This window comes from Ranitomeya imitator, chromosome 1, assembly GCF_032444005.1.
Source record: "Ranitomeya imitator isolate aRanImi1 chromosome 1, aRanImi1.pri, whole genome shotgun sequence".
Classification (NCBI taxonomy): domain Eukaryota; kingdom Metazoa; phylum Chordata; class Amphibia; order Anura; family Dendrobatidae; genus Ranitomeya; species Ranitomeya imitator.
Window position 1 is genome coordinate 879,981,347 of NC_091282.1, and position 288,358 is coordinate 880,269,704.

At 41.3% G+C, this 288,358-nt stretch overlaps 1 protein-coding gene across 1 annotated transcript; it reads left to right on the plus strand.

Annotated features, from left to right (window-relative positions):
• The first annotated feature begins 140,757 nt into the window (after positions 1 to 140,757).
• LOC138652295 (uncharacterized) lies at positions 140,758 to 144,814 on the plus strand. The gene is made up of 2 exons (XM_069743086.1): positions 140,758 to 140,908; positions 143,601 to 144,814. The coding sequence occupies exon 2, from the start codon at positions 143,740 to 143,742 to the stop codon at positions 144,448 to 144,450; it is 711 nt and encodes a 236-aa protein (XP_069599187.1). The 5' UTR covers positions 140,758 to 140,908; positions 143,601 to 143,739; the 3' UTR covers positions 144,451 to 144,814.
• Positions 144,815 to 288,358: the final 143,544 nt, after the last annotated feature.

Here is a 288,358-nt window from a genome sequence, read left to right on the forward strand (position 1 = left end):
TCTGTATGGGAATTATGGGTGAAATATCACAAATACACATGCCCAGGAACATACTTCATCTACTTCTGATAGGAATATGGGTATATCTATTGATCTGTATGGGGATTATGGGTGAAATATCACAAATACACATGCCCAGGAACATACTTCATCTACTTCTGATAGGAATATGGGTATATCTATTGATCTGTATGGGGATTATGGGTGAAATATCACAAATAGACATGCACAGGAACATATTTCATCTATTTCTGATAGGAATATGGGTATATCTATTGATCTGTATGGGGATTATGGGTGAAATATCACAAATACACATGCCCAGGAACATACTTCATCTACTTCTGATAGGAATATGGGTACATCTATTGTTCTGTATGGGGATTATGGGTGAAATATCACAAATACACATGCCCAGGAACATACTTCATCTACTTCTGATAGGAATATGGGTATATCTATTGTTCTGTATGGGGATTATGGGTGAAATATAACAAATACACATGCTCAGTAACATACTTCATCTACTTCTGATAGGAATATGGGTATAATTATTGTTCTGTATGGGGATTATGGGTGAAATATAACAAATACACATGCTCAGGAACATAATTCATCTACTTCTGATAGGAATATGGGTATATCTATTGTTCTGTATGGGGATTATGGGTGAAATATCACAAATACACATGCCCAGGAACATATTTCATCTACTTCTGATAGGAATATGGGTATAATTATTGTTCTGTATGGGGATTATGGGTGAAATATAACAAATACACATGCTCAGGAACATACTTCATCTACTTCTGATAGGAATATGGGTATATCTATTGTTCTGTATGGGGATTATGGGTGAAATATCACAAATACACATGCCCAGGAACATATTTCATCTACTTCTGATAGGAATATGGGTATAATTATTGTTCTGTATGGGGATTATGGGTGAAATATCACAAATACACATGCTCAGGAACATACTTCATCTACTTCTGATAGGAATATGGGTATATCTATTGTTCTGTATGGGGATTATGGGTGAAATATCACAAATACACATGCTCAGGAACATATTTCATCTACTTCTGATAGGAATATGGGTATAATTATTGATCTGTATGGGGATTATGGGTGAAATATCACAAATACACATGCTCAAGAACATATTTCATCTACTTCTGATAGGAATATGAGTATAATTATTGTTCTGTATGGGGATTATGGGTGAAATATCACAAATACACATGCCCAGGAACATACTTCATCTACTTCTGATAGGAATATGGGTATATCTATTGATCTGTATGGGGATTATGGGAGAAATATCACAAATACACATGCTCAGGAACATACTTCATCTACTTCTGATAGGAATATGGGTATATCTATTGATCTGTATGGGGATTATGGGTGAAATATCACAAATACACATGCCCAGGAACATATTTCATCTACTTCTGATAGGAATATGGGTATATCTATTGTTCTGTATGGGGATTATGGGTGAAATATCACAAATACACATGCCCAGGAACATACTTCATCTACTTCTGATAGGAATATGGGTATATCTATTGATCTGTATGGGGATTATGGGTGAAATATCACAAATACACATGCCCAGGAACATACTTCATCTACTTCTGATAGGAATATGGGTATATCTATTGTTCTGTATGGGGATTATGGGTGAAATATCACAAATAGACATGCCCAGGAACATATTTCATCTACTTCTGATAGGAATATGGGTATATCTATTGATCTGTATGGGGATTATGGGTGAAATATCACAAATACACATGCTCAGGAACATACTTCATCTACTTCTGATAGGAAAATGGGTATATCTATTGATCTGTATGGGGATTATGGGTGAAATATCACAAATACACATGCTCAGGAACATATTTCATCTACTTCTGATAGGAATATGGGTATAATTATTGTTCTGTATGGGAATTATGGGTGAAATATCACAAATACACATGCCCAGGAACATACTTCATCTACTTCTGATAGGAATATGGGTATATCTATTGATCTGTATGGGGATTATGGGTGAAATATCACAAATACACATGCCCAGGAACATACTTCATCTACTTCTGATAGGAATATGGGTATATCTATTGATCTGTATGGGGATTATGGGTGAAATATCACAAATAGACATGCCCAGGAACATATTTCATCTATTTCTGATAGGAATATGGGTATATCTATTGATCTGTATGGGGATTATGGGTGAAATATCACAAATACACATGCCCAGGAACATACTTCATCTACTTCTGATAGGAATATGGGTACATCTATTGTTCTGTATGGGGATTATGGGTGAAATATCACAAATACACATGCCCAGGAACATACTTCATCTACTTCTGATAGGAATATGGGTATATCTATTGTTCTGTATGGGGATTATGGGTGAAATATAACAAATACACATGCTCAGTAACATACTTCATCTACTTCTGATAGGAATATGGGTATAATTATTGTTCTGTATGGGGATTATGGGTGAAATATAACAAATACACATGCTCAGGAACATAATTCATCTACTTCTGATAGGAATATGGGTATATCTATTGTTCTGTATGGGGATTATGGGTGAAATATCACAAATACACATGCCCAGGAACATATTTCATCTACTTCTGATAGGAATATGGGTATAATTATTGTTCTGTATGGGGATTATGGGTGAAATATAACAAATACACATGCTCAGGAACATACTTCATCTACTTCTGATAGGAATATGGGTATATCTATTGTTCTGTATGGGGATTATGGGTGAAATATCACAAATACACATGCCCAGGAACATATTTCATCTACTTCTGATAGGAATATGGGTATAATTATTGTTCTGTATGGGGATTATGGGTGAAATATCACAAATACACATGCTCAGGAACATACTTCATCTACTTCTGATAGGAATATGGGTATATCTATTGTTCTGTATGGGGATTATGGGTGAAATATCACAAATACACATGCTCAGGAACATATTTCATCTACTTCTGATAGGAATATGGGTATAATTATTGATCTGTATGGGGATTATGGGTGAAATATCACAAATACACATGCTCAAGAACATATTTCATCTACTTCTGATAGGAATATGAGTATAATTATTGTTCTGTATGGGGATTATGGGTGAAATATCACAAATACACATGCCCAGGAACATACTTCATCTACTTCTGATAGGAATATGGGTATATCTATTGATCTGTATGGGGATTATGGGTGAAATATCACAAATACACATGCTCAGGAACATATTTCATCTACTTCTGATAGGAATATGGGTATAATTATTGTTCTGTATGAGGATTATGGGTGAAATATCACAAATACACATGCCCAGGAACATACTTCATCTACTTCTGATAGGAATATGGGTATAATTATTGTTCTGTATGGGGATTATGGTTGAAATATCACAAATACACATGCCCAGGAACATACTTCATCTACTTCTGATAGGAATATGGGTATATCTATTGATCTGTATGGGGATTATGGGTGAAATATCACAAATACAAATGCTCAGGAACATATTTCATCTACTTCTGATAGGAATATGGGTATATCTATTGATCTGTATGGGGATTATGGGTGAAATATCACAAATACACATGCTCAGGAACATATGTCATCTACTTCTGATAGGAATATGGGTATAATTATTGTTCTGTATGGGGATTATGGGTGAAATATCACAAATACACATGCCCAGGAACATACTTCATCTACTTCTGATAGGAATATGGGTATATCTATTGTTCTGTATGGGGATTATGGGTGAAATATCACAAATACACATGCTCAGGAACATATTTCATCTACTTCTGATAGGAATATGGGTATAATTATTGTTCTGTATGGGGATTATGGGTGAAATATCACAAATACACATGCTCAAGAACATACTTCGTCTACTTCTAATAGGAATATGGGTATATCTATTGATCTGTATGGGGATTATGGGTGAAATATCACAAATACACATGCTCAGGAACATATTTCATCTACTTCTGATAGGAATATGGGTATAATTATTGTTCTGTATGGGGATTATGGGTGAAATATCACAAATACACATGCCCAGGAACATACTTCATCTACTTCTGATAGGAATATGGGTATATCTATTGATCTGTATGGGGATTATGGGTGAAATATCACAAATACACATGCTCAGGAACATTTTTCATCTACTTCTGATAGGAATATGGGTATAATTATTGTTCTGAATGGGGATTATGGGTGAAATATCACAAATACACATGCCCAGGAACATACTTCATCTACTTCTGATAGGAATATGGGTATATCTATTGTTCTGTATGGGGATTATGGGTGAAATATCACAAATACACATGCTCAGGAACATATTTCATCTACTTCTGATAGGAATATGGGTATAATTATTGTTCTGTATGGGGATTATGGTTGAAATATCACAAATACACATGCTCAGGAACATACTTCATCTACTTCTGATAGGAATATGGGTATATCTATTGATCTGTATGGGGATTATGGGTGAAATATCACAAATACACATGCCCAGGAACATATTTCATCTACTTCTGATAGGAATATGGGTATATCTATTGATCTGTATGGGGATTATGGGTGAAACATCACAAATACACATGCCCAGGAACATACTTCATCTACTTCTGATAGGAATATGGGTATATCTATTGATCTGTATGGGGATTATGGGTGAAATCACAAACACACATGCTCAGGAACATATTTCATCTACTTCTGATAGGAATATGGGTATAATTATTGTTCTGTATGGGGATTATGGTTGAAATATCACAAATACACATGCCCAGAAACATACTTCATCTACTTCTGATAGGAATATGGGTATATCTATTGATCTGTATGGGGATTATGGGTGAAATATCACAAATACACATGCCCAGGAACATACTTCATCTACTTCTGATAGGAATATGGGTATAATTATTGTTCTGTATGGGGATTATGGGTGAAATATCACAAATACACATGCCCAGGAACATACTTCATCTACTTCTGATAGGAATATGGGTATATCTATTGTTCTGTATGGGGATTATGGGTGAAATATCACAAATACACATGCCCAGGAACATACTTCATCTACTTCTGATAGGAATATGGGTATATCTATTGTTCTGTTGGGGGATTATGGGTGAAATATCACAAATACACATGCCCAGGAACATACTTCATCTACTTCTGATAGGAATATGGGTATATCTATTGTTCTGTATGGGGATTATGGGTGAAATATCACAAATACACATGCTCAGGAACATATTTCATCTACTTCTGATAGGAATATGAGTATAATTATTGTTCTGTATGGGGATTATGGGTGAAATATCACAAATACACATGCCCAGGAACATACTTCATCTACTTCTGATAGGAATATGGGTATATCTATTGATCTGTATGGGGATTATGGGTGAAATATCACAAATACACATGCTCAGGAACATATTTCATCTACTTCTGATAGGAATATGGGTATAATTATTATTCTGTATGGGGATTATAGGTGAAATATCACAAATACACATGCTCAGGAACATACTTCATCTACTTCTGATAGGAATATGGGTATATCTATTGTTCTGTATGGGGATTATGGGTGAAATATCACAAATACACATGCCCAGGAACATACTTCATCTACTTCTGATAGGAATATGGGTATATCTATTGTTCTGTTGGGGGATTATGGGTGAAATATCACAAATACACATGCTCAGGAACATATTTCATCTACTTCTGATAGCAATATGGGTATAATTATTATTCTGTATGGGGATTATTGGTGAAATATCACAAATACACATGCTCAGGAACATACTTCATCTACTTCTGATAGGAATATGGGTATATCTATTGTTCTGTATGGGGATTATGGGTGAAATATCACAAATACACATGCCCAGGAACATACTTCATCTACTTCTGATAGGAATATGGGTATATCTATTGTTCTGTATGGGGATTATGGGTGAAATATCACAAATACACATGCTCAGGAACATATTTCATCTACTTCTGATAGGAATATGAGTATAATTATTGTTCTGTATGGGGATTATGGGTGAAATATCACAAATACACATGCTCAGGAACATACTTCATCTACTTCTGATAGGAATATGGGTATATCTATTGTTCTGTATGGGGATTATGGGTGAAATATCACAAATACACATGCCCAGGAACATACTTCATCTACTTCTGATAGGAATATGGGTATATCTATTGTTCTGTATGGGGATTATGGGTGAAATATCACAAATACACATGCTCAGGAACATATTTCATCTACTTCTGATAGGAATATGAGTATAATTATTGTTCTGTATGGGGATTATGGGTGAAATATCACAAATACACATGCCCAGGAACATACTTCATCTACTTCTGATAGGAATATGGGTATATCTATTGATCTGTATGGGGATTATGGGTGAAATATCACAAATACACATGCTCAGGAACATATTTCATCTACTTCTGATAGGAATATGGGTATAATTATTATTCTGTATGGGGATTATGGGTGAAATATCACAAATACACATGCTCAGGAACATACTTCATCTACTTCTGATAGGAATATGGGTATATCTATTGATCTGTATGGTGATTATGGGTGAAATATCACAAATACACATGCTCAGGAACATATTTCATCTACTTCTGATAGGAATATGGGTATAATTATTGTTCTGTATGGGGATTATGGGTGAAATATCACAAATACACATGCCCAGGAACATACTTCATCTACTTCTGATAGGAATATGGGTATATCTATTTATCTGTATGGGGATTATGGGTGAAATATCACAAATACACATGCTCAGGAACATATTTCATCTACTTCTGATAGGAATATGGGTATAATTATTGTTCTGTATGGGGATTATGGGTGAAATATCACAAATACACATGCCCAGGAACATACTTCATCTACTTCTGATAGGAATATGGGTATATCTATTGATCTGTATGGGGATTATGGGTGAAATCACAAATACACATGCTCAGGAACATATTTCATCTACTTCTGATAGGAATATGGGTATAATTATTGTTCTGTATGGGGATTATGGTTGAAATATCACAAATACACATGCCCAGGAACATACTTCATCTACTTCTGATAGGAATATGGGTATATCTATTGATCTGTATGGGGATTATGGGTGAAATATCACAAACACACATGCTCAGGAACATATTTCATCTACTTCTGATAGGAATATGGGTATATCTATTGATCTGTATGGGGATTATGGGTGAAATATCACAAATACACATGCTCAGGAACATATTTCATCTACTTCTGATAGGAATATGGGTATAATTATTGTTCTGTATGGGGATTATGGTTGAAATATCACAAATACACATGCCCAGGAACATACTTCATCTACTTCTGATAGGAATATGGGTATAATTATTGTTCTGTATGGGGATTATGGGTGAAATATCACAAATACACATGCCCAGGAACATACTTCATGTACTTCTGATAGGAATATGGGTATATCTATTGTTCTGTATGGGGATTATGGGTGAAATATCACAAATACACATGCCCAGGAACATACTTCATCTACTTCTGATAGGAATATGGGTATATCTATTGTTCTGTTGGGGGATTATGGGTGAAATATCACAAATACACATGCCCAGGAACATACTTCATCTACTTCTGATAGGAATATGGGTATATCTATTGATCTGTATGGGGATTATGGGTGAAATATCACAAATACACATGCTCAGGAACATATTTCATCTACTTCTGATAGGAATATGAGTATAATTATTGTTCTGTATGGGGATTATGGGTGAAATATCACAAATACACATGCCCAGGAACATACTTCATCTACTTCTGATAGGAATATGGGTATATCTATTGATCTGTATGGGGATTATGGGTGAAATATCACAAATACACATGCTCAGGAACATATTTCATCTACTTCTGATAGGAATATGGGTATAATTATTATTCTGTATGGGGATTATAGGTGAAATATCACAAATACACATGCTCAGGAACATACTTCATCTACTTCTGATAGGAATATGGGTATATCTATTGTTCTGTATGGGGATTATGGGTGAAATATCACAAATACACATGCCCAGGAACATACTTCATCTACTTCTGATAGGAATATGGGTATATCTATTGTTCTGTTGGGGGATTATGGGTGAAATATCACAAATACACATGCCCAGGAACATACTTCATCTACTTCTGATAGGAATATGGGTATATCTATTGTTCTGTATGGGGATTATGGGTGAAATATCACAAATACACATGCTCAGGAACATATTTCATCTACTTCTGATAGGAATATGAGTATAATTATTGTTCTGTATGGGGATTTTGGGTGAAATATCACAAATACACATGCCCAGGAACATACTTCATCTACTTCTGATAGGAATATGGGTATATCTATTGATCTGTATGGGGATTATGGGTGAAATATCACAAATACACATGCTCAGGAACATATTTCATCTACTTCTGATAGGAATATGGGTATAATTATTATTCTGTATGGGGATTATGGGTGAAATATCACAAATACACATGCTCAGGAACATACTTCATCTACTTCTGATAGGAATATGGGTATATCTATTGATCTGTATGGTGATTATGGGTGAAATATCACAAATACACATGCTCAGGAACATATTTCATCTACTTCTGATAGGAATATGGGTATAATTATTGTTCTGTATGGGGATTATGGGTGAAATATCACAAATACACATGCCCAGGAACATACTTCATCTACTTCTGATAGGAATATGGGTATATCTATTTATCTGTATGGGGATTATGGGTGAAATATCACAAATACACATGCTCAGGAACATATTTCATCTACTTCTGATAGGAATATGGGTATAATTATTGTTCTGTATGGGGATTATGGGTGAAATATCACAAATACACATGCCCAGGAACATACTTCATCTACTTCTGATAGGAATATGGGTATATCTATTGATCTGTATGGGGATTATGGGTGAAATCACAAATACACATGCTCAGGAACATATTTCATCTACTTCTGATAGGAATATGGGTATAATTATTGTTCTGTATGGGGATTATGGTTGAAATATCACAAATACACATGCCCAGGAACATACTTCATCTACTTCTGATAGGAATATGGGTATATCTATTGATCTGTATGGGGATTATGGGTGAAATATCACAAACACACATGCTCAGGAACATATTTCATCTACTTCTGATAGGAATATGGGTATATCTATTGATCTGTATGGGGATTATGGGTGAAATATCACAAATACACATGCTCAGGAACATATTTCATCTACTTCTGATAGGAATATGGGTATAATTATTGTTCTGTATGGGGATTATGGGTGAAATATCACAAATACACATGCCCAGGAACATACTTCATCTACTTCTGATAGGAATATGGGTATAATTATTGTTCTGTATGGGGATTATGGGTGAAATATCACAAATACACATGCCCAGGAACATACTTCATCTACTTCTGATAGGAATATGGGTATATCTATTGATCTGTATGGGGATTATGGGTGAAATATCACAAATACACATGCTCAGGAACATACTTCATCTACTTCTGATAGGAATATGGGTATATCTATTGTTCTGTATGGGGATTATGGGTGAAATATCACAAATACACATGCCCAGGAACATACTTCATCTACTTCTGATAGGAATATGGGTATATCTATTGTTCTGTTGGGGGATTATGGGTGAAATATCACAAATACACATGCCCAGGAACATACTTCATCTACTTCTGATAGGAATATGGGTATATCTATTGTTCTGTATGGGGATTATGGGTGAAATATCACAAATACACATGCTCAGGAACATACTTCATCTACTTCTGATAGGAATATGGGTATAATTATTGTTCTGTATGGGGATTATGGGTGAAATATCACAAATACACATGCCCAGGAACATACTTCATCTACTTCTGATAGGAATATGGGTATAATTATTATTCTGTATGGGGATTATAGGTGAAATATCACAAATACACATGCTCAGGAACATACTTCATCTACTTCTGATAGGAATATGGGTATATCTATTGTTCTGTATGGGGATTATGGGTGAAATATCACAAATACACATGCCCAGGAACATACTTCATCTACTTCTGATAGGAATATGGGTATATCTATTGTTCTGTTGGGGGATTATGGGTGAAATATCACAAATACACATGCCCAGGAACATACTTCATCTACTTCTGATAGGAATATGGGTATATCTATTGTTCTGTATGGGGATTATGGGTGAAATATCACAAATACACATGCTCAGGAACATATTTCATCTACTTCTGATAGGAATATGAGTATAATTATTGTTCTGTATGGGGATTTTGGGTGAAATATCACAAATACACATGCCCAGGAACATACTTCATCTACTTCTGATAGGAATATGGGTATATCTATTGATCTGTATGGGGATTATGGGTGAAATATCACAAATACACATGCTCAGGAACATATTTCATCTACTTCTGATAGGAATATGGGTATAATTATTATTCTGTATGGGGATTATGGGTGAAATATCACAAATACACATGCTCAGGAACATACTTCATCTACTTCTGATAGGAATATGGGTATATCTATTGATCTGTATGGTGATTATGGGTGAAATATCACAAATACACATGCTCAGGAACATATTTCATCTACTTCTGATAGGAATATGGGTATAATTATTGTTCTGTATGGGGATTATGGGTGAAATATCACAAATACACATGCCCAGGAACATACTTCATCTACTTCTGATAGGAATATGGGTATATCTATTTATCTGTATGGGGATTATGGGTGAAATATCACAAATACACATGCTCAGGAACATATTTCATCTACTTCTGATAGGAATATGGGTATAATTATTGTTCTGTATGGGGATTATGGGTGAAATATCACAAATACACATGCCCAGGAACATACTTCATCTACTTCTGATAGGAATATGGGTATATCTATTGATCTGTATGGGGATTATGGGTGAAATCACAAATACACATGCTCAGGAACATATTTCATCTACTTCTGATAGGAATATGGGTATAATTATTGTTCTGTATGGGGATTATGGTTGAAATATCACAAATACACATGCCCAGGAACATACTTCATCTACTTCTGATAGGAATATGGGTATATCTATTGATCTGTATGGGGATTATGGGTGAAATATCACAAACACACATGCTCAGGAACATATTTCATCTACTTCTGATAGGAATATGGGTATATCTATTGATCTGTATGGGGATTATGGGTGAAATATCACAAATACACATGCTCAGGAACATATTTCATCTACTTCTGATAGGAATATGGGTATAATTATTGTTCTGTATGGGGATTATGGGTGAAATATCACAAATACACATGCCCAGGAACATACTTCATCTACTTCTGATAGGAATATGGGTATAATTATTGTTCTGTATGGGGATTATGGGTGAAATATCACAAATACACATGCCCAGGAACATACTTCATCTACTTCTGATAGGAATATGGGTATATCTATTGATCTGTATGGGGATTATGGGTGAAATATCACAAATACACATGCTCAGGAACATATTTCATCTACTTCTGATAGGAATATGGGTATAATTATTGTTCTGTATGGGGATTATGGGTGAAATATCACAAATACACATGCCCAGGAACATACTTAATCTACTTCTGATAGGAATATGGGTATAATTATTGTTCTGTATGGGGATTATGGGTGAAATATCACAAATACACATGCCCAGGAACATACTTCATCTACTTCTGATAGGAATATGGGTATATCTATTGATCTGTATGGGGATTATGGGTGAAATATCACAAATACACATGCCCAGGAACATACTTCATCTACTTCTGATAGGAATATGGGTATATCTGTTGATCTGTATGGGGATTATGGGTGAAATATCACAAATACACATGCCCAGGAACATACTTCATCTACTTCAGATAGGAATATGGGTATATCTATTGATCTGTATGGGGATTATGGGTGAAATATCACAAATACACATGCCCAGGAACATACTTCATCTACTTCTGATAGGAATATGGGTATAATTATTGTTCTGTATGGGGATTATGGGTGAAATATCACAAATACACATGCCCAGGAACATACTTCATCTACTTCTGATAGGAATATGGGTATATCTATTGATCTGTATGGGGATTATGGGTAAAATATCACAAATACACATGCTCAGGAACATATTTCATCTACTTCTGATAGGAATATGGGTATAATTATTGTTCTGAATGGGGATTATGGGTGAAATATCACAAATACACATGCCCAGGAACATACTTCATCTACTTCTGATAGGAATATGGGTATATCTATTGTTCTGTATGGGGATTATGGGTGAAATATCACAAATACACATGCTCAGGAACATATTTCATCTACTTCTGATAGGAATATGGGTATAATTATTGTTCTGAATGGGGATTATGGTTGAAATATCACAAATACACATGCTCAGGAACATACTTCATCTACTTCTGATAGGAATATGGATATATCTATTGATCTGTATGGGGATTATGGGTGAAATATCACAAATACACATGCCCAGGAACATATTTCATCTACTTCTGATAGGAATATGGGTATATCTATTGATCTGTATGGGGATTATGGGTGAAATATCACAAATACACATGCCCAGGAACATACTTCATCTACTTCTGATAGGAATATGGGTATATCTATTGATCTGTATGGGGATTATGGGTGAAATCACAAATACACATGCTCAGGAACATATTTCATCTACTTCTGATAGGAATATGGGTATAATTATTGTTCTGTATGGGGATTATGGTTGAAATATCACATATACACATGCCCAGGAACATACTTCATCTACTTCTGATAGGAATATGGGTATATCTATTGATCTGTATGGGGATTATGGGTGAAATATCACAAATACACATGCCCAGGAACATACTTCATCTACTTCTGATAGGAATATGGGTATAATTATTGTTCTGTATGGGGATTATGGGTGAAATATCACAAATACACATGCCCAGGAACATACTTCATCTACTTCTGATAGGAATATGGGTATAATTATTGTTCTGTAAGGGGATTATGGGTGAAATATGACAAATACACATGCCCAGGAACATACTTCATCTATTTCTGATAAGAATATGGGTATAATTATTGTTCTGTATGGGGATTATGGGTGAAATATCACAAATACACATGCCCAGGAACATACTTCATCTACTTCTGATAGGAATATGGGTATATCTATTGTTCTGTATGGGGATTATGGGTGAAATATCACAAATACACATGCCCAGGAACATACTTCATCTACTTCTGATAGGAATATGGGTATATCTATTGTTCTGTTGGGGGATTATGGGTGAAATATCACAAATACACATGCCCAGGAACATACTTCATCTACTTCTGATAGGAATATGGGTATATCTATTGATCTGTATGGGGATTATGGGTGAAATATCACAAATACACATGCTCAGGAACATATTTCATCTACTTCTGATAGGAATATGAGTATAATTATTGTTCTGTATGGGGATTATGGGTGAAATATCACAAATACACATGCCCAGGAACATACTTCATCTACTTCTGATAGGAATATGGGTATATCTATTGATCTGTATGGGGATTATGGGTGAAATATCACAAATACACATGCTCAGGAACATATTTCATCTACTTCTGATAGGAATATGGGTATAATTATTATTCTGTATGGGGATTATAGGTGAAATATCACAAATACACATGCTCAGGAACATACTTCATCTACTTCTGATAGGAATATGGGTATATCTATTGTTCTGTATGGGGATTATGGGTGAAATATCACAAATACACATGCCCAGGAACATACTTCATCTACTTCTGATAGGAATATGGGTATATCTATTGTTCTGTTGGGGGATTATGGGTGAAATATCACAAATATACATGCCCAGGAACATACTTCATCTACTTCTGATAGGAATATGGGTATATCTATTGTTCTGTATGGGGATTATGGGTGAAATATCACAAATACACATGCTCAGGAACATATTTCATCTACTTCTGATAGGAATATGAGTATAATTATTGTTCTGTATGGGGATTATGGGTGAAATATCACAAATACACATGCCCAGGAACATACTTCATCTACTTCTGATAGGAATATGGGTATATCTATTGATCTGTATGGGGATTATGGGTGAAATATCACAAATACACATGCTCAGGAACATATTTCATCTATTTCTGATAGGAATATGGGTATAATTATTATTCTGTATGGGGATTATGGGTGAAATATCACAAATACACATGCTCAGGAACATACTTCATCTACTTCTGATAGGAATATGGGTATATCTATTGATCTGTATGGTGATTATGGGTGAAATATCACAAATACACATGCTCAGGAACATATTTCATCTACTTCTGATAGGAATATGGGTATAATTATTGTTCTGTATGGGGATTATGGGTGAAATATCACAAATACACATGCCCAGGAACATACTTCATCTACTTCTGATAGGAATATGGGTATATCTATTTATCTGTATGGGGATTAGGGGTGAAATATCACAAATACACATGCTCAGGAACATATTTCATCTACTTCTGATAGGAATATGGATATAATTAGTGTTCTGTATGGGGATTATGGGTGAAATATCACAAATACACATGCCCAGGAACATACTTCATCTACTTCTGATAGGAATATGGGTATATCTATTGATCTGTATGGGGATTATGGGTGAAATCACAAATACACATGCTCAGGAACATATTTCATCTACTTCTGATAGGAATATGGGTATAATTATTGTTCTGTATGGGGATTATGGTTGAAATATCACAAATACACATGCCCAGGAACATACTTCATCTACTTCTGATAGGAATATGGGTATATCTATTGATCTGTATGGGGATTATGGGTGAAATATCACAAACACACATGCTCAGGAACATATTTCATCTACTTCTGATAGGAATATGGGTATATCTATTGATCTGTATGGGGATTATGGGTGAAATATCACAAATACACATGCCCAGGAACATACTTCATCTACTTCTGATAGGAATATGGGTATATCTATTGATCTGTATGGGGATTATGGGTGAAATATCACAAATACACATGCCCAGGAACATACTTCATCTACTTCAGATAGGAATATGGGTATATCTATTGATCTGTATGGGGATTATGGGTGAAATATCACAAATACACATGCCCAGGAACATACTTCATCTACTTCTGATAGGAATATGGGTATATCTATTGATCTGTATGGGGATTATGGGTGAAATATCACAAATACACATGCCCAGGAACATACTTCATCTACTTCTGATAGGAATATGGGTATATCTATTGATCTGTATGGGGATTATGGGTGAAATATCACAAATACACATGCTCAGGAACATATTTCATCTACTTCTGATAGGAATATGGGTATAATTATTGTTCTGTATGGGGATTATGGGTGAAATATCACAAATACACATGCCCAGGAACATACTTCATCTACTTCTGATAGGAATATGGGTATATCTATTGATCTGTATGGGGATTATGGGTGAAATATCACAAATACACATGCTCAGGAACATATTTCATCTACTTCTGATAGGAATATGAGTATAATTATTGTTCTGTATGGGGATTATGGGTGAAATGTCACAAATACACATGCCCAGGAACATACTTCATCTACTTCTGATAGGAATATGGGTATATCTATTGATCTGTATGGGGATTATGGGTGAAATATCACAAATACACATGCTCAGGAACATATTTCATCTACTTCTGATAGGAATATGGGTATAATTATTGTTCTGTATGGGGATTATGGGTGAAATATCACAAATACACATGCCCAGGAACATACTTCATCTACTTCTGATAGGAATATGGGTATATCTATTGATCTGTATGGGGATTATGGGTGAAATATCACAAATACACATGCTCAGGAACATATTTCATCTACTTCTGAAAGGAATATGAGTATAATTATTGTTCTGTATGGGGATTATGGGTGAAATATCACAAATACACATGCCCAGGAACATACTTCATCTATTTCTGATAGGAATATGGGTATATCTATTGATCTGTATGGGGATTATGGGTGAAATATCACAAATACACATGCTCAGGAACATATTTCATCTACTTCTGATAGGAATATGGATATAATTATTGTTCTGTATGGGGATTATGGGTGAAATATCACAAATACACATGCTCAGGAACATACTTCATCTACTTCTGATATGAATATGGGTATAATTATTGTTCTGTATGGGGATTATGGGTGAAATATCACAAATACACATGCCCAGAAACATACTTCATCTACTTCTGATAGGAATATGGGTATATCTATTGATCTGTATGGGGATTATGGGTGAAATATCACAAATACACATGCTCAGGAACATATTTCATCTACTTCTGATAGGAATATGGGTATAATTATTGTTCTGTATGGGGATTATGGGTGAAATATCACAAATACACATGCCCAGGAACATACTTCATCTACTTCTGATAGGAATATGGGTATATCTATTGATCTGTATGGGGATTATGGGTGAAATATCACAAATACACATGCTCAGGAACATATTTCATCTACTTCTGATAGGAATATGAGTATAATTATTGTTCTGTATGGGGATTATGGGTGAAATATCACAAATACACATGCCCAGGAACATACTTCATCTACTTCTGATAGGAATATGGGTATATCTATTGATCTGTATGGGGATTATGGGTGAAATATCACAAATACACATGCTCAGGAACATATTTCATCTACTTCTGATAGGAATATAGGTATAATTATTGTTCTGTATGGGGATTATGGGTGAAATATCACAAATACACATGCCCAGGAACATACTTCATCTACTTCTGATAGGAATATGGGTATATCTATTGATCTGTATGGGGATTATGGGTGAAATATCACAAATACACATGCTCAGGAACATATTTCATCTACTTCTGATAGGAATATGGGTATAATTATTGTTCTGTATGGGGATTATGGGTGAAATATCACAAATACACATGCCCAGGAACATACTTCATCTACTTCTGATAGGAATATGGGTATATCTATTGATCTGTATGGGGATTATGGGTGAAATATCACAAATACACATGCTCAGGAACATATTTCATCTACTTCTGATAGGAATATGGGTATAATTATTGTGCTGTATGGGGATTATGGGTGAAATATCACAAATACACATGCCCAGGAACATACTTCATCTACTTCTGATAGGAATATGGGTATATCTATTGATCTGTATGGGGATTATGGGTGAAATATCACAAATACACATGCCCAGGAACATACTTCATCTACTTCTGATAGGAATATGGGTATATCTATTGATCTGTATGGGGATTATGGGTGAAATATCACAAATACACATGCTCAGGAACATATTTCATCTACTTCTGATAGGAATATGGGTATAATTATTGTTCTGTATGGGGATTATGGGTGAAATATCACAAATACACATGCCCAGGAACATACTTCATCTACTTCTGATAGGAATATGGGTATAATTATTGTTCTGTATGGGGATTATGGGTGAAATATCACAAATACACATGCTCAGGAACATATTTCATCTACTTCTGATAGGAATATGGGTATAATTATTGTTCTGTATGGGGATTATGGGTGAAATATCACAAATACACATGCCCAGGAACATACTTCATCTACTTCTGATAGGAATATGGGTATATCTATTGTTCTGTATTGGGATTATGGATGAAATATCACAAATACACATGCTCAGGAACATATTTCATCTACTTCTGATAGGAATATGGGTATAATTATTGTTCTGTATGGGGATTATGGGTGAAATATCACAAATACACATGCTCAGGAACATACTTCATCTACTTCTGATAGGAATATGGGTATAATTATTGTTCTGTATTGGGATTATGGGTGAAATATCACAAATACACATGCTCAGGAACATACTTCATCTACTTCTGATAGGAATATGGGTATAATTATTGTTCTGTATGGGGATTATGGGTGAAATATCACAAATACACATGCCCAGGAACATACTTCATCTACTTCTGATAAGAATATGGGTATATCTATTGTTCTGTATGGGGATTATGGGTGAAATATCACAAATACACATGCTCAGGAACATATTTCATCTACTTCTGGTAGGAATATGGGTATAATTATTGTTCTGTATGGGGATTATGGGTGAAATATCACAAATACACATGCTCAGGAACATACTTCATCTACTTCTGATAGGAATATGGGTATATCTATTGATCTGTATGGGGATTATGGGTGAAATATCACAAATACACATGCTCAGGAACATATTTCATCTACTTCTGATAGGAATATGGGTATAATTATTGTTCTGTATGGGGATTATGGGTGAAATATCACAAATACACATGCCCAGGAACATACTTCATCTACTTCTGATAGGAATATGGGTATATCTATTGATCTGTATGGGGATTATGGGTGAAATATCACAAATACACATGCTCAGGAACATATTTCATCTAGTTCTGATAGGAATATGGGTATAATTATTGTTCTGTATGGGGATTATGGGTGAAATATCACAAATACACATGCCCAGGAACATACTTCATCTACTTCTGATAGGAATATGGGTATATCTATTGATCTGTGTGGGGATTATGGGTGAAATATCACAAATACACATGCTCAGGAACATATTTCATCTACTTCTGATAGGAATATGGGTATAATTATTGTTCTGTATGGGGATCATGGTTGAAATATCACAAATACACATGCCCAGGAACATACTTCATCTACTTCTGATAGGAATATGGGTATATCTATTGATCTGTATGGGGATTATGGGTGAAATATCACAAATACACATGCTCAGGAACATATTTCATCTACTTCTGATAGGAATATGGGTATATATATTGATCTGTATGGGGATTATGGGTGAAATATCACAAATACACATGCTCAGGAACATATTTCATCTACTTCTGATAGGAATATGGGTATAATTATTGTTCTGTATGGGGATTATGGGTGAAATATCACAAATACACATGCCCAGGAACATACTTCATCTACTTCTGATAGGAATATGGGTATAATTATTGTTCTGTATGGGGATTATGCGTGAAATATCACAAATACACATGCTCAGGAACATATTTCATCTACTTCTGATAGGAATATGGATATAATTAGTGTTCTGTATGGGGATTATGGGTGAAATATCACAAATACACATGCCCAGGAACATACTTCATCTACTTCTGATAGGAATATGGGTATATCTATTGATCTGTATGGGGATTATGGGTGAAATCACCAATACACATGCTCAGGAACATATTTCATCTACTTCTGATAGGAATATGGGTATAATTATTGTTCTGTATGGGGATTATGGTTGAAATATCACAAATACACATGCCCAGGAACATACTTCATCTACTTCTGATAGGAATATGGGTATATCTATTGATCTGTATGGGGATTATGGGTGAAATATCACAAACACACATGCTCAGGAACATATTTCATCTACTTCTGATAGGAATATGGGTATATCTATTGATCTGTATGGGGATTATGGGTGAAATATCACAAATACACATGCCCAGGAACATACTTCATCTACTTCTGATAGGAATATGGGTATATCTATTGATCTGTATGGGGATTATGGGTGAAATATCACAAATACACATGCCCAGGAACATACTTCATCTACTTCAGATAGGAATATGGGTATATCTATTGATCTGTATGGGGATTATGGGTGAAATATCACAAATACACATGCCCAGGAACATACTTCATCTACTTCTGATAGGAATATGGGTATATCTATTGATCTGTATGGGGATTATGGGTGAAATATCACAAATACACATGCCCAGGAACATACTTCATCTACTTCTGATAGGAATATGGGTATATCTATTGATCTGTATGGGGATTATGGGTGAAATATCACAAATACACATGCTCAGGAACATATTTCATCTACTTCTGATAGGAATATGGGTATAATTATTGTTCTGTATGGGGATTATGGGTGAAATATCACAAATACACATGCCCAGGAACATACTTCATCTACTTCTGATAGGAATATGGGTATATCTATTGATCTGTATGGGGATTATGGGTGAAATATCACAAATACACATGCTCAGGAACATATTTCATCTACTTCTGATAGGAATATGAGTATAATTATTGTTCTGTATGGGGATTATGGGTGAAATGTCACAAATACACATGCCCAGGAACATACTTCATCTACTTCTGATAGGAATATGGGTATATCTATTGATCTGTATGGGGATTATGGGTGAAATATCACAAATACACATGCTCAGGAACATATTTCATCTACTTCTGATAGGAATATGGGTATAATTATTGTTCTGTATGGGGATTATGGGTGAAATATCACAAATACACATGCCCAGGAACATACTTCATCTACTTCTGATAGGAATATGGGTATATCTATTGATCTGTATGGGGATTATGGGTGAAATATCACAAATACACATGCTCAGGAACATATTTCATCTACTTCTGAAAGGAATATGAGTATAATTATTGTTCTGTATGGGGATTATGGGTGAAATATCACAAATACACATGCCCAGGAACATACTTCATCTATTTCTGATAGGAATATGGGTATATCTATTGATCTGTATGGGGATTATGGGTGAAATATCACAAATACACATGCTCAGGAACATATTTCATCTACTTCTGATAGGAATATGGATATAATTATTGTTCTGTATGGGGATTATGGGTGAAATATCACAAATACACATGCTCAGGAACATACTTCATCTACTTCTGATATGAATATGGGTATAATTATTGTTCTGTATGGGGATTATGGGTGAAATATCACAAATACACATGCCCAGAAACATACTTCATCTACTTCTGATAGGAATATGGGTATATCTATTGATCTGTATGGGGATTATGGGTGAAATATCACAAATACACATGCTCAGGAACATATTTCATCTACTTCTGATAGGAATATGGGTATAATTATTGTTCTGTATGGGGATTATGGGTGAAATATCACAAATACACATGCCCAGGAACATACTTCATCTACTTCTGATAGGAATATGGGTATATCTATTGATCTGTATGGGGATTATGGGTGAAATATCACAAATACACATGCTCAGGAACATATTTCATCTACTTCTGATAGGAATATGAGTATAATTATTGTTCTGTATGGGGATTATGGGTGAAATATCACAAATACACATGCCCAGGAACATACTTCATCTACTTCTGATAGGAATATGGGTATATCTATTGATCTGTATGGGGATTATGGGTGAAATATCACAAATACACATGCTCAGGAACATATTTCATCTACTTCTGATAGGAATATGGGTATAATTATTGTTCTGTATGGGGATTATGGGTGAAATATCACAAATACACATGCCCAGGAACATACTTCATCTACTTCTGATAGGAATATGGGTATATCTATTGATCTGTATGGGGATTATGGGTGAAATATCACAAATACACATGCTCAGGAACATATTTCATCTACTTCTGATAGGAATATGGGTATAATTATTGTTCTGTATGGGGATTATGGGTGAAATATCACAAATACACATGCCCAGGAACATACTTCATCTACTTCTGATAGGAATATGGGTATATCTATTGATCTGTATGGGGATTATGGGTGAAATATCACAAATACACATGCTCAGGAACATATTTCATCTACTTCTGATAGGAATATGGGTATAATTATTGTGCTGTATGGGGATTATGGGTGAAATATCACAAATACACATGCCCAGGAACATACTTCATCTACTTCTGATAGGAATATGGGTATATCTATTGATCTGTATGGGGATTATGGGTGAAATATCACAAATACACATGCCCAGGAACATACTTCATCTACTTCTGATAGGAATATGGGTATATCTATTGATCTGTGTGGGGATTATGGGTGAAATATCACAAATACACATGCTCAGGAACATATTTCATCTACTTCTGATAGGAATATGGGTATAATTATTGTTCTGTATGGGGATTATGGGTGAAATATCACAAATACACATGCCCAGGAACATACTTCATCTACTTCTGATAGGAATATGGGTATAATTATTGTTCTGTATGGGGATTATGGGTGAAATATCACAAATACACATGCTCAGGAACATATTTCATCTACTTCTGATAGGAATATGGGTATAATTATTGTTCTGTATGGGGATTATGGGTGAAATATCACAAATACACATGCCCAGGAACATACTTCATCTACTTCTGATAGGAATATGGGTATATCTATTGTTCTGTATGGGGATTATGGATGAAATATCACAAATACACATGCTCAGGAACATATTTCATCTACTTCTGATAGGAATATGGGTATAATTATTGTTCTGTATGGGGATTATGGGTGAAATATCACAAATACACATGCTCAGGAACATACTTCATCTACTTCTGATAGGAATATGGGTATAATTATTGTTCTGTATTGGGATTATGGGTGAAATATCACAAATACACATGCTCAGGAACATACTTCATCTACTTCTGATAGGAATATGGGTATAATTATTGTTCTGTATGGGGATTATGGGTGAAATATCACAAATACACATGCCCAGGAACATACTTCATCTACTTCTGATAAGAATATGGGTATATCTATTGTTCTGTATGGGGATTATGGGTGAAATATCACAAATACACATGCTCAGGAACATATTTCATCTACTTCTGGTAGGAATATGGGTATAATTATTGTTCTGTATGGGGATTATGGGTGAAATATCACAAATACACATGCTCAGGAACATACTTCATCTACTTCTGATAGGAATATGGGTATATCTATTGATCTGTATGGGGATTATGGGTGAAATATCACAAATACACATGCTCAGGAACATATTTCATCTACTTCTGATAGGAATATGGGTATAATTATTGTTCTGTATGGGGATTATGGGTGAAATATCACAAATACACATGCCCAGGAACATACTTCATCTACTTCTGATAGGAATATGGGTATATCTATTGATCTGTATGGGGATTATGGGTGAAATATCACAAATACACATGCTCAGGAACATATTTCATCTAGTTCTGATAGGAATATGGGTATAATTATTGTTCTGTATGGGGATTATGGGTGAAATATCACAAATACACATGCCCAGGAACATACTTCATCTACTTCTGATAGGAATATGGGTATATCTATTGATCTGTGTGGGGATTATGGGTGAAATATCACAAATACACATGCTCAGGAACATATTTCATCTACTTCTGATAGGAATATGGGTATAATTATTGTTCTGTATGGGGATCATGGTTGAAATATCACAAATACACATGCCCAGGAACATACTTCATCTACTTCTGATAGGAATATGGGTATATCTATTGATCTGTATGGGGATTATGGGTGAAATATCACAAATACACATGCTCAGGAACATATTTCATCTACTTCTGATAGGAATATGGGTATATATATTGATCTGTATGGGGATTATGGGTGAAATATCACAAATACACATGCTCAGGAACATATTTCATCTACTTCTGATAGGAATATGGGTATAATTATTGTTCTGTATGGGGATTATGGGTGAAATATCACAAATACACATGCCCAGGAACATACTTCATCTACTTCTGATAGGAATATGGGTATAATTATTGTTCTGTATGGGGATTATGCGTGAAATATCACAAATACACATGCCCAGGAACATACTTCATCTACTTCTGATAGAAATATGGGTATATCTATTGATCTGTATGGGGATTATGGGTGAAATATCACAAATACACATGCTCAGGAACATATTTCATCTACTTCTGATAGGAATATGAGTATAATTATTGTTCTGTATGGGGATTATGGGTGAAATATCACAAATACACATGCTCAGGAACATACTTCATCTACTTCTGATAGGAATATGGGTATATCTATTGATCTGTATGGGGATTATGGGTGAAATATCACAAATACACATGCTCAGGAACATATTTCATCTACTTCTGATAGGAATATGGGTATAATTATTGTTCTGTATGGGGATTATGGGTGAAATATCACAAATACACATGCCCAGGAACATACTTCATCTACTTCTGATAGGAATATGGGTTTCTCTATTTATCTGTATGGGGATTATGGGTGAAATATCACAAATACACATGCTCAGGAACATATTTCATCTACTTCTGATAGGAATATGGATATAATTAGTGTTCTGTATGGGGATTATGGGTGAAATATCACAAATACACATGCCCAGGAACATACTTCATCTACTTCTGATAGGAATATGGGTATATCTATTGATCTGTATGGGGATTATGGGTGAAATCACAAATACACATGCTCAGGAACATATTTCATCTACTTCTGATAGGAATATGGGTATAATTATTGTTCTGTATGGGGATTATGGTTGAAATATCACAAATACACATGCCCAGGAACATACTTCATCTACTTCTGATAGGAATATGGGTATATCTATTGATCTGTATGGGGATTATGGGTGAAATATCACAAACACACATGCTCAGGAACATATTTCATCTACTTCTGATAGGAATATGGGTATATCTATTGATCTGTATGGGGATTATGGGTGAAATATCACAAATACACATGCCCAGGAACATACTTCATCTACTTCTGATAGGAATATGGGTATATCTATTGATCTGTATGGGGATTATGGGTGAAATATCACAAATACACATGCCCAGGAACATACTTCATCTACTTCAGATAGGAATATGGGTATATCTATTGATCTGTATGGGGATTATGGGTGAAATATCACAAATACACATGCCCAGGAACATACTTCATCTACTTCTGATAGGAATATGGGTATATCTATTGATCTGTATGGGGATTATGGGTGAAATATCACAAATACACATGCCCAGGAACATACTTCATCTACTTCTGATAGGAATATGGGTATATCTATTGATCTGTATGGGGATTATGGGTGAAATATCACAAATACACATGCTCAGGAACATATTTCATCTACTTCTGATAGGAATATGGGTATAATTATTGTTCTGTATGGGGATTATGGGTGAAATATCACAAATACACATGCCCAGGAACATACTTCATCTACTTCTGATAGGAATATGGGTATATCTATTGATCTGTATGGGGATTATGGGTGAAATATCACAAATACACATGCTCAGGAACATATTTCATCTACTTCTGATAGGAATATGAGTATAATTATTGTTCTGTATGGGGATTATGGGTGAAATGTCACAAATACACATGCCCAGGAACATACTTCATCTACTTCTGATAGGAATATGGGTATATCTATTGATCTGTATGGGGATTATGGGTGAAATATCACAAATACACATGCTCAGGAACATATTTCATCTACTTCTGATAGGAATATGGGTATAATTATTGTTCTGTATGGGGATTATGGGTGAAATATCACACATACACATGCCCAGGAACATACTTCATCTACTTCTGATAGGAATATGGGTATATCTATTGATCTGTATGGGGATTATGGGTGAAATATCACAAATACACATGCTCAGGAACATATTTCATCTACTTCTGAAAGGAATATGAGTATAATTATTGTTCTGTATGGGGATTATGGGTGAAATATCACAAATACACATGCCCAGGAACATACTTCATCTATTTCTGATAGGAATATGGGTATATCTATTGATCTGTATGGGGATTATGGGTGAAATATCACAAATACACATGCTCAGGAACATATTTCATCTACTTCTGATAGGAATATGGATATAATTATTGTTCTGTATGGGGATTATGGGTGAAATATCACAAATACACATGCTCAGGAACATACTTCATCTACTTCTGATATGAATATGGGTATAATTATTGTTCTGTATGGGGATTATGGGTGAAATATCACAAATACACATGCCCAGAAACATACTTCATCTACTTCTGATAGGAATATGGGTATATCTATTGATCTGTATGGGGATTATGGGTGAAATATCACAAATACACATGCTCAGGAACATATTTCATCTACTTCTGATAGGAATATGGGTATAATTATTGTTCTGTATGGGGATTATGGGTGAAATATCACAAATACACATGCCCAGGAACATACTTCATCTACTTCTGATAGGAATATGGGTATATCTATTGATCTGTATGGGGATTATGGGTGAAATATCACAAATACACATGCTCAGGAACATATTTCATCTACTTCTGATAGGAATATGAGTATAATTATTGTTCTGTATGGGGATTATGGGTGAAATATCACAAATACACATGCCCAGGAACATACTTCATCTACTTCTGATAGGAATATGGGTATATCTATTGATCTGTATGGGGATTATGGGTGAAATATCACAAATACACATGCTCAGGAACATATTTCATCTACTTCTGATAGGAATATGGGTATAATTATTGTTCTGTATGGGGATTATGGGTGAAATATCACAAATACACATGCCCAGGAACATACTTCATCTACTTCTGATAGGAATATGGGTATATCTATTGATCTGTATGGGGATTATGGGTGAAATATCACAAATACACATGCTCAGGAACATATTTCATCTACTTCTGATAGGAATATGGGTATAATTATTGTTCTGTATGGGGATTATGGGTGAAATATCACAAATACACATGCCCAGGAACATACTTCATCTACTTCTGATAGGAATATGGGTATATCTATTGATCTGTATGGGGATTATGGGTGAAATATCACAAATACACATGCTCAGGAACATATTTCATCTACTTCTGATAGGAATATGGGTATAATTATTGTGCTGTATGGGGATTATGGGTGAAATATCACAAATACACATGCCCAGGAACATACTTCATCTACTTCTGATAGGAATATGGGTATATCTATTGATCTGTATGGGGATTATGGGTGAAATATCACAAATACACATGCCCAGGAACATACTTCATCTACTTCTGATAGGAATATGGGTATATCTATTGATCTGTATGGGGATTATGGGTGAAATATCACAAATACACATGCTCAGGAACATATTTCATCTACTTCTGATAGGAATATGGGTATAATTATTGTTCTGTATGGGGATTATGGGTGAAATATCACAAATACACATGCCCAGGAACATACTTCATCTACTTCTGATAGGAATATGGGTATAATTATTGTTCTGTATGGGGATTATGGGTGAAATATCACAAATACACATGCTCAGGAACATATTTCATCTACTTCTGATAGGAATATGGGTATAATTATTGTTCTGTATGGGGATTATGGGTGAAATATCACAAATACACATGCCCAGGAACATACTTCATCTACTTCTGATAGGAATATGGGTATATCTATTGTTCTGTATGGGGATTATGGATGAAATATCACAAATACACATGCTCAGGAACATATTTCATCTACTTCTGATAGGAATATGGGTATAATTATTGTTCTGTATGGGGATTATGGGTGAAATATCACAAATACACATGCTCAGGAACATACTTCATCTACTTCTGATAGGAATATGGGTATAATTATTGTTCTGTATTGGGATTATGGGTGAAATATCACAAATACACATGCTCAGGAACATACTTCATCTACTTCTGATAGGAATATGGGTATAATTATTGTTCTGTATGGGGATTATGGGTGAAATATCACAAATACACATGCCCAGGAACATACTTCATCTACTTCTGATAAGAATATGGGTATATCTATTGTTCTGTATGGGGATTATGGGTGAAATATCACAAATACACATGCTCAGGGACATATTTCATCTACTTCTGGTAGGAATATGGGTATAATTATTGTTCTGTATGGGGATTATGGGTGAAATATCACAAATACACATGCTCAGGAACATACTTCATCTACTTCTGATAGGAATATGGGTATATCTATTGATCTGTATGGGGATTATGGGTGAAATATCACAAATACACATGCTCAGGAACATATTTCATCTACTTCTGATAGGAATATGAGTATAATTATTGTTCTGTATGGGGATTATGGGTGAAATATCACAAATACACATGCCCAGGAACATACTTCATCTACTTCTGATAGGAATATGGGTATATCTATTGATCTGTATGGGGATTATGGGTGAAATATCACAAATACACATGCTCAGGAACATATTTCATCTACTTCTGATAGGAATATGGGTATATATATTGATCTGTATGGGGATTATGGGTGAAATATCACAAATACACATGCTCAGGAACATATTTCATCTACTTCTGATAGGAATATGGGTATAATTATTGTTCTGTATGGGGATTATGGGTGAAATATCACAAATACACATGCCCAGGAACATACTTCATCTACTTCTGATAGAAATATGGGTATATCTATTGATCTGTATGGGGATTATGGGTGAAATATCACAAATACACATGCTCAGGAACATATTTCATCTACTTCTGATAGGAATATGAGTATAATTATTGTTCTGTATGGGGATTATGGGTGAAATATCACAAATACACATGCTCAGGAACATACTTTATCTACTTCTGATAGGAATATGGGTATATCTATTGATCTGTATGGGGATTATGGGTGAAATATCACAAATACACATGCTCAGGAACATATTTCATCTACTTCTGATAGGAATATGGGTATAATTATTGTTCTGTATGGGGATTATGGGTGAAATATCACAAATACACATGCCCAGGAACATACTTCATCTACTTCTGATAGAAATATGGGTATATCTATTGATCTGTATGGGGATTATGGGTGAAATATCACAAATACACATGCTCAGGAACATATTTCATCTACTTCTGATAGGAATATGAGTATAATTATTGTTCTGTATGGGGATTATGGGTGAAATATCACAAATACACATGCTCAGGAACATACTTTATCTACTTCTGATAGGAATATGGGTATATCTATTGATCTGTATGGGGATTATGGGTGAAATATCACAAATACACATGCTCAGGAACATATTTCATCTACTTCTGATAGGAATATGGGTATAATTATTGTTCTGTATGGGGATTATGGGTGAAATATCACAAATACACATGCCCAGGAACATACTTCATCTACTTCTGATAGAAATATGGGTATATCTATTGATCTGTATGGGGATTATGGGTGAAATATCACAAATACACATGCCCAGGAACATACTTCATCTACTTCTGATAGGAATATGGGTATATCTATTGATCTGTATGGGGATTATGGGTGAAATATCACAAATACACATGCTCAGGAACATATTTCATCTACTTCTGATAGGAATATGGGTATAATTATTGTTCTGTATGGGGATTATGGGTGAAATATCACAAATACACATGCCCAGGAACATACTTCATCTACTTCTGATAGGAATATGGGTATAATTATTGTTCTGTATGGGGATTATGGGTGAAATATCACAAATACACATGCTCAGGAACATATTTCATCTACTTCTGATAGGAATATGGGTATAATTATTGTTCTGTATGGGGATTATGGGTGAAATATCACAAATACACATGCCCAGGAACATACTTCATCTACTTCTGATAGGAATATGGGTATATCTATTGTTCTGTATGGGGATTATGGATGAAATATCACAAATACACATGCTCAGGAACATATTTCATCTACTTCTGATAGGAATATGGGTATAATTATTGTTCTGTATGGGGATTATGGGTGAAATATCACAAATACACATGCTCAGGAACATACTTCATCTACTTCTGATAGGAATATGGGTATAATTATTGTTCTGTATTGGGATTATGGGTGAAATATCACAAATACACATGCTCAGGAACATACTTCATCTACTTCTGATAGGAATATGGGTATAATTATTGTTCTGTATGGGGATTATGGGTGAAATATCACAAATACACATGCCCAGGAACATACTTCATCTACTTCTGATAAGAATATGGGTATATCTATTGTTCTGTATGGGGATTATGGGTGAAATATCACAAATACACATGCTCAGGGACATATTTCATCTACTTCTGGTAGGAATATGGGTATAATTATTGTTCTGTATGGGGATTATGGGTGAAATATCACAAATACACATGCTCAGGAACATACTTCATCTACTTCTGATAGGAATATGGGTATATCTATTGATCTGTATGGGGATTATGGGTGAAATATCACAAATACACATGCTCAGGAACATATTTCATCTACTTCTGATAGGAATATGAGTATAATTATTGTTCTGTATGGGGATTATGGGTGAAATATCACAAATACACATGCCCAGGAACATACTTCATCTACTTCTGATAGGAATATGGGTATATCTATTGATCTGTATGGGGATTATGGGTGAAATATCACAAATACACATGCTCAGGAACATATTTCATCTACTTCTGATAGGAATATGGGTATATATATTGATCTGTATGGGGATTATGGGTGAAATATCACAAATACACATGCTCAGGAACATATTTCATCTACTTCTGATAGGAATATGGGTATAATTATTGTTCTGTATGGGGATTATGGGTGAAATATCACAAATACACATGCCCAGGAACATACTTCATCTACTTCTGATAGAAATATGGGTATATCTATTGATCTGTATGGGGATTATGGGTGAAATATCACAAATACACATGCTCAGGAACATATTTCATCTACTTCTGATAGGAATATGAGTATAATTATTGTTCTGTATGGGGATTATGGGTGAAATATCACAAATACACATGCTCAGGAACATACTTTATCTACTTCTGATAGGAATATGGGTATATCTATTGATCTGTATGGGGATTATGGGTGAAATATCACAAATACACATGCTCAGGAACATATTTCATCTACTTCTGATAGGAATATGGGTATAATTATTGTTCTGTATGGGGATTATGGGTGAAATATCACAAATACACATGCCCAGGAACATACTTCATCTACTTCTGATAGGAATATGGGTTTCTCTATTGATCTGTATGGGGATTATTGGTGAAATATCACAAATACACATGCTCAGGAACATATTTCATCTACTTCTGATAGGAATATGGGTATAATTATTGTTCTGTATGGGGATTATGGGTGAAATATCACAAATACACATGCCCAGGAACATACTTCATCTACTTCTGATAGGAATATGGGTATATCTATTGATCTGTATGGGGATTATGGGTGAAATCACAAATACACATGCTCAGGAACATATTTCATCTACTTCTGTTAGGAATATGGGTATAATTATTGTTCTGTATGGGGATTATGGTTGAAATATCACAAATACACATGCCCAGGAACATACTTCATCTACTTCTGATAGGAATATGGGTATATCTATTGATCTGTATGGGGATTATGGGTGAAATATCACAAATACACATGCTCAGGAACATATTTCATCTACTTCTGATAGGAATATGGGTATAATTATTGTTCTGTATGGGGATTATGGGTGAAATATCACAAATACACATGCCCAGGAACATACTTCATCTACTTCTGATAGGAATATGGGTATATCTATTGTTCTGTTGGGGGATTATGGGTGAAATATCACAAATACACATGCCCAGGAACATACTTCATCTACTTCTGATAGGAATATGGGTATATCTATTGATCTGTATGGGGATTATGGGTGAAATATCACAAATACACATGCTCAGGAACATATTTCATCTACTTCTGATAGGAATATGAGTATAATTATTGTTCTGTATGGGGATTATGGGTGAAATATCACAAATACACATGCCCAGGAACATACTTCATCTACTTCTGATAGGAATATGGGTATATCTATTGATCTGTATGGGAATTATGGGTGAAATATCACAAATACACATGCTCAGGAACATATTTCATCTACTTCTGATAGGAATATGGGTATAATTATTGTTCTGTATGGGGATTATGGGTAATATATCACAAATACACATGCCCAGGAACATACTTCATCTACTTCTGATAGGAATATGGGTATATCTATTGATCTGTATGGGGATTATGGGTGAAATATCACAAATACACATGCTCAGGAACATATTTCATCTACTTCTGATAGGAATATGGGTATAACTATTGTTCTGTATGGGGATTATGGGTGAAATATCACAAATACACATGCTCAGGAACATACTTCATCTACTTCTGATAGGAATATGGGTATATCTATTGATCTGTATGGGGATTATGGGTGAAATATCACAAATAGACATGCTCAGGAACATATTTCATCTACTTCTGATAGGAATATGGGTATAATTATTGTTCTGTATGGGGATTATGGGTGAAATATCACAAATACACATGCCCAGGAACATACTTCATCTACTTCTGATAGGAATATGGGTATATCTATTGATCTGTATGGGGATTATGGGTGAAATATCACAAATACAAATGCTCAGGAACATATTTCATCTACTTCTGATAGGAATATGGTTATATCTATTGATCTGTATGGGGATTATGGGTGAAATATCACAAATACACATGCTCAGGAACATATTTCATCTACTTCTGATAGGAATATGGGTATAATTATTGTTCTGTATGGGGATTATGGGTGAAATATCACAAATACACATGCCCAGGAACATACTTCATCTACTTCTGATAGGAATATGGGTATATCTATTGTTCTGTATGGGGATTATGGGTGAAATATCACAAATACACATGCTCAGGAACATATTTCATCTACTTCTGATAGGAATATGGGTATTATTATTGTTCTGTATGGGGATTATGGGTGAAATATCACAAATACACATGCTCAGGAACATACTTCATCTACTTCTGATAGGAATATGGGTATATCTGTTGATCTGTATGGGAATTATGGGTGAAATATCACAAATACACATGCTCAGGAACATATTTCATCTACTTCTGATAGGAATATGGGTATAATTATTGTTCTGTATGGGGATTATGGGTGAAATATCACAAATACACATGCCCAGGAACATACTTCATCTACTTCTGATAGGAATATGGGTATATCTATTGATCTGTATGGGGATTATGGGTGAAATATCACAAATACACATGCTCAGGAACATATTTCATCTACTTCTGATAGGAATATGGGTATAATTATTGTTCTGTATGGGGATTATGGGTGAAATATCACAAATACACATGCCCAGGAACATACTTCATCTACTTCTGATAGGAATATGGGTATATCTATTGATCTGTATGGGGATTATGGGTGAAATCACAAATACACATGCTCAGGAACATATTTCATCTACTTCTGATAGGAATATGGGTATAATTATTGTTCTGTATGGGGATCATGGTTGAAATATCACAAATACACATGCCCAGGAACATACTGTTAGGAGTCGAGTTTCCTCTGCTGCACAGGGGGAATCTCGATCCGTCTCCGCTGCGGTCTCCCATTCTCCTCCAGCCGCAGTGGAGCCTGCTCATCAGGGACGTCGATCCCAGCGTCTCGCTCAGTCTGACTCTGTGAGAAGAGTTACTGCTGCTTCTCCAGCTTCTGCCTGTAAAGCCTATACTGGTCAGCAGCGAGTGGACTTCTCTGGGACTAAGTCCTTGTCTGCGCACACTGAGCATGCCCAGGGCAAGATCTCCCGTTGGAGATCGAGGGTCATGTGCTCAGACTCTGCAGCGCATTCTATTGGTCCTCTTGGCAGGTCTTGGAAGGGCAAAGTTTCTGTGGCCGCTTCCTGTCCTGCAACTATATAAACTGCGCATGACCGCACGGCCATGCGCTAGTGTACAATTTAATACGTGTGTTTGTTGTGAGTGCAAGTCGTTCTTTAACTACCCCTACCCTATTGTATGACTGTTCGCGTATGGAGTATGGCTGCTATCTAGCGCCCGACTTATCACTCAACGTGTCACACACGTGTCAGCGTCTACTGCTGTGACCGCCAGTGCGGTGCCACGCGCCTGTGTGCGCTTCCTGACCCACGTCTGGGTGCTTAGTGGTGCCTGCCAGCACGGCACAGTTCGCACTTCGGTGCCTTAATTATATTATTCCTTTCACACCCAGTAGCGGTGTAGTGCCAGCAAGGGTCTAATCGGACTACAATCCCTGTTGGGGTTTTGTTCGCTGACCACTTGCTCGCGCTCTATGTGCGGTACCGCGGTCCTGTGACGCAACAGGATCGCTTTCTTCACGCTGGGTGAGGTTTAACCCACGCGTGTATACTTTTGAATACCGCCATATTGTCTGTCATTTCCTAGCAGCAGGTTTCACCTGCACGGTGGACCCCGGACTGCGAACGCATCTATATTATCTCTCTTGGTGCGTTCCGCCAGTCCTAACACATACTTCATCTACTTCTGATAGGAATATGGGTATATCTATTGATCTGTATGGGGATTATGGGTGAAATATCACAAATACACATGCTCAGGAACATATTTCATCTACTTCTGATAGGAATATGGGTATATCTATTGATCTGTATGGGGATTATGGGTGAAATATCACAAATACACATGCTCAGGAACATATTTCATCTACTTCTGATAGGAATATGGGTATAATTATTGTTCTGTATGGGGATTATGGGTGAAATATCACAAATACACATGCCCAGGAACATACTTCATCTACTTCTGATAGGAATATGGGTATAATTATTGTTCTGTATGGGGATTATGGGTGAAATATCACAAATACACATGCCCAGGAACATACTTCATCTACTTCTGATAGAAATATGGGTATATCTATTGTTCTGTATGGGGATTATGGGTGAAATCACAAATACACATGCTCAGGAACATATTTCATCTACTTCTGATAGGAATATGGGTATAATTATTGTTCTGTATGGGGATTATGGGTGAAATATCACAAATACACATGCCCAGGAACATACTTCATCTACTTCTGATAGGAATATTGGTAAATCTATTGATCTGTATGGGGATTATGGGTGAAATATCACAAATACACATGCTCAGGAACATATTTCATCTACTTCTGATAGGAATATGGGTATAATTATTGTTCTGTATGGGGATTATAGGTGAAATATCACAAATACACATGCCCAGGAACATACTTCATCTACTTCTGATAGGAATATGGGTATAATTATTGTTCTGTATGGGGATTATGGGTGAAATATCACAAATACACATGCCCAGGAACATACTTCATCTACTTCTGATAGAAATATGGGTATATCTATTGATCTGTATGGGGATTATGGGTGAAATATCACAAATACACATGCTCAGGAACATATTTCATCTACTTCTGATAGGAATATGAGTATAATTATTGTTCTGTATGGGGATTATGGGTGAAATATCACAAATACACATGCACAGGAACATACTTCATCTACTTCTGATAGGAATATGGGTATATCTATTGATCTGTATGGGGATTATGGGTGAAATATCACAAATACACATGCTCAGGAACATATTTCATCTACTTCTGATAGGAATATGGGTATAATTATTGTTCTTTATGGGGATTATGGGTGAAATATCACAAATACACATGCCCAGGAACATACTTCATCTACTTCTGATAGGAATATGGGTATAATTATTGTTCTGTATGGGGATTATGGGTGAAATATCACAAATACACATGCCCAGGAACATACTTCATCTACTTCTGATAGGAATATGGGTATATCTATTGATCTGTATGGGGATTATGGGTGAAATATCACAAACACACATGCCCAGGAACATACTTCATCTACTTCTGATAGGAATATGTGTATATCTATTGATCTGTATGGGGATTATGGGTGAAATATCACAAATACACATGCCCAGGAACATACTTCATCTACTTCTGATAGGAATATGGGTATATCTATTGATCTGTATGGGGATTATGGGTGAAATATCACAAATACACATGCCCAGGAACATACTTCATCTACTTCTGATAGGAATATGGGTATATCTATTGATCTGTATGGGGATTATGGGGGAAATATCACAAATACACATGCCCAGGAACATATTTCATCTACTTCTGATAGGAATATGGGTATAACTATTGTTCTGTATGGGGATTATGGGTGAAATATCACAAATACACATTCCCAGGAACATACTTCATCTACTTCTGATAGGAATATGGGTATATCTATTGATCTGTATGGGGATTATGGGTGAAATATCACAAATACACATGCTCAGGAACATATTTCATCTACTTCTGATAGGAATATGGGTATAATTATTGTTCTTTATGGGGATTATGGGTGAAATATCACAAATACACATGCCCAGGAACATACTTCATCTACTTCTGATAGGAATATGGGTATAATTATTGTTCTGTATGGGGATTATGGGTGAAATATCACAAATACACATGCCCAGGAACATACTTCATCTACTTCTGATAGGAATATGGGTATATCTATTGATCTGTATGGGGATTATGGGTGAAATATCACAAACACACATGCCCAGGAACATACTTCATCTACTTCTGATAGGAATATGTGTATATCTATTGATCTGTATGGGGATTATGGGTGAAATATCACAAATACACATGCCCAGGAACATACTTCATCTACTTCTGATAGGAATATGGGTATATCTATTGATCTGTATGGGGATTATGGGTGAAATATCACAAATACACATGCCCAGGAACATACTTCATCTACTTCTGATAGGAATATGGGTATATCTATTGATCTGTATGGGGATTATGGGTGAAATATCACAAATACACATGCTCAGGAACATATTTCATCTACTTCTGATAGGAATATGGGTATAACTATTGTTCTGTATGGGGATTATGGGTGAAATATCACAAATACACATTCCCAGGAACATACTTCATCTACTTCTGATAGGAATATGGGTATATCTATTGATCTGTATGGGGATTATGGGTGAAATATCACAAATACACATGCTCAGGAACATATTTCATCTACTTCTGATAGGAATATGGGTATAATTATTGTTCTGTATGGGGATTATGGGTGAAATATCACAAATACACTTGCCCAGGAACATACTTCATCTACTTCTGATAGTAATATGGGTATATCTATTGTTCTGTATGGGGATTATGGGTGAAATATCACAAATACACATGCTCAGGAACATATTTCATCTACTTCTCATAGGAATATGGGTATAATTATTGTTCTGTATGGGGATTATGGGTGAAATATCACAAATACACATGCTCAGGAACATATTTCATCTACTTCTGATAGGAATATGGGTATAATTATTGTTCTGTATGGGGATTATGGGTGAAATATCACAAATACACATCCCTAGGAACATACTTCATCTACTTCTGATAAGAATATGGGTATATCTATTGATCTGTATGGGGATTATGGGTGAAATATCACAAATACAAATGCTCAGGAACATATTTCATCTACTTCTGATAGGAATATGGGTATATCTATTGATCTGTATGGGGATTATGGGTGAAATATCACAAATACACATGCTCAGGAACATATTTCATCTACTTCTGATAGGAATATGGGTATAACTATTGTTCTGTATGGGGATTATGAGTGAAATATCACAAATACACATGCCCAGGAACATACTTCATCTACTTCTGATAGGAATATGGGTATAATTATTGTTCTGTATGGGGATTATGGGTGAAATATCCCAAATACACATGCTCAGGAACATATTTCATCTACTTCTGATAGGAATATGGGTATAATTATTGTTCTGTATGGGGATTATGGGTGAAATATCACAAATACACATGCTCAGGAATATACTTCATCTACTTCTGATAGGAATATGGGTATATCTATTGATCTGTATGGGGATTATGGGTGAAATATCACAAATACACATGCTCAGGAACATATTTCATCTACTTCTGATAGGAATATGGGTATAATTATTGTTCTGTATGGGGATTATGGGTGAAATATCACAAATACACATGCCCATGAACATACTTCATCTACTTCTGATACGAATATGGGTATAATTATTGTTCTGTATGGGGATTATGGGTGAAATATCACAAATACACATGCTAAGGAACATACTTCATCTACTTCTGATAGGAATATGGGTATAACTATTGTTCTGTATGGGGATTATGGGTGAAATATCACAAATACACATGCTCAGGAACATATTTCATCTACTTCTGATAGGAATATGGGTATATCTATTGATCTGTATGGGGATTATGGGTGAAATATCATAAATACACATGCCCAGGAACATATTTCATCTACTTCTGATAGGAATATGGGTATAATGATTGTTCTGTATGGGGATTATGGGTGAAATATCACAAATACACATGCCCAGAAACATACTTCATCTACTTCTGATAGGAATATGGGTATATCTATTGTTCTGTATGGGGATTATGGGTGAAATATCACAAATACACATGCTCAGGAACATACTTCATCTACTTCTGATAGGAATATGGGTATATCTATTGTTCTGTATGGGGATTATGGGTGACATATCACAAATACACATGCCCAGGAACATACTTCATCTACTTCTGATAGGAATATGGGTATAATTATTCTTCTGTATGGGGATTATGGGTGAAATATCACAAATACACATGCTCAGGGACATACTTCATCTACTTCTGATAGGAATTTGGGTATAATTATTGTTCTGTATGGGGATTATGGGTGAAATATCACAAATACACATGCTCAGGAACATACTTCATCTACTTCTGATAGGAATATGGGTATATCTATTGTTCTGTATGGGGATTATGGGTGAAATATCACAAATACACATGCCCAGGAACATACTTTATCTACTTCTGATAGGAATATGGGTATAATTATTGTTCTGTATGGGGATTATGGGTGAAATATCACAAATACACATGCTCAGGGACATACTTCATCTACTTCTGATAGGAATTTGGGTATAATTATTGTTCTGTATGGGGATTATGGGTGAAATATCACAAATACACATGCCCAGGAACATACTTCATCTGCTTCTGATATGAATATGGGTATAATTATTGTTCTGTATGGGGATTATGGGTGAAATATCACAAATACACATGCCCAGGAACATACTTCATCTACTTCTGATAGGAATATGGGTATATCTATTGATCTGTATGGGGATTATGTGTGAAATATCACAAATACACATGCTCAGGAACATATTTCATCTACTTCTGATAGGAATATGGGTATAATTATTGTTCTGTATGGGGATTATGGGTGAAATATCACAAATACACATGCCCAGGAACATACTTCATCTGCTTCTGATATGAATATGGGTATAATTATTGTTCTGTATGGGGATTATGGGTGAAATATCACAAATACACATGCCCAGGAACATACTTCATCTACTTCTGATAGGAATATGGGTATATCTATTGATCTGTATGGGGATTATGTGTGAAATATCACAAATACACATGCTCAGGAACATATTTCATCTACTTCTGATAGGAATATGGGTATAATTATTGTTCTGTATGGGGATTATGGGTGAAATATCACAAATACACATGCCCAGGAACATACTTCATCTACTTCTGATAGGAATATGGGTATATCTATTGATCTGTATGGGGATTATGGGTGAAATATCACAAATACACATGCTCAGGAACATATTTCATCTACTTCTGATAGGAATATGGGTATAATTATTGTTCTGTATGGGGATTATGGGTGAAATATCAAAAATACACATGCCCAGGAACATACTTCATCTACTTCTGATAGGAATATGGGTATATCTATTGATCTGTATGGGGATTATGGGTGAAATCACAAATACACATGCTCAGGAACATATTTCATCTACTTCTGATAGGAATATGGGTATAATTATTGTTCTATATGAGGATTATGGTTGAAATATCACAAATACACATGCACAGGAACATACTTCATCTACTTCTGATAGGAATATGGGTATATCTATTGATCTGTATGGGGATTATGGGTGAAATATCACAAATACACATGCTCAGGAACATATTTCATCTACTTCTGATAGGAATATTGGTATAATTATTGTTCTGTATGGGGATTATGGGTGAAATATCACAAATACACATGCCCAGGAACATACTTCATATACTTATGATAGGAATATGGGTATATCTATTGATCTGTATGGGGATTATGGGTGAAATATCACAAATACACATGCCCAGGAACATACTTCATCTACTTCTGATAGGAATATGGGTATAATTATTGTTCTGTATGGGGATTATGGGTGAAATATCACAAATACACATGCCCAGGAACATACTTCATCTACTTCTGATAGGAATATGGGTATAATTATTGTTCTGTATGGGGATTATGGGTGAAATATCACAAATACACATGCTCAGGAACATATTTCATCTACTTCTGATAGGAATATGGGTATATCTATTGATCTGTATGGGGATTATGGGTGAAATATCACAAATACACATGCTCAGGAACATATTTCATATACTTTTGATAGGAATAGGGGTATATTTATTGTTCTGTATGGGGATTATGGGTGAAATATCACAAATACACATGCCCAGGAACATACTTCATCTACTTCTGATAGGAATATGGGTATATCTATTGTTCTGTATGGGGATTATGGATGAAATATCACAAATACACATGCTCAGGAACATATTTCATCTACTTCTGATAGGAATATGGGTATAATTATTGTTCTGTATGGGGATTATGGGTGAAATATCACAAATACACATGCCCAGGAACATACTTCATCTACTTCTGATAGGAATATGGGTATATCTATTGATCTGTATGGGGATTATGGGTGAAATATCACAAATACACATGCTCAGGACCATATTTCATCTACTTCTGATAGGAATATGAGTATAATTATTGTTCTGTATGGGGATTATGGGTGAAATATCACAAATACACATGCCCAGGAACATACTTCATCTACTTCTGATAGGAATATGGGTATATCTATTGATCTGTATGGGGATTATGGGTGAAATATCACAAATACACATGCTCAGGAACATATTTCATCTACTTCTGATAGGAATATGAGTATAATTATTGTTCTGTATGGGGATTATGGGTGAAATATCACAAATACACAAGCCCAGGAACATACTTCATCTACTTCTGATAGGAATATGGGTATATCTATTGATCTGTATGGGAATTATGGGTGAAATATCACAAATACACATGCTCAGGAACATATTTCATCTACTTCTGATAGGAATATGGGTATAATTATTGTTCTGTATGGGGATTATGGGTGAAATATCACAAATACACATGCCCAGGAACATACTTCATCTACTTCTGATAGGAATATGGGTATATCTATTGATCTGTATGGGGATTATGGGTGAAATCACAAATACACATGCTCAGGAACATATTTCATCTACTTCTGATAGGAATATGGGTATAATTATTGTTCTGTATGGGGATTATGGGTGAAATATCACAAATACACATGCACAGGAACATACTTCATCTACTTCTGATAGGAATATGGGTATATCTATTGATCTGTATGGGGATTATGGGTGAAATATCACAAATACACATGCTCAGGAACATATTTCATCTACTTCTGATAGGAATATGGGTATAATTATTGTTCTGTATGGGGATTATGGGTGAAATATCACAAATACACATGCCCAGGAACATACTTCATCTACTTCTGATAGGAATATTGGTATATCTATTGATCTGTATGGGGATTATGGGTGAAATATCACAAATACACATGCTCAGGAACATATTTCATCTACTTCTGATAGGAATATGGGTATAATTATTGTTCTGTATGGGGATTATGGGTGAAATATCACAAATACACATGCCCAGGAACATACTTCATCTACTTCTGATAGGAATATTGGTATATCTATTGATCTGTATGGGGATTATGGGTGAAATATCACAAATACACATGCTCAGGAACATATTTCATCTACTTCTGATAGGAATATGGGTATAATTATTGTTCTGTATGGGGATTATGGGTGAAATATCACAAATACACATGCCCAGGAACATACTTCATCTACTTCTGATAGGAATATGGGTATATCTATTGATCTGTATGGGGATTATGGGTGAAATATCACAAATACACATGCTCAGGAACATATTTCATCTACTTCTGATAGGAATATGGGTTTAATTATTGTTCTGCATGGGGATTATGGGTGAAATATCACAAATACACATGCCCAGGAACTTACTTCATCTACTTCTGATAGGAATATGGATATATCTATTGTTCTGTATGGGGATTATGGATGAAATATCACAAATACACATGCTCAGGAACTTACTTCATCTACTTCTGATAGGAATATGGATATATCTATTGTTCTGTATGGGGATTATGGATGAAATATCACAAATACACATGCTCAGGAACATATTTCATCTACTTCTGATAGGAATATGGGTATAATTATTGTTCTGTATGGGGATTATGGGTGAAATATCACAAATACACATGCCCAGGAACATACTTCATCTACTTCTGATAGGAATATGGGTATATCTATTGATCTGGATGGGGATTATGGGTGAAATATCACAAATACACATGCTCAGGAACATATTTCATCTACTTCTGATAGGAATATGAGTATAATTATTGTTCTGTATGGGGATTATGGGTGAAATATCACAAATACACATGCCCAGGAACATACTTCATCTACTTCTGATAGGAATATGGGTATATCTATTGATCTGTATGGGGATTATGGGTGAAATATCACAAATACACATGCTCAGGAACATATTTCATCTACTTCTGATAGGAATATGGGTATAATTATTGTTCTGTATGGGGATTATGGGTGAAATATCACAAATACACATGCCCAGGAACATACTTCATCTGCTTCTGATATGAATATGGGTATAATTATTGTTCTGTATGGGGATTATGGGTGAAATATCACAAATACACATGCTCAGGGACATACTTCATCTACTTCTGATAGTAATTTGGGTATAATTATTGTTCTGTATGGGGATTATGGGTGAAATATCACAAATACACATGCCCAGGAACATACTTCATCTGCTTCTGATATGAATATGGGTATAATTATTGTTCTGTATGGGGATTATGGGTGAAATATCACAAATACACATGCTCAGGGACATACTTCATCTACTTCTGATAGGAATTTGGGTATAATTATTGTTCTGTATGGGGATTATGGGTGAAATATCACAAATACACATGCCCAGGAACATACTTCATCTGCTTCTGATATGAATATGGGTATAATTATTGTTCTGTATGGGGATTATGGGTGAAATATCACAAATACACATGCTCAGGGACATACTTCATCTACTTCTGATAGGAATTTGGGTATAATTATTGTTCTGTATGGGGATTATGGGTGAAATATCACAAATACACATGCCCAGGAACATACTTCATCTACTTCTGATAGGAATATGTGTATATCTATTGTTCTGTATGGGGATTATGGGTGAAATATCACAAATACACATGCCCAGGAACATACTTTATCTACTTCTGATAGGAATATGGGTATAATTATTGTTCTGTATGGGGATTATGGGTGAAATATCACAAATACACATGCTCAGGGACATACTTCATCTACTTCTGATAGGAATTTGGGTATAATTATTGTTCTGTATGGGGATTATGGGTGAAATATCACAAATACACATGCCCAGGAACATACTTCATCTGCTTCTGATATGAATATGGGTATAATTATTGTTCTGTATGGGGATTATGGGTGAAATATCACAAATACACATGCCCAGGAACATACTTCATCTACTTCTGATAGGAATATGGGTATATCTATTGATCTGTATGGGGATTATGTGTGAAATATCACAAATACACATGCTCAGGAACATATTTCATCTACTTCTGATAGGAATATGGGTATAATTATTGTTCTGTATGGGGATTATGGGTGAAATATCACAAATACACATGCCCAGGAACATACTTCATCTACTTCTGATAGGAATATGGGTATATCTATTGATCTGTATGGGGATTATGGGTGAAATCACAAATACACATGCTCAGGAACATATTTCATCTACTTCTGATAGGAATATGGGTATAATTATTGTTCTGTATGGGGATTATGGGTGAAATATCACAAATACACATGCCCAGGAACATACTTCATCTACTTCTGATAGGAATATTGGTATATCTATTGATCTGTATGGGGATTATGGGTGAAATATCACAAATACACATGCTCAGGAACATATTTCATCTACTTCTGATAGGAATATGGGTATAATTATTGTTCTGTATGGGGATTATGGGTGAAATATCACAAATACACATGCCCAGGAACATACTTCATCTACTTCTGATAGGAATATGGGTATATCTATTGATCTGTATGGGGATTATGGGTGAAATATCACAAATACACATGCTCAGGAACATATTTCATCTACTTCTGATAGGAATATGGGTTTAATTATTGTTCTGCATGGGGATTATGGGTGAAATATCACAAATACACATGCCCAGGAACTTACTTCATCTACTTCTGATAGGAATATGGATATATCTATTGTTCTGTATGGGGATTATGGATGAAATATCACAAATACACATGCTCAGGAACTTACTTCATCTACTTCTGATAGGAATATGGATATATCTATTGTTCTGTATGGGGATTATGGATGAAATATCACAAATACACATGCTCAGGAACATATTTCATCTACTTCTGATAGGAATATGGGTATAATTATTGTTCTGTATGGGGATTATGGGTGAAATATCACAAATACACATGCCCAGGAACATACTTCATCTACTTCTGATAGGAATATGGGTATATCTATTGATCTGTATGGGGATTATGGGTGAAATATCACAAATACACATGCTCAGGAACATATTTCATCTACTTCTGATAGGAATATGGGTATAATTATTGTTCTGTATGGGGATTATGGGTGAAATATCACAAATACACATGCCCAGGAACATACTTCATCTACTTCTGATAGGAATATGGGTATATCTATTGATCTGTATGGGGATTATGGGTGAAATCACAAATACACATGCTCAGGAACATATTTCATCTACTTCTGATAGGAATATGGGTATAATTATTGTTCTGTATGGGGATCATGGTTGAAATATCACAAATACACATGCCCAGGAACATACTGTTAGGAGTCGAGTTTCCTCTGCTGCACAGGGGGAATCTCGATCCGTCTCCGCTGCGGTCTCCCATTCTCCTCCAGCCGCAGTGGAGCCTGCTCATCAGGGACGTCGATCCCAGCGTCTCGCTCAGTCTGACTCTGTGAGAAGAGTTACTGCTGCTTCTCCAGCTTCTGCCTGTAAAGCCTATACTGGTCAGCAGCGAGTGGACTTCTCTGGGACTAAGTCCTTGTCTGCGCACACTGAGCATGCCCAGGGCAAGATCTCCCGTTGGAGATCGAGGGTCATGTGCTCAGACTCTGCAGCGCATTCTATTGGTCCTCTTGGCAGGTCTTGGAAGGGCAAAGTTTCTGTGGCCGCTTCCTGTCCTGCAACTATATAAACTGCGCATGACCGCACGGCCATGCGCTAGTGTACAATTTAATACGTGTGTTTGTTGTGAGTGCAAGTCGTTCTTTAACTACCCCTACCCTATTGTATGACTGTTCGCGTATGGAGTATGGCTGCTATCTAGCGCCCGACTTATCACTCAACGTGTCACACACGTGTCAGCGTCTACTGCTGTGACCGCCAGTGCGGTGCCACGCGCCTGTGTGCGCTTCCTGACCCACGTCTGGGTGCTTAGTGGTGCCTGCCAGCACGGCACAGTTCGCACTTCGGTGCCTTAATTATATTATTCCTTTCACACCCAGTAGCGGTGTAGTGCCAGCAAGGGTCTAATCGGACTACAATCCCTGTTGGGGTTTTGTTCGCTGACCACTTGCTCGCGCTCTATGTGCGGTACCGCGGTCCTGTGACGCAACAGGATCGCTTTCTTCACGCTGGGTGAGGTTTAACCCACGCGTGTATACTTTTGAATACCGCCATATTGTCTGTCATTTCCTAGCAGCAGGTTTCACCTGCACGGTGGACCCCGGACTGCGAACGCATCTATATTATCTCTCTTGGTGCGTTCCGCCAGTCCTAACACATACTTCATCTACTTCTGATAGGAATATGGGTATATCTATTGATCTGTATGGGGATTATGGGTGAAATATCACAAATACACATGCTCAGGAACATATTTCATCTACTTCTGATAGGAATATGGGTATATCTATTGATCTGTATGGGGATTATGGGTGAAATATCACAAATACACATGCTCAGGAACATATTTCATCTACTTCTGATAGGAATATGGGTATAATTATTGTTCTGTATGGGGATTATGGGTGAAATATCACAAATACACATGCCCAGGAACATACTTCATCTACTTCTGATAGGAATATGGGTATAATTATTGTTCTGTATGGGGATTATGGGTGAAATATCACAAATACACATGCCCAGGAACATACTTCATCTACTTCTGATAGAAATATGGGTATATCTATTGTTCTGTATGGGGATTATGGGTGAAATCACAAATACACATGCTCAGGAACATATTTCATCTACTTCTGATAGGAATATGGGTATAATTATTGTTCTGTATGGGGATTATGGGTGAAATATCACAAATACACATGCCCAGGAACATACTTCATCTACTTCTGATAGGAATATTGGTAAATCTATTGATCTGTATGGGGATTATGGGTGAAATATCACAAATACACATGCTCAGGAACATATTTCATCTACTTCTGATAGGAATATGGGTATAATTATTGTTCTGTATGGGGATTATAGGTGAAATATCACAAATACACATGCCCAGGAACATACTTCATCTACTTCTGATAGGAATATGGGTATAATTATTGTTCTGTATGGGGATTATGGGTGAAATATCACAAATACACATGCCCAGGAACATACTTCATCTACTTCTGATAGAAATATGGGTATATCTATTGATCTGTATGGGGATTATGGGTGAAATATCACAAATACACATGCTCAGGAACATATTTCATCTACTTCTGATAGGAATATGAGTATAATTATTGTTCTGTATGGGGATTATGGGTGAAATATCACAAATACACATGCACAGGAACATACTTCATCTACTTCTGATAGGAATATGGGTATATCTATTGATCTGTATGGGGATTATGGGTGAAATATCACAAATACACATGCTCAGGAACATATTTCATCTACTTCTGATAGGAATATGGGTATAATTATTGTTCTTTATGGGGATTATGGGTGAAATATCACAAATACACATGCCCAGGAACATACTTCATCTACTTCTGATAGGAATATGGGTATAATTATTGTTCTGTATGGGGATTATGGGTGAAATATCACAAATACACATGCCCAGGAACATACTTCATCTACTTCTGATAGGAATATGGGTATATCTATTGATCTGTATGGGGATTATGGGTGAAATATCACAAACACACATGCCCAGGAACATACTTCATCTACTTCTGATAGGAATATGTGTATATCTATTGATCTGTATGGGGATTATGGGTGAAATATCACAAATACACATGCCCAGGAACATACTTCATCTACTTCTGATAGGAATATGGGTATATCTATTGATCTGTATGGGGATTATGGGTGAAATATCACAAATACACATGCCCAGGAACATACTTCATCTACTTCTGATAGGAATATGGGTATATCTATTGATCTGTATGGGGATTATGGGGGAAATATCACAAATACACATGCCCAGGAACATATTTCATCTACTTCTGATAGGAATATGGGTATAACTATTGTTCTGTATGGGGATTATGGGTGAAATATCACAAATACACATTCCCAGGAACATACTTCATCTACTTCTGATAGGAATATGGGTATATCTATTGATCTGTATGGGGATTATGGGTGAAATATCACAAATACACATGCTCAGGAACATATTTCATCTACTTCTGATAGGAATATGGGTATAATTATTGTTCTTTATGGGGATTATGGGTGAAATATCACAAATACACATGCCCAGGAACATACTTCATCTACTTCTGATAGGAATATGGGTATAATTATTGTTCTGTATGGGGATTATGGGTGAAATATCACAAATACACATGCCCAGGAACATACTTCATCTACTTCTGATAGGAATATGGGTATATCTATTGATCTGTATGGGGATTATGGGTGAAATATCACAAACACACATGCCCAGGAACATACTTCATCTACTTCTGATAGGAATATGTGTATATCTATTGATCTGTATGGGGATTATGGGTGAAATATCACAAATACACATGCCCAGGAACATACTTCATCTACTTCTGATAGGAATATGGGTATATCTATTGATCTGTATGGGGATTATGGGTGAAATATCACAAATACACATGCCCAGGAACATACTTTATCTACTTCTGATAGGAATATGGGTATAATTATTGTTCTGTATGGGGATTATGGGTGAAATATCACAAATACACATGCTCAGGGACATACTTCATCTACTTCTGATAGGAATTTGGGTATAATTATTGTTCTGTATGGGGATTATGGGTGAAATATCACAAATACACATGCCCAGGAACATACTTCATCTGCTTCTGATATGAATATGGGTATAATTATTGTTCTGTATGGGGATTATGGGTGAAATATCACAAATACACATGCCCAGGAACATACTTCATCTACTTCTGATAGGAATATGGGTATATCTATTGATCTGTATGGGGATTATGTGTGAAATATCACAAATACACATGCTCAGGAACATATTTCATCTACTTCTGATAGGAATATGGGTATAATTATTGTTCTGTATGGGGATTATGGGTGAAATATCACAAATACACATGCCCAGGAACATACTTCATCTACTTCTGATAGGAATATGGGTATATCTATTGATCTGTATGGGGATTATGGGTGAAATCACAAATACACATGCTCAGGAACATATTTCATCTACTTCTGATAGGAATATGGGTATAATTATTGTTCTGTATGGGGATTATGGGTGAAATATCACAAATACACATGCCCAGGAACATACTTCATCTACTTCTGATAGGAATATTGGTATATCTATTGATCTGTATGGGGATTATGGGTGAAATATCACAAATACACATGCTCAGGAACATATTTCATCTACTTCTGATAGGAATATGGGTATAATTATTGTTCTGTATGGGGATTATGGGTGAAATATCACAAATACACATGCCCAGGAACATACTTCATCTACTTCTGATAGGAATATGGGTATATCTATTGATCTGTATGGGGATTATGGGTGAAATATCACAAATACACATGCTCAGGAACATATTTCATCTACTTCTGATAGGAATATGGGTTTAATTATTGTTCTGCATGGGGATTATGGGTGAAATATCACAAATACACATGCCCAGGAACTTACTTCATCTACTTCTGATAGGAATATGGATATATCTATTGTTCTGTATGGGGATTATGGATGAAATATCACAAATACACATGCTCAGGAACTTACTTCATCTACTTCTGATAGGAATATGGATATATCTATTGTTCTGTATGGGGATTATGGATGAAATATCACAAATACACATGCTCAGGAACATATTTCATCTACTTCTGATAGGAATATGGGTATAATTATTGTTCTGTATGGGGATTATGGGTGAAATATCACAAATACACATGCCCAGGAACATACTTCATCTACTTCTGATAGGAATATGGGTATATCTATTGATCTGTATGGGGATTATGGGTGAAATATCACAAATACACATGCTCAGGAACATATTTCATCTACTTCTGATAGGAATATGGGTATAATTATTGTTCTGTATGGGGATTATGGGTGAAATATCACAAATACACATGCCCAGGAACATACTTCATCTACTTCTGATAGGAATATGGGTATATCTATTGATCTGTATGGGGATTATGGGTGAAATCACAAATACACATGCTCAGGAACATATTTCATCTACTTCTGATAGGAATATGGGTATAATTATTGTTCTGTATGGGGATCATGGTTGAAATATCACAAATACACATGCCCAGGAACATACTGTTAGGAGTCGAGTTTCCTCTGCTGCACAGGGGGAATCTCGATCCGTCTCCGCTGCGGTCTCCCATTCTCCTCCAGCCGCAGTGGAGCCTGCTCATCAGGGACGTCGATCCCAGCGTCTCGCTCAGTCTGACTCTGTGAGAAGAGTTACTGCTGCTTCTCCAGCTTCTGCCTGTAAAGCCTATACTGGTCAGCAGCGAGTGGACTTCTCTGGGACTAAGTCCTTGTCTGCGCACACTGAGCATGCCCAGGGCAAGATCTCCCGTTGGAGATCGAGGGTCATGTGCTCAGACTCTGCAGCGCATTCTATTGGTCCTCTTGGCAGGTCTTGGAAGGGCAAAGTTTCTGTGGCCGCTTCCTGTCCTGCAACTATATAAACTGCGCATGACCGCACGGCCATGCGCTAGTGTACAATTTAATACGTGTGTTTGTTGTGAGTGCAAGTCGTTCTTTAACTACCCCTACCCTATTGTATGACTGTTCGCGTATGGAGTATGGCTGCTATCTAGCGCCCGACTTATCACTCAACGTGTCACACACGTGTCAGCGTCTACTGCTGTGACCGCCAGTGCGGTGCCACGCGCCTGTGTGCGCTTCCTGACCCACGTCTGGGTGCTTAGTGGTGCCTGCCAGCACGGCACAGTTCGCACTTCGGTGCCTTAATTATATTATTCCTTTCACACCCAGTAGCGGTGTAGTGCCAGCAAGGGTCTAATCGGACTACAATCCCTGTTGGGGTTTTGTTCGCTGACCACTTGCTCGCGCTCTATGTGCGGTACCGCGGTCCTGTGACGCAACAGGATCGCTTTCTTCACGCTGGGTGAGGTTTAACCCACGCGTGTATACTTTTGAATACCGCCATATTGTCTGTCATTTCCTAGCAGCAGGTTTCACCTGCACGGTGGACCCCGGACTGCGAACGCATCTATATTATCTCTCTTGGTGCGTTCCGCCAGTCCTAACACATACTTCATCTACTTCTGATAGGAATATGGGTATATCTATTGATCTGTATGGGGATTATGGGTGAAATATCACAAATACACATGCTCAGGAACATATTTCATCTACTTCTGATAGGAATATGGGTATATCTATTGATCTGTATGGGGATTATGGGTGAAATATCACAAATACACATGCTCAGGAACATATTTCATCTACTTCTGATAGGAATATGGGTATAATTATTGTTCTGTATGGGGATTATGGGTGAAATATCACAAATACACATGCCCAGGAACATACTTCATCTACTTCTGATAGGAATATGGGTATAATTATTGTTCTGTATGGGGATTATGGGTGAAATATCACAAATACACATGCCCAGGAACATACTTCATCTACTTCTGATAGAAATATGGGTATATCTATTGTTCTGTATGGGGATTATGGGTGAAATCACAAATACACATGCTCAGGAACATATTTCATCTACTTCTGATAGGAATATGGGTATAATTATTGTTCTGTATGGGGATTATGGGTGAAATATCACAAATACACATGCCCAGGAACATACTTCATCTACTTCTGATAGGAATATTGGTAAATCTATTGATCTGTATGGGGATTATGGGTGAAATATCACAAATACACATGCTCAGGAACATATTTCATCTACTTCTGATAGGAATATGGGTATAATTATTGTTCTGTATGGGGATTATAGGTGAAATATCACAAATACACATGCCCAGGAACATACTTCATCTACTTCTGATAGGAATATGGGTATAATTATTGTTCTGTATGGGGATTATGGGTGAAATATCACAAATACACATGCCCAGGAACATACTTCATCTACTTCTGATAGAAATATGGGTATATCTATTGATCTGTATGGGGATTATGGGTGAAATATCACAAATACACATGCTCAGGAACATATTTCATCTACTTCTGATAGGAATATGAGTATAATTATTGTTCTGTATGGGGATTATGGGTGAAATATCACAAATACACATGCACAGGAACATACTTCATCTACTTCTGATAGGAATATGGGTATATCTATTGATCTGTATGGGGATTATGGGTGAAATATCACAAATACACATGCTCAGGAACATATTTCATCTACTTCTGATAGGAATATGGGTATAATTATTGTTCTTTATGGGGATTATGGGTGAAATATCACAAATACACATGCCCAGGAACATACTTCATCTACTTCTGATAGGAATATGGGTATAATTATTGTTCTGTATGGGGATTATGGGTGAAATATCACAAATACACATGCCCAGGAACATACTTCATCTACTTCTGATAGGAATATGGGTATATCTATTGATCTGTATGGGGATTATGGGTGAAATATCACAAACACACATGCCCAGGAACATACTTCATCTACTTCTGATAGGAATATGTGTATATCTATTGATCTGTATGGGGATTATGGGTGAAATATCACAAATACACATGCCCAGGAACATACTTCATCTACTTCTGATAGGAATATGGGTATATCTATTGATCTGTATGGGGATTATGGGTGAAATATCACAAATACACATGCCCAGGAACATACTTCATCTACTTCTGATAGGAATATGGGTATATCTATTGATCTGTATGGGGATTATGGGGGAAATATCACAAATACACATGCCCAGGAACATATTTCATCTACTTCTGATAGGAATATGGGTATAACTATTGTTCTGTATGGGGATTATGGGTGAAATATCACAAATACACATTCCCAGGAACATACTTCATCTACTTCTGATAGGAATATGGGTATATCTATTGATCTGTATGGGGATTATGGGTGAAATATCACAAATACACATGCTCAGGAACATATTTCATCTACTTCTGATAGGAATATGGGTATAATTATTGTTCTTTATGGGGATTATGGGTGAAATATCACAAATACACATGCCCAGGAACATACTTCATCTACTTCTGATAGGAATATGGGTATAATTATTGTTCTGTATGGGGATTATGGGTGAAATATCACAAATACACATGCCCAGGAACATACTTCATCTACTTCTGATAGGAATATGGGTATATCTATTGATCTGTATGGGGATTATGGGTGAAATATCACAAACACACATGCCCAGGAACATACTTCATCTACTTCTGATAGGAATATGTGTATATCTATTGATCTGTATGGGGATTATGGGTGAAATATCACAAATACACATGCCCAGGAACATACTTCATCTACTTCTGATAGGAATATGGGTATATCTATTGATCTGTATGGGGATTATGGGTGAAATATCACAAATACACATGCCCAGGAACATACTTCATCTACTTCTGATAGGAATATGGGTATATCTATTGATCTGTATGGGGATTATGGGTGAAATATCACAAATACACATGCTCAGGAACATATTTCATCTACTTCTGATAGGAATATGGGTATAATTATTGTTCTGTATGGGGATTATGGGTGAAATATCACAAATACACATGCCCAGGAACATACTTCATCTACTTCTGATAAGAATATGGGTATATCTATTGATCTGTATGGGGATTATGGGTGAAATATCACAAATACAAATGCTCAGGAACATATTTCATCTACTTCTGATAGGAATATGGGTATATCTATTGATCTGTATGGGGATTATGGGTGAAATATCACAAATACACATGCTCAGGAACATATTTCATCTACTTCTGATAGGAATATGGGTATAACTATTGTTCTGTATGGGGATTATGAGTGAAATATCACAAATACACATGCCCAGGAACATACTTCATCTACTTCTGATAGGAATATGGGTATAATTATTGTTCTGTATGGGGATTATGGGTGAAATATCCCAAATACACATGCTCAGGAACATATTTCATCTACTTCTGATAGGAATATGGGTATAATTATTGTTCTGTATGGGGATTATGGGTGAAATATCACAAATACACATGCTCAGGAATATACTTCATCTACTTCTGATAGGAATATGGGTATATCTATTGATCTGTATGGGGATTATGGGTGAAATATCACAAATACACATGCTCAGGAACATATTTCATCTACTTCTGATAGGAATATGGGTATAATTATTGTTCTGTATGGGGATTATGGGTGAAATATCACAAATACACATGCCCATGAACATACTTCATCTACTTCTGATACGAATATGGGTATAATTATTGTTCTGTATGGGGATTATGGGTGAAATATCACAAATACACATGCTAAGGAACATACTTCATCTACTTCTGATAGGAATATGGGTATAACTATTGTTCTGTATGGGGATTATGGGTGAAATATCACAAATACACATGCTCAGGAACATATTTCATCTACTTCTGATAGGAATATGGGTATATCTATTGATCTGTATGGGGATTATGGGTGAAATATCATAAATACACATGCCCAGGAACATATTTCATCTACTTCTGATAGGAATATGGGTATAATGATTGTTCTGTATGGGGATTATGGGTGAAATATCACAAATACACATGCCCAGAAACATACTTCATCTACTTCTGATAGGAATATGGGTATATCTATTGTTCTGTATGGGGATTATGGGTGAAATATCACAAATACACATGCTCAGGAACATACTTCATCTACTTCTGATAGGAATATGGGTATATCTATTGTTCTGTATGGGGATTATGGGTGACATATCACAAATACACATGCCCAGGAACATACTTCATCTACTTCTGATAGGAATATGGGTATAATTATTCTTCTGTATGGGGATTATGGGTGAAATATCACAAATACACATGCTCAGGGACATACTTCATCTACTTCTGATAGGAATTTGGGTATAATTATTGTTCTGTATGGGGATTATGGGTGAAATATCACAAATACACATGCTCAGGAACATACTTCATCTACTTCTGATAGGAATATGGGTATATCTATTGTTCTGTATGGGGATTATGGGTGAAATATCACAAATACACATGCCCAGGAACATACTTTATCTACTTCTGATAGGAATATGGGTATAATTATTGTTCTGTATGGGGATTATGGGTGAAATATCACAAATACACATGCTCAGGGACATACTTCATCTACTTCTGATAGGAATTTGGGTATAATTATTGTTCTGTATGGGGATTATGGGTGAAATATCACAAATACACATGCCCAGGAACATACTTCATCTGCTTCTGATATGAATATGGGTATAATTATTGTTCTGTATGGGGATTATGGGTGAAATATCACAAATACACATGCCCAGGAACATACTTCATCTACTTCTGATAGGAATATGGGTATATCTATTGATCTGTATGGGGATTATGTGTGAAATATCACAAATACACATGCTCAGGAACATATTTCATCTACTTCTGATAGGAATATGGGTATAATTATTGTTCTGTATGGGGATTATGGGTGAAATATCACAAATACACATGCCCAGGAACATACTTCATCTACTTCTGATAGGAATATGGGTATATCTATTGATCTGTATGGGGATTATGGGTGAAATATCACAAATACACATGCTCAGGAACATATTTCATCTACTTCTGATAGGAATATGGGTATAATTATTGTTCTGTATGGGGATTATGGGTGAAATATCAAAAATACACATGCCCAGGAACATACTTCATCTACTTCTGATAGGAATATGGGTATATCTATTGATCTGTATGGGGATTATGGGTGAAATCACAAATACACATGCTCAGGAACATATTTCATCTACTTCTGATAGGAATATGGGTATAATTATTGTTCTATATGAGGATTATGGTTGAAATATCACAAATACACATGCACAGGAACATACTTCATCTACTTCTGATAGGAATATGGGTATATCTATTGATCTGTATGGGGATTATGGGTGAAATATCACAAATACACATGCTCAGGAACATATTTCATCTACTTCTGATAGGAATATTGGTATAATTATTGTTCTGTATGGGGATTATGGGTGAAATATCACAAATACACATGCCCAGGAACATACTTCATATACTTATGATAGGAATATGGGTATATCTATTGATCTGTATGGGGATTATGGGTGAAATATCACAAATACACATGCCCAGGAACATACTTCATCTACTTCTGATAGGAATATGGGTATAATTATTGTTCTGTATGGGGATTATGGGTGAAATATCACAAATACACATGCCCAGGAACATACTTCATCTACTTCTGATAGGAATATGGGTATAATTATTGTTCTGTATGGGGATTATGGGTGAAATATCACAAATACACATGCTCAGGAACATATTTCATCTACTTCTGATAGGAATATGGGTATATCTATTGATCTGTATGGGGATTATGGGTGAAATATCACAAATACACATGCTCAGGAACATATTTCATCTACTTTTGATAGGAATAGGGGTATATTTATTGTTCTGTATGGGGATTATGGGTGAAATATCACAAATACACATGCCCAGGAACATACTTCATCTACTTCTGATAGGAATATGGGTATATCTATTGTTCTGTATGGGGATTATGGATGAAATATCACAAATACACATGCTCAGGAACATATTTCATCTACTTCTGATAGGAATATGGGTATAATTATTGTTCTGTATGGGGATTATGGGTGAAATATCACAAATACACATGCCCAGGAACATACTTCATCTACTTCTGATAGGAATATGGGTATATCTATTGATCTGTATGGGGATTATGGGTGAAATATCACAAATACACATGCTCAGGACCATATTTCATCTACTTCTGATAGGAATATGAGTATAATTATTGTTCTGTATGGGGATTATGGGTGAAATATCACAAATACACATGCCCAGGAACATACTTCATCTACTTCTGATAGGAATATGGGTATATCTATTGATCTGTATGGGGATTATGGGTGAAATATCACAAATACACATGCTCAGGAACATATTTCATCTACTTCTGATAGGAATATGAGTATAATTATTGTTCTGTATGGGGATTATGGGTGAAATATCACAAATACACAAGCCCAGGAACATACTTCATCTACTTCTGATAGGAATATGGGTATATCTATTGATCTGTATGGGAATTATGGGTGAAATATCACAAATACACATGCTCAGGAACATATTTCATCTACTTCTGATAGGAATATGGGTATAATTATTGTTCTGTATGGGGATTATGGGTGAAATATCACAAATACACATGCCCAGGAACATACTTCATCTACTTCTGATAGGAATATGGGTATATCTATTGATCTGTATGGGGATTATGGGTGAAATCACAAATACACATGCTCAGGAACATATTTCATCTACTTCTGATAGGAATATGGGTATAATTATTGTTCTGTATGGGGATTATGGGTGAAATATCACAAATACACATGCACAGGAACATACTTCATCTACTTCTGATAGGAATATGGGTATATCTATTGATCTGTATGGGGATTATGGGTGAAATATCACAAATACACATGCTCAGGAACATATTTCATCTACTTCTGATAGGAATATGGGTATAATTATTGTTCAGTATGGGGATTATGGGTGAAATATCACAAATACACATGCCCAGGAACATACTTCATCTACTTCTGATAGGAATATTGGTATATCTATTGATCTGTATGGGGATTATGGGTGAAATATCACAAATACACATGCTCAGGAACATATTTCATCTACTTCTGATAGGAATATGGGTATAATTATTGTTCTGTATGGGGATTATGGGTGAAATATCACAAATACACATGCCCAGGAACATACTTCATCTACTTCTGATAGGAATATTGGTATATCTATTGATCTGTATGGGGATTATGGGTGAAATATCACAAATACACATGCTCAGGAACATATTTCATCTACTTCTGATAGGAATATGGGTATAATTATTGTTCTGTATGGGGATTATGGGTGAAATATCACAAATACACATGCCCAGGAACATACTTCATCTACTTCTGATAGGAATATGGGTATATCTATTGATCTGTATGGGGATTATGGGTGAAATATCACAAATACACATGCTCAGGAACATATTTCATCTACTTCTGATAGGAATATGGGTTTAATTATTGTTCTGCATGGGGATTATGGGTGAAATATCACAAATACACATGCCCAGGAACTTACTTCATCTACTTCTGATAGGAATATGGATATATCTATTGTTCTGTATGGGGATTATGGATGAAATATCACAAATACACATGCTCAGGAACTTACTTCATCTACTTCTGATAGGAATATGGATATATCTATTGTTCTGTATGGGGATTATGGATGAAATATCACAAATACACATGCTCAGGAACATATTTCATCTACTTCTGATAGGAATATGGGTATAATTATTGTTCTGTATGGGGATTATGGGTGAAATATCACAAATACACATGCCCAGGAACATACTTCATCTACTTCTGATAGGAATATGGGTATATCTATTGATCTGGATGGGGATTATGGGTGAAATATCACAAATACACATGCTCAGGAACATATTTCATCTACTTCTGATAGGAATATGAGTATAATTATTGTTCTGTATGGGGATTATGGGTGAAATATCACAAATACACATGCCCAGGAACATATTTCATCTACTTCTGATAGGAATATGGGTATATCTATTGATCTGTATGGGGATTATGGGTGAAATATCACAAATACACATGCTCAGGAACATATTTCATCTACTTCTGATAGGAATATGGGTATAATTATTGTTCTGTATGGGGATTATGGGTGAAATATCACAAATACACATGCCCAGGAACATACTTCATCTGCTTCTGATATGAATATGGGTATAATTATTGTTCTGTATGGGGATTATGGGTGAAATATCACAAATACACATGCTCAGGGACATACTTCATCTACTTCTGATAGGAATTTGGGTATAATTATTGTTCTGTATGGGGATTATGGGTGAAATATCACAAATACACATGCCCAGGAACATACTTCATCTGCTTCTGATATGAATATGGGTATAATTATTGTTCTGTATGGGGATTATGGGTGAAATATCACAAATACACATGCTCAGGGACATACTTCATCTACTTCTGATAGGAATTTGGGTATAATTATTGTTCTGTATGGGGATTATGGGTGAAATATCACAAATACACATGCCCAGGAACATACTTCATCTGCTTCTGATATGAATATGGGTATAATTATTGTTCTGTATGGGGATTATGGGTGAAATATCACAAATACACATGCTCAGGGACATACTTCATCTACTTCTGATAGGAATTTGGGTATAATTATTGTTCTGTATGGGGATTATGGGTGAAATATCACAAATACACATGCCCAGGAACATACTTCATCTACTTCTGATAGGAATATGTGTATATCTATTGTTCTGTATGGGGATTATGGGTGAAATATCACAAATACACATGCCCAGGAACATACTTTATCTACTTCTGATAGGAATATGGGTATAATTATTGTTCTGTATGGGGATTATGGGTGAAATATCACAAATACACATGCTCAGGGACATACTTCATCTACTTCTGATAGGAATTTGGGTATAATTATTGTTCTGTATGGGGATTATGGGTGAAATATCACAAATACACATGCCCAGGAACATACTTCATCTGCTTCTGATATGAATATGGGTATAATTATTGTTCTGTATGGGGATTATGGGTGAAATATCACAAATACACATGCCCAGGAACATACTTCATCTACTTCTGATAGGAATATGGGTATATCTATTGATCTGTATGGGGATTATGTGTGAAATATCACAAATACACATGCTCAGGAACATATTTCATCTACTTCTGATAGGAATATGGGTATAATTATTGTTCTGTATGGGGATTATGGGTGAAATATCACAAATACACATGCCCAGGAACATACTTCATCTACTTCTGATAGGAATATGGGTATATCTATTGATCTGTATGGGGATTATGGGTGAAATCACAAATACACATGCTCAGGAACATATTTCATCTACTTCTGATAGGAATATGGGTATAATTATTGTTCTGTATGGGGATTATGGGTGAAATATCACAAATACACATGCCCAGGAACATACTTCATCTACTTCTGATAGGAATATTGGTATATCTATTGATCTGTATGGGGATTATGGGTGAAATATCACAAATACACATGCTCAGGAACATATTTCATCTACTTCTGATAGGAATATGGGTATAATTATTGTTCTGTATGGGGATTATGGGTGAAATATCACAAATACACATGCCCAGGAACATACTTCATCTACTTCTGATAGGAATATGGGTATATCTATTGATCTGTATGGGGATTATGGGTGAAATATCACAAATACACATGCTCAGGAACATATTTCATCTACTTCTGATAGGAATATGGGTTTAATTATTGTTCTGCATGGGGATTATGGGTGAAATATCACAAATACACATGCCCAGGAACTTACTTCATCTACTTCTGATAGGAATATGGATATATCTATTGTTCTGTATGGGGATTATGGATGAAATATCACAAATACACATGCTCAGGAACTTACTTCATCTACTTCTGATAGGAATATGGATATATCTATTGTTCTGTATGGGGATTATGGATGAAATATCACAAATACACATGCTCAGGAACATATTTCATCTACTTCTGATAGGAATATGGGTATAATTATTGTTCTGTATGGGGATTATGGGTGAAATATCACAAATACACATGCCCAGGAACATACTTCATCTACTTCTGATAGGAATATGGGTATAGCTATTGATCTGGATGGGGATTATGGGTGAAATATCACAAATACACATGCTCAGGAACATATTTCATCTACTTCTGATAGGAATATGAGTATAATTATTGTTCTGTATGGGGATTATGGGTGAAATATCACAAATACACATGCCCAGGAACATACTTCATCTACTTCTGATAGGAATATGGGTATATCTATTGATCTGTATGGGGATTATGGGTGAAATATCACAAATACACATGCTCAGGAACATATTTCATCTACTTCTGATAGGAATATGGGTATAACTATTGTTCTGTATGGGGATTATGAGTGAAATATCACAAATACACATGCCCAGGAACATACTTCATCTACTTCTGATAGGAATATGGGTATAATTATTGTTCTGTATGGGGATTATGGGTGAAATATCCCAAATACACATGCTCAGGAACATATTTCATCTACTTCTGATAGGAATATGGGTATAATTATTGTTCTGTATGGGGATTATGGGTGAAATATCACAAATACACATGCTCAGGAATATACTTCATCTACTTCTGATAGGAATATGGGTATATCTATTGATCTGTATGGGGATTATGGGTGAAATATCACAAATACACATGCTCAGGAACATATTTCATCTACTTCTGATAGGAATATGGGTATAATTATTGTTCTGTATGGGGATTATGGGTGAAATATCACAAATACACATGCCCATGAACATACTTCATCTACTTCTGATACGAATATGGGTATAATTATTGTTCTGTATGGGGATTATGGGTGAAATATCACAAATACACATGCTAAGGAACATACTTCATCTACTTCTGATAGGAATATGGGTATAACTATTGTTCTGTATGGGGATTATGGGTGAAATATCACAAATACACATGCTCAGGAACATATTTCATCTACTTCTGATAGGAATATGGGTATATCTATTGATCTGTATGGGGATTATGGGTGAAATATCATAAATACACATGCCCAGGAACATATTTCATCTACTTCTGATAGGAATATGGGTATAATGATTGTTCTGTATGGGGATTATGGGTGAAATATCACAAATACACATGCCCAGAAACATACTTCATCTACTTCTGATAGGAATATGGGTATATCTATTGTTCTGTATGGGGATTATGGGTGAAATATCACAAATACACATGCTCAGGAACATACTTCATCTACTTCTGATAGGAATATGGGTATATCTATTGTTCTGTATGGGGATTATGGGTGACATATCACAAATACACATGCCCAGGAACATACTTCATCTACTTCTGATAGGAATATGGGTATAATTATTCTTCTGTATGGGGATTATGGGTGAAATATCACAAATACACATGCTCAGGGACATACTTCATCTACTTCTGATAGGAATTTGGGTATAATTATTGTTCTGTATGGGGATTATGGGTGAAATATCACAAATACACATGCTCAGGAACATACTTCATCTACTTCTGATAGGAATATGGGTATATCTATTGTTCTGTATGGGGATTATGGGTGAAATATCACAAATACACATGCCCAGGAACATACTTTATCTACTTCTGATAGGAATATGGGTATAATTATTGTTCTGTATGGGGATTATGGGTGAAATATCACAAATACACATGCTCAGGGACATACTTCATCTACTTCTGATAGGAATTTGGGTATAATTATTGTTCTGTATGGGGATTATGGGTGAAATATCACAAATACACATGCCCAGGAACATACTTCATCTGCTTCTGATATGAATATGGGTATAATTATTGTTCTGTATGGGGATTATGGGTGAAATATCACAAATACACATGCCCAGGAACATACTTCATCTACTTCTGATAGGAATATGGGTATATCTATTGATCTGTATGGGGATTATGTGTGAAATATCACAAATACACATGCTCAGGAACATATTTCATCTACTTCTGATAGGAATATGGGTATAATTATTGTTCTGTATGGGGATTATGGGTGAAATATCACAAATACACATGCCCAGGAACATACTTCATCTACTTCTGATAGGAATATGGGTATATCTATTGATCTGTATGGGGATTATGGGTGAAATATCACAAATACACATGCTCAGGAACATATTTCATCTACTTCTGATAGGAATATGGGTATAATTATTGTTCTGTATGGGGATTATGGGTGAAATATCAAAAATACACATGCCCAGGAACATACTTCATCTACTTCTGATAGGAATATGGGTATATCTATTGATCTGTATGGGGATTATGGGTGAAATCACAAATACACATGCTCAGGAACATATTTCATCTACTTCTGATAGGAATATGGGTATAATTATTGTTCTGTATGAGGATTATGGTTGAAATATCACAAATACACATGCACAGGAACATACTTCATCTACTTCTGATAGGAATATGGGTATATCTATTGATCTGTATGGGGATTATGGGTGAAATATCACAAATACACATGCTCAGGAACATATTTCATCTACTTCTGATAGGAATATTGGTATAATTATTGTTCTGTATGGGGATTATGGGTGAAATATCACAAATACACATGCCCAGGAACATACTTCATATACTTATGATAGGAATATGGGTATATCTATTGATCTGTATGGGGATTATGGGTGAAATATCACAAATACACATGCCCAGGAACATACTTCATCTACTTCTGATAGGAATATGGGTATAATTATTGTTCTGTATGGGGATTATGGGTGAAATATCACAAATACACATGCCCAGGAACATACTTCATCTACTTCTGATAGGAATATGGGTATAATTATTGTTCTGTATGGGGATTATGGGTGAAATATCACAAATACACATGCTCAGGAACATATTTCATCTACTTCTGATAGGAATATGGGTATATCTATTGATCTGTATGGGGATTATGGGTGAAATATCACAAATACACATGCTCAGGAACATATTTCATCTACTTTTGATAGGAATAGGGGTATATTTATTGTTCTGTATGGGGATTATGGGTGAAATATCACAAATACACATGCCCAGGAACATACTTCATCTACTTCTGATAGGAATATGGGTATATCTATTGTTCTGTATGGGGATTATGGATGAAATATCACAAATACACATGCTCAGGAACATATTTCATCTACTTCTGATAGGAATATGGGTATAATTATTGTTCTGTATGGGGATTATGGGTGAAATATCACAAATACACATGCCCAGGAACATACTTCATCTACTTCTGATAGGAATATGGGTATATCTATTGATCTGTATGGGGATTGTGGGTGAAATATCACAAATACACATGCTCAGGACCATATTTCATCTACTTCTGATAGGAATATGAGTATAATTATTGTTCTGTATGGGGATTATGGGTGAAATATCACAAATACACATGCCCAGGAACATACTTCATCTACTTCTGATAGGAATATGGGTATATCTATTGATCTGTATGGGGATTATGGGTGAAATATCACAAATACACATGCTCAGGAACATATTTCATCTACTTCTGATAGGAATATGAGTATAATTATTGTTCTGTATGGGGATTATGGGTGAAATATCACAAATACACAAGCCCAGGAACATACTTCATCTACTTCTGATAGGAATATGGGTATATCTATTGATCTGTATGGGAATTATGGGTGAAATATCACAAATACACATGCTCAGGAACATATTTCATCTACTTCTGATAGGAATATGGGTATAATTATTGTTCTGTATGGGGATTATGGGTGAAATATCACAAATACACATGCCCAGGAACATACTTCATCTACTTCTGATAGGAATATGGGTATATCTATTGATCTGTATGGGGATTATGGGTGAAATCACAAATACACATGCTCAGGAACATATTTCATCTACTTCTGATAGGAATATGGGTATAATTATTGTTCTGTATGGGGATTATGGGTGAAATATCACAAATACACATGCACAGGAACATACTTCATCTACTTCTGATAGGAATATGGGTATATCTATTGATCTGTATGGGGATTATGGGTGAAATATCACAAATACACATGCTCAGGAACATATTTCATCTACTTCTGATAGGAATATGGGTATAATTATTGTTCTGTATGGGGATTATGGGTGAAATATCACAAATACACATGCCCAGGAACATACTTCATCTACTTCTGATAGGAATATTGGTATATCTATTGATCTGTATGGGGATTATGGGTGAAATATCACAAATACACATGCTCAGGAACATATTTCATCTACTTCTGATAGGAATATGGGTATAATTATTGTTCTGTATGGGGATTATGGGTGAAATATCACAAATACACATGCCCAGGAACATACTTCATCTACTTCTGATAGGAATATTGGTATATCTATTGATCTGTATGGGGATTATGGGTGAAATATCACAAATACACATGCTCAGGAACATATTTCATCTACTTCTGATAGGAATATGGGTATAATTATTGTTCTGTATGGGGATTATGGGTGAAATATCACAAATACACATGCCCAGGAACATACTTCATCTACTTCTGATAGGAATATGGGTATATCTATTGATCTGTATGGGGATTATGGGTGAAATATCACAAATACACATGCTCAGGAACATATTTCATCTACTTCTGATAGGAATATGGGTTTAATTATTGTTCTGCATGGGGATTATGGGTGAAATATCACAAATACACATGCCCAGGAACTTACTTCATCTACTTCTGATAGGAATATGGATATATCTATTGTTCTGTATGGGGATTATGGATGAAATATCACAAATACACATGCTCAGGAACTTACTTCATCTACTTCTGATAGGAATATGGATATATCTATTGTTCTGTATGGGGATTATGGATGAAATATCACAAATACACATGCTCAGGAACATATTTCATCTACTTCTGATAGGAATATGGGTATAATTATTGTTCTGTATGGGGATTATGGGTGAAATATCACAAATACACATGCCCAGGAACATACTTCATCTACTTCTGATAGGAATATGGGTATATCTATTGATCTGGATGGGGATTATGGGTGAAATATCACAAATACACATGCTCAGGAACATATTTCATCTACTTCTGATAGGAATATGAGTATAATTATTGTTCTGTATGGGGATTATGGGTGAAATATCACAAATACACATGCCCAGGAACATACTTCATCTACTTCTGATAGGAATATGGGTATATCTATTGATCTGTATGGGGATTATGGGTGAAATATCACAAATACACATGCTCAGGAACATATTTCATCTACTTCTGATAGGAATATGGGTATAATTATTGTTCTGTATGGGGATTATGTGTGAAATATCACAAATACACATGCCCAGGAACATACTTCATCTACTTCTGATAGGAATATGGGTATATCTATTGATCTGTATGGGGATTATGGGTGAAATATCACAAATACACATGCTCAGGAACATATTTCATCTACTTCTGATAGGAATATGGGTATAATTATTGTTCTGTATGGGGATTATGGGTGAAATATCACAAATACACATGCCCAGGAACATACTTCATCTGCTTCTGATATGAATATGGGTATAATTATTGTTCTGTATGGGGATTATGGGTGAAATATCACAAATACACATGCTCAGGGACATACTTCATCTACTTCTGATAGGAATTTGGGTATAATTATTGTTCTGTATGGGGATTATGGGTGAAATATCACAAATACACATGCCCAGGAACATACTTCATCTGCTTCTGATATGAATATGGGTATAATTATTGTTCTGTATGGGGATTATGGGTGAAATATCACAAATACACATGCTCAGGGACATACTTCATCTACTTCTGATAGGAATTTGGGTATAATTATTGTTCTGTATGGGGATTATGGGTGAAATATCACAAATACACATGCCCAGGAACATACTTCATCTGCTTCTGATATGAATATGGGTATAATTATTGTTCTGTATGGGGATTATGGGTGAAATATCACAAATACACATGCTCAGGGACATACTTCATCTACTTCTGATAGGAATTTGGGTATAATTATTGTTCTGTATGGGGATTATGGGTGAAATATGACAAATACACATGCCCAGGAACATACTTCATCTACTTCTGATAGGAATATGTGTATATCTATTGTTCTGTATGGGGATTATGGGTGAAATATCACAAATACACATGCTCAGGAACATACTTTATCTACTTCTGATAGGAATATGGGTATAATTATTGTTCTGTATGGGGATTATGGGTGAAATATCACAAATACACATGCTCAGGGACATACTTCATCTACTTCTGATAGGAATTTGGGTATAATTATTGTTCTGTATGGGGATTATGGGTGAAATATCACAAATACACATGCCCAGGAACATACTTCATCTGCTTCTGATATGAATATGGGTATAATTATTGTTCTGTATGGGGATTATGGGTGAAATATCACAAATACACATGCCCAGGAACATACTTCATCTACTTCTGATAGGAATATGGGTATATCTATTGATCTGTATGGGGATTATGTGTGAAATATCACAAATACACATGCTCAGGAACATATTTCATCTACTTCTGATAGGAATATGGGTATAATTATTGTTCTGTATGGGGATTATGGGTGAAATATCACAAATACACATGCCCAGGAACATACTTCATCTACTTCTGATAGGAATATGGGTATATCTATTGATCTGTATGGGGATTATGGGTGAAATATCACAAATACACATGCTCAGGAACATATTTCATCTACTTCTGATAGGAATATGGGTATAATTATTGTTCTGTATGGGGATTATGGGTGAAATATCACAAATACACATGCCCAGGAACATACTTCATCTACTTCTGATAGGAATATTGGTATATCTATTGATCTGTATGGGGATTATGGGTGAAATATCACAAATACACATGCTCAGGAACATATTTCATCTACTTCTGATAGGAATATGGGTATAATTATTGTTCTGTATGGGGATTATGGGTGAAATATCACAAATACACATGCCCAGGAACATACTTCATCTACTTCTGATAGGAATATGGGTATATCTATTGATCTGTATGGGGATTATGGGTGAAATATCACAAATACACATGCTCAGGAACATATTTCATCTACTTCTGATAGGAATATGGGTTTAATTATTGTTCTGCATGGGGATTATGGGTGAAATATCACAAATACACATGCCCAGGAACTTACTTCATCTACTTCTGATAGGAATATGGATATATCTATTGTTCTGTATGGGGATTATGGATGAAATATCACAAATACACATGCTCAGGAACTTACTTCATCTACTTCTGATAGGAATATGGATATATCTATTGTTCTGTATGGGGATTATGGATGAAATATCACAAATACACATGCTCAGGAACATATTTCATCTACTTCTGATAGGAATATGGGTAGAATTATTGTTCTGTATGGGGATTATGGGTGAAATATCACAAATACACATGCCCAGGAACATACTTCATCTACTTCTGATAGGAATATGGGTATAGCTATTGATCTGGATGGGGATTATGGGTGAAATATCACAAATACACATGCTCAGGAACATATTTCATCTACTTCTGATAGGAATATGAGTATAATTATTGTTCTGTATGGGGATTATGGGTGAAATATCACAAATACACATGCCCAGGAACATACTTCATCTACTTCTGATAGGAATATGGGTATATCTATTGATCTGTATGGGGATTATGGGTGAAATATCACAAATACACATGCTCAGGAACATATTTCATCTACTTCTGATAGGAATATGGGTATAATTATTGTTCTGTATGGGGATTATGTGTGAAATATCACAAATACACATGCCCAGGAACATACTTCATCTACTTCTGATAGGAATATGGGTATATCTATTGATCTGTATGGGGATTATGGGTGAAATATCACAAATACACATGCTCAGGAACATATTTCATCTACTTCTGATAGGAATATGGGTATAATTATTGTTCTGTATGGGGATTATGGGTGAAATATCAAAAATACACGTGCCCAGGAACATACTTCATCTACTTCTGATAGGAATATGGGTATATCTATTGATCTGTATGGGGATTATGGGTGAAATCACAAATACACATGCTCAGGAACATATTTCATCTACTTCTGATAGGAATATGGGTATAATTATTGTTCTGTATGGGGATTATGGGTGAAATATCACAAATACACATGCACAGGAACATACTTCATCTACTTCTGATAGGAATATGGGTATATCTATTGATCTGTATGGGGATTATGGGTGAAATATCACAAATACACATGCTCAGGAACATATTTCATCTACTTCTGATAGGAATATTGGTATAATTATTGTTCTGTATGGGGATTATGGGTGAAATATCACAAATACACATGCCCAGGAACATACTTCATATACTTATGATAGGAATATGGGTATATCTATTGATCTGTATGGGGATTATGGGTGAAATATCACAAATATACATGCCCAGGAACATACTTCATCTACTTCTGATAGGAATATGGGTATAATTATTGTTCTGTATGGGGATTATGGGTGAAATATCACAAATACACATGCCCAGGAACATACTTCATCTACTTCTGATAGGAATATGGGTATAATTATTGTTCTGTATGGGGATTATGGGTGAAATATCACAAATACACATGCTCAGGAACATATTTCATCTACTTCTGATAGGAATATGGGTATATCTATTGATCTGTATGGGGATTATGGGTGAAAAATCACAAATACACATGCTCAGGAACATATTTCATCTACTTTTGATAGGAATAGGGGTATAATTATTGTTCTGTATGGGGATTATGGGTGAAATATCACAAATACACATGCCCAGGAACATACTTCATCTACTTCTGATAGGAATATGGGTATATCTATTGTTCTGTATGGGGATTATGGATGAAATATCACAAATACACATGCTCAGGAACATATTTCATCTACTTCTGATAGGAATATGGGTATAATTATTGTTCTGTATGGGGATTATGGGTGAAATATCACAAATACACATGCCCAGGAACATACTTCATCTACTTCTGATAGGAATATGGGTATATCTATTGATCTGTATGGGGATTATGGGTGAAATATCACAAATACACATGCTCAGGACCATATTTCATCTACTTCTGATAGGAATATGAGTATAATTATTGTTCTGTATGGGGATTATGGGTGAAATATCACAAATACACATGCCCAGGAACATACTTCATCTACTTCTGATAGGAATATGGGTATATCTATTGATCTGTATGGGGATTATGGGTGAAATATCACAAATACACATGCTCAGGAACATATTTCATCTACTTCTGATAGGAATATGAGTATAATTATTGTTCTGTATGGGGATTATGGGTGAAATATCACAAATACACAAGCCCAGGAACATACTTCATCTACTTCTGATAGGAATATGGGTATATCTATTGATCTGTATGGGAATTATGGGTGAAATATCACAAATACACATGCTCAGGAACATATTTCATCTACTTCTGATAGGAATATGGGTATAATTATTGTTCTGTATGGGGATTATGGGTGAAATATCACAAATACACATGCCCAGGAACATACTTCATCTACTTCTGATAGGAATATGGGTATATCTATTGATCTGTATGGGGATTATGGGTGAAATCACAAATACACATGCTCAGGAACATATTTCATCTACTTCTGATAGGAATATGGGTATAATTATTGTTCTGTATGGGGATTATGGGTGAAATATCACAAATACACATGCACAGGAACATACTTCATCTACTTCTGATAGGAATATGGGTATATCTATTGATCTGTATGGGGATTATGGGTGAAATATCACAAATACACATGCTCAGGAACATATTTCATCTACTTCTGATAGGAATATGGGTATAATTATTGTTCTGTATGGGGATTATGGGTGAAATATCACAAATACACATGCCCAGGAACATACTTCATCTACTTCTGATAGGAATATTGGTATATCTATTGATCTATATGGGGATTATGGGTGAAATATCACAAATACACATGCTCAGGAACATATTTCATCTACTTCTGATAGGAATATGGGTATAATTATTGTTCTGTATGGGGATTATGGGTGAAATATCACAAATACACATGCCCAGGAACATACTTCATCTACTTCTGATAGGAATATGGGTATATCTATTGATCTGTATGGGGATTATGGGTGAAATATCACAAATACACATGCTCAGGAACATATTTCATCTACTTCTGATAGGAATATGGGTTTAATTATTGTTCTGCATGGGGATTATGGGTGAAATATCACAAATACACATGCCCAGGAACTTACTTCATCTACTTCTGATAGGAATATGGATATATCTATTGTTCTGTATGGGGATTATGGATGAAATATCACAAATACACATGCTCAGGAACATATTTCATCTACTTCTGATAGGAATATGGGTATAATTATTGTTCTGTATGGGGATTATGGGTGAAATATCACAAATACACATGCCCAGGAACATACTTCATCTACTTCTGATAGGAATATGGGTATATCTATTGATCTGGATGGGGATTATGGGTGAAATATCACAAATACACATGCTTAGGAACATATTTCATCTACTTCTGATAGGAATATGAGTATAATTATTGTTCTGTATGGGGATTATGGGTGAAATATCACAAATACACATGCCCAGGAACATACTTCATCTACTTCTGATAGGAATATGGGTATATCTATTGATCTGTATGGGGATTATGGGTGAAATATCACAAATACACATGCTCAGGAACATATTTCATCTACTTCTGATAGGAATATGGGTATAATTATTGTTCTGTATGGGGATTATGTGTGAAATATCACAAATACACATGCCCAGGAACATACTTCATCTACTTCTGATAGGAATATGGGTATATCTATTGATCTGTATGGGGATTATGGGTGAAATATCACAAATACACATGCTCAGGAACATATTTCATCTACTTCTGATAGGAATATGGGTATAATTATTGTTCTGTATGGGGATTATGGGTGAAATATCAAAAATACACATGCCCAGGAACATACTTCATCTACTTCTGATAGGAATATGGGTATATCTATTGATCTGTATGGGGATTATGGGTGAAATCACAAATACACATGCTCAGGAACATATTTCATCTACTTCTGATAGGAATATGGGTATAATTATTGTTCTGTATGGGGATTATGGGTGAAATATCACAAATACACATGCACAGGAACATACTTCATCTACTTCTGATAGGAATATGGGTATATCTATTGATCTGTATGGGGATTATGGGTGAAATATCACAAATACACATGCTCAGGAACATATTTCATCTACTTCTGATAGGAATATGGGTATAATTATTGTTCTGTATGGGGATTATGGGTGAAATATCACAAATACACATGCCCAGGAACATACTTCATCTACTTCTGATAGGAATATTGGTATATCTATTGATCTGTATGGGGATTATGGGTGAAATATCACAAATACACATGCTTAGGAACATATTTCATCTACTTCTGATAGGAATATGGGTATAATTATTGTTCTGTATGGGGATTATGGGTGAAATATCACAAATACACATGCCCAGGAACATACTTCATATACTTATGATAGGAATATGGGTATATCTGTTGATCTGTATGGGGATTATGGGTGAAATATCACAAATACACATGCTCAGGAACATATTTCATCTACTTCTGATAGGAATATGGGTATAATTATTGTTCTGTATGGGGATTATGGGTGAAATATCACAAATACACATGCCCAGGAACATACTTCATCTACTTCTGATAGGAATATGGGTATATCTATTGTTCTGTATGGGGATTATGGATGAAATATCACAAATACACATGCTCAGGAACATATTTCATCTACTTCTGATAGGAATATGGGTATAATTATTGTTCTGTATGGGGATTATGGGTGAAATATCACAAATACACATGCCCAGGAACATACTTCATCTACTTCTGATAGGAAAAAGGGTATATCTATTGATCTGTATGGGGATTATGGGTGAAATATCACAAATACACATGCTCAGGAACATATTTCATCTACTTCTGATAGGAATATGGGTATAATTATTGTGCTGTATGGGGATTATGGGTGAAATATCACAAATACACATGCCCAGGAACATACTTCATTTACTTCTGATAGGAATATGGGTATATCTATTGATCTGTATGGGGATTATGGGTGAAATATCACAAATACACATGCCCAGGAACATACTTCATCTACTTCTGATAGGAATATGGGTATATCTATTGATCTGTATGGGGATTATGGGTGAAATATCACAAATACACATGCTCAGGAACATATTTAATCTACTTCTGATAGGAATATGGGTATAATTATTGTTCTGTATGGGGATTATGGGTGAAATATCACAAATACACATGCCCAGGAACATACTTCATCTACTTCTGATAGGAATATGGGTATATCTATTGTTCTGTATGGGGATTATGGGTGAAATATCACAAATACACATGCTCAGGAACATATTTCATCTACTTCTGATAGGAATATGGGTATAATTATTGTTCTGTATGGGGATTATGGGTGAAATATCACTAATACACATGCCCAGGAACATACTTCATCTACTTCTGATAGGAATATGTTACATAGTTACATAGTTATTAAGGTTGAAGGAAGACTATGTGTCCATCTAGTTCAACCCATAGCCTAACCTAACCTGCCCTAACATGTTGATCCAGAGGAAGGCAAAAAAACCCCATGTGGCAAAGAGTAAGCTCCACATTGGGGAAAAAAATTCCTTCCCGACTCCACATACGGCAATCAGACTAGTTCCCTGGATCAACGCCCTATCAAGGAATCTAGTGTATATACCCTGTAACATTATACTTTTCCAGAAAGGTATCCAGTCCCCTCTTAAATTTAAGTAATGAATCACTCATTACAACATCATACGGCAGAGAGTTCCATAGTCTCACTGCTCTTACAGTAAAGAATCCGCGTCTGTTATTATGCTTAAACCTTTTTTCCTCCAACCGCAGAGGATGCCCCCTTGTCCCTGTTTCAGGTCTATGATTAAAAAGATCATCAGAAAGGTCTTTGTACTGTCCCCTCATATATTTATACATTAAAATAAGATCACCCCTTAGTCTTCGTTTTTCCAAACTAAATAGCCCCAAGTGTAATAACCTATCTTGGTATTGCAGACCCCCTAGTCCTCTAATAACCTTGGTCGCTCTTCTCTGCACCCGCTCCAGTTCAGCTATGTCTTTCTTAAACACCGGAGACCAGAACTGTGCACAGTATTCTAAGTGTGGTCGAACTAGTGACTTGTATAGAGGTAAAATTATATTCTCCTCATGAGCATCTATGCCTCTTTTAATGCATCCCATTATTTTATTTGCCTTTGTAGCAGCTGCCTGACACTGGCCACTGAATTTAAGTTTGTCATCCACCCATACACCCAGGTCTTTTTCATTGACGGTTTTGCCCAGAGTTTTAGAATTAAGCACATAATTATACATCTTATTACTTCTACCCAAGTGCATGACCTTACATTTATCCCCATTAAAGCTCATTTGCCATTTATCAGCCCAAGCTTCTAGTTTACATAAATCATCCTGTAATATAAAATTGTCCTCCTCTGTATTGATTACCCTGCAGAGTTTAGTGTCATCTGCAAATATTGAAATTCTACTCTGAATGCCCCCTACAAGGTCATTAATAAATATGTTAAAAAGTAGAGGGCCCAATACTGACCCCTGTGGTACCCCACTGCTAACCGCTACCCAGTCCGAGTGTGCTCCATTAATAACCACCCTTTGTTTCCTATCCCTGAGCCAGCTCTCAACCCACTTGCACATATTTTCCCCTATCCCCATTATTCTCATTTTATGTATCAACCTTTTGTGTGGCACCGTATCAAAAGCTTTTGAAAAGTCCATATACACTACATCCACTGGGTTCCCTTGGTCCAATCCGGAACTTACCTCTTCATAGAAACTGATCAAATTAGTCTGACATGAACGGTCCCTAGTAAACCCGTGCTGATACTGGGTCATGAGGTTATTCCTCTTCAGATACTCCAGTATAGCGTCCCTTAGAATGCCCTCCAGGATTTTACCCACAGTAGAGGTTAAGCTTACTGGCCTATAATTTCCGAGTTCAGTTTTTGTTCCCTTTTTGAATATTGGCACCACATTTGCTATACGCCAGTCCTGCGGCACAGACCCTGTTATTATGGAGTCTTTAAAGATTAAAAATAATGGTCTATCAATGACTGTACTTAATTCCTGCAGTACTCGAGGGTGTATCCCATCCGGGCCCGGAGATTTGTCAATTTTAGTGATTTTTAGACGCCGCCGCACTTCCTGCTGGGTTAAGCAGGTGACATTTAATTGGGAATTTTTATCACTAGACATTTTGTCTGCCATGGGATTTTCTTGTGTAAATACTGATGAAAAAAAGTCATTTAGCATATTGGCTTTTTCCTCATCCTCATCCACCATCTCACCCAGACTATTTTTAAGGGGGCCAACACTATCATTTTTTAGTTTCTTACTATTTATGTAGTTAAAGAATATTTTAGGATTATTTTTACTCTCTCTGGCAATGAGTCTCTCTGTCTCAATCTTTGCTGCCTTGATTTGCTTTTTACAGAATTTATTTAATTTTCTGTATTTATTTAATGCCTCCTCACTACCTACTTCCTTTAATTCTCTAAATGCTTTCTTTTTGTCACTTATTGCGCCCCTTACAACTCTATTTAGCCATATTTGTTTCCTCCTATTTCTAGTATGTTTATTCCCATACGGTATATATGGGTATATATGGGTATATCTATTGATCTGTATGGGGATTATGGGTGAAATATCACAAATACACATGCTCAGGAACATATTTCATCTACTTCTGATAGGAATATTGGTATAATTATTGTTCTGTATGGGGATTATGGGTGAAATATCACAAATACACATGCCCAGGAACATACTTCATCTACTTCTGATAGGAATATGGGTATATCTATTGATCTGTATGGGGATTATGGGTGAAATATCACAAATACACATGCTCAGGAACATATTTCATCTACTTCTGATAGGAATATGCATATAATTATTGTTCTGTATGGGGATTATGGGTGAAATATCACAAATACACATGCCCAGGAACATACTTCATCTACTTCTGATAGGAATATGGGTATATCTATTGATCTGTATGGGGATTATGGGTGAAATATCACAATTACGCATGCTCAGGAACGTATTTCATCTACTTCTGATAGGAATATGGGTATAATTATTGTTCTGTATGGGGATTATGGGTGAAATATCACAAATACACATGCCCAGGAACATACTTCATCTACTTCTGATAGGAATATGGGTATATCTATTGATCTGTATGGGGATTATGGGTGAAATATCACAAATACACATGCCCAGGAACATACTTCATCTACTTCTGCTAGGAATATGGGTATAATGGTTCTTTGTGGGTATTATAGGTGATATATCATGAATACACATGCCCAGTGTCATATTCGATCAATTCCTGGTAAGAACACGTATGTGTACAATTATTGTTTTATATGTTGATTATTGGTAAAATATGATGAAACATTTCATTAACTTCCGGTAAGAATATGGGTATATTTATTATTGTATATGGGGTTATGGTCAGAATGCTATGGATATACAGATCCTGTAACCTATTTGCATCTGACAGGATTACATGTCCATTGACTTCTCCCACCCCTGGGAGATGTGAGCCCTGGCATCATAGGTCTTTGACCCAGTGTTCCCACCTCCTTATTAGGCCGGCCATGTCATAGAGATGAGCAGTCTTGCACCATAATCTTGTTTATATACTTATATTATTCTCAATACATTGTTCTTTATAGGATGTTGGATCTTTTGCAGGATTTTATTGGTTACTTAGGTTTGTTGACATCAATAACTTTTAATGGAGATATATAGAATTTTTTTTAAATAACTTTTAATAAAATAATAGGTTTTATCTTAACAAAAATATTTGGAAATGGAACATGTATTTTAGTGTATACTGGTCTCTAGGTTAATATGAAGGCCATCATATCAAATCCAACAAAATAGCTTTCATGGAACAATAAATGATCCTGCTTACGTTCACATGTCTGATATAGGACTCGGTATTGCTTCTTCGTCAGTAGGCAAGGCATAATTGAATCTTATGTGCCTGTTTTCCATCCAGGTTCACTTGAATGGGAATGGAAACTTTCATATTGTTCCCCGCTATATAGGGCAGATTTTTTTTTTTGTGTGTGTGGCTGTTTCTGTGCTGCCACTATCATCCTCTGCTGTGCTTCGGAAACCCAGGTCCAGTGCGTGGCATATTTCCTTCTACTTCTTCAAGAGAATTCTGACCTCTACCAGAACACTCATGTAGAGGGGTGGACATCAGAGGAGGATGATGTCTGCCTGACATAGGTCACAGACATCATCCTCCCTCTCCACTGCAATAGGGATTCCCTCACTGCCTCCCTGATTGCACAGTTTAGCTGTGCCACCATCAAAAAGTCCTATGTCCTATGTTCAGCACATTCGTTCCTGATGTACAGAACACACATTATGCCAATTCAGAGCCTTTATATACTCTTTACTGTATTTTATGGGCACTTTTGGAAAATAATGAAAGTCTAAAGCGCCCATAAAATACAAATTACTTGTAAAATTCTGGATTCCAAGCTAAAAATATCAATCTTCCTTGTTTTTGATCTGTTTAAAGAGTCAGTGTACTTTTTACTTGTCATTTTCAGCTCCGTGCCGTCCTCCAGATGCTTTTTGGACCCACGATGCCGGGTCTCCTCATGCTCCTTCACCGCTTCTGACCCGCCGCAGCTCCGGAGTCCGGTCTCAGCACTGCGCTCCAACAATTGAGAAAAATCGGAGCGCAGCACTGAGACCGTGTGCCTGATTGGCTGGCTGCTCGCAGGAGTTTGCAGCTAGCCAATCAGGATCGCTGTATTAGCGCTGGCACTTCCGTGTCATGTGACACAGCTTGCTCAGCGCTGATATAGGATCCGGGATCTTCAGCGGGTCAGAAGCGGGTGAAGGAGCGCGAGGAGACCTGGCACCGCTGGACTGAGGAGGATCTGGAGAACAGCGCGGACCTGAAAATGAAAAGTTAGTAAAAAGGACAGTAACTCTTTAAAAAGTAAGTCCACATTAAAATATAAAGTTTTTTTTTTTAAATATCAAGTCTCTCACCGTAAACAAAATGGCAATAACATTTTGCACTAGTTCCTTTTACATTGTAAACAGAGGAAATATTTTGGTGGTCGGCCCATCGGTCCCGCACACTTCTGGTGATACCAATTTCGACACATTACACACAGGATCTGTTTTTCTTCATGATAAATGTCACCTGTGCAATAGCAAGAGCTGCAAAATGTCCACCCTTCTGAATTGCTGTAGCGGGATGCAAGAGTAATTTCCTGCTCTGTTTCCTTTTCAATTATTTTGATCATTGATGGGCTGTAGGTCTTCATTTTCTCAGCCACAATTTTTTGTTGTGGTGTTTGTTTGTAGCTGAAATGTGAGTAATTAACTTCCCTAATCTTGGTCTGTATCCACCTTCTAACATTATTGCTGTCAAACCAATGAACATAGTTAATACCATTACATATCACATATGAATTTAGTATGACATGCACTCCACAGTCATATGAATTATTCTGTTTTGGGCAGTCGGCGCTCACAATAAAAGTCCATTCATCTTCAAAAAACTCCACTGAGGAGCATAGAGAGTGGATGCCATAGAGAATTTTTTTTGAGAACAGCACAGTGTATGTTGTATTCGGAGATCATAGAGTCCATTATTGTCACTGTTTTAGATTTTAGGTCTGCTAAAGCCAAAAACCAGTGGAAACCTCTTCCGTATAAAGTGAGGTCACTGTTTATTGGAAATAGCAAAATGTCATAGTTTAACATTGCTAAGGAATCAGCAAATCTTAAAAAAGATGCGTGTCCTCCATTACTAATAGCATTGAAAAAATGTGGAGGAACAGTCAAACAACCACTGGAAATTCCAGATTCCTTAACCAACTGTATTATGGCACTGTCTATTACTTCTCCTTCAAGCCAGGCCTTTGGTTTTAGACATAGTGTCAGACTGTCAATTAGGTCTACTGGTTGATCCCAAGGCTTTCTGTCTATAAAGCTATCAGACTTTCATGGTGTGCTTTCATACTTTGGAGATTGTACTGCAATATTCTCATCAGTTAATTCTTTAAACGTGAGACTTTCACAGGAAAACGGTGACACTGGTTGGTTATCAATTTGTTTGTGTGAACTGGCAGACTGGTCTTGAGTATTCTCTATTAACTGCATAACTGTAGGTATCAAGATTGCATGAGATTCATTTGCTACATTCTCCTAGGTTTTTTTGGTTAAGATTTGGCTGTGAAGAGTTTGGCTGAGTTGCCTTCTCGGAATCTGGTGCAGCCTCTGTTTCATAGTCATAATCTCTCTTTCTTGCCTTTTTACGTCCTGATTTTCCATCTTTCCGACATTGTCGTTTCCTCAAAGTGGAAAGATTATAAGTGAAATTATCTGGGATAAAAATTCCACATGCCTTTTGGACTGCTATTAAATGGAAACACAGTCCAGAGCTATTACAGGAACATTGAGGTTTCCGTGACAAGCACACTGAATGGACATCATTTTTAAATGGACTCTTAACAACAAACACCTGTAGTTGCCCATTTAAAGAAACTAAATTGTTCTCAATGCATAAGTTTGCAATAGCTGTCTGTGTCATTCTGTTAGTGGATTCTTTTTTAAGGCCGGGAACAATTGTGGAATTTTCTGATTTCACCTTCTCAACAATTTTCTCAACTGGTATATATTATGGGAATTGTGTGTACTCATTAGGGACTTTCTGCAATTTCTTGAATGTTGCTTTCAAGTGATACATTCCTAGACTATAGTAAGCCCTTTGGAACTCATAAACATAAAACAATTGTAAATGGAGTAAGCACAATAGAAGGCAGTCCAAAGACAATTCTTTCCAATCTGTTGCGTTTTTCAATATTTTGTTCATGCTTTCACTTACATTATTTGTTGACCCTTTATCTTGAAATGCAGCAAACTTCTTAGTATAGAACCTAAACAGGAAGGAAAAAAAGAGGAATCCGCACCACTGGAGCCGAACGACAATGAACGGTCCAAATCCTGGACCTCCGCTGGTCTGCTGTTGATGTCGGGTGCTATGGCCGCAAGAGCATAAGGATGTGCATATGAAATATGAAGAAAATACGGCAGCACTCACCAATCTTCAGTGCAGGTAACTTTTATTAGTGCAACAACTTCACGGCACGGGGGTGTATTCCAAAGGAATGTGAGGGCTGAACGACGGCCGTTTCGCACCTGACCGGTGCTTCTATGGGTTCAATCAGTGGACGGACGTGACGCCTTAAGAAGAGCGCGGATCCCCGCACCTCCCTCTGGCCTCCCTCCGCCCACTGACCGTGCAAACATAAAATCACAATAAAACTCACTGTAAAAACAACATTAAAAAGCGTACACATGTAGCAAAAAGTTTATGCGGATACAAGATAATTGAAAACGGTAAAAACTTATCACCTCCATATCGTATCTGTCTAAATTCGCTGACTTACGGTAGAAACCAACAAATAACCAGCAGTCACTCTACTATTGAAAAAAATGTATGTATATCAATGGATCGCAATTTCCCTACCCACCTACACTCGTCAGCAAGCAATAGTACAACTGCAAGACCAGCAAAACGTATCGTATACATATTGGTTCTATTCTCTGTGCACTAATTCCAAAAATTAACAGGCGAAATACTAAGATTTCCAGCAATACCGACAAGGAATTATACATAACAATTCAAGCCATTCCCTCTATCCATCTATCCCCCCATGATCCGAATGGGACCTTACAGGCCCAATCCAAACCAAGTACCGGGGAGGCTCCAATATATAAGGACCCAAACTCGTGATGCATCTAGTATATAATTAAAAAAGACCAATATACTCGCGGGCTCTGTATGTCTCATAGAAAAATCGACATATCTACTTTCTCGTTGAGTCCTGCGGGACCCGTCGCACCTGTCCGTAGGATCCATTCGGTTTCCCGTCTCAGTAGGAGATTGTGGTGGTCCCCTCCTCTCGCAGGCATTTTAACCTGCTCGCAGGCAAAAGTCATGACTGCTGCATTGCTATCATGCAACTCCTGTATGTGACTGATGAGTCTAGGTGCCCCTTTGCCTGTAACAACTGACCTACAATGCTCTCTAAAGCGTATATGTAGGCATCTAATAGTTTTACCTGTATAAAATTTACCACACGGGCACCCGATCATATATACAACATGGTTGGTTTGGCATGTAATGAGCTGCATCACTTTATGCTCTACTGGTCCAACATTAATAACTCTATTGATAACGTGTTGCCTACAGTGTGAACAATGTCCACACCGGTAGTTACCCCGGGGTGTGGCCTGCTCTAACCAATTCTTAGCCCTGTTGTCTGTGACCCGATTCCGAACCAATATATCCCTAATTCGGGTACTTCTTTTGTTGGAAATTAAGGGACCCCTCGCTACCACTTCAGCCAAAGTACTCTCCCCTTCTAACAGGTGCCAATTATTTCTGATGGCTGCCCTGATCTGTTGGTCCATCGGGCCGAACTTAAAACAAAACGTGAACTTTTTACCCGTTGAGTTATCTATATTTCTGAGCCGACTGGTCTGACTCTTCATTAGTATAGAACCTGCTTGCAAATTTGAATATGTGTTCATGCAAATTATGCTCAAAATATTCAGCGAACGAGTGCGACCACGGTATTTTGAACTCTTCATATTTGTTCCTCCATTCTTCTTCACTTTCAGAATCTTTAAGCTGTTCTACATGATCCTTCAATACCTTTATGTCATCGTTTTTTCCTCTAGCAGACTTCACCCAATATTCAATATCTCTCAAAATGTGATTTTCACATAACACAAGTGAGATAGATTGTGCCACTTTCTTCACAGCATTAAGAATTCCTTTTTCACGATCAGTCACAAATGGAATAGTTTTGATGTCTTTTAGATTTAACTGATTAACAAGTTCTCCAATGAAGAGTTCATGGTATTTTTGAAACTTCCTTTCATGAACCATAAAAGCTACTGGAAATATTGGATTTTTCTCCAACATTGTATTTCTCATAACAAAAGTTGACATGTAGAAATCACCAAGGTTAAAGGTGGTGTCATAGGCAAACATTTGTTCTATTTCAATGTCTTGTAAGGCACTTTTTATTAACTCTTTTCCAAAATCCAATAACTCTTTTGACCACGCAAACACCACAAGATCTGGATATATTGTGACATGTCTTACAAAATCTGTTTGTTCTGCCAGCTGTATTGTACTAAAAATTTCATCTTTACCAATTTTGCGTCTGATAATTTCTGAATAGCGTACATTCTGTACTTGTTTTAGATTTCTTGGGCGATTTACGGCTGCTCTTCCATCATCTCCTCCTGCAGATGCCTCACTATGCAATTTTGAGTATGTGTTTTTTGGAGCACTGGAGTAATGTTGTCTACATTTTAGTAATAGCGATGGAGTGGACGGTATGAACATATGGTTAGATTTTGAATTTCCATGAGGGGTTGGAAGATTTACAGAATGATCTCCAAGATATTGTATAACTTTTATATGTTTGTGTGGCCCAGTCCTGTATTGCCATACCTGGGAAAAAATGAAATCTAATGTTAAACAAACATCTTTTTGAGATGAGAACTAAAGAGACATAGTAAAACATTGTCTGTCATAAGTTATTTTGCACATTCAAAATGCTAATCATGTTGTGTTGATCAAATGATAACAGTCCGTTTAAAGGGTTTGGCCCAACTATTTTTGGGGAGGGCTGCCCAGTCGCCCCAGCAGCCTAATGATGCGTGTTGCACTGTGGTGCCAGATCCCGCCACCGCAGCGTGAACCACAAAAGTCCCGGCGCGCGCTCCCGCTGAACGTGGTGGATGGATGACCACCGCTAGGGGGAACGCGACTGTGTACCTGAGCTCATGGGAGACTAAATCTCCCATAAATGCTCGTGGTCATGGCACACATGGCGCATGTGTGGATATAGCCATGGCTATAGACACACATGCGCTGCAGCGAGCTATAGCCAAGAATGCTGGCCAGGGTATGCGCTAGTGCTCATGTCTGGCCAGCCCAGTTATAGAACTACAGGACATATACCTGGGTGATGCAAATAGCATCGCTCTAGGGGTGTCCTGCTTCAGCCCCCCCAGCGGTCACAGGGACATAGGAAGCATATTACAAAAAGTAATGTGTTCGGTATAATGAGGGGGGATCTTTAAGTTGGTCCTACCCCTTTAAGTCTATTGGATTTGAATTTGTGTTTGACAGTAGCAAAAAGGACAAATGGTCCCGCTCAGCGCTCCGACTTTTCTGGTGGTGCATGGAGTGCTGTGTCGGGACTTAACCAGGCCAAGAAGAGGATGAAGGAGCCGTCGGGGACCAGGAGAAGCTAATCCAGATGTGATAATCGTGCCGCCGTGGGTCTGAATCCGGCAGCACTTCTCTTTAACAAGACCTCCGGCTGCCATGTGAGTTTCATGGACGGCCATGAATTTAATTGCGGGTGTATGTGTTTCTGCAAGACCATGTAAATGGCACTTTCAGTGTTCACAGTATGTTAAACAGCCACAATCAGTTATCTGTGGTCATAGCCGTTTGCAGGTGTGTCAGCTTTCACAGTAGACAAGCACCATACATATACACAGCATATACCGACACCAGACAAAAGATGTGTGTATATATACAGCTGATGTCAGGAAGGTGTTAAATATGAAAACATAAAAATACTGTATCGTTTGACAGTAAACTACAATTGCTCTTATTGCTGTACCTGCTTTCTGAATGTCAGGAGGTACTGTTTACCTTTGCCATTTGGATCCTTTAAAGCAAAATACCTATAAAAGGAGTATTTACAAAATTAGTTGTAGTACACAATATAAACTTTTGACATTCACAGTATAAATGGAAAGAGAACATAAATTTACTTCAGGTCAAAATTGTACTGTCTTGTATTCATTTACTTTTTCATTTACCTGCAGCGCATGTCACATATGCACTCTGCAGCCGACCTAAAGGTGTCGGCTCCTCCGAGGCAGCAGGGCTGAGAGGGTGCTCGCTATTGTCTGGTTGATAAGTCATGCTTGATTGACACAGCAATCAGCCAATAGCCTTCTCAGCGCTGCTCCCATGCATGAAACCATGTCGGGTCGGCTGCAGAGCATCGCATCGCATCGGGACCCAAAGCTGCAGATAAGAGGGGAGAAAACAGTGTATTCTCCTATACTAAGGTTAGGAGAATACACTGTTTCCAGGGGTCGGGGAACAGTTGCAGCACATTGCTGCAATAAAAATTTTGCATTCAGTTGCTCTTTAACCCCTTTACCCCCAAGGGTGGTTTGCCCATCAATGACCAGGCCAATTTTTACAATTCTGACCACTGTCCCTTTATGAGGTTATAACTCTGGAACGCTTCAACGGATCCTGGTGATTCTGACATTGTTTTCTCGTGACATATTGTACTTCATGATAGTGGTAAAATTTCTTTGATAGTACCTGCGTTTATTTGTGAAAAAAACGGAAATTTGGCGAAAATTTTGAAAATTTCGCAATTTTCAAACTTTGAATTTTTATGCAATTAAATCACAGAGATATGTCACACAAAATACTTAATAAGTAACATTTCCCACATGTCTCCTTTACATCAGCATACTTTTGGAACCAATTTTTTTTTTTGTTAGGGAGTTATAAGGGTTAAAAGTTGACCAGCAATTTCTCATTTTTACAACACGATTTTTTTTTTAGGGACATCTCATTTGAAGTCATTTTGAGGGGTCTATATGATAGAAAATACCCAAGTGTGACACCATTCTAAAAACTGCACCCCTCAAGGTGCTCAAAACCACATTCAAGAAGTTTATTAACCCTTCAGGTGTTTAATAGGAATTTTTGGAATGTTTAAATAAAAATGAACATTTAACTTTTTTACACAAAAAATTTACTTCAGCTCCAATTTGTTTTATTTTACCAAGGGTAACAGGAGAAAATGGACCCCAAAAGTTGTTGTCCAATTTGTCCTGAGTACGCTGATACCCCATATATGGCAGTAAACCACTCTTTGGGCGCATGGGAGAGCTCGGAAGGGAAGGAGCGCCGTTTGACTTTTCAATGCAAAATTGACAGGAATTGAGATGGGACGCCATGTTGCGTTTGGAGAGCCACTGATGTGCCTAAACATTGAAACCCCCCACAAGTGACACCATTTTGGAAAGTAGACCCCCTAAGGAACTTATCTAGAGGTGTGGTGAGCACTTTGACCCACCAAGTGCTTCACAGAAGTTTATAATGCAGAACCGTAAAAATAAAAAATCATATTTTTTTACAAAAATTATATTTTTGCCCCCAATTTTTTATTTTTCCAAGGGTAAGAGAAGAAATTGGACCTCAAAAGTTGTTGTCCAATTTGTCCTGAGTACGCTGATACCCCATATGTGGCAGTAAACCACTGTTTGGGCACATGGGAGAGCTCGGAAGGGAAGGAGCGCCGTTTGACTTTTCAATGCAAAATTGACAGAAATTGAAATGGGACGCCATGTTGCGTTTGGAGAGCCACTGATGTGCCTAAACATTGAAACCCCCCACAAGTGACACCATTTTGGAAAGTAGACCCCCTAAGGAACTTATCTAGATGTGTTTTGAGCACTTTGACCCACCAAGTGCTTCACAGAAGTTTATAATGCAGAGCCATAAAAATAAAACAAATTTTTTTTCCCACAAAAATTATTTTTTAGCCCCCAGTTTTGTATTTTCCCTAGGGTAACAGGAGAAATTGGACCCCAAAAGTTGTTGTCCAATTTGTCCTGAGTACGCTGATACCCCATATGTGGGGGGGGAACCACCGTTTGGGCGCATGGGAGGGCTCGGAAGGGAAGGAGCGCCATTTGGAATGCAGACTTAGATGGAATGGTCTGCAGGCGTCACATTGCGTTTGCAGAGCCCCTAATGTACCTAAACAGTAGAAACCCCCCACAAGTGACACCATTTTGGAAAGTAGACCCCCTAAGGAACTCATCTTGATGTGTTGTGAGAGCTTTGAACCCCCAAGTATTTCACTACAGTTTATAACGCAGAGCCGTGCAAATAAAAAATATTTGTTTTCCCCAAAAATTATATTTTAGCCCCCAGTTTTGTATTTTTCCAAGGTTAGCAGGAGAAATTGGACCCTAAATGTTGTTGTCCAGTTTGTCCTGAGTACGCTGATACCCGATATGTGGGGGGGAACCACCGTCTGGGCGCATGGGAGGGCTCGGAAGGGAAGGAGCATCATTTGGAATGCAGACTTAGATGGATTGGTCTGCAGGCGTCACATTGCGTTTGCAGAGCCCCTAATGTACCTAAACAGTAGAAACCCCCCACAAGTGACCCCATATTGGAAACTAGACCCCTCAATGAACTTATCTAGATTTGTTGTGAGAACTTTGAACCCCAAGTGTTGCACTACAGTTTATAACGCAGAGCCGTGAAAATAAAAAATCTTTTTGTTTTTCCACAAAAATTATTTTTTAGCCCCCAGTTTTGTATTTTCCCAAGGGTAACAGGAGAAATTGGACCACAAAAGTTGTTGTCCTATTTGTCCTGAGTACGCTGATACCCCATATGTTGGGGTAAACCCCTGTTTGGGCACACGGGAGAGCTCGGAAGGGAAGGAGCACTGTTTTACTTTTTCAACGCAGAATTGGCTGGAATTGAGATCGGACGCCATGTCGTGTTTGGAGAGCCCCTGATGTGCCGAAACAGTGGAAACCCCCCAATTATAACTGAAACCCTAATCTAAACACACCCCTAACCCTAATTCCAACGGTAACCCTAACCTCACCTCTAACCCTGACACACCCCTAACCCTAATCCCAACCCTATTCCCAACCGTAAATGTAATCTAAACCCTAACCCTAACTTTAGTCCCAACCCGAACCCTAACTGTAGCCCCAACCCTAGCTCTAACCCTAGCCCTAACCCTAGCCCTAATCCTAGCCCTAACCCTAGCCCTAACCCTAGCCCTAACCCTAGCCCTAACCCTAGCCCTAACTCTAGCCCTAACCCTAGCCCTAATCCTAGCCCTAACCCTAGCCCTAACGGGAAAATGGAAATAAATACATTTTTTTTATTTTTCCCTAACTAAGGGGGTGAAGAAGGGGGGTTTGATTTACTTTTATAGCGAGTTTTTTAGCGGATTTTTATGATTGGCAGCCGTCACACACTGAAAGACGCTTTTTATTGCAAAAAATATTTTTTGCAATACCACATTTTGAGAGCTATAATTTTTCCATATTTTGGTCCACAGAGTCATCTGAGGTCTTGTTTTTTGCGGGACGAATTGACGTTTTTATTGAAAACATTTTCGGGCGCGTGACATTTTTTGATCGCTTTTTATTCCGATTTTTGTGAGGAAGAATGACCAAAAACCAGCTATTCATGAATTTCTAATGGGGGAGGCGTTTATACCGTTCCGCGTTTGGTAAAATTGATAAAGCAGTTTTATTCTTCGGGTCAGTACGATTACAGCGATACCTCATTTATATCATTTTTTTTATGTTTTGGCGCTTTTATACGATAAAAACTATTTTACAGAAAAAATAATTATTTTGGCATCGCTTTATTCTCAGGACTATAACTTTTTTATTTTTTTGCTGATGATGCTGTATGGTGGCTCGTTTTTTGTGGGACAAGATGACGTTTTCAGCGGTACCATGGTTATTTATATCTGTCTTTTTGATCGCGTGTTATTCCACTTTTTGTTCGGCGGTATGATAATAAAGCGTTGTTTTTTGCCTCGTTTTTTTTTTTTCTTACGGTGTTTACTGAAGGGGTTAACTAGTGGGACAGTTTCATAGGTCGGGTCGTTACGGATGCGGCGGTACTAAATATGTGCACTTTTATTGGTTTTTTTTTATTTAGATGAAGAAATGTATTTATGGGAATAATATATTTTTTTTTTTCATTATTTTGGAATTTTTTTTTTTATTTTTTTTTTTACACATTTGGAAAAATTTTTTTTAACTTTTTTACTTTGTCCCAGGGGGGGACATCACAGATCAGTGATCTGACAGTGTGCACAGCACTCTGTCAGATCACTGATCTGACTAGCAGCGCTGCAGGCTTCACAGTGCCTGCTCTGAGCAGGCTCTGTGAAGCCACCTCCCTCCCTGCAGGACCCGGATCCGCGGCCATCTTGGATCCCGGGCTAGAGCAGGGAGGGAGGGAGGTAAGACCCCCGCAGCAACGCGCTTACCTGCACCGCCGGCACATCGCGATCATGTTTGATCGCGGTGTGCCAGGGGTTAATGTGCCGGGGGCGGTCCGTGACCGCTCCTGGCACATAGTGCCGGATGTCAGCTGCGATAAGCAGCTGACATCCCGTCGCGATCGGCGGCGCTCCCCCCGTGAGCGCTGCCGATCGCTATGACGTACTATCCCGTCCAGGGTCAGATAAGCCCAGGGCACCTCGACGGGATAGTACGTCTAAGGTCACAGAGGGGTTAACCCCTTCCCGACATCCGCCGTACATGTACGGCGTATTTTGTCCAGACCAATGGACAGCCGCCGTACATGTACGGCGGAGTGCTTCTCCGGTCCCCGCACATGATCGCACGGGGACCGGAGGCAGGCGACGGTACCTATGGTACGGTCGGGGTCCTCGCCTGCCGAGAAGCACAGTCTCTGTGCTTCCCTGCAGCTACGAGCGCTGCTATTGGCTGGGGCTGCTCAGGCGTACTTTCACGAGCAGATCTGGCAACTCGGGGTACGATTTAAGAAACCGCTGAACCACGAGGTTAAGCACATGAGCCAGGCATGGTACGTGTGTGATCTCACCTAGCCTCAGAGCCGCCACCAGGTTACGGCCATTGTCACACACGACCATGCCGGGATGTAGGTTCAGCGGTCTCAGCCACAGATCTGCCTGCTCTTTCACAGCTGTCCACAACTCACAAGCAGTGTGAGGATTATCACCTAAGCTTATGAGTTTCAGCACAGCCTGTTGCCGCTTGGCGGAGGCAGTACTGCAGTGCTTCCAGCTTGTAACTGATGTGATATCTGAGATGGAGGCTGAACATGAGGAGGAGGAGGATGATGCGCAGGAGCCATACACTGTGGGGGCAACTATGACTGGCATAGGGCCCGCAATCCTCGGTGTGGGGAGGACGTGTTCTGTCCCAAGGTCCCGGCTTCCACTATGTTTACCCAGTGTGCCGTCAGAGATGTACCGTCCCTGGCCACAAGCACTTGTCCATGTGTCCGTTGTCAGGTGGACTCTCCCAGTAAGGCTGGTTTCACATTTGCGTTTTTTTGGGTGCGTTTTTGCGGTAAAAAATGCAAAAAAACGCATGGTGAAAAAACGCATGTAAACACGTGCAAACGCTGCGTTTTTTTACGCATGCCTTTTTGCATGTGGTGAAAAAAACGCGGCGTTTTGACGCATTTACATGCGTTTTTTCATGCGTTTGCGTTTTTTAAACGCATGCTGAGAAATGTGTGACAGCTGCCAATCATCAAAATAAAGTAAAAAACCCACTATAAACAGAAACAGTTAGGGTTAGGGGTAGGGATCATAACCCTAACCCTAAAGGGATCCTAACCCTACCCCTAACCCTACCTCTAACCCTAAGGGATCCAAACCCTACCCCTAACCCTAAAGGGATTAGGGTTAGGGGTAGGGTTAGGGGTAGGGTTATGGTTAGGATCCCTTAGGGTTAGGTTAGGGTTAGGATCCCATTATCACCTTTATGTTGGGGGGTGGCATATCAGTGTGTTTTCTGTTTTTTTAATATAAAAACGCATGCGTTTTTAACGCAAAAAAAGCATGCACAAAAAAACGCATGCGTCCCCATTGACTCCAATGTATTTTTTGACCCCAAAAAAACAGCATTATAACGCATGCTTTTTTTTGGTCCAAAAAACGCCTCTCAAAAATACTACAAGTTGCATTTCTGAAAATGAACGCATGCAGTAAAAAAACGCATGCGTTGCAAAACGCGACCAAATGCGTACAAACAAGAACGCATGCGTTTTCAATGTTAAATATAGGGGAAAAAAACGCATGCGCTTTTTTGAAAAAAAACGCTGCAGACAAAAACGCAAGTGTGAAACCACCCTTACTGCGTTATTGAGGGCACGGCAGATGCTTTGGGACACGTGCTTGTGTAGTGCGGGGATGGCACACCGGGCAAAATAGTGTCGGCTGGGGACCGAGTACCGAGGGACGGCCACTGCCATAAGATTGCGGAAGGATTCCGTCTCCACCAGCCTAAAAGGCTGCATTTCCAACGCAAGCAGTAGTGAAATGTGCAAATTTAGGACTGTGGCCTGTGGGGCGTTAGCTGCGAATTTCCGCTTTCGTTCAAAGGTCTGGGATATGGACAATTGAACGCTGCGGTGGGACGTGGACGTTGATGCTGTTTCTTGAGAAACTGCCATAACAAGTGAAGACTGAGAGGAGTGGGCATCTTTACATGCAGTATGGACAAAGGATTGCCTTGCACACACAACAGGGGGTTCTATTGCACACACAACAGTGGAAGAAGCAGGGGTTACACCCGATGGAAAAAGGGTAAGAAAAAGGAGATTAGAAGTGTGGAAGAGGAAAACCACAGTTCTATTTCTCTGGCCTACACCCGACTCTTTTACACAATCAGAACAATCAGGGAGAAACTATTACTGTTTTTCTTTACGTAAAAAATACCAAAACCTCAATAATAGAGATTTTTTACCGTGGAAGAGCAAAACCACAGTTATTGTTTACTGGTGTATATACCAGAGTTTTTTAAATATATAGATTTGCAGCTGAACAGTGAGCGACACACTCAAACTGTGTTTTTTTAGATACCAAAGGCCCAAAACTGGATAGTACAGAGATTTTACCCGTGGAACTGCAAAACCACACTGGGATTTGTCTGGCCTACACCAGACTATTTTCAAGAGATATATTTTTGTGTCAGAACAGTCAGGAGACACTATTACTGTTTTTCTTTATGTAAAAAATACCAAAACCTGAATAATAGAGATTTTTTTTACCGTTGGATGGCAAAACCACAGTTATAATTTACTGGTGTATACCAGACTTTTTTATCTAGATATTTTTGGGCTGAACAGTGAGCAACACACTGAAACGTTTTTTTTTTTTTAGATAAAAAAGGCCCAAAAGTGGATAACAGAGAGGTTTGAACCGTGGAACTGCAAAACCACACTTCTGTTTCTGTGGCCTACACCAGACTATTTTCAACAGATATATTTGTGTCTGAACTGTCACAGACACACTTTTTTTTGGGGGGGGGGGACACCAAAAGGTTAATAAGACGGGTATTTGTACAGTGTGAAGGAGGGAAAAAAAAGAGGATTTAGATGAAAAAAAAAAGTATTTTTCCTGTCCCCCGAGACCTGGAGCTAAGTCCAGAAATTTCAGCAACAGGAGCACACAGGACTGTAATGCAGCGTTTGCTGATATAACCACTGCGTCTCCTATACAGCCTGCCTGCCTGATATCTGGGATGGATATTAGTCCTGAGAAGGACTGCTTGTTTGATCTGGCAGCCTTTAGAGACCCTACACTAACTATTTCGCAGTATAAATCTCTCCCTAGCTCAGCAGCGCTGTCCCTACACTGTCTAATCCGGAGCGACTGTTTCCAAGATGGCGGCGCCCGGTTTTAAATACTTGAGGTGACGCTGTGCGGCCAGCCAATCACGGTAATGCCCACAAACAACATGGATGCGGCATTCCAGTGACTGGCTGGCAATCTCTGCATGTTCATTGGCTCTGTAAAGAGCGCCAAACATGCAGGGCGGAGACCTGAGCTACTGCCCGAGTAACCCGGAAATGCTCGGTGCTCGCCGAACATCCCGATTAGCGTGATGCTCGGGTGAGTAACGAGCAGTGTCGAGCATGTTCGCTCAACACTAGTTACGGTATTTATGCAAATCTATGGAAATTTTTAACGTTTGGATACCATAATCGTCACTTGGCCGCTGCCGAATAACGACCGAAACTTCAGTCCTGATGCGTCCGTTATCCGGTGACCATTATTATAACTGTGTACATTCGTGCCACTTGTGTTGTCAATCCAAGTCGATGGAGATTAGTAACGCTCCGCTACTTCACCGTAAAGAATGGAGTTGTTACCCTCTGGTAATGAAATTAGAATCAGGCTGCCTCACACAGGTTTCGCGGTTGGGCCTGCACTGAGTTGATGCTAATGCATCAGCTCAGTGCGGGTGTCATAGCAAGACATGAGTAATGCAGCGCAGCCCTCCTGATTAGCATTGGCCCAACACAGGCAGCCTGTGCCGAGGCTGAAATTCTGGCTCATGGTCACACTCGTCACTGACATGCGATGCAGTACAGAAGCCTTAATATGTGGAACTGTAGGTGCAAAATACAAGGTCAACCACTGTAGTAACATAAAAAAATAATTGGTCACAGTTGCTCTTTCCAGATAAACTGAAGCAACACATGACAAAAAAAAAAAGACAAACTGATTTATTTTTACAGTCAGCTTTGTTTTGCACAGATTTTTGCAAATTCCCTTTCACAATGGAAAAATGATTTAGAGCCCACCTTTTTTGGAGTTGTGTTTCCACATACCACTTGCGCTGCTTGTTGTTTCCTCTTGAAATCCATCTGTATTGATCTTTTGAATAATCATTTTCTTGAAGACTATTTAGAGGCACAAAAATGTAAATTTCTCCTCCTTTGGGAGTCACTGGTGGACCATGCATCATTAGTTCTTCTGCAATTTCTCCTCTAGCTACCTTTTCAATCAGGTCAATCACCTGTTGATTTGTAAGGTCATCCTTCTTGTCTCTTAAATATGGTTTGTTCGCCATTAGATTGGTACAATGGTCAGAGAAAGAAAACTCAGTTTAAGAATGTAGGCAGATTCTCCTTCATCCTGGGAGGGTCACTGAGAGGCTAGTAGTAGCATCTAATATATGTAACTTTGTAACTTTTCCCCTAAGATGTTGATTTGGTAACAGGTGACCATCCTGAGCTGGATCTCTCCATGTATAGAGAAAGACATGCTGCAGTTGTAAAAGCCATTTAATCTGCCACCTCAAAATCATCTTTGCTTCTGACCTGCATTGACCTGCTGACACAGAGCATAATGAGACCAGAGGCGCTCCGATCCAATGTACAGTAAGGGTGCTACGGCCCCTGGAATGGAGCATGTGCTGGCTGTCAGAGCGCTGGGACTAGTCCCATGATGCAGCTCCTCCATTGAGCTCAATGGAGGAAACCATGTGACCGGACTAAACCCGGCTCTGACAGGCAGCGTGCGCTCCGTTCCAGGGGCCGTAGCACCCTTACTGTACATCGGATCGGAGCGCCGCTGGTCTCACTATGCTCTGCGTCAGCAGGCCAATACAGGCCTGCTGAGCACAGCACAGTGATCACAGCCACGCTCTGATCCGATGAGCTGTTCGGGTGCTACGGCCCCTGGAATGGAGCACATGCTGGCTGTCAGAGCCGAGATTGGTCCCGGTCACGGGGTCTCCTCCCATTGACTTGAATGGGGGAGCTACATCACAGGACTAGTCCCAGCGCTGTGACAGCCCAGCACGCGCTCCGTTTCGGGGGCCGTAGCACCCGAACGGCTCATCGGATCGGAGCGCGGCTGGGATCACTGTGCTGCTGTGCTGTGCGGCAGCAGGTCAATGCAGGCCTGCAGAGCACGACACATGTGATTTGGCACTGGCAGTCTCTTTAACAAAAAAGACATTATATTCATTTTTTTTTTTTTGGTGTGTCTGTGGGAAAAAGATGAGGGTAACGTATACAGTCATGGCCAAAAGTTTTGAGAATGACACCAAAATTATATTTTCACATGATCTGCTGGCCTCTGGTTTTTATTAGTGTTTGTCTGATGTTTATATCACATACAGAAATATAATTGCAATCATATTATGAGTACCAATAGGTTATATTGACAGTTAGAATGAGTTAATGCAGCAAGTCAATATTTGCAGTGTTGACCCTTCTTCTTCAAGACCTCTGCAATTCTCCCTGGCATGCTCTCAATCAATTCTGGACCAAATCCTGACTGATAACAGTCCATTCTTGCATAATCAATGCTTGCATTTTGCCAGAATCTGTTGGTTTTTGTTTGTCCACCCGTCTCTTGTTGATTGACCACAAGTTCTCAATGGAATTAAGATCTGGGGAGTTTCCATGCCATGGACCCAAAATCTCTATGTTTTGTTCCATGAGCCATTTAGTTATCACCTTTGCTTTATGGCAAGGTGCTCCATCATGCTGGAAAAGGCATTGTTGGGCGCCAAACTGCTCTTGGACGGTTGGGAGAAGTTGCTCTTGGAGGACATTCTGGTACCATTCTTTATTCATGGCTGTGTTTTTAGGCAAGACTGTGAGTGAGCCGATTCCCTTGGCTGTGAAGCAACCCCACACATGAATGGTTTCAGGATGCTTTACAGTTGGCATGAGACAAGACTGGTGGGAGCGCTCACCGCTTCTTCTCCGAACAAGCTGTTTTCCAGATTTCCCAAACAATCAAAAAGGGGATTCATCAGAGAAAATGACTTTGCCCCAGTCCTCAGCAGTCCACTCCCTGTACCTTTTGCAGAATATCAGTCGGTCCCTGATGTTTTTTCTGGAGAGAAGTGGCTTCTTTGTTGCCCTCCTTGAAACCAGCAGCCCTTGCTCAAAGAGTCTCCACCTCACAGTGCGTGCAGAAGCACTCACACCAGCCTGCTGCCATTCCTGAGCAAGCTCGGCACTGCTGGTAGTCCGATCCCGCAGCTGAAACAGTTTGAAGATACGGTCCTGGCACTTGCTGGTCTTTCTTGGGCGCCCTGGAGCCTTTTTGACAACAATGGAAGCTCTCTCCTTGAAGTTCTTGATGATGCGATAGATTGTTGCCTGAGGTGCAATCTTTGTAGCTGCGATACTCTTCCCTGTTAGGCCATTTTTGTGCAGTGCAATGATGGCTGCACGTGTTTCTTTAGAGATAACCATGGTTAACTGAAGAGAAACAATGATACCAAGAACCAGCCTCCTTTTAAAGTGTCCAGTGATGTCATTCTTACTTAATCATGACTGATTGATCGCCAGCCCTGTCCTCATCAACACCCACACCTGTGTTAATGGATCAATCACTAAAACGATGTTAGCTGCTCCTTTTAAGGCAGGACTGCAATGATGTTGAAATGTGTTTTGGGGGTTAAAGTTCATTTTCTGGGCAAATATTGACTTTGCAAGTACAGTAATTGCTGTTAAGCTGATCACTCTTTGACATTCAGGAGTATATGCAAATTGCCATTACAAAAATGAAGCAGTAAACTTTGGAAAAATTACTATTTGTCTCATTCTCAATAGTTTTGGCCATGACTGTACAGCACTTTGCCAGCCAATTTACTGCTTTATCCAAGCATCCAGGCGGCTGCCCAGGGCTCCCCTTTTAGACACAAAAAAGGGACAAAAGCGGACAGTAGAACATAAAGGAGAGGTAGGATGACACAAAATGAGGATACTCAGAGGGACAGAAGGATACAAGAGGGACGGGAAGACCCAAAGCGGGACAGCAGGATACAAAGGGGGGCATTTCATTCAGTTGTTTGAGTTATCCCAGTTTTTCACAAATCCAAGCACCCTCTGCTCCCGTTTAGCTTGGATAAAAGAGACTCTACTGGATATTTTTATCAGGTAAAGGATAAATATGGGAGTTGGGATTTGTAGCCATGTTATCCAAATCATAATCCCCATATAAATGAATATTGATAATAATCAATAATATAATCATCCACATCTGATGATCATATCACATTACATTTTATGTGAAATTAGTGGGGTAAGGTGTTTGTTGGTTGACAGCACACGCTATGCACGATTGAGCAGCTAAGTATTAAATTTCACAAGGAAAACACAGGCTATTTTCAACTCGACGCTTTAAAGAGGACCTGTCATCACATTCAATGCCACCAAGCCGCAGCTATGGTGGCATAGTTGACAGGTCCAGCTGTGTGGAGAGACCTTTGTCCACCTCCCTGGGTGCCTCCTCATTGAAATACTAAACTTTATTGCCCCCTTGGCGCGCGTAACGGGAATCAAGAAGTGGTCCTGTTGGTGTTTTGGAGTGTGAACCAATCAGTGCTTGAGCCCTGCGCTGTGCCGCGTCATCAGTCGCTGGGCAGTAAAAAAATTCCTGCCCAGCAACTGATGACGCAGTGCATTGTAGATAGCGCAGATTTGTTCACACTCCATCGGACCGATACAGACACTTCATGCTTCCAGTGGTGCCCGTCAAGAGGAATAAAGTGTAATATTTTAGTGCGGAGGCCCCAGGGAGGCGGATAGAGGGCTGTCCACACTGCTGGACCTGTCAGCTATGCCACCATAGCTGCGGCTTGGTGGCATTGAATGTGATGACAGGTCAGCTTTAAGCCTTTTTTTCAGTACTGAAGATAAGCAGTTAAAAGTCTCTTAAATCAGCCTTTATTTACTTATTTCAGCAACCTTGACGTCCAACCACAAAATATATCAATAAAGTCACAAAAGCTATTTTCAAGTCAATGCTTCAGACAGTTTTCACAATCTTGAAGAAAAAAAAAAAAAAAGCAAAAACTTTGTTAAACCTGTCTTTCCAGGCCTGTTTCAGCATCTTTGAGCGTATAAACACTGCATATGTCCAGGAAATCAATGCAGATATTTTCAAATTAATAGTTCAAACTGTTATCGCTATATTAATGAAAAGCCGTCATATAGAGACAATAAACAGCCTATACTGACTTATTACAGCGCTATTGAATGCAGAATTACCAAGCTGTAAAAGGAAATTACTTAGCCTATTTGACGCTGTAATATAAATGTACATATAGGTATTCATTTATTATGGAGCTTAGGTGCCCACAAGTTTTTAAAGATATTTTTTCAAACAAAGCTGCAAAATTATTTGACCTCTGTAAATATAATATTTCACATTGAATTACCATGGAGGTGAATAATTCTATTCATATTATTATGGGAAATTCATCAAATGTGGTACTGGGCATGACTATTTGGGATAAATATATATGTTCTTAAAATAATGATAAAATATGTTCCTGGGCATGTGTATTTGTGATATTTCACCCATAATCCCCATACAGATCAATAGTTATACCCATATTCCTATCAGAAGTAGATGAAGTATGTTCCTGGGCATGTGTATTTGTGATATTTCACCCATAATCCCCATACAGATCAATAGTTATACCCATATTCCTATCAGAAGTAGATGAAGTATGTTCCTGGGCATGTGTATTTGTGATATTTCACCCATAATCCCCATACAGAACAATAATTATACCCATATTCCTATCAGAAGTAGATGAAGTATGTTCCTGAGCATGTGTATTTGTGATATTTCACCCATAATCCCCATACAGATCAATAGTTATACCCATATTCCTATCAGAAGTAGATGAAGTATGTTCCTGGGCATGTGTATTTGTGATATTTCACCCATAATCCCCATACAGAACAATAATTATACCCATATTCCTATCAGAAGTAGATGAAGTATGTTCCTGGCATGTTTATTTGTGATATTTCACCCATAATCCCCATACAGAACAATAATTATACCCATATTCCTATCAGAAGTAGATGAAGTATGTTCCTGAGCATGTGTATTTGTGATATTTCACCCATAATCCCCATACAGATCAATAGTTATACCCATATTCCTATCAGAAGTAGATGAAGTATGTTCCTGGGCATGTGTATTTGTGATATTTCACCCATAATCCCCATACAGAACAATAATTATACCCATATTCCTATCAGAAGTAGATGAAATATGTTCCTGGGCATGTGTATTTGTGATATTTCACCCATAATCCCCATACAGATCAATAGATATACCCATATTCCTATCAGAAGTAGATGAAGTATGTTCCTGAGCATGTGTATTTGTGATATTTCACCCATCATCCCCATACAGATCAATAGATATACCTATATTCCTATCAGAAGTAGATGAAGTATGTTCCTGGGCATGTGTATTTGTGATATTTCACCCATAATCCCCATACAGAACAATAATTATACCAATATTCCTATCAGAAGTAGATGAAATATGTTCCTGAGCATGTGTATTTGTGATATTTCACCCATAATCCCCATACAGATCAATAGATATACCCATATTCCTATCAGAAGTAGATGAAGTATGTTCCTGGGCATGTGTATTTGTGATATTTCACCCATAATCCCCATACAGATCAATAGATATACCCATATTCCTATCAGAAGTAGATGAAGTATGTTCCTGAGCATGTGTATTTATGATATTTCACCCATAATCCCCATACAGAACAATAATTATACCCATATTCCTATCAGAAGTAGATGAAGTATGTTCCTGGGCATGTGTATTTGTGATATTTCACCCATAATCCCCATACAGAACAATAATTATACCCATATTCCTATCAGAAGTAGATGAAGTATGTTCCTGGGCATGTGTATTTGTGATATTTCACCCATAATCCCCATACAGAACAATAATTATACCCATATTCCTATCAGAAGTAGATGAAGTATGTTCCTAAGCATGTGTATTTGTGATATTTCACCCATAATCCCCATACAGATCAATAATTATACCCATATTCCTATCAGAAGTAGATGAAATATGTTCCTGGGCATGTGTATTTGTGATATTTCACCCATAATCCCCATGCAGATCAATAGATATACCCATATTCCTATCAGAAGTAGATGAAGTATGTTCCTGAGCATGTGTATTTGTGATATTTCACCCATAATCCCCATACAGAACAATAATTATACCCATATTCCTATCAGAAGTAGATGAAATATGTTCCTGGGCATGTGTATTTGTGATATTTCACCCATAATCCCCATGCAGATCAATAGATATACCCATATTCCTATCAGAAGTAGATGAAGTATGTTCCTGGGCATGTGTATTTGTGATATTTCACCCATAATCCCCATACAGAACAATAATTATACCCATATTCCTATCAGAAGTAGATGAAGTATGTTCCTGGGCATGTGTATTTGTGATATTTCACCCATAATCCCCATACAGAACAATAGATATACCCATATTCCTATCAGAAGTAGATGAAATATGTTCCTGGGCATGTGTATTTGTGATATTTCACCCATAATCCCCATACAGATCAATAGTTATACCCATATTCCCTTCTTGCTATATTTCAAGAAGTCATTTCCTGGGCTGCATTTGTAAAATGTGCTGCCATCTAGTGGTCGAGTCTAGTATTGCAGCCCATCATCCCATCATCCCAATATGCAGTTTAGTCCGTCCCCACAATACTTTAGTTTACTTAAATGCTTATACTTAGTGCAACAAATCACTTCTGCACTTGCGTTTCTTAAACAAGCCCGCCCACGAAGGGTTAGTAACGCCACATGTTTATATACTCACTAGTGCTGGGATAAGGTGTTATCTGAGCATGCTCGGGTGCTGACCGAGTGACTCCACCGTGCTCGAATATGTCCGAATCCCCGCGGCTGCTTGTCTCACGGCTGCAGTCACAACACGTGCAGGGATTGTCGGTCTGTTATATTTACATCTGTTAGCCAGCTTGATTACATGTGGGGATTCCTTAGCAACCAGGCAACCCCCACATGTACTTATGCTGGCTAACAGATGTAAATCATTCAACTGCGAGAAAAACTAAAACTCCGAGCACTAAAAAATGCTCAGAGGACCCCCGAGCATGAGAAATCTCGAGTAACGAGTATATTCGCCCATCACTATCGAACAGCCGTGAGACATGCAGGTGCTTCTCACTAAATTACAATATCAGCAAAAAAGTTCATTTATTTCAGTTCTTCAATACAAAAAAGTGAAACTCGTATAGAGTCATTACAAACAGAGTGATCTATTTCAAGTAGTTGTTTCTGTTAATGTTGATGATTATGGCTTACAGCCAATGAAAACCAAAAGTCATCACAGTAAATTAGAATACTTTATAACACCAGCTTGAAAAATTATTTTAAAATCCGAAATGTTGGCCTGCTGAAATGTATGTTCAGTAAATGCACTCAATACTTGGTCGGGGCTCTTTTTGCATCAATTACTGCATCAATGTCTTAAGCACTGGCAGTATTATACACCTCTACATTTGTATTAAACCCATATGTACCAATCTTAGTTATTAACTGTTCCATTTGGATTCCTACTGCTAAAATTACCTCCTTGTTATAAATGAAAAACGCAAGATTCTAACCCCAATGGATTATTTATATTCATCTAATGAATAATCGATCAGCAGTAGTTGCCCGCAATTACTCAGTACAGCAAGGGACTCGGAAAAAGTCACTCCTAAAATGGCCGTGCGTTCCAACAGCACTGTGCATTCAACTGAACCACTAGCTCCAGCGAACACGCATCTGTGTGTGACTGGAAATGATCTCACTGGAGATCTCTCAAACGGAGAGGTCTATCATGCGGTCCAGCGCGGCCGACTCCAGCTTTGCACGCCAAGGCACATGGACCGCACCTTAAAATAAGATATTTCCTCATTAATAATCAGGTTAAAGCAGCACCAATAAAAGAATGGTATTTTTTTTTTAACTATCGGGGTATACCATTGGACAATTAAATGAGACCCATCACATGTTTTTTATGCTAATTTGATTCACCGCAACATTTATACTCCACTCCATTACCCCACAGCTCTGTCTGAGAGATAGTGAAGACAAAAGTGTCTGTTATTTGGCACTATAGCACAGATTCCCATTATACCATGTACATCGGTCCCCTGATGACTCCTATGAAAGAAACACGTTGGAACGCATGAGACACATGGACAGAGAGTGCAGGGCTATTTGTTGTAGTATTTAGCTGTGGATTGTCCTTGTTAGGGCAGGAGCAAAGGGGAGTTAAGGCTGCTTTCACACATCAGTTTTTTTGCCGGATGCGGCGTCGCACCGCATTGCCGGATCCGGCTTTTTAAAAATAAACCGGAGGCAACCGGATGAGCCGGATCCGTTTTTTTAGCCGGATCAGCTGTCCGGAACCGGCGAAAAACCGGATCCGCCTCATGCGGTTCTGGTTTGTCCGGTTTTCTTTCCGTTTTTTTACGGATCCGGCTTTAAAAAACGCCCCCTGAAAGGCTAAAAAGGTGATTGGCCGGCTGAAAACTATATATACAGTGTTCTTAATATCTGTGACGGGTTGGAGAGGAGCAAGATACAGAGCAAGATGGATGGCATTATTGCAAAGATTCTGCAGAACAACGTGGATTTCATCACAGAGGCGAATCGATTAAAAGCTATTGTGATTGAGAAAGAGGAAGAGAGACAGCGTGTCATGCGTCTGCGACGACGCCGTTTGTGGATCCACCCCATCACGGCACAGAGAATGACCCGGGGAGTCTTTTCAACGTTGTATATGGAGCTTCGAGGTGACCCTGAAAAGTTTTTCAGCTATGTTCGGATGAAAGCGGAGAACTTTGATATATTGGTGGAGCGGGTTCAACATCTGATAAGAAGGAGTGATACCTATTGCCGATTCTCCATTACCCCGGCTGAGCGTCTGATGGTCACTCTTCGGTAAGCATTCTTTTTGGATCCACTTTTGTTGTGGACTCTTTATTTCTTTCTTTCAATGTTCTTTTTATTGAAAAGCATGTTTATACAATCATCTTCAATTAATTAACATTAACATTAACATAAGTCAATTTTAGAAAATAAAGTAAAATACAAGCATATCACTTGTTTCTCATTCCTTAAGTGCCATTTATCAGGTATATGTTTATACATATATAATAACTTTTGTCAACTAAAGTAAGCTTTATTCTTGTCACAAATTATCGATAGGTGAATCTGGTTAAGAGAGAAATCAACATGTACATTAGAGGAAAGAAAAGGAGGGAAGAAACAAGGGAATGAAAGTTAGGGTCAGAAGAGTAGGGATGGGAGGGGGGGGGGTAATAACGGCACCTGTGATGTTGATGCAATGGCTTAAGGCGTTGTTTCTGTTATTTCTGAAATAAAAGCTTGTTGTGTTCTGTAAAGAGTCCAGGGTTTCCTGACGCGAATAAAGTTTTCTAAGTTATGATTGACTCTGGCAGCTAATTCTTCGATGTGATATAGTTGTTCTATTTTCAGATGTAGTTGGGTGTTTGTGGGTATTGTTTTGGAGTTCCAGTGTAGCGGAATCAAGGACTTCCCTGCTGCTATAACAAATTGGGCTAATTTGTCGGCTGCTCTGTCATTTGTCAAAATTGGGATGTGTAGGAATATATTTTCGGGTTTACACGTGATACGTTTATTTAGTAGCTTGTATATTATTGAATTAACCTCTTTCCAGAGGGGGGCTAATGTCGGACAGGACCACCATATGTGTAGGTAGCTACCTTCTTCAATGCCACATCTCCAACAGTCTGCAGACGTAGCATGATGCCATCTTTGGATTTGTTTGGGCGTGATATACCATCTAGTGACTAGTTTAAAAGAATTTTCTTGGATTCTCACACATTTTGAGTGGCCATGTGAGTTCCTGTAAATGTGTTTGATTTGTGAGTCAGAAAAGGAGCAACCTAAGTCTCTTTCCCATCTGGCCAAGTAGGCGCGCTTCAATGTTGTATCTATTTTGATTAATGATTGATATATAGTTGACAGAACCTTGGTAGGAGGTCTCAGTCCAGCACAAAGTCTTTCGTAAGCGGTTAACGGTCTATTAAGATCGGCCTGGCGGCTATTTTGATTTATTATATGAGAAAGTTTTCTGTGTTGCAAGAATGTTAGGCCTGAGAGACCTGGGATTTTGTGTAATTCTTTCAATGGTATAAGAGCGCCGTCTTCCAGTATGTGCTCTAATGGTATTTGCGTAGCTTGTTTTGGAAGGGAATCCAACAAGTCTGTGATTTTTGCTAAGGGAGACATAGGGGGAGTCAAATTATGGCGATATTTTTCCCATACTTTAATTGTGGCTAAGGTGTGAATGTTTTTTATTTTTGTTAGGGAATGATCAGCGGTCTGTCCTAGTAGTATGGAACGCAAAGGAAGAGGCGACATTTCTTCTTCTATACTTAGCCATTGTTTGCTTTCAGTTTTTCTGATCCAGTCAATTGTTCTTGAAATGTGTGCTGCATGATAATATTTTATTATGTCCGGAGCGCTCATCCCTCCCATCTCTTTTGGTAATGTTAGGGTTTTTGAGTTGATCCGCGGTTTATTTTTTCGCCAGATGTAAATAAAGAAGAGTGAATGCACTTTAGAAAGGAAGGAGGAAGGGACTTGGATTGGAAGCATGTTAATTACGTAGAGAAACTTTGGCAGGATTATGCTTTTTAATATATTTTTTCTACCCACCCACGACAAATGTGCATCCTTCCAAGAGTGGAGGGTTCCCGTTGTGTTTCTCAGTAGCTTATTGAAATTAAGTTCAAATAAGTCTTTATCTGACGCGCACAGCTGTATACCCAAATATTTAAGGCTTTTCGGTTGCCAAGGGAATGAGTACATTTGTTTAAGCTTATTTTCTACATGTATTGGCAGGCCTAAATTTAAGAATTCCGATTTTGTTTCATTTATTTTGAAGTTTGATAGTTCGCTGAACTTTTCCAGGATTGCTAGTATGGCTGGAATGCTCCTCAGTAGGGTTGAGCGAAACGGGTCGTTCATTTTCAAAAGTCGCCGACTTTTGGCAAAGTCGGGTTTCATGAAACCCGATCCGACCCCTGTGAGGGGTCGGCCATGCGGTACGCGACTTTCGCGCCAAAGTCGCGTTTCAATGACGCGAAAAGCGCCATTTCTCAGCCAATGAAGGTAAACGCAGAGTGTGGGCAGCGTGATGACATAGGTCCTGGTCCCCACCATCTTAGAGAAGGGCATTGCAGTGATTGGCTTGCTGTCTGCGGCGTCACAGGGGCTATAAAGGGGAGTTCCCGCCGACCGCCATGTTACTGCTGCTGATCTGAGCTTAGGGAGAGGTTGCTGCCGCTTCGTCAGAAGCAGGGATAGCGTTAGGCAGGGTCCATTAACCACCAAACCGCTTGTGCTGTAGCGATTTCCACTGCCCAACACCACCTTCGGTGTGCAGGGACAGTGGAAGCTACATTTTTTTTTTTCCCCCTCAGCGCTGTAGCTCATTGGGCTGCCCTAGAAGGCTCCCTGATAGCTGCATTGCTGTGTGTGTGTGTGTGCTGTGCAAACCAACTGCTTTTTTCAAAGCACAAATCCTCTTGTTCCTTCCTTTCTGCACAGCTATCTTTTTTGTTTGTACACACTTTTTATTTAATTTGTGCATCAGTCCACTCCTTATTGCAGCCTGCCATACCTGGCTGAGATTACTGCAGGGAGATAGTAATTGAAGGACACTCCCTGTTTTTTTTTTTTGTGGGAGATTAAGATTGACATTTCTGCTAGAGTGCCATCCCTGTCTGTGTCATCTCTCACTCAGTGGGCCATAGAAAGCCTATTTATTTTTTTGCTTGATTTGGGTTATAAAATCTACCTGAAAAAATCACTACATCAATCAGTGGGAGAAAAATATTGGCCTCAGGGCTTGTGTGCCACTCTTGACTCCTGTGTGCATCATCACTCACTCAGTGGGCCATAGAAAGCCTATTTATTTTTTTGCTTGATTTTGGTTCTAAAATCTACCTGAAAAAATCACTACATCAATCAGTGGGAGAAAAATATTGGCCTCAGGGCTTGTGTGCCACTCCTGACTCCTGTGTGCATCATCACTCACTCAGTGGGCCATAGAAAGCCCATTTTTTTTTTTTTTTGCTTTATTTGGGTTCTAAATTCTACCTGAAAAAATCAATAAATCAATCAGTGGGAGATTAATATTGGCCTTTGGGCTTGTGTGCCAGTCCTAAGCGTGCCATCTCTCTCTCTCAGATAGTGGGCCATAGAAAGCCTATTTTTTTTTTTTATATTGGGTTTATAAATTTTCCCTGGAACCAAAAAAAAAAAAGTGGGAGATTAATATTGGCCTCTGGGCTTGTGTGCCAGTCCTGAGCGTGCCATCTCTTTCACAAATAGTGGGCCATAGAAAGCCTATTTATTTTTTTGCTTGATTTGGGTTCTAAAATGTACCTTAAAAAATCACTACATCAATCAGTGGGAGAAAAATATTGGCCTCAGGGCTTGTGTGCCACTCCTGACTCCTGTGTGCATCATCACTCACTCAGTGGGCCATAGAAAGCCCTTTTTTTTTTTTTGCTTTATTTGGGTTCTAAATTCTACCTGAAAAAATCAATAAATCAATCAGTGGGAGATTAATATTGGCCTTTGGGCTTGTGTGCCAGTCCTAAGCGTGCCATCTCTCTCTCTCAGATAGTGGGCCATAGAAAGCCTATTTATTTATTTTTTTTTTTATTGGGTTTATAAATTTTCCCTGGAAAAAAAAAAAAAAGTGGGAGATTAATATTGGCCTCTGGGCTTGTGTGCCAGTCCTGAGCGTGCCATCTCTCTCACAAATAGTGGGCCATAGAAAGCCTATTTATTTATTTTTTTTTGGTTTTATAAATTCTCCCTTAAAAAAAAAGGGAGATTAATATTGGCCTTTGGGCTTGTGTGCCAGTCCTAAGCGTGCCATCTCTCTCTGTCTCTCAGATAGTGGGCCATAGAAAGCCTATTTATTATTTTTTTTATTGGGTTTATAAATTTTCCCTGGAACAAAAAAAAAAAAGTGGGAGATAAATATTGGCCTCTGGGCTTGTGTGCCACTCCTGACTCCTGTGTGCGTCATCTCTCACTCAGTGGGCCATAGAAAGCCTTTTTTTGTTTTATTTGTTTTCTAAATTCTCCCTGAAAAAATCATTTTATTTTATTTGGTTTCTAAATTCTTCCTGAAAAAATCATTTTATTCTATTATTTTTTTTTCCTAAAGTCTCCCTGAAAAACAAAAAACAAAAACAAATCAGTGGGAGATTAATATTGCCCTTTCTGCTTGTGTGCCAGTCTTGACTCCTGGGTGTGCCATCTCTCTCTCTCTCTCCAATTGTGGGCCATAGAAAGCCTGTTATTTTTTTAGCTTGATTTGGGTTCCAAAATCTACCTGAAAAAATCACTACATCAATCAGTGGGAGATAAATATTGGCCTCTGGGCTTGTGTGCCACTCCTGACTCCTGTGTGCGTCATCTCTCACTCAGTGGGCCATAGAAAGCCTTTTTTTGTTTTATTTGTTTTCTAAATTCTCCCTGAAAAAATCATTTTATTTTATTTGGTTTCTAAATTCTTCCTGAAAAATCATTTTATTCTATTTTTTTTTTCCTAAAGTCTCCCTGAAAAAAAAAAAAAAAAAACAAATCAGTGGGAGATTAATATTGCCCTTTCTGCTTGTGTGCCAGTCTTGACTCCTGGGTGTGCCATCTCTCTCTCTCTCTCCAATTGTGGGCCATAGAAAGCCTATTATTTTTTTTAGCTTGATTTGGGTTCCAAAATCTACCTGAAAAAATCACTACATCAATCAGTGGGAGATAAATATTGGCCTCTGGGCTTGTGTGCCACTCCTGACTCCTGTGTGCGTCATCTCTCACTCAGTGGGCCATAGAAAGCCTTTTTTTGTTTTATTTGTTTTCTAAATTCTCCCTGAAAAAATCATTTTATTTTATTTGGTTTCTAAATTCTTCCTGAAAAAATCATTTTATTCTATTTTTTTTTCCTAAAGTCTCCCTTAAAAAAAAAAAAAATCAAATCAGTGGGAGATTAATATTTACATTTGTGCTTCAGTGACAGTCCTGCGTGTGTGGCATCTCTCTCATTTGTTGCCACCAACAACAGAGTGTGTAACATTGTGCCTGATTTTCGTTGTGGTCTCACTCACCTGTAAAGGGGTAGCTAAATCATACTGAAGTTATAGCTCACCGTGTAATTTGTGTGACAGCAACAAATGCCGTTAGTTTGTTTACGTTTTTAAAACAATGAGGAAGTATGGTGGAAGAGGTCGTGGCCGGGGGCGTTCATTGTCAGCTGGTAATGAGGGTAGTGGTAGTGGTGGAGCATCAGCTGGTCGTGGGAAAAAAAATATTGCACCTAAGTCTGGAGCTGTGGAGCCAGGTTCGTCGTCAGGCTACACAAGGCCTCGAACGCTCCCTTTTCTGGGAGTAGGAAAACCGCTTTTAAAGCCGGAGCAGCAAGAGCAAGTTTTGGCTTATCTTGCTGACTCAGCCTCTAGCTCTTTTGCCTCCTCTCGTGAAACTGGTAAATGTCAAAGCAGCGCGTCGTTAGTGGATGTTCACGGTCAGGGACAAGTCGCTTCCTTGTCCTCTTCAGCAAAAACAACAACAGAGAAGAATGCAGCAGGCGACACAACGGGTTACTCCATGGAGCTCTTTACACATACCGTCCCTGGCTTAGAAAGTGAAGCAGTTAACAGTCCATGCCCATTACAAGTTGAATCTGACATGGAGTGCACTGATGCACAGCCACAGCCAGACTACTATGCTGGTCCTTTGACTCAGACCACAACATTGCCCTCGCAGGGTGCTGATCAAGAATCAGACCCTGATGAGACTATGTTGCCCCATCACGAACGCTATACCACCGACCGACACGGTGACACAGACGAAGTTGCACACGAGCTACAAGAAGAGGTAATAGATGACCCAGTTCTTGACCCCGATTGGCAGCCATTGGGGGAACAGGGTGCAGGCGGCAGCAGTTCTGAAGCGGAGGAGGAGGGGCCGCAGCAGGCATCAACATCGCAACAGGTTCCATCTGCCGGGCCCGTATCTTGCCCAAAACGCGTGGCAAAGCCAAAACCTGTTGGAGGACAGCGTGGCCATCCGGTTAAAGCTCAGTCTGCAATGCCTGAAAAGGTATCCGATGCTAGAAAGAGTGCAGTCTGGCATTTTTTTAAAAGTCATCTGTCAAAAATGTTCAACTACCTTAAGCAGAGGACAGAATCTGAAAAGTCTCAATACAAGTTGCATGCATAGACATTTAAGCACCATGCATTTGCAAGCCTGGACTAACTACCAAACGTCCCTTAAGGTTGTAGCACCCTCGGCCAATGAAGCTAGTCAGCAACGCAACATCCCTTCCGGCAGTGTAGGGCCACCATTTTCCGCACCACCTGCAGTATCTGTGCAGGTTTCTTTGCCAGGCCAAAGCAGTCAGGGTCAGGGAATCACCAGTTTCGTAGTAGGAAACACTGCATCTAGGGCACCGGCGGCAACAATACCATCTCCCACCGTCTCTCAGTCTGCCATGTCCACCGGCACCCCCGCTAGTTCCACGATCTCCAGCTCTCCAGTCCAGCTCACCCTACATGAGACTATGGTTAGAAAAAGGAAGTACTTAGCCTCGCATCCGCGTACACAGGGTTTGAACGCACACATAGCTAGACTAATCTCGTTAGAGATGATGCCCTACCGGTTAGTTGAAAGCGAAGCTTTCAAAGCCCTGATGGACTACGCTGTACCACGCTACGAGCTACCCAGTCGACACTTTTTTTCCAGAAAAGCCATCCCAGCCCTCCACCAGCATGTTAAAGAGCGCATCGTCCATGCACTCAGGCAATCTGTGAGCACAAAGGTGCACCTGACAACAGATGCATGGACCAGTAGGCATGGCCAGGGACGTTACGTGTCCATCACGGCACACTGGGTAAATGTGGTGGATGCAGGGTCCACAGGGGACAGCAAGTTTGGGACAGTTCTGCCTAGCCCACGGTCTAGGAAACAATTGGCTGTAGCCGTTCGCACCCCCTCCTCCTCCTCTTCGTCCTCCTGCAGAAGCGAGAGCTCGTCCACAGACCGCAGTCGCACAACCACTCCATCCGCAACTGCCACTGTTGCACACCAGGTCTCCCATTATGGGGCAGCTACTGACAAACGTCAGCAGGCTGTATTGGCTATGAAGTGTTTGGGCGACAACAGACAGACCGCGGAAGTTCTGTCCGAGTTCTTGCAGAAAGAAACGCAGTCGTGGCTGGGCACTGTAGATCTTGAGGCAGGCAAGTTAGTGAGTGATAACGGAAGGAATTTCATGGCTGCCATCTCCCTTTCCCAACTGAAACACATTCCTTGCCTGGCTCACACCTTAAACCTGGTGGTGCAGTGCTTCCTGAAAAGTTATCCGGGGTTATCCGACCTGCTCCTCAAAGTGCGTGGACTTTGCTCACATATCCGCCATTCGCCCGTACACTCCAGCCGTATGCAGACCTATCAGCGTTCTTTGAACCTTCCCCAGCATCGCCTAATCATAGACGTTGCAACAAGGTGGAACTCAACACTGCACATGCTTCAGAGACTTTGTGAACAGAGGCGGGCTGTTATGTTTTTGTGGGAGGATACACATACACGGGCAGGCAGTAGGATGGCAGACATGGAGTTGTCAGGTGTGCAGTGGTCGAAGATTCAAGACATGTGTCAAGTCCTTCAGTGTTTTGAGGAATGCACACGGCTGGTTAGTGCAGACAACGCCATAATAAGCATGAGCATCCCCCTAATGCGTCTGCTGATGCAAAGTTTGACGCACATAAAGGATCAGGCGTCTGCAGCTGAGGAAGAGGAAAGCCTTGATGACAGTCAGCCATTGTCTGGCCAGGGCAGTGTACAGGACGAGGTAGCGGGCGAAGAGGAGGAGGAGGATGATGGGGATGATTATATTTTTAATGAGGAAGCTTTTCCGGGGCCACTGGAAATTGGTGGCGCGACAAGGCCGGGTTCTGGTTTTTTGAGGGACACAAGTGACGTGGATTTGCCTGAAACTGCCCCTCAACCAAGCACAACCGCAGATTTGAGAACTGGAACTTTGGCCCACATGGCGGATTATGCCTTACGTATCCTCAAAAGGGACACACGCATAACTAAAATGATGAATGATGACGATTACTGGTTGGCCTGCCTCCTTGATCCTCGCTATAAAGGCAAATTGCAAAATATAATGCCACATGAGAACTTGGAACTAATATTAGCAACCAAACAATCAACTCTTGTTGACCGTTTGCTTCTGGCATTCCCTGCACACAGCGCCCGTGATCGTTCTCACACGAGCTGCAGGGGCCAGCAGACCAGAGGAGTTAGAGGGGCAGAAATCAGAAGTGGCGTTGGCCAGAGGGGTTTTCTGACCAGGTTGTGGAGTGATTTTGCTATGACCGCAGACAGGACAGGTACTGCAGCATCAATTCAAAGTGACAGGAGACAACATTTGTCCAGTATGGTTACAAACTATTTTTCATCCCTTATCGATGTTCTCCCTCAACCGTCATTCCCATTTGATTACTGGGCATCAAAATTAGACACCTGGCCAGAATTGGCAGAATATGCATTGCAGGAGCTTGCTTGCCCGGCAGCTAGTGTCCTATCAGAAAGAGTATTCAGTGCTGCAGGTTCAATACTAACAGAAAAAAGGACTCGTCTGGCTACCCAAAATGTAGATGATCTAACCTTCATTAAAATGAACCACAACTGGATTTCGAAATCTTTTGCCCCACCTAGCCCGGCTGACACCTAGCTTTCCTATGAAAAGGTCTTGCCTGTGGACTATTCTGAATGCCTTTTCCAATCTCGTAATTTTCTGCACCTGATTGTCCAGCATACGACATGTTTACACCTCACTAAATGGCCAAACTCCCCACACGGGGCCGTGGTATCGACACTTGGCGACAGCACCCGTGAGAGTGCAGTTTGTCTGAAGAGGTGGGTGAGCCCACTTTTGGTCGATGGCACTGCCACTCGGTCCCTCCTAGTACAATAAAGTGTCTCTGGCGGTGGTGGTGCGCACCCAACGTCAGACACACCGTTGTAATATGAGGGGCCCTGGGCCTGTACCGCCGGCCACAAGACAGTTCCCCCCCCAGCTCAAACAGTGCTCTACCACTTGCAAAATTATCTCACAGCTCCACCAATGTTTAGTCTATGCGCTGACATCCTTCAATGCCTGCCACTGACAATACCATTGTATTGACATTTTTGTTATGTTAGGCCTTCGATGCCTGTCTGTGGTCACTCCTTCCACTAGGCCTCCACTGACCACACCACTGCTGCCCGTGTACCCCTGGAACCAATTTAAAATTGCCTACAGCCAGTCCAATTTATTATGTTAGGGCTTCGAAGCCTGTCTGCGGTCCCTCCTTCCACTAGGCCTTCACTGACCACACCACTGCTGCCCGTGTACCCCTGGAACCAATTCAAAATTGCCTACAGCCATGTGTTATTATTTTAGGCCTTCGATGCCTGTCTGCGGTCACTCCTTCCACTAGGCCTCCACTGACCACACCACTGCTGCCCGTGTACCCCTGGAACCAATTTAAAATTGCCTACAGCCATGTGTTATTATTTTAGGCCTTCGATGCCTGTCTGCGGTCACTCCTTCCACTAGGCCTCCACTGACCACACCACTGCTGCCCGTGTACCCCTGGAACCAATTTAAAGTTGCCTACAGCCATGTGTTATTATTTTAGGCCTTCGATGCCTGTCTGCGGTCACTCCTTCCACTAGGCCTCCACTGACCACACCACTGCTGCCCGTGTACCCCTGGAACCAATTTAAAATTGCCTACAACCATGTGTTATTATTTTAGGCCTTCGATGCCTGTCTGCGGTCACTCTTCCCACTAGGCCTCCACTGACCACACCACTGCTGCCCGTGTACCCCTGGAACCAATTTAAAATTGCCTACAGCCATGTGTTATTATTTTAGGCCTTCGATGCCTGTCTGCGGTCACACCTCCCACTAGGCCTCCACTGACCACACCACTGCTGCCCGTGTACCCCTGGAACCAATTTAAAATTGCCTACAGCCATGTGTTATTATTTTAGGCCTTCGATGCCTGTCTGCGGTCACTCCTTCCACTAGGCCTCCACTGACCACACCACTGCTGCCCGTGTACCCCTGGAACCAATTTAAAATTGCCTACAGCCATGTGTTATTATTTTAGGCCTTCGATGCCTGTCTGCGGTCACTCCTTCCACTAGGCCTCCACTGACCACACCACTGCTGCCCGTGTACCCCTGGAACCAATTTAAAATTGCCTACAGCCATGTGTTATTATTTTAGGCCTTCGATGCTTGTCTGCGGTCACTCCTTCCACTAGGCCTCCACTGACCACACCACTGCTGCCCGTGTACCCCTGGAACCAATTTAAAATTGCCTACAGCCATGTGTTATTATTTTAGGCCTTCGATGCCTGTCTGTGGTCACTCCTTCCACTAGGCCTCCACTGACCACACCACTGCTGCCCGTGTACCCCTGGAACCAATTTAAAATTGCCTACAGCCATGTGTTATTATTTTAGGCCTTCGATGCCTGTCTGCGGTCACTCCTTCCACTAGGCCTCCACTGACCACACCACTGCTGCCCGTGTACCCCTGGAACCAATTTAAAATTGCCTACAGCCATGTGTTATTATTTTAGGCCTTCGATGCCTGTCTGTGGTCACTCCTTCCACTAGGCCTCCACTGACCACACCACTGCTGCCCGTGTACCCCTGGAACCAATTTAAAATTGCCTACAGCCATGTGTTATTATTTTAGGCCTTCGATGCCTGTCTGTGGTCACTCCTTCCACTAGTCCTCCACTGACCACACCACTGCTGCCCATGTACCCCTGGAACCAATTTAAAATTGCCTACAGCCATGTGTTATTATTTTAGGCCTTCGATGCCTGTCTGCGGTCACTCCTTCCACTAGGCCTCCACTGACCACACCACTGCTGCCCGTGTACCCCTGGAACCAATTTAAAATTGCCTACAGCCATGTGTTATTATTTTAGGCCTTCGATGCCTGTCTGCGGTCACTCCTTCCACTAGGCCTCCACTGACCACACCACTGCTGCCCGTGTACCCCTGGAACCAATTTAAAATTGCCTACAGCCATGTGTTATTATTTTAGGCCTTCGATGCCTGTCTGCGGTCACTCCTTCCACTAGGCCTCCACTGACCACACCACTGCTGCCCGTGTACCCCTGGAACCAATTTAAAATTGCCTACAGCCATGTGTTATTATTTTAGGCCTTCGATGCCTGTCTGTGGTCACTCCTTCCACTAGGCCTCCACTGACCACACCACTGCTGCCCGTGTACCCCTGGAACCAATTTAAAATTGCCTACAGCCATGTGTTATTATTTTAGGCCTTCGATGCCTGTCTGCGGTCACTCCTTCCACTAGGCCTCCACTGACCACACCACTGCTGCCCGTGTACCCCTGGAACCAATTTAAAATTGCCTACAGCCATGTGTTATTATTTTAGGCCTTCGATGCCTGTCTGTGGTCACTCCTTCCACTAGGCCTCCACTGACCACACCACTGCTGCCCGTGTACCCCTGGAACCAATTTAAAATTGCCTACAGCCATGTGTTATTATTTTAGGCCTTCGATGCCTGTCTGCGGTCACTCCTTCCACTAGTCCTCCACTGACCACACCACTGCTGCCCGTGTACCCCTGGAACCAACATCAGAAAATATAAAAATAAGTATTTTGCTTATAAAAAAGAAAATACTGGAGAGATATCAAATGCAGACATTTTAACATTAAAAACAAACACATGCAACAAAAATCTGGTACAGTACTAAAAATGGCCACCAGCTACAATAACTTTCTCCTGCAAGTAGTTAACTGAAAGGTTTTTTCAATTTTAAACACAGATATGGCATCCACCGAGTGTTGTCCTGTCGCGTCTTCTTTATATTATTGCCAAGAAGATGCAAAACAATGAAAATAATAAAATCATTATTTACCAAAAAAATAGAGTAAGTCAAAACCACATTGCAAATAAACATTCATTACAAATAAAGAAGCAGGGCGCGTCCGAGGGTGAGTATATACCTAATAAGAATATATTCACCCTCGGACGCGCCCTGCTTCTTTCCGACAGCCTTCCTTCCTAAGAATCAGCCCTTCCGTGGTGTAGAGAGAGGGTTTGTTACACTCCAAGGTGTTCCCCAGGTTGCCTTTCCTGAGCTTCGATCTTCCGGCTCTCGTTTAGTAGTTGTTGGAAACTACGCTGCATTGGGCCTACAAATTGGGTATGGGGTGTAGAGAGATGGTGTGTTCCACTCCAAGGTGTTCCCCAGGTTGCCTTTCCTGAGCTTCGATCTTCCGGCTCTCGTTTAGTAGTTGTTGGAAACTACGCTGCATTAGGCCTACAAATTGGGTATGGGGTGTAGAGAGATGGTGTGTTCCACTGTAGAGAGATGGTGTGTTCCACTCCAAGGTGTTCCCCAGGTTTCCTCGCCAATGCTTCGATCATCATGCTCTCGTTTAGTAGTTGTTGGAAACTACGCTGCATTAGGCCTACAAATTGGGTATGGGGTGTAGAGAGATGGTGTGTCCACTCCAAGGTGTTCCCCAGGTTTCCTCTCCATTGCTTCGATCTTCATGCTCTCGTTTAGTAGTTGTTGGAAACTACGCTGCATTAGGCCTACAAATTGGGTATGGGGTGTAGAGAGATGGTGTGTTACACTCCAAGGTGTTCCCCAGGTTTCCTCTCCATTGCTTCGATCTTCCGGCTCTCGTTTAGTAGTTGTTGGAAACTACGCTGCATTAGGCCTACAAATTGGGTATGGGGTGTAGAGAGATGGTGTGTTACACTCCAAGGTGTTCCCCAGGTTTCCTCTCCATTGCTTCGATCTTCCGGCTCTCGTTTAGTAGTTGTTGGAAACTACGCTGCATTAGGCCTACAAATTGGGTATGGGGTGTAGAGAGATGGTGTGTTCCACTGTAGAGAGATGGTGTGTTCCACTCCAAGGTGTTCCCCAGGTTTCCTCGCCAATGCTTCGATCATCATGCTCTCGTTTAGTAGTTGTTGGAAACTACGCTGCATTAGGCCTACAAATTGGGTATGGGGTGTAGAGAGATGGTGTGTTCCACTCCAAGGTGTTCCCCAGGTTTCCTCTCCATTGCTTCGATATTCATGCTCTCGTTTAGTAGTTGTTGGAAACTACGCTGCATTAGGCCTACAAATTGGGTATGGGGTGTAGAGAGATGGTGTGTTACACTCCAAGGTGTTCCCCAGGTTTCCTCTCCATTGCTTCGATCTTCCGGCTCTCGTTTAGTAGTTGTTGGAAACTACGCTGCATTAGGCCTACAAATTGGGTATGGGGTGTAGAGAGATGGTGTGTTCCACTGTAGAGAGATGGTGTGTTCCACTCCAAGGTGTTCCCCAGGTTTCCTCGCCAATGCTTCGATCATCATGCTCTCGTTTAGTAGTTGTTGGAAACTACGCTGCATTAGGCTTACAAATTGGGTATGGGGTGTAGAGAGATGGTGTGTTCCACTCCAAGGTGTTCCCCAGGTTTCCTCTCCATTGCTTCGATCTTCATGCTCTCGTTTAGTAGTTGTTGGAAACTACGCTGCATTAGGCCTACAAATTGGGTATGGGGTGTAGAGAGATGGTGTGTTACACTCCAAGGTGTTCCCCAGGTTTCCTCTCCATTGCTTCGATCTTCCGGCTCTCGTTTAGTAGTTGTTGGAAACTACGCTGCATTGGGCCTACAAATTGGGTATGGGGTGTAGAGAGATGGTGTGTTCCACTCCAAGGTGTTCTCCAGGTTGCCTTTCCTGAGCTTCGATCTTCCGGCTCTCGTTTAGTAGTTGTTGGAAACTACGCTGCATTAGGCCTACAAATTGGGTATGGGGTGTAGAGAGATGGTGTGTTCCACTGTAGAGAGATGGTGTGTTCCACTCCAAGGTGTTCCCCAGGTTTCCTCGCCAATGCTTCGATCATCATGCTCTCGTTTAGTAGTTGTTGGAAACTACGCTGCATTAGGCCTACAAATTGGGTATGGGGTGTAGAGAGATGGTGTGTTCCACTCCAAGGTGTTCCCCAGGTTTCCTCGCCAATGCTTCGATCATCATGCTCTCGTTTAGTAGTTGTTGGAAACTACGCTGCATTAGACTGTTATGGCTGGCAATCAGGCAACACAGCGTGCAGTAATCAGCGCACATACAGAGATCTGGCAATAACCAAAAACAATAGGACGAGCTCTGAGACGTGGAATCTCTGTAGACTGCAGTACCTGATCTATCCTCACACAACTATAAGCAGTAGGGTTGAGCGAAACGGGTCGAACATTTTCAAAAGTCGCCGACTTTTGGCTAAGTCGGGGTTTCATGAAACCCGATCCGACCCCTGTGCGGGGTCGGCCATGCGGTACGCGACTTTCGCGCCAAAGTCGCGTTTCAATGACGCGAAAAGCGCCATTTCTCAGCCAATGAAGGTAAACGCAGAGTGTGGGCAGCGTGATGACATAGGTCCTGGTCCCCACCATCTTAGAGAAGGGCATTGCAGTGATTGGCTTGCTGTCTGCGACGTCACAGGGGCTATAAAGAGGCGTTCCCGCCGACCGCCATCTTACTGCTGCTGATCTGAGCTTAGGGAGAGGTTGCTGCCGCTTTGTCAGAAGCAGGGATAGCGTTAGGCAGGGTCCATTAACCACAAAACCGCTTGTGCTGCAGCGATTTGCACTGTCCAACACCACCCTCGGTGTGCAGGGACAGTGGAAGTTTTTTTTTTTTTTTTTTTCCCCTCAGCGCTGTAGCTCATTGGGCTGCCCTAGAAGGCTCCCTGATAGCTGCATTGCTGTGTGTACGCCGCTGTGCAAACCAACTGCTTTTTTCAAAGCACAAATCCTCTTGTTCCTTCCTTTCTGCACAGCTATCTTTTTTGTTTGTCCACACTTTTTATTTCATTTGTGCATCAGTCCACTCCTTATTGCTGCCTGCCATACCTGGCTGAGATTACTGCAGGCAGGGAGATAGTAGCTGCCTGCCATACCTGGCTGAGATTACTGCAGGCAGGGAGATAGTAATTGTAGGACATTCCCTGTTTTTTTTTTTTTTTTTTTTTTGGTGGGAGATTAAGATTGGCAATTTGGCATTTCTGCTAGAGTGCCATCCCTGTGTGTGCCATCTCTCTCACATAGTGGGCCATAGAAAGCCTTTTCATTTTTCTGTATTTTTTTTTGTGGGGTGTATAAATTCTCCCTGATAAAAATACAGTGGGAGATTAATATTGGCCTTTGGGCTTGTGTGCCAGTCCTGAGTGTGCCATCTCTCTCACAAATAGTGGGCCATAGAAAGCCTATTTTATTTTTTTTTGGGTTTTATAAATTCTCCCTGAAAAAAAGGGAGATTAATATTGGCCTCTGGGCTTGTGTGCCAGTCCTGAGCGTGCCATCTGTGCCAGCCCTGAGCGTGCCATCTCTCTCACAAATAGTGGGCCATAGAAAGCCTATTTAATTTTTTTTTTGGTTTTATAAATTCTCCCTGAAAAAAAGGGAGATTAATATTGGCCTCTGGGCTTGTGTGCCAGTTGTGAGCGTGCCATCTGTGCCAGTCCTGAGCGTGCCATCTCTCTCACAAATAGTGGGCCATAGAAAGCCTATTGAATTTTTTTTTTTGTTTTATAAATTTTCCCTGAAAAAAGGGAGATTAATATTGGCCTCTGGGCTTGTGTGCCAGTTGTGAGCGTGCCATCTGTGCCAGTCCTGAGCGTGCCATCTCTCTCACAAATAGTGGGCCATAGAAAGCCTATTTAATTTTTTTTTTGGTTTTATAAATTTTCCCTGAAAAAAGGGAGATTAATATTGGCCTCTGGGCTTGTGTGCCAGTTGTGAGCGTGCCATCTGTGCCAGTCCTGAGCGTGCCATCTCTCTCACAAATAGTGGGCCATAGAAAGCCTATTTAAATATTTTTTTGGTTTTATAAATTCTCCCAGAAAAAAAGGGAGATTAATATTGGCCTCTGGGCTTCTGTGCCAGTCCTGAGCGTGCCATCTGTGCCAGTCCTGAGCGTCCCATCTCTCTCACAAATAGTGGGCCATAGAAAGCCTATTTTTTTTTTTTTTTGGGTTTTAGAAATTCTCCCTGGAAAAAAAAAGGGAGATTAATATTGCCCTTTGGGCTTGTGTGCCAGTACTAAGCGTTCCATCTCTCTCTCTCTCTCAGTCAGTGGGCCATAGAACGCCTATTTTTGGTTTTATTTGTTTTCTAAATTCTCCCTGAAAAAATCATTTTATTTTATTTGGTTTCTAAATTCTTCCTGATAAAATCATATTTTTTTTATTATTTTTTTTTCTAAAGTCTCCCTGAAAAAAAAAAAAAAAAAAAAAAAACAGTGGGAGATTAATATTGGCCTTTCTGCTTGTGTGCCAGTCTTGACTCCTGGGTGCGTCATCTCTCAGTCAGTGGGCCATAGAACGCCTATTTTTGGTTTTATTTGTTTTATAAATTCTCCCTGAAAAAATCATTTTATTTTATTTGGTTTCTAAATTCTTCCTGATAAAATCATATTTTTTTTATTATTTTTTTTTCTAAAGTCTCCCTGAAAAAAAAAAAAAAAAACAACCAAAAAAAACAGTGGGAGATTAATATTGGCCTTTCTGCTTGTGTGCCAGTCTTGACTCCTGGGTGTGCCATCTCTCTCTCTCTCTCTCTCTCTCTCTCCAATTGTGGTCCATAGAAAGCCTATATTTTTTTTCCTTGATTTGGGTTCCAAAATCTACCAGAGAAAATAACTACATCAATCATTGGTAGAAAAATATTGGCCTCTGGGCTTGTGTGCCACTCCTGACTCCTGTGTGCGTCATCTCTCAGTCAGTGGGCCATAGAACGCCTATTTTTGTTTTTATTTGTTTTATAAATTCTCCCTGAAAAAATCATTTTATTTTATTTGGTTTCTAAATTCTTCCTGATAAAATCATATTTTTTTTATTATTTTTTTTTTCTAAAGTCTCCCTGAAAAAAAAAAAAAAAAAACAACCAAAAAAAACAGTGGGAGATTAATATTGGCCTTTCTGCTTGTGTGCCAGTCTTGACTCCTGGGTGTGCCATCTCTCTCTCTCTCTCTCTCTCTCTCTCCAATTGTGGTCCATAGAAAGCCTATATTTTTTTTCCTTGATTTGGGTTCCAAAATCTACCAGAGAAAATAACTACATCAATCATTGGTAGAAAAATATTGGCCTCTGGGCTTGTGTGCCACTCCTGACTCCTGTGTGCGTCATCTCTCAGTCAGTGGGCCATAGAACGCCTATTTTTGTTTTTATTTTTTTTATAAATTCTCCCTGAAAAAATCATTTTATTTTATTTGGTTTCTAAATTCTTCCTGATAAAATCATATTTTTTTTATTATTTTTTTTTCTAAAGTCTCCCTGAAAAAAAAAAAAAAAAAAACAAACAAAAAAAACAGTGGGAGATTAATATTGGCCTTTCTGCTTGTGTGCCAGTCTTGACTCCTGGGTGTGCCCTCTCTCTCTCTCTCTCTCTCTCCAATTGTGGTCCATAGAAAGCCTATATTTTTTTTCCTTGATTTGGGTTCCAAAATCTACCAGAGAAAATAACTACATCAATCATTGGTAGAAAAATATTGGCCTCTGGGCTTGTGTGCCACTCCTGACTCCTGTGTGCGTCATCTCTCAGTCAGTGGGCCATAGAACGCCTATTTTTGTTTTTATTTGTTTTATAAATTCTCCCTGAAAAAATAATTTTATTTTATTTGGTTTCTAAATTCTTCCTGATAAAATCATATTTTTTTTATTATTTTTTTTTCTAAAGTCTCCCTGAAAAAAAAAAAACAAACCCCCCCAAAAAATGGGAGATTAATATTGGCCTTTCTGCTTGTGTGCCAGTCTTGACTCCTGGGTGTGCCATCTCTCTCTCTCTCTCTCTCTCTCTCCAATTGTGGTCCATAGAAAGCCTATATTTTTTTTCCTTGATTTGGGTTCCAAAATCTACCAGAGAAAATAACTCCATCAATCATTGGTAGAAAAATATTGGCCTCTGGGCTTGTGTGCCACTCCTGATTCCTGTGTGCGTCATCTCTCACTCAGTGGCCCATAGAAAGCATATAGTTTGTTACATTTGTTTTCTAAATTCTCCCTGCAAAAATCTATTTTTTTTTTTTTGGGGGGTTTCTAAAGTGTTCCTGAAAAAAATAAAAATAAAAAATAAATAATAGTGTGACATTAATATTAACATTTGTGCTTCAGTGACAGTCCTGCGTGTGGGGCATCTCTCTAATTTGCAGCCACCAAAAAAAGAGTGTGTAACATTGGGCCTGATTTTCGCTGTGGTCTCACCAACCTGTAAAGGGGTAGCTAAATCATACTGAAGTTATAGCTCACCGTGTAAGTTGTGTGACTGCAACAAATAACGTTAGTTTGGTTACGTTTTTAAAACAATGAGGAAGTCTAGTGGAAGAGGTCGTGGCCGGGGGCGTTCATTGTCAGCTGGTAATGAGGGTAGTGGTAGTGGTGGAGCATCAGGTGGTCGTGGGGAAAAAAATATTGCACCTAAGTCTGGAGCTGTGGAGCCAGGTTCGTCGTCCGGCTACACAAGGCCTCGAACGCTCCCTTTTCTGGGATTAGGAAAACCGCTTTTAAAGCCGGAGCAGCAAGAGCAAGTTTTGGCTTATCTTGCTGACTCAGCCTCTAGCTCTTTTGCCTCCTCTCGTGAAACTGGTAAAAGTAAAAGCAGCGCGTCGTTAGTGGATGTTCACGGTCAGGGACAAGTCACTTCCTTGTCCTCTTCAGCAAAAACAACAACAGAGAAGAATGCAGCAGGCGACACAACGGGTTACTCCATGGAGCTCTTTACACATACCGTCCCTGGCTTAGAAAGTGAAGCAGTTAACAGTCCATGCCCATTACAAATTGAATCTGACATGGAGTGCACTGACGCACAGCCACAGCCAGACTACTATGCTGGTCCTTTGACTCAGACCACAACATTGCCCTCGCAGGGTGCTGATCAAGAATCAGACCCTGATGAGACTATGTTGCCCCATCACGAACGCTATACCACCGAACGACACGGTGACACAGACGAAGTTGCGCAGGAGGTACAAGAAGAGTTATTAGATGACCCAGTTCTTGACCCCGATTGGCAGCCATTGGGGGAACAGGGTGCAGGCGGCAGCAGTTCTGAAGCAGAGGAGGAGGAGGGGCCGCAGCAGGCATCAACATCGCCACAGGTTCCATCTGCCGGGCCCGTATCTTGCCCAAAACGCGTGGCAAAGCCAAAACCTGGTGGAGGACAGCGTGGCCATCCGGTTAAAGCTCAGTCTGCAATGCCTGAAAAGGTATCCGATGCTAGAAAGAGTGCAGTCTGGCATTTTTTTAAACAACATCCAATTGATCAGCGCAAAGTCATCTGTCAAAAATGTTCTACTTCCTTAAGCAGAGGTCAGAATCTGAAAAGTCTCAATACTAGTTGCATGCATAGACATTTAACCACCATGCATTTGAAAGCTTGGACTAACTACCAAACGTCCCTTAAGGTTGTTGCACCCTCGGCCAATGAAGCTAGTCATCAACGCAACATCCCTTCCGGCAGTGTAGGACCACCATTTAGCGCACCACCTGCTGTATCTGTGCAGGTATCTTTGCCAGGCCAAAGCAGTCAGGGTCAGGGAATCACCAGTTTCGTAGTAGGAAACACTGCATCTAGGGCACCGGCGGCAACAATACCATCTCCCACCGTCTCTCAGTCTGCCATGTCCACCGGCACCCCCGCTAGTTCCACGATCTCCAGCTCTCCAGTCCAGCTCACCCTACATGAGACTATGGTTAGAAAAAGGAAATACTTAGCCTCGCATCCGCGTACACAGGGTTTGAACGCCCACATAGCTAGACTAATCTCGTTAGAGATGATGCCCTACCGGTTAGTTGAAAGCGAAGCTTTCAAAGACCTGATGGACTACGCTGTACCACGCTACGAGCTACCCAGTCGACACTTTTTTTCCAGAAAAGCCATCCCAGCCCTCCACCAGCATGTTAAAGAGCGCATCGTCCATGCACTCAGGCAATCTGTGAGCACAAAGGTGCACCTGACAACAGATGCATGGACCAGTAGGCATGGCCAGGGACGTTACGTGTCCATCACGGCACACTGGGTAAATGTGGTGGATTCAGGGTCCACAGGGGACAGCAAGTTTGGGACAGTTCTGCCTAGCCCACGGTCTAGTAAACAGTTGTCTGTAGCCGTTCGCACCCCCTCCTCCTCCTCCTCCTCCTCGTCCTCCTGCAGAAGCAAGAGCTCGTCCACAGACCGCAGTCGCACAAACACTCCATCCGCACCTGCCACTGTTGCACACCAGGTCTCCCATTATGGGGCAGCTACTGGCATACGTCAGCAGGCTGTATTGGCTATGAAGTGTTTGGGCGACAATAGACACACCGCGGAAGTTCTGTCCGAGTTCTTGCAGCAAGAAACGCAGTCGTGGCTGGGCACTGTAGATCTTGAGGCAGGCAAGGTAGTGAGTGATAACGGAAGGAATTTCATGGCTGCCATCTCCCTTTCCCAACTGAAACACATTCCTTGCCTGGCTCACACCTTAAACCTGGTGGTGCAGTGCTTCCTGAAAAGTTATCCGGGGTTATCCGACCTGCTCCTCAAAGTGCGTGGACTTTGCGCACATATCCGCCGTTCGCCTGTACACTCCAGCCGTATGCAGACCTATCAGCGTTCTTTGAACCTTCCCCAGCATCGCCTAATCATAGACGTTGCAACAAGGTGGAACTCAACACTGCACATGCTTCAGAGACTGTGCGAACAGAGGCGGGCTGTTATGTTTTTGTGGGAGGATACACATACACGGGCAGGCAGTAGGATGGCAGACATGGAGTTGTCAGGTGTGCAGTGGTCGAAGATTCAAGACATGTGTCAAGTCCTTCAGTGTTTTGAGGAATGCACACGGCTGGTTAGTGCAGACAACGCCATAATAAGCATGAGCATCCCCCTAATGCGTCTGCTGATGCAAAGTTTGACGCACATAAAGGATCAGGCGTCTGCACCAGAGGAAGAGGAAAGCCTTGATGACAGTCAGCGATTGTCTGGTCAGGGCAGTGTACATGACGAGGTACTGGGCGAAGAGGAGGTGGAGGATGAGGAGGATGATGGGGATGAGTATATTTTTAATGAGGAAGCTTTCCCGGGGGCACGGGAAATTGGTGGCGTGGCAAGGCCGGGTTCTGGTTTTTTGAGGGACACAAGTGACGTAGATTTGCCTGCAACTGCCCCTCAACCAAGCACAACCGCAGATTTGACAACGGGAACTTTGGCCCACATGGCGGATTATGCCTTGCGTATCCTCAAAAGGGACACACGCATTACAAAAATGATGAACGATGACGATTACTGGTTGGCCTGCCTCCTTGATCCTCGCTATAAAGGCAAATTGCAAAATATTATGCCACATGAGAACTTGGAACTAATATTAGCAACAAAACAATCAACTCTTGTTGACCGTTTGCTTCTGGCATTCCCTGCACACAGCGCCCGTGATCGTTCTCACACGAGCTCCAGGGGCCAGCAGACCAGAGGTGTTAGAGGGGCAGAAATCAGAAGTGGCGTTGGCCAGAGGGGTTTTCTGACCAGGTTGTGGAGTGATTTTTCTATGACCGCAGACAGGACAGGTACTGCAGCATCAATTCAAAGTGACAGGAGACAACATTTGTCCAGTATGGTTACAAACTATTTTTCATCCCTTATCGACGTTCTCCCTCAACCGTCATTCCCATTTGATTACTGGGCATCCAAATTAGACACCTGGCCAGAATTGGCAGAATATGCATTGCAGGAGCTTGCTTGCCCGGCAGCTAGTGTCCTATCAGAAAGAGTATTCAGTGCTGCAGGTTCAATACTAACAGAAAAAAGGACTCGTCTGGCTACCCAAAATGTAGATGATCTAACCTTCATTAAAATGAACCACAACTGGATTTCAAAATCTTTTGCCCCACCCTGCCCGGCTGACACCTAGCTTTCCTATGAAAAGGTCTTGCCTGTGGACTATTCTGAATGACTTTTCCAATCTCGTAATTTTCTTCACCTGATTGTCCAGCATACGACATGTTTCCACCTCACGAAATGGCCAAACTCCCCACACGGGGCCGTGCTATCGCCACTTTGCGCTTGGACCCTTGAGAGTGCTGTTTGTCTGAAGAGGTGGGTGTGGCCGCTTTTGGTCGACGGCACTGCCACTGGGTCCCTCATAGTACAATAAAGTGTCTCTGGCGGTGGTGGTGCGCACCCAACGTCAGACACACCGTTGTAATATGAGGGGCCCTGTGCCTGTACCGCCGGCCACAAGACAGTTCCCCCCCCCAGCTCAAACAGTGCTCTACCACTAGCAAAATTATCTCTCACAGCTTCACCAATGTGTAGTCTAGGCGCTGACATCCTTCAATGCCTGGCACTGACAATACCATTGTTTTGACATTTTTGTTATGTTAGGCCTTCGAAGCCTGTCTGCGGTCCCTTCTTTCTACAACTACTACACTGACCAGGCCACTGCTGGCCGTGTTACCCTGGAACCAATTTAAAAGTGCCTACAGTCAGCCCAATTTTGTTATGTTAGGCCTTCGAAGACTGTCTGCCGTCACTCCTTCCACTAGACTTCCACTGACCATACACTGCTGCCCATGTACCCCTGGAACCAATTTAAAGTGCCTACAGCCAGCCCAATTTTGTTATGTTAGGCCTTCGAAGCCTGTCTGCGGTCACTCCTTCCACTAGACTTCCACTGACCAGACCACTGCTGCCCGTGTACCCCTGGAACCAATTTAAAAGTGCCTACAGCCAGCCCAAGTTTGTTATGTTAGGCCTTCGAAGCCTGTCTGCGGTCACTCCTTCCACTAGACTTCCACAGACCAGACCACTGCTGCCCGTGTACCCCTGGAACCAATTTAAAAGTGCCTACAGCCAGCCCAAGTTTGTTATGTTAGGCCTTGGAAGCCTGTCTGCGGTCACTCCTTCCACTAGACTTCCACTGACCAGACCACTGCTGCCCGTGTACCCCTGGAACCAATTTAAAAGTGCCTACAGCCAGCCCAAGTTTGTTATGTTAGGCCTTCGAAGCCTGTCTGCGGTCACTCCTTCCACTAGACTTCCACAGACCAGACCACTGCTGCCCGTGTACCCCTGGAACCAATTTAAAAGTGCCTACAGCCAGCCCAAGTTTGTTATGTTAGGCCTTGGAAGCCTGTCTGCGGTCACTCCTTCCACTAGACTTCCACTGACCAGACCACTGCTGCCCGTGTACCCCTGGAACCAATGTAAAAGTGCCTACAGCCAGCCCAAGTTTGTTATGTTAGGCCTTCGAAGCCTGTCTGCGGTCACTCCTTCCACTAGACTTCCACAGACCAGACCACTGCTGCCCGTGTACCCCTGGAACCAATTTAAAAGTGCCTACAGCCAGCCCAAGAATGTTATGTTAGGCCTTGGAAGCCTGTCTGCGGTCACTCCTTCCACTAGACTTCCACTGACCATACACTGCTGCCCATGTACCCCTGGAACAAATTTAAAAGTGCCTACAGCCAGCCCAAGTTTGTTATGTTAGGCCTTCGAAGCCTGTCTGCGTCCCGTTCTTTCAACTACAACTACACTGACCAGGCCACTGATGGCCGTGTTCCCTTGGAACCAATTTTAACTTGCCTACAGCCAGCCCTATGTTATTATGTTAGGCCTTCGAAGCCTGTCTGCGTCCCGTTCTTTCAACTACAACTACACTGACCAGGCCACTGATGGCCGTGTTCCCCTGGAACCAATTTTAACTTGCCTACAGCCAGCCCAATGTTAGGCCTTTGATGCCTGTCTGCCGTCACTCCTTCCACTAGGCCTCCACTGACCTGTCTATTGCTGCCCGTGTACCCCTTGAACCAACATCATTAAATATAAAAAAAATTAATTTGATTATAAAAAATAAGATCGTGTTGAGATCTCAAATGCAGACATTTTAACAATCAAAACAAACACACAACAAATATCTGGAACTGTACTACAAAGGTCCAACAGCTACAATTTCTTTCTCCTGCAAGAAGTTAACTGAAAGTTTTTTGGAGTTGTTAACACAGATATGGCATCCACCGAGTGTTGTCCTGTCGCGTCTCCTTTAAATTATTTCCAATAAGATGTTAAACTATTAATTTAATAAAATCAATAATTAAAAAAATAATTGAGTAAGTCAAAAGCACATTGCAAATAAACATTAATTACAAATCAAGAAGCATGGCGCGTCCGAGGGTGAGTAGATACCGAATAAGAATATAATCACCCTCGGACGCGCAATGCTTATTTACAACAGCCTTCCTTCCTAAGAATCAGCCCTTCCGTGGTGTAGAGAGAGGTTGTGTTACACTCCAAGGTGTTCCCCAGGTTGCCTTTCCTGAGCTTCGATCTTCCGGCTCTCGTTTAGTAGCTGTTGGAAACTACCCTGCATTAGGCCTACTAATTGTGTATGGGTGAAACAGTGGCGCATCTGCGGTCCCTCCTTCCACTAGGCCTCCACTGACCTGTCTACTGCGGCCCGTGTACCCCTTGAACCAACCTAATAAAATATTTAAAAAATTAATTTGATTATAAAAAATAAGATCGTGTTGAGATCTCAAATGCAGACATTTTAACAATCAAAACAAACACACAACAAATATCTGGAACTGTACTACAAAGGTCCAACAGCTACAATTTCTTTCTCCTGCAAGAAGTTAACTGAAAGTTTTTTGGAGTTGTTAACACAGATATGGCATCCACCGAGTGTTGTCCTGTCGCGTCTCCTTTAAATTATTTCCAATAAGATGTTAAACTATTAATTTAATAAAATCAATAATTAAAAAAATAATTGAGTAAGTCAAAAGCACATTGCAAATAAACATTAATTACAAATCAAGAAGCATGGCGCGTCCGAGGGTGAGTAGATACCGAATAAGAATATAATCACCCTCGGACGCGCAATGCTTATTTACAACAGCCTTCCTTCCTAAGAATCAGCCCTTTCGTGGTGTAGAGAGAGGTTGTGTTACACTCCAAGGTGTTCCCCGGGTTGCCTTTCATGAGCTTCGATCTTCCGGCTCTCGTTTAGTAGTTGGTGGAAACTACGCTGCATTAGGCCTACAAATTTGGTATGGGGTGTAGAGACAGGTTGTGTTACACTCCAAGGTTTTCACCAGGTTGCCTTTCCTGAGCTTCGATCTTCATGCTCTCGTTTAGTAGGTGTCGGAAAGTAGGCTGCATTAGGCCTACAAATTGGGTATGGGGTGGAGAGAGATGGTGTGTTACACTCCAAGGTGTTCCCCAGGTTTCCTTGCCATTGCTTCGGTCTTCCGACTCTCGTTTAGTAGTTGTAGAAAAGTACACAGCATTAGGCCTACAAAATGGGTATGGGGTGGAGAGAGATGGTGTGTTACACTCCAAGGTGTTCCCCAGGTTGCCTTTCCTGAGCTTCGATCTTCATGCTCTCGTTTAGTAGGTGTCGGAAAGTAGGCTGCATTAGGCCTACAAATTGGGTATGGGGTGGAGAGAGATGGTGTGTTACACTCCAAGGTGTTCCCCAGGTTTCCTTGCCATTGCTTCGGTCTTCCGACTCTCGTTTAGTAGTTGTAGAAAAGTACACAGCATTAGGCCTACAAAATGGGTATGGGGTGGAGAGAGATGGTGTGTTACACTCCAAGGTGTTCCCCAGGTTGCCTTTCCTGAGCTTCGATCTTCATGCTCTCGTTTAGTAGGTGTCGGAAAGTAGGCTGCATTAGGCCTAAAAAATGGGGAATGGGGTGGAGAGAGATGGTGTGTTACACTCCAAGGTGTTCCCCAGGTTTCCTTGCCATTGCTTCGGTCTTCCGACTCTCATTTAGTAGTTGTAGAAAAGTACACTGCATTAGGCCTAAAAAATGGGTATGGGGTGGAGAGAGATGGTGTGTTACACTCCAAGGTGTTCCCCAGGTTGCCTTTCCTGAGCTTCGATCTTCATGCTCTCGTTTAGTAGGTGTCGGAAAGTAGGCTGCATTAGGCCTACAAATTGGGTATGGGGTGGAGAGAGATGGTGTGTTACACTCCAAGGTGTTCCCCAGGTTTCCTTGCCATTGCTTCGGTCTTCCGACTCTCGTTTAGTAGTTGTAGAAAAGTACACAGCATTAGGCCTACAAAATGGGTATGGGGTGGAGAGAGATGGTGTGTTACACTCCAAGGTGTTCCCCAGGTTGCCTTTCCTGAGCTTCTATCTTCAGGCTCTCATTAAATTGTGGTTAAATGGAACAACTGCATTTGGCGTACTAGTTGGTTTGGGGCCTACTATCGGTGTCTGCCACTCCTTGCTGTTCTCCTGGTTTCCTGTCCTGAAATACCATTTTCAGCCTCTCGTTAAGTAGTTGTTAATGTTAGACTGCATTTGGCCTACTAGTTGGGTTGGGGCCTACTATCGGTGTCTGCCACTCCTTGCTGTTCTCCTCCACTGAACAAAGCTGTGCCGCCTGTTTACTACGGTTGCCAATTTTGAACTGCATTTCGACTACTTAATGATTTGGCCCTACTCTCTGTGTCAGCCTCTCATTCCAGTTGTCCTCCACTGCAATGCCCCCTGGTTATTCCTGTGTTACCAATTTTGAACTGCATTTAGCCCACTTTCTTCTTTGGGCCTATATCTGTGTTTCCACTTCATCGTGCCCATTGCCCAGCCAGTGATAGATGAGTCTGCTGGTACATTGACCCATAACGCAACATTCCCCGTGCACGCTACACAACAACATTGTGACCCTGCTGAAAGTCAGGTTGCTCTTCCCGCATACCATACCACCTTACACGGGGACAAAGAGGAAGGTGCAGATGAAAGTGCAGGTTCCTTCATCAGGTGGGGGGAGGAATACTAGTTGGCGACGTCACTGGCACAGGGCCTCTCATAGTACGCAAAAGTGTTGCTGCCGGTGGGAGGCGCCCCCGCCGTGCAAACACACCGCTGTACTTTGAGGGGCCCTGTGCCAGTGCCAATGCCAACGAGTGGGCCCCCCCTGCTTGCTCAGGTTCACAGCACTTGCAAAGTTGAAATACTTACCTCTCCCTGCTCCACTGCCGTGACGTGGTCCAGATTTCCTGGGCCCACTAATTACTTGAACCAGCCCTACCCCCCACAACTTTAGCCAAATGACCCCCAATTTCAAATGCCTTCCAATTATTATAAGGTAAATTACGCTTGACAAGCTTCATTAAGAAGAATGGATGGTTTTGACATTAAAATGGGCACTCTAGGTGTTTTCCTGGCCCCCACTCACTGCCGACTATGCTGCCCCATTGACTTGCATTGGGTTTCGTGTTTCGGTCGATCCCGACTTTACGTCATAATCGGCCGATTTCACTCGACCCGACTTTGGACATAGTCGGGTTTCGCAAAACCCGGCTCGACTCTAAAAAGGTCAAGGTCGCTCAACTCTAATAAGCAGCAGTGGATTGCGCCTATCAACTACCTATGCAACTCGGCACTGCCTGAGGAGCTGACTAGCCTGAAGATAGAAATACAAGCCTGACTTACCTCAGAGAAATACCCCAAAGGAATAGGCAGCCCCCCACATATAATGACTGTTAGCAAGATGAAAAGACAAACGTAGGAATGAAATAGATTCAGCAAAGTGAGGCCCGATATTCTAGACAGAGCGAGGATAGCAAAGAGAACTATGCAGTCTACAAAAAACCCTAAAACGAAAACCACGCAAAGGGGCAAAAAGACCCACCGTGCCGAACTAACAGCACGGCGGTGCACCCCTTTGCTTCTCAGAGCTTCCAGCAAAAGTTAATAGCAAGCTGGACAGAAAAAACAGAAAACAAACTAGAAGCACTTATCTAGCAGAGCAGCAGGCCCAAGGAAAGATGCAGTAGCTCAGATCCAACACTGGAACATTGACAAGGAGCAAGGAAGACAGACTCAGGTGGAGCTAAATAGCAAGGCAGCCAACGAGCTCACCAAAACACCTGAGGGAGGAAGCCCAGAGACTGCAATACCACTTGTGACCACAGAAGTGAACTCAGCCACAGAATTCACAACAGTACCCCCCCCTTGAGGAGGGGTCACCGAACCCTCACCAGAACCCCCAGGCCGACCAGGATGAGCCACATGAAAGGCACGAACAAGATCTGGGGCATGGACATCAGAGGCAAAAACCCAGGAATTATCTTCCTGAGCATAACCCTTCCATTTGACCAGATACTGGAGTTTCCGTCTAGAGACACGAGAATCCAAAATCTTCTCCACAATATACTCCAATTCCCCCTCCACCAAAACAGGGGCAGGAGGCTCCACAGATGGAACCATAGGTGCCACGTATCTCCTCAACAACGACCTATGGAATACATTATGTATGGAAAAGGAGTCTGGGAGGGTCAGACGAAAAGACACCGGATTGAGAATCTCAGAAATCCTATACGGACCAATAAAACGAGGTTTAAATTTAGGAGAGGAAACCTTCATAGGTATATGACGAGAAGATAACCAAACCAGATCCCCAACACGAAGTCGGGGTCCCACACGGCGTCTGCGATTAGCGAAAAGCTGAGCCTTCTCCTGGGACAAGGTCAAATTGTCCACTACCTGAGTCCAGATCTGCTGCAACCTGTCCACCACATAATCCACACCAGGACAGTCCGAAGACTCAACCTGTCCTGAAGAGAAACGAGGATGGAACCCAGAATTGCAGAAAAATGGAGAGACCAAGGTAGCCGAGCTGGCCCGATTATTAAGGGCGAACTCAGCCAACGGCAAAAATGACACCCAATCATCCTGGTCAGCGGAAACAAAACATCTCAGATATGTTTCCAAGGTCTGATTGGTTCGTTCGGTCTGGCCATTAGTCTGAGGATGGAAGGCCGAGGAAAAAGATAGGTCAATGCCCATCCTACCACAAAAGGATCGCCAGAACCTCGAGACAAACTGGGAACCTCTGTCAGAAACAATATTCTCAGGAATGCCATGTAAACGAACCACATGCTGGAAGAACAAAGGCACCAAATCAGAGGAGGAAGGCAATTTAACCAAGGGCACCAGATGGACCATTTTAGAAAAGCGATCACAGACCACCCAAATGACCGACATTTTTTGAGAAACGGGAAGGTCAGAAATGAAATCCATCGAAATATGTGTCCAAGGCCTCTTCGGGACCGGCAAGGGCAAAAGCAACCCACTGGCACGTGAACAGCAGGGCTTAGCCCTAGCACAAATTCCACAGGACTGCACAAAAGCACGCACATCCCGTGACAGAGATGGCCACCAGAAGGATCTAGCAACCAACTCCCTGGTACCAAAGATTCCTGGATGACCGGCCAGCACCGAACAATGAAGTTCAGAGATAACTTTACTAGTCCACCTATCAGGGACGAACAGTTTCTCGGCCGGACAACGATCAGGTTTATTAGCCTGAAATTTCTGCAACACTCTCCGCAAATCAGGGGAGATGGCAGACACAATGACTCCTTCCTTGAGGATACTCGCCGGCTCAGATAACCCCGGAGAGTCGGGCACAAAACTCCTAGACAGAGCATCCGCCTTCACATTTTTAGAGCCCGGAAGGTATGAAATCACAAAATCAAAACGAGCAAAAAATAACGACCAACGGGCCTGTCTAGGATTCAAGCGCTTGGCAGACTCAAGATAAGTAAGGTTCTTATGATCAGTCAAAACCACCACGCGATGCTTAGCACCCTCAAGCCAATGACGCCACTCCTCGAATGCCCACTTCATGGCCAGCAACTCTCGGTTGCCCACATCATAATTACGCTCAGCAGCAGAAAATTTCCTGGAAAAGAAAGCACATGGTTTGAACACTGAGCAACCAGAACCTCTCTGTGACAAAACCGCCCCTGCACCAATCTCAGAAGCATCAACCTCGACCTGGAACGGAAGAGAAACATCAGGTTGACACAACACAGGGGCACAGCAAAAACGACGCTTCAACTCCTGAAAAGCTTCCACGGCAGCAGAAGACCAATTAACCAAATCAGCACCCTTCTTGGTCAAATCGGTCAATGGTCTGGCAATGCTAGAAAAATTACAGATGAAGCGACGATAAAAATTAGCAAAGCCCAGGAATTTCTGCAGACTTTTTAGAGATGTCGGCTGAGTCCAATCCTGGATGGCCTGAACCTTAACCGGATCCATCTCGATAGTAGAAGGGGAAAAGATGAACCCCAAAAATGAAACTTTCTGCACACCGAAGAGACACTTTGATCCCTTCACAAACAAGGAATTAGCACGCAGTACCTGGAAAACCATTCTGACTTGCTTCACATGAGACTCCCAATCATCTGAGAAGATCAAAATGTCATCCAAGTAAACAATCAAGAATTTATCCAGATACTCACGGAAAATGTCATGCATAAAAGACTGAAAAACAGATGGAGCATTGGCAAGTCCGAACGGCATCACCAGATACTCAAAATGACCCTCGGGCGTATTAAATGCCGTTTTCCATTCATCTCCCTGCCTGATTCTCACCAGATTATACGCACCACGAAGATCAATCTTAGTAAACCAACTAGCCCCCTTAATCCGAGCAAACAAGTCAGAAATCAATGGCAAGGGATACTGAAACTTAACAGTGATCTTATTAAGAAGGCGGTAATCAATACACGGTCTTAGCGAACCATCCTTCTTGGCTACAAAAAAGAACCCTGCTCCCAATGGTGACGACGATGGGCGAATATGTCCCTTCTCCAGGGACTCCTTCACATAACTGCGCATAGCGGTGTGTTCAGGTACGGACAAATTAAATAAATGACCCTTAGGGAATTTACTACCAGGAATCAAATCGATAGCACAATCACAATTCCTATGCGGAGGTAGGGCATCAGACTTGGACTCTTCAAATACATCCTGAAAGTCCGACAAGAACTCTGGGATGTCAGAAGGAATGGATGACGAAATAGACAAAAATGGAACATCACCATGTACTCCCTGACAACCCCAGCTGGTTACCGACATAGAGTTCCAATCCAATACTGGATTATGGGTTTGTAGCCATGGCAACCCCAACACGACCACATCATGCAAATTATGCAGTACCAAAAAGCGAATAACTTCCTGATGTGCAGGAGCCATGCACATGGTCAGCTGGGCCCAGTACTGAGGCTTATTCTTGGCCAAAGGTGTAGCATCAATTCCTCTCAACGGAATAGGACACCGCAAAGGCTCCAAGAAAAATCCACAACGTTTAGCATAATCCAAATCCATCAGATTCAGGGCAGCGCCTGAATCCACAAACGCCATGACAGAATATGATGACAAAGAGCACATTAAGGTAATGGACAAAAGGAATTTGGACTGTACAGTACCAATAACGGCAGAGCTATCGAACCGCCTAGTGCGTTTAGGACAATTAGAAATAGCATGAGTAGAATCACCACAATAGAAACACAGTCTGTTCAGACGTCTGTGTTCGTGCCGTTCTACTTTAGTCATAGTCCTGTCGCACTGCATAGGCTCAGGCTTACTCTCAGACAATACCGCCAGATGGTGCACAGATTTACGCTCGCGCAAGCGACGACCGATCTGAATGGCCAAGGACATAGACTCATTCAAACCAGCAGGCATAGGAAATCCCACCATTACATCCTTAAGAGCTTCAGAGAGACCCTTTCTGAACAAAGCCGCTAGTGCAGATTCATTCCACAGAGTGAGTACTGACCATTTCCTAAATTTCTGACAATATACTTCTACATCATCCTGACCCTGGCATAAAGCCAGCAGATTTTTCTCAGCTTGATCCACTGAATTAGGCTCATCGTAAAGCAATCCCAGCGCCTGGAAAAATGCATCAACATTACTCAATGCAGAATCTCCTGGTGCAAGAGAAAACGCCCAGTCCTGTGGGTCGCCGCGCAAAAAAGAAATAATAATCAAAACCTGTTGAATAGGATTACCAGAAGAATGAGGTTTCAAGGCCAAAAATAGCTTACAATTATTTCTGAAGCTCAGGAACTTAGTTCTGTCACCAAAAAACAAATCAGGAATCGGAATTCTTGGTTCTAGCATCGATTTCTGATCAATAGTATCTTGAATCTTTTGTACATTTACAACGAGATTATCCATTGAGGAGCACAGAGCCTGAATATCCATGTCCACAGCTGTGTCCTGAAGCACTCTAATGTCTAGGGGAAAAAAAAGACTGAAGACAGAGCTAAGAAAAAAAAATGATGTCAGGATTTCTTTTTTCCCTCTATTGGAAATCATTGAAGGGCTCCTTGTACTGTTATGGCTGGCAATCAGGCAACACAGCGTGCAGTAATCAGCGCACATACAGAGATCTGGCAATAACCAAAAACAATAGGACGAGCTCTGAGACGTGGAATCTCTGTAGACTGCAGTACCTGATCTATCCTCACACAACTATAAGCAGCAGTGGATTGCGCCTATCAACTACCTATGCAACTCGGCACTGCCTGAGGAGCTGACTAGCCTGAAGATAGAAATACAAGCCTGACTTACCTCAGAGAAATACCCCAAAGGAATAGGCAGCCCCCCACATATAATGACTGTTAGCAAGATGAAAAGACAAACGTAGGAATGAAATAGATTCAGCAAAGTGAGGCCCGATATTCTAGACAGAGCGAGGATAGCAAAGAGAACTATGCAGTCTACAAAAAACCCTAAAACGAAAACCACGCAAAGGGGCAAAAAGACCCACCGTGCCGAACTAACAGCACGGCGGTGCACCCCTTTGCTTCTCAGAGCTTCCAGCAAAAGTTAATAGCAAGCTGGACAGAAAAAACAGAAAACAAACTAGAAGCACTTATCTAGCAGAGCAGCAGGCCCAAGGAAAGATGCAGTAGCTCAGATCCAACACTGGAACATTGACAAGGAGCAAGGAAGACAGACTCAGGTGGAGCTAAATAGCAAGGCAGCCAACGAGCTCACCAAAACACCTGAGGGAGGAAGCCCAGAGACTGCAATACCACTTGTGACCACAGAAGTGAACTCAGCCACAGAATTCACAACATTAGACCTACAAATTGGGTATGGGGTGTAGAGAGATGGTGTGTTCCACTCCAAGGTGTTCTCCAGGTTGCCTTTCCTGAACTTCTATCTTCAGGCTCTCATTAAATTGTGGTTAAACGGAACAACTGCATTTGGCGTACTAGTTGGTTTGGGGCCTACTATCGGTGTCTGCTGCTCCTTGCTGTTCTCCTGGTTTCCTGTCCTGAAATTCCGTTTTCAGGCGCTCGTTAAGTAGTTGTTAATGTTAGACTGCATTTGGCCTACTAGTTGGGTTGGGGCCTACTATCGGTGTCTGCCACTCCTTGCTGTTCTCCTCCACTGAACAAAGCTGTGCCGCCTGTTTACTACTGTTGCCAATTTTGAACTGCATTTCGACTACTTACTGATTTGGGCCTACTCTCTGTGTCAGCCTCTCATTCCAGTTGTCCTCCACTGCAATGCCCCCTGGTTACTCCTGTGTTACCAATTTTGAACTGCATTTAGCCCACTTTATTCTTTGGGCCTATATCTGTGTTTCCTCCTCATCCTGCCCATTGCCCAGCCAGTGATAGATGAGTCTGCTGGTACATTGACCTATAACGCAACATTTCCCGTGCACGCTACACTGCAAGATTGTGACCCTGCTGAAAGTCAGGTCCCCCTTCCCGCATACCATACCACCTTACACGGGGACAAACAGGAAGGTGCAGATGAAAGTGCAGGTTCCTTCATCAGGTGGGGGGAGGAATACTAGTTGGCGACGTCACTGGCACAGGGCCTCTCATGGTACGCAAAAGTGTTGCTGCCGGTGGGAGGCGCCCCCGCCGTACAAACACACCGCTGTACTTTGAGGGGCCCTGTGCCAGTGCCAATGCCAACGAGTGGGCCCCCCCTGCTTGCTCAGGTTCACAGCACTTGCAAAGTTGAAATACTTACCTCTCCCTGCTCCACTGCCGTGACGTGGTCCAGATTTCCTGGGCCCACTAATTACTTGAACCAGCCCTACCCACCACAACTTTAGCCAAATGAACCCCAATTTCAAATGCCTTCCAATTATTATAAGGTAAATTACGCTTGACAAGCTTCATTAAGAAGAATGGATGGTTTTGACATTAAAATGGGCACTCTAGGTGTTTTCCTGGCCCCCACTCACTGCCGACTATGCTGCCCCATTGACTTGCATTGGGTTTCGTGTTTCGGTCGATCCCGACTTTACGTCATAATCGGCCGATTTCACTCGACCCGACTTTTGAGATAGTCGGGTTTCGCGAAACCCGGCTCGACTCTAAAAAGGTCAAGGTCGCTCAACTCTACTCCTCAGTGGTCTAGAGACCACCAACAAGAGGTCATCTGCAAACGCTGCAGTTTTGTAGTGGGTTCCCTGGATCTGTAGGCCTGTTATTTCAGTGCATTGTTGGATGGCTTGTAAGAGTGGTTCGATTGACAATACAAATAACAGCGGGGATAGGGGGCAGCCCTGTCTCGTACCATTGTGGATCTGAAATGAGTCTGTCAAAGATCCATTTAGTTTAATTCTAGCTGAGGGGCATGAGTACATTCCCATGATGGCAGTTATTACTGATGGGGGGAAGCCAAATTGTGATAATGTTTCTTGTAGGAAAACCCAGTCGACCCTGTCAAATGCCTTCTCAGCATCAATACTCATTAGTGCCATTGGTAGCTTTCTCATTTTAGCAAATTGCATCAAGTGTAAGATTTTGTAAGTGTTGTCTTTCCCCTCTCTTCCTTTCACAAATCCAGATTGGTTTAAGGAGATTAATTGAGGGAGCACCGCCGCAACCCTGTCTGCCATCATTCTCGCGTATATCTTCAGATCCGTATTTAACAATGATATGGGTCTATAACTGCCACACTGTTCCAGATCTTTCCCTTCTTTATAGATCAGTGAGATTCTGGCTTCAAGTAGCTGCCGCGGTGCCACTCCTCCCTCCCGAAGACAATTACACAGGTTGAGCAAATGGGGGAGTAAGATCTCAGAATTGGTGCTGTAATAATGAGTCGAGAAGCCGTCTGGGCCTGGAGCCTTCCCTTTAGGACACTTCGACAGGGCCGACCGGAGCTCCGCCAGAGTAAATGGTTTAGCTAATTGCACTTGTTGGGATTTAGATAGGGCCGGGAGCTTTAAGTGTTTTAGAAAGGATTGGATATCTTGTCTCTTTTGGTACTTTTCTTTTTCTCCTTCTTCCGGACGTAATTGATATAAAGACTTATAGTAGGACAAGAATTCTTTCTCTATCTCAGAGTAATTCTGGATCTTTAAACCTGATTTTGTTTTAATAAGATGAATGAATGTGCGGGCTTGTCTTTTTTTTATTAGTGACATGGTTAGCTTTGAGGCCTTATCTCCATGTACATATATACGGTTTTTCAAAGAGGCAAAAAACTTAACTGATTGCTCTCTCAGGATATCTTTTAATCTTTGTCTCTTGGTTGTGAGTTCTATCAGGGTTTGTGGTAGTAAGGTTTTCTTATGTTGGGATTCTAAGCGTTTTATCTCTTCATAAAGAGAGTCAATCTCCTTGCCCTTCATTTTATTCAAATAGGATGCTATTGATATGAATTCTCCTCTGATTACAGACTTATGTGCCTCCCAGATTATTAGCGGTGATGTCTCCGCATTATTATTTAACTCAAAATATGTTGTTATGGCTTTTTGGATACGTATTTTATTTGCAGCATTATCCAGTAAGGAATCGTTTAATTGCCAAGTTCTACATGGGGAAAATTGCTTGGACAGTACTAGTTCAGTCGTTACATAAGAATGGTCAGAAAATAAGGAGGGAACTATCTCCACATGCTTAATTTTGGGTAGTAAGGATCGTGGTGCGAATAGGTAATCAATACGGTGGTATGAGCCATGCGGGTGAGAGTAAAAGGTATAGTCTCGCGTTGATGGGTGCATGTAGCGCCATATGTCTATCAGGTTCAAGGAGTGCAAGGACTGCTTCAATCTGGCCAAGTCTCTTAAGGAGATCGCACTTTTTTTTTTTGTAGTATCTAAACTTGGTTCGAGGGCTAAGTTTAAGTCACCTCCTAATAAGAGGATGCCTTCCCTAAAGTCTCTTATTTTTTTGAATGTGGCTAGCAGCCATTTCAACTGTTTCTTGTTTGGGGCATAAACATTGCATATGGTTACGGCCACTCCCGCCAAAATCCCCTTCACCAGTAAATAGCGACCATTTGTATCTGTCATCTGATCATGAAATTGAAAAGGAATGTCCTTGGCTATGGCCACCGACACTCCTCTTGACTTTTTTTGTGGCGAGGTGGCATGAAACCATCTGTCATAATGTGCTTTGCTAAATGAAGGGACTTTATTGTCAGTAAAGTGAGTCTCCTGCAGTAGGAGTAAGTCGATACCTTTCTTCTTGAAGTGCGAGAGAGTTTGGCCTCTGGGTATCGGTGAGTTGAACCCTTTAGCGTTGAGCGTAAGTAGTTTGAATGTTCTCTGACTATCCGCCATCTGGATATTTCGTTACTTGAAGGAGATCATCCCGAGGTGCCTGGGGAGATGGAGGGGGGGGGAGGGGATAGAGGGGGGAAAGGGGGAAGAAGTATAGAAAATAGGAAAAGTTGAAACAACAAGAGGGGATTTAGAGCAACAACGCACTCGTTTGAGTGCAACATATCAGAATATTTATTTGAAAGAGATGACATATTGTCAGCTAGTTTGGAGGTAAGTTAACAAAACATTAATTGTATTAAATAACCGAAACATTGTTTTAAAACTAATGCATTAAACTTGTACTCAATTGGTACATGAATAGGAGCTCAATCTCTGGGAGAATCATTAAGGCTCAGGTCTTTTAAAGTTATCCATACAGTTTGATGTTCTCTTCAAGTGACTTGATCTTTAGTGGGAGTCGTTTTGAGACCTTTGCGTCTAGTCTTTTGAGATTTGGGTGTGGAGACAGACTGCCATGGTGTCGGAGTAGGAAGGGGTTGCAGCGAGGAAGCTGCATGAAAGGACTCAATGTCCGGGTACTGGGCCAGGGTGATGTTCAGTTCCCCGCAGATTTTCCTGATGTCTGCCGACGATCTGGCTTGTAGTCTCTTGTCCTCTGCAATGACTTGTATCCCAAATGGGTAAAGCCAGCGGTACTGTAATTTTTTCTGGATGAGAGCCTCTGTAAATGGTTTGAGTACATAGCGTTTCCTCAGGGTTATTGCTGATAAGTCTTGGAACAGTTTGAGCAGTGAGCCTTCAAACTTAACTTCTTGCGCCTCCCTCGCGCGCTTTAGAATAAGATCTTTAGTGCGGAAATCAAGAAACCTACACAAAACATCCCTAGGAGGGTCCCCTTGTTTAGGCTTGGGGCGGAGAGCTCTATGGATCCTAACAATTTCTATATCCTGTGGGTCTTGATCTGTTAGGAGGGAGCGGAATATTTCTGTAGCCGCTTTGATTAGAGCCTCAGCGGCCACAGATTCTGGCAAACCTTTAATCCTGATGTTGTTCCTGCGCTCTCTATTCTCGTGATCCTCTAAAGTAGAGTGTACGATTTGTATCTGTTCCTCTTGTGCTTTAATACAGGTCAAAATGGCATTGGAATATTCCACATGGCTGCTTTGGGCATTCTCTAAAGACTCCAGTCTGTGGCCTTGTTGGAATATCTCTTGCTTAATGTCAGTCAGCTCCTTTCCAATGGGTTCCAGTACCTTGGACAAAATTCGTTTAATAAAGGAACGCGTTACTGGCTGTTCTTTGCCTCCTGAACCCATATCAGAGTCACTTTCCATGTCTGTATCAGTCTCTCCGTCTGGAGCTTGGTCAGAAGGGTAATTTGTTTTAATAGCACTAGCGGCAGTTAAACGCTTTTTTAGAAATTTATCCATGTCTGATTGCGAAGTTAGAGTATTGGCTTTAGTTGATCTAGGCGTTTTGGTGCTGGATTTAACCATTGTGCACTGTTTCAGGTTATAAAAGAATGCTTCTAGCTCCTCCTCTAGCTGTCTGCAGAAGATATTATAGTTTCATCTTTTTGGGTTCACGACAGTCACTAAGTTTGTCAGTTTTACTGCTTCAATCAGGGCAGTAATGCACAGAGAGATCTGCAGTTCTGAGGGAATATTAAAGCTGATAAATCCCTTATGCGACCAGTAGGTGTCAGTGCAGGTCTGCTTAAGCTCACATGAGCAATCTAGCGTCTTTTGCAGAAGTTTCACTATACTTCTCTGGATTTGGGCTCTTAGGAGAGGGCAGTAATCGTTTGGAGTTTGATTTATATTGCCCTTGTTTTACTTTATCCTATGTGCACTAAGGAGGGATGGTGAACTTTGGTAGTTCAATTTGTGCACTTTCTTGGTCTAGGGATCTATTGTGCCCAGTGCTCCTCTCTCTGTGGGGTTTGTTGTGCTCTCTGGTTCCAAGAGCATAAACTGTCAGGGGGTCACTAGTTCACCTCTGCAAAGACCCGACCACCCCGGTCTCAGCTCCCGCAGCCCCAGCAGCCAGCACTCCCCAGCCACCGCTCACCTCCCGTCAGGCAGTCACCTCTCCGCACCACACTCCCCGCTGGCAAGAAGTATGGCCACTAGGTGTCAGTGGAGTACCAGTCACCGCAGGCTGCTTATGTGAGATCTCAGATTAACAAAGTGTCTTATGGAGCTGTGGTTTCGGTTTATAACCCGAGAAGTGAGCTTGTCCCCCAGGGGAATCTTCAGCGGTCTAGCTCCTGTTCAGGTGTACCACGGTGAGTAGAAAAATCACTTATATAGGCTTGTTTGCACAGTGGCAGGGAGGGTGACCCCAGTACGATTGGAGGATGTAGTATTTGGGGTAAGGAGGAGAGGGCTAGCAGGTAATATTGTGTGCAAGTGGGCTTCCTCTGTCTCAGGATGTACAGGTCCTTCTCAAAAAATTAGCATATAGTGTTAAATTTCATTATTTACCATAATGTAATGATTACAATTAAACTTTCATATATTATAGATTCATTATCCACCAACTGAAATTTGTCAGGTCTTTTATTGTTTTAATACTGATGATTTTGGCATACAACTCCTGATAACCCAAAAAACATGTCTCAATAAATTAGCATATTTCACCCATCCAATCAAATAAAAGTGTTTTTTAATAACAAACAAAAAAACCAACAAATAATAATGTTCAGTTATGCACTCAATACTTGGTCGGGAATCCTTTGGCAGAAATGACTGCTTCAATGCGGCGTGGCATGGAGGCAATCAGCCTGTGACACTGCTGAGATGTTATGGAGGCCCAGGATGCTTCAATAGCGGCCTTAAGCTCATCCAGAGTGTTGGGTCTTGCGTCTCTCAACTTTCTCTTCACAATATCCCACAGATTCTCTATGGGGTTCAGGTCAGGAGAGTTGGCAGGCCAATTGAGCACAGTAATACCATGGTCAGTAAACCATTTACCAGTGGTTTTGGCACTGTGAGCAGGTGCCAGGTCGTGCTGAAAAATGAAGTCTTCATCTCCATAAAGCATTTCAGCCGATGGAAGCATGAAGTGCTCCAAAATCTCCTGATAGCTAGCTGCATTGACCCTGCCCTTGATGAAACACAGTGGACCAACACCAGCAGCTGACATGGCACCCCACACCATCACTGACTGTGGGTACTTGACACTGGGCTTCAGGCATTTTGGCATTTCCTTCTCCCCAGTCTTCCTCCAGACTCTGGCACCTTGATTTCCAAATGACATGCAAAATTTGCTTTCATCAGAAAAAAGTACTTGGGACCACTTAGCAACAGTCCAGTGCTGCTTCTCTGTAGCTCAAAAGTGGCTTTACCTGGGGAATGCGGCACCTGTAGCCCATTTCCTGCACACGCCTGTGCACGGTGGCCCTGGATGTTTCCACACCAGACTCAGTCCACTGCTTCCTCAGGTTCCCCAAGGTCTGGAATCGGTCCTTCTCCACAATCTTCCTCAGGGTCCGGTCTCCTCTTCTCGTTGTACAGCGTTTTCTGCCACATTCTTTCCTTCCAACAGACTTACCATTGAGGTGCCTTGATACAGCACTCTGGGAACAGCCTATTTGTTGAGAAATTTCTTTCTGGGTCTTACCCTCTTGCTTGAGGGTGTCAATGATGGCCTTCTTGACATCTGTCAGGTCGCTAGTCTTACCCATGATGGGGGTTTTGAGTAATGAACCAGGCAGGGAGTTTATAAAAGCCTCAGGTATCTTTTGCATGTGTTTAGAGTTAATTAGTTGATTCAGAAGATTAGGGTAATAGGTCGTTTAGAGAACCTTTTCTTGATATGCTAATTTATTGAGACAGGTTTTTTGGGTTATCAGGAGTTGTATGCCAAAATCATCAGTATTAAAACAATAAAAGACCTGACAAATTTCAGTTGGTGGATAATGAATCTATAATATATGAAAGTTTAATTGTAATCATTACATTATGGTAAATAATGAAATTTAACACTATATGCTAATTTTTTGAGAAGGACCTGTATATAATTCTGACAGGCAGGTCTCTGTGAGCTTAATCCTCTCTGGTGTGGTGGAAGGATCACTCCCAGACAGGGCAGCTAGCTTCTCCAATCAGTTCCAAGCAGCAGGCACGCAGCACCACAGTTTCCGTCCCTCTATATCCCTGCCCCCTCCCAGGGCCGACAGGGCTCCTCTCTGCCGTGCGGTGCAGCTAGCAGGGGTCTGTTCAGGGGGTCAAATGCCAGCAACACCACGCGGCCGACTCCTATCAGGGGAGCTGTGGCCGCAAGCAGCCTCTCCTCACCTCTCCCGACGTCTGGATGGAGCCGGTGCCGCTGCACTTCGCCAGCAGCTGCCGCGGTGATCTGTGCCTCCGTGTGCCGGTCAGGGGGATGTACTTCTCTGAGGGGCCGCTCTGGAGCCCACACCAGACAGTGAGTTGTGGGGGTTTCCTCCCGCGGCGCGTTCTCTCCACTTTAGGAGCAGCGCGGCTGAAGAATGCTGCAGGGGCCGGCGGGCGGGCTACTTCTTCTATGTGTCCCCGGTTACAGACACGAGGCGCACGCTGGTAAGCGTTAAGGGCCCGGATGTCTCCAATGAAGGGGGCTCCTTCACTCTATCAGGGCCACTTCACCCGCGGGGGGATGGGGTTCGGGTACAGCCTCCCAGGCAGGACGCGGTCAGGGAGTACCTCCAGCCGGCTTCAGGCCTGGTCCTAGGCCTCGATCCTCTGCTGCGCTCCCAGCCTGTGTGAACAGTTAAAAAGGCCAAATGCAGGCTCCACTGTCTTCAGGGAGGTAGATGACACCCTTCAGTGGTGCGGATGGGACTTGTTGATCTTTAGATTGAGCAGATTGTGGCAGTTGTTAATGGAGCTCAGAGAACACGTGTCCTTCTCTCTCAGCTGCAGGCCACGCCCCCCGTGGACTCTTTATTTGATATTTTGATTTTGTAGTAATTTCTGCCTTCCTTTTCTTCATAGATTCCTAGCAACCGGTGAATCCCTGTCTTCCCTACATTTTCAATTCAGACTGGGCATTTCCACAATATCAGGAATAGTGAGGCACACTTGCCGTGGACTGTGGGACTGTCTGCATGAAGAATACATTCCACATCCCACAATGCAGACATGGTTGGAAGTAGCTGACAGATTCCTGGAAGTGTGCCAGTTTCCCAATTGCTTGGGTGCGGTGGACGGGAAACACATCCGTATCGTGAAACCGGCTGGTTCTGGATCTCAGTATTTCAACTACAAGAAGTACTTTTCCATCGTGCTGATGGCCATCGCCGATGCGGATTCCAAATTTGTAGCGGTGGACATTGGGGCGTATGGCCGTTCTAATGATTCGCAAGTTTTCAAACTGTCTTCTATGGGGCGGCATTTATATGGCCAAACCTTTCAATTTCCCCCCCCAAGACCACTGCCTCAAACCTCTGAGCCACCAATGCCATTTGTATGTGTTGGGGATGAAGCTTTTCAGCTTTCAGAGCATCTTTTGAAACCCTACTCCAGCCGTGGTTTAACCAATACTAAAAGAATTTTCAACTACAGACTCACACGTGCAAGGAGAATGGTGGAGTGTGCGTTTGGGATCCTAACCGCCAAATGGAGAGTTCTCTTGACATCCATAAACTTAAAGACAGACACTGTGGATGAGGTGGTGAAAGCGTGTGTTGTCCTACACAATTATGTTATATCCAAGGAACAGCTTTCCATTGAGGATCACTCTGCCGAAACCACCTTGATGGATTATAGCAACCAGACATACAGAAGTTCTGCCACAGTTTCCAGAATACGGGATCACTTTGCAGAATATTTTAGTTCGCCCTAAGGAAGAATACACTGGCAGGATGATAGAGTTTACACATGTTGTATGTACCTAGTAATTACTTTAACCTTTACCCATGTTGTGTACCTGTTGTTTTTACCTTACCCATGTTGTGTACCAGTTTGGTTTTTACCCTCATGTTGCGTACCTGTTTGGGTTTACCTTTTACCCATGTTGCGTACCTGTTGTTTTTACCTTTACCCATGTTGTGTACAAGTTAGGTTTTCACCCTCATGTTGCGTACCTGTTTGTGTTTACCTTTTACCCATGTTGGGTACCTGTTTGAGTTTATTTTTAAACCAAGATTTGCATCTTTTTTGGTTTTACCCAAAGTACTACTGTTACTAATAAACCTTTTCTAACAAAAGTCTTATTTGTGCCTAATGAATAAATACAAGAGAGTTTTCAACCAAAAAAATTTTATTAACCTAACGTAACAACACGCCAAAAAATGGGATACTAAATGTTTTCATATGTCGGGGTGGAGATAATATCGGAGGGACTGTCTGATAGGGACACTTCGACAGTGGGAGTGTGGAGAGAGGAATGTGATGGTGGTGGAGATTGTTCAACGGTTAGGGGTGAAGGAGTGGAGAAAGCAATTGAGCGGGTGGACAAGAAAGTGGGATTCGGGTTAGAAATTTGGTAGGATGGAGGGGTGTAGGAAATGTTTTGTGAGGATTGGGTGGCAGAATGAGTGATGTGTGTAGAAGATGTTTGGGAAGAGGGTGATAGAGTCTGTTGGAAGTGGGCAGGGAGAGGAGGCGAGGATGAAGTAGATGGGAAGTTGTATGGGTCGGGATCATCATATGGGTGGGAAGTGGCACGGGCGGGAGGCTGGTAGTGTGGATGGTGGGAAGGGGCACGGGGCTGGTGGTGTGGCTGGTGGGAAGGGGCACGGGAATGCGGATAGTGTTGTGGCTGTTGGGACGGGGCACGATGTGGATGATGGCTAGTTGGGCGGGATGGGGCAAGGTCAGTTTGGCGATACGGGTCAGGAGGATGGTACTGGCTGTAGTGGTGGACAGTGGAGGAAGGGGGGCCAGTTGGAGGATGGTTGGAAAGACTATCTGCTCTAGAGGCAATTAGCGCTAGAGTAGACTGGCAGGATTCCATTACTTGCATCTGCTGAGAAGTAGATAGCGTCTCCATTTGCTCAAGCACCGACTGAAAAAAAGTGTTGTTCGGTGACTGTTTTGCCTCTGAACGCATCGTTACCAGAAGTGTATGCATCTCGAGCATACTTTTATTTATGAAATTGAATCCTGCAGCCATTTGCTCGGACAAAACTTTCAGACAGTTCTGGAACGATGCGTTCAGGTGCAAGAACTCGGGAGCATAACTATGTACCTGACCCCTCTGGCGAAACCGCCCCGATGCTACAGGTGTACTAGAGGTGGCTGCAGCAGAGGGGTGGGGTACAGGAAACGCTATGTTCTCACCAGCAGCTACATGCAATGGAACCGGCCAGGATGCTCCAGCGCTCGTGGATGGGAAAGAGGGATCAGTAGAGTGGGAAGGTGCAGAGTGGGAAGGTGCAGAGGGTTCCTCACTGTCAAAGTGTCCCTCGGTGGCGGCCTCCTGAGGGATCGCCCCAGAAGTGTTCAATTGTGCTGCAGGCTCCCGAGTGCTCCCAACGGTACTGTGGAAAAAGAGAGAAACAAACAATTAATATACTGTCATTGCATGGCCCTGGCTGAAAGAGCAAAAGAGGTTAGACATGTTAAACATTAGTGCATGTGGTGGGTAATATTTACCTTCGGGTGACCATTGTTGACCTGAGGAACGACAGGGCCCTTGCGTATTTGTACGTGCTCCTGCATCCTCCAGATCCACTCGGGGCCCGCATCTCTTTATTGAACTCCTTCTTAAAGCGATCCCTGATCGACCGCCACCTTTTCACAATCCGCTCACCTGTTAAAATAGGAGAAAGACAACTTGGTTAGAAACAGCATTTTAGAATGCATCACCAAAACTGAACTGAGGATACTTACGTTCTTGAATCTGGGCCTGAACATCTAGGTTCTCCCACCTCGGAATCAATTCACAGCAGATTTGCTCCCAGAGTCGACGGGTCACTGAGAGATCAGCATGGCGGCGGTCACCCATATACCACAATGGCTCCCTGTCTCTGACAAGATCGATGAGGAGGTCAATATCAAGGCCGACCTCCTCACCGTCCGAATCTTCAGCACGCTGTGAAACCTGTTTGAAAAGGGGAAAAAAAATTAACAACAAATTTGAAACATTGCTAACCTCCACCCAAAAAATATCAAAAAACCTACACGACGACGGCCGCCACGTGAATGTCGCCGACGACCCTGGGAGCCACTGGAAGGACCTATTGCTTGGGCACCAGATTCAGAACTCTAGAAGAGAAAAATAAAAAATTATGTGCTTGTTGGTAGCCATTCTATGTGTTGTGTGCCATGTGATATATATGTTTTGTATGTGTTGTGTGAGGTTTGAAAGTATCAGTTTCTATGTATTTTGACGTAAGAACCTTGTGTTATGTTTTTGTGTGTAGTGTAGGGTGTGTTTCCGCAATACATCACAGATACATACCAATTGTGAGCCCTCTCCGTGGGTTTCTCCACCCCTTCCCTCATCTTCGGGCACCACCTCTTCTCCTGGGGACTCAGCCTCATCAGCTTCCTACGGTGAAAGATAAAGAAATACATGATACACACACACACACCTTAGCTTCATACTAACCTCTGTGCGTTGATGGCGAGGAGGAGGAGGGCTCCCCGAAGACATGGCTGCAGGCTCTCGGCTCTGTGGCTGGCTCTCGGCTCTGTGGCTGGCTCTCGGCTCTGTGGCTGGCTCTCGGCTCTGTGGCAGGCTCTCGGCTCTGTGGCAGGCTCTCGGCTCTGTGGCTGGCTCTCGGCTCTGTGGCAGGCTCTCGGCTCTGTGGCAGGCTCTCGGCTCTGGCTGGCTCTCGGCTCTGTGGCTGGCTCTCGGCTCTGTGGCAGGCTCTCGGCTCTGTGGCTGGCTCTCGGCTCTGTGGCAGGCTCTCGGCTCTGTGGCAGGCTCTCGGCTCTGTGGCAGGCTCTCGGCTCTGTGGCAGGCTCTAGGGCAGGCTTCTGGCTCCTTCCGTCTTGTCAGGGTGTCGCAGGGTGTTGGCTCTTCTGCTTTTGGGCTGCAAATGGCTGAAGGCCTCATGGCCCTGCTTTATATATAGTCCAGGGGGCTGATCAAAGTTTTTTGAGCATGCTCAGTGCAAAAAGCCGGATACGACTTTTTCCACTTTCCGGCGTCCATAGGCATGCATTGTTGTAAAAAGCCGGAAAGGCCGGATCCGGCCTTTCCGGCTTTTTCGCCGGAGACAAAAAAACGTTACAGTAGACGTTTTTTCCAGACGCCGAAATCGACTTGACGCCGGATCCGGCATCACACCGGAAGGACCGCTGGCCCATCCGGCACCAATAATATTCAATGGGGGAAATGCCGGATCCGGTTTCTCCGGTTTTCTATCCGGTTTTTATCGGAAGAGCCGGAATTCGCCTGAAACAAAAAACCTGATGTGTGAATGCAGCCTAAGTCAGTGCAGTCCCCATAGGGAAACACAAGGGCAGAATCAGATACCATCCCTGAACAGCCCCTGGAAATTACCTAGGACTTCCCAGATGCCAGAAAACCGACAACTCATCAATGAGTGAGGACGTTCCATTTCCTTCAACATTATTGTTTTTGTTTATCTGATCCACTTTTGAAGTGGTTGGTTTTAAGGTTCTAATTTTAATATATCTTATCCACCACTGGCCTTTTGTTTGCATTGTCTAACCCACTATGCACTTTAAGAACCATAGTATTTAATATGTACAGCTCTGGCAAAAATTAAGAGCCCACCACATCAAAACCCTGTCATGGGCAGCCCTATCTCCAGACCGGAACCCCATTGAAAACCACTGTAATGTAATCCAAGAGGATGATGGATAGTCACAAGCCATCAAAGAAGAACTGCTTACATTTTTGTGCCAAAAGAAGTGTGAAAAACTGGTAAAAAGCATGCCAAGACGCATGAAAGCTGTGATTAAAAATCATGGTTATTCCACAAAATAGTGATTTCCGAACTCTTCCTGAGTTAAAACATTAGTATTGTTGTTTCTAAATGATTATGAACTTGTTTTCTTTGCATTATTTGAGGTCTGAAAGCACTGTTTTTTTTAATTTTGGCCATTTTTCTTTTTCAGATTAAAAATACAAAATTTATTGCTGAGAAATTAAGAGACATGTTGTCAGAAGTTTTTAGAATAAATAAACAATTTACATTTTATTCAAAAATATCCCTATAAAGAGAAAAATAACACAAACTGAACATTTTGCAGTGGTCTCTTAATTTTTGCCAGAGCTGTATATATGCCAGTGCATACTATCTATATCATAAATACTCAAGGGTATTCCACCTCCTCATTTAAATACAGTGGGTATGGAAAGTATTCAGACCCCTTTAAATTTTTCACTCTTTGTTTCATTGCGGCCATTTGGTAAATTCAAAAAAGTTTATTTTTTCACATTAATGTACACTCTGCACCCCATCTTGACTGAAAAAAAACAAATGTAGAAATTTTTGCAAATTTATTAAAAAGAAAAACTGAAATATCACATGGTCATAAGTATTCAGACCCTTTGCTCAGACACTCATATTTAAGTCACATGCTGTCCATTTTCTTGTCATCCTCCTTGAGATGGTTCTACTCCTTCATTGGAGTCCAGCTGTGTTTAATTGAACAGATAGGACTTGATATGGAAAGGCACACACCTGTCTATATACAACTTCACAGCTCACAGTGCATGTCAGACCAAATGAGAGTCATATGGTCAAATTAACTGGCGAAGGAGCTCAGAGACAGAATTGTGGCAAGGCACAGATCTGGCCAAGGTTACAACAGAATTTCTGCAGTACTCAAGGTTCCTAAAAGCACAGTGGCCTCCATAATCCTTAAATGGAATAAGTTTGGGACCACCAGAAGTCTTCCTAGACCTGGCCGTCCAGCCAAACTGAGCAATCGTGGGAAAAGAGCCTTGGTGAGAGAGGTAAAGAAGAACCCCAAGATCACTGTGGCTGAGCTCCAGAGATGCAGTAGGGAAATTAGAGAAAGTTCCACAAAGTCGACTATCAATGCAGTCCTCCTCCAGTCGGGCCTTTATGGCAGAGTGGCCTGACAGAATCCTCTCCTCAGTGCAAGACTTATGAAAGCCTGCATAGAGTTTGCTAAAAACACATGAAGGACTCCCAGACTATGAGAAATACAATTCTCTGGTCTGATGTGATGAAGATAGACATTATTGGTGATAATTGTAAGTGGTATGTGTGGAGAAAACCAGGCACTGCTCATCACCTGACCAATACAATTCCAACAGTGAAACATGGTGGTGGCAGCATTATGCTATGGGGGTGTTTTTCAGCTGCAGGGACATGATGACTGGTTGTCATTGAAGGAAACATGAATGCGGCCAAGTACAGAGATATCCTGTATGAAAACCTCTTCCAGAGTTCTCTGGACCTCAGACTTGGCCGAAGGTTCACCTTCCAACAAGACAATGACCCTAAGCACACAGCTAAAATAACAAAGGAGTGGCCTCAGAACAACTCTGTGACCATTCTTGACTGGCCCAGCTAGAGCCCTGACCTATACCTAATTAACCCCTTCATGACCCAGCCTATTTTGACCTTAAAGACCTTGCCGTTTTTTGCAATTCTGACAAGTGTCCCTTTATGAGGTAATAACTCAGGAACGCTTCAACGGATCCTAGCGGTTCTGAGATTGTTTTTTCGTGACATATTGGGCTTCATGTTAGTGGTAAATTTAGGTCAATAAATTCTGCGTTTATTTGTGATAAAAACGGAAATTTGGCGAAAATTTTGAAAATTTTGCAATTTTCACCTTTTGAATTTTTATTCTGTTAAACCAGAGAGTTATGTGACACAAAATAGTTAATAAATAACATTTCCCACATGTATACTTTACATCAGCACAATTTTGGAAACAAAATTTTTTTTTGCTAGGAAGTTATAAGGGTTAGAATTTGACCAGCGATTTCTCATTTTTACAACGAAATTTACAAAACCATTTTTTTTAGGGACCACCTCACATTTGAAGTCAGTTTGAGGGGTCTATATGGCTGAAAATACCCAAAAGTGACACCATTCTAAAAACTGCACCCCTCAAGGTACTCAAAACCACATTCAAGAAGTTTATTAACCCTTCAGGTACTTCACAGCAGCAGAAGCAACATGGAAGGAAAAAATGAACATTTAACTTTTTAGTCACAAAAATTATCTTTTAGCAACAATTTTTTTATTTTCCCAATGGTAAAAGGAGAAACTGAACCACGAAAGTTGTTGTCCAATTTATCCTGAGTACACTGATACCTCATATGTTGGGGTAAACCACTGTTTGGGCGCACGGCAGGGCTTGGAAGGGAAGGAGCGCCATTTGACTTTTTGAATGAAAAATTGGCTCCACTCTTTAGTGGACACCATGTCACGTTTGGAGAGCCCCCGTGTGCCTAAAAATTGGAGCTCCCCCACAAGTGACCCCATTTTGGAAACTAGATGCCCCAAGGAACTTATCTAGATGCACAGTGAGCACTTAGAACCCCCAGGTGCTTCACAAATTGATCCGTAAAAATGAAAAAGTACTTTTTTTTCACAAAAAAATTCTTTTAGCCTCAATTTTTTCATTTTCACATGGGCAACAGGATAAAATGGATCCTAAAATTTGTTGGGCAATTTCTCCCAAGTACACCAATACCTCACATGTGGGGGTAAACCACTGTTTGGGCACATGGTAAGGCTCGGAAGGGAAGGAGCGCCATTTGACTTTTTGAATGAAAAATTATCTCCATCGTTAGCGGACACCATGTCGCGTTTGGAGAGCCCCTGTGTGCCTAAACATTGGAGCTCCCCCACAAGTGACCCCATTTTGCAAACTAGACCCCCCAAGGAACTTATCTAGATGCCTAGTGAGCCCTTTAAACCCTCAGGTGCTTCACAAATTGATCTGTAAAAATGAAAAAGTACTTTTTTTCACAAAAAAATTCTTTTTGCCTCAATTTTTTCATTTTCACATGGGCAATAGGATAAAATGGATCATAAAATTTGTTGGGCAATTTCTCCCGAGTACGCCGATACCTCATATGTGGGGGTAAACCACTGTTTGGGCACACGGCAGGGCTCGGAAGGGAAGGCGCGCCATTTGACTTTTTGAATGGAAAATTAGCTCCAATTGTTAGCGGACACCATGTCGCGTTTGGAGAGCCCCTGTGTGCCTAAACATTGGAGCTCCCCCACAAGTGACCCCATTTTGGAAACTAGACCCCCCAAGGAACTTATCTAGATGCATATTGAGCACTTTAAACCCCCAGGTGCTTCATAGAAGTTTATAACGCAGAGCCATGAAAATAAAAAATAATTTTTCTTTCCTCAAAAATGATTTTTTAGCCTGGAATTTCCTATTTTGCCAAGGGTAATAGGAGAAATTGGAACCCAAATGTTCTTGTCCAGTTTGTCCTGAGTACGCTGATACCCCATATGTGGTGGTAAACCACTGTTTGGGCGCACGGCAGGGCTCGGAAGGGAAGGCACGCCATTTGGCTTTTTAAATGGAAAATTAGCTCCAATCATTAGCGGACACCATGTCACGTTTGGAGAGCCCCTGTATGCCTAAACATTGGAGATCCCCCACAAATGACCCCATTTTGGAAACTAGACCCCCAAAGGAACTAATCTAGATGTGTGGTGAGGACTTTGAACCCCCAAGTACTTCACAGAAGTTTATAACGCAGAGCCATGAAAAAAAAAAAATATTTCCTCAAAAATTATCTTTTAGCCTGCAATTTTTTATTTTCCCAAGGGTAACAGGAGAAATTTGACCCCAAAAGTTGTTGTCCAGTTTCTCCTGAGTACGCTGATACCCCATATGTGGGGGTAAACCACTGTTTGGGCACATGCGGGGGCTCGGAAGTGAAGTAGTGACGTTTTGAAATGCAGACTTTGATGGAATGCTCTGCGGGCGTCACGTTGCGTTTGCAGAGCCCCTGATGTGGCTAAACAGTAGAAACCCCCCACAAGTGACCCCATTTTGGAAACTAGACCCCGAAAGGAACTTATCTAGATGTGTGGTGAGCACTTTGAACCCCCAAGTGCTTCACAGAAGTTTATAATGCAGAGCTGTGAATATAATAAGTACGTTTTCTTTCCTCAAAAATAATTATTTAGCCCAGAATTTTTTATTTTCCCAAGGGTTACAGGAGAAATTGGACCCCAAAAGTTGTTGTCCAGTTTCTCCTGAGTACGCTGATACCCCATGTGTGGGGGTAAACCACTGTTTGGGCACACGTCGGGGCTCAGAAGGGAAGTAGTGACTTTTGAAATGCAGACTTTGATGGAATGGTCTGCGGGCGTCACGTTGCGTTTGCAGAGCCCCTGGTGTGCCTAAACAGTAGAAACCCCCCACAAGTGACCCCATTTTAGAAACTAGACCCCGAAAGGAACTAATCTAGATATGTGGTGAGCACTTTGAACCCCCAAGTGCTTCACAGACGTTTACAACGCAGAGCCGTGAAAATAAAAAATCATTTTTCTTTCCTCAAAAATGATGTTTTAGCAAGCATTTTTTTATTTTCACAAGGATAACAGGAGAAATTGGACCCCTATAATTGTTGCGCAGTTTGTCCTGAGTATGCTGATACCCCATATGTGAGGGTAAACCACTGTTTGGGCGCACGTCGGGGCTCGGAATTGAGGGAGCACCATTTGACTTTTTGAATACAAGATTGGCTGGAATCAATGGTGGCGCCATGTTGCGTTTGGAGACCCCTGATGTGCCTAAACAGTGGAAACCCCTCAATTCTACCTCCAACACTAACCCCAACACACCCCTAACCCTTATCCCAACTGTAGCCATAACCCTAATCACAACCCTAACCACAACCCTAATTCCAACCCTAACCCTAAGGCTATGTGCCCACGTTGCGGATTCGTGTGAGATTTTTCCGCACCATTTTTGAAAAATCCGCGGGTAAAAGGCACTGCGTTTTACCTGCGGATTTACCGTGGATTTCCAGTGTTTTTTGTGCGGATTTCACCTGTGGATTCCTATTGAGGAACAGGTGTAAAACGCTGCGGAATCCGCACAAAGAATTGACATGCTGCGGAAAATACAACGCAGCGTTTCCGCGCGGTATTTTCCGCACCATGGGCACAGCGGATTTGGTTTTCCATATGTTTACATGGTATTGTAAACCTGATGGAACACTGCTGCGGATCCGCAGCCAAATCCGCACCGTGTGCACATAGCCTAATTCTAAAGGTATGTGCACACGCTGCGGAAAACGCTGCGGATCCGCAGCAGTTTCCCATGAGTTTACAGTTCAATGTAAACCTATGGGAAACAAAAATCGCTGTACACATGCTGCAGAAAAACTGCACGAAAACGCAGCGGTTTACATTCCGCAGCATGTCGCTTCTTTCTGCGGATTCCGCAGCGGTTTTTTTTTTTTTTTAAACATCATTTTTATTGGTTGTTTTTTTTTTTTTTAAAACAAATAAGTACAATACATATTGCAAGTGTTACTTTAAATTATTACACAGAAATAAAACACTCGTTAATCTTTATAACACAAATAATATTAACATGTCCCCTAATGTCCACATCTAACCCACTTCAATGATTGGAGTCCGACAATCAAATCTAGAACATACACCAACTGATGCCTTTATCATGTGACAAATTTTAATTTATCCAAACTACCACTTAAATCTTCTAACAAATACCAATCTGAATTAACAAAGGGCCTCATTATCTCTTGAATTTCCCCTGTCGACAATAGGGATTCTATGAACACTCTCCATTTTTTGAAAAATCTTTTCGTCATCTTATCTTTATCCCTTTCTGCTTCTCTTTTTTCTAAATATAGGACAGCCATTAGTCCTGCTTTAATCTCTTTTATCCCTGGGAGTAAACTAGCCAACCAATATTGCAAAATTAAACGTTTTGTCAACAAAGCAATAGTATGGAACAGATCATGTAACTGTCCCCCTCTTGTTTTGCCTGTCGTATAATGAAACAACCAGCACATCGGGCTAGAGTCTACCCAAATCCCACACATCTGTAGATACATATCTTGAACCATGGTCCAAAGCTCTTGTGTCTTGAGACACGACCACATGCCATGCTCCATATCTGTTCTTGATGCGCTACATTTGGGGCAACTCATCTGCCTATCAGGGTTCTGTGGAGTTGGCGGTATATTAAAGCCACATATTATTTTATGCATTATTCTAAATTGGCTATCCCTCCATTGCTCATTTATGATATGTTCCCTTACCAATTTCCATCCATGTAGTATTTTATGCTCAAGTTCTTCATCTTGCATGAATTTTTCCCATTTGCAAAACACTTTGTCTGACCCTGATGGTCGTAATACATCTCTCAACGACCCATATATCGAGGAGATCGATATTTCCTTAATGTCTTTAGCAGCTTGGATGGTAAACATATGATTCATTCTCTGAGCTGAAATATCCTGCATGTCTATTGCTCCAGTCCCTGACAGCAAGCAGCTTGGATGGTATCTGAGTCATTCTATCTTCGGCATTGAATCCTGCATGTATCTATATATGTTAGTCATCCTATTATGCCTTTGTTTGTGTTTATAGATATTTAACTCACTTTTGCATGTCCTTACTCAGAGAGATCACATAACTGTTTCAAAGTGCTTTATGATCCATGTAGACCTGGACATTTGTTTATCTGATCACTACATTTATTGTGTCCTGTTGTCTCAACTGAGTTAGATTGATTGCTAACGAGCTTTAACACAGAAAAAAAAAAAAAAAAAAAGAGATCTAAGGGCTATCCTTCTATAAATGTAGATGTAGCTTGGGGATGCATTCGTGCAGGGGTGCATTCGTGCACTGTTATTCGTGTATTTTTTATTCAAAGTACTTTTTTTTCTAAGTACTCGGCAGTTATAACATGGCAGATAGACAGGGCAGGAGACAGGTAAGACAATCTAAATCTAATCCATATTCACTTGAAACAGCACAAATACTCACCATATTTATTTGTATAATCTATATTCTGGCTGCTGCATTCACTCACATTCACCGCCCTCGCATTAACTCTCTACACTCCATCCATATCGGCCCCTCTGTCCTTGCCTCTCCTATGTATAGCACTCATGCTCTGTTCACATTGCTTAACAGCACAGATCCATTCAGTCCCAACATCCAACACAAGAGACGCTCTCACAAATCACTTAACCATCTGCTCACTCTTTCGATCCTCCTTCTCCTAGTCGCTGGAGACATATCTCCAAACCCCGGCCCCCCATGTTATAGCCAGTCAAACCTCCCAATTGCTACACCCAGAAACCCCTCTAACCTTATTAATATTCCCTGCATGCCTGCTGTCTCTTTCAATTGTACCCTTTGGAATTCTCGCTCTGTGTGTAATAAACTCTCCTTCATTCATGACTTCTTCCTTTCTAATTCTCTTAATCTCCTGGCTCTAACTGAAACCTGGATCCAGCAGTCAGACACCACCGCTGCTGCTGCTCTTTCATATGGTGGACTACACTTTTCTCATACCCCAAGATCAGACAACAGAGCAGGTGGAGGCGTTGGTCTGCTCCTTTCACCCAAATGTACTTTCCAAGTTATCCCCCAAGTACCCTCACTTGTCTTCCCTTCCTTTGAGGTCCATGTGGTCAGACTCTACGTCCCCTTCTCCATGCGAGTGGCGGTGGTGTATCGTCCTCCCGGCCCCTCTCATCAGTTCCTGGATCACTTTGCCACCTGGCTTCCACACTTTCTCTCCTGTGACACCCCCACCCTTATCATGGGTGATTTCAACATCCCCATTGCCTCTCCCCTCTCCCCATCTGCTTCTCACCTTTTATCTCTATCCTCCTCTTTTGGCCTCTCGCAGCATACTAACTCTCCAACACATGAAGATGGAAACTCCCTTGACTTGGTCTTCTCCCGACTTTGCTCAGTGGATGACTTCACAAACTCCCCTCTCCCGCTCTCTGACCACAACCTTCTTTCATTCTCTATCAAGAACTGCCATCCCGCTCAGGTCACCCCCACTTTCCACACCTATAGAAATATACAGGCCATTAACACCCAGAAACTTATGATGAACTTGCAGTCCTCATTGGCCCCTATTTCCTCCATCTCATGTCCTGATTCTGCATTGAAGCATTACAATGAAACCCTGCAAAGTGCTCTGGATGAAGCTGCTCCTCCTATACATAAAACAACTCGGCACAGACGGCAACAACCGTGGCACACGCTGCAAACACGTTTCCTGCAGCGGTGCTCCAGGTGCGCAGAACGTCTGTGGAGAAAATCTAATCTACCCGAAGATTTCATCCATTATAAGTTCATGCTAAAGACATACAATTCTGCCCTTCACCTCTCCAAACAAACCTACTTCAACACCCTCATCACCTCCCTGTCCAATAACCCTAAACGTCTCTTTGACACGTTCCAGTCCCTACTCAACCCAAGAGAGCAGGCCCCAACCACGGATCTCCGTGCTGACGATCTGGCCAATTACTTCAAAGAAAAAATTGACCACATTCGACAGGAAATCATCTCCCAATCTCTTCATACCATGCACTGTCCTCCCTCCCCCACTGCATCTAGTTCACTCTCTGACTTTGAAGCAGTTACAGAAGAAGAAGTAAGCAGGCTCCTTGCATCTTCTCGCCCGACCACTTGCACCAGTGACCCCATTCCGTCACATCTCCTCCAGTCCCTTTCCCCGGCTATCACCTCTCACCTAACAAAAATATTCAACCTTTCCCTCACTTCCGGTATTTTTCCCTCCTCATTTAAGCATGCCATCATACATCCATTACTTAAAAAACCATCCCTCGATCAAAACTGTGCCGCTAATTATAGACCTGTCTCTAATCTTCCCTTCATCTCTAAACTCCTCGAACGCCTGGTCCACTCCCGTCTTACCCGCTATCTCTCAGATAACTCTCTTCTCGACCCTCTTCAATCTGGCTTCCGCTCTTTACACTCTACTGAAACTGCCCTCATTAAAGTCTCTAATGACCTACTAACAGCTAAATCTAATGGTCACTACTCCATGCTAATTCTCTTGGATCTCTCTGCAGCATTCGACACTGTGGATCATCAGCTCCTCCTCACTATGCTCCGCTCCATCGGCCTCAAGGACACCGTTCTCTCCTGGTTCTCCTCCTATCTCTCTGACCGATCCTTCACTGTATGTTTTGCTGGTTCCTCCTCCTCTCACCTTCCCCTTACTGTTGGGGTTCCTCAAGGATCAGTCCTAGGCCCCCTACTCTTCTCGTTGTATACTGCCCCTATTGGACAAACAATCAGTAGATTTGGTTTCCAGTACCATCTCTATGCTGACGACACCCAATTATACACTTCTGCTCCCGATATCACACCGACCTTTTTAGAAAACACCAGTGATTGTCTTACCGCTGTCTCTAACATCATGTCCTCCCTCTATCTGAAACTAAACCTGTCAAAAACTGAACTCCTCGTGTTCTCTCCCTCTACTAACCTACCTTTGCCTGACATTGCCATCTCCGTGTGCGGTTCCACCATTACTCCAAAGCAACATGCCCGCTGCCTTGGGGTCATCCTTGATTCTGACCTTTCATTCACCCCCTACATCCGATCACTGGCTCGCTCTTCTTACCTGCATCTCAAAAACATTTCTAGAATTCGCCCTTTTCTTAATTTCGACTCTGCAAAATCTCTGACTGTTTCACTTATTCATTCTCGTCTGGACTATTGTAACTCTCTACTAATCGGTCTCCCTCTTGCAAAACTCTCCCCGCTCCAATCTGTCCTGAATGCTGCAGCCAGGATCATATTCCTCACCAACCGTTACACCGATGCCTCTACCCTGTGCCAGTCATTACACTGGCTACCCATCCACTCCAGAATCCAGTACAAAACTACTACCCTCATCCACAAAGCACTCCATGGCTCAGCACCACCCTACATCTCCTCCCTGGTATCAGTCTACCACCCTACCCGTGCCCTTCGCTCCGCTAATGACCTCAGGTTAGCATCCTCAATAATCAGAACCTCCCACTCCCGTCTCCAAGACTTTACACGTGCTGCGCCGATTCTTTGGAATGCACTACCTAGGTTAATACGATTAATCCCCAATCCCCACAGTTTTAAGCGTGCCCTAAAAACTCATTTGTTCAGACTGGCCTACCGCCTCAATGCATTAACCTAACGATCCCTGTGTGGCCTATTTATAATAAAAAAAAAAAAAAAGGTTCCTCGCATCATGTTCTCATACACTTTATGCAGTATTAGCCCTCTGTGTCTGTACTGCTACATACTTAGGCAGGTAACTGGTTCATGCAGCTTTACATGAACACCTGAGCCTTACACTATAGCTGGTCCGAATAACTAAAGCAATTGTTACCATCCACCTCTCGTGTCTCCCCTTTTCCCCATAGTTTGTAAGCTTGCGAGCAGGGCCCTCACTCCTCCTGGTATCTGTTTTGAACTGTATTTCTGTTATGCTGTAATGTCTATTGTCTGTACAAGTCCCCTCTATAATTTGTAAAGCGCTGCGGAATATGTTGGCGCTATATAAATAAAATTATTATTATTATTATTATTTAGTGACTAAGTCTCCCCACACATCTGAGTCAACCTCCTTCCTTACATCTTGTAAGAGATCTAGTACATAATGCTTCAGTTGACTATATAGCATCAAATGGAATCCCGGTAGCTCATATTTGTCTAATACCTCAGATCCCGTCAGCCACCGACCTTCCTGTAAATGTAGTAAATCTTCTAGTGTCTGTACTCCTTTTCTAGACCATTCTATGAATAATTTATTTTCCCTTCCCAATTTAAAGGCTGGAAATGACCAAGGATTCAGGTGCTTTGACACTCTCCATGACATTTTCAGTTTTTTCCTTACTGCTTTCCATGTAGCAATAGTGTCTTTACAAATAACCGAGTGTTTAATATTTGGTGGTAAGTATGACAGTGGCGTGTGAAGCAATGCTGTCAAATCCCATGAGCCACAAAATTCCGTTTCTAGTGTATAATCTGTATAGCGTCCTGTCTTTTTAATCCAATCAACTACATTCCTCATTAAGCACGAGAGATTATACCCTCTAATATTCGGCAACCCTACTCCTCCTCCCTCTTTTGGACGCATTAGTGTTCTCATAACAAGTCTCGCTTTTCTCCCCCTCCAAATAAATTTAGAGAAAGCCCTATTCAATTTGAGAACATCGACGTGTCGGATTAGCATTGGAATAGTCTGCATTGGATATAATAATCTCGCAAAGCTTGTCATCTTAATTAGATGACAGCGGCCTAGTAGTGAGAGGGGTAGATTTCCCCATCTTTCCAATTCTTTCTCTATTTTGTCAATAATAGGCTTATAATTTAGGTCATATATTTGTTTCGGCGAACTTCCCAAATGTATTCCCAAATATTTTACAGATGCTGTCGCTTTCGGGATGCCCATTATATTATTTCCCTGACCACGTTTCACATTATTTCTCATGAACAGAATTTCACATTTAGTCTTGTTTAATCGAAAGCCCGAGAATTCCCCAAATTTTTCAATCTCTAATAGTAACCTAGGGAGATCTTCTTCTGGATTTCTCATGAACAAAATTATGTCATCTGCAAACAAAGCAGTTTTGACCACCTCCTTTCCCACCTTTATCCCCTTGTAAGAGCTATGATCAGTTAGGTACCTTGACAAGGGTTCGATTGCTAGATTAAACAACAAAGGAGATAAAGGGCATCCCTGCCTTGTTCCCTTCTTCAGCTCAAAGGCATCGGAAAGAAACCCCGTTGTATATACCTTTGCCTTGGGGTTATGGTACAATACCTCCAGAAATTGCCTAAATGGGCCTACTAGGTTTATTTTGTCTAGTACTTGACCCAGCCATGGCCACCTCACATTATCGAATGCTTTTTCTGCATCTAATGTGACCATTGCTGGATCCTCCCCCTTTTCCAATTGTTTGTTCCTAACCATGTCTAACAACAACATGGCTTTTCTTATATTAGCAACGGCTGACCTTCCCTTTACAAAGCCTGTTTGATGTTTCGATATTAATCTTGGCAGTATTTTAGCCAACCTATCTGCCATAATTTTTGAGAGGAGTTTGACATCTTGATTTATCAGTGATATCGGTCTATAACCCGAGGGGTCCTCTAAGTCTTTCCCTCCCTTTGGGAGAAGTTTTATGTAAGCCGTATTCATGACTTCTGACATAGTTTCTCCTTGTAAAATACGATTATATAAATCTTTAAGTGTGGGAGTTATTTGCTCACTCATTGCTTTATAGAAAGAACCATTAAATCCATCGGGTCCAGGTGCCTTATTGGCTCCCATCCCCTTTATTGCCATACTAATTTCTTCTTCCGTAATGCATCCATTCAATTCTTGTAGTTCCTCATCTGTCAATCCGGGAATTTTAATTTTGTCAAGCCATACATCCCCTGCTACGTCCTGTCGTCCCTCCTCTTTGTACAACTTAGTGTAAAATTTGCCCAATTCCTTATTTATATCTTTGGGGTCCATCAGGCGTTGCCCTCTTGAGTCTCTAATTGCCATTATAGATGCATAAGCATATCTTCCCCTAGCTAGATTAGCCAATATTTTCCCTGCTTTATCCCCATATCTATTCAACTCTATTTCCAAGTTACTTTTATATAATTGTTCCCTTTTTTCCGCCCACTCTTCAAAATTTTTTTTGGCTCGTATCCAATTATTTTTATCCTCATCTAACAGTGAGTTTTTATACGTTATATACGTGGTCCTAACTTCACTGCTTGCCATTAAGAACTGGTCTTTTATGCGCTTCTTTAATCTCTGTGTGTGAGCTATAATGTTTCCTCTTAGTACCGCCTTTGCAGTTTCCCAATATAATCTAGAATTTGATTTATGTTCTCCGTTATGAGATGCAAATTCCGTCCACCATTCCCTCATCCGTTTCACAAAATCATGATCTTTTGTCATGGTCTCTGGGAAACGCCATAAATAGTCTGTCCCTTTCCGATGTGTGTCAGCCAAATCTAGAGTAACAGGGCTATGATCCGAGATCACCATGTCCTCAATATTAGTATCTAGCATTTTATGTAATACCTTGTCTGAAATAAAGAACATGTCTAATCTTGACCATGTCTTGTGTGCGTGAGAGTAATGTGTGTACTCCCGATCCATAGGATGTGTTGTTCTCCACGCGTCTTTCAGCTGCCAATTCATTATCATGTCTTCTAAATAGCCTTTTTTCCCTGTAAGTCTACTTCCACCACCTAAACTCAGTCTCATTAAACTCCCCTGTCTGTCTTCCTCCTCCCTAAGCACTTCGTTACAGTCTCCTCCTATAATTATGTTGTCACTATTGTCAGTCAGCACTTTATTCTGTAGAGACATAAAGAATTTCTTTTGGTTTGCGTTAGGAGCATATATGTTATATAAACTAATACTGTCATTGTGTATCTGGAGTTTCAAATGAATCAACCTGCCCTCCTGGTCCGTTTCTGCAGATGTTACTTTATGCGCCAGCGCTTTATGTATAAGTATTAAGACCCCCGCTTTCCTATCTAATGAACTAGAGCCATAGACTTCACCCACCCATAACTTCTTCATCCTAAAAAAATCTTCTTTATCCAGATGTGTCTCTTGAAGCAAGGCTATATCTACTTTTAATCTTTTCAGGTGACGGAGTATCATCAGCCTTTTGTTCGGTGAACGAAGCCCTTTTATATTCCAAGTTATTAACCTAACCATTTTTGACTACAAAGCATTTTCTTCTGCGAGATCTAGTGGAGTTCTTCCCGTTCGGATATGATCTGTCTCCGCAGCGGTTTTACAACTGCTCCAATAGAAAACCGCAGTTGTAAAACCGCAGTGAAATGCGCAGAAAAAACACGGTAAATCCGTGATAAATCCACAGCGGTTTAGCACTGCGGATTTATCAAATCCACAGCGGAAAAATCAGCAGAGGAACAGAATACGTGTGCACATACCGAAACCCTACCCCTAACCCTACCCCTAACCCTACCCCTAACCCTATTCTAACATTAGTGGGAAAAAAAAAATTTCTTTATTTTTTTTATTGTCCCTACCTATGGGGGTGACAAAGGGGGGGGGGGTAATTTATTATTTTTTTATTTTGATCACTGGGATAGATTATATCTCAGTGATCAAAATGCACTTTGAACGAATGGGGTGGGGGCACATTAGTATTTCCAGCCATGGCCGATGATATTGCAGCATCGGCCATGGCTGGATTGTAATATTTCACCCGTTATAATAGGTGAAATATTACAAATCGCTCTGATTGGCAGTTTCAGTTTCAACAGCCAATCAGAGCGATCGTAGCCACGAGGGGGTGAAGCCACCCCCCCTGGGCTAAACTACCACTCCCCCTGTCCCTGCAGATCGGGTGAAATGGGAGTTAACCCTTTCACCCGATCTGCAGGGACGCGATCATTCTGTGACACAGCATATGCGTCACAGGTCGGATTGGCACCGACTTTCATGACGCATACGCTGTGTCACAGATCGGGAAGGGGTTAAGCATCTCTGGAGAGACCTGAAAATGGCTGTCCACCAACGTTCACCATCCAACCTGACAGAACTGGAGAGGATCTGCATGGATGAATGGCAGAGGATCCCCAAATCCAGGTGTGAAAAACTTGTTGCATCATTCCTAAGAAGACTCATGGCTGTACTAGCTCAAAAAGGTGCTTCTACTCAATACTGAGCAAAGGGTCTGAATACTTATGACCATGTGATATTTCAGTTTTTCTTTTTAATAAATTTGCTAAAATTTCTACATTTCTCTTTTTTTTCAGTCAAGAATGGGGTGCAGAGTGTACATTAATGAGAAAAAAAGTTAACTTTTTTTAATTTTCCAAATTACTGCAATGAAACAAAGAATGAAAAATTTAAAGGGGTCTAGATCTGTAACCTCTTTTCTCATGTACAGCACCATGGAATTAATGGCGCTATATAAATAAATAATAAATAAATAATAAATAAATAATACTATCTGTACCCACTGTATGTTACCTATAACCAAAAGGGAAGTTTTATGCAAGTATAAAAATAATATTGAAATCTTTATTGAGACATATACACACATAAGGTTAAAAAAGTGAATATTTTGAAGGGTGGGTACAAATACAATATTTACTACATTTACGGGGTGCACTAGAAGTCTATAAATAATAAGATACTAAATGTTTACATGATTAACCAATTGATCTTATGGAATAATTTACAGGATTGTATATTATAAAAGTATTGGAGAAAAAGTAGATATCACAAAGGGCTTTCAGTGCATGTAGTGTAAATAGATATGTCTGCTGCAAATAAATATAGGTAAAAAATCTTATAGTAAGAGTAACTAGCAGCATGTCATATGTATCAGCAGCATAATAATAGTATCAAATAATTAAAATAACAGCCCAAAATAATTCCAAAAAGACAAAGAGGTGTCTCAAGGTACTAAAAGTGCATAAGGTGCAAAAAATATGTATCAGCTGTAATCAAATATAGGTCAGGTGCCTTATAAAAGAGGTCTCATAGTGATAATAGATCAAGTGCCTTATAAAACAGATCTGATAGTGAGAACAGTTAGCAGCATATCACTGGTTTTTAGCAGCACAATGTTACTGAAGGTAAACATATAGGGTAGTAGTCCAGTGCAAAACTAGGTAAAAAGGGCTAGTGTACACAACCTGAGAATGCAGCAAAGGTCCCCGACGCACGTTTAGCTTCTTCATGGGGGGTTCCTAGTCTAATACATACTAGGATTTTTTACCTATATTTATTTGCAGCGGACATATCTATTTGCTCTATATGCACTGAAAGCCCTTTGTGTTATCTACTTTTTCTCCAAAACTTTTATAATTTATATACAATCCTGTAAATTATTCCATACGATCAATTGGTTAATCATGTAAACATTTCGTATCTTATTATTTATAGACTTATAGTGCACCCCGTGAATGTAGTACATTTTGTATTTGTATCCACCCTCCAAAATATTCACTTTTTTAACCTTATGTGTGTATATGTCACAACAAAGATTTCAATATTATTTTTATACTTGGCATAAAACTTCTCTTTGTTTATAGGTTTTATTCATTTGATGGAGGTGCCATCAATCTAGGCCGCCAACTTGGTTTTGTTATAATGTATGTTCCTCATCCCGACCTCCATACAGTAATTATGTCACCCCTTTATTTAAAGGGAACCTGTCACCCCCAGGGCATTTTTACAAGGAACTTGTCACCTCCCCCCAGGTCGTTTTTAAGTAAAAGAGCCACTTTCAGCAGCACTAAGGCTGCATTCTGTGAAGGTGACTCTTATACTTAGTATCCCTAGGAATGCTGAAATAATCACTTTTATAAATTGCCTGCCATACCTCTATTGTGTCCCGGAGGTATGTCTTCTCCCCCCGGTGTCAACCGCCTCTGAGACGTCAATCATCTCCCTCTTGCGTCTGTGTGCCGCCTCCTGTGTTCCTGTTACATGCCCCGAACCTGTGCTTTGCCAACATTTCTCGGGCATGCGCCATGCGCGCTGCCCATGAACTTACATCAGGCGAAAAATGTTGGCAGAGCGCAGGCGCCCGGTGGCTCTTTTTCTTAAAAACGCCCTGGGGGGGGTGACATGTTCCCTTTAATAAGGTGCCAGATCCTGGGCCCCTTTATTTAATGTCCCCATCCTGAACCCAGTGTCCACTTTAATAAGGTCCCTATCCTTGTCCCCTTCCATTAATAATGTCCTCATCCTGGGCCCCTATGTCCACTTTAATAACATCCCCTCCCTGCGCTCCTATGTCCGCCCCTATGGCCACTACGTTGCCCAATCACAGGGGGGGATTCTTCTCACCTTCTTGCGCTCCCCAGCGTCCTCTTGTGGCTTTATATTCGGCGTGGTCACTAAAGTGACTGCCATTGTCACAGGGCGCTCTGCTCTGTGACAGGCCGCGCGCTGACATCACATAGCAGTAACATTGAATGGCCGCCGACCTATCAAAAGCTGCAGGAGTCATTTATCATTTTGTGGGCCTCGGGCAAAAAAGTATCAGTTGGCCCCTTTAACACATGCCACAATTCCTGGTGCATAAATAAAAATACAGGTATAGTACAATATATGGGCACCATGTAGTCCTGCATACAGTATTATGGGCAACCACATGGTCCGCCATACAGTATTATGGGCCCCATATGATGCTCATTCATGCAGTATATTACGGGCGGCATATACTGCTCCTCCGTACAGCACATCACAGGCCCCATGTAATGTTCCTCCGTACAGCACATTACGGCCTCATGTAATGCTCCTCCGTACAGTATTATGGGCCCCATGTAAAGCTCCTCTGTACAGTATTATGGTTCCCATGTAATGCTCCTCCATACAGTATTATGGGCCCCATGTAATGCTCCTCTTTACAGTATTATGGGCCCCATGCAATGCTCCGTACTGTATTATGGGCCCCCTGCAATGCTCCTCCAAATAGTATTAGGGGCACCCTGCTCCTCCATACAGTATTATGGGCCCCCTGCTCCTCCATACATTATTATGGGCCTCCTGCTCCTCCATACAGTATTGTGGGCCTCCTGCTCCTCCATACAGTATTATGGGCCTCCTGCTCCTCCATATAGTATTATGGGCCCCATGCTTCTCCATACCGTATTATGGGCCCCATGCTCCTCCATACAGTATTATGGGTCCAATGCGCATCCATGCAGCACATCATGGGGCCCATGTAATGCTCCTCCATGCAATGCTCCTCCATGCAGTATATCATGGGCCCCATGTAATGCTGCACACATAAATAAATCAAATCCTCACCTCTCCTGTTCCCACTGCAGTTCCCATATACTCAGCGTCTCTCCCGATTCTGCAATGCTCAGGACAGAGAGGCTGAGCATGCAGTGTTGTGAATTCTGTGGCAGAGCTCCCTCCTGTGGTCACAAGTGGTACTTCGGTTGATGCTCTCTGTGAGCTTCCGTTGGTGGAGGAAAGTGGTACTGCGGCTTCTGAGTTTCCTTCCTCAGGTGATGTGGTGAAGTCGTTAGGTGCTGCTCTACTTAACTCCACCTAGTGCTTTGATCCTGGCTTCCAGTCAATGTTCTAGTATTGGACCTGTTTCCTCCTGGATCGTTCCTGTGGCCTGCTGCTCTGCATAGCTAAGTTCTACTTGCTATTTTGTTCGCTGTTTTTTTTCTGTCCAGCTTGTCTATTTGTTTGCTGGAAGCTCTGGGACGCAGAGGGTGTACCTCCGTGCCGTTAGTTCGGTACGGAGGGTCTTTTTGCCCCCTTTGCGTGGTTTTTGTAGGGTTTTGTGTAGACCGCAAAGTTACCTTTCCTATCCTCGCTCTGTTCAGAAAGTCGGGCCTCACTTTGCTAAATCTATTTCATCTCTACGTTTGTCTTTTCATCTTAACTCACAGTCATTATATGTGGGGGCTGCCTTTTCCTTTGGGGTATTTCTCTGAGGCAAGGTAGGCTTATTTTCTATCTTCAGGCTAGCTAGTTTCTCAGGCTGTGCCGAGTTGCATAGGGAGCGTTAGGCGCAATCCACGGCTGCCTCTAGTGTTGTTGGAGAGGATTAGGGATTGCGGTCTGCAGAGTTCCCACATCTCAGAGCTCGTTCTATGTTTTTGGGTTATTGTCAGATCACTGTGTGTGCTCTGACCTCCATGTCCATTGTGGTACTGAATTGCCTTATCACAACAGTACTGGAAGCCAAAAGTACTAAAGATTCTCAATAGAGGGAAAAAAGAAGTTCTGAGACCATTTTTTTTTCTCTGCACTGTGTTTTGCCTTTTTTTTCCCCTAGACATTTGGGTGGTTCAGGACACAGGTGTAGCAATGGACATTAAAGGTCTGTCTTCATGTGTGGATCAGCTCATGGCAAGAGTACAAAATATTCAAGACTTTGTGGTTCAGAATTCTATGTTAGAACCAAGAATTCCTATTCCTGATTTGTTTTTTGGAGATAGAACTAAATTTCTGAGTTTCAAAAATAATTGTAAACTATTTCTGGCCTTGAAACCTCACTCCTCTGGTGACCCAGTTCAACAAGTTAGGATCATAATTTCTTTTTTACGTGGCGACCCTCAGGACTGGGCATTTTCTCTTGCGTCAGGAGATCCCACATTAAATAATATCGATGCGTTTTTCCTGGTGCTCGGATTGCTGTACGATAAACCTAATTCAGTGGATCAGGCAGAAAAAAATTTGCTGGCTCTATGTCAGGGTCAGGATGAGATAGAGGTATATTGTCAGAAATTTAGAAAGTGGTCCGTGCTCACTCAATGGAATGAATCTGCGCTCGCAGCGATTTTCAGAAAGGGTCTCTCTGAAGCACTTAAGGATGTCATGGTGTGATTTCCTATGCCTGCTGGTCTGAATGAGTCTATGTCTTTGGCCATTCAGATCGGTCGACGCTTGCGTGAGCGTAAATCTGTGCACCATTTGGCGGTATTACCTGAGCTTAAACCTGAGCCTATGCAGTGCGATAGGACTTTGACCAGAGTTGAACGGCAAGAACACAGACGTCTGAATGGGCTGTGTTTCTACTGTGGTGATTCCACTCATGCTATCTCTGATTGTCCTAAGCGCACTAAGCGGTTCGCTAGGTCTGCCACCATTGGTACGGTACAGTCAAAATTTCTTCTGTCCGTTACCTTGATCTGCTCTTTGTCATCGTATTCTGTCATGGCATTTGTGGATTCAGGCGCTGCCCTGAATTTGATGGACTTAGAGTATGCTAAGCGTTGTGGGTTTTTCTTGGAGCCCTTGCAGTGTCCTATTCCATTGAGAGGAATTGATGCTACGCCTTTGGCCAAGAATAAGCCTCAGTACTGGACCCAGCTGACCATGTGCATGGCTCCTGCACATCAGGAGGTTATTCGCTTTCTGGTGTTGCATAATCTGCATGATGTGGTCGTGTTGGGGTTGCCATGGCTACAAGTCCATAATCCAGTATTAGATTCATCCATGTCGGTGTCCAGCTGGGGTTGTCAGGGGGTACATGGTGATGTTCCATTTCTGTCAATTTCGTCATCCACCCCTTCTGAGGTTCCAGAGTTCTTGTCTGATTACCGGGATGTATTTGATGAGCCCAAGTCCGATACCCTACCTCCGCATAGGGATTGTGATTGTGCTATCAATTTGTTTCCTGGTAGTAAATTCCCAAAAGGTCGACTGTTTAATTTATCTGTGCCTGAGCACGCCGCTATGCGCAGTTATGTGAAGGAGTCCCTGGAGAAGGGGCATATTCGCCCGTCATCGTCGCCATTAGGAGCAGGGTTCTTTTTTGTAGCCAAGAAGGATGGTTCGCTGAGACCTTGTATAGATTACCGCCTTCTAAATAAGTTCACGGTTAAATTTCAGTACCCCTTGCCGTTGTTATCTGATTTGTTTGCTCGGATTAAGGGGGCTAGTTGGTTCACCAAGATAGATCTTCGTGGTGCGTATAATCTTGTGCGAATTAAGCGAGGCGATGAGTGGAAAACTGCATTTAATACGCCCGAGGGTCATTTTGAGTATCTAGTAATGCCATTCGGACTTGCCAATGCTCCATCAGTGTTTCAGTCCTTTATGCATGACATCTTCCGAGAGTACCTGGATAAATTTCTGATTGTGTACTTGGATGACATTTTGATCTTCTCGGATGATTGGGAATCTCATGTGAAGCAGGTCAGAACGGTTTTTCAGGTCCTGCGTGCTAATTCTTTGTTTGTGAAGGGATCAAAGTGTCTCTTTGGTGTTCAGAAGGTTTCATTTTTGGGGTTCATCTTTTCCCCTTCTACTATCGAGATGGACCCTGTTAAGGTCCAAGCCATCCATGATTGGACTCAGCCGACATCTCTGAAAAGTCTGCAAAAGTTCCTGGGCTTTGCTAATTTTTATCGTCGCTTCATCTGCAATTTTTCTAGTATTGCCAAACCATTGACCGATTTGACCAAGAAGGGTGCTGATGTGGTCAATTGGTCTTCTGCTGCTGTGGAAGCTTTTCAGGAGTTGAAGCGTCGTTTTTCTTCTGGCCCTGTGTTGTGTCAACCAGATGTTTCGCTTCCATTCCAGGTCGAGGTTGATGCTTCTGAGATTGGAGCAGGGGCTGTTTTGTCGCAGAGAAGTTCTGATTGCTCGGTGATGAAACCATGCGCCTTCTTTTCCAGGAAGTTTTCGCCTGCTGAGCGAAATTATGATGTGGGCAATCGAGAGTTGCTGGCCATGAAGTGGGCATTCGAGGAGTGGCGTCATTGGCTTGAAGGAGCTAAGCATCGCGTGGTGGTATTGACTGATCATAAGAACTTGACTTATCTCGAGTCTGCCAAGCGGTTGAATCCTAGACAGGCTCGTTGGTCGCTGTTTTTTGCTCGTTTTGACTTTGTGATTTCGTACCTTCCGGGCTCTAAAAATGTGAAGGCGGATGCTCTGTCTAGGAGTTTTGTGCCCGACTCTCCGGGTTTGTCTGAGCCGGCAGGTATCCTCAAGGAAGGAGTAATTGTGTCTGCCATCTCCCCTGATTTGCGGCGGGTGCTGCAAAAATTTCAGGCTAATAAACCTGATCGTTGTCCAGCGGAGAAACTGTTTGTCCCGGATAGGTGGACGAATAAAGTTATCTCTGAGGTTCATTGTTCGGTGTTGGCTGGTCATCCTGGAATCTTTGGTACCAGAGAGTTAGTGGCTAGATCCTTTTGGTGGCCATCTCTGTCGCGGGATGTGCGTACTTTTGTGCAGTCCTGTGGGATTTGTGCTCGGGCTAAGCCCTGCTGTTCTCGTGCCAGTGGGTTGCTTTTGCCCTTGCCGGTCCCGAAGAGGCCTTGGACACATAGCTCTATGGATTTTATTTCAGATCTTGCCGTTTCTCAAAAGATGTCAGTCATTTGGGTGGTCTGTGATTGCTTCTCTAAGATGGTCCATTTGGTACCCTTGTCTAAATTGCCTTCCTCCTCTGATTTGGTGCCATTGTTCTTCCAGCATGTGGTTCGTTTACATGGCATTCTAGAGAATATCGTTTCTGACAGAGGTTCCCAGTTTGTTTTGAGATTTTGGCGAGCCTTTTGTGGTAGGATGGGCATTGACTTGTCTTTTTCCTCGGCTTTCCATCCTCAGACTAATGGCCAGACCGAACGAACCAATCAGACCTTGGAAACATATCTGAGATGCTTTGTTTCTGCTGATCAGGATGACTGGGTGTCCTTTTTGCCTTTGGCTGAGTTCGCCCTTAATAATCGGGCCAGCTCGGCTACCTTGGTTTCGCCATTTTTCTGCAACTCTGGGCTCCATCCTCGTTTCTCTTCAGGACAGGTTGAGTCTTCTGACTGTCCTGGTGTGGATACTGTGGTGGACAGGTTGCAGCAGATTTGGACTCATGTAGTGGACAATTTGACCTTGTCCCAGGAGAAGGCTCAACGTTTTGCTAATCGCAGACGCTGCGTGGGTCCCCGACTTCGTGTTGGGGATCTGGTTTGGTTATCTTCTCGTCATATTCCTATGAAGGTTTCCTCTCCTAAGTTTAAACCTCGTTTCATTGGTCCGTATAGGATTTCTGAGGTTCTTAATCCTGTGTCTTTTCGTCTGACCCTTCCAGATTCTTTTTCCATACATAACGTACTCCATAGGTCATTGTTGCGGAGATGCGTGGCACCTGTGGTTCCATCTGTTGACCCTCCTGCCCCGGTTTTGGTGGAGGGGGAGTTGGAGTATATTGTGGAGAAGATTTTGGATTCTCGTGTTTCAAGACGGAAACTCCAGTATCTGGTTAAATGGAAGGGTTATGCTCAGGAAGATAATTCCTGGGTTTTTGCCTCTGATGTCCATGCTCCCGATCTTGTTCGTGCCTTTCATGTGGCTCATCCTGGTCGGCCTGGGGGCTCTGGTGAGGGTTCGCTGACCCCTCCTCAAGGGGGGGGTACTGTTGTGAATTCTGTGGCAGAGCTCCCTCCTGTGGTCACAAGTGGTACTTCGGTTGATTCTCTCTGTGAGCTTCCGTTGGTGGAGGAAAGTGGTACTGCGGCTTCTGAGTTTCCTTCCTCAGGTGATGTGGTGAAGTCGTTAGGTGCTGCTCTACTTAACTCCACCTAATGCTTTGATCCTGGCTTCCAGTCAATGTTCTAGTATTGGACCTGTTTCCTCCTGGATCGTTCCTGTGGCCTGCTGCTCTGCATAGCTAAGTTCTACTTGCTATTTTGTTCGCTGTTTTTTTTCTGTCCAGCTTGTCTATTTGTTTGCTGGAAGCTCTGGGACGCAGAGGGTGTACCTCCGTGCCGTTAGTTCGGTACGGAGGGTCTTTTTGCCCCCTTTGCGTGGTTTTTGTAGGGTTTTGTGTAGACCGCAAAGTTACCTTTCCTATCCTCGCTCTGTTCAGAAAGTCGGGCCTCACTTTGCTAAATCTATTTCATCTCTACGTTTGTCTTTTCATCTTAACTCACAGTCATTATATGTGGGGGCTGCCTTTTCCTTTGGGGTATTTCTCTGAGGCAAGGTAGGCTTATTTTCTATCTTCAGGCTAGCTAGTTTCTCAGGCTGTGCCGAGTTGCATAGGGAGCGTTAGGCGCAATCCACGGCTGCCTCTAGTGTTGTTGGAGAGGATTAGGGATTGCGGTCTGCAGAGTTCCCACGTCTCAGAGCTCGTTCTATGTTTTTGGGTTATTGTCAGATCACTGTGTGTGCTCTGACCTCCATGTCCATTGTGGTACTGAATTGCCTTATCACAACAATGCAGTGATGACGTCATCGCAGCCTCTGCCCTGAGACGTCGCAGAGTCAGTGGGCACTGAAGACACGGCAGCTGCCGTAACGAGGAGAAATGAGTATTAGAGGGGGCCCCGATGACAGCGCTACCACCGGGCTCCCACCAACTCACGGACTTCATGATGTGTGTCCCACCCCCGTTCACCCATGGCCCCCAGCACTTACCTTGGTTTCGCCGGGTGGTGCCGCCGGCCCTGGTCTTGGCAGTGGGTCGGAACTGCATGCATGAGCCTGTGCGCGCCTCTGCCTCCTTCAGTTTTAAAGGGCCCGCCGAACCTCAGGAGGGGAGTCTGAAGAGCTGTTCACACATTCTATGCCATGGTCATCAGAAGTGTACTCAAAAACTTCACAGAGTCAAAAGGAGAAAATCTGCACCGATACCCACATTTTTTTTAAGCTTGGATCCGGTGCTGGACGAAGTAGGGTCTGAGCAGCATCCTGACCCTTGTCACCAGACATTAACCCCCGGGGTGATCGAGACTCAGATATCTGAGGCTCACCTGGACTGTACTATGCTGTCAGGGCAGGAAGAGAAGGAGGGCGACTCTAAGGGCAAGGAATGTGATAACAGAGGATGATGAGGTAGTAGATCCCAGTTGTCATCAACACAGAAGCACACAGCTGACTACGTAATCTGTGGAGGTAGACAAGGAGGTTATGTTGCGCCGTACGTCACAGACATGTAGCGATGCAGCCACAGTGAGCAATGCATCAGCCACAATTGTGACTGACCAGCAGTGTCCGTGGGCTTGCTGCTCGCAGGGGTGGCAAGGGTTTCCTAGCCTGGGCCTTGACACTGCAAACGATGAGCCAACTCACATACAGTGGGGAAAAAAGTAGTCAGCAACCAATTATGCAAGTTCTCCCACTTAAAAAGATGAGAGGCCTGTAATTGACATCATAGGTAGACCACAACTATGAGAGTCAAAATGAGAAAACATACATAAAATCACCTTGTCTGATTTTGCAAATTATGGTGGAAAATGAGTATTTGGTCACCTTAAAACATGCAAGATTTCTGGCTCTCACAGACCTCATCTGTCCTGCACTCAATACCTGTAGTAATGGCACCTGTTTGAACTTGTGATCAGTATAAAAAGACACCTGTCCACAACCTCAAACAGTCACACTTCAAACTCCACTATGGTGAAGACCAAAGAGCTGTCAAAGGACACTAGAAACAAAATTGTAACCCTCCACCAGGCTGGGAAGACTGAATCTGCAATACGCAAGCAGCTTGGTGTGATGATCTCAACCGTGGGAGCAATAATAAGAAATTGGAAGACATACAAGACCACTGATAATCTCCCTCGATCAGGGGCTCCATGCAAGATCTCACCCCGTGGGGTCAAAATGATCACAAGAATGGTGAGCAAAAATCCCAGAACCACACGAGTGGACCTAGTGAATGACCTGTATAGAGCTGGGACCACCGTAACAACCACCGTAACAAAAGCTGCCATCAGTAACACACTATGCCGCCAGGGATGTCCCCCTGCTTAAGCCAGTACATGTCCGGGTCCGTCTGAAGTTTGCTAGAGAGCATTTAGATTATCCAGAAGACTATTGGGAGAATATCATATGTTCTGATGAAACCAATGTAGAACTGTTTGGTAGAAACAAAACTCGTTGTGTTTGGAGGAGACAGAATGCTGTGTTGCATACCAAGAACACAATACCTACTGTGAAGCATGGGGATGACAAAATCATTCTTTGGGGCTGTTTCTCTGCAAAGGAACCAGAACAACTGATCCGTGTACATGAAAGCATAAATGGGGACATGTATTGTGAGTTTTGAGCGCAAACCTCTATCCATCAGCAAGGGCATTGAAGATGAAATGTGGATGGGTGTTTCAGCAGGATAATGATCCCAAGCACACTGCCAGGGCAACGAAGGAGTGGCTTTGTAAGAAGCATATGAAGGTCCTGGAGTGGCCTAGCCAGTCTTCAGATCTCAACCCCATAGAAAACCTTTGGAGGGATTTGAAAATCCGTGTAGCCCAGTGACAGGCTCAAAACATCACTTCTCTAGAGGAGATCTGCATGGAGGAATGGGCCAACATACCACCAACAGTGTGTGCCAGCCTTGTGAAGACGTAAAGAAAACGTACTACGAACTGCCCACCCACAAATCCCAGAATTTCAAGATCATTTCTTACCTTGTTACAAACGCCCCACGAACATACGTGATACACTGGTCAAAGCGGATTTAGGTACCAATAAGGACAACACTCAACGATTCCTTACTCAACCTAAACATGGCACCTTTCCATGTTTACATTGCAATCAATGCAACAGTGTTATCAAGGGTGACATTTTCTATCATCCCCACTCTGGTAAGAGATACAATATCAAAGGATATTTCACCTGTGACTCGTCATTTGTCATTTATGCGATCAAGTGTCCTTGTGGCCTCCTATATATTGGCGAGACTACGCAACCTATCAGATCTCGTATTTCTAAACACAAGTCCACAATTCGTTGTCAGAATTTACTACTACCACACCCATCCCATTTCGTATCAAAGGGCCACAACATACCACAACTGAGATTTCAAGTGTTGGAACATATCCCGGTACAGAGACGGGGTGGGAACAGGATCCACCTCCTTAAAAAGAAGGAGGCCTATTGGATCCATGAACTACAAACCTTGTCTCCTAAAGGCCTCAACAGAGAATATGACCCCCTGGCATTTATCTAAATGATAAACCATGGTCAAATGGTAGTTCTCCTTTATGCCATGCATCCTGTAGTCTATGCAGTTTTTCATGCCATTTGTACAGTATGTCATATACTATTTTGCTTGTTTCCTTACAGAGACGTATTTATCGCCTAATATGTAACATGTTATATATAATCTACACAATATGTCATTTACTAATTAGCTTGTTCTTCTTTACAGAGTCGCCTCTATTAACGCTCATCATGCAAATCACTGCCTGCTCCCTCCCCCTCCCTGGATTTTCCCTTCCTCGGTTCCCTACCCGACTGCATTTATTGCCATTACATTATTCACATCTCTTGTTTTTTCTATGGTCTGTACTCTTATCCACTTCAACATTTAATGCTTTATTTCTGTATATATTAAACATCTTGCCTACTATACTAGGACTTTTCTTATTTTGGCCCTCGGTATTATATGTCGTACATAGGTAGCCACCCCGCTCTGCCATCCCTTCAATGACACGCTTTGCTGCTCCAGCTTCTGTCGTTCCTGTGACTACAGTTCCCTGTATGCTTTGCGCCTATGTCCGGTCTTTCCCTAGCCCTATCGTCACCATTCTTTTGATGACACGCCCCCTGTTTCTTGCCGCGCTGTACACGGCGTCCTTCTCTCCTGACGTAGTTCCGGCTACTGCCGTCTCTGGAACTACATGTCCCGCAATGCCCCGCGCTGGTTTCCAGTCTGACTCACTTCCGGCCTCAGTCCCGCCCCACCGCTATATATCGCGGCTCCGTTCTAGTGTTAGTATTCAATTAGCGGTGGACACCGCATTGATGTACGCCCACGGTCCACAGCACATCGGTAAGTCACCTTAGCCGCTTTAGCCCTATACCTGCCATTTTAGCCGCATACATGTTGGTCAGTGTCCTGCTAGTTTCTATTTCATATATATTCCTAGGAGCCGATTGTGTCTATTAACTTCATCTACCAAGAGGCTTTTCTCGCTCCCATTATTTCTTTTTGGACCTTTCTTTACTTATGGTGAGCAACAGTAATTTTTTTAGTCTTCTTTTGCCTCATAGAACCCTTTTACCTATGGTGAGCTATTTAATTTAATTTTTTCAGTCCTCTACTATTTTGGAGTATCGACTATTCTGTCCCTTTTCTCACCTTCAGTTAATTGCTGGATATATCGTTCTGCCATACATGTGACATTATTCCCATGGCCATATACTTCCCCAGACATCTTCATTAGGTGAGACCCTTATTTCTTTGTTTTCCCCTATAGTTCAGACTCACTAACAGTGACTAAATTCCTACTATTCTACTCCTGCAGCTCCGTGTTCCTAATTATACCTTTTCATATTCTTTTGTGGATGAATACTGATGACCTATAATTCGGTTAGTGCATATATATATATATCTCTCACACCTGTCCCGTACACTGATATGGCACTTGTCTTAATACATCGCTCTACGTTTCTAGGCTACTGGCCGTTAACATTTAGGTCCTACTGGATTCTTACATAGGACCCCTCAGCCTTTCATATATACACATACAAGTGCTGTATATACTCCACCTTTACAGCAGTCGGGTATGTAAAAATAATCTCTTCCCTTCCTCTCCTTCCTTCCTTCCCCTCCATCACTTATTTTGTCTTTGAGATTTATCTTATTTTTGATTTTCATGTTTTATTTCCAACATTGTAATTGCAATGCACTGTTATATATTCATGCAGTTTACTGAAGAAGGTCTTTTCACTTGACCGAAACGTCTAATTTTCTGGACTGCTACTCTAAGTAATAAATTTAGTTTTTCTTGACTACCACTATTCACCAAGTTGAGTGCCAAGTTATTTATTCTTAAAGAAAACGTTTGACCTCTGTTACTGCCAAAAAAGGATATATAACAAAATATTGAGATGAACTTATGTTAGTGGTCAAATACTTATTTTCCATCATAATTTGCAAAATAAATCTTGCCAAATCAGGCAAGGTGATTTTCTGGAATTGTTTTCTCATTTTAACTCTCATAATTGTGGTCTACCTATGATGTCAATTGCAGGCATCTCTCAACTTTTTAAGTGGGACAACTTGCAAAATTGGTGGCTGACTAAATACTTTTTTTTCCCCATTGTAATCTGCCAACTTTGAAAAAAAAACCAGTAGAAGTAAAAAGTGCAATAATTTGACTACTACGTGTATGAACCTTCACACACCCGTTACTCTGGGAATCCCAGTGTGCTATAATGTGGACCAGCAGACCTCAACAACCATCAGCCGCCCAATCAATCACATCTGCTGCTTCCTCCTCTTCTGTTACTGTGAGACGCATGTCTCTGACCACACAACATCAGGTTCGTTATCCGCTCCAGTTACACTGACTGAGAGCCCGCCGTCAGCTGTAATGGAAGCAAATATGCCTGCTGTTTTTGACCGATCTCAGAGAACAAGCACACCACAACTTTCTCAATCCACCGTAACATCTCCACACTGCATGCACCTCCCTCACGGTCTAGCAGTTTGCCCGGTTCACTGAACTCCGCCCTCTCAGCACTGCAGCCAGCCCACGGTACCGCAGTTGTGGTCAAATAAAAGATTGTTTCCTCCTACACATTACAAAGGTAAGAGGTTGAACCTCTCCAATCTGCTGGCCATGGAAATGCTGCCTTTCCGCCTGGTAGATACAGATGGTTTCCGAAAGCTGATGGCCATCGCAGTTCCCCAGTCATATATGCCCATCGCCACATCGGCCATTAAAGTCATATAATTTGCACTATTTTTGGAGTGCTGCTAGTCCAGTGTCGGACTGGGATGCTAAAGGCTCACCAGTAACATTGACTTTGGTGGCCCACTTTTCACCTGCATACAAATATTACATTACCCTCGTTCACAGATATACCTATACTAGCTATTGAACCTGTTCTACGCCCGGGTGGCGAGCATTTATATTGGTATATGGTCTCCATCCTGGTATGTGCTGCTCCATCGTGCGTCCCCATCCTGTCATGTGCTGCTCCCATCCTGCGCCCCCATCCTGTCATGTGCTGCACCCATCCTGCGCCCCAATCCTGTCATGTGCTGCTCCCATCCTGCGCCCCCATCCTGTCATGTGCTGCACCCATCCTGCGTCCCCATCCTGTCATGTGCTGCTCCCATCCTGCGCCTCCATTCTGAAATGTGCTGCACCCATCCTGCGCCTCCATTCTGACATGTGCTGCTCCCATCCTGCGCCACCATTCTTTAATTTGCTGCTCCCATCCATATGCCCCATACGCTGCTCCATAAAGGTTTATGGCCCCCATAAGATGCTCCATAGTATATGCCTCGTACACTGCTCCATAAAGGTTGATGGCCCCCATAAGATCCTCCATAGTATATGTCCCCGTACGCTGTTCCATAAAGGTTTATGGCCCCCATAAGATGCTCCATGGTATATGCCCCCGTACACTGCTCCATTATGGTTTATGGCCCCCATAAGATGCTCCATGGTATATGCCCCCGTACACTGCTCCATTATGGTTTATGGCCCCCATAAGATGCTCCATTGTATATGCCCCCGTACACTGCTCCATTATGGTTTATGGCCCCATAAGATGCTCCATATTATATGCCCCCGTACACTGCTCCATTATGGTTTATGGCCCCATAATGCTCCATTGTATATGCCCCCGTACACTGCTCCATTATGGTTTATGGCCCCATAAGATGCTCCATTGTATATGCCCCCGTACACTGCTCCATTATGGTTTATGGCCCCATAAGATGCTCCATTATATATACCCCCGTACACTGCTCCATTATGGTTTATGGCCCCATAAGATGCTCCATGGTATATGCCCCCGTACACTGCTCCATTATGGTTTATGGCCCCATAAGATGCTCCATTGTATATGCCCCCGTACACTGCTCCATTATGGTTTATGGCCCCATAAGATGCTCCATATTATATGCCCCCGTACACTGCTCCATAAAGGTTTATGGCCCCCATAAGATGCACCATGGTATATACCCCCGTACACTGCTCCATTATGGTTTATGGCCCCATAAGATGCTCCATAGTATATGCCCCGTACACTGCTCCATTATGGTTTATGGCCTCATAAGATGCTCCATGGTACATGCCCTGTATGCTGCTGCAATATATGAAAAAAAAAAAAAAAACCATACTCACCTATCGTCGCTGGGCGCCGAGTGCTGGGGGGCCTGAGCAGGCGGGGACACCGGCGCGCTGTGGGGGTCAGGTGCCGGTATCGCCGCTAGTTCAGGCCCCCCAGCACTTGCTATAGTCACCTGGCCCCGTTCCACCGCTGCGCGCTGCCATATTCCAGCTCCTCTGGCTGTGACTGGTCAGTCAGAGGGCGGCGCGCATTAAGCGCGTCATCGCGCCCTCTGAACTGAACGTCACAGGCAGAGGACCTGGAAGATGGCGGCGCGCAGCGGTGGTACGGGGCCACGTGAATATAGCCGATACTTATCCTCCTGGCGGTCCCTGCTTCTCTGTTGGAGATCGCGGTGTGCGTTCAGTGTTTTTTACGCATACCGCGATCTCCTGGGAGCGTCACTCTGTGGGGGCCAGACTGCGCCGGCGCTTGCGCAGTCTATAAAGGCTTCGGACAGAGTGACGCTCCCAGCGTTATATTATAGATCTCTATATAATAACTGGGTAGAGTGGTTAATGAACTATGAGATGCTGCTTTGTTCTATACAGAGTGAATTAAGTGAGTTATACCAAGTACTGCGCATACAGTGGGGTTGGGGGCCCACATTGCTGAGGGGCCCACCGGGGGATTCCCCTGTTACCCTATGGGCCAGTCCGAGCCTGGCTGCTACCATTTTTGCTTTTATATGTCATACTAGTTGGCCTGTGCGAAATTTTCGCACATTGTTTGTTGGGGGCGCAGGCAATTTCAGGAAAATCAAGCTGGTCAAATGTAAATGTATTGAATGAGATGATGAACACAGAGAGGTATGTGTCTCACTGACACACACACACACATATATATATATATATATATATATATATATATATACAGTACAGACCAAAAGTTTGGACACACCTCATTTAAAGATTTTTCTGTATTTTCATGACTATGAAAATTGTACATTCACACTGAAGGCATCAAAACTATGAATTAACACATGTGGAATTATATACTTAACAAAAGAGTGTGAATCAACTGAAATTATGTCTTATATTCTAGGTTCTGCAAAGTAGCCATCTTTTGCTTTGATGACTGCTTTACACACTCTTGGCATTTTCTTGATGAGCTTCAAGAGTTTGTCACCGGGAATGGTTGTCATTTCACAGGTGTGCCATGTCGGGTTTAATAAGTGGGATTTCTTGCCTTATAAATGGGGTTGGGACCATCATGTGTGTTGTGCAGAAGTCTGGTGGATACACAGCTGATAGTCCTACTGAATAACCTGTTAGAATTTGTATTATGGCAAGAAAAAAGCAGCTAAGTAAAGAAAAACGAGTGGCTATCATTACTTTAAGAAATGAAGGTCAGTCAGTCTGAAAAATTGGGAAAACTTTGAAAATGTCTCCAAGTGCAGTGGCAAAAACCATCAACCGCTACAAAGAAACTGGCTCACATGAGGACCGCCCCAGGAAAGGAAGACCAAGAGTCACCTCTGCTTCTGAGGATAAGTTTATCCGAGTCACCAGCCTCAGAAATCGCAGGTTAACAGCAGCTCAGATTAGAGACCAGGTCAATGCCATACAGAGTTCTAGCAAAAGACACATCTCTACAACAACTGTTAAGAGGAGACTTTGTGCAGCAGGCCTTCATGGTAAAATAGCTGCTAGGAAACCACTGCTAAGGACCAGCAACAAGCAGAAGAGACTTGTTTGGGCTAAAGAACACAAGGAATGGACATTAGACCAGTGGAAATCTGTGCTTTGGTCTGATGAGTCCAAATTTGAGATCTTTGGTTCCAACCACCGTGTTTTTGTGCGACGCAGAAAAGGTGAATGGATGGACTCTACATGCCTGATTCCCACCGTGAAGCATGGAGGAGAAGGTGTGATGGTCTGGGGGTGCTTTGCTGGTGACACTGTTGGGTATTTATTCAAAATTGAAGGCATACTGAACCAGCATGGCTACCACAGCATCTTGCAGCAGCATGCTATTCCATCCGGTGTGTGTTTAGTTGGACCATCATTTATTTTTCAACAGGACAATGACCCCAAACACACCTCCAGGCTGTGTAAGGGCTATTTGACCAAGAAGGAGAGTGATGGGGTGCTACGCCAGATGACCTGGCCTCTACAGATGGTTGAGGTGAGCTGGACCACAGAGTGAAGGCAAAAGAGCCAACAAGGGCTAAGCATCTCTGAGAACTCCTTCAAGATTGTTGGAAGACCATTCCCGGTGACTACCTCTTGAAGCTTATCAAGAGAATGCCAAGAGTGTGCAAAGCAGTCATCAAAGCAAAGGGTGGCTACTTTGAAGAACCTAGAATATAAGATATAATTTCAGTTGTTTCACACTTTTTTGTTAAGTATATAACTCCACATGTGTTAATTCATAGTTTTGATGCCTTCAGTGTGAATGTACAATTTTCATAGTCATGAAAATACAGAAAAATCTTTAAATGAGAAGGTGTGTCCAAACCTTTGGTCTGTACTGTATATATATTGTGCGCTGCTCAAAAAAATAAATGGAACACAAACAACAGAATATAACTCCAAGTAAATCAAACTTCTGTGAAATCAAACTATCCACTTAGGAAGCAACACTCACAATCAATTTCACATGCTGTTGTGCAAATGGAATAGACAACAGATGGAAATTATTGGCAATTATCAAGACACACTCAATAAAGGAGTGGTTCTGCAGGTGGGGACCACAGACCACATCTCAGTACCAATGCTTTCTGGCTGATGTTTTGGTCATTTTTGAATGTTGGTTGTGCTTTCACAATCGTGGTAGCATGAGATGGACTCTACAACCCACACAAGTGGCTCAGGTAGTACAGCTCATCCAGGATGGGACATGAATGCGAGCTGTGGCAAGAAGGTTTGCTGTGTCTGTCAGCGTAGTGTCCAGAGGCTGGAGGCGCTACAAGGGGACAGGCCAATACAGCGGGAGATGTGGAGGGGACCGTAGGAGGGCACCAACCCAGCAGCAGGACTGCTACCTGAGCCTTTGTGCAAGGAGGAACAGGAGGAGCACTGCCAGAGCCCTGCAAAATGACCTCCAGCAGGCCACAAATGTGCATGAGTCTGCACAAACGGTTAGAAATCAACTCCATGATCATGGTCTGATTGCCCGACGTCCACAGATGGGGATTGTACTCACAGCCCAACACCGTGCAGGATGCTTGCCATTTGCCACAGAACACCAGGATTGGCAAATTTGTCACTGGTTCCCTGTGCTCTTCACAGATGAAAGCAGGTTCACATTGAGCACATGTGACAGACTTGACAGAGTTTGGCGATACCGTGGAGAGCGATCTGCCTGCAACATCCTTCAGCATGACCGGTTTGGCAGTGGGTCAGTAGTGGTGGGGTGGCATTTCTTTGGAAGGCCGCACAGCCCTCCATGTGCTCGCCAGAGGTAGCCTGACTGCCATTAGGTACCGAGATGAGATCCTCAGACCCCTTGTGAGACCATATGCTGGTGCGGTTGGCCCTGGGTTCCTGCTAATGCAGGACAATGCCAGACCTCATGTGGCTAGAGTGTTTCAGCAGTTCTTGCAACATGAAGGCATTGAAGCTATGGACTGGCCCACCCGTTCCCCAGACCTGAATCTGATTGAACACATCTGGGAAATCATGTCTCGCACCATCCACCAACATTACGTTGAACCACAGACAGTCCAGGAGATGGCGTATGCTTTAGTCCAGTTCTGGGAGGAGATCCCTCAGGAGACAATACGCCACCTCATCAGGAGCATGCTCAGGCGTTGTAGGGAGGTCATACAGGCACATGGAGGACACACACACTACTGAGCATCATTTCTTTGTCTTGAGGCATTTTCACTGAAGTTGGATCAGCCTGTAATTTGATTTTCCACTTTAATTTTGAGTATCATTCCAACCCCTAACCTCCATGGGATATTCATTTTGATTTACATTGATCATTTTTATGTTTTATTGTTCTCAACACATTCCACTATGTAATGAATAAAGATTTGCAACTGAAATATTTCATTCAGTGATATCTAAGATGTGGGATATTAGTGTTCCCTATTTTTTTGAGCAGTGTATATATATATATATATATATATACATATATATATATATATAGACTGTATATATGTTTTCACGAATATTTGAGCCCATGGATCCATTATATGTCCATTTTGCAAGCCGGCGAGAAAATCTCGGCATACGGATGTCACACGCATGCTTACATGCGAGAAAATCGCATCCTCGCACTGCACACGGATGACATACGGATCACTGCTCAGGGAACATTTCTGCAATTCTCATCCTTGTAAAACCGATTTTTTATATGTTGTGTGTGACTCCAGCCTAAAGGAGATCCCCCAACATTAAACATAATGATATTTTACTTACTGATTAGAAGGGGTCTGATTGTCAGGACTTTGCAAATGAACAGGGGCAGCAGCATTTTTTTCCTCTCCACAGCAACACTGCCATCTATCTGCAGTGTAGGGAAGTGCAACACAGCCCTATGTATGTGACCGGAGTAGCTCCCTGTACAGCAGTGCCACTTTGACAGTAAAAATGATATAGAATTGACCCCATAACTGAGCGTATTTACACCAATGTATAATAATTGGGTCCCTTTAAAAAAAAGTAATATCTGCAGATTATTTTACCTTTTCTTCCCCTATGGTTGGATTTTTTTGTTTTCAATTTTTGCAAGGTTGTTTCCACCAATCTTTCCCATTGGGAAACAATGTACAGTCTGAGTTATGTCAACGCTGCAGTTTTTTACTTGGAACCAGAGGTGACTCCAGGTCACCAATAAGCTGCAACCTTAGAAGGAAGCTAGACTTTTCAATGACTGTCCAATAATATGGAAGATCTGATGGTTTAGAACCTGTCTGGTCCCTTTTAGGCTGCATTTATATGTTCAGTTTTAAAGCTGCAGTCTTAAACAGGTAAAGTTTTAATTTTATTCTGCTTCCACATATGTAGCAAATATTTTATATGTACCTGTCTGAAATCGGCTGGGCAAGGAGTTCGGCAAACTGGAAAGCCCCCAAGGCAAATGTTAGGATTTGTTTCAGCGTTGTGGTATTGTGCTTTGGGGTAGTGCGGTGCCACCTGCAGGTCATTTTTCCTTAGTGCAAATTTATGAAAATTAGTGTTTAAAATGTATTTTGTGAACAAATCATGGATGTGTGGTTTGTTTGGCTATTTTCTTGCTGAAGAAGGCAAGTTTACCTTTCAAAAGGTGTATCATTTGTGTGTGTGCAGTATTAATGGAGATACAAAGGAATCACCGAAAAAGAATGTTCTGAAATAATATAGCAGGATTATCTAGACAATGCTGGATAACTGTATACACAATGCAGTACATGGCGGCTGTCTGTATATTTGACGTTACCTCTGATCGCAGCGATTGCCCCATGGTGATAATGTGGGTACATCACCTACAGTGGAGGAAATAAGTATTTGATCCCTTGCTGAGTTTGTAAGTTTGCCTACTGAAAAAGACATGAACAGTCTATAATTTTAAGGGTAGGTTAATTTTTACATTGAGAGATAGAATATCAAAAATAAAATCCAGAAAATCGCATTGTATAAATTATATAAATGTATTTGCATTTTGCAGTGAGAAATAAGTTTTTGATCTCTCTGGTAAACAAGACTTAATATTTTGTGGCAAAACCCTTGTTGGCGAGCAGAGCAGTCAGACGTTTTTTGTAGTTGATGAGGTTTGCGCACATGTCAGGGGGAATTTTGGTCCACTCATCTTTGCAGATCATCTCTAAATCATTAAGATTTTGAGGTTGTCACTTGGCAACTAGAAGCTTCAACTACCTCCATAGGTTTTCTATGGGATTAAGGTCTGGAGACTGGTTAGGCCACTCCATGAACTTAATGTGCTTCTTTTTGAGCCACTCCTTTGTTGCATTATCTGTATGTTTTGGGTCATCGTCTTGCTGGAAGACCAAGCCATGACCCATTTTTAATGTCCTGGCAGAGGGAAGGAGGTTGTCACTCAGGATTTTACGGTACATGGCTCCATCCATTCTTCCATTGATGCCGTGAAGTAGTTATCTGCCCTTACCAAAGAAACACCCCCAAAACATAATGTTTCCCCCTCCATGCTTGACAGCGTGGACGATGTTCTTTGGGTCATAGGCAGCATTTCTCTTCCTCCAAACACAGCGAGTTGAGTTAATACCAAAGAGCTCAATTTTTGTCTCATTTGACCACAGCACCTTCTCCCAATCACTCACAGAATCATCCAGGTGTTCATTGGCAAGCGTAAGACAGGCCTGCACATGTGCCTTCTTGAGCAGGGGGACCTTGCGGGCACAATAGGATTTTAAACCTTTACACCATAATGTTTTACCAATGGTTTTCTTGGTGACTTTGGTCCCAGCTGCCTTGCGATCATTAATAAGTTCCCCTCGTGTAGTTTTAGACTGGTCTCTCACCTTCCTCATGATCAAGGATACCCCATGAGGTGAGAATTTGCATGGCGCCCCAGATCATTGTCGATTGACAGTCATTTTGTATTTCTTCCATTTTCTTTTTATTGCACCAACAGTTGTCTCCTTCTCACCCAGCATCTTACATATGGTTTTGTAGCTCATTCCAGCTTTGGGCAGGTCTATGATCTTGTCCCTGACATCCTTATAAAGCTCTTTGGTCTTGCCCATGTTGTAGAGGTTAGAGTCTGACTGATTAATTAAGTCTGTAGACAGGAGTCTTTTATAAAGGTGACTAATGTAATACAGCTGTCTTTAATGCAGGTAACGAGTTGATTAGGATCGTCTAACTGGTCTTTAGGAGCCGGAACTCTTAATGGTTGGTAGAGGATCAAATACTTATTTTTCACTGCAACATGCAAATAAATTTATATAATTTATACAATGTGATTTTCTGGATTTCATTTTTGATATTCTATCTCTCAATGTTAAAATGAACTTATCCTTAAAATTATAGACTGTTTATGTCTTTCTCAGTGGGCAAACTTACAAAATCAGCAAGGGATCAAATACCATATATACTCGAGTATAAGCTGAGATTTTCAGCTCATTTTTTTGGGCTGAAAGTCCCCCTCTCGGCTTATACTCGAGTCATACCCAGGGGTCGGCAGGGGAGGGGCAGCGGGTGCTGTCTAATCATACTCACCTGCTCCTGGAGTGGTCCCTGCACGTCTTTTCCCTGGTGCTAACAGCTTCTTCCTGTACTGAGCGGTCACATGGTACCACTCATTACAGTAATGAATATGCGTCTCCACCTCCCATAGAGGTGGAGCCGCATATTCATTACTGTAATGAGCGGTAATGGTGACCGCTCAGTGCAGGAAGAAGCTGTCAGCGCCGGAGAAAAGACGTGCAGGGACCGCACCAGGAGTGGGTGAGTATAACGGGGAGGGGAGCGCAGCGCTGCGCGCTATATTCTCCTGCTCCTCGTTCCGGCGCCGCTCTGTCTTCAGCAGTGACGCTCAGGTCAGAGGGCGTGGTGACGTGGTTAGTGCGCGCCCTCTGCCTGAACGTCAGTGCAGGAGACGCTGAAGATGGAGCGGCGCCGGAACGAGGAGCAGGGAGCAGGTGAATATTGAAAGTACCGGGGGCCTGAGCGACGGAGATGTGAGTATGTGATTTTTTTATTTTTTTATCGCAGCAACAGCAAATGGGGCAAGTGTCTGTATGCAGCATCTATGGAGCCATAATGTTTGTGCAGCATTATATGGTGCCATAACGTTTGTGCAGCATTATATGGGGCCATAACGTTTGTGCAGCACTTTATGGGGCCATAACGTTTGTGCAGCACTATATGGGGCCATAACAATTGTGCAGCACTGTATGGGGCCATAACGTTTGTGCAGCACTGTATGGGGCCATAACGTTTGTGCAGCACTGTATGGGCCCAAAACGTTTGTGCAGCACTGTATGGGGCCATAATGTTTGTGCAGCACTGTATGGGGCCATAACGTTTGTGCAGCAATGTATGGGGCCATAACGTTTGTGCAGCACTATATGGGGCCATAACGTTTGTGCAGCACTGTATGGGGCCATAACGTTTGTGCAGCACTATATGTGGCAAGTGTCTCTATGGGGCCATAACGTTTGTGCAGCACTATATGGGGCCATAACATTTGTGCAGCACTATATGGGGCCATAACTTTTGTGTAGCACTGTATGGGGCCATAACGTTTGTGCAGCACTATATGGGGCCATAACGTTTGTGCAGCACTGTATGGGGCCATAACGTTTGTGCAGCACTGTATGGGGCAAGTGTCTCTATGGGGCCATAACGTTTGTGCAGCACTATATGGGGCCATAACATTTGTGCAGCACTATATGGGGCCATAACTTTTGTGCAGCACTATATGGGGCCATAACGTTTGTGCAGCACTGTATGGGGCCATAACGTTTGTGCAGCACTGTATGGGGCAAGTGTCTCTATGGGGCCATAACGTTTGTGCAGCACTATATGGGGCCATAACATTTGTGCAGCACTATATGGGGCCATAACTTTTGTGTAGCACTGTATGGGGCCATAACGTTTGTGCAGCACTGTATGGGGCAAGTGTCTCTATGGGGCCATAACGTTTGTGCAGCACTATATGGGGCCATAACATTTGGGCAGCACTATATGGGGCAAGTGTCTGTATGGGGCCATAACGTTTGTGCAGCACTATATGGGGCAAGTGTCTGTATGGGGCCATGATCAACGTTTGTGCAGCACTATATGGGGCAAATACCTTTATGGAGCATCTTATGGGGCCATAATCAACATTTGTGCAGCATTATATTGGGCAAATGTGTCTATGGAGCAACTTATGGGGCCATTATTAACCTTTATACAGTATTATATGGGGCATATTTTAATATGGAGCATCTTATGGGGCCCATCATAAACTATGGAGCATTATATGGGGCTCCTGATTCAATATGGATATTCAAAAACACTTAATCTACTGATGTCTCAATTAATTTTACTTTTATTGGTACGGTATCTATTTTTACTTTTGACATTTACCGGTAGCTGCTGCATTTCCCACCCTAGGCTTATACTCGAGTCATTAAGTTTTCCCAGTTTTTTGTGGCAAAATTAGGGGGGTCGGCTTATACTCAGGTCGACTTATACTCAAGTATATACGGTACTTATTTCCCCAACTGTATACCCTGCAGTGATAGTGTCAGAAATATATAGTGCAGGGTGCTAATAACCAAGTTCCCTCAGCGTACATTTAAGGCTTTATGTACACATCAGTTTTTTTGACCAATATTTTGTCGGTATTTGCCCAAACCAGGGATGTCTCAGATGTCAATCTTTCAATTGTAGTTCCACTTCTTGTTTTGGTATACAAACACTGATGGAAAATACTGACGTGGGAATTTGGCCTAAAGCAGATGATGCCAAGATGATAAAAAAAGGAAGCTGAGTTGTGATTGTTGTCAATAGACAGCAAATCTTCTTTTATGACATCACAGCTGATGGAATGCAGGAATAATTGTTATGTGTGGCGCACGCAGTCTTCATTCCATCAGGTAGATCTCAGACAAGAGCAGCGTTCTCCGTACATAGAAGATCTTTAGGTGGTAATCCTAGATGGTTCTGCAGGAAAAGCTCACCTCTGAATAGCAGGTAAGGATCCTTCCAGTTTTCCATGCTGTTTTGTTTGATCGGTGTGACATTTTTACTTTTTCTTGACTGGACGGGTTTCCATTGTGGTGTAAATGTCAAAGACTCACAGTGCAGTGACAGGCTGTATATTGCAGGAGTTGCACTTTCTTTACACAGTAAGCGCAAATTGATAGCTCTCCCTGCAAACAGTTATATGATAAAAAAAAATCAGCATTTTTGGGCGTTTGTAATCCTTTACATATTAGCCTGGTGCACCTCTGATTTTAGTTCTGTCAAATATGATGGATATGAGGGGATAATATGGGAGATTTTGCATGTATTACAGGAAGTTGAATATCCCGTTGTAGTTAAATAAGTGTAAGAAATCATACAAATAAAACTATGCTAAAATTTTTTATATGGCATCATATATGGGGCCCATCCTATATGGAGCATTATATGGGCCCATCATACACTGGAACACCATATATTGGTCCCATGATATTTGGAGCATTATATGAGGCGCATCATATGGGGCCCATTATATATGTAGCATCATATGGGATCCATTATATATGGAGCATTATATGGGGTCAATTCTGTATGGAGCAATATATGGGGCCCATCCTATACTATATGGAGCATTATATGGGGCCCTTTATATATGGTGCTTCATGTATGGTTGAAAGGTTGAACTTAATCTTTTACCTATGTAACTATTAGTGATGAGACAGTATGCTCGTTACTCGAGATTTCCAAGCATGCTCGGGTGATCTCCGAGTATTTTGGGCATGCTCAGAGATTTAGCTTGTGTCACTGCAGCTGCATGATTTGCGGCTGCTAGACAGCCTGAATACATGTGGGGATTTCTTAACAAACAGGCAATCCCTGCATGTGTTCAGGCTGTCTAGCAGCCACAAATCATGCAGCTGTGGCGACACAAACTAAATCTCCAAGCATGCCCAAAATACTCGGAGATCACCAAAGCATACTCGGAAATCTCGAGTAAGGAGCACACTCGCTCATCACTAGTAACTATGTACCTGTGATAAAAAAAAAAGGAAGCTGAGTTGTGATTGTTGGCAATAAACAGCAAATCAGTGTTTGTTTTTTTGTCAGTTTATATTTTTCTGTTCATTTTAGAAGTTAAATGAAGCACATTAGTCAGTGCAGTATAAATTAGGAATTTCTCTTGATTTTCAGCTACAGCACTCTCAGGCTTCTACCTTCAGTTGATGACATCAGAGATGTCTTTCTTCTTTTATGACATCACAGCTGATGGAATGCAGGAATAATTGTTATGTGTGGCGCACGCAGTCTTCATTCCATCAGGTAGATCTCAGACAAGAGCAGCGTTCTCCGTACATGGAAGATCTTTAGGTGGTAATCCTAGATGGTTCTGCAGGAAAAGCTCACCTCTGAATAGCAGGTAAGGATCCTTCCAGTTTTCCATGCTGTTTTGTTAGATTGGTGTGACATTGTGACTTTTTCTTGACTGGACGGGTTTCCATTGTGGTGTAAATGTCAAGGACTCAGAGTACAGTGACAGGCCGTATATTGCAGGAGTTGCACATTCTTAGCTAAAGCTAAGCTAAAGTTGATAGCTCTCCCTGCAAACAGTTATTTGGTTAAAAAAAATCAGCATTTTTGGGAGTTCGTAAATCCTTTACATATCAGCCTGGTGCACCCCTGATTTTAGTATTTCAAATATGGCAGATACGAGGGGATACTATGGGGATATTGCATGTATTACAGAAAGTTGTGTACCCCATTGTAACTAAGTAGGTGTAAATAGTCATACATAGGAAACTATACTAAAAAAATAAACTGGAACTCAAGTACCACCTATGGGGTTTAGCAATTCTAAAGTCAATAGCAATTCTTTAAATTGTATTGTTGCATGTCTTAGGCTAAGCAGCTAAACCACAAACTCAGTTTGCAGACATGCGTTTTAACGTGTTTGACCCTCATCAGTGCAAACAAGAGATGTTTTGACTGGGTGAGAGACCTCTGACGGGCATATTAAGAGGTGAAGTTTCTCTGTGGAAAGTTCCCGGTATGTCTAGGTAGAATTATAGACATGCACTGGTCCCCTGGGAATTTAAATATAGTCATGGCCACTCTCAAGAGACTTTTTAACATATTTACATTTCCAGAGTTGCATTGCATTGCCTAAAAGTCTCCGTACCCCAACTTGGCACTCTCCACAAGAATAAACTTTTCTCCTTAATACATCTATGGCAGAGTAAAATTGATATAGGAACATGGCAGAAATGTTTTAAATAAATATTTTAAATATAAAAGCCACTGCCCAATTTGGAATCTAATGACACGGGTCCTGCACCTTCAGCCAAAAGCCAAAAAGTGTATAGCAAAAAGTCTATCCTTTGTTATTATACAGGAGATCTTGGATAGTTACCCTATAAGGAACATTAAAAAAAAGTAATACAGAATTTACTATATTGTTATGCATTTGCTTGATTTATTATTAGCAATGTTATTAACTTAGAGTTTTTACTTTTCAAAATGTTTTACACCACTTTTCTGGTGAAAATACTGAGGCATAGCCCTAAATATGGTAATTTACTGAACTTGGAAATTACAAGATCATCAACCTAATAGCCATTCATTGTACATGGCTGTGTGTCTTATGTAACATTTATAGGTAGGATTCCAGCAAAATCCTAGAAGTCAATATCAACCCTTTAAAATATTACCATATTTCTTCTTTATAGAAAAGTACTTGTTGCAGCAGTACAATAGTCATTATCTTACATGATGTATGCTCAATTTGCAAAAAAATAAAAAATAAATAGGAGCCGCACATTTTTGGTATTACATTAATGCACAGGTGCACAATGCGTCGGCACACTGCAACTAATGAATATATGAACTCCAATATTGCTGTAAACATTTCAAACATAAGGTACTTAGTTAGCAATTGTTGATCAAAGAGCGCAAAAGCTAGCCAACCACATCAAGGTGTACCTTTTAATATGGATGGTCCCTAACGACTATATGTCCTACCTCTCCTTGTACCAAACCAGGCCTCATCTGAATGGGGAGTGAAAAGGAAACCAGGTATAGCTAGTAATTAAATCCTTGTATGGTAAAGATTGGTGGAAAAGGGTGCTGAGACCTGGAGGGGGCCACACTCCCCGATATGTACTATAAAAAAGAAAAATAGGACCACCGATCCTTTAGTATTAAATTAATGTACAGGTGTACAGATACGCTATGTAACGAATATACAGTGATACAGTGGCATGTAAAAGTTTGGGCACCCCTGATCAAAATTACTGTTATTGTGAACAGTAAGCAAGTTGGAGATGAAATGATCTCTATATGGCCTAAAGTTAAAGATGGCACATTTTCTTTGTAATTTACGTAAAAAATATACAGTGTATATTTTCATCTTTTACATTTTAAAAATTACAAAAAGGAACATGAGCTGTGTGTTTAGGATCATTATCCATTTGTAGAAGCCATCCTCTTTTCATCTTCAGCTTTTTGCAGATGGTGTTCTGTTTGCATCAAGAATGTGTTGAAATTTCATTAAATCCATTCTTTCCTTTACCCATGAAATGTTCCCCCTACCATTGGCTGTAAAACAACCCCAAAGCATGATTGCTCCGCCCCCAATGTTAATAGTTGGTGAAACCTTAGTCAAAGTTATCTGAGCATACAAATCTCCAAGGGTGCCCAAACTTTTGCACTGGGCCATTTTCTTTTTTGTAATTTTTAAAATGTAAAAAATGACAATTTATATATTTTTTTTGCCAAAAATACAAATTAAATGGGCCATCTTTACTTTAGACCTTTTAGAGGTCATTTAATCTTCACCTTGCATAACTGTTCACAATAACAGAATAACAGTCATTTTGACCAGGGTTGCTCAACCTTTTACATGACACTGTACCAACATACACTGCGTGCAGAATTATTAGGCAAGTTGTATTTTAGAGGATTATTTGTCTCACTTGTTTATTTTCACCAGGTAAACCAATATAACTGCACAAAATTTCTAACATGCAAAAGCAAAACCCAAAAAAATTAGTGACCAATATAGCCACCTTTCTTTATGATGACACTAACAGCCTTCAATCCATAGATTCTGTCAGTTGCTTGATCGGTTTACGATCAACATCGCGTGCAGCAGCCACCACAGCCTCCCAGACACTGTTCCGAGAGGTGTACTGTTTTCCCTCCCTGTAGATCTCACATTTTATGAGGGACAACAGGTTCTCTATGGGGTTCAGATCAGGTGAACAAAGGGGGCAATGTCATTATTTTTTTCTTCTTTGAGACCTTTACTGGCCCGCCACGCTGTGGAGTAGTTGGAGGCATCTGATGGAGCATTGTCCTGCATGAAAATCATTTTTTTTTAACAATACCGACTTCTTCCTGTACCACTGTTTGAAGTTGTCTTCCAGAAACTGGGAGTTGAGCTTCACTCCATCCTCAACCTTAAAAGGTCCCACAAGTTCATCTTTGATTATCCCAGCCCATACCAGTACCCCACCTCCACCTTGCTGGCATCTGAGTCGGAGTGGAGCTCTCTGCCCTTTACTGATCCAGCCTCTGGCCCATCAAGTCACTCTCATTTCATCAGTCCATAAAACCTTTGAAAAGTCAGTCTTAAGATATTTCTTGGCCCAGTCTTGACATTTTATCTTTTGTTTCTTGTTCAAAGGTGGTCGTTTTTCAGCCTTCCTTACCTTGGCCAAGTCCCTGAGTATCGCACACCTTGTGCTTTTTGTTACTCCAGTATCATTGCATATATGAAATATAGCACAACTGGTGGCAAATGGCATCTTGGCAGCTTCACGCTTGATTTTCCTCAATTCATGGGCAGTTATTTTGTGCCTTTTTTGCCCAACACGCTTCTTGCAACCCTGTTGGCTCTTTGCCATGAAACGCTTGATTGTTCCATGATCACGCTTCTAAAGTTTGGCAATTTCAAGACTGCTGTATCCCTCTGCAAGACTTCTCACAATTTTGGACTTTTCAGAGCCCGTCAAATCTCTCTTCTGACCCATTTTGCCAAAGGAAAGGACGTTGCCTAATAATTAAACACGTCTTATATAGGGTTTTGATGTCATTAGGCAACACCCCTCCTCATTACAGAGATGCACATCACCTGATTTACTTAATTTGTAGTTGGCTCTCAAGCCTGAACAGCTTGGAGTAGGACAACATGTATAAAAAGTATCATGTGATCCAAAAAACAACTTGCCTAATAATTCTGCATGCAGTGTATGCATGTGCATCTCCCAAAATTAGAATATCATCAAAAAGTTAATTTATTTCAGTTCTTCAATACAAAAAGTGAAACTCACATATTATATAGAGTCAATATAAATAGAATCATGTATTTCAAGTGTTAATTTCTGTTAATGTTGATGATTATGGCTTACAGCCAATGAAAACCCAAAAGTCATTATCTCAGTAAGTTAGAATACTTTATAACACCAGCTTGAAAAAATGATTTTAGCAACATAAATGTTGGCCTACTGAAATGTATGTTCAGTAAATGCACTCAATACTTGGTCGGTGCACCTTTTGCATCAATTACTGCATCAATGCGGCGTGGCATGGAGGCAATCCTGTCGCAGTGCTGAGGTGTTATGGAAGCCCAGGTTGCTTTGATAGCGGCCTTCAGCTCATCTGCATTGTTGGGTCTGGTGTCTCTGATCTTCCTCTTGACAATAACCCATAGATTATCTATGGGGTTAATGTTATGATCTAGTGGTTTAGGAGCAACATGGGACGAGCTCTAAAGGAAGTGGAGCCTGTAATGACCGCAGTCCCTAAGCTCAACACAACACTAGAAGTAGCAGTGGGATGCTCCTGACACTCCCTAGGCACCTCGTCACAGCCTAAGATCTAACTACCCCTAAAGAAAGAAACAGGAAAACTATCTTGCCTCAGAGAAAATCCCCAAAGGATAGATAGCCCCCCACAAGTAATGACTGTGAGTGGAGAGGGAAAAGACATACACAGAATGAAACCAGGATGAGCACAGGAGGCCAGTCTAGCTAGATAGATAGGACAGGATGGAATACTGTGCGGTCAGTATAAAACACTACAAAAAATCCACACAGAGTTTACAAAAATCTCCACACCTGACTAAAGGTGTGGAGGGTAAATATGCTTCCCAGAGCTTCCAGCTACACTGAATTAATTCATACTGACAAGCTGGACAAACATAGAAAGCACAGAACGGATAAGTCCACAACCTGTGGACAGAAAAGAGCAAGCAAGGACTTAACTTTGCTGAACTGGTCAGGATAACAGGGAAATCCAAAGAGATGTGAATCCAACCAGGAACCATTGACAAGTGGCACAAGCTGAAGCAAAGAGCCAAACTAAATAGCCGATCAGAATAGACAATCAGTGGAAGCAGCTGCTGACTGCTAAATCCAAGGAGCAGCCATTCCACTTAAAACCACCGGAGGGAGCCCAAGAGCAGAACTCACAAAAGTGCCACTTACAACCACCGGAGGGAGCCCAAGAGCGGAATTCACAACTGTACCCCCCCCTTGAGGAGGGGTCACCGAACCCTCATCAGAGCCCCCAGGCCGATCAGGACGAGCCAAGTGAAAAGCACGAGCCAAATCGGCGGCATGGACATCGGAGGCAACAACCCAAGAATTATCCTCCTGGCCATAACCCTTCCACTTGACAAGATACTGAAGCCTCCGCCTCGAAAAACGAGAATCCAAAATTTTCTCAACCTCATATTCCAACTCTCCCTCAACCAACACCGGGGCAGGAGGATCAACCGAGGGAACAACGGCACCACATATCTCCGCAACAAAGATCTATGGAAAACATTATGAATGGCAAAAGAGGCTGGAAGAGCCAAACGAAAAGACACCGGACTGATAATTTCAGAAATCTTATAAGGACCAATAAACCGAGGCTTAAACTTAGGGGAAGAAACCTTCATAGGAACATGACGAGAAGACAACCAAACCAAATCCCCCACACGAAGCCGGGGACCAACACACCGACGGCGGTTAGCAAAACGTTGAGCCCTTTCCTGAGACAACGTCAAATTGTCCACCACATGAGTCCAAATTTGCTGCAGCCTGTCCACCACAGAATCCACACCAGGACAATCAGAAGGCTCAACCTGCCCAGAAGAAAAACGAGGATGAAAACCAAAATTACAAAAGAAAGGTGAAACCAAAGTAGCCGAACTAGCCCTATTATTAAGGGCAAACTCAGCCAACGGCGAGAAGGCCACCCAATCATCCTGATCAGCCGACACAAAGCATCTCAAAAAGGTCTCCAAGGTCTGATTAGTTTGCTCAGTTTGGCCATTAGTCTGAGGATGAAACGCCGAAGAAAAAGACAAGTCAATGCCCATCCTAGCACAAAAGGCCCGCCAAAACCTAGAGACAAACTGAGAACCTCTGTCAGACACAATATTCTCCAGAATGCCATGCAAACGAATCACATGCTGAAAAAACAATGGAACCAAATCTGAGGAGGAAGGCAACTTAGGCAAAGGTACCAAATGGACCATTTTAGAGAACCGGTCACAAACAACCCAGATAACAGACATCTTCTGGGAAACAGGAAGATCTGAAATAAAATCCATGGAAATATGCGTCCAGGGCCTCCCAGGGACCGGCAAAGGCAAAAGCAACCCACTAGCGCGGGAACAGCAAGGCTTGGCCCGGGCGCAAGTCCCACAGGACTGCACAAAAGCACGCACATCCCGTGACAAGGAAGGCCACCAAAAGGACCTAGCAACCAAATCTCTGGTACCAAAAATCCCAGGATGACCAGCCAACACAGAACAATGAACCTCAGAAATCACCTTACTTGTCCATCCATCAGGAACAAACAGCTTCCCCACTGGACAGCAGTCAGGCCTATCAGCCTGAAATTCCCGAAGCACCCGCCGCAAATCAGGGGAGATGGCAGAAAGAATCACCCCTTCCTTAAGAATGCCAACCGGCTCAAGGACTCCAGGAGAATCAGGCGAAAAACTCCTAGAGAGGGCACCAGCCTTAACATTCTTAGATTCCGGAAGATACGAGACCACAAAATCAAAACGGGAGAAAAACAGGGACCATCGAGCCTGTCTAGGATTCAGCCGCTTGGCCGACTCGAGGTAAATCAGATTCTTATGATCAGTCAAGACCACAATGCGGTGCTTAGCTCCCTCAAGCCAATGTTGCCACTCCTCAAACGCCCACTTCATAGCCATCAACTCCCGATTGCCGACATCATAATTGCGTTCTGCAGGCGAAAACTTTCTGGAAAAAAAAAGCACACGGTTTCATCAAAGAACCATCAGAATCCCTCTGAGACAAGACGGCCCCTGCCCCAATCTCAGAAGCGTCAACCTCAACCTGAAAAGGAAGACAAACATCCGGCTGACGCAACACAGGGGCAGAAGTAAATCGGCGTTTAAGCTCCTGAAAGGCCTCAACAGCCGCAGAGGACCAATTCGTCACATCAGCGCCTTTCTTCGTCAAATCAGTAAGGGGCTTAACCACACTGGAAAAGTTGGCAATGAAACGGCGATAGAAATTAGCAAAGCCCAAAAATTTTTGAAGGCTCTTCACAGATGTGGGTTGAATCCAGTCATGAATAGCTTGGACCTTAACAGGATCCATTTCCATAGACGAGGGAGAAAAAATAAAACCCAAAAAAGAGACCTTCTGAATTCCGAGTAGGCACTTAGACCCCTTCACAAATAAAGCATTATCACGAAGGATCTGGAATACCATCCTGACCTGCTTCACATGAGACTCCCAATCATCGGAAAAAATCAAAATATCATCCAAATATACAACCATGAATTTATCAAGATAATTGCGGAAAATATCATGCATGAAGGATTGAAACACAGATGGAGCATTAGAGAGCCCGAATGGCATCACAAGGTATTCAAAATGGCCTTCGGGCGTATTAAATGCAGTTTTCCATTCGTCACCCTGTTTAATACGAACAAGATTATATGCCCCTCGGAGGTCAATCTTAGTAAACCAACTAGCCCCCTTAATCTGAGCAAACAAATCAGAAAGCAAAGGCAAGGGGTATTGGAATTTGACCGTGATCTTCTTAAGAAGACGATAATCTATACAGGGTCTCAAGGAGCCATCCTTCTTAGCAACAAAAAAGAAACCCGCTCCCAATGGTGACGAAGATGGCCGAATATGCCCCTTCTCCAAAGATTCCTTAACATAGCTCCGCATGGCGGCATGCTCTGGCACAGACAGATTGAAAAGTCGGCCCTTAGGGAACTTACAACCAGGAATCAAGTTAATAGCACAATCACAGTCCCTATGTGGAGGAAGGGAACTGGACTTGGGCTCATCAAATACATCCTGGAAATCCGACAAAAACTCAGGGACCTCAGAAGTGGGGGAAGAGGAAATTGACATCAAAGGAACGTCACTATGTACCCCTTGACAACCCCAACTAGTCACAGACATAGTTTTCCAATCCAGTACCGGATTATGTTCCTGTAACCATGGAAAACCCAGTACAACATCATCATGCAGGTTATGCAACACCAGAAAACGGCAATTTTCCTGATGTGCTGGAGCCATGTACATGGTCATCTGCGCCCAGTACTGAAGTTTATCCTTGGCCAATGGTGTAGCATCAATGTCCCTCAAAGGAATAGGGCTCTGCAAAGGCTGCAAGGAAAAACCACAGCGCCTGGCGAATTCTAAGTCCACTAAGTTCAGGGCAGCGCCTGAATCCACAAATGCCATGACAGAAAAGGACGACAATGAGCAAATCAGGGTCACAGATAAAAGAAATTTAGGCTGTACAGTACTAATGGTAACAGACCTAGCGACCCTCTTAGTACGTTTAGGGCAATCAGAAATAACATGAGCAGAATCACCACAGTAAAAACACAGCCTATTCTGACGTCTGAATTCCTGCCGTTCTGTTCTAGTCAAAATCCTATCACATTGCATAGGTTCAGGACTCTGCTCAGAGGACACTGCCATATGGTGCATAGCTTTGCGCTCGCGCAGACGCCGATCAATCTGAATGGCTAGAGACATAGATTCGCTCAAACCAGTAGGCGTAGGGAAGCCCACCATAACATCTTTAAGGGCTTCAGAAAGACCTTTTCTGAAAATAGCAGCCAGAGCATCCTCATTCCATTTAGTGAGCACAGACCATTTCCTAAATTTCTGGCAGTATAATTCTGCCACTTCCTGACCTTGACACAGGGCCAACAGGGTTTTTTCTGCATGATCCACAGAATTAGGTTCGTCATACAATAATCCGAGCGCTTGAAAAAATGCGTCTACATTCAGCAATGCCGGATCCCCTGATTCAAGGGAGAATGCCCAGTCCTGAGGGTCACCACGCAGCAAGGATATGATGATTTTAACTTGCTGAATGGGATCACCAGAAGAACGGGGTTTCAAAGCAAAAAACAATTTGCAGTTATTTTTAAAGTTCAAAAGCTTGGATCTGTCCCCAAAAACAAATCAGGAGTAGGAATTCTAGGCTCCAAAGCCGGAGTCTGGACAACATAATCTTGGATACTCTGTACCCTTGCAGCAAGTTGATCCACACGAGAAAACAAACCCTGAACATTCATGCCAGAGCATAAATCCTGAACCACCCTGAGATCAAGAGGAAAAAAAAAGACAAAATAGAGCACAGAAAAAAAAAATGGCTCAGAATTTTTTCCTTCTTTTGAGATGCATTTAATTCATTTTTGGCCACTTGTACTGTTATGATCTGGTGGTTTAGGAGCAACATGGGACGAGCTCTAAAGGAAGTGGAGCCTGTACTGACCGCAGTCCCTAAGCTCAACACAACACTAGAAGTAGCCGTGGGATGCTCCTGACACTCCCTAGGCACCTCGTCACAGCCTAAGATCTATCTACCCCTAAAGAAAGAAACAGGAAAACTATCTTGCCTCAGAGAAAATCCCCAAAGGATAGATAGCCCCCCACAAGTAATGACTGTGAGTGGAGAGGGAAAAGACATACACAGAATGAAACCAGGATGAGCACAGGAGGCCAGTCTAGCTAGATAGATAGGACAGGATGGAATACTGTGCGGTCAGTATAAAACACTACAAAAAATCCACACAGTTTACAAAAATCTCCACACCTGACTAAAGGTGTGGAGGGTAAATCTGCTTCCCAGAGCTTCCAGCTACACTGAATAAATTTATACTGACAAGCTGGACAAACATAGAAAGCACAGAACGGATAAGTCCACAACCTGTGGACAGAAAAGAGCAAGCAAGGACTTAACTTTGCTGAACTAGTCAGGATAACAGGGAAATCCAAAGAGATGTGAATCCAACCAGGAACCATTGACAAGTGGCACAAGCTGAAGGAAAGAGCCAGGCTAAATAGCCGATCAGAATATACAATCAGTGGAAGCAGCTGCTGACTGCTAAATCCAAAGAGCAGCCATTCCACTTAAAACCACCGGAGGGAGCCCAAGAGCAGAACTCACAAAAGTGCCACTTACAACCACCGGAGGGAGCCCAAGAGCGGAATTCACAACAGTTAAGGTCAGATGAGTTTGCTGGCCAATCACAGTGATACTGTTGTTTTTACACCAGGTATTGGTACTTTTGGCATTGTGGACAGGTGCCAAGTCCTGCTGGAGAATTAAATTTCCATTTCCAAAAAGCTTGTCGGCAGAGGGAAGCATGAACTGCTCTAAAATTTCCTAGTAGACGGCTGCACTGACTTTGGTCTTGATAAAACACAGTGGACCTACACCAGCAGATGACATGGCTCCCGAAACCATCATTGATTGTGGAGGTTTCACACTAGACCTCAAGCAGCTTGGATTGCCTGTCTCTCCACACGTCCTCCAGACTCTGGGACCTTGATTTCCAAGGCCCCTTCCAGAGCATCCTTATCCACCCATCTTTCCCATACAAGGTTTTAATTCCGAGCTACGCCTGGTTTCCTATTTACTTCCTGTTCAGATGAGGACCTTTTTGGCAAATGGAGAGGTAGAACATAAGCACCTTTTACATTTTTAGTGTTTACAGCAATATTGCCTTTTATGTATTGTTTAGTCACAGTATGCTCACTTTACAACCCTAAAATATTTTTTTATTCTCTAACAATTACTCAGATGGACGTACTTCAGAGAGCAGATTCAGGTAAGATTCAGGATATGTGGAAGAAATTTTCTTGAAGAGTAGCAGGTAAGTAAAACATCTTAAAGATTTGAGACACCTGAATATTTTTCTCAGGAAATACTTAACTTTTATTCCATCCTTAAAAACACATAGCAACAACACATGACAACATTTTGGCCGTATCTAGCTGTTTGTTGGGCCCTCCATGCATGTGCTGTGACTGACACAGCCGCGACACATGCAGCTGCGGCACCAATCAGCTGATTGGCCGGCTCGACCTAGGAAGCCGGGTTCCCTCTGCAGCTTATTCGAGGGAACCAGAACAAATTTGCTCAACTCTTGAGATGACAGTTGGTAATAAGATTCAATGTAGATGAGAAGGAGAAGAGGGAGGAGCTCTAACTTTAAGGGTATGTGCAAAAGTTCAGTAATAGACAGCACATGTCCACTGCAGCCAAAGCACTGCCGGCTATTGAAAGCAGGAGATTCCGCATGTGTTCATTGAACCATGCGAATTCACCGCATCCAGTAAATTGCAAGGGTGAAATTAATTTTGCGGATGCTCGCGTCTCCGCATGATAAATAGACTGCTGTGACCTGGAAATGTCCATCGCTGCGGGAGATCAGCGGGTGTTTCTGGACGCATAGTGGGCATGGGATTTCTTGAAATCCCTTTCACTATGCTGTAACATCTGGACGTTGCGGGTTGGCCTCTGCGCAAGTACGCAGTGTCCAACCCACAGCATTTAGTGTCAATGTGCACCTACACTAAGTCCTCCTTCTGCTTTCACATAGAATATTATCAGTAGCAACTGCCATGTCCTTAACATAATCATACTAAACATATAAACATGTCTGAAGTTAGACATTGTGGAGCTCTATTTGTTGAAAATTTTGGAAAGTAGCTAAAATGCAATGTAATTTTCATAATTATGCTTAGATATGTAGAATGTATGAATATATGTATTTTTTCTGTATTTTTTTTTGCGTAAAAGATACTAGAGACTAAAATCAGCTGCTTCTGTAAATGTGGTTAAGATCCCTCTACCTTAGAATTTGCATTACGTGTTTCTCTAATATTTTAGGTCTAAGTGACTTAGACACATGTCTGATGTTAGACATAATGGAGCTGTGTAAATTATTTTTCTACTTTCCTAAATAAAAACAAATCATTGAGATTTTGTTTCAACTAAAATGCTAGAAAACACACCTATATTGGCGATGGAAAGGAGGCTTTGAGGGGATATTGAGGAGGCCTATGTTTTTTAATTTTATATTTGTGTGTGCAATAATCTGTTTGATTACAATTTTGGAAAAGTAGTTCAATATCAAAGAAGCTATCATAATTGTTAATCTTATAGATGTGTAGTGTGTGAAAATGTTTTTTTTCTGTAATATTCTTTACAGTAAAGATAAATGTAGATAAGTTTTGCCTACCTTGTAATTAGCATTACATGTTTATCCAACCTTTTAAGTCTCTGTAAGCTAAAAGATTCATTTCAAAGATATATTTGCTAGACAGACGTCTGAAGTAAACATTGCGGAGCTTTGAAAAACATTCTTTTACTTTTCCTAAATTATAAACAAATAGTTAAGTATTTTTTCTACCATAATGCTAGGAAACAAAACCTATATTGGTGATGGAAAGGAGGCTTTGAGGGGATATGGAGGAGGCCTATGTTTTTTAATTTTAATTTATAGGTGTGCAATAATCTGTTTGACTACAATTTTGGAAAAGTAGGTAAAAATCAAGGAAGCCTTCATAATTGTTAATCTTATAGATGTGTAGTGTGTGAAAATGTTTTTTTTTTCTGTAAAATGCTTTACAGTAAAGTTTGATGTAGATAAGTTTTGTCTTCCTTGTAATTTGCATAACGTGTTTCTCCGACCTTTTAGGTCTAAGGGTACCGTCACACTATACGATTTAGCTACGATCACGACCAGCGATATGACCTGGCCGTGATCGTAGGTAAATCGTAGTGTGGTCGCTGGGGAGCTGTCACACAGACAGCTCTCCAGCGACCAATGATGCCGAGGTCCCTGGGTAACCAGGGTAAACATCGGGTAACTAAGCGCAGGACCGCGCTTAGTTACCCGATGTTTACCCTGGTTACAAGCGTTAAACTAAAAAAAAACAAACAGCACATACTTACATTCTGGTGTCCGTCAGGTCCCTTGCAGTCTGGTTCCCGCACTCAGTGACTGCCGGCCGTAAAGTGAAAGCACAGCCGCTGTGCTCTGCTTTCACTTTACGGCCGGCAGTCACAGTGCGGGAAGCAGACGGCAAGGGACCTGACGGACACCAGAATGTAAGTATGTGCTGTTTGTTTTTTTTTAGTTTAACGCTTGTAACCAGGGTAAACATCGGGTAACTAAGCGCGGTCCTGCGCTTAGTTACCCGATGTTTACCCTGGTTACAAGCGAACGCATCGCTGGATCGCATCGCTAGATCGCTAGATCGGTGTCACACACACCGATCTAGCGATGACAGCGGGAGATCCAGCGATGAAAGAAAGTTCTAAACGATCTGCTACGACGTACGATTCTCAGCAGGATCCCTGATCGCTGCTGCGTGTCAGACACAGTGATATCGTAACGATATCGCTGGAACGTCACGAATCGTACCGTCGTAGCGATCGAAATGTTATAGTGTGACGGTACCCTAAGTGAACTTAGATGTTAATTTCAAAGATATATTTGCTAGACAGACATCATAAGTAGACATTGCGGAGCTGTAATCAAAACAAATGGATATAATAGATAAAAATAAATAAATAACAAAGTATAAAAATATAAAATATACTGTATATAAAATATATGCATCTATATTAATAGGAAAAAAATCTATCTGTACGACCAAAAACAACACACTGAGTGGAAATCACTCAAAAATAAGTAAACCTAAGCCCTGAATGTGGATTACATTGGAAAAAAAAATAGAAACAATGTAAATAATAAATAATATATACAAAAATGTGAAAAAGGGGCAATGTTATATAAAAGATAAAAATGCCTTTATTGGAGGTGATTGGCAAAAACATTGGCACTATGTGCAAAAGCGTGCCCGCACACATAAAATATAACAATAATTATAGAAAATACAACTGGATAATTTAAAAACAAATTGGGGACCACTGTATAAATTATAAGGTGCAAAAGAGACTAAATTCCTATAAATACATCACAATAAAATAAATAATAGTGGTATAGATAGGTCCCGAATTATACCAAAATATTATGCCACACAAAGATATATATATAATAATCAAAATACATGGCAGACAATAATAAAGAGATAGGGCCGGGTTCACATTAGCGTTTCTGTGCGCAGTGTATGATCCGCATACATTTGCATGCGTCATACGTACATATCTGTAACAGCTCTGCTGGCATCACAGCATGGCCTCACATCTCTCACACAATCTTACCCACTGCTCCATGCCATGATGTGGTTTCTGTTTCATGCCAGCTCCATGTTCTGTGTCTCTGCTCTGTGCATGCTTCATGGCTATGTGTATAGGGGGCCGGCGACTAAACTCTCTGGTTCTTATAGGAATCAGGTGCATCTGTCTAATCAGTTCCTGACCAATTATCAAGAGGCCTCCTGTATATAGTGCAGCTCCACCCTGTGGTCTGGGCCTGTGCAATGTGTTAGCTCAGTTATTGTTTAGCTGCTGAGTTTGCCTGGCCTTACTCTGAGTTACTCCCTCTCTGGAGGCTTTTCTCTGTGCTATTGCCTTGATCTTGTAGTCCGCCCTCCAGGAGGCAGAATATCCTGGTCCCTGTGTCTTTGTCCCTGTGTCTTGTTCCATTCCCTTGTCTGTACTTTGTCTTTTCTCGGTCTCCTTGTCTGTGGCTTCCTTCCCTGCTTTGTCTTTCCTTGTGTTCTCAGTCTGCTTACACTCCGCACTCTTGCGGCTCTGCACTCAGACCTTGCTTTGCACTCTCTGGCTTTGCTCTGTGGCTCTGCTCTTTGCGGTTCTATCTGGCTCCGCCTCCTGTGTTTCTGCACTTGGCTCCATCTCTGCTCTTGGCTCCGCCTCCAGCATCTCCGCTCTTGGCGTTACCTCCAGCGTCTCCGCTTTTGGTTCCGCCTCCAGCGTCTCCGCTCTTGGCTCCGCCTCCAGCATCTCAGCTCTTTGCTCCGCCTCCAGCGTCTCCGCTCTTGGCTCCGCCTCCAGCATCTCCGCTCTTGGCTCCGCCTCCAGCGTCTCCGCTCTTGGCTCCGCCTCCAGCGTCTCCGCTCTTGGCTCTGCCTCCAGTGTCTCCGCTCTTGTATCCGCCTTTAGCATCTCCGCTCTTGGCTCCGCCTCCAGCGTCTCCGCTCTTGGCTCGGCCTCCAGCGTCTCCACCCTTGGCTCCGCCTCTTGCGGCTCCGCCCTTGGCTCTGCCTTCTCCTTCTCTTCTCTTAGTTCCACCTTCTACTTGTTACTTAGTCCTCCTGTCTGAACAGGTTCCAACCTGTTTCACATACCTGCCTGCAGACCGGTCCCTACCGGTTCTTCCTATGTTCCAGCCGTACCCGCCTGCCTACCTGAGAGCCAGCCGTGTCCGCCTGCCCACCAGTGTCTCTGTTGTACCCATCTGCCTGCCTGTGTCCCAGCTGTGCCCGCCTGTCAGCCAGAAAGCCAGCCGTGCCCGCTCCGTTCCTTAGTGGGATCAGCAGCCACAGCCAGACATCACCCTGGAGTGGCACTTGGTAGCTTCCTATTGCACAAGTCTGACCTCACCATCAGAGGCTCCAGCGAACACCTAGGAAGCTACTTAGTTGCGCCCTTTCCAGGGAAGTTTGGTCTGTGGTCCAGTGGGGCCACACCCCCGTATGCCCGCGCCAACCAGTCTGGGCGCGTGCATGACAATATCTTTAATATTGTGTACGCAGGGACATGTTTTTCCATGGGGTCGCGTGCGGATGCGTACGCATGCATCATTTTGCGGTGTGTGGTAGTGTCCAGTGAACACAACACGTTGTATTTTTTGCGCCGCAAAATATTGCGCAATCGTCTGCATGCAAACGATTGCGGATGATTTCGTCAAAAAAAGCATTACCATCTATGGTAACGCATTGGTACGCAAGGACATGCGTACGCATGCATTCGATACGCATGCGTACTTTAGACTGCGCATGTCCAGAAAATGATGTCACCGCCTCCACCATGCGAATAAAAAGTGTAACCGCATGCCAAAACTCATTTAAACGCATGCACGCGCAGTGTTTTTGTTTGCGTGATGCGCAAGATGATGCATAGGCATAAGCGTAGTTGGAACAAGGGAAAGAGAAAAACCAGCAATGGCTTGATGAAGTCAAAGTAATGGAAGAGAAGACCCTGATGGACCTATCTGAGCTTGCACAAGATTGATCTTCCTACAGAACACTCATACATCAAATCACAAAGGTTCATGATTGATCCAAAGGTTATTAAAAATATTTTTATGAAAATGTTTTTTATGTCATGGGCTTTAAACCTTTAAAGTTGTCATACATAGTTATATAAAATCTGTTGTTTTTTTGTGTGAAAATATGTTTTTTTTCTGTAATAGGCTTTAAAGGTTCTCATACACAATAGACTAAAATCAGCGGCTTCTCTAAATGTAGATAAGATATGTCTGCCTTGGAATTAGCATTACGTGTTTCTCTGATCTTTTAGGTCTAAGTGACTTAGACACATGTCTGATGTTAGACATAGTGGAGCTGTGTAAATTATTTTTCTACTTTCCTAAATAAAAACAAATCATTGAGATTTTGTTTCTACTAAAATGCTAGAAAACACACCTATATTGGCGATGGAAAGGAGGCTTTGAGGGGATATGGAGGAGGCCTATATTTTTTTTATTACTCTTTGTGTGTTCAATGATCTATTTGTTGATAATTTTGGAAAGTAGCTAAAATGCTATGTAACTGTCATAACTAAGCATAGATATGTAGAATGTATGAATATATGTATTTTTTCTGTATTTTTTTTTTTTTGCTTAAAAGTAAAAGATTCCATACACAATAGATTAAAATCAACTGCTTCTGTAAATGTGGTTAAGATCCCTCTACCTTGGAATTTGCATTATGTGTTTCTCTGATTTTTTTGGTCTAAGTGAGCTATAAGATTACTTTTAAATATATCTATCTTAGACACATGTCTGAAGTTAGGCATTGTGGAGCTGTCTAAATTATTTTTCTACTTTTCCTCAATTAAAAAAATCATTGAGATTTTGTTTCTACTAAATTCTAGAAAACACACCTATATTGGCGATGGAAAGGAGGCTTTGAGGGGATATGGAGGAGGCCTATATCTTTTTTTTAATACTCTTTGTGTGTTCAATGATCTATTTGTTGATAATTTTGGAAAGTAGCTAAAATGCAATGCAACTTTCATAATTAAGTTTAAATATGTAGAATGTATGAAAATATGTATTTTTTCTGTATTTTTTTGGCTTAAAAGTAAAAGATTCCATACACAATAGACTAAAATCCACTGCTTCTGTAAATGTGGTTAAGATCCCTCTACCTTGAAATTTGCATTACGTGTTTATCAAATCCTGTAGGTCTAAGAGAGCCAAAATAATTTTTTCAAATGTATATATATATGCTAGAGAGAAGTCTAAAGTAGATATTGCGGAGCTGTGTAAAAGATTTTTCTACATTTCCGAAACAAATCAATTAGTTTTTTTTCCCATCAAAATGCTAGAAAACACCTATATTGGCGATGGAAAAGAGGCTTTGAGGGGATATGGAGGAGGCCTATGTTTTTTAATTTTATTTTTAGGTGTGCAATAATCTGTTTGATTACAATTTTGAAAAAGTAGTTAAAAATCAAGGAAGCTATCATAATTGTTAATCTTATAGATGTGTAGTGTGTGAAAATGTTTTTTTTTCTGTAACATGCTTTACAGTAAAGTTTGATGTAGATAAGTTTTGTCTACCTTGTAATTTGCATTACGTGTTTCTCCAACCTTTTAGGTGTAAGTGAACTTAGATGTTAATTTCAAAGATATATTTGCTAGACAGACATCATAAGTAGACATTGCGGAGCTGTAATCAAAACAAATGGATATGATAGATAAAAATAAATAAATAACAAAATATAAAAATATAAAATATACTGTATATAAAATGTATGCATCTATATTAATAGTAAAAAATCTATCTGTACGACCAAAAACAACACACTGAGTGGAAACCACTCAAAAATAAGTAAGCCTAAGCCCTGGATGTGGATTACATTGGAAAATAAAAATAATAGAAACAATCTAAATAATAAATAATATATACAAAAATGTGAAAAAGGGGCAATGTTATATAAAAGATAAAAATGCCTTTATTGGAGGTGAATTGGCAAAAACATTGGCACTATGTGCAAAAGCGTGCCCGCACACATAAAATATAACAATAATTATAGAAAATACAACTGGATAATTTAAAAACAAATTGGGGACCACTGTCTAAATTATAAGGTGCAAAAGAGACTAAATTCCTATAAATACATCACAATAAAATAAATAATAGTGGTATAGATAGGTCCCGAATTATACCAAAATATTATGCCACACAAAGATATATATATAATAATCAAAATACATGGCAGACAATAATAAAGAGATAGGGCCGGGTTCACATTAGCATTTCTGTGCGCAGTGTATGATCCGCATATATTTGCATGCCTCATACGTACATATCTGTAACAGCTCTGCTGGCATCACAGCATGGCCTCACATCTCTCACACAATCTTACCCACTGCTCCAGGCCATGATGTGGTTTCTGTTTCATGCCAGCTCCATGTTCTGTGTCTCTGCTCTGTGCATGCTTCATGGATATGTGTATAGGGGGCCGGCGCCTAAACTCTCTGGTTCTTATAGGAATCAGGTGCATCTGTCTAATCAGTTCCTGACCAATTATCAAGAGGCCTCCTGTATATAGTGCAGCTCCACCCTGTGGTCTGGGCCTGTGCAATGTGTTAGCTCAGTTAGTGTTTAGCTGCTGAGTTTGCCTGGCCTTACTCTGAGTTACTCCCTCTCTGGAGGCTTTTCTCTGTGCTATTGCCTTGATATTGTAGTCCGCCCTCCAGGAGGCAGAATATCCTGGTCCCTGTGTCTTTGTCCCTGTGTCTTGTTCCATTCCCTTATCTGTACTTTGTCTTTTCTCGGTCTCCTTGTCTGTGGCTTCCTTCCCTGCTTTGTCTTTCCTTGTGTTCTCAGTCTGCTTACACTCCGCACTCTTGCGGCTCTGCACTCAGACCTTGCTTCGCACTCTCTGGCTTTGCTCTGTGGCTCTGCCCTTTGCGGTTCTATCTGGCTCCGCCTCCTGTGTTTCTGCACTTGGCTCCATCTCTGCTCTTGGCTCCGCCTCCAGCATTTCCGCTCTTGGCGTTACCTCCAGCGTCTCCACTTTTGGTTCCGCCTCCAGCGTCTCCGCTTTTGGCTCCGCCTCCAGCGTCTCCGCTCTTTGCTCCGCCTCCAGCATCTCTGCTCTTGGCTCCGCCTCCAGCGTCTCCGCTCTTGGCTCCGCCTCCAGCGTCTCCGCTCTTGGCTCCGCCTCCAGCGTCTCCGCTCTTGGCTCTGCCTCCAGCGTCTCCGCTCTTGTATCCGCCTTTAGCATCTCCGCACTTGGCTCCGCCTCAGCGTCTCCGCTCTTGGCTCTGCCTCCAGCGTCTCCGCCCTTGGCTCCGCCTCTTGCGGCTCCGCCCTTGGCTCTGCCTTCTCCTTCTCTTCTCTTAGTTCCACCTTCTACTTGTTACTTAGTCCTCCTGTCTGAACAGGTTCCAACCTGTTTCACATACCTGCCTGCAGACCGGTCCCTACCGGTTCTTCCTATGTTCCAGCCGTACCCGCCTGCCTACCTGAGAGCCAGCCGTGTCCGCCTGCCCACCAGTGTCTCTGTTGTACCCGTCTGCCTGCCTGTGTCCCAGCCGTGCCCGCCTGTCAGCCAGAGTGCCAGCCGTGCCCGCTCCGTTCCTTAGTGGGATCAGCAGCCACAGCCAGACATCACCCTGGAGTGGCACTTGGTAGCTTCCTATTGCACAAGTCTGACCTCACCATCCTGAGGCTCCAGTGAACACCTAGGAAGCTACTTAGTTACGCCCTTTCCAGGGAAGTTTGGTCTGTGGTCCAGTGGGGCCACACCCCCGTATGCCCGCGCCAACCAGTCTGGGCGCGTGCGTGACAATATCTTTAATATTGTGTACGCAGGGACATGTTTTTCCATGGGTTCGCGTGCGGATGCGTACGCATGCATCATTTTGCGGTGTGTGGTAGTGTCCAGTGAACACAACACGTTGTATTTTTTGCACCGCAAAATATTGCGCAATCGTCTGCATGCAAACGATTGCGGATGATTCCGTCAAAAAAAGCATTACCATCTATGGTAACGCATTGGTACGCAAGGACATGCGTACGCATGCGTTCGATACGCATGCGTACTTTAGACTGCGCATGTCCAGAAAATGATGTCAACGCCTCCACCATGCGAATAAAAAGTGTAACCGCATGCCAAAACTCATTTAAACGCATGCACGCGCAGTGTTTTTGTTTGCGTGATGCGCAAGATGATGCATAGGCATAAGCGTAGTTGGAACAAGAGAAAGAGAAAAACCAGCAATGGCTTGATGAAGTCAAAGTAATGGAAGAGAAGACCCTGATGGACCTATCTGAGCTTGCACAAGATTGATCTTCCTACAGAACACTCATACATCAAATCACAAAGGTTCATGATTGATCCAAAGGTTATTAAAAATATTTTTATGAAAATGTTTTTTATGTCATGGGCTTTAAACCTTTAAAGTTGTCATACATAGTTATATAAAATCTGTTGTTTTTTTGTGTGAAAATATGTTTTTTTTCTGTAATAGGCTTTAAAGGTTCTCATACACAATAGACTAAAATCAGCGGCTTCTCTAAATGTAGATAAGATATGTCTGCCTTGGAATTAGCATTACGTGTTTCTCTGATCTTTTAGGTCTAAGTGAGCTAAAAGATTACTTTTAAAGATATCTATCTTAGACACATGTCTGAAGTTAGACATTGTGGAGCTCTATTTGTTGAAAATTTTGGAAAGTAGCTGAAATGCAATGTAATTTTCATAATTAAGCTTAGATATGTAGAATGTATGAATATGTGTATTTTTTCTGTATTTTTTTGCGTAAAAGATACTAGAGACTAAAATCAGCTGCTTCTGTAAATGTGGTTAAGATCCCTCTACCTTAGAATTTGCATTACGTGTTTCTCTAATATTTTAGGTCTAAGTGACTTAGACACATGTCTGATGTTAGACATAATGGAGCTGTGTAAATTATTTTTCTACTTTCCTAAATAAAAACAAATCATTGAGATTTTGTTTCTACTAAAATGCTAGAAAACACACCTATATTGGCGATGGAAAGGAGGCTTTGAGGGGATATGGAGGAGGCCTATATTTTTTTTATTACTCTTTGTGTGTTCAATGATCTATTTGTTGATAATTTTGGAAAGTAGCTAAAATGCTATGTAACTGTCATAACTAAGCTTAGATATGTAGAATGTATGAATATATGTATTTTTTCTGTATTTTTTTTTGCTTAAAAGTAAAAGATTCCATACACAATAGATTAAAATCAACTGCTTCTGTAAATGTGGTTAAGATCCCTCTACCTTGGAATTTGCATTACGTGTTTCTCTGATTTTTTTGGTCTAAGTGAGCTATAAGATTACTTTTAAATATATCTATCTTAGACACATGTCTGAAGTTAGACATTGTGGAGCTGTGTAAATTATTTTTCTACTTTTCCTCAATTAAAAAAATCATTGAGATTTTGTTTCTACTAAATTCTAGAAAACACACCTATATTGGCGATGGAAAGGAGGCTTTGAGGGGATATGGAGGAGGCCTATATCTTTTTTTTAATACTCTTTGTGTGTTCAATGATCTATTTGTTGATAATTTTGGAAAGTAGCTAAAATGCAATGCAACTTTCATAATTAAGTTTAAATATGTAGAATGTATGAAAATATGTATTTTTTCTGTATTTTTTGGCTTAAAAGTAAAAGATTCCATACACAATAGACTAAAATCAGCTGCTTCTGTAAATGTGGTTAAGATCCCTCTACCTTGAAATTTGCATTACGTGTTTATCAAATCTTGTAGGTCTAAGTGAGCCAAAATAATTTTTTCAAATATATATATATATACTAGAGAGAAGTCTAAAGTAGATATGCGGAGCTGTGTAAAAGATTTTTCTACATTTCCGAAACAAATCAATTAGGTTTTTTCTTCTATCAAAATGCTAGAAAACACCTATAATGGCGATGGAAAAGAGGCTTTGAGGGGATATGGAGGAGGCCTATGTGTTTTAATTTTATTTTTAGGTGTGCAATAATCTGTTGATTACAATTTTGAAAAAGTAGTTAAAAATCAAGGAAGCTATCATAATTGTTAATCTTATAGATATGTAGTGTGTGAAAATGTTTTTTTCTGTAATGTGCTTTACAGTAAAGTTTGATGTAGATAAGTTTTGTCTACCTTGTAATTTGCATTACGTGTTTCTCCAACCTTTTAGGCCTAAGTGAACTTAGATGTTAATTTCAAAGATATATTTGCTAGACAGACATCATAAGTAGACATTGCGGAGCTGTAATCAAAACAAATGGATATAATAGATAAAAATAAATAACAAAATATAAAAATATAAAATATACCGTATATAAAATGTATGCATCTATATTAATAGTGAAAAATCTATCTGTACGACCAAAAACAACACACTGAGTGGAAACCACTCAAAAATAAGTAAAACTAAGCCCTGGATGTGGATTACATTGGAAAATAAAAATAATAGAAACAATGTAAATAATAAATAATATATACAAAAATGTGAAAAAGGGGCAATGTTATATAAAAGATAAAAATGCCTTTATTGGAGGTGAATTGGCAAAAACATTGGCACTATGTGCAAAAGCGTGCCCGCACACATAAAATATAACAATAATGATAGAAAATACAACTGGATAATTTAAAAACAAATTGGGGACCACTGTCTAAATTATAAGGTGCAAAAGAGAATAAATTCCTATAAATACATCACAATAAAATAAATAATAGTGGTATAGATAGGTCCCGAATTATACCAAAATATTATGCCACACAAAAATATATGTATAATAATCAAAATACATGGCAGACAATAATAAAGAGATAGGGCCGGGTTCACATTAGCATTTCTGTGCGCAGTGTATGATCCGCATACATTTGCATGCGTCATGCGTACATATCTTTAATATTGTGTACGCAGGTACATGTTTTTCCATGGGTTCGCGTGCGGATGCGTACGCATGCATCATTTTGCGGTGTGTGGTAGTGTCCAGTGAACACAACACGTTGTATTTTTTGCGCCGCAAAATATTGCGCAATCGTCTGCATGCAAACGATTGCGGATGATTCCGTCAAAAAAAGCATTACCATCTATGGTAACGCATTGGTACGCAAGGACATGCGTACGCATGCGTTCGATACGCATGCGTACTTTAGACTGCGCATGTCCAGAAAATGATGTCACCGCCTCCACCATGCGAATAAAAAGTGTAACCGCATGCCAAAACTCATTTAAATGCATGCACGCGCAGTGTTTTTGTTTGCGTGATGCGCAAGATGATGCATAGGCATAAGCGTAGTTGGAACAAGGGAAAGAGAAAAACCAGCAATGGCTTGATGAAGTCAAAGTAATGGAAGAGAAGACCCTGATGGACCTATCTGAGCTTGCACAAGATTGATCTTCCTACAGAACACTCATACATCAAATTACAAAGGTTCATGATTGATCCAAAGGTTATTAAAAATATTTTTATGAAAATGTTTTTTATGTCATGGGCTTTAAACCTTTAAAGTTGTCATACATAGTTATATAAAATCTGTTGTTTTTTCATGTGAAAATATGTATTTTTTCTGTAATAGGCTTTAAAGGTTCTCATACACAATAGACTAAAATCAGCAGCTTCTCTAAATGTAAATAAGATATGTCTGCCTTGGATTAAGCATTACGTGTTTCTCTGATCTTTTAGGTCTAAGTGAGCTAAAATATTACTTTTAAAGATATCTATCTTAGACACATGTCTGAAGTTAGACATTGTGGAGCTCTATTTGTTGAAAATTTTGGAAAGTAGCTAAAATGCAATGTAATTTTAATAATTAAGCTTAGATATGTAGAATGTATGAATATGTGTATTTTTTCTGTATTTTTTTGCGTAAAAGATACTAGAGACTAAAATCAGCTGCTTCTGTAAATGTGGTTAAGATCCCTCTACCTTAGAATTTGCATTACGTGTTTCTGTAATATTTTAGGTCTAAGTGACTTAGACACATGTCTGATGTTAGATATAATGGAGCTGTGTAAATTATTTTTCTACTTTCCTAAATAAAAACAAATCATTGAGATTTTGTTTCTACTAAAATGCTAGAAAACACACCTATATTGGCGATGGAAAGGAGGCTTTGAGGGGATATGGAGGAGGCCTATATTTTTTTTATTACTCTTTGTGTGTTCAATGATCTATTTGTTGATAATTTTGCAAAGTAGCTAAAATGCTATGTAACTGTCATAACTAAGCATAGATATGTAGAATGTATGAATATATGTATTTTTTCTGTATTTTTTTTTTTTTGCTTAAAAGTAAAAGATTCCATACACAATAGATTAAAATCAACTGCTTCTGTAAATGTGGTTAAGATCCCTCTACCTTGGAATTTGCATTACGTGTTTCTCTGATTTTTTTGGTCTAAGTGAGCTATAAGATAACTTTTAAATATACCTATCTTAGACACATGTCTGAAGTTAGGCATTGTGGAGCTGTCTAAATTATTTTTCTACTTTTCCTCAATTAAAAAAATCATTGAGATTTTGTTTCTACTAAATTCTAGAAAACACACCTATATTGGCGATGGAAAGGAGGCTTTGAGGGGATATGGAGGAGGCCTATATCTTTTTTTTAATACTCTTTGTGTGTTCAATGATCTATTTGTTGATAATTTTGGAAAGTAGCTAAAATGCAATGCAACTTTCATAATTAAGTTTAAATATGTAGAATGTATGAAAATATGTATTTTTTCTGTATTTTTTTGGCTTAAAAGTAAAAGATTCCATACACAATAGACTAAAATCCACTGCTTCTGTAAATGTGGTTAAGATCCCTCTACCTTGAAATTTGCATTACGTGTTTATCAAATCCTGTAGGTCTAAGAGAGCCAAAATAATTTTTTCAAATGTATATATATATGCTAGAGAGAAGTCTAAAGTAGATATTGCGGAGCTGTGTAAAAGATTTTTCTACATTTCCGAAACAAATCAATTAGTTTTTTTTCCCATCAAAATGCTAGAAAACACCTATATTGGCGATGGAAAAGAGGCTTTGAGGGGATATGGAGGAGGCCTATGTTTTTTAATTTTATTTTTAGGTGTGCAATAATCTGTTTGATTACAATTTTGAAAAAGTAGTTAAAAATCAAGGAAGCTATCATAATTGTTAATCTTATAGATGTGTAGTGTGTGAAAATGTTTTTTTTTTCTGTAATATGCTTTAAAGTAAAGTTTGATGTAGATAAGTTTTGTCTACCTTGTAATTTGCATTACGTGTTTCTCCAACCTTTTAGGTGTAAGTGAACTTAGATGTTAATTTCAAAGATATATTTGCTAGACAGACATCATAAGTAGACATTGCGGAGCTGTAATCAAAACAAATGGATATGATAGATAAAAATAAATAAATAACAAAATATAAAAATATAAAATATACTGTATATAAAATGTATGCATCTATATTAATAGTAAAAAATCTATCTGTACGACCAAAAACAACACACTGAGTGGAAACCACTCAAAAATAAGTAAGCCTAAGCCCTGGATGTGGATTACATTGGAAAATAAAAATAATAGAAACAATGTAAATAATAAATAATATATACAAAAATGTGAAAAAGGGGCAATGTTATATAAAAGATAAAAATGCCTTTATTGGAGGTGAATTGGCAAAAACATTGGCACTATGTGCAAAAGCGTGCCCGCACACATAAAATATAACAATAATTATAGAAAATACAACTGGATAATTTAAAAACAAATTGGGGACCACTGTCTAAATTATAAGGTGCAAAAGAGACTAAATTCCTATAAATACATCACAATAAAATAAATAATAGTGGTATAGATAGGTCCCGAATTATACCAAAATATTATGCCACACAAAGATATATATATAATAATCAAAATACATGGCAGACAATAATAAAGAGATAGGGCCGGGTTCACATTAGCATTTCTGTGCGCAGTGTATGATCCGCATACATTTGCATGCCTCATACGTACATATCTGTAACAGCTCTGCTGGCATCACAGCATGGCCTCACATCTCTCACACAATCTTACCCACTGCTCCAGGCCATGATGTGGTTTCTGTTTCATGCCAGCTCCATGTTCTGTGTCTCTGCTCTGTGCATGCTTCATGGATATGTGTATAGGGGGCCGGCGCCTAAACCCTCTGGTTCTTATAGGAATCAGGTGCATCTGTCTAATCAGTTCCTGACCAATTATCAAGAGGCCTCCTGTATATAGTGCAGCTCCACCCTGTGGTCTGGGCCTGTGCAATGTGTTAGCTCAGTTAGTGTTTAGCTGCTGAGTTTGCCTGGCCTTACTCTGAGTTACTCCCTCTCTGGAGGCTTTTCTCTGTGCTATTGCCTTGATATTGTAGTCCGCCCTCCAGGAGGCAGAATATCCTGGTCCCTGTGTCTTTGTCCCTGTGTCTTGTTCCATTCCCTTATCTGTACTTTGTCTTTTCTCGGTCTCCTTGTCTGTGGCTTCCTTCCCTGCTTTGTCTTTCCTTGTGTTCTCAGTCTGCTTACACTCCGCACTCTTGCGGCTCTGCACTCAGACCTTGCTTCGCACTCTCTGGCTTTGCTCTGTGGCTCTGCCCTTTGTGGTTCTATCTGGCTCCGCCTCCTGTGTTTCTGCACTTGGCTCCATCTCTGCTCTTGGCTCCGCCTCCAGCGTTTCCGCTCTTGGCGTTACCTCCAGCGTCTCCACTTTTGGTTCCGCCTCCAGCGTCTCCGCTCTTGGCTCCGCCTCCAGCGTCTCCGCTCTTTGCTCCGCCTCCAGCATCTCTGCTCTTGGCTCCGCCTCCAGCGTCTCCGCTCTTGGCTCCGCCTCCAGCGTCTCCGCTCTTGGCTCCGCCTCCAGCGTCTCCGCTCTTGGCTCTGCCTCCAGCGTCTCCGCTCTTGTATCCGCCTTTAGCATCTCCGCTCTTGGCTCCGCCTCAGCGTCTCCGCTCTTGGCTCTGCCTCCAGCGTCTCCGCCCTTGGCTCCGCCTCTTGCGGCTCCGCCCTTGGCTCTGCCTTCTCCTTCTCTTCTCTTAGTTCCACCTTCTACTTGTTACTTAGTCCTCCTGTCTGAACAGGTTCCAACCTGTTTCACATACCTGCCTGCAGACCGGTCCCTACCGGTTCTTCCTATGTTCCAGCCGTACCCGCCTGCCTACCTGAGAGCCAGCCGTGTCCGCCTGCCCACCAGTGTCTCTGTTGTACCCGTCTGCCTGCCTGTGTCCCAGCCGTGCCCGCCTGTCAGCCAGAGTGCCAGCCGTGCCCGCTCCGTTCCTTAGTGGGATCAGCAGCCACAGCCAGACATCACCCTGGAGTGGCACTTGGTAGCTTCCTATTGCACAAGTCTGACCTCACCATCAGAGGCTCCAGCGAACACCTAGGAAGCTACTTAGTTACGCCCTTTCCAGGGAAGTTTGGTCTGTGGTCCAGTGGGGCCACACCCCTGTATGCCCGCGCCAACCAGTCTGGGCGCGTGCGTGACAATATCTTTAATATTGTGTACGCAGGGACATGTTTTTCCATGGGTTCGCGTGCGGATGCGTACGCATGCATCATTTTGCGGTGTGTGGTAGTGTCCAGTGAACACAACACGTTGTATTTTTTGCGCCGCAAAATATTGCGCAATCGTCTGCATGCAAACGATTGCGGATGATTCTGTCAAAAAAAGCATTACCATCTATGGTAACGCATTGGTACGCAAGGACATGCGTACGCATGCGTTTGATACGCATGCGTACTTTACACTGTGCATGTCCATGAAATGATGTCACCGCCTCCACCATGCGAATAAAAAGTGTAACCGCATGCCAAAACTCATTTAAACGCATGCACGCGCAGTGTTTTTGTTTGCGTGATGCGCAAGATGATACATAGGCATAAGCGTAGTTGGAACAAGGAAAAGAGAAAAACCAGCAATGGCTTGATGAAGTCAAAGTAATGGAAGAGAAGACCCTGATGGACCTATCTGAGCTTGCACAAGATTGATCTTCCTACAGAACACTCATACATCAAATCACAAAGGTTCATGATTGATCCAAAGGTTATTAAAAATATTTTTATGAAAATGTTTTTTATGTCATGGGCTTTAAACCTTTAAAGTTGTCATACATAGTTATATAAAATCTGTTGTTTTTTCATGTGAAAATATGTTTTTTTTCTGTAATAGGCTTTAAAGGTTCTCATACACAATAGACTAAAATCAGCGGCTTCTCTAAATGTAGATAAGATATGTCTGCCTTGGAATTAGCATTACGTGTTTCTCTGATCTTTTAGGTCTAAATGTACCGTCACACTAGACGATATCGCTAGCGATCCGTGACGTTGCAGCGTCCTGGCTAGCGATATCATCCAGTGTGACAGGCAACAGCGATCAGGATCCTGCTGTGATATCGCTGGTCGGGGAAGAAAGTCCAGAAATTTGTTTCGTCGCTGGATCTCCCGCTGACATCGCTGAATCGGCGTGTGTGACGCCGATTCAGCGATGTCTTCGCTGGTAACCAGGGTAAACATCGGGTTACTAAGCGCAGGGCCGCGCTTAGTAACCCGATGTTTACCCTGGTTACCATCGTTAAAGTAAAAAAAAACGACCACTACATACTTACCTACCGCTGTCTGTCCCCGGCGCTATGCTTCTCTGCTCTGGCTGTGAGCACAGCGGCCGGAAAGCAGAGCGGTGACGTCACCGCTCTGCTTTCCGGCTGCCCGGCGCTCACAGCCAGAGCAGAGAAGCACAGCGCCGGGGACAGACAGCGGTAGGTAAGTATGTAGTGGTTGTATTTTTTTTACTTTAACGATGGTAACCAGGGTAAACATCGGGTTACTAAGCGCGGCCCTGCGCTTAGTAACCCGATTTTTACCCTGGTTACCGGGGACCTCGGGATCGTTGGTCGCTGGAGAGCGGTCTGTGTGACAGCTCTCCAGCGACCAAACAGCAACGCTGCAGCGATCCGGATCGTTGTCGGTATCGCTGCAGCGTCGCTTAGTGTGACGGTACCTTAAGTGAGCTAAAAGATTACTTTTAAAGATATCTATCTTAGACACATGTCTGTAGTTAGACATTGTGGAGCTCTATTTGTTGAAAATTTTGGAAAGTAGCTAAAATGCAATGTAATTTTCATAATTAAGCTTAGATATGTAGAATGTATGAATATGTGTATTTTTTCTGTATTTTTTTGCGTAAAAAATACTAGAGCCGAAAATCAGCTGCTTCTGTAAATGTGGTTAAGATCCCTCTACCTTAGAATTTGCATTACGTGTTTCTCTAATATTTTAGGTTTAAGTGACTTAGACACATGTCTGATGTTAGACATAATGGAGCTGTGTAAATTATTTTTCTACTTTCCTAAATAAAAACAAATCATTGAGATTTTGTTTCTACTAAAATGCTAGAAAACACACCTATATTGGCGATGGAAAGGAGGCTTTGAGGGGATATGGAGGAGGCCTATATTTTTTTTATTACTCTTTGTGTGTTCAATGATCTATTTGTTGATAATTTTGGAAAGTAGCTAAAATGCTATGTAACTGTCATAACTAAGCTTAGATATGTAGAATGTATGAATATATGCATTTTTTCTGTATTTTTTTTTTGCTTAAAAGTAAAAGATTCCATACACAATAGATTAAAATCAACTGCTTCTGTAAATGTGGTTAAGATCCCTCTACCTTGGAATTTGCATTACGTGTTTCTCTGATTTTTTTGGTCTAAGTGAGCTATAAGATTACTTTTAAATATATCTATCTTAGACACATGTCTGAAGTTAGACATTGTGGAGCTGTGTAAATTAATTTTTCTACTTTTCCTCAATTAAAAAAATCATTGAGATTTTGTTTCTACTAAATTCTAGAAAACACACCTATATTGGCGATGGAAAGGAGGCTTTGAGGGGATATGGAGGAGGCCTATATCTTTTTTTTAATACTCTTTGTGTGTTCAATGATCTATTTGTTGATAATTTTGGAAAGTAGCTAAAATGCAATGCAACTTTCATAATTAAGTTTAAATATGTAGAATGTATGAAAATATGTATTTTTTCTGTATTTGTTTGGCTTAAAAGTAAAAGATTCCATACACAATAGACTAAAATCCACTGCTTCTGTAAATGTGGTTAAGATCCCTCTACCTTGAAATTTGCATTACGTGTTTATCAAATCTTGTAGGTCTAAGTGAGCCAAAATAATTTTTTCAAATATATATATATGCTAGAGAGAATTCTAAAGTAGATATTGCGGAGCTGTGTAAAAGATTTTTCTACATTTCCGAAACAAATCAATTAGGTTTTTTTTTCTATCAAAATGCTAGAAAACACCAATATTGGCAATGGAAAAGAGGCTTTGAGGGGATATGGAGGAGGCCTATGTTTTTTAATTTTATTTTTAGGTGTGCAATAATCTGTTTGATTACAATTTTGAAAAAGTAGTTAAAAATCAAGGAAGCTATCATAATTGTTAATCTGGTAGATGTGTAGTGTGTGAAAATGTTTTTTTTTCTGTAATATGCTTTACAGTAAAGTTTGATGTAGATAAGTTTTGTCTACCTTGTAATTTGCATTACGTGTTTCTCCAACCTTTTAGGTCTAAGTGAACTTAGATATTAATTTCAAAGATATATTTGCTAGACAGACATCATAAGTAGACATTGCGGAGCTGTAATCAAAACAAATGGATGTGATAGATAAAAATAAATAAATAACAAAATATAAAAATATAAAATATACTGTATATAAAATGTACAGTGGGGCAAAAAAGTATTTAGTCAGTCAGCAATAGTGCAAGTTCCACCACTTAAAAAGATGAGAGGCGTCTGTAATTTACATCATAGGTAGACCTCAACTATGGGAGACAAACTGAGAAAAAAAAATCCAGAAAATCACATTGTCTGTTTTTTTTAACATTTTATTTGCATATTATGGTGGAAAATAAGTATTTGGTCAGAAACAAAATTTCATCTTAATACTTTGTAATATATCCTTTGTTGGCAATGACAGAGGTCAAACGTTTTCTGTAAGTCTTCACAAGGTTGCCACACACTGTTGTTGGTATGTTGGCCCATTCCTCCATGCAGATCTCCTCTAGAGCAGTGATGTTTTTGGCTTTTCGCTTGGCAACACGGACTTTCAACTCCCTCCAAAGGTTTTCTATAGGGTTGAGATCTGGAGACTGGCTAGGCCACTCCAGGACCTTGAAATGCTTCTTACGAAGCCACTCCTTCGTTGCCCTGGCGGTGTGCTTTGGATCATTGTCATGTTGAAAGACCCAGCCACGTTTCATCTTCAATGCCCTTGCTGATGGAAGGAGGTTTGCACTCAAAATCTCACGATACATGGCCCCATTCATTCTTTCATGTACCCGGATCAGTCGTCCTGGCCCCTTTGCAGAGAAACAGCCCCAAAGCATGATGTTTCCACCACCATACTTTACAGTAGGTATGGTGTTTGATGGATGCAACTCAGTATTCTTTTTCCTCCAAACACGACAAGTTGTGTTTCTACCAAACAGTTCCAGTTTGGTTTCATCAGACCATAGGACATTCTCCCAAAACTCCTCTGGATCATCCAAATGCTCTCTAGCAAACTTCAGACGGGCCCGGACATGTACTGGCTTAAGCAGTGGGACACGTCTGGCACTGCAGGATCTGAGTCCATGGTGGCGTAGTGTGTTACTTATGGTAGGCCTTGTTACATTGGTCCCAGCTCTCTGCAGTTCATTCACTAGGTCCCCCCGCGTGGTTCTGGGATTTTTGCTCACCGTTCTTGTGATCATTCTGACCCCACGGGGTGGGATTTTGCGTGGAGCTCCAGATCGAGGGAGATTATCAGTGGTCTTGTATGTCTTCCATTTTCTAATTATTGCTCCCACTGTTGATTTCTTCACTCCAAGCTGGTTGGCTATTGCAGATTCAGTCTTCCCAGCCTGGTGCAGGGCTACAATTTTGTTTCTGGTGTCCTTTGACAGCTCTTTGGTCTTCACCATAGTGGAGTTTGGAGTCAGACTGTTTGAGGGTGTGCACAGGTGTCTTTTTATACTGATAACAAGTTTAAACAGGTGCCATTACTACAGGTAATGAGTGGAGGAAAGAGGAGACTCTTAAAGAAGAAGTTACAGGTCTGTGAGAGCCAGAAATCTTGATTGTTTGTTTCTGACCAAATACTTATTTTCCACCATAATATGCAAAACAAATGATAAAAAAACAGACAATGTGATTTTCTGGATTTTTTTTTCTCAGTTTGTCTCCCATACTTGAGGTCTACCTATGATGTAAATTACAGACACCTCTCATCTTTTTAAGTGGTGGAACTTGCACTATTGCTGACTGACTAAATACTTTTTTGCCCCACTGTATGCATCTATATTAATAGTAAAAAATCTATCTGTACGACCAAAAACAACACACTGAGTGGAAACCACTCAAAAATAAGTAAACCTAAGCCCTGGATGTGGATTACATTGGAAAATAAAAATAATAGAAACAATGTAAATAATAAATAATATATACAAAAATGTGAAAAAGGGGCAATGTTATATAAAAGATAAAAATGCCTTTATTGGAGGTGAATTGGCAAAAACATTGGCACTATGTGCAAAAGCGTGCCCGCACACATAAAATATAACAATAATTATAGAAAATACAACTGGATAATTTAAAAACAAATTGGGGACCACTGTCTAAATTATAAGGTGCAAAAGAGAATAAATTCCTATAAATACATCACAATAAAATAAATAATAGTGGTATAGATAGGTCCCGAATTATACCAAAATATTATGCCACACAAAAATATATGTATAATAATCAAAATACATGGCAGACAATAATAAAGAGATAGGGCCGGGTTCACATTAGCATTTCTGTGCGCAGTGTATGATCCGCATACATTTGCATGCGTCATGCGTACATATCTTTAATATTGTGTACGCAGGGACATGTTTTTCCATGGGTTCGCGTGCGGATGCGTACACATGCATCATTTTGCGGTGTGTGGTAGTGTCCAGTGAACACAACACGTATTTTTTGAGCCGCAAAATATTGCGCAATCGTCTGCATGCAAACGATTGCGGATGATTCCGTCAAAAAAAGCATTACCATCTATGGTAACGCATTGGTACGCAAGGACATGCGTACGCATGCATTCGATACGCATGCGTACTTTAGACTGCGCATGTCCAGAAAATGATGTCACCGCCTCCACCATGCGAATAAAAAGTGTAACCGCATGCCAAAACTCATTTAAACGCATGCACGCGCAGTGTTTTTGTTTGCGTGATGCGCAAGATGATGCATAGGCATAAGCGTAGTTGGAACAAGGGAAAGAGAAAAACCAGCAATGGCTTGATGAAGTCAAAGTAATGGAAGAGAAGACCCTGATGGACCTATCTGAGCTTGCACAAGATTGATCTTCCTACAGAACACTCATACATCAAATCACAAAGGTTCATGATTGATCCAAAGGTTATTAAAAATATTTTTATGAAAATGTTTTTTATGTCATGGGCTTTAAACATTTAAAGTTGTCATACATAGTTATATAAAATCTGTTTTTTTTCATGTGAAAAAATGTTTTTTTTCTGTAATAGGCTTTAAAGGTTCTCATACACAATAGACTAAAATCAGCGGCTTCTCTAAATGTAGATAAGATATGTCTGCCTTGGAATTAGCATTACGTGTTTCTCTGATCTTTTAGGTCTAAGTGAGCTAAAAGATTACTTTTAAAGATATCTATCTTAGACATATGTCTGAAGTTAGACATTGTGGAGCTCTATTTGTTGAAAATTTTGGAAAGTAGCTAAAATGCAATGTAATTTTCATAATTAAGCTTAGATATGTAGAATGTATGAATATATGTATTTTTTCTGTATTTTTTTGCGTAAAAGATACTAGAGACTAAAATCAGCTGCTTCTGTAAATGTGGTTAAGATCCCTCTACCTTAGAATTTGCATTACGTGTTTCTCTAATATTTTTGGTCTAAGTGACTTAGACACATGTCTGATGTTAGACATAATGGAGCTGTGTAAATTATTTTTCTACTTTCCTAAATAAAAACAAATCATTGAGATTTTGTTTCTACTAAAATGCTAGAAAACACACCTATATTGGCGATGGAAAGGAGGCTTTGAGGGGATATGGAGGAGGCCTATATTTTTTTTATTACTCTTTGTGTGTTAAATGATCTATTTGTTGATAATTTCGGAAAGTAGCTAAAATGCTATGAAACTGTCATAATTAAGCTTAGATATGTAGAATGTATGAATAATGTATTTTTTCTGTATTTTTTTGCTTAAAAGTAAAAGATTCCATACACAATAGATTAAAATCAACTGCTTCTGTAAATGTGGTTAAGATCCCTCTACCTTGGAATTTGCATTACGTGTTTATCAAATCTTGTAGGTCTAAGTGAGCCAAAATAATTTTTTCAAATATATATATATATATATGCTAGAGAGAAGTCTAAAGTAGATATTGCGGAGCTGTGTAAAAGATTTTTCTACATTTCCGAAACAAATCAATTAGGTTTTTTTTTCTATCAAAATGCTAGAAAACGCCTATATTGGCGATGGAAAAGAGGCTTTGAGGGGAAATGGAGGAGGCCTATATGTTTTAATTTTATTTTTAGGTATGCAATAATCTGATTACAATTTTGAAAAAGTAGTTAAAAATCAAGGAAGCTATCATAATTGTTAATCTTATAGATGTGTAGTTTGTGAAAATGTTTTTTTTTCTGTAATATGCTTTACAGTAAAGTTTGATGTAGATAAGTTTTGTCTACCTTGTAATTTGCATTACGTGTTTCTCCAACCTTTTAGGTCTAAGTGAACTTAGATGTTAATTTCAAAGATATATTTGCTAGACAGACATCATAAGTAGACATTGCGGAGCTGTAATCAAAACAAATGGATATAATAGATAAAAATAAATAAATAAAATATAAAAATATAAAATATACTGTATATAAAATGTATGCATCTATATTAATAGTAAAAAATCTATCTGTACGACCAAAAACAACACACTGAGTGGAAACCACTCAAAAATAAGTAAACCTAAGCCCTGGATGTGGATTACATTGGAAAATAAAAGTAATAGAAACAATGTAAATAATAAATAATATATACAAAAATGTGAAAAAGGGACAATGTTATATAAATGATAAAAATGCCTTTATTGGAGGAGAATTGGCAAAAACATTGGCACTATGTGCAAAAGCATTTCCGCACACATAAAATATAACAACTATAGAAAATACAACTGGATAATTTAAAAACAAATTGGGGACCACTGTATAAATTATAAGGTGCAAAAGAGACTAAATACCTATAAATACATCACAATAAAATAAATAATAGTGGTATAGATAGGTCCCGAATTATATCAAAATATTATGCCACACAAAGATATATATATAATAATCAAAATACATGGCAGACAATAATAAAGAGATAGGGCCGGGTTCACATTAGCATTTCTGTGCGCAGTGTATGATCTGCATACATTTGCATGCGTCATGCGTACATATCTTTAATATTGTGTACGCAGGGACATGTTTTTCCATGGGTTCGCATGCGGATGCGTACGCATGCATCATTTTGCCATGTGTGGTAGTGTCCAGTGAACACAACACGTTGTATTTTTTGCGCCGCAAAATATTGCGCAATCGTCTGCATGCAAACGATTGCGGATGATTCCGTCAAAAAAAGCATTACCATCTATGGTAACGCATTCGTACGCAAGGACATGCGTACGCATGCGTTCGATACGCATGTGTTTTTTAGACTGCGCATGTCCAGAAAATGATGTCACCGCCTCCACCATGCGAATAAAAAGTGTAACCGCATGCCAAAACTCATTTAAACGCATGCACGCGCAGTGTTTTTGTTTGCGTGATGCGCAAGATGATGCATAGGCATAAGCGTAGTTGGAACAAGGGAAAGAGAAAAACCAGCAATGGCTTGATGAAGTCAAAGTAATGGAAGAGAAGACCCTGATGGACCTATCTGAGCTTGCACAAGATTGATCTTCCTACAGAACACTCATACATCAAATCACAAAGGTTCATGATTGATCCAAAGGTTATTAAAAATATTTTTATGAAAATGTTTTTTATGTCATGGGCTTTAAACCTTTAAAGTTGTCATACATAGTTATATAAAATCTGTTGTTTTTTCATGTGAAAATATGTTTTTTTTTTCTGTAATAGGCTTTAAAGGTTCTCATACACAATAGACTAAAATCAGCGGCTTCTCTAAATGTAGATAAGATATGTCTGCCTTGGAATTAGCATTACGTGTTTCTCTGATCTTTTAGGTCTAAAGGTACCGTCACACTAGACGATATCGCTAGCGATCCGTGACGTTGCAGCGTCCTGGCTAGCGATATCGTCCAGTGTGACAGGCAACAGCGATAAGGATCCTGCTGTGATATCGCTGGTCGGGGAAGAAAGTCCAGAACTTTGTTTCGTCGCTGGATCTCCCGCTGACATCGCTGAATCGGCGTGTGTGACGCCGATTCAGCGATGTCTTCGCTGGTAACCAGGGTAAACATCGGGTTACTAAGCGCAGGGCCGCGCTTAGTAACCCGATGTTTACCCTGGTTACCATCGTTAAAGTAAAAAAAAACAACCACTACATACTTACCTACCGCTGTCTGTCCCCGGCGCTATGCTTCTCTGCTCTGGCTGTGAGCACAGCAACCGGAAAGCAGAGCGGTGACGTCACCGCTCTGCTTTCCGGCTGCCCGGCGCTCACAGCCAGAGCAGAGAAGCACAGCGCCGGGGACAGACAGCGGTAGGTAAGTATGTAGTGGTTGTATTTTTTTACTTTAACGATGGTAACCAGGGTAAACATCGGGCTACTAAGCGCGGCCCTGCGCTTAGTAACCCGATTTTTACCCTGGTTACCGGGGACCTCGGGATCGTTGGTCGCTGGAGAGCGGTCTGTGTGACAGCTCTCCAGCGACCAAACAGCAACGCTGCAGCGATCCGGATCGTTGTCGGTATCGCTGCAGCGTCGCTTAGTGTGACGGTACCTTAAGTGAGCTAAAAGATTTCTTTTAAAGATATCTATCTTAGACACATGTCTGTAGTTAGACATTGTGGAGCTCTATTTGTTGAAAATTTTGGAAAGTAGCTAAAATGCAATGTAATTTTCATAATTAAGCTTAGATATGTAGAATGTATGAATATGTGTATTTTTTCTGTATTTTTTTGCGTAAAAGATACTAGAGACTAAAATCAGCTGCTTCTGTAAATGTGGTTAAGATCCCTCTACCTTAGAATTTGCATTACGTGTTTCTCTAATATTTTAGGTTTAAGTGACTTAGACACATGTCTGATGTTAGACATAATGGAGCTGTGGAAATTATTTTTCTACTTTCCTAAATAAAAACAAATCATTGAGATTTTGTTTCTACTAAAATGCTAGAAAACACACCTATATTGGCGATGGAAAGGAGGCTTTGAGGGGATATGGAGGAGGCCTATATTTTTTTTATTACTCTTTGTGTGTTAAATGATCTATTTGTTGATAATTTCGGAAAGTAGCTAAAATGCTATGAAACTGTCATAATTAAGCTTAGATATGTAGAATGTATGAATAATGTATTTTTTCTGTATTTTTTTGCTTAAAAGTAAAAGATTCCATACACAATAGATTAAAATCAACTGCTTCTGTAAATGTGGTTAAGATCCCTCTACCTTGGAATTTGCATTACGTGTTTATCAAATCTTGTAGGTCTAAGTGAGCCAAAATAATTTTTTCAAATATATATATATATATATGCTAGAGAGAAGTCTAAAGTAGATATTGCGGAGCTGTGTAAAAGATTTTTCTACATTTCCGAAACAAATCAATTAGGTTTTTTTTTCTATCAAAATGCTAGAAAACGCCTATATTGGCGATGGAAAAGAGGCTTTGAGGGGAAATGGAGGAGGCCTATATGTTTTAATTTTATTTTTAGGTATGCAATAATCTGATTACAATTTTGAAAAAGTAGTTAAAAATCAAGGAAGCTATCATAATTGTTAATCTTATAGATGTGTAGTTTGTGAAAATGTTTTTTTTTCTGTAATATGCTTTACAGTAAAGTTTGATGTAGATAAGTTTTGTCTACCTTGTAATTTGCATTACGTGTTTCTCCAACCTTTTAGGTCTAAGTGAACTTAGATGTTAATTTCAAAGATATATTTGCTAGACAGACATCATAAGTAGACATTGCGGAGCTGTAATCAAAACAAATGGATATAATAGATAAAAATAAATAAATAAAATATAAAAATATAAAATATACTGTATATAAAATGTATGCATCTATATTAATAGTAAAAAATCTATCTGTACGACCAAAAACAACACACTGAGTGGAAACCACTCAAAAATAAGTAAACCTAAGCCCTGGATGTGGATTACATTGGAAAATAAAAGTAATAGAAACAATGTAAATAATAAATAATATATACAAAAATGTGAAAAAGGGACAATGTTATATAAATGATAAAAATGCCTTTATTGGAGGAGAATTGGCAAAAACATTGGCACTATGTGCAAAAGCATTTCCGCACACATAAAATATAACAACTATAGAAAATACAACTGGATAATTTAAAAACAAATTGGGGACCACTGTATAAATTATAAGGTGCAAAAGAGACTAAATACCTATAAATACATCACAATAAAATAAATAATAGTGGTATAGATAGGTCCCGAATTATATCAAAATATTATGCCACACAAAGATATATATATAATAATCAAAATACATGGCAGACAATAATAAAGAGATAGGGCCGGGTTCACATTAGCATTTCTGTGCGCAGTGTATGATCTGCATACATTTGCATGCGTCATGCGTACATATCTTTAATATTGTGTACGCAGGGACATGTTTTTCCATGGGTTCGCATGCGGATGCGTACGCATGCATCATTTTGCCATGTGTGGTAGTGTCCAGTGAACACAACACGTTGTATTTTTTGCGCCGCAAAATATTGCGCAATCGTCTGCATGCAAACGATTGCGGATGATTCCGTCAAAAAAAGCATTACCATCTATGGTAACGCATTCGTACGCAAGGACATGCGTACGCATGCGTTCGATACGCATGTGTTTTTTAGACTGCGCATGTCCAGAAAATGATGTCACCGCCTCCACCATGCGAATAAAAAGTGTAACCGCATGCCAAAACTCATTTAAACGCATGCACGCGCAGTGTTTTTGTTTGCGTGATGCGCAAGATGATGCATAGGCATAAGCGTAGTTGGAACAAGGGAAAGAGAAAAACCAGCAATGGCTTGATGAAGTCAAAGTAATGGAAGAGAAGACCCTGATGGACCTATCTGAGCTTGCACAAGATTGATCTTCCTACAGAACACTCATACATCAAATCACAAAGGTTCATGATTGATCCAAAGGTTATTAAAAATATTTTTATGAAAATGTTTTTTATGTCATGGGCTTTAAACCTTTAAAGTTGTCATACATAGTTATATAAAATCTGTTGTTTTTTCATGTGAAAATATGTTTTTTTTTTCTGTAATAGGCTTTAAAGGTTCTCATACACAATAGACTAAAATCAGCGGCTTCTCTAAATGTAGATAAGATATGTCTGCCTTGGAATTAGCATTACGTGTTTCTCTGATCTTTTAGGTCTAAAGGTACCGTCACACTAGACGATATCGCTAGCGATCCGTGACGTTGCAGCGTCCTGGCTAGCGATATCGTCCAGTGTGACAGGCAACAGCGATAAGGATCCTGCTGTGATATCGCTGGTCGGGGAAGAAAGTCCAGAACTTTGTTTCGTCGCTGGATCTCCCGCTGACATCGCTGAATCGGCGTGTGTGACGCCGATTCAGCGATGTCTTCGCTGGTAACCAGGGTAAACATCGGGTTACTAAGCGCAGGGCCGCGCTTAGTAACCCGATGTTTACCCTGGTTACCATCGTTAAAGTAAAAAAAAACAACCACTACATACTTACCTACCGCTGTCTGTCCCCGGCGCTATGCTTCTCTGCTCTGGCTGTGAGCACAGCAACCGGAAAGCAGAGCGGTGACGTCACCGCTCTGCTTTCCGGCTGCCCGGCGCTCACAGCCAGAGCAGAGAAGCAAAACGCCGGGGACAGACAGCGGTAGGTAAGTATGTAGTGGTTGTATTTTTTTACTTTAACGATGGTAACCAGGGTAAACATCGGGCTACTAAGCGCGGCCCTGCGCTTAGTAACCCGATTTTTACCCTGGTTACCGGGGACCTCGGGATCGTTGGTCGCTGGAGAGCGGTCTGTGTGACAGCTCTCCAGCGACCAAACAGCAACGCTGCAGCGATCCGGATCGTTGTCGGTATCGCTGCAGCGTCGCTTAGTGTGACGGTACCTTAAGTGAGCTAAAAGATTTCTTTTAAAGATATCTATCTTAGACACATGTCTGTAGTTAGACATTGTGGAGCTCTATTTGTTGAAAATTTTGGAAAGTAGCTAAAATGCAATGTAATTTTCATAATTAAGCTTAGATATGTAGAATGTATGAATATGTGTATTTTTTCTGTATTTTTTTGCGTAAAAGATACTAGAGACTAAAATCAGCTGCTTCTGTAAATGTGGTTAAGATCCCTCTACCTTAGAATTTGCATTACGTGTTTCTCTAATATTTTAGGTTTAAGTGACTTAGACACATGTCTGATGTTAGACATAATGGAGCTGTGGAAATTATTTTTCTACTTTCCTAAATAAAAACAAATCATTGAGATTTTGTTTCTACTAAAATGCTAGAAAACACACCTATATTGGCGATGGAAAGGAGGCTTTGAGGGGATATGGAGGAGGCCTATATTTTTTTTTATTACTCTTTGTGTGTTCAATGATCTATTTGTTGATAATTTTGGAAAGTAGCTAAAATGCTATGTAACTGTCATAATTAAGCTTAGATATGTAGAATGTATGAATATATGTATTTTTTCTGTATTTTTTTTTTTGCTTAAAAGTAAAAGATTCCATACACAATAGATTAAAATCAACTGCTTCTGTAAATGTGGTTAAGATCCCTCTACCTTGGAATTTGCATTACGTGTTTCTCTGATTTTTTTGGTCTAAGTGAGCTATAAGATTACTTTTAAATATATCTATCTTAGACACATGTCTGAAGTTAGACATTGTGGAGCTGTGTAAATTATTTTTCTACTTTTCCTCAATTAAAAAAATCATTGAGATTTTGTTTCTACTAAATTCTAGAAAACACACCTATATTGGCGATGGAAAGGAGGCTTTGAGGGGATATGGAGGAGGCCTATATCTTTTTTTTAATACTCTTTGTGTGTTCAATGATCTATTTGTTGATAATTTTAGAAAGTAGCTAAAATGCAATGCAACTTTCATAATTAAGTTTAAATATGTAGAATGTATGAAAATATGTATTTTTTCTGTATTTTTTTTGCTTAAAAGTAAAAGATTCCATACACAATAGACTAAAATCCACTGCTTCTGTAAATGTGGTTAAGATCCCTCTACCTTGAAATTTGCATTACGTGTTTATCAAATCTTGTAGGTCTAAGTGAGCCAAAATAATTTTTTCAAATATACAGTTAGGGCCAGAAATATTTGGACAGTGACACAATTTTCGCGAGTTGGGCTCTGCATGCCACCACATTGGATTTGAAATGAAACCTCTACAACAGAATTCAAGTGCAGATTGTAACGTTTAATTTGAAGGGGTGAACAAAAATATCTGATAGAAAATGTAGGAATTTTACACATTTCTTTACAAACACTCCACATTTTAGGAGGTCAAAAGTAATTGGACAAATAAACATAACCCAAACAAAATATTTTTATTTTCAATATTTTGTTGCAAATCCTTTGGAGGCAATCACTGCCTTAAGTCTGGAACCCATGGACATCACCAAACGCTGGGTTTCCTCCTTCTTAATGCTTTGCCAGGCCTTTACAGCCGCAGCCTTCAGGTCTTGCTTGTTTGTGGGTCTTTCCGTCTTAAGTCTGGATTTGAGCAAGTGAAATGCATGCTCAATTGGGTTTAGATCTGGAGATTGACTTGGCCATTGCAGAATGTTCCACTTTTTGGCACTCATGAACTCCTGGGTAGCTTTGGCTGTATGCTTGGGGTCATTGTCCATCTGTACTATGAAGCGCCGTCCAATCAACTTTGCAGCATTTGGCTGAATCTGGGCTGAAAGTATATCCCGGTACACTTCAGAATTCATCTGGCTACTCTTGTCTGCTCTTATGTCATCAATAAACACAAGTGACCCAGTGCCATTGAAAACCATGCATGCCCATGCCATCACCTTGCCTCCACCATGTTTTACAGAGGATGTGGTGTGCCTTGGATCATGTGCCGTTCCCTTTCTTCTCCAAACTTTTTTCTTCCCATCATTCTGGTACAGGTTGATCTTTGTCTCATCTGTCCATAGAATACTTTTCCAGAACTGAGCTGGCTTCTTGAGGTGTTTTTCTGCAAATTTAACTCTGGCCTGTCTATTTTTGTTATTGATGAATGGTTTGCATCTAGATGTGAACCCTTTGTATTTACTGTCATGGAGTCTTCTCTTTACTGTTGACTTAGAGACAGATACACCTACTTCACTGAGAGTGTTCTGGACTTCAGTTGATGTTGTGAACGGGTTCTTCTTCACCAAATTAAGTATGCGGCGATCATCCACCACTGTTGTCATCCGTGGACGCCCAGGCCTTTTTGAGTTCCCAAGCTCACCAGTCAATTCCTTTTTTCTCAGAATGTACCCAACTGTTGATTTTGCTACTCCAAGCATGTCTGCTATCTCTCTGATGGATTTTTTCTTTTTTTTCAGCCTCAGGATGTTCTGCTTCACCTCAATTGAGAGTTCCTTTGACCGCATGTTGTCTGCTCACAGCAACAGCTTCCAAATGCAAAACCACACACCTGTAATCCACCCCTGACCTTTTAACTACTTCATTGATTACAGGTTAACGAGGGAGACGCCTTCAGAGTTAATTGCAGCCCTTAGAGTCCATTGTCCAATTACTTTTGGTCCCTTGAAAAAGAGGACGCTATGCATTACAGAGCTATGATTCCTAAACCCTTTCTCCGATTTGGATGTGGAAACTATCATATTGCAGCTGGAAGTGTGCACTTTCAGCCCATATTACATATATAATTTTATTTCTGAACATGTTTTTGTAAACAGCTAAAATAACAAAACTTGTGTCACTGTCCAAATATTTCTGGCCCTAACTGTATATATATATATATACTAGAGAGATGTCTAAAGTAGATATGCGGAGCTGTGTAAAAGATTTTTCTACTTTTCCGAAACAAATCAATTAGGTGTTTTTTTCTATCAAAATGCTAGAAAACACCTATATTGGCGATGGAAAAGAGGCTTTGAAGGAATATGGAGGAGGCCTATGTTTTTTAATTTTATTTTTAGGTGTGCAATAATCTGTTTGATTACAATTTTGAAAAAGTAGTTAAAAATCAAGGAAGCTATCATAATTGTTAATCTTATAGATGTGTAGTGTGTGAAAATGTTTTTTTTTTCTGTAACATGCTTTACAGTAAAGTTTGATGTAGATAAGTTTTGTCTACCTTGTAATTTGCATTACGTGTTTCTCCAACCTTTTAGGTCTAAGTGAACTTAGATGTTAATTTCAAAGATATATTTGCTAGACAGACATCATAAGTAGACATTGCGGAGCTGTAATCAAAACAAATGGATATGATAGATAAAAATAAATAAATAACAAAATATAAAAATATAAAATATACTGTATATAAAATGTATGCATCTATATTAATAGTAAAAAATCTATCTGTACGACCAAAAACAACACACTGAGTGGAAACCACTCAAAACTAAGTAAACCTAAGCCCTGGATGTGGATTACATTGGAAAATAAAAATAATAGAAACAATGTAAATAATAAATAATATATACAAAAATGTGAAAAAGGGGCAATGTTATATAAAAGATAAAAATGCCTTTATTGGAGGTGAATTGGCAAAAACATTGGCACTATGTGCAAAAGCGTGCCCGCACACATAAAATATAACAATAATTATAGAAAATACAACTGGATAATTTAAAAACAAATTGGGGACCACTGTCTAAATTATAAGGTGCAAAAGAGACTAAATTCCTATAAATACATCACAATAAAATAAATAATAGTGGTATAGATAGGTCCCGAATTATACCAAAATATTATGCCACACAAAGATCTAATATATAATTGCCTAGAATACTACTTCCTGCAATTTGTGCCAACTTCCGTGGCTTTGTCCGGAGCTAATGTCCGGAGCTAATGTGCGGAGATAATGTCCGGAGCTAATGTCCGGAGCTAATGTCCGGAGCTAATGTCCGGAGATTAATTGCCTAGAATACTACTTCCAGCAATTTCTGCCAACTTCCGTGGCTTTGTCCAGAGCTAATGTCCGGAGCTAATGTGCGGAGATAATGTCCGGAGCTAATGTCCGGAGCTAATGTCCGGAGTTAATGTCCGGAGATAAGTGACGTCAACAGTGTCCAGTGTCTGATTGGTTGCCGCCTGCTGCGAGCGACCAATCAGAAACGTGCCGTACTGTGACACACTGCGCCCGCCATTTTGGTGTGATTTTTGAATTTTTACCTCACAGCAAGTTTCTACTGCGTGGAGGCGGGCCCAGTGACGTTGCTCTTCAAGCTCCTGCCGAATTTCGTCAAAAAAATGATAATACCATTTACCAAAACTATATATATTTAGTTGTGAAGTGGTTCAGTGACATTTTCACACCAATTTTGAACTTTTGTTTGGTGTTTTCTCCATATACTGCCTATTATTTTTGTTCTTTCTTACTATTATTTATTAATTGTATTATTCTTACATTTGAATAAATAAAGTATATATGGATTCTAGACTCCCGATTCTCTAGAATCGGGCTGCCATCTAGTATATATATAATAATCAAAATACATGGCAGACAATAATAAAGAGATAGGGCCGGGTTCACATTAGCATTTATGTGCGCAGTGTATGATCCGCATACATTTGCATGCGTCATGCATACATATCTTTAATATTTTGTACGCAGGGACATGTTTTTCCATGGGTTCGCGTGCGGATGCGTACGCATGCATCATTTTGCGGTGTGTGGTAGTGTCCAGTGAACACAACACGTTGTATTTTTTGCGCCGCAAAATATTGCGCAATCGTCTGCATGCAAACGATTGCGGATGATTTCGTCAAAAAAAGCATTAACATCTATGGTAACGCATTGGTACGCAAGGACATGCGTACGCATGCATTCGATACGCATGCGTACTTTAGACTGCGCATGTCCAGAAAATGATGTCACCGCCTCCACCATGCGAATAAAAAGTGTAACCGCATGCCAAAACTCATTTAAACGCATGCACGCGCAGTGTTTTTGTTTGCGTGATGCGCAAGATGATGCATAGGCATAAGCGTAGTTGGAACAAGGGAAAGAGAAAAACCAGCAATGGCTTGATGAAGTCAAAGTAATGGAAGAGAAGACCCTGATGGACCTATCTGAGCTTGCACAAGATTGATCTTCCTACAGAACACTCATACATCAAATCACAAAGGTTCATGATTGATCCAAAGGTTATTAAAAATATTTTTATGAAAATGTTTTTTATGTCATGGGCTTTAAACCTTTAAAGTTGTCATACATAGTTATATAAAATCTGTTGTTTTTTCATGTGAAAATATGTTTTTTTTCTGTAATATGCTTTAAAGGTTCTCATACACAATAGACTAAAATCAGCGGCTTCTCTAAATGTAGATAAGATATGTCTGCCTTGGAATTAGCATTACGTGTTTCTCTGATCTTTTAGGTCTAAGGGTACCGTCACACAGTGCAATTTTCATCGCTACAACGGTACGATTCGTGACGCTCCAGCATCGTAACAATATCGCTCCAGCGTCGTAGACTGCTGTCACACTTTGCAATGTACGACGCTGGAGCGATAATTTCATGACGTATGTGCGATGTAGAAGCCGTTGGTTACTATGCGCCCATCGTATACGATATATGTTACACCATGCGATCATGCCGCCACAGCGGGACACTAGACGACGAAAGAAAGTTTCAAACGATCTGCTACGACGTACGATTCTCAGCGGGGTCCCTGATCGCAGGAGAGTGTCAGACACTGTGATATCGTAACTATATCGCTCGAACATCACGAATCGTGCCGTCGTAGCGATCAAATTTGCACTGTGTGACGGTACCCTTAGTGAGCTAAAAGATTACTTTTAAAGATATCTATCTTAGACACATGTCTGAAGTTAGACATTGTGGAGCTCTATTTGTTGAAAATTTTGGAAAGTAGCTAAAATGCAATGTAATTTTCATAATTAAGCTTAGATATGTAGAATGTATGAATATGTGTATTTTTATGTATTTTTTTGCATAAAAGATACTAGAGACTAAAATCAGCTGCTTCTGTAAATGTGGTTAAGATCCCTCTACCTTAGAATTTGCATTACGTGTTTCTCTAATATTTTAGGTCTAAGTGACTTAGACACATGTCTGATGTTAGACATAATGGAGCTGTGTAAATTATTTTTCTACTTTCCTAAATAAAAACAAATCATTGAGATTTTGTTTCTACTAAAATGCTAGAAAACACACCTATATTGGCGATGGAAAGGAGGCTTTGAGGGGATGTGGAGGAGGCCTATATTTTTTTTATTACTCTTTGTGTGTTCAATGATCTATTTGTTGATAATTTTGGAAAGTAGCTAAAATGCTATGTAACTGTCATAACTAAGCATAGATGTGTAGAATGTATGAATATATGTATTTTTTCTGTATTTTTTTTTTTGCTTAAAAGTAAAAGATTCCATACACAATAGATTAAAATCAACTGCTTCTGTAAATGTGGTTAAGATCCCTCTACCTTGGAATTTGCATTACGTGTTTCTCTGATTTTTTTGGTCTAAGTGAGCTATAAGATTACTTTTAAATATATCTATCTTAGACACATGTCTGAAGTTAGACATTGTGGAGCTGTGTAAATTATTTTTCTACTTTTCCTCAATTAAAAAAATCATTGAGATTTTGTTTCTACTAAATTCTAGAAAACACACCTATATTGGCGATGGAAAGGAGGCTTTGAGGGGATATGGAGGAGGCCTATATCTTTTTTTTAATACTCTTTGTGTGTTCAATGATCTATTTGTTGATAATTTTGGAAAGTAGCTAAAATGCAATGCAACTTTCATTATTAAGTTTAAATATGTAGAATGTATGAAAATATGTATTTTTTCTGTATTTTTTTGGCTTAAAAGTAAAAGATTCCATACACAATAAACTAAAATACACTGCTTCTGTAAATGTGGTTAAGATCCCTCTACCTTGAAATTTGCATTACGTGTTTATCAAATCTTGTAGGTCTAAGTGAGCCAAAATAATTTTTTCAAATATATATATATATGCTAGAGAGAATTCTAAAGTAGATATTGCGGAGCTGTGTGTTAGGAGTCGAGTTTCCTCTGCTGCACAGGGGGAATCTCGCTCCGTCTCCGCTGCGGTCTCCCATTCTCCTTCAGCCGCAGTGGAGTCTGCTCAGCAGGGACGTCGATCCCAGCGTCTCGCTCAGTCTGACTCTGTGCGAAGAGTTGCTGCTGCTTCTCCAGTCTCTGCCATTAAAGTCAGTGCTGGTCAGCAGCGAGCGGACTTCTCTGGGACTAAGTCCTTGTCTGCACGTACTGAGCATGCCCAGGGTAAGATCTCCCGTTGGAGATCGAGGGTCATGTGCTCAGGCTCTGCAGCACAATCCATTGGTCCTCTTGGCAGGTCTTGGAAGGGCAAAAGTGCTGTAGCCACTTCCGGTGCTGCAACTATATAAACTGCGCATGACCGCACGGCCATGCGCTAGTATTGTCTCATAATGTTATATGTGTGTGTGTAGATGAATGCATGTCGATGGATGAAAGCTCCTAAATATCCCTCCCTAGAGTTGTTGTCTGCTCGCGGATGTTGGTAGCTATCTAGCGCCCGACTAATCATCTGCACGATACACACATTACAGCGTCCTCTTGCTGTGTCCGCCTGTACGGCGCCGTGCGCTTGCCTTGCGCTTTCCATACCCAAGCCAGTGTGGTTGGTGGCGTCCGTCAGTGCGGCATTGCTCGCACTCCTGTGCATTTATATATTTATTCTTAGTTTCCTTACACACCCAGTTGTGGTGTAGTGCCAGCGAGGGTCTAATCGGACTTCAATCCCAGTTGGGGTTAAGTACGCTGACTACTCGCTCGCGCTTTAGGTGCGGTACTGCGATCCTGTGACGCAACAGGATTGCTCCCTTCACGCTGGGTGAGGTTGAACCCACGTGTATATACTTTAGTGTACCGCCATATAGTCTGTATTTACTAGCAGCAGGTTTTCACCTGCACGGTGGACCCCGGACTGCGAACGCATCTATATCACCTTTCTTGGTGCGTTCCGCCAGTCCTAACAGAATACTAGCGCCAGGGTCTGGCTAGTAAATGATGGACGATCAGCGTTCACAGCGGTACATCCAGCAGCTGGAGGGAAGGTTGGCGGCTCTTGAGCGTTCAACTTCAGCTGTGGATGTCACTGCTGTCGCTGTTCAGGCTGCTAGTGTTGCTGCAGCCACCTTGTCCACTGCCGCTCCTGTCCCGACTCTAACTCGCCTCCCGCTTCCAGAGAAATTCTCTGGTGGCAGTAAGTCTTGTAGGGGTTTCGTGAGTCAGTGCTCTATCCATCTCGAGCTTCTGGCCTCTTGTTTCCCTACAGAGCGGGCTAAGGTGGGATTTATAGTGTCTCTTCTGTCGGACAGAGCGTTGCAGTGGGCTACGCCGCTGTGGGAGCGTGGCGATCATGTGGTGCAGAGTGCTCCGTTGTTTCTGAGCACTCTGAAGCAGGTCTTTTTGGGACCTCGTGTCACCCATGATATGGCGCTCCAATTGTTGGCATTGACTCAGGGCTCGTCCTTGGTCAGTCATTTTGCCGTCCACTTCCGCACCCTAGCATCTGAGCTGGAGTGGTCGGATAAAGCCCTCATTCCAATATTTTGGAGGGGGCTGGCTGACCACGTTAAGGACGCCCTGGCCACTAGGGAGATTCCCGCCACACTGGAGGAATTAATTTCTCTATCCACTCGTATTGATCTCCGTTTTCACGAGCGGAGGTTAGAGCGAGCCCAGTGTAGGCAGAGGTTTCGGCTGGCTCCCACCTTCGCCAAACCTTTCGAATCTCCAGGCCAGGCTCCTGAGCCCCATGAGCCTGTGGTAGAGTCTCGAGCAGGATCTAAGTCCCGGACCGCTCGTGCACTCCAGATTTGTCATCTTTGCCAACAGTCTGGACATCTTGCCTCCAGATGTCTCCAGCGGTCGAGGAAACGTCAGCGTCTAGTGGTAGTTGGTGGAGGTGCACTAGACACGGCGACGTTTGCCTCCAAATTGTCCTTTAAGGGGACAATAACATTGGGCTCATCCTCTCACTCGGTGGAACTCTGCGTGGATTCTGGGGCGGAGGGCAATTTTATGTCTTCAGCCTTCGCCCAACGTCACGCAATTCCTCTGGTCATGCTATCTCAACCAGTAACGGTACGAGTGGTGAATGGGTCGACACTGCCCACACAGATTACACATCAAACTATCCCTTTTACTCTGTCCATGTCACCATCTCATCAGGAGATTATATCTCTACTCGTCATTCCTGAGGGAATTGATGAGGTTCTCTTGGGGATACCTTGGTTACGGTACCACTCTCCTCACATCGAGTGGTCCTCAGGCAGAATTCTGGGATGGGGTGAATCTTGTGGGAACAGGTGTCATCGAGAGTGCGTTCAGGTTACTACTACAGAGGTACCCGCAGATCTCTCCTCTCTCCCCAAGCAATATTGGTCTTATGCAGACGTATTCTCCAAAAAGGCAGCGGAGACCCTTCCGCCCCATCGCCCCTATGACTGTCCTATTGATCTCTTGCCTGGTGCTGAGCCTCCCCGGGGTCGAGTCTATCCATTATCTCTCCCGGAAACGGAGGCAATGTCTCAGTACATACAAGAGAATCTGGCAAGAGGGTTCATCAGGAAGTCAGTGTAACCTGCTGGGGTAGGGTTCTTTTTCGTGCAGAAGAAGAATGGAGAACTACGTCCATGCATAGACTACAGGGGTCTTAATGCTATCACAGTTAAGAACAAGTACCCTTTGCCGTTGATATCTGAGCTTTTCGATAGGCTTCGGGGAGCTAGAGTGTTTACTAAACTAGATCTGCGGGGTGCTTATAACCTGATTCGCATCCGTGAGGGGGACGAGTGGAGAACGGCATTTAACACCAGAGATGGGCACTATGAGTATCTGGTGATGCCCTTCGGGCTCTGTAATGCACCTGCCGTTTTCCAAGACTTTGTCAATGACATCTTCCGCGATATGCTTTCCACCTCGGTTGTAGTCTATCTGGATGATATTCTCATCTTTTCTCCAGATATTGACTCCCACCGGAGAGATGTTGGCAGAGTCTTCGACCTCCTACGGGCAAACTCTCTTTACGCAAAGTTGGAGAAGTGTGTGTTTGAGCAGGAGTCCTTACCTTTCCTGGGCTATATCATCTCCGCCCAGGGATTGGCTATGGATCCTGCCAAACTACAGGCTGTGATGGACTGGCAAAAGCCCCATTCTCTTAAAGCGGTGCAGCGCTTTATGGGGTTCATAAACTATTACCGCCAGTTCATTCCCCACTTCTCAACTCTGGTAGCTCCCTTGGTAGCCCTCACCAAGAAGGGAGCGAATCCCAAATTGTGGTCGGAAGAGGTCTCCAAGGCCTTCACTTCTATTAAGTCCCACTTTGCTAGCGCTCCCATCTTACATCGTCCCGATGTGGATAAGCCATTCCTACTGGAGGTGGATGCCTCGTCCGTTGGTGCTGGAGCAGTCCTCTACCAAAAGGATGCTCAAGGTCGGAAGCATCCATGCTTCTTCTTCTCCAAGACCTTCACGCCAGCGGAGAGGAACTACTCCATCGGGGACAGGGAGTTACTAGCAATGAAGTTGGCCTTTTCGGAGTGGAGACACCTTCTGGAAGGTGCGCGGTTTCCTTTCCAAGTTTACACGGACCACAAAAATTTGGTCTATTTGCAGACAGCTCAGCGGCTAAATTCTCGCCAGGCCAGATGGTCCCTGTTCTTCTCCCGGTTCCACTTTTCCCTTCATTATCTCGCCGGGGAGAAGAATATCCGTGCTGACGCTCTCTCTCGCTCCCTTATGTCAACTGAGGAGGAGGAAGAGGAGCCTCGGCTTATTGTCCCTTCCGAGAGCCTGAGAACCGTGGCGCCGGTTTCGCTAGAGTCTGTGCCTCCGGGCAAGACTTTTGTGCCCATTATTTTGCGACCGGAGGTTCTCTCTTGGGCTCATTCGTCCAGGGTGGGTGGACACTTTGGGACAAAGAGGACATCTGAGCTACTAGCGAGGACGTACTGGTGGCCGCATATGGTCCGGGATGTCAGGGATTATGTTCTGGCGTGTGTCTCCTGCGCCAAAAATAAATCTCCGCGTCAAAGGCCAGCTGGTTTGCTCTATCCCTTGCCGGTGGCAGATAGGCCCTGGGAGATGGTCGGGATGGACTTTGTTGTGGGTTTGCCCAAGTCTCGCGGTTGTACCATCATTTGGGTCATCACCGATCATTTCTCAAAAATGGTGCATTTGGTGCCGCTGCCGCGGCTACCTTCTGCACGGGCCTTGGCAGCGTTGTTCATTAGACATATCTTCCGCCTGCAGGGTATGCCAGACAAAATTGTCAGTGACCGGGGTCCCCAGTTTGCGTCTCGGTTCTGGAGAGAGCTCTGTCGTCTTCTCAGTATTGAGTTGAATCTCTCTTCCGCTTATCATCCCGAGACAAATGGGTTGGTAGAGAGGGCCAACCAGACCTTGGTCACATACCTGCGACATTTTGTTTCAGCCAGGCAGGATGACTGGGCATCCTTGCTATCATGGGCAGAGTTTGCACTGAACAACGCCGTAGCCGACTCCACTGGACAAACCCCATTCCTCCTCAACTATGGTCAGCATCCACGGGTACCTGTGCCTATGCCCGTGTCTTCCGCCGACTCCAGGGTGGCAGACTGGGCTGTGGAGGCACGGGATATTTGGGACCGCACTCAGGATGCCATTCGGGCCTCTAAGGAGAGAATGAGGTCCTCCGCCGATGCTCATCGGCGCCCCGCTCCGACCTTTGCTCCTGGCGACTTGGTGTGGCTCTCCGCCCGTAACATCAGGCTGCAAGTTGAGTCCACTAAATTTGCTCCTCGCTACTTGGGCCCATTCAAGGTCCTCGAGCAGGTTAATCCTGTGGTCTATCGTTTGGCCCTTCCGCCACGCCTGGGTATCACCGACACCTTTCATGTGTCCCTCTTGAAACCCGTGTATATGTCCCGGTTTTCCGAGTCATCTGCTGGGACATCGGGTTCGTCTACGGACGATTATGAGGTGAACGCTATTTTGGGGTGCAAGGTGGTGCGTGGTAAAAAATTTTATTTGGTGGACTGGAAGGGTTATGGCTCCGAGGACAGGTCCTGGGAGCCTGTTGAGCACATTCGGGCTCCGCAGCTCATTGCTGCCTTCGAACGTAGCGAGGCCCAAGGAGGGGGGGCCCTAGGAGGGGGGGTAATGTTAGGAGTCAAGTTTCCTCTGCTGCACAGGGGGAATCTCGCTCTGTCTCCGCTGCGGTCTCCCATTCTCCTTCAGCCGCAGTGGAGTCTGCTCAGCAGGGACGTCGATCCCAGCGTCTCGCTCAGTCTGACTCTGTGCGAAGAGTTGCTGCTGCTTCTCCAGTCTCTGCCATTAAAGTCAGTGCTGGTCAGCAGCGAGCGGACTTCTCTGGCACTAAGTCCTTGTCTGCACGTACTGAGCATGCCCAGGGTAAGATCTCCCGTTGGAGATCGAGGGTCATGTGCTCAGGCTCTGCAGCACAATCCATTGGTCCTCTTGGCAGGTCTTGGAAGGGCAAAAGTGCTGTAGCCACTTCCGGTGCTGCAACTATATAAACTGCGCATGACCGCACGGCCATGCGCTAGTATTGTCTCATAATGTTATATGTGTGTGTGTAGATGAATGTATGTCGATGGATGAAAGCTCCTAAATATCCCTCCCTAGAGTTGTTGTCTGCTCGCGGATGTTGGTAGCTATCTAGCGCCCGACTAATCATCTGCACGATACACACATTACAGCGTCCTCTTGCTGTGTCCGCCTGTACGGCGCCGTGCGCTTGCCTTGCGCTTTCCATGCCCAAGCCAGTGTGGTTGGTGGCGTCCGTCAGTGCGGCATTGCTCGCACTCCTGTGCATTTATATATTTATTCTTAGTTTCCTTACACACCCAGTTGTGGTGTAGTGCCAGCGAGGGTCTAATCGGACTTCAATCCCAGTTGGGGTTAAGTACGCTGACTACTCGCTCGCGCTTTAGGTGCGGTACCGCGATCCTGTGACGCAACAGGATTGCTCCCTTCACGCTGGGTGAGGTTGAACCCACGTGTATATACTTTAGTGTACCGCCATATAGTCTGTATTTACTAGCAGCAGGTTTTCACCTGCACGGTGGACCCCGGACTGCGAACGCATCTATATCACCTTTCTTGATGCGTTCCGCCAGTCCTAACACTGTGTAACAGATTTTTCTACATTTCCGAAACAAATCAATTACCGTATATACTCGAGTATAAGCCGAGATTTTCAGCCCAAATTTTTGGGCTGAAAGTGCCCCCCTCGGCTTATACTCGAGTCACGGTAGTGGTGGGGTCGGCGGGTGAGGGGGAGAGGGCGCTGAGGTATACTTACCTAGTCCCAGCGATCCTCGCGCTGTCCCTACCTTCCTCCCCGTCTTCTGTGCTGCAGCGTCTTCCCCTCTTCAGCGGTCACGTGGGACCGCTCATTAGAGATATGAATAAGCGGCTCCACCTCCCATAGGGGCGGAGCCGCCTATTCATTTCTCTAATCAGCGGTGCCGGTGACCGCTGACAGGAAGATGCTGCAGCACAGAAGACGGGGAGGAAGGCAGGGACAGCGCGAGGATCGCTGGGACTAGGTAAGTATGTTATATTCACCTGTCCGCGTTCCAGCCGCCGGGCGTCGCTCCATCTTCCCGGCGCCTCCATCTTCCCGGCGTCTGCGCTCTGACTGTTCAGGCAGAGGGCGCGATGACGCATATAGTGTGCGCGGCGCCCTCTGCCTGATCAGTCAGAGAAGAGACGCCGGGAAGATGGAGGCGCCGGGACCGGACGCTGGGAGCTGCAATCAAGGGAGGTGAGTATGTGGTTTTTTTTTTTTATTGCAGCAGCAGCAGCGGCAGCACAGATTTATGTGCAGCATCTATGGGGGCAGTATGAACGGCACACAGCACTATATGGGGGCAGTATGAACGGCACACAGCACTATATGGGGGCAGTATGAACGGCACACAGCACTATATGGGGGCAGTATGAACGGCACACAGCACTATATGGGGGCAGTATGAACGGCACACAGCACTATATGAGGCATCTGTGCAGCATCTATGGGGGCAGTATGAACGGCACACAGCACTATATGGGGGCAGTATGAACGGCACACAGCACTATATGGGGCATCTGTGCAGCATCTATGGGGGCAGTATGAACGGCACACAGCACTATATGGGGCATCTGTGCAGCATCTATGGGGCAGTATGAACGGCACACAGCACTATATGGGGCATCTGTGCAGCATCTATGGGGCAATATGAACGGTGCAGAGCACTATATGGCACAGCTATGGGGAAATAATGATCTATTTTTATTTTTGAAATTCACCGGTAAATGCTACATTTCCACCCTAGGCTTATACTCGAGTCAATAAGTTTTCCCAGTTTTTTGTGGCAAAATTAGGGGGGTCGGCTTATACTCGGGTCGGCTTATACTCGAGTATATACGGTAGGTTTTTTTTTTCTATCAAAATGCTAGAAAACACCTATATTGGCGATGGAAAAGAGGCTTTGAGGGGATATGGAGGAGGCCTATGTTTTTTAATTTTATTTTTAGGTGTGCAATAATCTGATTACAATTTTGAAAAAGTAGTTAAAAATCAAGGAAGCTATCATAATTGTTAATCTTATAGATGTGTAGTGTGTGAAAATGTTTTTTTTTCTGTAATATGCTTTACAGTAAAGTTTGATGTAGATAAGTTTTGTCTACCTTGTAATTTGCATTACGTGTTTCTCCAACCTTTTAGGTGTAAGTGAACTTAGATGTTAATTTCAAAGATATATTTGCTAGACAGACATCATAAGTAGACATTGCGGAGCTGTAATCAAAACAAATGGATATGATAGATAAAAATAAATAACAAAATATAAAAATATAAAATATACTGTATATAAAATGTATGCATCTATATTAATAGTAAAAAATCTATCTGTATGACCAAAAACAACACACTGAGTGGAAACCACTCAAAACTAAGTAAACCTAAGCCCTGGATGTGGATTACATTGGAAAATAAAAATAATAGAAACAATGTAAATAATAAATAATATATACAAAAATGTGAAAAAGGGGCAATGTTATATAAAAGATAAAAATGCCTTTATTGGAGGTGAATTGGCAAAAACATTGGCACTATGTGCAAAAGCGTGCCCGCACACATAAAATATAACAATAATTATAGAAAATACAACTGGATAATTTAAAAACAAATTGGGGACCACTGTCTAAATTATAAGGTGCAAAAGAGACTAAATTCCTATAAATACATCACAATAAAATAAATAATAGTGGTATAGATAGGTCCCGAATTATACCAAAATATTATGCCACACAAAGATATATATATAATAATCAAAATACATGGCAGACAATAATAAAGAGATAGGGCCGGGTTCACATTAGCATTTCTGTGCGCAGTGTATGATCCGCATACATTTGCATGCGTCATGCGTACATATCTTTAATATTGTGTACGCAGGGACATGTTTTTCCATGGGTTCGCGTGCGGATGCGTACGCATGCATCATTTTGCGGTGTGTGGTAGTGTCCAGTGAACACAACATGTATTTTTTGCGCCGCAAAATATTGCGCAATCATCTGCATGCAAACGATTGCGGATGATTCCGTCAAAAAAAGCATTACCATCTATGGTAACGCATTGGTACACAAGGACATGCGTACGCATGCCTTCCATACGCATGCGTACTTTAGACTGCGCATGTCCAGAAAATGATGTCACCGCCTCCACCATGCGAATAAAAAGTGTAACCGCATGCCAAAACTCATTTAAATGCATGCACGCGCAGTGTTTTTGTTTGCGTGATGCGCAAGATGATGCATAGGCATAAGCGTAGTTGGAACAAGGTAAAGAGAAAAACCAGCAATGGCTTGATGAAGTCAAAGTAATGGAAGAGAAGACCCTGATGGACCTATCTGAGCTTGCACAAGATTGATCTTCCTACAGAACACTCATACATCAAATCACAAAGGTTCATGATTGATCCAAAGGTTATTAAAAATATTTTTATGAAAATGTTTTTTATGTCATGGGCTTTAAACCTTTAAAGTTGTCATACATAGTTATATAAAATCTGTTGTTTTTTCATGTGAAAATATGTTTTTTTTCTGTAATAGGCTTTAAAGGTTCTCATACACAATAGACTAAAATCAGCGGCTTCTCTAAATGTAGACAAGATATGTCTGCCTTGGAATTAGCATTACGTGTTTCTCTGATCTTTTAGGTCTAAGTGAGCTAAAATATTACTTTTAAAGATATCTATCTTAGACACATGTCTGAAGTTAAACATTGTGGAGCTCTATTTGTTGAAAATTTTGGAAAGTAGCTAAAATGCAATGTAATTTTCATAATTAAGCTTAGATATGTAGAATGTATGAATATGTGTATTTTTTCTGTATTTTTTTGCGTAAAAGATACTAGAGACTAAAATCAGCTGCTTCTGTAAATGTGGTTAAGATCCCTCTACCTTAGAATTTGCATTACATGTTTCCCTAATATTTTAGGTCTAAGTGACTTAGACACATGTCTGATGTTAGACATAATGGAGCTGTGTAAATTATTTTTCTACTTTCCTAAATAAAAACAAATCATTGAGATTTTGTTTCTACTAAAATGCTAGAAAACACACCTATATTGGCGATGGAAAGGAGGCTTTGAGGGGATATGGAGGAGGCCTATATTTTTTTTATTACTCTTTGTGTGTTCAATGATCTATTTGTTGATAATTTTGGAAAGTAGCTAAAATGCTATGTAACTGTCATAACTAAGCTTAGATATGTAGAATGTATGAATATATGTATTTTTTCTGTATTTTTTTTTTGCTTAAAATAAAAGATTCCATACACAATAGACTAAAATCAACTGCTTCTGTAAATGTGGTTAAGATCCCTCTACCTTGGAATTTGCATTACGTGTTTCTCTGATTTTTTTGGTCTAAGTGAGCTATAAGATTACTTTTAAATATATCTATCTTAGACACATGTCTGAAGTTAGACATTGTGGAGCTGTGTAAATTATTTTTCTACTTTTCCTCAATTAAAAAAATCATTAAGATTTTGTTTCTACTAAATTCTAGAAACACACCTATATTGGCGATGGAAAGGAGGCCTTGAGGGGATATGGAGGAGGCCTATATCTTTTTTTTAATACTCTTTGTGTGTTCAATGATCTATTTGTTGATAATTTTGGAAAGTAGCTAAAATGCAATGCAACTTTCATAATTAAGTTTAAATATGTAGAATGTATGAAAATATGTATTTTTTTCTGTATTTTTTTGGCTTAAAAGTAAAAGATTCCATACACAATAGACTAAAATCCGCTGCTTCTGTAAATGTGGTTAAGATCCCTCTACCTTGAAATTTGCATTACGTGTTTATCAAATCTTGTAGGTCTAAGTGAGCCAAAATAATTTTTTCAAATATATATATATATGCTAGAGAGAAGTCTAAAGTAGGTATTGCGGAGCTGTGTAAAAGATTTTTCTACATTTCCGAAACAAATCAATTAGGTTTTTTTTTCTATCAAAATGCTAGAAAACACCTATATTGGCGATGGAAAAGAGGCTTTGAGGGGATATGGAGGAGGCCTATGTTTTTTAATTTTATTTTTAGGTGTGCAATAATCTGTTGATTACAATTTTGAAAAAGTAGTTAAAAATCAAGGAAGCTATCATAATTGTTAACCGCTTCGCGCCATGCGCCGTACTAGTACTGCGCTGCCGGCATTGCATTAGTGCCAGCCGCAGTACTAGTATGGCGCCGCCATTTTCCGGTCAACGCGCGGCATCGCGCGGTGATCGGGTTCCGGTGTCTGCTGTTCCTGACAGCAGACAATCCCTGCTCGCAGCCCCGGGTGCCTGCACCGCCCCCCCCGCATCAGCGATCGCTGTGATTGGCTGGTCAATTCTGACCAGCCAATCACAGCGATGTGACAATAAAGTTTCAAAAAAAAAAAAAGCATGTGACAGGCTGTGATTGATGCTGTGTGACGTTGCACCAATCACAGCCGTCACAGTAGGTGGGGTGATTCACACGTCACGTCACCTGATTAACCCCTATGGCGCTGATTGGTTGAACAATAGCTTCTAGCCAATCAGCGCCAAAGGGGTTAATTTAAAATACCGATCACCGCCCTGCACGCCATCTTTCTCTCAAATTTGGCGTGCAGAGCGGTGGTCTAAACCCCTCTGTGTCACCTGAGATAGAGAATCCATTGGTGGCCAGTGCGATCGTCCCTGCGATCTCCTGCCTCCTGTGCTGATCTCCTGCTCCATCTTGTGCTCCGTGCTGTGTGCTCTCTGCTGCCATCTGCCTGCTGTGTGACTCCTGTGATCACAGCAGCAGCAGCACCTCCCCCACCCCTTTCCCATCCCCATCCCTGTTCCAGTACCGCCTCCCTCCCCCACCCTCCAATTGAAATTTTTTGCGCACTTTTTTGCGCTTTTTTTCCTGTGCGCGGCGTCCCGCGCAGAGCATTCGTGCTCTTCCTGTGTCTGCAGCGCTCTGATCAGTATCGCTGCTGATCAGAGACTGCGCCACAGGACTTTTTTTTTTTAGTTAGTGTAGCGGACATTGCAGTCTAAGCGACGTCTTTTTTTTTTAGAAAAAAAATTGTAGTTAGTACAGTGTAGTTTTAGACGTAACAAGGTAGCGTAGCCGGCGTCAGTGTTTGGTGACGTCCCTCCGTCCCTGTTCAAGTACCCCCCTCCAATTCAATTTTTTGCGCACTTTTTGCGCTTTTTTTCCTGTGCGCGGCGTCCCGCGCAGAGCATTCGTGCTCTTCCTGTGTCTGCAGCTCTTTGATCAGTATCGCTGCTCATCAAAGACTGCGCTACAGGAATTTTATTTTTTAGCTAGTTAGTGTAACGGGCTTCGCAGTCTAAGCAACGTCCGATTTTTTTTTTTCTTTTACAAAAATATAATAGTAGTTAGTACAGTGAAGTCTTAGGCGTAGATTAGCTGGTGTCACAGCGTTCGTGACGACCGATCTTTTTTTTTTTAGAGAAAAAAAAAATTGCACAGAGTAGTTTAGTGGTAGCGTGTTAGTGTAGCCAGCGTCACAGCGTTAGTGACGACCGATCATCTTTTAGAAAAAAAAAATCGTACTGAGTTTTATAGGTAGGGAGGTAGCGTCTTGTGCATAAAAAAAATCTGCTATCGCCGGATAATCTCTAGTGCATTAGGGGAGCGTACGTCACACTGTTAGTGGCGTTCGCTTTTCTTTTGTAAAAAAAAATATTTAGTTGCGTAGGGTAAATTTATACTTTTTTTTTATACAAACTTATTTTTTTACATTGATTTTTCTTTTCATCTTTTTTTCTTGTTTCTTCTACATTTTTTCTCACTACTTGTTTTTTCTCTCTGATTGGTTTTAATAAAGAGTACCCTATACACAAGCCCCACACATTACACGTGTAAAAGCACCACTTACACACACATACCCAGGGTTTGGGGAAAAAAAATGGCCCATTCGTCAACAAGGCGCTATTCACCAGAGGAGGCTTACGCCATCCTTGCGTCCGACACGGATTCAGCCAGTGAGGAAGATCCCACATTCCTCTATTCCTCCTCCTCCTCATCTGGTGAGGAAAGACCCCTAACAAGGCGCCGTAGGACCCAGGCAACTCCTGCAGCAATCGATCCCGTATGGATTGCACCCCCGGAAAATTTTCAGCCCGTCATTCCGGATTTCAGCAGCAGCTCAGGAATCCAGTTTGACACGACTGGCCTCACTGAAATTGACTTCTTCAAATTCTTTTTCAGTGATGAAATAATAAATATTATGGTGGCCCAGACGAACCTGTATGCCCAACAATTTTTTACCCAAAATCCCACGTCATCTTATGCCAGATGGACCCCCGTAAATGCAGCAGAGATGATGACATTGTGGGGAATTGTGCTGCATATGGGCCTAATCAAAAAGCCAAAGCTTCGGCAATACTGGAGTACTGACATTCTCTACAGTACACCGGTATTCCGCATGGCCATGAAAAGGACACGATTTGAAGCGATCCAAAAATTTTTGCATTTCAGTGATAATGCGCAGTGTCCTCCCCGAGACGATCCAAACTTTGATCGTCTATATAAAATTCGTCCAGTGGTTGAACACTTCAGCAGAAAATTTGCTGAGGCGTACACACCCCAGAGGGACATCGCTATTGATGAATCTCTCGTTCATTTCAAAGGGAGGCTAAAATTCCGACAGTACCTGCCCAGTAAGAGGTCCAGGTACGGAATAAAGCTGTACAAACTGTGCGAGAGTACCTCAGGGTACACCCACAGATTTAGGGTCTACGAGGGTAAGGACACCCAGATTAACCCCCCTGAATGCCCCCCCATCCTGGGGGTGAGTGGGAAAATTGTGTGGGAATTGCTGCACCCACTGTTAGGACTGGCGGAACGCACCAAGAAAGGTGATATAGATGCGTTCGCAGTCCGGGGTCCACCGTACATGTGAAAACCTGCTACTAGTAAATACAGACTATGCGGCGGTACACTAAAGTATATACACGTGGGTTCAACCTCACCCAGCGTGAAGGGAGCAATCCTGTTGTGTCACAGGATCGCGGTACCGCACCTAAAGCGCGAGCGAGTAGTCAGCGTACTTAACCCCAACTGGGATTGAAGTCCGATTAGACCCTCGCTGGCACTACACCGCAACTGGGTGTGAAAGGAAACTAAATATAAATATATAAATGCACAGGAGTGCGAGCAATGCCGCACTGACGGACGCCACCAACCACACTGGCTTGGGTATGGAAAGCGCTAGGCAAGCGCACGGCGCCGTACAGGCGGACACAGCAAGAGGACGCTGTAATGTGTGTATCGTGCAGATGATTAGTCGGGCGCTAGATAGCTACCAACATCCGCAAGCAGACAACAACTCTAGGGAGGGATATTTAGGAGCTTTCATCCATCGACATACATTCATCTACACACACACATATAACATTATGAGACAATACTAGCGCATGGCCGTGCGGTCATGCGCAGTTTATATAGTTGCAGCACAGGAAGTGGCCACAGAACTTTTGCCCTTCCAAGACCTGCCAAGAGGACCAATGGAATGTGCCGCAGAGTGTTATGAAAGGTAATTCAGTACCACAATAGACATAGAGGTCAGCGCACATACAGTGACCTGGCAATAACCCAAAAAACAAGAACGAGCTCTGAGACGTGGGAACTCTGTTGACCGCAATCCCTAATCCTCTCCAACACACTAAAGGCAGCCGTGGATTGCGCCTAACGCTCCCTATGCAACTCGGCACGGCCTGAGAAACTAGCTAGCCTGAAGATAGAAAATAAGCCTACCTTGCCTCAGAGAAATACCCCAAAGGAAAAGGCAGCCCCACATATAATGACTGTGAGTTAAGATGAAAAGACAAACGTAGAGATGAAATAGATTTAGCAAAGTGAGGCCCAACTTTCTGAACAGAGCGAGGATAGGAAAGGTAACTTTGTGGTCAACACAAAACCCTACAAAAACCACGCAAAGGGGGCAAAAAGACCCTCCGTACCGAACTAACGGCACGGAGGTACACCCTCTGCGTCCCAGAGCTTCCAGCAAGCAGAAAAAAACAAATTGACAAGCTGGACAGAAAAAAACAGCAAACAAATAGCAAAGAGGAACTTAGCTATGCAGAGCAGCAGGCCACAGGAACGATCCAGGAGGAAACAGGTCCAATGCTAGAACATTGTCTGGAAGCCAGGATCAAAGCACTAGGTGGAGTTAAATAGAACAGCACCTAACGACTTCACCACATCACCTGAGGAAGGAAACTCAGAAGCCGCAGTACCACTTTCCTCCACCAACGGAAGCTCACAGAGAGAACCAGCCGAAGTACCACTTGTGACCACAGGAGGGAGCTCTGCCACAGAATTCACAACAGTACCCCCCCCTTGAGGAGGGGTCACCGAACCCTCACCAGAGCTCCCAGGATGACCAGGATGAGCCATATGAAAGGCACGAACAAGATCGGGAGCATGGACATCAGAGGCAAAGACCCAGGAATTATCTTCCTGAGCATAACCCTTCCACTTAACCAGATACTGGAGTTTCCGCCTTGAAACACGAGAATCCAAAATCTTCTCCACAATATACTCCAACTCCCCCTCCACCAAAACCGGGGCAGGAGGATCAACAGATGGAACCATAGGTGCCACGTATCTCCGCAACAATGACCTATGGAATACGTTATGTATGGAAAAAGAATCTGGAAGGGTCAGACGAAAAGACACAGGATTAAGAACCTCAGAAATCCTATACGAACCAATAAAACGAGGTTTAAACTTAGGAGAGGAAACCTTCATAGGAATATGACGAGAAGACAACCAAACCAAATCCCCAACACGAAGTTGGGGACCCACACAGCGTCTGCGATTAGCAAAACGTTGAGCCTTCTCCTGGGACAAAGTCAAATTGTCCACTACATGAGTCCAAATCTGCTGCAACCTGTCCACCACATTATCCACACCAGGACAGTCCGAAGACTCAACCTGCCCTGAAGAGAAACGAGGATGGAACCCAGAGTTGCAGAAAAACGGTGAAACCAAAGTAGCCGAGCTGGCCCGATTATTAAGGGCGAACTCAGCCAAAGGCAAAAAGGACACCCAATCATCCTGATCAGCAGAAACAAAGCATCTCAGATATGTTTCCAAGGTCTGATTGGTTCGTTCAGTCTGGCCATTAGTCTGAGGATGGAAAGCCAAGGAAAAAGACAAGTCAATGCCCATCCTACCACAAAAGGCTCGCCAAAACCTCGAAACAAACTGGGAACCTCTGTCAGAAACGATATTCTCTGGAATGCCATGTAAACGAACCACATGCTGGAAAAACAATGGCACCAAATCAGAGGAGGAAGGCAATTTAGACAAGGGTACCAAATGGACCATCTTAGAGAAGCGATCACAGACCACCCAAATGACTGACATCTTTTGAGAGACGGGAAGATCTGAAATAAAATCCATAGAGATATGTGTCCAAGGCCTCTTCGGGACCGGCAAGGGCAAAAGCAACCCACTGGCACAAGAACAGCAGGGCTTAGCCCGAGCACAAATCCCACAGGACTGCACAAAAGTACGCACATCCCGCGACAGAGATGGCCACCAAAAGGATCTAGCCACTAACTCTCTGGTACCAAAGATTCCAGGATGACCAGCCAACACCGAACAATGAACCTCAGAGATAACTTTATTCGTCCACCTATCAGGGACAAACAGTTTCTCCGCTGGGCAACGATCAGGTTTATTAGCCTGAAATTTTTGCAGCACCCGCCGCAAATCAGGGGAGATGGCAGACACAATTACTCCCTCTTTGAGGATACCCGCCGGCTCAGATACACCCGGAGAGTTGAGCACAAAACTCCTAGACAGAGCATCCGCCTTCACATTTTTAGAGCCCGGAAGGTATGAAATCACAAAGTCAAAATGGGCAAAAAACAATGACCAACGAGCTTGTCTAGGATTCAACCGCTTGGCGGACTCGAGATAAGTCAAGTTCTTATGATCAGTCAAGACCACCACGCGATGCTTAGCTCCTTCAAGCCAATGACGCCACTCCTCGAATGCCCACTTCATGGCCAGCAACTCTCGATTGCCCACATCATAATTTCGCTCAGCAGGCGAAAACTTCCTGGAAAAGAAGGCGCATGGTTTCATCACCGAGCAATCAGAACTTCTCTGTGACAAAACAGCCCCTGCTCCAATCTCAGAAGCATCAACCTCGACCTGGAACGGAAGCGAAACATCTGGTTGACACAACACAGGGGCAGAAGAAAAACGACGCTTCAACTCTTGAAAAGCTTCCACCGCAGCAGAAGACCAATTGACCAAATCAGCACCTTTCTTGGTCAAATCGGTCAATGGTTTAGCAATACTAGAAAAATTGCAGATGAAGCGACGATAAAAATTAGCAAAGCCCAGGAACTTTTGCAGACTTTTCAGAGATGTTGGCTGAGTCCAATTATGGATGGCTTGGACCTTAACAGGGTCCATCTCGATAGTAGAAGGGGAAAAGATGAACCCCAAAAATGAAACCTTCTGAACACCAAAGAGACACTTTGATCCCTTCACAAACAAAGAATTAGCACGCAGGACCTGAAACCGTTCTGACCTGCTTCACATGAGACTCCCAATCATCCGAGAAGATCAAAATGTAATCTACGTACACAATCAGGAATTTATCCAGGTACTCTCGGAAGATGTCATGCATAAAGGACTGAAACACTGATGGAGCATTGGCAAGTCCGAATGGCATTACTAGATACTCAAAATGGCCCTCGGGCGTATTAAATGCAGTTTTCCACTCATCGCCTCGCTTAATACGCACAAGATTATACGCACCACGAAGATCTATCTTGGTGAACCAACTAGCCCCCTTAATCCGAGCAAACAAATCAGATAACAATGGCAAGGGGTACTGAAATTTAACCGTGATCTTATTTAGAAGGCGGTAATCTATACAAGGTCTCAGTGAACCATCCTTCTTGGCTACAAAAAAGAACCCTGCTCCTAATGGCGACGATGACGGGCGAATATGCCCCTTCTCCAAAGACTCTTTCACATAACTCCGCATAGCGGCGTGCTCAGGTACAGATAAATTAAACAGTCGACCTTTTGGGAATTTACTACCAGGAATCAAATCGATAGCACAATCACAATCCCTATGCGGAGGTAGGGTATCGGACTTGGGCTCATCAAATAAATCCCGGTAATCAGACAAGAACTCAGGAACCTCAGAAGGGGTGGATGACGAAATAGTCAGAAATGGGACATCACCATGTACCCCCTGACAACCCCAGCTGGACACAGACATGGATTTCCAATCTAATACTGGATTATGGATTTGTAGCCATGGCAACCCCAACACGACCACATCATGCAGATTATGCAACACCAGAAAGCGAATAACTTCCTGATGTGCAGGAGCCATGCACATGGTCAGCTGGGTCCAGTACTGAGGCTTATTCTTGGCCAAAGGCGTAGCATCAATTCCTCTCAATGGAATAGGACACTGCAAGGGCTCCAAGAAAAATCCACAACGCCTAGCATACTCCAAGTCCATCAAATTCAGAGCAGAGCCTGAGTCCACAAATGCCATGACAGAATACGATGACAAAGAGCAGATCAAGGTAACAGACAGAAGAAATTTTGACTGTACCGTACCAATGGTGGCAGACCTAGCGAACCGCTTAGTGCGCTTAGGACAATCAGAGATAGCATGAGTGGAATCACCACAGTAGAAACACAGCCCATTCAGACGTCTGTGTCCTTGCCGTTCAACTCTGGTCAAAGTCCTATCGCACTGCATAGGCTCAGGTTTAAGCTCAGGTAATACCGCCAAATGGTGCACAGATTTACGCTCGCGCAAGCGTCGACCGATCTGAATGGCCAAAGACATAGACTCATTCAGACCAGCAGGCATAGGAAATCCCACCATGACATCCTTAAGGGCTTCAGAGAGACCTTTTCTGAAAATAGCTGCGAGCGCACCTTCATTCCACTGAGTGAGTACGGACCACTTTCTAAATTTCTGACAATATACCTCTATTTCATCCTGACCCTGACACAGAGCCAGCAAATTCTTCTCTGCCTGATCCACAGAATTAGGCTCATCGTACAGCAATCCGAGCGCCAGGAAAAATGCATCGATATTACTTAATGCAGGATCTCCTGACGCAAGAGAAAATGCCCAGTCCTGAGGGTCGCCATGCAAAAAAGAAATAACGATCCTAACTTGTTGAACTGGGTCACCAGAGGAGCGAGGTTTCAAAGCCAGAAATAGTTTACAATTATTTTTGAAACTCAGAAATTTAGTTCTATCTCCAAAAAACAAATCAGGAATAGGAATTCTCGGTTCTAACATAGAATTCTGAACCACAAAGTCTTGAATACTTTGTACTCTTGCCGTGAGCTGATCCACACATGAAGACAGACCTTTAATGTCCATTGCTACACCTGTGTCCTGAACCACCCAAATGTCTAGGGGAAAAAAAAAGGCAAAACACAGTGCTAAGAAAAAAAATGGTCTCAGAACTTCTTTTTTCCCTCTATTGGGAATCATTAGTACTTTGGGCTTCCAGTACTGTTATGAAAGGTAATTCAGTACCACAATGGACATAGAGGTCAGCACACATACAGTGACCTGGCAATAACCCAAAAAACAAGAACGAGCTCTGAGACGTGGGAACTCTGTTGACCGCAATCCCTAATCCTCTCCAACACACTAAAGGCAGCCGTGGATTGCGCCTAACGCTCCCTATGCAACTCGGCACGGCCTGAGAAACTAGCTAGCCTGAAGATAGAAAATAAGCCTACCTTGCCTCAGAGAAATACCCCAAAGGAAAAGGCAGCCCCCACATATAATGACGGTGAGTTAAGATGAAAAGACAAACGTAGAGATGAAATAGATTTAGCAAAGTGAGGCCCAACTTTCTGAACAGAGCGAGGATAGGAAAGGTAACTTTGCGGTCAACACAAAACCCTACAAAAACCACGCAAAGGGGGCAAAAAGACCCTCCGTACCGAACTAACGGCACGGAGGTACACCCTCTGCGTCCCAGAGCTTCCAGCAAGCAGAAAAAAACAAATTGACAAGCTGGACAGAAAAAAACAGCAAACAAATAGCAAAGAGGAACTTAGCTATGCAGAGCAGCAGGCCACAGGAACGATCCAGGAGGAAACAGGTCCAATACTAGAACATTGTCTGGAAGCCAGGATCAAAGCACTAGGTGGAGTTAAATAGAACAGCACCTAACGAATTCACCACATCACCTGAGGAAGGAAACTCAGAAGCCGCAGTACCACTTTCCTCCACTAACGGAAGCTCACAGAGAGAACCAGCCGAAGTACCACTTGTGACCACAGGAGGGAGCTCTGCCACAGAATTCACAACAGCAGAGCCTGAGCACATGACCCTCGATCTCCAATGGGAGATCTTGCCCTGGGCATGCTCAGTGTGTGCAGATAAGGACTTAGTCCCAGAGAAGTCCGCTCGCTGCTGACCAGTATTGGCTTTAAAGGCAGAAGCTGGAGAAGCAGCAGTAACTCTTCTCACAGAGTCAGACTGAGCGAGACGCTGGGATCGACGTCCCTGCTGAGCAGACTCCACTGCGGCAGGAGGAGAATGGGACACCGCAGCGGAGACGGATCGAGATTACCCCTGTGCAGCAGAGGAAACTCGACTCCTAACATTACCCCCCCTCCTAGGGCCCCCCTCCTTGGGCCTCGCTATGTTCAAAGGCAGCAATGAGCTGCGGAGCCCGAATGTGCTCAACAGGCTCCCAGGACCTGTCCTTGGGGCCATAACCCTTCAAGTCCACCAAATAAAATTTTTTACCACGCACCACCTTGCACCCCAAAATAGCGTTCACCTCATAATCGTCCGAAGACGAACCCGATGTCCCAGCAGATGACTCGGAGAACCGGGACATATACACGGGTTTCAAGAGGGACACATGAAAGGTGTCGGTGATACCCAGGTGTGGCGGAAGGGCCAAACGATAGACCACAGGATTAACCTGCTCGAGGACCTTGAAAGGGCCCAAGTAGCGAGGAGCAAATTTAGTGGACTCAACTCGCAGCCTGATGTTACGGGCGGAGAGCCACACCAAGTCGCCAGGTGCAAAGGTCGGAGCGGGGCGCCGATGAGCATCGGCGGAGGACCTCATTCTCTCCTTAGAGGCCCGAATGGCATCCTGAGTGCGGTCCCAAATATCCCGTGCCTCCACAGCCCAGTCTGCCACCCTGGAGTCGGCGGAAGACACGGGCATAGGCACAGGTACCCGTGGATGCTGACCATAGTTGAGGAGGAATGGGGTTTGTCCAGTGGAGTCGGCTACGGTGTTGTTCAGTGCAAACTCTGCCCATGATAGCAAGGATGCCCAGTCACCCTGCCTGGCTGAAACAAAATGTCGCAGGTATGTGACCAAGGTCTGGTTGGCCCTCTCTACCAACCCATTCGTCTCGGGATGATAAGCGGAAGAGAGATTCAACTCAATACTGAGAAGACGACAGAGCTCTCTCCAGAACCGAGATGCAAACTGGGGACCCCGGTCACTGACAATTTTGTCTGGCATACCATGCAGGCGGAAGATATGTCTAATGAACAACGCTGCCAAGGCCCGTGCAGAAGGTAACCGTGGTAGCGGCACCAAATGCACCATTTTTGAGAAATGATCGGTGATGACCCAAATGATGGTACAGCCGCGAGACTTGGGCAAACCCACAACAAAGTCCATCCCGACCATCTCCCAGGGCCTATCTGCCACCGGCAAGGGATAGAGCAAACCAGCTGGCCTTTAACGCGGAGATTTATTTTTGGCGCAGGAGACACACACCAGAACATAATCCCTGACATCCCGGACCATATGCGGCCACCAGTACGTCCTCGCCAGTAGCTCAGATGTCCTCTTTGTCCCAAAGTGTCCACCCACCCTGGACGAATGAGCCCAAGAGAGAACCTCCGGTCGCAAATTAATGGGCACAAAAGTCTTGCCCGGAGGCACAGACTCTAGCGAAACCGGCGCCACGGTTCTCAGGCTCTCGAAAGGGACAATAAGCCGAGGCTCCTCTTCCTCCTCCTCAGTTGACATAAGGGAGCGAGAGAGAGCGTCAGCACAGATATTCTTCTCCCCGGCGAGATAATGAAGAGAAAAGTGGAACCGGGAGAAGAACAGGGACCATCTGGCCTGGCGAGAATTTAGCCGCTGGGCTGTCTGCAAATAGACCAAATTTTTGTGGTCCGTGTAAACTTGGAAGGGAAACCGCGCACCCTCCAGAAGGTGTCTCCACTACGAAAAGGCCAACTTCATTGCTAGCAACTCCCTGTCCTGTCCCCGATGGAGTAGTTCCTCTCCGCTGGCGTGAAGGTCTTAGAGAAGAAGAAGCATGGATGCTTCCGACCTTGAGCATCCTTTTGGTAGAGGACTGCTCCAGCACCAACGGACGAGGCATCCACCTCCATTAGGAATGGCTTATCCACATCGGGACGATGTAAGATGGGAGCGCTAGCAAAGTGGGACTTAATAGAAGTGAAGGCCTTGGAGACCTCTTCCGACCACAATTTGGGATTCGCTCCCTTCTTGGTGAGGGCTACCAAGGGAGCTACCAGAGTTGTGAAGTGGGGAATGAACTGGCGGTAATAGTTTATGAACCCCATAAAGCGCTGCACCGCTTTATGAGAATGGGGCTCTTGCCAGTCCATCACAGCCTGTAGTTTGGCAGGATCCATAGCCAATCCCTGGGCGGAGATGATATAGCCCAGGAAAGGTAAGGACTCCTGCTCAAACACACACTTCTCCAACTTTGCATAAAGAGAGTTTGCCCGTAGGAGATCGAAGACTCTGCCAACATCTCTCCGGTGGGAGTCAATATCTGGAGAAAAGATGAGAATATCATCCAGATAGACTACTACCGAGGTGGAAAGCATATCCCGAAAGATATCGTTGACAAAGTCTTGGAACACGGCAGGTGCATTACAGAGCCCGAAGGGCATCACCAGATACTCATAGTGCCCATCTCTGGTGTTAAATGCCGTTTTCCACTCGTCCCCCTCACGGATGCGAATCAGGTTATAAGCACCCCGCAGATCTAGTTTAGTAAACACTCTAGCTCCCCGAAGCCTATCGAAAAGCTCAGATATCAACGGCAAAGGGTACTTGTTCTTAACTGTGATAGCATTAAGACCCCTGTAGTCTATGCATGGACGTAGTTCTCCATTCTTCTTCTGCACGAAAAAGAACCCTGCCCCAGCAGGTGACACTGACTTCCTGATGAACCCTCTTGCCAAATTCTCTTGTATGTACTGAGACATTGCCTCTGTTTCCCGGAGAGATAATGGATAGACTCGACCCCGGGGAGGCTCAGCACCAGGCAAGAGATCAATAGGACAGTCATAGGGGCGATGGGGCGGACGAGTCTCCGCTGCCTTTTTGGAGAACACGTCTGCATAAGACCAATATTGCTTGGGGAGAGAGGAGAGATCTGCGGGTACCTCTGTAGTAGTAACCTGAACGCACTCTCGATGACACCTGTTCCCACAAGATTCACCCCATCCCAGAATTCTGCCTGAGGACCACTCGATGTGAGGAGAGTGGTACCGTAACCAAGGTATCCCCAAGAGAACCTCATCAATTCCCTCAGGAATGAGGAGTAGAGATATAATCTGATGAGATGGTGACATGGACAGAGTAAAAGGGATAGTTTGATGTGTAATCTGTGTGGGCAGTGTCGACCCATTCACCACTCGTACCGTTACTGGTTGAGATAGCATGACCAGAGGAATTGCGTGACGTTGGGCGAAGGCTGAAGACATAAAATTGCCCTCCGCCCCAGAATCCACGCAGAGTTCTACCGAGTGAGAGGATGAGCCCAATGTTATTGTCCCCTTAAAAGACAATTTGGAGGCAAACGTCGCCGTGTCTAGTGCACCTCCACCAACTACCACTAGACGCTGACGTTTCCTCGACCGCTGGAGACATCTGGAGGCAAGATGTCCAGACTGTTGGCAAAGATGACAAATCTGTAGTGCACGAGCGGTCCGGGACTTAGATCCTGCTCGAGACTCTACCACAGGCTCATGGGGCTCAGGAGCCTGGCCTGGAGATTCGAAAGGTTTGGCGAAGGTGGGAGCCAGCCGAAACCTCTGCCTACACTGGGCTCGCTCTAACCTCCGCTCGTGAAAACGGAGATCAATACGAGTGGATAGAGTTATTAATTCCTCCAGTGTGGCGGGAATCTCCCTAGTGGCCAGGGCGTCCTTAACGTGGTCAGCCAGCCCCCTCCAAAATATTGGAATGAGGGCTTTATCCGACCACTCCAGCTCAGATGCTAGGGTGTGGAAGTGGACGGCAAAATGACTGACCAAGGACGAGCCCTGAGTCAATGCCAACAATTGGAGCGCCGTATCATGGGTGACACGAGGTCCCAAAAAGACCTGTTTCAGAGTGCTCAGAAACAACGGAGCACTCTGCACCACATGATCGCTACGCTCCCATAGCGGCATAGCCCACTGCAACGCTCTGTCCGACAGAAGAGACACTATAAATCCCACCTTAGCCCTCTCTGTTGGGAAACGAGAGGCCAGAAGCTCGAGATGGATAGAGCACTGACTCACGAAACCCCTACAAGACTTACAGTCACCAGAGAATTTCTCTGGAAGCGGGAGGCGAGTTAGAGTCGGGACAGGAGCGGCAGTGGACAAGGTGGCTGCAGCAACACTAGCAGCCTGAACAGCGACAGCAGTGACATCCACAGCTGAGGTTGAACGCTCAAGAGCCGCCAACCTTCCCTCCAGCTGCTGGATGTACCGCTGTGAACGCTGATCGTCCATCATTTACTAGCCAGACCCTGGCGCTAGTATTCTGTTAGGACTGGCGGAACGCACCAAGAAAGGTGATATAGATGCGTTCGCAGTCCGGGGTCCACCGTACAGGTGAAAACCTGCTGCTAGTAAATACAGACTATGTGGCGGTACACAAAAGTATATACACGTGGGTTCAACCTCACCCAGCGTGAAGGGAGCAATCCTGTTGCGTCACAGGATCGCGGTACCGCACCTAAAGCGCGAGCGAGTAGTCAGCATACTTAACCCCAACTGGGATTGAAGTCCGATTAGACCCTCGCTGGCACTACACCGCAACTGGGTGTGAAAGGAAACTAAATATAAATATATAAATGCACAGGAGTGCGAGCAATGCCGCACTGACGGACGCCACCAACCACACTGGCTTGGGTATGGAAAGCGCTAGGCAACTGCACGGCGCTGTACAGGCGGACACAGCAAGAGGACGCTGTAATGTGTGTATCGTGCAGATGATTAGTCGGGCGCTAGATAGCTACCAACATCCGCGAGCAGACAACAATACTAGGGAGGAATATTTAGGAGCTTTCATCCATCGACATACATTCATCTACACACACACATATAACATTACGAGACAATACTAGCGCATGGCCGTGCGGTCATGCGCAGTTTATATAGTTGCAGCACAGGAAGTGGCCACAGAACTTTTGCCCTTCCAAGACCTGCCAAGAGGACCAATGGAATGTGCCGCAGAGCCTGAGCACATGACCCTCGATCTCCAACGGGAGATCTTGCCCTGGGCATGCTCAGTGTGTGCAGATAAGGACTTAGTCCCAGAGAAGTCCGCTCGCTGCTGACCAGTATTGGCTTTAAAGGCAGAAGCTGGAGAAGCAGCAGTAACTCTTCTCACAGAGTCAGACTGAGCGAGACGCTGGGATCGACGTCCCTGCTGAGCAGACTCCACTGCGGCTGGAGGAGAATGGGAGACCGCAGCGGAGACGGATCGAGATTCCCCCTGTGCAGCAGAGGAAACTCGACTCCTAACACCCACTGCTCCCTCTGCTGGATAAGGGTTATCACCTTTATATTGACAACTTTTACACCAGCATCCCACTCTTCAAGGCCCTCTCTGCCAGAGGTACAGCTGCATGTGGCACCGTGCGAAAAAATCAGCGAGGCCTCCCTAAGCCGCTAATTGGGCAAACGCTGAGAAAAGGGGAAAGCAGAGCCAAATGCAGCGACAACATGCTGGTGGTCAAGTATAAGGACAAAAGGGATGTCCTTATCCTGACCACCATACACCGTGACAACAGCACCCTTGTCACTGTTCGTGGGACCACAACACAAGTCCCAAAGCCAGATTGTATCCTGGATTACAATCGGTACATGGGGGGTGTGGATCTCTCAGATCAGGTCCTCCAACCATACAGTGCCATGCGAAAAGCTTACGTATGGTACAAAAAATTGGCCGTGCACATTGTACAGATGGCACTGTACAATGCTTTTGTGCTGTCCCGATCTGCAGGCAATACGGGGACCTTCCTTCAGTTTCAGGAGGTAGTCATCAAGGCCCTAATGTTTGGCACTCAGGGAGGTGAGGGTCCCAGTACTTCTGAATCTGATAGTGCCCGTATTGTCCAAGGTCAACATTTCCCAGGACAGGTTCCCCAAACAGCGAGGACAGGACGATCACAAAAACGGTGCAGAGTATGTTCCAAGAGGGGAATCCGAAAGGACACAATTTACCAGTGTGAAACCTGCCATGAGAAACCTGGCCTTTGCATTAAGGATTGCTTCAAAGCATACCACACGTCCACAAATTAATAAAAATTAGTTTATACCCTGTTGACACAACACACTGTGTAGTTTCCAACATGGGGTCACTTTTGGAGTGAGGCACTTGGAGGTTTACGGTGCTCACCACATATCTAAATAAATTCCTTGGGAGGTCCAGTTTTCAAAATGGGGTCACTTGTGGAGTGAGGCACTTGGAGGTTTACGGTGCTCACCACATATCTAAATAAATTCCTTGGGAGGTCCAGTTTTCAAAATGGTGTCACTTGTGGAGTGAGGCACTTGGAGGTTTACGGTGCTCACCACATATCTAAATAAATTCCTTGGGAGGTCCAGTTTTCAAAATGGGGTCACTTGTGGAGTGAGGCACTTGGAGGTTTACGGTGCTCACCACATATCTAAATAAATTCCTTGGGAGGTCCAGTTTTCAAAATGGTGTCACTTGTGGAGTGAGGCACTTGGAGGTTTACGGTACTCACCACATATCTAAATAAATTCCTTGGGAGGTCCAGTTTTCAAAATGGTGTCACTTGTGGAGTGAGGCACTTGGAGGTTTACGGTGCTCACTACATATCTAAATAAATTCCTTGGGAGGTCCAGTTTTCAAAATGGGGTCACTTGTGGAGTGAGGCACTTGGAGGTTTACGGTGCTCACCACATATCTAAATAAATTCCTTGGGAGGTCCAATTTTCAAAATGGTGTCACTTGTGGAGTGAGGCACTTGGAGGTTTACGGTGCTCACCACATATCTAAATAAATTCCTTGGGAGGTCCAGCTTTCAAAATGGTGTCACTTGTGGAGTGAGGCACTTGGAGGTTTACGGTGCTCACCACATATCTAAATAAATTCCTTGGGAGGTCCAGTTTTCAAAATGGTGTCACTTGTGGAGTGAGGCACTTGGAGGTTTACAGTGCTCACCACATATCTAAATAAATTCCTTGGGAGGTCCAGTTTTCAAAATGGTGTCACTTGTGGAGTGAGGCACTTGGAGGTTTACGGTGCTCACCACATATCTAAATAAATTCTTTGGGAGGTCCAGTTTTCAAAATGGGGTCACTTGTGGAGTGAGGCACTTGGAGGTTTACGGTGCTCACCACATATCTAAATAAATTCCTTGGGAGGTCCAGTTTTCAAAATGGGGTCACTTGTGGAGTGAGGCACTTGGAGGTTTACGGTGCTCACCACATATCTAAATAAATTCCTTGGGAGGTCCAGTTTTCAAAATGGGGTCACTTGTGGAGTGAGGCACTTGGAGGTTTACGGTGCTCACCACATATCTAAATAAATTCCTTGGGAGGTCCAGTTTTCAAAATGGGGTCACTTGTGGAGGATTTCCACTGTTTAGGTACATCAGGGGCTCTGCAAATGCAACCTGACGCCTGCAGACCAATCCATCTAAGTCTGCATTCCAAATGGTGCTCATTCCCTTCCGAGCTCTGCCATGCGCACAAACAGTGGTTTTTCCCCACATATGGGGTATCGGCGTACTCGTGAAAAATTGCACAACATTTTTTTCTTTCTATTTTGTCCTATAACCCTTGGGAAAACAAAAAAAACCTTGCTAAAGATCATTTTTGTGGAAAAAATGTGTTCTATTTTTTTTTACGACTCATCGTTATAATTTTTGGTGAGGCACTTGGAGGTTCACGGTGCTCATCACATAGCTAGATAAGTTCCTTTAAGGGTCTAGTTTCCAAAATGGGGTCACTTGTGGCGGTTTTCCACTGTTTAGGCACATCAGGGGCTCTCCAAACGGGACATGGTGTCCGATCTCAATTCCAGCCAATTTTGGTTTGTAAAAGTCAAAAGGCGCTCCTTCCCTTCCGAGCCCTGCCGTGTGCCCAAACAGTGGTTTTCCCCCACATATGGGGTATCAGTGTATTCAGGATAAATTGTTCAACAACTTTAGTGGTCCATTTTCTCCTTTTACACTTGTGAAGATAAAAAAATTGTTGTTAAAAGATCATTTTTGGGGAAAAAATGTGAATTTTTATTTTCACGCCTCTACGTTGTAAACTTCTGTGAAGCACCTGGGGGTTCAAAGTGCTCACCACATAGCTAGATAAGTTCCTTGAAGGGTCTAGTTTCCAAAATGGGGTCACTTGTGGCGGTTTTCCACTGTTTAGGCACATCAGGGGCTCTCCAAATGGGACATGGTGTCTGATCTCAATTCCAGCCAATTTTGGTTTGTAAAAGTCAAAAGGCGCTCCTTCCCTTCCGAGCCCTGCCGTGTGCCCAAACAGTGGTTTTCCCCCACATATGGGGTATCAGTGTATTCAGGATAAATTGGTCAACAACTTTAGTGGTCCATTTTCTCCTTTTACACTTGTGAAGATAAAAAAATTGTTGTTAAAAATCATTTTTGGGGAAAAAATGTGAATTTTTATTTTCACGCCTCTACGTTCTAAACTTCTGTGAAGCACCTGGGGGTTCAAAGTGCTCACCACATAGCTAGATAAGTTCCATGAAGGGTCTAGTTTCCAAAATGGGGTCACTTGTGGCAGTTTTCCACTGTTTAGGCACATCAGGGGCTCTCCAAACGGGACATGGTGTCCGATCTCAATTCCAGCCAATTTTGGTTTGTAAAAGTCAAAAGGCGCTCCTTCCCTTCCGAGCCCTGCCGTGTGCCCAAACAGTGGTTTTCCCCCACATATGGGGTATCAGTGTATTCAGGATAAATTGGTCAACAACTTTAGTGGTCCATTTTCTCCTTTTACACTTGTGAAGATAAAAAAATTGTTGTTAAAAGATCATTTTTGGGGAAAAAATGTGAATTTTTATTTTCACGCCTCTACGTTCTAAACTTCTGTGAAGCACCTGGGGGTTCAAAGTGCTCACCACATAGCTAGATAAGTTCCTTGAAGGGTCTAGTTTCCAAAATGGGGTCACTTGTGGCGGTTTTCCACTGTTTAGGCACATCAGGGGCTCTCCAAACGGGACATGGTGTCCGATCTCAATTCCAGCCAATTTTGGTTTGTAAAAGTCAAAAGGTGCTCCTTCCCTTCCGAGCCCTGCCGTGTGCCCAAACAGTGGTTTTCTCCCACATATGGGGTATCGGTGTATTCAGGATGAATTGTCAACAACTTTAGTGGTCCATTTTCTCCTTTTACACTTGTGAAGATAAAAAAAATTGTTGTTAAAAGATCATTTTTGGGGAAAAAATGTGAATTTTTATTTTCACGCCTCTACGTTCTAAACTTCTGTGAAGCACCTGGGGGTTCAAAGTGCTCACCACATAGCTAGATAAGTTCCTTGAAGGGTCTAGTTTCCAAAATGGGGTCACTTGTGGCGGTTTTCCACTGTTTAGGCACATCAGGGGCTCTCCAAACGGGACATGGTGTCCGATCTCAATTCCAGCCAATTTTGGTTTGTAAAAGTCAAAAGGCGCTCCTTCCCTTCCGAGCCATGCCGTGTGCCCAAACAGTGGTTTTCCCCCACATATGGGGTATCAGTGTATTCAGGATGAATTGGTCAACAACTTTAGTGGTCCATTTTCTCCTTTTACACTTGTGAAGATAAAAAAATTGTTGTTAAAAGATCATTTTTGGGGAAAAAATGTGAATTTTTATTTTCATGCCTCTACGTTCTAAACTTTTGTGAAGCACCTGGGGTTCAATGTGCTCACCACATAGCTAGATAAGTTCCTTGAAGGGTCTAGTTTCCAAAATGGGGTCACTTGTGGCGGTTTTCCACTGTTTAGGCACATCAGGGGCTCTCCAAACGGGACATGGTGTCCGATCTCAATTCCAGCCAATTTTGGTTTGAAATAGTCAAACGGCGCTCCTTCCCTTCCGAGCCCTGCCATGCGCCCAGACAGTGGTTTTCTCCCACATATGGGGTATCAGTGTATTCAGAAGGAATTGCACAACAACTTTCGTGGTCCATTTTCTTCTTTTACCCTTGTGAAAATAAAAAAAATGTTGCTAAAAGATCATTATGTGGAAAAAAAAGTTAAATGTTATTTTTTTCCTTCCACATTCCGTTAATTCCTGTGAAGCACCTGAAGGGTTAATAAACTTCTTGAATGTGGTGTTGAGTACCTCGGGGGGTGTAGTTTTTAGAATGGTGTCACTTTTGGGTATTTTAAATCCTATAAGCCTCTCAAAGTGACTTCAAATATGATGTGGTCCCTACAAAAAATGGTTTTATAAAAGTTGTTGAAAAAATGAGAAATCGCTGTTTAACTTTTAACCCTTATAACTCCCTAAGGAAAAAAAATTGGTTCCAAAATGTTGCTGATGTAAAGTAGACATGTGGGAAATGTTATTTATTAACTAATTTGTGCGATATGAGTCTCTAATGCAAGGGTATAAAAATTCAAAGTTTGAAAATTGCAAAATTTTCAAAATTTTCGCCAAATTTCCGTTTTTTTCACAAATAAACGAAGGTAATATCAAATAAATTTTACCACTATCATGAAGTACAATATGTCACGAGAAAACAGTGTCAGAATCGCCAGGATCCGTTGAAGTGTTTCAGAGTTATTACCTCATAAAGTGACAGTGGTCAGAATTGTAAAAATTGGCCCTGTCACTTAGGTGAAAACAGGCTTCGGGGTGAAGGGGTTAATCTTATAGATGTGTAGTGTGTGAAAATGTTGTTTTTTTCTGTAACATGCTTTACAGTAAAGTTTGATGTAGATAAGTTTTGTCTACCTTGTAATTTGCATTACGTGTTTCTCCAACCTTTTTGGTCTAAGTGAACTTAGATGTTAATTTCAAAGATATATTTGCTAGACAGACATCATAAGTAGACATTGCGGAGCTGTAATCAAAACAAATGGATATGATAGATAAAAATAAATAAATTACAAAATATAAAAATATAAAATATACTGTATATAATATGTATGCATCTATATTAATAGTAAAAAATCTATATGTACGACCAAAAACAACACACTGAGTGGAAACCACTCAAAAATAAGTAAACCTAAGCCCTGGATGTGGATTACATTGGAAAATAAAAATAATAGAAACAATGTAAATAATAAATAATATATACAAAAATGTGAAAAAGGGGCAATGTTCTATAAAAGATAAAAATGCCGTTATTGGAGGTGAATTGGCAAAAACATTGGCACTATGTGCAAAAGCGTGCCCGCACACATAAAATATAACAATAATTATAGAAAATACAGCTGGATAATTTAAAAACAAATTGGGGACCACTGTCTAAATTATAAGGTGCAAAAGAGACCAAATTCCTATAAATACATCACAATAAAATAAATAATAGTGGTATAGATAGGTCCCGAATTATACCAAAATATTATGCCACACAAAGATATATATATAATAATCAAAATACATGGCAGACAATAATAAAGATATAGGGCCGGGTTCACATTAGCATTTCTGTGCGCAGTGTATGATCCGCATACATTTGCATGCGTCATGCATACATATCTTTAATATTGTGTACGCAGGGACATGTTTTTCCATGGGTTCGCGTGCGGATGCGTACGCATGCATCATTTTGCGGTGTGTGGTAGTGTCCAGTGAACACAACACGTTGTATTTTTTGCGCCGCAAAATATTGCGCAATCGTCTGCATGCAAACGATTGCGGATGATTCCGTCAAAAAAAGCATTACCATCTATGGTAACGCATTGGTACGCAAGGACATGCGTACGCATGCGTTCGATACGCATGCGTACTTTAGACTGCGCATGTCCAGAAAATGATGTCACCGTGTTAGGTCTCGAGTTCCCACTTCTGCACAGGGGGAATCTCGGGCCGTCTCCGCTGCGGTCTCCCATTCCTATCCAGCCGCAGTGGAGTCTGCTCAGCAGGGACGTCGGTCCCAGCGTCTTGCTCGGTCTCGCTCAGTACAGAGAGTTACTGCTGCTTCTTCAGCTCCTGCCATTAAAGTCAGTGCTGGTCAGCAGCGAGCGGACTTCTCTGGGACTAAGTCCTTATTTGCGCACACTGAGCATGCCCAGGGCAAGATCTCCCGTTGGAGATCAAGGGTCATGTGCTCAGGCTCTGCAGCGCATTCCATTGGTCATCTTGGCAGGTCTTGGAAGGGCAAAGTTTCTGTGGCCACTTCCTGTCCTGCAACTATATAAACTGCGCATGACCGCACGGCCATGCGCTAGTGTACAATTAATATGTGTGTGTGTAGATGGATGTATGTCGATGGATGAAAGCTCCTAAGTATCCCTCCCTAGAGTTGTTGATTGCTCGCGGATGATGGTAGCTCTCTAGCGCCCGACTATCCATCTGTATGTTACACACATCACAGCGTCCTATAGCTGTGCCTGCCAGTACGGCGCCGTGCGCTTGCCTCGCGCTTTCCATACCCAAGCCTGGGTGGTTAGTGGCGTCCGTCAGTGCGGCATCGCACGCACTCTTGTGCTCATATATTGCAGTAAAGGTTCTTTTCACACCCAGTTGCGGTGTTGTGCCAGCAAGGGTCTAATCGGACTTCAATCCCTTTTGGGGTTAAGTTCGCTGACTACTTGCTTGCGCTCTATGTGCGGTACCGCGGTCCTGTGGCTTAACAGGATCGCTTTCTTCACGCTGGGTGAGGTTCAACCCACGTGTTTATACTTTTAAGTACCGCCATATAGTCTGTCATTTACTAGCAGCGGGTTTCGCCTGCACGGTGGACCCCGGACTGCGAACGCATCTATATCATCTTACTTGGTGCGTTCCGCCAGTCCTAACACACCGCCTCCACCATGCGAATAAAAAGTGTAACCGCATGCCAAAACTCATTTAAACGCATGCAAGCGCAGTGTTTTTGTTTGCGTGATGCGCAAGATGATGCATAGGCATAAGCGTAGTTGGAACAAGGGAAAGAGAAAAACCAGCAATGGCTTGATGAAGTCAAAGTAATGGAAGAGAAGACCCTGATGGACCTATCTGAGCTTGCACAAGATTGATCTTCCTACAGAACACTCATACATCAAATCACAAAGGTCCATGATTGATGAAAAGGTTATTAAAAATATTTTTATGAAAATGTTTTTTATGTCATGGGCTTTAAGCCTTTAAAGTTGTCATACTTAGTTATATAAAATCTGTTGTTTTTTCATGTGAAAATATGTTTTTTTTTCTGTAATAGGCTTTAAAGGTTCTCATACACAATAGACTAAAATCAGCGGCTTCTCTAAATGTAGATAAGATATGTCTGCCTTGGAATTAGCATTACGTGTTTCTCTGATTTTTTTGGTCTAAGTGAGCTATAAGATTACTTTTAAATATATCTATCTTAGACACATGTCTGAAGTTAGACATTGTGGAGCTGTGTAAATTATTTTTCTACTTTTCCTCAATTAAAAAAATCATTGAGATTTTGTTTCTACTAAATTCTAGAAAACACACCCTATATTGGCGATGGAAAGGAGGCTTTGAGGGGATATGGAGGAGGCCTATATCTTTTTTTAATACTCTTTGTGTGTTCAATGATCTATTTGTTGATAATTTTGGAAAGTAGCTAAAATGCAATGCAACCTTCATAATTAAGTTTAAATATGTAGAATTTATGAAAATATGTATTTTTTTTGTATTTGTTTTGCTTAAAAGTAAAAGATTCCATAAACAATAGACTAAAATCCGCTGCTTCTGTAAATGTGGTTAAGATCCCTCTACCTTGAAATTTGCATTACGTGTTTATCAAATCTTGTAGGTCTAAGTGAGCCAAAATAATTTTTTCAAATATATATATATGCTAGTGTCGTAGCTGTTTTTCATTCTGACCCAAATGTCAGCTGACAGATCACCAGTGAGGGCCAAATTGTGGAGTTACGCCCGTCATTTTACAAGCGCGCTTGGAGACAAAAAGACATCTCACACATATCCTGTGAGCAAGTCACTTTTATCTGAAGTAATAGAGCAAGAAGCAATATTTTATACCATTTACACATAATGCATTTCAATGTAACTCATGTAGCCCCCACCATCACCCAGGGTCATACTTTATTTACCATAACCCAGAATATGTTGTACTGACTCTTGAGAACATACATGATAAGAAGTACAGTCTCCTTGAAGAGGAGACCGTCAGACTACTGAGTCAACAGATTCTAGTAATTCTAACACTTAAAGGAAAAAGGCACTTAAAGGCAAGGTAGCTAAAGGCAAACTATTAACCCTTCTATATCAATTTCCCCCTTTTGTAAATGGTATAACCTCTGCTACGGGTTCAGCTGATGTACACAAAGGAGCTACTGTCTCATGGGTCTAATACCCACAAGGGGACTTCCTACCTGCTTCGCCCATCCACCCTCAGTGTGGACACTCATCTCCCCCGTCAACAGTGGCCATACGGGGCCTATGATATACTACAGAAGGTTCAGCCTTAGATTTTTTTCTACACCTACATTATTCCATAGCTTAGGTAATATATATATTAGCGCTTTTACGGCTACATAAAATAATAAGTAAAGCAACAAAATTTGCATACAAGTCTGTAAAACACCGAAAATAATCCATCCCGCTAGGCCGCTAAGCCTATTGGCTGGAAAAAAAGGAGTCTCTATATTGTATTAGTCTCATTAAGAGCCTTAAGGAACCACGAAAATCTGAGTCCAAGTCTCACTGTGCATACAGTGTGGTGTTAATACCTTCCTTGGCTCCTGGGGTAAGGCTAAGTACAGCATAGTCCTTGCAGATACTGGGCTGTGTGCACAGATCCAACAGTCCAGCAGTTTTTGTCCTTCCGCGTCTTTTATAAGAAAAGCAAGATGTTGAATAAGTTTGTTTATCCAGTGTCTCTGTAAGGTGCAAACATCCTACCACTGCCAGCAAGGTGATTAGGAGAACCGTCATTCTGCTGGTGAAAAGATCTTTTTGCAGTGACTGGCAAGGATCCAGGTGGGCTTTCCCTCAAGTTTCCCTGAGGTGAATGTGGTCAGCTGGACTTTAAAACGGGCCATCAAACCGTGGATCTAGGCTCCTTCTCACGTGTGTGTGTATGACCACCAATCACCTGGATTCAGCTGATGTACGTCTGTGTATGACCACCAATCACCTGGATTCAGCTGATGTACGTCTGTGTATGACCACCAATCACCTAGATTCAGCTGATATACGTCTGCACTGGCATTAGGATCTGGAATGGATGAAAACACATGTTTATGCACCACATTAAGTCTTTTCTGTAAGGTCTGGACATGGGCTGTCATAGCACCGTGTTGCTTTTGTAGCACCTGTGGGAAGTACAGACCAGCCTCTGGCAAACTACTAAACAGGACTTCAAAAGGACACAAGCCTGTCTTTCTATTTGGAGTGTGTGTGACTGAAGAGTGCAAGAGACAAACACTCTACCCCGCTCTTTCCTTTGTCTGCCATGGCCTTTGATTTTCCAGTTTAAGTGTCCCATTTAGTCTCATCACTTTCCCACTACTTTGTGGTCTATATGGTGCATGATATGCTTGCTGTACTCCCAGGACCTGCATGACTTCCCTCATTATTTCTCCCGTGAAGTGTGTGTCCCTATCGCTGTCTATGGTTTCTAGGACACCATACCTGCAGATCAGTTTTTTTTCATGAGTTTGTCTGCAGTCGCTTTAGTATTTGCACATTTTACAAAATAGGCTTCCTGCCAACCAGAGAAGAGATCTACACATACTAGGATATTTTTCACACACTCCTACCTTGGGTAGCTGTATGTAGCCAGTCTGCAGTCTCTGAAACGGGTAGAGAGGCCTGGGTGTCGCTTTCTTAGGGATTCCTACTGTTTTACCTGGGTTGTGCTGTGCACAGATGAGGCATGACCGTACGAGCTTTGCGGCTGCGTAACTGAAACCAGGAGCGATCCAGAAGGCATCTTGTGTTGCTTGCGCCATGATTGGGAGCAGGGATCTTGGTATATACGATTTATCCTGATTCTCCCATACTCTTTCTGAGTTCAGCTCAGCTCCCATTCTCCCAGTGTTCCTTCTCTGTTTGGGCAGCTGGAGGGATTTCAGGACATCTAGGCTCAGTGTGGCTGGAATACGCTGACTCCCCGCCACCATCCACTGCTCCCTAGGCCGCCTTGCTGCAACTTTAGCAGCCTCGTCCGTCCTTCTGTTGCCCTTTTCCTCCACAGAGTCACCGTCCGTGTGTGCTTTTTACCTTGACAATGCCAACCTGGACTGATAACGTCAATGCCTCCACTAATTGTTTCACCAGCTCTGCATTTTTAATGGGCTTACCGGCTGATGTAAGAAACGTTCTGCTTCTTCAGATAGGGCAATAATCATGGGATATTCCCCATGCACAATTCGAATCTGTGTAACTGTTAGCGACTTTATCTGCAGCAGCTCTACACGCTTCAGTGAGTGCCTTCAACTCTGCCTCCTGCACCGACATGTGAGGAGCGAGTGGTTCAGCTCGAATTACCTCATGTGAGGATACTACTGCATATCCAATGTAGAGTCGCCCATTCTGGTGGTATCTGAAGCCATCTACAAAAATAAAAAACCTCAAAATATGCATTAGGAACAGGTTTTTTTCTTCCCACGAACATATGTAAAACCCACTGTCTCCTGACTCATCAGTTCCTATGCAGTCATGTTTGTGCGTCATGTCAACGTCATGTCATGTTCTCTTTCCCACCTGCCAATGCTGTCACCAATTCCCCCTTTTCTGAATCCGCAGGCAGATGAGTGGCTGGATTCAGAACATTATGTCTTTTGAGGGTGACATATTCAGGAATTAGTATTAGAGCACATTCAAGTCTGATCTGTCTATCCATTGACAATTTGTTTTGGTTGAACTTGTACGAGTATGGCATTAATGTCATGTGGGGAACAAAATTGTCAAAAAGTCAAAAAAGAAAAAGTCAGTGTGATTTCACATGCCTTTCAGTAATACAGCAGCTCTTACAGCACGTACACATATAGAAGACCCTCTAATCACGGGGTCTAATTGTGCTAGTAAGCTATCGGTCTCTGTTTCTTTCCATGTTGTAGTGTCAGTACTGCGGTAGCATGTCCACCCTGCTCTGTGAAAAATAAGAAAAATGGCTGATCCTAGTTTGGAATGTCTGACACAAAGAGCAGCTTGAGAGAGTGGAAGGAGTCAATTGCTTCTTGAGTGAGATTGTAGGGTTCTGATGGCAAACAGTCATAGAGTGGGTGCATCATTTGTGAAGCAGACCTTATCCAAGGCCTACAGTAGGTCACCAAACCTAGAAAAGTGCGTAGATGCTGGTGTGACCTGGGTAAAGGGAGATTTGTATTGCCTGTTTTCTGTCTTCAGTCAGGTGTCTTGTACCTTCAGCAATACAATGTCCTAAAAATGTCACCTTTTGTTTGCAATACTGTAATTTGTCACGTCAGACTCAGCAACCCTTTTCTGCCAAAAAAAAAAACACAGCAAGGAAACTGTAGCTTCCGGACATCTGGTCCGGGCAGCAGAGCAAGAGGTCATCCACGTACTGTAATAGCACAATCTGTGGATGAGGTGGTTGCCACTGCTCAAGAATCCCTGCCATCGCTGTTGAATAGATGGTTGGGGAGTTCTTTCCCCCTTTGTGGGAGGACCGTCCAACAGTATTATTTACCTTCGTGAGTGAAAGAAAAAAAATACTGACAGTCAGAGTGCAGTGGTACAGAGAAAAATGCATTTGCCAAATCAATAACTGTGAAACATTTTGACATCGCGGGGATCTGTGACCGTACGGTGTGTGTATTAGGGACTGTTGAGGTCACACTCACTGTAACATCATTAATAGCTCGTTAGTCATGAACTATTCTGTAAGTGTCAGGGGAACCCTTGGGTCCTTTTTTTTCTTAATGGGATACAAAGGGGTGTTGCAGGGGGAATATCTCTGCACTAGAACCCCTGCCTTAACATACTCTTTAATATTCCTGCTCAGGGCCATTGATTTGACTAGACTTAAGGGGTATTGCCTTATCCAAAGAGGAGTGATTACTTCTCTTGATTTATCATGACAGGGGGAATGGGCAGCCGACCCATATCAGATTTTCCCCTTGCCCAAACGGTGTCTGGTGCCTGACTCTTTTCCCTGTCCTCAGACATTCTGGTGTCAGGTGTTACTTTCACTACTCTTGCCATATACACCATTTTTGCAATATTACACAAGTGTTTATATAAGTCACACATTAATGTCCGAATATTTATACCCGTATTTGATTGGGTAGAGTATCCCTTAAAAAAACTAAATTTGATTCACAAAATGTTACCAAAAGAAAATTATATATATATAATTACGAAAGATACTGAGTCATAAAACGGGGGCGCACAATGCCATAGGCCACAGCAAAGCACAAGCTTATTCTAAGAAAGTAGCAGCCCTATATAAATCCATAACTAACAGTTCCAAATACAAAAAGAAGGGATTTGAAAAATGCCAAATATCAATGCCAGTTGCTTGCGATAAGGTATAAGAACTGGAAAAGACAAATAAACAGTGACTATGGTTTGAGCCAATATAATGAATGGCTAAAAAACAATATATCATATGAAGACAACCTAGAAATACACAGTAACTATACCATCTTTGTGCAAGGAAACTACTAAAACTGGCAAATGAATGGAATTAAGTGTAACTACAATAGGGCATGATTTACCTGTGGTATAATGTGCACGTGGAAGACCCTGGCATCCCTCTGCCACAAGTGTTTATATGAAAAGTGGACTTGTGACTGTAATTCCCTCAGGAGAGTACTGTATAGTGCCTAGACAGCATTCAACTCTGCTCCCAGCAAATTCATAGGAGTATTGTCACTAACAATAAGTTTGTAAGCACCTCTTGGCTGTCTCGTGACTCTAGTCTTTTCTTGTTTAGTCATAGGGGCTTCAGTTGCTTGTCCCCCTACCCTCACGTATTCCACAGTCTCGTCAGTAATCATGTCTGGCAGTATCAAGTCTTTGTGTACTAGTCCCAGCTGCCCCAGTGTCGGTCAAGAATTCTGTCTATTTCCCTCCCAGCATTGGTATGGTGGTCCTCAAGGCAGGACCAGGTCCGGAGGGGACAAGAACAGGGCACACATTTGTCACTGGGTTGTCAGTTTCCTAGTCTGAAGGTGAATGAGGTGGAAGATTGGTCTGAGTGTCCATTTTCTCCACAATTCCAGCACTTCACTGTTTCTAAGTCCTTAGGTCCCTTACTACGTCTCTACTGTTTTCCTCGTTTTCCAGCATACATGACACGTCGTCTTATTGTCCTAGTTTCTTCAACTCCTGAGTCACCCTCAGGAGGTCTTTGGATCTACATTTCTCCATTTAGGTCTGGCTGTCTGTACTGCGTCTCGTAAGCCTTTTGTCATACCGTCAATGAATGTATTTACCAATATTTTAAGATCAAGTGGGTTTACTGGACTGTACCCCATGTCTGCCTTTTTCAGCTGTAACCGTCCAGAGTACATATCTACACTCTCTCCTTTTGCCACATCTGTAAAAGTCTTAATTTGCATCCTAGTACGTCACCTGCTTTGGTGCTCACCAACTCTCTAGGTCTGCTCAGGTGCACTTATACGTCCATCATATTGTCTTTGTCTGTAAAATGGGAAAGGTTTGTTCTCAGGGTCAGCCAATTGTTTTAGCGTAGCTAGCTAGTCAGAGGGCTTCCAGGGATAATACTCCTGTATCTTTCTTACACTACCTGATGTGGTTGGTTCTCTGGTGGTGGGGGTGACTAGATGACCGGTTGGGGGTGACATGACATGCTGGTCTACAGCTCCTTCCCAAAAGGATTACTGTCAGCTTACTCCCAAAGTTAATGTCCCCACTACCTACTAACCACAATCCTGTGTCAGCTTCATGATCTTGTCTGGAGAGGATTCAGTGTAATTCACTTAGGTTGGGTTACATCACAGATCATACAAGTATTTCTCCAGTCTGGGTTTGTCTGACCGCAATGTTTACAAGTCCATCTGTCTTGTCTTGGTCTCTGGTTATACAAAGGTATGACCGTAGCAGTAATGTGTCGGTCATAGTCGGACTTTTAAGCATCAAAACATTCATAATACACCTTACTCCCGTCCTGCTGCACTCTCTCAGACGCCATTTGTTCACATGCTATTTTCCTCCTTTGTCTGTGCCTTTTTGAACATCCAAACATCCATCCACTCACTGGCATTTTTGCCTGTTTCAATATTGGTCTCACATCTTTCACTGCTTCCTTTTTCCAATCTGTACAGCGGTTTTTGGATCCTATTGGGGGCCCTGACTGCACACATAATAAGTTGCCCATGGCTTCAACTTATCCGCTCAACAACACCGAGCAGGTTCCCTACCTACCACTCGGTGGCACCGAGCAGGTGCACTACCTACCACTCGGTGGACTTAAAGGATTTTACCAAGCAGGTTCACTACCTACCACTCAGTAAATCAGCTGGCTAGCACAGCTCCATGGACGGCAAGGTTACACCACTTAATGCCGTAGACTGACTGTAGCAGGTTACTCCGTACACTACATCAGCCGTGCAGTTGGCTACCTCCTCTGTGGATCCTCAATTCGCTATATCAATCACTCAACTTGAAGCAGGAGAATCTTTTCAATCACTTACAAATTTTCCCTAAAATAGGCACAATTCTTTCACTTTCAAATTCCAACTTCAATTGTACAACATTCCCTTTTTCTTCAATACCTACAGTACTTATTGCTTTAAACACAAATCTCTCAGCGTGTACTAAACCAAAGACAGAGAAACTTTAGAATGCAGCTATGTGGCCCACAGCACAAAAGGGAGAAATGTCAAACAATTCGCGCAGGGGCTCAGCTTACCCCTCCCATCAGCTATTTCGCTCTGATAAGCTTGTTGTCTTACACACACAGAGACAGAATGCAGCAGTTTTCAGACTTAATCTCTACAAAACATTCATTCTCTCGGAATTAAAAACAGTTTCTCTATACAGGCAGATCACTGCACAACTTGAATAAGCTGATTCTGACCGCGTCCGGCCAATACACATATAGAAACCTATCCAATGTCAAACCACACATAACACGGGTTTCACTGAATCTCAGATGTAAATTAAATGTACATTAAAAATATCTACAACTCATTCATCCTGGACAATTAACAACAGTTAGATAAGTAATGATACTTATGTGATCACTCATACATACATGCTCATTCAGGGATTGTTGTTTCTTTTCCTTTCACTTTCAGTTGATTTTTACAAGAAGAAAATCCCTTATCTCAATCACTCCACCTAATTCAGCTCAAACTGCGCTGAATAATGTCTTCTGTCACATACAGAGGACCACACCTAACGGAACCCCTCATCAATCAGGGATTTATGTTTATTCCTTATACTCATTTACTCACCTCTTAGCTCATTCAGAGTTCTCATAGACATACATACATACAAGGCTCACACAGCCTGCCTATTTTGCACTTTGGAATTAACACAACTCTATATAACAAAAACTGCAGCAGTGTCCACTGACACTCTGAAAGCACTTTAAGGCCAAACAACAAAAACCACGGCCTTATACAAAATACAACTTCATATAATGTACTGCCAATCCAAAATGACCAAAATAACAACACTGCACAGAGTCTATCCCAGCTCTGTATTACACACTACGCAAATACACAACCAATTAGGGTAATGACAAATGATACAGATAACAATTATCATCTTATAACTCTATTATTCAACTCTCATACGGACATAAATAGACAAAACACAAAACTCACTGGTGATGTGGATTCTTTGAACCATGCTCGCAGCCTTTTACCCAGAGGTACGGAGAGATCCAGATGAGAGATTGCAAGTGCAAAACAGGTTTGTAAGAATAACATTTCTCACCTTGCTGCAGCTGGTGTTTTGCATGCCAATCTCCCAGAAGCTCCCCCATACGGATTCCGAATAGGCTGGATACACGGCCCCGGTCGGGCGCCAAAACTGTCGTAGCTGTTTTTCATTCTGACCCAAATGTCAGCTGACAGATCACCAGTGAGGGCCAAATTGTGGAGTTACGCCCGTCATTTTACAAGCGCGCTTGGAGACAAAAAGACATCTCACACATATCCTGTGAGCAAGTCACTTTTATCTGAAGTAATAGAGCAAGAAGCAATATTTTATACCATTTACACATAATGCATTTCAATGTAACTCATGTAGCCCCCACCATCACCCAGGGTCATACTTTATTTACCATAACCCAGAATATGTTGTACTGACTCTTGAGAACATACATGATAAGAAGTACAGTCTCCTTGAAGAGGAGACCGTCAGACTACTGAGTCAACAGATTCTAGTAATTCTAACACTTAAAGGAAAAAGGCACTTAAAGGCAAGGTAGCTAAAGGCAAACTATTAACCCTTCTATATCACTAGTGAGAAGTCTAAAGTAGGTATTGCGGAGCTGTGTAAAAAGATTTTTCTACATTTCCGAAACAAATCAATTAGGTTTTTTTTTCTATCAAAATGCTAGAAAACACCTATATTGGCGATGGAAAAGAGGCTTTGAGGGGATATGGAGGAGGCCTATGTTTTTTAATTTTATTTTTAGGTGTGCAATAATCTGTTGATTACAATTTTGAAAAAGTAGTTAAAAATCAAGGAAGCTATCATAATTGTTAATCTTATAGATGTGTAGTGTGTGAAAATGTTTTTTTTTTCTGTAACATGCTTTACAGTAAAGTTTGATGTAGATAAGTTTTGTCTACCTTGTAATTTGCATTACGTGTTTCTCCAACCTTTTAGGTCTAAGTGAACTTAGATGTTAATTTCAAAGATATATTTGCTAGACAGACATCATAAGTAGACATTGTGGAGCTCTATTTGTTGAAAATTTTGGAAAGTAGCTAAAATGCAATGTAATTTTCTTAATTAAGCTTAGATATGTAGAATGTATGAATATGTGTATTTTTTCAGTATTTTTTTGCGTAAAAGATACTAGAGACTAAAATCAGCTGCTTCTGTAAATGTGGTTAAGATCCCTCGACCTTAGAATTTGCATTACGTGTTTCTCTAATATTTTAGGTCTAAGTGACTTAGACACATGTCTGATGTTAGACATAATGGAGCTGTGTAAATTATTTTTCTACTTTCCTAAATAAAAACAAATCATTGAGATTTTGTTTCTACTAAAATGCTAGAAAACACACCTATATTGGCGATGGAAAGGAGGCTTTGAGGGGATATGGAGGAGACTTATATTTTTTTTATTACTCTTTGTGTGTTCAATGATCTATTTGTTGATAATTTTGGAAAGTAGCTAAAATGCTATGTAACTGTCATAATTAAGCTTAGATATGTAGAATGTATGAATATATGTATTTTTTCTGTATTTTTTTTGCTTAAAAGTAAAAGATTCCATACACAATAGAGTAAAATCAACTGCTTCTGTAAATGTGGTTAAGATCCCTCTAACTTGGAATTTGCATTACGTGTTTCTCTGATTTTTTTGGTCTAAGTGAGCTATAAGATTACTTTTAAATATATCTATCTTAGACACATGTCTGAAGTTAGACATTGTGGAGCTGTGTAAATTATTTTTCTACTTTTCCTCAATTAAAAAAATCATTGAGATTTTGTTTCTACTAAATTCTAGAAAACACACCTATATTGGCGATGGAAAGGAGGCTTTGAGGGGATATGGAGGAGGCCTATATCTTTTTTTTAATACTCTTTGTGTGTTCAATGATCTATTCGTTGATAATTTTGGAAAGTAGCTAAAATGCAATGCAACTTTCATAATTAAGTTTAAATATGTAGAATGTATGAAAATATGTATTTTTTCTGTATTTTTTTTGCTTAAAAGTAAAAGATTCCATACACAATAGACTAAAATCCGCTGCTTTTGTAAATGTGGTTAAGATCCCTCTACCTTGAAATTTGCATTACGTGTTTATCAAATCTTGTAGGTCTAAGTGAGCCAAAATAATTTTTTCAAATATATATATATATGCTAGAGATTAGTCTAAAGTAGATATTGCGGAGCTGTGTAAAAGATTTTTCTACTTTCCCGAAATAAATGAATTAGGTTTTTTTTCTCTACCAAAATGCTAGAAAACACCTATATTGGCGATGGAAAGGAGGCTTTGATGGGATATGGAGAAGGACTATGTTTTTTAATTTTATTTTTAGGTGTGCAATAATCTGTTTGATTACAATTTTGGAAAAGTAGTTAAAAATCAAGGAAGCTATCATAATTGTTAATCTTATAGATGTGTAGTGTGTGAAAATGTTTTTTTTTCTGTAATATTCTTTACAGTAAAGATTAATGTAGATAAGCTTTGCCTACCTTGTAATTAGCATTAGCATTACATGTCTCTCCAACCTTTTAAAGGGACACTGTCACCTGGATTTGGAGGGAACAATCTTCAGCCATGGAGGCGGGGTTTTGGGGTTTTTGATTCACCCTTTCCTTACCCGCTAGCTGCATGCTGGCTGCAATATTGGATTGAAGTTTATTCTCTGTCCTCGGTAATATTGCCTTGCACAGGTGTGTACTATGGAGGACAGAGAATGAACTTCAATCCAATATTGCAGCCAGCGGGTAAGGAAAGGGTGAATCAAAAACCCAAAAACCCCGCCTCCATGGCTGAAGATTGTTCCCTCCAAATCCAGGTGACAGTGTCCCTTTAAGTCTCTGTGAGCTAAAAGGTTCATTTCAAAAATATATTTGCTAGACAGACGTCTGAAGTAGGCATTGCGGAGCTTTGAAAAACATTCTTTTCCTTTTCCTAAATTACAAACAAATAGCTAAGTATTTTTTTCTACCATAATGCTAGAAAACTTACCTATATTGGTGATGGAACGGAGGCTTTGAGGGGATATGGAGGAGGCCTATGTTTTTTCATTTTAATTTATAGGTGTGCAATAATCTGTTTGATTACAATTTTGGAAAAGTAGGTAAAAATCAAGGAAGCTATCATAATTGTTAATCTTATAGATGTGTAGTGTGTGAAAATGTTTTTTTCTGTAATATGCTTTACAGTAAAGTTTGATGTAGATAAGTTTTGTCTACCTAGTAATTTGCATTACGTGTTTCTCCGACCTTTTAGGTCTAAGTGAACTTAAATGTTAATTTCAAAGATATATTTGCTAGACAGACATCATAAGTAGACATTGCGGAGCTGTAATCAAATCAAATGGATATAATAGATAAAAATAAATGAATAACAAAATATAAAATATACTGTATATAAAATATATAACATGTATGCATCTATATTAATAGTAAAAAATCTATCTGTACGACCAAAAACAACACACTGAGTGGAAACCACTCAAAAATAAGTAAACCTAAGCTCTGGTTGTGGATTACATTGGAAAATAAAAATAATAGAAACAATGTAAATAATAAATAATATATACAAAAATGTGAAAAAGGGACAATGTTATATAAAAGATAAAAATGCCTTTATTGGAGGTGAATTGGCAAAAACATTGGCACTATGTGCAAAAGCGTGCCCGCACACATAAAATATAACAATAATTATAGAAAATACAACTGGATAATTTAAAAACAAATTGGGGACCACTGTCTAAATTATAAGGTGCAAAAGAGACTAAATTCCTATAAATACATCACAATAAAATAAATAATAGTGGTATAGATAGGTCCCGAATGATACCAAAATATTATGCCACACAAAGATATATATATAATAATCAAAATACATGGCAGACAATAATAAAGAGATAGGGCCGGGTTCACATTAGCGTTTCTGTACGCAGTGTATGATCCGCATATATCCGCATGCGTCATGCGTACATATCTTTAATATTGTGTACGCAGGGACATGTTTTTCCATGGGTTCGCATGCGGATGTGTACGCATGCATCATTTTGAGGTGTGTGGTAGTGTCCAGTGAACACAACACGTTGTATTTTTGCACCACAAAATATTGCGCAATCGTCTGCATGCAAACGATTGCAGATGATTCTGTCAAAAAAACGCATTACCATCTATGGTAACGCATTGGTACGCAAGGAGATGCGTACGCATGCGTTCGATACGCATGCGTACTTTAGACTGCGCATGTCCAGAAAATGATGTCCCCGCCTCCACCATGCGAATAAAAAGTGTAACCGCATGCCAAAACTCATTTAAACGCATGCACGCGCAGTGTTTTTGTTTGTGTGATGCGCAAGATGATGCATAAGCGTAGTTGGAACAAGCGAAAGAGAAAAACCAGCAATGGCTTGATGAAGTCAAAGTAATGGAAGAAAAGACCCTGATGGACATATCTGAGCTTGCACAAGATCTTCCTACAGAACACTCATACAAATCACGAAGGTTCATGATTGATCCAAAAGTCATTAAAAATATTTTTATGAAAATATTTTTTATGTCATGGGCTTTAAACCTTTAAAGTTGTCATACATTTTTATATAAAATCTATAGTTTTTTCATGTTTTTTAATTTTAATTTTAGGTGTACAATATTCTGTTTGATTACAATTTTGGAAAAGTAGTTAAAAATCAAGGAAGCTATCATATTTGTTAATCCTATAGATGTGTAGTGTGTGAAAATGTTTTTTTCTGTAATATTTTTTACAGTAAAGATTAATGTAGATAAGTTTTGCCTACCTTGTTGTAACGGGGTCTACTGTGCTGTAGTACCTCTTTCAGCAACCCCGTGTTTCAGGAGGTCCACTCTGCTTTTGCTGGATTCTGAATGAAGGACGCTGGCTGGAATTCCTTGATTACGTGAGAGCATATAAAAGCTGACTGCTACTCCACGTATTTCCAGTCTAAAAGAACACACTTTATTCACAGCACACAGAATATATAACACAGATACACAGGGCAGGCCAATAGAAAAAGCAGGCCAGACATACATTACAATAGCCGCAGGGGGCTGGAGCCTGCTGATATTTACTGTGGGAATTACAAAGGTGGGGGAGGACAGAAGGGGGATAGCTGTCCTCTCTGCCCAGGGGCGCAGCCTGTGGACTGATGCATTTCACATGGAACCTATTATACATAATATATACTGCATAACATATTCTTGGTGCTGGAGGTTCTGTAACACGGCTCCCCTTTTCAGCGACGCGATCGGCATACACAGTCTGATCCTTAACGGATCGGTTTGGGGATGACCGAAGTTTATGGGGTTGGTACAAGTTCCGTTTGTTGACTTAGCCCATCAGCATTACCGTTTTGTTTGCCGGGTCTGTAGAGGTTGTAGGGCTAAACTTCACCGCAGTAATCTGGCGTTGTCTCCGGAGACCCGATTAAGCCAGACTAGGGGATTATGGTCAGTTAGGAGGGAAAACTGTCGTCCATACAAATATGGTTGTAACTTTTTGAGTGCCCATACTATTGCGAAACACTCCTTCTCGATGGCCACATAGCTCACTTCACGGGGCAGTAGTTGCCGACTCAGGTAAGCTACTGGGCATTCTTGGCCGTCCGGCCCGACTTGGCTTAGTACTGCCCCCAATCCAAACATAGAAGCGTCTGTGTGAACAAGGAAACGTTTAGTTGGATCGGGTGCGGCCAATACAGGGGTATTGGTGAGGGCGTCCTTTAGCTGGCGGAAGGCTTCCTCACACTCTGGGGTCCAGGTTTGTTGTGAATTCCGCTCTTGGGCTCCCTCCGGTGGTTGTAAGTGGCACTTTTGTGAGTTCTGCTCTTGGGCTCCCTCTTGTGGTTTCAAGTGGTATGGCTGCTCCTTGGATTTAGCTGTCAGCAGCTGCTTCTACTGATTGTCTTTTCTGCTCGGCTATTTATGCCTGGCTCTTACCTTCAGCCAGTGCCACTTGTAAATTTTTCCTGGTTGGATTCACATCTCTTTGGATTTCCCTGTTATCCTGACCAGTTCAGCAAAGCTAAGTTCTTGCTTGCTCTTTTCTGTCCACAGATTGTGGACTTAACCGTTCTGTGCTTTCTATGTTTGTCCAGCTTATCAGTATGAATTATCTCTGTGTTGCTGGAAGCTCTGGGAAGCAGATTTATCCTCCACACCTTTAGTCAGGTGTGGAGATTTTTGTAATCTCTGCATGGATTTTTGTAGTGTTTTATACTGACCGCACAGTATTCTATCCTGTCCTATCTATCTAGCTAGACTGGCCTCCTGTGCTCATCCTGGTTTCATTCTGTGTATGTCTTTTCCCTCTCCACTCACAGTCATTATTTGATGGGGGCTAATCTATCCTTTGGGGATTTTCTCTGAGGCAAGATAGTTTTCCTGCTTCTATCTTTAGGGGTAGTTAGCTCTTAGGCTGTGTCGAGGTGCCTAGGGAGAGATAGGAGCATCCCACGGCTACTTCTAGTGTTGTGTTGAGCTTAGGGACTGCGGTCAGTACAGATACCACTTCCTTCAGAGCTCGTTCCATGTTGCTCCTAAACCAACAGATCATAACAGTACAAGTGGCCATAAATGAATTAAATGCTCAAATCTCAAAAAGAAGGAAAAAATTCTGAGCCATTTTTTTTTCTGTGCTCTCTTTTTGTCTTTTTTTTTCCTCTTGACCTTTGGGTGGTGCAGGATTTGTGCTCTGGCATGGATGTTCAGGGTTTGTTTTCTCGTGTGGATCAACTTGCTGCAAGAGTACAGAGTATCCAAGATTATGTTGTCCAGACTCCGGCTTTGGAGCCTAAAATTCCTACTCCTAATTTGTTTTTTGGAGACAGATCCAAGTTTTTGAACTTTAAAAATAACTGCAAATTGTTTTTTTGCTTTGAAACCCCGTTCTTCTGGCGATCCCATTCCGCAAGTAAAAATCATCATATCCTTGCTGCGTGGTGACCCTCAGGACTGGGCATTCTCCCTTGAATCAGGGGATCCGGCATTGCTGAATGTAGACGCATTTTTTCAAGCGCTCGGATTATTGTATGATGAACCTAACTCTGTGGATCATGCAGAAAAAACCCTGTTGGCCTTGTGTCAAGGTCAGGAAGCGGCAGAATTATACTGCCAGAAATTTAGGAAATGGTCTGTGCTTACTAAATGGAATGAGGATGCTCTGGCTGCTATTTTCAGAAAGGGTCTTTCTGAAGCCCTTAAAGATGTTATGGTGGGCTTCGCTACGCCTACTGGTTTGAGCGAATCTATGTCTCTAGCCATTCAGATTGATCGGCGTTTGCGCGAGCGCAAAGCTATGAACCATATGGCAGTGTCCTCTGAGCAGAGTCCTGAATCTATGCAATGTGATAGGATTTTGACTAAAACAGGACGGCAGGAATTCAGACGTCAGAATAGGCTGTGTTTTTACTGTGGTGATTCTGCTCATGTTATTTCTGATTGCCCTAAACGTACTAGGAGGGTCGCTAGGTCTGTTACCATTAGTACTGTACAGCCTAAATTTCTTTTATCTGTGACCCTAATTTGCTCATTGTCGTCCTTTTCTGTCATGGCATTTGTGGATTCAGGCGCTTCCCTGAACCTAATGGACTTAGAATTCGCCAGGCGCTGTGGTTTTTCCTTGCAGCCTTTACAGAGCCCTATTCCTTTGAGGGGCATTGATGCTACTCCATTGGCCAAGGATAAACCTCAGTACTGGACGCAGATGACCATGTACATGGCTCCTGCACATCAGGAAAATTGCCGTTTTCTGGTGTTGCATAACCTGCATGATGTTGTTTTACTGGGTTTTCCATGGTTACAGGAACATAATCCGATGCTGGATTGGAAAACTATGTCTGTGACTAGTTGGGGTTGTCAAGGGGTACATAGTGATGTCCCTTTGACCTTTGATGTCAATTTCCTCTTCCCCCTCTTCTGAGGTCCCTGAGTTTTTGTCAGATTTCCAGGATGAATTTGATGAGCCCAAGTCCAGTTCCCTTCCTCCACATAGGGACTGTGATTGTGCTATTAACTTGATTCCAGGTTGTAAGTTCCCTAAAGGCCGACTTTTCAATCTGTCTGTGCCAGAGCATGCCGCCATGCGGAGCTATGTTAAGGAATCTTTGGAGAAAGGGCATATTCGGCAGTCTTCGTCACCATTGGGAGCGGGTTTCTTTTTTGTTGCTAAGAAGGATGGCTCCTTGAGACCCTGTATAGATTATCGTCTTCTTAATAAGATCACAGTCAAATTCCAATACCCCTTGCCTTTGCTTACTGATTTGTTTGCTCAGATTAAGGGGGCTAGTTGGTTTACTAAGATTGACCTCCGAGGGGCATATAATCTTGTTCGTATTAAACAGGGTGATGAATGGAAAACTGCATTTAATACGCCGGAAGGCCATTTTGAATACCTTGTGATGCCATTTGGGCTCTCTAATGCTCCATCTGTGTTCCAGTCCTTCATGCATGATATTTTCCGCAATTATCTTGATAAATTCATGGTTGTATATTTGGATGATATTTTGATTTTTTCCGATGATTGGGAGTCTCATGTGAAGCAGTTCAGGATGGTGTTCCAGATCCTTCGTGATAATGCTTTGTTTGTGAAGGGGTCTATTCGGAGTTCAGAAGGTCTCTTTTTTGGGTTTTATTTTTTCTCCCTCGTCTATAGAAATGGATCCTGTTAAGGTCCAAGCTATTCATGACTGGATTCAACCCACATCTGTGAAGGGCCTTCAAAAATGTTTGGGCTTTGCTAATTTCTATCGCCGTTTCATTGCCAACTTTTCCAGTGTGGTTAAGCCCCTTACTGATTTGACGAAGAAAGGCGCTGATGTGACGAATTGGTCCTCTGCGGCTGTTAAGGCCTTTCAGGAGCTTAAACGCTGATTTTCTTCTGCCCCTGTGTTGCGTCAGCCGGATGTTTCTCTTCCTTTTCAGGTGGAGGTCGACGCTTCTGAGATTGGGGCAGGGGCCGTTTTGTCTCAGAGGGAATCTGATGGTTCTTTGATGAAACCGTGTGGTTTTTTTTCCAGAAAGTTTTCACCTGCAGAACGCAATTATGATGTCGGCAATC

Coding starts and splice junctions, on each gene's coding strand:
- LOC138652295 (XM_069743086.1), top strand. CDS start 143,740: ATGCAGACATGGTTGGAAGTAGCTGACAGATTCCTGGAAGTGTGCCAG.